Here is a 243793-nt window from a genome sequence, read left to right on the forward strand (position 1 = left end):
CAGAACTGTTGTGATGCCATATTTCCAAAAACAAAACAAAAGGAGGATCTGGAGCCAGATCGAATACAGCTTCTGGATCACTGTAAGAATTTCATTATTCCCCGAGATGAGAAGCTGTTGGAGAGCTTGGTCAGTGACAGGAGCTGACTTTGGTTTTTTTTGTTTTTGTTTTTTGTTTTTATTTTTGATATTGTTATGGAGAGCCCACCAGAGATGACCACTCAGACACAGTTTGTAGCCAATTGAAAGTCTTTATTACAGCTGAAACTATACCCATGTAGCCCCGTATGTCGAGGTTTTTTTGAAGGCAGAAACCATATTCTGGCATCTCACTTGGCAGCTTTGTGGGGTGGGTGTCCTAGTAAGAAAGCACTTTGGCAGAAGCCAAAATTGATGTGGTTAGCTGGGGGAAGAGGTTTGCGCAAGCAGGCAATTTAAGAGAAGCTAACATAAGCTAGCTACGACATCCTGGCCTCGGGTTCCTTGAATAGAGTTGTGTAATTTTCCATTGGATTCTCCATCAGAGAGATCAAACTCGAGTTAAACCTGAAGTGGCGTCAGCAAGAATACAAGATGGAGGAATCTCTGCAGTCTTACCCTGTCACAATATAGAAACTCATATAGTCCAACTTTCCAAGTAACTGGAGTTGGCTTTGAACACACGCTCCTTTTGAAACCTGTATGGTAGAAATGAAAATATTCTAAAGAACACGAGTCTCTCCACCAGACTGTTGAAACAATGAATCCCAAAGAGATGGGAATTTCCCTAGGAATCTCATGCTGAGAGAAGGAAAAGTTGCCAGAGTACTGGAAAGAGATGCCCTAGAGTTCTAACATGTATGTGGTCATTTCACCATACAAGACTGAAGCCAAGATAATGAGGGGTCAGTGGCGGGCAGGAGCACACAACAGGAGCTGCTTTATCTAAACTTTATCCCTAGCCCTTTATCTAAACTGTCACCTCTCTTCAGCACTGGAAGGTGGACTGGAGGGTGTCGCTGGATATTTTTCCCCTTCTCATTGCTGCTACATCGAATAAATCTTTTCCTGTGTTTTACTATTAATTTGGCTGTTTTAATTGGCTTAAGACCAGGTAGCAGAACTTGACTTCTTGGGGGTACAGACTGTGACTCCCACAAGTTTAGTGGCACTTTAGCCTGTATTTCTCAAGTGATAGGATAACAGGTATGTACCAGTATGGTGAGGTATCCAAAGACTGTTTAGACATGGGTTTAAGCCAGTAGAAAGTCTTTATTGGCCAGCCAGTGACTACACTGGATGTTTGAGATTCCAATGAAGCCTTTCTCAGCGTGAGCTTTTAAGCACAAAAATTGTATTGCAGTTGACATTATTTAACAGGAACAGTAAGCCAGAAACAGAACTACGGAAGCCAAAAGGCAAGGACAGTACGTTTAGAGACGTGCCTGGGACTAGGGAGCTGCACAATACGTTCCCGCAAGTCAAGGCTACAAGTCTTAAAAGACAAAAACAGACAGCTCCTCTATCACATCCCCTAAAAGAACTCTTGTTCCTGGGACCAGAGAGATGGCTCAGTGCATACAAGCACTTATTGCTCTTGAAGAAGACCCAGTTTCAGTTCTGAGTACTTAAGTGGTGCAGGCTTAGGTGGACTGAGCTGATGGAAAAGCTCAGCATACCCATTAAATCTGAACAGAGGTGGGGTCATTGGAAAAGGCTGAACAAGGAAACTGGATTATTACAGATAGACAGAGGTAAAATAACTGTGCACAGCTGAACGAGGAGGCAGATTTTGGTGATCTTGGTAGGACCAGGTTCTGTAGGGGGGCTGACTTCAGACTTTAAACATCTAGTGTGAGGTTGGGGTGAAGGGAGTCATGGTAGACATTTTCTGCACATACCATCAACATTCACACTTGAACCTGAGGAAGGCTTTGCGACTCCCATGAGTCTGAGGCATTGGGATCCTTGACATGGCCATGATCAAGTCAAACAATATACATGCACTGAGGCCTTTCTTCACTCCCTACAAATAAGACAATAGGTTCTCTTGGCCTTAACACCATGATCCTTTTCAAAACTCCTGTGCCTTGAGAGCACAGTGGAGAAAAAAGAGATTGTTCAGGCTGAAGCAAAAGAGAGGAGACAGCTGTTCATCCAGGGAAGTTAGAGGAGCAAAGATAAGGGATACTTGGTGCTGAGAGATAAAAAAAAAATTAAGGAATACTGGGAGGGTGGTATTGGCAGGAAGTGTCGGCTGAACGATGCCGTTGACAGTTTGTGTCAGTGGATCTGCAATGTCTGAGGACTGCTGCCACCTCTGGGATGCCTGCTGTGCCAACAACCCAAACAGTACTACTGCTTCCTGGTGTCGTTCTTGTCAGTGTTCCGAGTTACACAGTGGGATGGACAGGAAAAGGAGAATGTAATCAGGCTCAGACAGCAGGGAGCAGCTTCGAGGAACTGGAGTTGGCTTTGAACACACGCTCCTTTTGCTTCGAGGAAGCAAATTTATTATTGCAAAAATGGCTTGGGGGGTGGTAAGACAAGTTCCTCATACCAATGCCCCTAACCTATATGTTCCATGAAGGAAAAGATCACAGCCCTGAAACTTTAGTTCTTACTGTGTACTGTGTGCAGCACTCAATAATGCAAGACATTCCAGGTGCGCCAGGACAATCATGTGACCAAAGTCATGCAAAGGCTGGCAAGCTCTTTCAGAAAAGACAACTTTATAGAGAACAGAAAACACTCTTTACTACAGTGATTTGTTCAAGGTCAAAGTACTTCTAGAAAACAACTATTCACTCAGATGTCTACCCTAGACACTGAAAAACCACTATTCCATTCTAATGTTTACCCTAGGTATTCAACTAGAATTACAGTTGGATCTCATGGAGGCATTTCCTCAACTGAACTCCTTTCTCTGTGACAACTCCAGTTTGTGTCAAGTTGACACACAAAACCAGCCAGTACAACTGACCCCTTGTCAACTTGACAAACACATCACTACTAAGCCTCAACCCTTACTTTCTTATTCATCCCCAAGATCTAAATAATTTTAAAAGTCCCACAGTCTTTGCAAATTCTTACATATTAAAAATTCAATCCCTTTAAAATATCCAATCTCTTTTAAAATTTAAAGTCTTTACACTTTGGGAACAAGCAAAAGAAACTTATTCTAAATATTACCATTTCCTTTTTAAACTTCTTTTACTCATAGGACCTAATTCAAGGCCCCAGGCCTTTGTGGAGCTGGGGACTTCCCAATAGTTAAACAGCTTCTATTATAATGAAACAGTTGTCTGAGTCCAGAAATCTCAGGGATAACTTGTAAGGGGAAAGTTGTCTGAGTCCAGACAGCTCAAGGACAACTTCTCCATCTTGCTGGCAGGGTCAAACTAAGTTCATGTTCCCAGGCCCAGGCACCAACTACTATCCTGGTTGATGGAAACGCCCTTTCTCAACCCCTTTTGTCAAAATGATTGGGCAATGCTACAGCCCACACCACTCTGCACCCCTTTGTTTTTGGTTTTTTGGATTTGGTTTTTTGAGGACAGGGTTTCTCTGTGTAGCCCTGGCTGTCCTGGAACTCACTCTGTAGACCAGGCTAGCCTCAAACTCAGAAATACGCCTGCCTCTGCCTCTGCCTCCCAGAGTGCTGGTATTACAGGCATGTGCCACCACCGCCCGGCTCCCACTCCCCCTTTTAATAAGTGTGACGTCCCCTCAAGGTCACAGTTCGAATCCTGAACTTGTTCTAACAGGCCTGACCAATCAATAGCAGCTTGGTTACAATAAACTTTTGGCATCTGCATTGACCTGGTGTTTGTGTTATGTTTGATTTAAGAGGACCCCACATGACATCAATGCCATAATCACAGGACTTACAATCTACTTCATTCAATATTGTGAAAGTTCTATTTCAAGTATGTATGTTGACACTCTGAAGGGAAAGACATCCTGGCTACTGGGAACCAAAAGTCACACCGCACAACAAACCTCATACGAGAGACTTATTGGGAAGGAAAAATCCAGGAGGGTATTGGTTTCCGCTCAGGAAAGAAGAAAGCAGGGAACGGGGTAGTAGACAGGGTTTATATAGGATTTCTTACTCTCCCCACTCCCAGCTCTCTGGGGTGAGGATTGGTGAAATTTCAAGTCCTGAGCTTGAGGGAGCTCAGCAATTGGGTTTTGCTCAGGGGTTGGTGGGTTTCTAAACCAAGCTCGAGAACTGGTAGGGTTTCCTGTTCAGGACTGGTGGGAATTTTTTTGGGGGGGGGGGGGCGCTTGTAGCCACTCTTCCTCCTCGGGCCTGGGAATGACAGTTATAGCTGTTAGAAAACAACTGTTAGGGTTAAGGACCATTAAGGAAGTCTGGGAAAGGGTTGGGGGGACCTGGTGCTGCTAGAGGTCCTAGTGGTGGTGGTGTGGCCATTCTGCTTCCTTGAGGTCTTACAAAGTTCACAATGGGAGACCAGGGCAAGGAAGGCTTTGCCTGCCTCTTTCTTGAGTTGCAGTCAATAGCCAACAACGTAAGCATGTGTCCGATAAGTGATTACTGGTTTTCGTGACAAGCTCCTAGAATCTGCGGACTCCACGACCTGTCTGTGACAGCTCCAGTCTCAGGCCCCGGCAGTTCTCTCTTCAAAAAATAAGGAAGTCCGCCTTGGTGTTTCCTTTCCTCCTTCCTTCAGGATAGTCATAGCCGATAATTATGCTCTCGCAGTGCTAAGCCTTAGACCTGCACAGGTAGAATGGCGAAAGCAATTCATATACAAAGCGATCGGTCGACCGGCCGCCTAAAATTGGAGGACTAGAGACCACCACTCACAGGAAGGTAAACCCGAGCACAGGTGCGGTTTATTGTAGCTCCAACAATACGCTTAGATCTGCTCAATCCGCTGTGCAGGTACACTAACAAGGGCGCGCCATGGACTACATTTCCCAGCAGCCCTCACGAAGCTCGAGCCCTGGAAGCACAGTGCACTGGCCTATTTCCGGCTGTAGGTCTCCGGGTGTTGGGATCAGCCTTCGGAAAGGTTTTCTTTGTTAAGCTTCTGGGCCCCGTCATGACACTCTAACACCGCTGGATTCTGGTTCAAGTGTGGCTGAGGAACTTACCTTTCGGCAAACTTTCCTACGGAAATCTGACCCAGGTCGTACCCGGGCCACATCCGCCCAGGAATACCCACCCCTACCGCTTCCCACCTGGAGGCCCCGCCCACAGCTTAGCCCCGCCTTTTGGCACCGGCGGACACGTACCCCTCCCGCTCTTTTATGCAAATTTTCCTTGTCTCAGGTGGACCGTGAGTACGTGGCGAGGCCCGACCCAATGGGAGAGCGCGCAAGGCAAACGTGAGCCGGAAGTCCGTCCTGACGAGCAGCCGTTGGCTTGTGACGCCTAACTCGCGCGCTGAGACTTGCGCCACGGGCCCTGAGACCTAAGTTCTGTGTGGGCCTGAGAAGCGGTCAGGTGGCGACGCTGCAGGCCTATTATTGCCGGGATTTTGACGTGGGTTCGTCCAGCGGGATTTGTAGCCCGGCGTCTCCCAGCCACAGCAGCCGTGGCCTACTGCTGTATCGAGCCGAGAGCGTCTTTCAGGGCGGACGTAGCCGGGTTCGGGACCGCGGCCCTCTGGGGGCATGGCTATGGCTGCGGGTCCGAGCTCCCAGGAGGCAGAAGGGCTCCTGATAGTGAAACTGGAGGAGGACTGCGCCTGGAGCCACGAGGTGCCCCCGCCCGAGCCGGAGCCCAGCCCAGAGGCCGCCCATCTGCGTTTTCGACGGTTCCGCTTTCAGGACGCCGCGGGCCCCCGAGAAGCCCTTCGGCAGCTTCAGGAGCTTTGCCATGGGTGGCTGCGGCCGGAGCTGCGCACCAAGGAACAGATCCTGGAGCTGCTGGTGCTGGAGCAGTTCCTCACTATCCTTCCCCAAGAGATTCAGGGCAGGGTGCAGGAGCTGCGCCCAGAGAGCGGCGAAGAAGCAGTAACCCTTGTGGAGCGTATGCAGAAAGAACTTGGGAAACTGAGGCAACAGGTGACTGCTGTTTAACTCGTGATTTGGCCCGGACGGCTGGGTCATTGTGCAAGCCTTTTTTTTTTTTTTTCTTGTAGTCGAATATACTTGATTGTCCCGAGTAGACTTTACATGAGGAAGAGGAATTTTTTGGTAGATTAGCCTTTCCTTCCAGATTTTCCTCTTATGACGATAGTGAGGAGGACTTTGTTTCAACATGTAGGCGTTGCTCTGCCAGTATTTAGTTCTGCAGTTAGGAAGCTCTCTGGTTACTAGCCTTGTGACTTTGATCCTGTTTTTCTGTTGGCTAAAGTACTGTCTGGGGATAATTTCGAAGATTCGGAGAAAAGTGTCGTTTTGGATGACACCTACTGCCACTGCTTTGAGGGGTTTGTTTGTTTTGTGGCAGAGTCACATGTAGCCCAAGCTGACTGATTCACTGTGTAGTTCAGCTTGGCTGCAGACCAGTGGTGATCCTCCACCTTCAGTTTCCTCAGATTCTGAGTTCTAGGACTACAGGCAGAGTCTAGTTATGTAGCCCAGGCGTAAACTCGAGGCAATCCTCCTGCTTCAACCTCCCCACTACTGCGATTCCCACGGGCGTGTGCCACCACCCCAGGCCTCTGCTTAGTGGTTAACACTCAGCATATAGTTTCCAGTACAGAGCTGGATCTCTGCTAATTGAACTTTGAAAAACAGCTACGCACTGAGGGGCTATGGTCACTGCCTGAGAAGTTCAGCTTATCTAGTAGTGAGACGTGGAAGCATCCGGAAAAGGTGAGAGTGAGCGAGCAGAAGAGAGATGTATCCGTGGAGAATGTTGAGAAGGTGTGCACTGGCAGTGGACCATCAGTTTTTCTTGCTCCCATCCCTCCCCCATTTTCTGTTACAATCTAAAAAGCCCTTAGCATAAAACATCCTCTTAGCCAAGATCAAAGGAATAGTCCCTGGTTCTCTGTTGCAGGTGCGTCCTAAGAATCCTGTACTAATTTCCATTTCTCTCAGCCCCGTTGTGATGATGAGTGATGTGGGTTGGTTCCCAGGTCACAAACCAAGGGCGGGGAGCAGAAGTGCTTTTGGAGGAGCCTTTGCCACTGGAAACAGCAGGAGAGTCACCGAGCTTCAAGCTGGAGCCAATGGAGACTGAGCGAAGCCCTGGCCCCAGGCTGCAGGAGCTGCTAGACCCCAGCCCCAAAAGGGACTCCCAGGCTGTAAAGGAGAGGGGTGAGGGACAGTTATCTGGGCAGGTGGGAGGGAGGAGGGGCTTTGGGGTTGCCCCTCACCCTAGCAGAATGTAGTACAGGTGCCAAGGAGAAAGAATTTCTGAAGTCAAGGTTCTCAGTTGTGCTCTGAAAAACCTAAAAGTGGTGGTGTGAATTCCGTGAAGGGATGGGAGGAAGGGGGAAGTTCTTAGTAAAGCCCTTCTAGTTACAGAACAAGCAAATTATAGTTAGATGATTGATGTAGGGGGAGGGGGTAGATACTGTCTGCCAGGATGGAGGAGGATGGCTCACATGCCTTTACTATTACCCCATTACTTTTGATTACCTTAGTATACCTTTTGCTACTTTTTGTTTAATGTCAGTCCTAAAAGCAGAGACTTGCAGTTGGGGAGTGCATATCGTCTTGTAATGATCTGTGGGCTGCCAAGATTTGGTGTTACTGTTCTCATTATGATTTCTGTTATCTTTAGCATTATCTGCTCCCTGGCTCTCTCTCTTTCCTCCTGAGGGGAATGTGGAAGATAAGGATATGACTGGGACCCAGGTGATGTGGGAGTTCTCATTGCCTCTCCCCAGGATTCTCCTGTTCTCCTCTGCTTTGGGGGTGGAAGGTTCCCCTCTGCTACTAGGAGGATATTTTCTTTCTAATCAGATATCTCCCTTATTTTCTTTCTTTCAACCCATCACTTATAGGCTTCCCCCATGACATGAGTATTCTTGGCACTCCTGGGTTTTACCCCGTCAACTATGACTCTGAATTATTCTTAGTGTATTATTGCATGTAATGCTAAAGGAGATCCTGTGTTCTTTCAGTTGCCCGAGAGCCTCGAGGACATGGCAATGTATATCTCTCAGGAGTGGGACCATCAGGATCCCAGTAAGAGAGCTCCCTCAAGGGATATGGTGCAAGATAGCTATGAGGCCATGGGCACACTAGGTAAGAACTTCTCTCTCTGGGATGATGGCAGTTAGGACCAGACTGTCCTGCTCCTTGGACACACACACCTGGACATGAGCTCTGAGTTTTATCAATAACACCACCCCTTGCTCTAACATTTCTTTTTTTTTTTTTAAAGATTTATTTGTTTTATGTGAATACACTGTCGCTCTCTTCAGAGACACCAGAAGAGGGCATTACAGATGGTTGTGAGCCACTGTGGTTGCTGGGAATTGAACTCCGGACCTCTGGAGGAGCAGTCAGTGCTCTTACCCGCAGCCCTGCTCTAATATTTCTGATCCTAATACTCAGTTAAACATCTGCCAGATGGCACAGTTGATAGACTTAATGGCTTTCTTAGACTGTATTTCCATCGTTAGAGTTTAAGGCAGAGAGCCTGAACTGGAGAGAATTTCCAAAGGCAGCACAAATACTATCCAGTGACTACAAGCCGACATCACACAGGTTCAGCGCTCTCAGTTCTTACTTCCTTGCAATAGAAGTACTCCTGAGCTCACTTAGCATTTATGCCTTCTGTGCTTCTAGGAGTTTTGGGTTTGGTTTTTTTGTTTTTGTTTGTTTGTTTGTTTGTTTGTTTACCAGAGACAAAAATCCAGGGCTACTGGCATCAGAATACCAGTTTATTATCTCTCCTAGCTTGTAAAAATCCAGGAAGGGAAGGGGAACTTGTAAAACTTTGGAAAAATATATATACACAGAGTAGGCTAGACAATGCATTTATTAAAGTATATGTGTGTATTGGACAGTTATGCAAAGGTTTAAAATGCTAATAAAATAAGACAAACTGATAACTGAATGTAGGTGGAGTATATATTTAATTTGCATAGTTCCTCGACTTCTCTGTGTATGTGAAAATTCTCATAAGAAAATGGAGGTAATGTAAGGTGGTGTGGCCAGTGTGGTAGGTTATATTGAAGCATGCAGCATGAACGACTGCTGTCGTTTTCCTCCATGTTTGTATGGGGCTGTGCTTTCACTCGCACTGATTGTGCAGAGCTGCTGCTGTGTTGGGTTTCCTTCTTTGGGACCTCCTGGGTTTCATTGCTGGCACAGCGATGACAAGAGATTGGATTGCTGGAACTGAGCTTCTGTTTGAATCTGTTTTGTTAGAGGTAGAGTGAGGTGTTAGCTTCTCTATTTAGAACAGCACAGGAGGATTACAAAGTTTTAATCTCACTGTCTTCTAAGAGCCCAGGTTCTTTACCAATTGATTTCATGTTTTTTCTTCCAGTTTTACAGTTAAACTTAGTTCTATTAGTAGCCAACACTCTTATTATAAGTTGATTCTCAAAGAACTGATCATCCTATTTTATTTATCTTATACTTATTTGAATTACAAATTGTGTATCCAAAATTCAAGTTCTTTGAAAATATTTAAAAACAAATGGTCTTCTCTAGTTCCTGTTTCCTAGAGAGTAACTACTGGAAATGCTTTAGTGTGACTCCCAAGTGATGTTTATCAGACTTGGGGAGTTTGTTTCCCTCTGCTCCTGGCAGAAAATAAGGCTCTGTTTCTTTTCTCTACTTGGTTGAAGAGTGTGGTGATATGCTTTCTTTCATTGTAAACAGAGTCCTGCATTTCCAGTCAGGAGATCTCAAACACCCAGGTGGACCAAGGAGGGAAGCCCTGGGATCCACGTGTACAGACTTGCAAGGAAGGCATGAACCCTAGAAACCCAGTTCCAGGTAAGAAGTGAAGATAAACAATTGCTCAGGAAGGCTACCAAGGCTGTGCATGACTCTGTGGCTTTGAGTGCACGGCCAGTGTTGCACATGAGGAGATAACTGCGTCTTTGTCTCCTGCACCCTCTTCCACCAGTGAGGTCAGTGGGGAATGTGGGCTGTGAGTTTGAGGGAGTGCTTAGTATTGGGCTGACTTGCTATATTCTAGTCTCAGCCTTGATCCACACTAGGAGAGGAAGAGCTCATTGGAAAGTGAGGTAGGGGGTGGGGGAGATAAGAATGGAATTCTAAGACTAGTCTGAGCTCTGAGTCTTTGAATCTCTTCTCCATGTGCTTCTCTGGCATGCTTTACTTAACAAGGACAGGCTGGGAAACTGAGAGAGAACTCTATACTCTGGGCCTTTGCCTGAAAGGTATGTAGAGAGGGTTTTTTCCCACTATAAAATAATCTAGAGCTTTATATTTTCTCTCTTACTAGGAGTGGAAAAGTTTGAGAACCAAGAAGGAAATGTTGAGTCTGTTTCTCCTGAAAGTACCCATCCTCCAATACTGTTGCCTGGCCAGGCTAGAAGGGAGGTGCCCTGGAGCCCTGAACAGGGAAGACTTGATGACAGAGAAGGACATTGGGAATGTCCCCCAGAGGACAAAATAGAGGAGTCCTTAGTGGGAGCCCCAAGTTGTAGAGGACTGGTACAAGCAAAAGAACAACCTAAGAAACTCCATTTGTGTGCCTTGTGTGGCAAGAACTTTTCTAATAACTCAAATCTAATTAGGCATCAGAGAATACATGCAGCAGAAAAGCTTTGTATGGATGTAGAGTGTGGTGAAGTCTTTGGTGGGCACCCACATTTTCTGTCACTGCACAGAACACACGTAGGAGAGGAAGCTCATAAGTGCCTTGAATGTGGAAAATGCTTCAGTCAAAATACCCACCTCACCCGCCATCAGCGCACCCACACCGGGGAAAAGCCCTTCCAGTGCAATGTCTGTGGGAAAAGCTTCTCTTGCAACTCCAACCTCAACAGACACCAGAGGACACACACTGGAGAGAAGCCCTACAAGTGCCCAGAGTGTGGGGAGATCTTTGCTCACAGCTCCAACCTGCTTCGGCACCAGAGGATCCACACTGGAGAGAGGCCCTATCGCTGTAGTGAATGTGGCAAAAGTTTCTCTCGGAGTTCACATCTTGTTATTCATGAAAGAACCCATGAGAAAGAGAGACTCGATCCTTTCCCTGAGTGTGGGCAAAGCATGAATGACAGTGCCCCCTTTCTCACAAACCACAGAGTGGAGAAGAAACTCTTTGAATGTTCCACTTGTGGGAAAAGTTTTCGGCAGGGCATGCACCTTACCAGACATCAGAGAACGCACACAGGAGAAAAACCATATAAGTGTATCCTTTGTGGGGAGAACTTCTCTCATAGATCTAACTTAATCAGGCACCAGAGAATTCACACAGGAGAAAAACCCTATACCTGTCACGAGTGTGGAGACAGTTTCTCTCACAGTTCCAACCGGATTCGTCACCTGAGAACCCATACAGGAGAAAGACCATATAAATGTTCTGAATGTGGAGAAAGCTTCTCTCGGAGCTCACGCCTTACAAGTCATCAAAGAACTCACACTGGTTAGAAATGGTGGGATTTCTTTTTGCCACATTGTTGGCTGAAAACTGACTTATCCAGAGCTGGTATTCTTTGCTCATTTTGGTGTATTCTACTGATAATTAATATAAAGAGAAAATGGGACTTTTTTTAAGGGAGATGCAGAGGTGAAGAACTAGCTTAAAACTAAAAAGTTCAGTCTTTAGAAATAAGAATTTAAAGACTTTGAGGTAGCCTGCTCAAGGATGGTTTTCTGTGAAGTCCATCCGGTTTTCAGAAGCATTGACCTTTATTTTGACCCAGGTATGGTTTGGGTGCTATATTGAGTCTAATATTTATCCCATCAATTTTAGGGATAGCTATGGCTTCTACCCCCTCTTTGTGACATTAAGCAGGAGAATTTGGGCTCCTGAGGCCCTTGAGACCAAAAAAGGGCTAGGTCCTGGGAGACCAATTTAAAGTTAACAAGACTGAAAAGTTGGGATTTGTTTTTTTGTTTGTTTGGGTTTTTTTTTGTTTTGTTTTGTTTTTTTGTTTTAAGGCCCTGGCTGGGAAGTCCTGGGCAGTCCAGTTCTGCCACTGCAACACCCCTCTGAGTAGTTTTGTCAGGAGTGCTCATTGACATAAAAAGTGCCCTCAGAAAAAAAAGGGAAGTCATAATGTGGAATCCATACATGAACCCAGCATTTTAAGATTAAGGGTATGTGATTACAGTTTACCTTTCTAGATATTTGAGACTTTCTTCCACCTGTCAAAAGGTACCTAGAGCTCTGTAGACACGATTATGAGTGGAGGGTTCCATGATTTCATCAGATACAAAAAAAACAGGTCCTAGAGAAAATAGGAATTATGTCTTTCCCTATTGAGAATGTTTGGAGGATTTATAATAAATATCTCCAAGGAAACATGAATATGAATCTTTATTGAGGGACTTTGTGTTGATGTGATTCAAATTTCTCTTTTCTTGTGGGGGTTTCTCTATGTAGCTCTGGTTGTCCTGGAACTCACGTTTTAGACCAGGCTGGCTCTCGAACTCACAGAGATCCACCTGCCTCTGCCTCCTGTATGTAGGGATTACAGGCCTGTTAAAGGCAGGCTATTTTGTCTTGCAAAACTATTTTTTGTCTTGCAAAATCTAATAATGGTCTTCCCAAAGCCATTGATCATTAATGATGTGGGAATAAAGCAGGACAAAATTAGGAGGAGGAAAGTATTATGTCATAGAAGGTGGGCTTGGGCTAGGAGTGAATAAGAGGAGTGTTTCCCTTTTCTGTTTGCTTTGCTTTTTCTAATAAAATTGTGGAAGTGCATTGGCTGGGAATCAAACCCTGAGCCTCCTGCATGGCAGGCGAGAATTCTACCACTGAACCACCAATGCCACTTTGTTTTTTTAAGTCAGTTTCTCTGTGTAGCCGGGGCTGTCCAGAAACATATTTGTAGAGCAGGCTAGTCTCGAACTCAGATATACTTGCCTCTGCCTCCCAAGTGCAGAGATTAAAGGAGTACACCACCACCTCCCACAGAGTGTTTATAGCCTGAGAAAGTTAGAACCCAGCACTCTAGGAGTAGGAAATCAGATGCCAGGAAGCCATCTTACCATCTCCAGAGAAATCCAATGTAGCTATTCTGTGGGGAAGGAGGGTGGAGGACTGTTGAAGCAGTCCTTGTTCTTACCCTCGCTGTCTCAGGTTAGTGTGTTCAAAAGCTTGGTTTTCTGAGCCAACTTTTTAAGACATTATTTTCCATTTCTCTTTATCTTAAGGGAGTTTTTCACAGGTGAGCAGTGGTGGTCTGAGGACTGAGGGCAGGGAAAGAAGGTGAGGAGATTAATGTAGATTAACTAGAGATTAATATAGGATCTGCAGTGTAGGAACGGGGTCTTGCTCCCAGGGAGTAGGACAGGACTGCTAAGGCTCCTCGTGCCATGAGGTCGGGGGATGTCCACACTTGCTGTGCCACCAAACGGCTTATTACTTGGATTGTATACACACACAAGTATAAAATCACCCATGCAGATATTACATGGCCTCCCTGGTGTTGCTGTGTTGTGTACCTTTTCCTGGGCAGATGTAAATAAGTATCTGTCGCCCCAGATAAGGTATCAGTGGCAGACTAAAGAAAGGATTCCACCCATGTTAAGATTAGTAAGCTAGTGAGTATTGGTGCTACATACAGGAGGGCCAGATAGGAACAGGGTTCCCTAAGCCTGGAGTTTTCTTAACTGTGGATATGTGGAGAACAGAGGACCTATAGTTTCATTCCTCTTAGGATTTTATTGCCGTGAACAGACACCATGACCAAGGCAACTCTTACAAGGACAACATTTAATTGGGCTGACTTACAGGTTCAGAGGTTTAGTCTATTATCATCAGGGTGGGAGCATGGCAGCACCCAGGCAGACATGGAACAGGAGGTAGGAGCTCAGAGTTCTACAAATTCATCTGAAGGCTGCTAGGGTGAAGGTCTTAAAGCCCACACCCACACTAACACACCTACTCAGGGCCACACCTCCAAATTGTGCCACTCCCTGGACCAAACATACAAACCTCTCTACCCTAGCTTGTTCAAACACATGAGTCTTTGGGGGCCATAGCATAATAAAGTACATTTAATCCAACTTCCAAACTCCCCATAGTCTATAGTAGTCTCAACAATGTTAAAAGTCAAAAATTCAGCCAATCACTTAACTAATCCCCAAGGCAAGACAGAAAAACCAGCTGGGCACACTCCAAACTCTGCATCTCCATGCCTGACATCAAAGTAGCCTTCAGATCTCCACTCCTTTTACAGTTTTGTTGGTTGTGACAAACTTCTTTCTCCTGGGCTGTTTCTACTCCCTGTTAGCAGCTTTCCTCAGCAAGTATCCCCTTCTAGGGGCTTGGGAGGAGCCCCTTCCTCTATGTAGCATACATCGTTATATTTTAATTCTGGGGAATGAAACTAAGGTCTTGGTGCATACTTCATATATACCCCACTAGTCAATTACATGGTAGAATTTGAACCTATGTTTTTAGCATAGCCATTACAATTTATATAATTTGGGATGATAATTCATTATTCAGATCCTTGTTTTGTAAATAGAAAAAACAATATTCATACATTTAAAGAAGTGCACATTTATTTTCAAATTGTATTCTAGCCAATACATAAGTGGGCATTGATATGAAAATAATGTGTTTATTAAAGACAGTATCAACAGTACATTTGTATCATATATTCCAATTATCTTTACATAATCTGATTACTAGAACCAGAGTTGAAGGCATATTGGCAGTAACCTTAATATTAGGAAGTCTAGTTTTCAAAAATCTACCAATCCTTAAATGGATTTTACTCTCAAATTCTTTCTTGGCTATATTTTTGTTGCATTTCTTAGTGTGAAATGAAATATTTGAAACTCAAGTATGGCATCAGCAAAGAAGGTAGTCCAAACAGTAGGGAACTTAAATCCTGTCCAATTTCCAGCTCCATCCTTTGGGCAGCTTCCTTTACCGTCTCATTTTTGGGGTTTTTTTGTTTGGTTGTTTGGTTCGGGTTTTTTGGTAGGGGGCAGGAGGCAACCTTTCTCTTCATCACCTCCACATAACCATATCCTGCATGCCCAGCTTGGTTTTGGTATCTGCACCTTTCTCGAGAATGCTTTTGTAAGGCCCACGCTCTAGTCCTTGGAGGTCTTTGTAAAAATCCCATGTGTCTGCCTCTGTTACTTGTTTGCTTCATCCCAGTTAAAAATTACACTTTTCACATTCTACATCCTTTTTTTTATTGTGTGTGTGTGTGTGTTTGTTTGTTTGTTTGTTTGTTTGGTTTGGTTTTTTGGATTTGGTTTTTTCGAGACAGGGTTTCTCTCTATAGCCCTGGCTGTCCTGGAACTCCCTCTGTAGACCAGGCTAGCCTCGAATCAGAAATCCTCCTGCCTCTGCCTCCCAAGTGCTGGGATTACAGGCGTGTGCCACCACCGCCCGGCCACATTCTACATCTTAATCTTGGAAATTCCCTTCTCTCTCTTATCCTGTTCATACTCACTTTCTTCAAAGATTCCAAGACTCTCTTCAAGTTGTTTCCATCTATAAAGTCCTTTGCAGCTCAAGGTCACACCTTGATTCATTGATTGAATCAAAATAGAAGCATTAGGGGGAAAGAATGTGTATTTTATTCTACCATCTTCACTGGCTAATAGTTCCACAGAAGGGTGAACTGGAGAGTTGTCCAGAAGTACCAATGCCCTGATGTCTTCCTCATGAAATCCTAGTTCATTAAGTTGAAAATGCTGAACAAAATTTTGAAAAACCATTTTGAAAGCACTTCTCTTGTGAACCAAACGTCTATATCAGATTTATGTATCACAGATGATGTACTTGTGCCTTCTTTACCCTTTTGGGCACCTCTGCTTTTCCAGTGACTTCTTTTCAGAGCCCTCACGGTCCCCAAAGGAAGCTGTGAGGGGCTCCCTGACCACACCGGGAGCATGAGGAGGGCGGGGCCCAGCCAGTGAACACAGCTGGAGCGTGAAGGCGGGTCACAAATGTTGAAACCACCATACCAAGCAATGACCCCAGAGAGCAGCTGGCCATATGGATGGCGAGGAAGCAAAGCAGCGATGCCTTCACTACGCAGGGCCACCCTAAATTCCAGCAGATGGCGTTAACTTCCAGGGGGCTCTCACCTGCACAGACTGGTAAACGCTGGCTTCTCTGTAAGAGGTTAAGAGGAGGCAGTCTGAAGCCTGGGAAACATTTCTGCTTCCTGTAGAGCGCATGCTCAAACCCTCTTGAAGGAAAAGGTGATACTTGTCTCTGGAAGCCTAGCGCAGCAGGGCGGTGTGAGGCTGTGCATTGTCTCGGCTCTCCCTCACCCTCCGGCTGGTGTTCATGGTGCACTAACGCAGAGATAACCGAGACAGACGCGGTCGTTTTGGCGGCCTCTGCTAAGCTGTTAGCCGGTGCGAAGAGGCAGCCGCCCCTTTGCAGCTGAGCGGGACTTGGCAGAAGCGGGGCCCCATTGCCTGGAAGCCCAGCTCTGGCATCCTCATGCAGGGGCAACTTAGGGCTGTTGCTCTTGCACCTGCACCTCCACCTGCACCCCCACCTCCACCCGCACCTGCACAGTGCCCGCTGTGGGGACAGCAACACAGTATTCACCATGCACCCTAGAGAAACTTCTCAACCTACGCTGATTCTTTCATACCTTGCCATTGCCAGCATGAGAAGACTGGCCAGTGTCATCTCAGAAGTAGCTTATGCTGATACAACGGCAGGAAGAGCCCCAGTGGACACCACCAAACTGACCATTTGTTTGAATGCTCATAGCATGGTGGGGAAAATTTCGGTTTGCCTCAAGGAAAGGAAGCCCACAAAGCCTCATGTACAGGTCTAAGTAGCTCTCAAAGAAATGTAAAATGACACATTAATCGCCAGCTCTGCTTTCTGCTCCGTCTACTCTTGCTTTGTCTCCTGTCTCCCACTCTACTTCCCCATCTGACAAGATCTCATCACTGGGTAGTGCTGACTGGCCTGGGTTTGATTCCCGCCATCCACAAAGTGGCTCACAATCATTTATTGTGACTTTAATGTTTTCAAACCTTATTTTCAATGATGGTTCTGAAATGCTTTAACCTCCCTTGTAGCCCACCAGAGGTAGTGGGAAAGAAAGGATCCGGGGGAAGTGGACCAGTGTAGAAAGGTTCTTTGGAGCAACTCTGATCTGTGCTGTCTGGGAATAGGCAGATTGGGTCACTCGCAAACACTTCATGGATAAATCAGCCGTCCAGTTCTGTAGAGTCAGGATAACAGGAATCTGCAGCCGCAGCACGACCTAGCAGAGACAGCCAGGTTTCAGCCTCAGCTAGAGTCAGCAGGAGAGACCAAGAAGGTCAGAAGAAATTCTCGGCTGTGCCTCTCTCAGGGAAGCAAAGATCAGCGAAGATGCGAGACCCACAAGCATTGTATGGCTAGCTCTAAGCAAGCCTAGCTCAGCCTCCACACTGTCCACAGAGGCCTATTTAAACCCTTCAAACATCACGTGTCTTCCATGGGTCTTAGCATGCACATCTGTCTCAGCTGACACCACACTGCCAATCAGCCTGAGTCTGCAGAAGTGGCAAGAAACTGTGGCACACCACCACAAGTTGTTTGGTGCATTTCTCTCTGTGGAGACCTGACAAATGCAGCTCACCTGTGCAATGTAAAACAGACCACTATGTATGTGGTTAGTGAAGAGTCCTTCATCACGTGTCCTTTCACGTGTCTGCTTCAGCTACAGGCTCCTTCACGAGTCAGCCTGAGTCTTTCACACCTGTGTTCACTCTAACGAACTGTTCTTTCACATGTTCAGCTGGTCCTCTTTGTCCCAAGCTCCTTGGGATCCCAAGCGGTATAGAGACATACCAGCACGCAAAACGCCCATAGACAAAAAAGAGAAACCGAAACCTGGTAACTTTTTAATTTGCTTTTTAAGAGTTGTCTATACATATGTACGTAGGTCAGAAGGCGGCTTCAGATCCACTGGAACTGGGTTTACAGACAATTGTGAGCTGCCCTGTGGTTGGTAACTCCAGAAGCTGTCTGCAAGAGCAGCAGGAGCTCTTAACAGCTGAAGCAGTTTAAAGGGGTAGGCAAGTCCGGCCTCTTCCAGTCCCCTTTCTTATGTTAAGTAGCAAATCTTGAGATCAGTGTGACTTTTTATTGACCTGTGCTCCCCTTCTTCCCACCGGCCCATCTTCAGTGCCTTCTGAAAGATATTTTCATTGATCTGTAAATCAGAGCAGCCCATCCTTCAGCTGTCAAAGGCAGCACCTGTAACGCGCCGGACACAGGAGCAAATGTGGTAAAAGAGCGGGATGATGGGGAGTCTGGAAGTGGTTGAATATTTGACCCTCAGGTCAAGGCTTTCTGGGATCCCAAGGAGCCTGAGACAAAGAGGAGCAGCCAAAGTAAAAACAAAACAAAACAAAACAACAAAACCATTTCACAGAAAGGCAGTCATAAACCTAAGAACATTGCTGGCACTTCTGGAACTTCAATACTTCAATTATCGGGAAGCAGCTAGACCCTGTGAGGTTGGCCACGCAAAACAGCAAATGTTGGAACTGCTCGTGCCAGCACAGTTTCTGACCATTCTGCCAAGGGAGGTGCAATGTCAGATAGGCAGCATCCTCAGAGCACTGAGGTGGCCGTTGCCCTGACTGAGCACCTGCAGAGGGAATCTGTCCAAGTCAGGAATGGGGTGAGAAGACACATTGCTGTCAGTGAAATGTGGAGATGAGGAAAGTTAGTTTTAAATGATATAAGTTACTTTTATTGTTCCTTTAGGGCATGTAAGTAGCATTTGACAGGAAAACTCTGTTTCAGAGATCATGCCATCTTTGCTCACTTTAGGGAAAAAGTTGAATTTTGTTTTTTGGAGCTATGATGAAGAGTAAGGGCTTGGGTTAAGCAGACAGAGCTAGGGCCTTGGGTATATTGGACAAGAGTTCTGCCACTGAGCTATATTCCCAGCCTTAATTGTGTGTGCTCATGTGTGTATTTGTCTGTGCATGCCTGTGTCATGTGCATGTGTGTGCATGTGTGTTGTGCACATGTATGTTTATGTTCATGTGTGTGTCTTATGTGCATGTGTGTTGTGTGCATGTGTGTCATGTGTGCATGTGTTGTGTGTGTCTCTTGTGTGCATGTGTACATGTGTTGTATGCATATGTGTGTTATGTGTGTTGTATACATGGGTGTGGGTATTGTGTGCATGTGTACATGTGTGTGTTATATGCATGTGTGTGGGTATTGTGTGCATGTGTGTATTCATGTGCATGTATGTGTTATAATCATGTGTACATGCATGTGCATATGTGTGTCACAGTGTATAGAGTGCTCAAGCACTCAGCTGTTCATGTTGACCAGAGGCCACTTCAGGTATCTTCCTTTATTGCCCTCTAACTTCTGTTTCTGAGACAGGGTGCCATGCCTGGCTGTTATGTGTGTGCTGGGGAAGGAACTCAGGTTCCCATGCTTGCACAACATACACTTTATTGAATGAGCCACCTGCCCTGTTTTTAAGTTTGTATTTATTTTTATTAAATTTTTCTTTGACAGTTTCATATATGAAATAATACATTCTGATTACTCTCATACCCCAGACTCTCAATCAGTTCTCCCTCTCTCCCTAAAACTCCCTTTCCCTCATTCACGTCTTTTTGTTTTAAAACCTGCTGGGTTTACTCAGGCCTAGTGTGAACTTGGAGTTGGAACTATATATTGGAGCCTTCAGGGTTTGTTTTTTCTCCAAGACAAGGTTTCTTTGTGTAGCCCTGGCTGTCCAGGAACTCAACTCAGTAGACCAGGCTGGCCTCAAACTTAAGAGATCCACCTGCCTCTGCCTCTCAGTGTTGGGATTAAAGGTGTGTGCCACCACGTCCAGTTTGAAGCCTTCAGTTTTGATACAGAGTCTTACTGTATATCCCACACATTCCTTGAATGGATGATCCTCCTGCTAAGCCTCTCAAGTAGCTGGAATTACATGACTGTGCCACCAAACCCAGCAGAACCTAAATTCTTAGAAGTACAGGGCAGTGAAGGGAAGGAGGAATGTGCAAATTAGAAGACAGTCTTTGTTAGGGTTTCTATTGCTACGAAGAAACAGTGTCCATATGAAGATAGAGGAAAGGGTTTATTTTGCTAACACTCCCACATCATAGTCAGTCACTCAGGGAAGTGTGGGCAGGACCTGGAAGCCATGGAGGGGTGCTGCTCACTGGCTTGCTCCCCATGGTTTGTTTCTTATAGCATCCACGCCACAAGCCCAAGGACGATACCACCCACAAGATGGACCCTCCTACATCAGCTATCAGGAAAAGGCACGCCACTGGCTGGCCCACAGTCTGGTGAGGGCATTTTACCAACTGGGATTCTCTTGTCCAAACTGATGTTAGCGTGTGTCAACTTGACGTTAAAGAGACTTAAAGATGAAAGCAGAGCAAGAAGAAGAGCAGAAGCCATGCGCTAGGTGAGCACTGCATCGGGAACGTCAGAGGGAAGAGGCTGATGCGCGTACAAGAGACGTAGCCGTGAGGAGAAGTACCGACTGTGGGTTTTTGGTAGAACAAAAAAACCACCTCTCCTCTTCCTAGTATTTAGTCCGCTGCTTTGCTGAGTAGTACTGTACTGGCTGGTTTTGTGTGTCAACTTGACACAGGCTGGAGTTATCACAGAGAAAGGAGCTTCAGTTGGGGAAGTGCCTCCATGAGATCCAGCTGTCAGGCATTTTCTCAATTATTGATCAAGTGGGGATGGCCCCTTGTGGGTGGTGTCATCTCTGGGCTGGTGCTCTTGGGTTCTATAAGAGAGCAGGCTGAGCAAGCCAGGGGAAGCAAGCCAGTAAGGAACATCCCTCCACAGCTTCTGCATCAGTTCCTGCTTCCTGACCTGCTTGAGCTCCAGTCCTGACTTCCTTTGGTGATGACAGCAACACAGAACTGTGAGCTGAATAAACCCTTTCCTCCCCAACTTCCTTCTTGGTCATGATGATGTGTGTGCAGGAATAGGAACCCTGACTAAGACAAGTACTGAGCTAAGTATATTTATGGGCAGGCAACAGACACCTGCAGCCTCAAGACTATTGTAAAGAATGAAGGGCGAGTCAAAGTAATTGGCAAGTAGATTAGCAACACTTTTACTTTATTTTATCTGCATTCTCTGAATACCTTCCCCTCTACACTAGAGAAAAATGGCCAATAGAAATTTTATTCAGTTCCTTAGGTTTTGGAGAGAAGGGCCTCGTAGTAAGTAGCCTTCCCTTGGGATTTATCACAGTTATCTTTCTCTTTTGAGTTGCACTTTTGTTATTTATCCCCTGGCTGGCCTAGAAGTTGGTCTGTAATATGTAGACCAAGATGGCACCCGACTCAAAGGTCTGCCTGACTCTGTCTCCAGAGCACTGGGATTAAAGGTGTGTGTCACCACACTAGACATCTACAGTTAATGTTCAACGGGGGAGGGAGATGTTTTCTTCAGTAGTGTAGCCACTGTAAGGTGCCCATGCACCAGTAACCCCGAGGAAACTCATTGGCCATTTTAAAAGATAAGAAACTAGAAGAGGGACCAGAAAATGTAGTGGGAGGGAGGCATTGAGTGTGATCAGAGTGCATCATGTACATCTCCTAAAGTGTGGCAACTGACAAAGGAATGTAAGGAGTCTGGCAGACAAAGCAGAGTAGGAAGACTGACTGTCTGACCTTGCCAGTGGCCTGAAGTAGGTGGTGTACAGAGAGGCGAAGGTGTGCAGAGGAATAGATTTCTTCTTTAGGCATCTTACTTATTATCTTATGTGTACTAGATACACAACCTTCATGTGTATCTGTGCACCACATGCTGGTGCTTGAGGAGGTAGTGAGCCTCCTTGTAGGTGGTGGGAATCAAACGGGTATTTTGCAACCCGTTTTCTTTTTTTTTTGGTTTTTCAAGACAGGGTTTCTCTGTGTAGCCCTACGTGTCCTGGAACTCACTCTATAGACCAGGATAGCCTCGGAACTCAGAAATCTACCTGCCTCTGCCTCCCAAATGCTGGGATTAAAGGCAGGGACCACCAGTGCCTGGGGCAACAAGTGCTCTTAACCACTGAGCCAACTCTGCAGCCCGAGGAACAGACTGCTTAACAACTTTAACAACTTTCTTCATCTCCATCCCCCTCCCCAGTCTCTCTCTGAACTATTGATGGCCCAATATTCAGGTCTTTTTGTTACTTCCTTCAGTGTCTTATGCTCCCTATATTTGGGGTATATACTTGTTCCTCCTCCTACCTCTATTCCATCTACATGAAGTTCTGTGGTTTAAGGCTGGGGTGGTTTCTAGGTTGTAATCCATGTCCCAGGGAAGGATGCAATGCTCTTTCAAGAAACAAAAGGGCCTGAGTGGAAGCCAGTAGAGTCTAAACCACAAGACGGGTCTCAGGATGTTTACTTTGCGGTATTTCCCAGGATCTACCAGGACAGCTGAGCAGGAGTAAGCGCTAAGAGAGGGGTAAGAGACTTCATAAACATTCCTCCCGTTTACTGACAGCAATTTGTTGAACCAAAATATAGTGGGCATGTCATGATAGCCAGCTCTGTGGAGCTGTGAAAGCAGCTTTGATAACAGTTATGCTTTCTCAGATACTGTACCAGCTGTGGGTGATTTGGCCTAGGGTAGAGAGACATCTGCATCATAGAACCCTGGAAATAACATCGTGTGTTCTGTTTCTTAGAACAGTTGAGAGGAAGTGAAGAAATGAAGCAACATTTGTGGTCACTTCCTTCTCACAAAATACCCAAGGAGTTGGGCTCTGAATTGGCCACTGGAGGCATGAAATACTCTAGAGGTTTAATGCAGGAAACTGTGGGGGATTAGGGAAAATAATTATTTAGTGGGGGTAAGGGGGTGGGCAGAAGATTTCATTTCCTACCAGAAAAAAAAGAGAGAGTTCATTTTCTATTGTATACTAAAGTCCTCAAGTACTTGTTTTTGATATCTTTATTTTTGCATAAGTTAAAAAATAAATATATGAATAAAATCAAAAGTCACAGGCACACACACACCAACTATTAAAAAACTACACCGGGAACTGGTTCCAAGAGCTGGTGTGTACTTAGCTGTTAATTACAAGAAGACTATTACTGGCACAACCTGATACTTATAAGAGTATCAAATCTCTACTGAAAAAAAACAAGATCTACCTGTGTTTTACAAATGAGCTCAGGATGTTGAAAGAAATGAGAACTTTCCTGTGGTTCTTCTCTGCCCACAGCCATGCCTGACTAAGAGTCTAGCCTTTTCTGAGCAGACAAGCAGCAAAGCCTGCTGTCTGAGCCCAAGGTAAGCTGTGCTTTCTCCATGTGTTGATCGCCATCCTCTGCTGCCCATAGTTCGGTTGGCCTGGGATGGGCTCAGAACTATATTAGTCCCAATTATTGTAACCTGGGAACTGTGTGCCCAGTACTCCTGGGTCATGTCCTTACTCCTTTCTGCCTTGTTGCTTCTTAAGGCACTCTCATCCATCCGGGGATATTTTCTGAGAGAATTATAGTTGATTTTTTTCCTCATAATATGAGCATAGGTTGTGCTTATGGTGAAAAGTGGCTGTGAGCGATTTTCCGGAGCTAAGATTGTGCTCATATAAGCTCAGGTGGACTTAAAGTCGGGAGGACTTTAAGGTGATAAAATTAGTATATAGCAGAATGTAGCGTAGTAAATATGTAAACCAGTAACAATCATTTAAAGACAATATGTCATATGTAACTAGGCTGAGATTTTATAGCGCTGATGCCACAAGCCTGCTTACCCCAGAATGAAATATGAGAAATGCACCGTCCTGTAGCCTCTGAGCAGGAAGTTTTCTAACTCCTCTCTGATCTTATGGGACCTCTGCCTTGTGGACTGTTGTTGACTGCAACATTCTTATGCAGCATGTGACTGCAGCAGCAAGCTGTTAACCCTTCCATGCCTGTCTGACTGCACAGTTGGTAGCCAAGTGGTCGAGCTGCTACTGTAGACACAGGTTCTGAGTCGAAATCTGCTCAGAGATTGTTAAAATTTGAAGCTGTGGCTGCGTACTTTTCCCAGGAATTTTGGGAGTTATTCAGAAGGTTCTCCACAACAGTGTATTGGAGGAAAACTATGAGGCTGTCATCTGCCTAGGTAAAGATTTTTCTCTCCATTGTGTAGATATTTAATGATCTGTCCTCATGCAAGGTATGAACTCACTTATAAATGGATATTAGCCAGAAATTGGAGGATAGCAGTACCACATTCCACAGACCCTAAACAAGAAGGAAGGCCCAAGCAAGGACACTTGAATCTCACTTAAAGGGGGAATAAAATATGACTAAGGAAAGCAGATGGAGGGAAGGGACTGGGTGGGAGAAGGGATGGGGATGGGAATGGAGCGGGGTGTTCAGGATTGGGTGTGGGGAGAGGCAGGAGAGATGGCCAGAGGACCAGGAGAATGACTGGAAATCTACAACTGATGGAGGTGGTGCTAGAGACCCAGGAGGGGGGGAAGCTCCCAGAAATCAATGGGGGTGACCTTAGCCATGACTCACAACACTGGGAGTATGAAACCTTGTAGAGGCCACCTCCTGTAGCCAGGCAGGGACACCAGTGGAATGATAGAAGCACTAACCTATGCACAAAACTTTCAACCCAAAATTTATCCTGTCTACGAGAAATGTAGGGATGGTGATGGAGCAGAGACTAAGGGAATGGCCAAGCAATAGCTGGCCCAACTTGGGGCCCATCCCACGGGCAAGCACCAGTCCCTGACAATGTTAGTGATACTCTATTATGCTTGCAGACAGAAGCCAAGTGTAACTGTCCTCTGAAAGGCTCCACCCAGCAACTGACTGAAACAGATGCAGAGATTCACACCTAAACATTGGATGGAGCTTGGGGATCCTCATGGAAGGGTTGGGGGAAAAACTGAGGGCCCTGAAGGGGAAAGGAACTCTACAGGAAGACCAACAACAGAGTCAACCAACCTGGACCCTTGGGGGCTCTCAGGGACTGATCAGCAACTAAAGAACACACACGGTCTGCACCTGGGCCCCCTGCATATGTGTGGGAGATGTGCAGCTTGGTCTTCATGGGGGTCCCCCAACAACTGGAGCAGGGCTGTCCCTAGAGCTGTTCTCTGTCTGTGGAGTACATTCCCAGGCTGGGCTGCCTTGTCTAGCCTCAGTGGGAGAGGATGCACCTGGCCCTGTGGAGATTTCATGTGCCAGAATGGGGTGACACTCAAGGCGTGGTTTCTACCCTCTCAGAGGAGAAGGGGAGGGGAGCATGGGGCAGTGACTGAAGGGTGACCAGGATGGAGGGAAGCAATTGGTATATAAAGTGAATTTTTTAAAAAAACAAAAAGTATAATGATCTGCCCGCCTGGCTCACTGAGTGAAATCCCTGTGAATCTCGCTTTGGTAGCTGGTTGGTCAGTTTACAGGTCGATGGTGCCAGTGGTGGCGGATGAATACCCAGGCCCTGGGGAGATTTGTTCAAGTGTGCATGTTCATTTCTCATTCTAAAGCTGTTGTCCCTTCTCTAGTCCTTCACATTTGCTCTTCCTGTGTCTGCTCCATCTTTAAAATGGACACTACTTCCTCTTAGTGACTCGGACTGTCATCCATATATGTTATCCTTTGCTTTAATCCTGTCATCCTCCACCAATCACAGCCAATTAAATGACATGTTCTTGGATGCCTTCAAAATGCAGCGTCAGAGTCCCACCATGTCTTAGCCTCTTGCACTGTGGATATTTTGGCCACCATCAGCAGCAGTGCCTCAAACCAGGTATGTTTCTGGCTGCCACTCTGTTCTTGCCCTGTTGTAGCTTTTAATATTTAACTCTACCATATTCTCCACTGGTGTTTTTAAATCCCGTGACGACTTCTTATATTCAAGATAAAACGCCAGCCCTTTGCCCTCACCTCCTGCACAAGCCAAGTCCTTCTCTGCCTCTGTTCCTTGTGACCTTGCTGTTTCTTCAGTCTCCTGCCCTGTCACTGCATGTACTCCCTGTACTCATCACCACCCCCCCTGGGACCTCTACTCAGCTCCCTAGGGTCCCTGCTTTCAAACACCTTTAAATTCTGCCCAGTTCAGACCAACACTCATGGGGAGAATGTTTATCAACTGATGAATTCATAAAACCAGATGGTCCTAGGGAATGGTAGACACTTGATTCTTATTTACAATGAGGAAGCCACCTCTGGGTTGTCGCGCGCCTATCGTCTCGCCAGCAAGAACAACGCATGGCAACAGGATTCTGCGGACACTCTTTATTGTACAGCTTTTCGGTATCGCTCCTGACGCTGAGAGTTCTGAACCTTCCCCGGACAGGCCACCAACTGTCAGGGCCTAACCTCATCCCACAAGGAAAGTCGCAACACGACCAGGTTCTTCTCTGCAGCGCTTTATTCAGGACCTTCCTTTTCTTCTTCTACATGCCCACATGCCCCCATGCCCCCATGCCCCCACGCCCCCACGCCCCCACGCCCCCACGCCCCCACGCCCCCCCCCCAACCTGTCTTTTGCCGCCCTTATATAGCCCAGCAGCCCTCGCTTAGGGGCGTGTCGCATTGTGATAGGAGAACTAAGGTACACCTCATTAGCATGCCAATGTTGAGTCATAGCAAAGCCGTACTGCACGTGTGTTAAAGTTGTTTACTAACTGCACGTGTGTCAAAGTTGTTTGCACGTGTGTCAAAGTTGTTTACCAGGACTAAATATTTCCTGCCAGTGCCGTCTTGTAACGGCGCTAGATAAAGTGGCTTCCCACACTGGGTGTCCCCCTCTAATGAGAGAATCAGCATATTCAATATTTTAGAAATGTTCATAGACAAAACCGAGAAACTCCCCCTGGCTCTCTTTTACCCACAGTGCCTACTCAGCAAACGTGGCTGCTGCCGAGCCAACATGTGCCAAGGACCAGAGAATGGCACCGTAGCTCTTCCTGCCCGAGTCCCAGGTGAACTTCTCAGCTGTTTAGGGCTCCCTGAGTTTGACCTTATCTTTTCCCGGAGCCCAGGACCCACTCTGCTCAGCAGGAACCTTTAGACACCTGAGCAAGTCAGTTTGCTGGGGCACCATACATGATAGAAAGCAGGGAGAAAGGACCTGTTTGAGTTTACAGTTTCAAATGTCCATTCATGAAGGGGGGGGGGGGCTGATGGGGGAGGGGTGGCGTGGCACAGGGGAATGGTTCATGTCAGGATGACTAGGAAACAAAGAAAATACCTGTGGTTTGGATTGCTTGGGCCAGGTGGAGTGGTACTGTTAAGAGGTCTGGCCTTGTGGGAGGAAGTATGTGGGGTGAACTTTCTGGGAGGTCTCCTCCTATACTCAGGCTCCAACCATTGCGAAAGAGGGTTTCCTCCTAGCTGCCCAAGGGTGCCAGTCTCTCCAGCTTGCCTTCGAATCAAGACACAGAACTCTCAGCTCCTTCTCCAATACCATGTCTGCCTGCAGGCTGCCATGCTTCTCGCCTTAAAGATAATGGACTGAACCTCTGAAACTGTAAGCCAGCCCCAATTAAATGTTTGCCTTCACAAGAGTTGCCTTGGTCACGGTGTTTCTTCACAGCAATGGAACCCTAGGACAGATGGCATTCTCCTTACCATTTTATTCCATCCCAGCACTTGGCCTCTGGGATGACAGCACTCACATTCAGGACAAATCTCTCGAGATCCTCCCTAGAGATGTCTGGTCAGGCTCAGCCTTATGCTGTTTCTCCTAGCAATGTCACAATCTGACCAAATTATCAAGATTAATCATCCAATCCGGTGTGGTGGGTAATGCATGACGCGGTCTCGAGGGAGGTTAAGCCCAGCCTGGCAGGGCTTCTTAGTGAGTACAGGCCAGTCAGAGCTACATGACAACGGGAAGCGGTGGCTGTGATGTAATAAAGAGACAAGGAGTATGACTCAGTCAGGCAAGTACAAACAAGGGCCTGAGTTTGATCCCACACAGAAACCACTTAAGAACTCAAGCTGGACATCACATGTTTATGATTTCAGAGCTGGGGAAGCAGAGGAAGAGGAAGCCCGGGGCTTTCCGGCAGCCAGCTTGGCCTGCTTGGGGAGCGCCTGGCTAGTAAAAAACCCTGCCTCAAAAAACAAGTAAATACGTGGAGATTGTCCTACTTAGGGTTCCTGTTGGTGCAGTGAGATACCACGGCCAAAAGCAAGTTGGCGAGGAGGGTTTACTTGGCTTACTCTTCCACAGCACCATTTTCACTGAAGGAAGTCAGGACAGGAACTCAAGCCTGGCAGGAAGCTGGAGGCAGGAGCTGATGCAGAGGCCATGGAGGTGTGCTGCCTACTGGCTTGCTCAGACTGCCTGCTTACAGAACCCAGGACCATCAGCCCAGGGGTGGTACCACCCGCAGTGGGATAGGCCCTCCACCATCAATCACTAATTTTAAAAAGGTCCTATGGGCTTGCCTGTAGTCTGATTTTTTTCTTTTTTTTTTAAAGATTTATTTATTTATTATATGTAAGTACACTGTAGCTGTCTTCAGACACTCCAGAAGAGGGTGTCAGAACTCATTACGAATGGTTGTGAGCCACCATGTGGTTGCTGGGATTTGAACTCAGGACCTTCGGGAGAGCAGTCAGTGCTCTTAACAGCTGAGCCATCTCTCCAGCCCCCTGCAGTCTGATCTTAATGAAGCATTTTTGTCAGTTGAGGTTCCCTACTTGAGCTGACTCTAGCTTGTGTCAAGTTGACATAAAATGAACCAGCATGGCGGTGTCTCCTCAGAAACAACCCAGGTGGTTCTCTGATCGCCATATGCACTTGTACACACAGCAGGTTACTGCGTCTGTTCATCCCTGGACAACTAAACTTGGCTCAGGAAATCAGACACTCCTCAAGCTACAAACCAATTCCCTCCTCCTGCTTTTCTCACTTAAGAAAAAAATTGTTACCTGCTGTTAGTTCCTACAGAGCTTGGCCTACTACACAGTTCTTATGTCCGGTTAGTGATGGCAAGAACTGAGCTGAAGCCCATTCAGGTTAGAACTTGTGGATATTTGCAAACTATCCGAGGAAGACCGGAAGCTGCTGGGTCCCAAATATGTAAAGCAGAAAAACTGTGAGCCTGTCATCTTTATGGGAGAAAATCTTCGTTCTTCTGCAGAGTTCAGGGACCTGTCTGGGTTCTGGCTTACTGAGAATAACCCCTCTTGGAGTCCTATTCTGCCCCAACTGGCTGTTTTCCTCAATAGATGGTAAAGAGGAAGAAGTATCCAGACCACGTGGGAAGCTTTTTCCATATTGACATGTTTATTTCTTTCCCTGCGTAGGATCATTGATCTTTACCGTCACTCTCAACCCCAGGTTTGTTCTTTCATGTGTTTTCATGGTAAAAACATCACCAAGTTAAGAAAATGATCAGTCCTTCCTTAACCTCACCTTCATACCCACTAGCAACCCACTAGCAAGCGTTGCTAGCTCTACTTTTACATGACATGCCAAGTCCAACTATGTCTCAGCCTGAACTGGTATAACTCTCATGACAACTAGAGATGCCTAACTATTACCTCACCACCCTGCTCTTTTCCCACCGCTGTCTTTATCTAGAAACTAGAGTCATCTTCAAAGTGTCTTGTTATGATTGCTTGCTTCAAAATACTGTATTGACTTCTTTTTTAAAAGATCTATGTGCAAAAGGCAAGCACAAGAACCCTGCCAACAGAAACTAAGGCTACTTGGCAACATCAGAACCAAGTTCTCCCACCACAGTAAGTCCCAGATACCCCAACACACTGGAAAAGCAAGAGTTGGATTTAAAATCCTATCTCTGGTGTACCCGGAGGCCGGCTCCAGGGAGGCAGCTTGCACTGGTGAGTCTCTCTGACCCGGCAGAGCAGAGGATCCAGTCCAAAGGCCTCTGGCGGGAGCCTTCTGGTCGCCATCTCTGGATCAGGAGCAGCCTGGGCCATGAGCCCCATCTCCAGACAGTGCAGAGGGCCACCTGAGTACCCAGAGGCCGGCTGCAGGGAGGCAGCTTGCACGGATGAGTCCTGCATTGACAACAAGACCAACTAACACCAGTGAGATCTAGATGGCAAAAGGCAAACGTAGGAACGTTACTAACAGAAATCAAGGCAATATGGCACCATCTGAACCCAATTCTCCATTAATAGCAAGTCCTGGTTACCCCAACACACCAGAAAAATAAGATTTGGACTTAAAATCACTGGTCATGATGCTGTTACAAGAACACATGAAGGACATAAATAAATCCCTTGAAGAAATTCAGGAGAAAAATGATCAAAAGCTAGAAGCCCTTACAAGGGAAACACAAAAATCACTTAAAGAAATTCAGGAGAATATGCGTAAAAGATAGTACCCAACAAGAAGGAAATGCAAAAATCACTTAAAGAAATACAGGAGAACTTTGATCAACAGGCAGAAGTCATGAAAGAGGAAACACAAAAATCTCTTAAAGAATTACAGGAAAACACAAGCAAGTGAAGAAACTGAGCAAAAACATCCAGGATCTAAAAATAGAAGTAGAAACAACTAAGAAATCACAAAGGGAGACAACTTTGGAGATAGAAAACCTTGGGAAGAAACCAGGGGCCATGGATGCAAATATCAATGACAGATTACAAGAGATAGAAGAAAGAATCTCAGATGCCAAAGATACCATAGAAACCATGGACTCAATGGTCAAAGAAAATGCAAAATGCAAAAAGCTTGTAACCCAAAACATCAAGGAAATCCAGGACACAATGAGAAGGCCAAACCTAAGGATTATAGGCATAGATGAGAGCAAAGATTTACAACTTAAATGGACAGCAAATATCTTCAATAAAATTATGGAAGAAAACTTCCCTAATCTAAAGAGAGAGATGCCCATGAATATACAAGAAGCCTACAGAACTCCAAACAGACTGGACCAGAACAGAAATACATCCCGTCACATAATGATCAAAACCCCAAATGTACTAAACAAAGAATAATAAAGGCAGTAAGAGAAAGAGGCCAAGTAACATATAAAGGAAGACCTATCAGAATCACACCAGACTTCTCACCAGAGACTATGAAAGCTAGAAGATCCTGGGCAGATCTCATGCAGACTCTAAGAGAACACAAATGCCAGCCAAAACTACTATACCCAGCAAAACTTTCAATCACCATAGATGGAGAAACCAAGATATTCCATGACAAAACCAAGCTTACCCAATATCTTACCACAAACCCAGCCCTACAAAGGATAATAGGAAGAAAGCACCAATACAAGGAGGGAAACTTCACCCTGGAAAATGCAAGATAGTAACCTTCTCTCCTCAAACCCAAAAGAAGATAACCTATCAAATATAAAAAACATCAAAAATGACAGGAAGTAATAATCACTATTCCTTAATATCTCTTAACATCAATGGACTCAATTCCCCAATAAAAAGACATAGACTAAACGGACTGGATACGTAAACAGGATCCTACATTTTGCTGCATACAGGAAACACACCTCAGGGTCAAAGACAAAAACTACCTTAGAGTAAAAGGCTGGAAGACAATTTTACAAGCAAATGGTCTCAGGAAACAAGCCGGAGTAGCCATTCTAATATCAGATAAAGTTGACTTTCAACCTAAAGTCATCAAAAGAGACACTGAGGGACACTTCTTGCTGGTCAAAGGAAAAACACACCAAGAAGAACTCTCAATCCTGAACATCTATGATCAAAATGCAAAGGCACCCTCATTCATAAAAGAAATTTTACTGAAGCTCAAAGCACACATTGCACCTAATACAATAATTGTGGATTACTTCAACACTGCACTTTCCTCAATGGACTGATCAGGAAAACAGAAACTAAACAGGGACACAATGAAACTAATTGAAGCTTTGGACCAAATAGATTTAACAGATATATATAGAACATTTCACCCTAAAGCAAAAGAATATACCTTTTTCTCAGCACCTCATGATACCTTCTCCAAAATCAACCATATAATTAGTCACAAGACAGACCTCAACAAATATAAGAAGATAGAAATAATCCCATGCCTCCTATCGGATCACTATGGAGTAAAAGTGGTCTTCAATAGCAACAAAAACAACAGATAGCCCACATACACATGGAAACTGAACAATACTCTACTCAATGATACCTTGATCAAGGAAGAAATAAAGAAATCAAAGACTCTTTAGAATTTAATGAAAATGAAGACACAACATACCCAAATCTATGGGACACAATGAAAGCAGTGCTAAGAGGAAAACTCAGCCCTGAGTGCCTCCAAAAAGAAAATGGAGAGAGCATACACTAGCAGCTTAACGACACACCTGAAAGTCCTGGAGCAAAAAGAAGTGAATTCACCCAGGAAGAGTAGAAGGCAGGAAATCATCAAACTCAGGGCTGAAATCAATCAAGTAAAAACTATGAGAACCATGCAAAGAATCAACAAAACCAGGAGCTGGTTCTTTGAGAAAATCAGCAAGATAGATAAACCCTTAGCCAGACTAACCAAAGGGCACAGAGACAGTATCCAGATTAACAAAATTAGAAATGAAAAGAGACATAACAACAGAAACTGAGGAAATTCAAAAAATCATCAGATCTTACTACCAAAGCCTATACTCAACACAACTGGAGAATTGGAGGAAATGGACAATTTCCTAGACAGATACCAAATACCAAAATTAAATCAGGATCAAATAGATCATCTAAACAGGCCCATAACCCCTAAAGAAATAAAAGGGGTCATAGAAAGTCTCCCAACCAAAAAAAGCACTGGACCAGTGCAGAATTCTATCAGACCTTCAAAGAAGACCTAACACCAATACTCTTCAAACTATTCCACAAAATAGAAACAGAAAGAACACTACCCAACTCATTCTACGAAGCCACAATACCAAAACCACACAAAGATCCAACAAAGAAAGAGAACTTCAGGCCAATTTCCCTTATGATGATTGATGCAAAAATACTCAATAAAATTCTTGCCAACCGAATCCAAGAACACATCAAAACAATCATCCACCAGGATCAAGTGGGCTTCATCCCAGGGATGCAGGGATAGTTCAATATAAGGAAATCCATCAATGCAATCCACTACATAAACAAACTCAAAGAAAAAAACCATATGATCATTTCATTAGATGTTGAAAAAGCATTTGACAAAATTCAGCATCCTTTCATGCTAAAAGTCTTGGAAAGAACAAGAATTCAAGGTCCATGTCTAAACATAGTTAAAGCAATATACAGCAAACCGGTAGCCAATATCAAACTAAATGGAGAGAAACTTGAAGCAATCCCACTAAAATCAGGGACTAGACAAGGCTGCCCTCTCTCTCATATCTTTTCAATATAGTACTTGAAGTTCTAGCTCGAGTAATTAGACAACATAAGGAGGTCAAAGGGATACAAATTGGAAAGGAAGAAGTAAAATTATCACTATTTGCAGATGACATGATAGTATACCTAAGTGACCCAAAAAACTCCACCAGAGAACTCCTACAGCTGATAAACAACTTCAGCAAAGTGGCAGGTTATAAAATCAACTCAAAGGATAAGCAGACTGAGAAAGAAGTTAGGGAAATGACACCCTTCACAATAGCCACAAACAATATAAGGTGTCTTGGTGTGACTCTAACCAAACAAGTGAAAGATCTATATGACAAGAACTTCAGGTCTCTGAAGAAGGAAATCGAAGAAGACCTCAGAAATGGAAAAACCTACCATGCTCATGGATTGGCAGGATTAATATAGTTAAAATGGCCATCTTGCCAAAAGCAATCTACAGATTCAATGCAATCCCCATCAAAATCCCAACTCAGTTCTTCACAGAGTTAGAAAAAGCAATTCTCAAATTTATCTGGAATAACAAAAAACCCAGGATAGCTAAAACTATTATCAACAGTAAAAGAACTTCTGGGGGAATCAGTATCCCAGACCTCAAGCAATACTACAGATCAATAGTGTTAAAAACTGCATGGTATTGGCACAGGTACAGGCAAGTGGACCAGTGGAATAGAATTGAAGACCCAGAAATGAATCCACACACCTATGGTCACTTGATCTTTGACAAAGGAGCTGAAAACATCCAGTGGAAAAAAGATAGCCTTTTCAACAAATGTTGCTGGTTCAACTGGAGGTCAGCATGCAGGAGAATGCAAATTGATCCATTCTTATCTCCTTGTACTAAGCTCAACTCCTAGTGGATCAAGGACCTCCACATAAAACCAGACACACTGAAACTAATAGAAAAGAAACTGGGGAAAACCCTTGAGGCACAGGAGAAAAGTTCCTGAACAGAACACCAATAGCTTATGCTCTAAGATCAAGAATTGACAAATGGGATCTCATAAAATTACAAAGTTTCTGTAAGGCAAAGGACACTGTCAAAAGGACAAAACAGCAACCAACAAATTGGGAAAAGATCTTCACCAACCCTACAACCGATAGAGGGCTAATATCCAATATATACAAAGAACTCAAGAAGTTAGACCCCAGGGAACCAAATAACCCTATTAAAAAATGGAGTACAGACCTAAACAAAGAATTTTCACCTGAAGAAATTCGAATGGCAGAGAAACACCTTAAGAAATGCTCAACATCATTAGTCATTAGAGAAATGCAAATCAAAACAACCCTGAGATTTCACCTCACACCAGTCAGAATGGGTAAGGTTAAAAACTCAGGAGACAGCAGGTGTTGGCGAGGATGTGGAGAAAGAGGAACACTCCTTCACTGCTGGTGGGATTGTAAGATGGTACAACCACTATGGAAATCAGTCTGGCGGTTCCTAAAAAAACTGGACATGACACTTCCGGAGGACCCTGCTATACCTCTCCTGGGCATATACCCAGAGGATTCCCCAGCACATGCTCCACTATGTTCATAGCAGCCTTATTTATAATAGCCAGAAGCTGGAAAGAACCCAGATATCCCTCAATGGAGGAATGGATACAGAAAATGTGGTATATATGCACAATGGAGTACAATTCAGCAAATAAAAACAAAAAAATTCATGAATTTTTTAGGCAAATGGTTGGAACTGGAAAACATCATTCTAAGCGAGGTAACGCAATCACAAAAGGATACACATGAAATGCAATCATTGATAATTAGATATTAATTCGCCCTGAAGCTCTGAATACTGAAGATACAATTAGCATATCAAATGATTCCCATGAAGAAGGAAGAAGAGGGCCCTAATCCTGGAAAGGCTTGATCCAGCATTGTAGGGGAAGTACTAGGACAGAGAAAAGGGAGGGGGAAAGATAGAAGAATGGATGGAGAGAAAAGGACTTATGGGACATATTGGGGTGGGGGGACTGGGAAAAGGAAAAGCTTTTGGAATGTAAACAAAGAATATAGAAAATTTAAAAAAAAACTGGAAAAAAAAGATAAGGAACTCAGAAGAGTGGGGGACAAGGAGATGCCCAGTTATGGAAGTTTTCCAGCCCCCTCTTTTCCCCAGTGGAGATTGTGTGTTGAAATGGAGGCAATGAAGTCTCAAGATAGCCTAGAAGGCTCTCTACTGCTTGGAAGACACCCACTTCACTTCCAAGGGCTCCTGAATATACAAATGTCTTCACAGGAGCAAGAAATGATTTTTGTGAGATTTTTTTCTTGTCATTTGTCCTTGTCTTTTAAAATCAGCCCATTGAGCTGTTTGTAGCTTTTAGGGAAGTAATTGTGAAGATCTTGTTGCCGTGCAACCCAACAGTCCCGTCTGCAGCTCGATGTTGTGATGAAGTACATCTTTCTTACTTGTGCATTCGCTAGTAATGAGAGGCCACTTCTCACACCTCCCATATCCAGTGAATCTATTGTGTGTCTATTATGTCTCTTCCTTCCTTTTGGAATCTTTCAGTGTCTGGAGAGGTATGCACATGACATATATAATCAATAATTCAAATATTTTCGTGTATTGGTCGCTTCACTGTGCCATGCTTAGTTTGTCAGAGTTATTGATCACCCTTTTATCCACTTAACTCTGAGCTTCTTTGGAGACAGCCATCAGCATTTAATATCTTCCCTACTATAATGATGGCCACTTAGGGCCGATGTCCAACACTGACATCACATTCTGTAAGGGCAGCTTCCGTCTTGGTGATAAGAAGGCTGGACCACAGCTCGATGACGTGTGGGTGCTTTCAGCTGCCTCTTCCTTCGCAATGCTGTTCTAGCCCCAGTCACGTTTTGTATCTCATAGGTATGGTTTTTGATCTTGTGTGATACAAAAGTTTGCATGAAGAAAAAAAAAAACAAAACAACAATGTCCCAAGAAATGATTTAGATTTACTTCAGCTGTAGTATTTCCTCATGGTGGAAATGGGAAGAAGGGAGGGATGTGAAGACTCCCAGGTTAAACAGGCACACCTGCAAAACTGAGAGACTTGGCTATGGGAGAGAGGGAATTGCTGAAGAGTAGAAAGAAGGCTAAGAGTGCTTCCTGTGAACTGAAGGGGTTTGCAACCCTGTAGGAAGAACAACATCAACCAACCAGACCTCCCACCCCCCCAGAGCTCCCAAGGACTAAACCACCAACCAAAGAGTACACATGGAGGGACCCATGGCTCCAGCTGCAGATGTAGCAGAGGGTGGCCTTATCTGGCATCAGTAGGAGGGGAGGCCCTTGGTCCTGTGAAGACTGGATGCCCCGGTGTAAGGGAATGCTAGGGCAGGGAGGTGCGAGCACCCTCATGGAAAGCAGGAGGAAGGGGGATGGGATAGGGAGTTTGCAGAAGGGGGGATAACATTTGAAATGTAAATAAATAAAATAATCTATAAAAAATTTTAAAAAAATAAAATCGTATCTCATGATGTTAAATAAATTAAATAAATAAATAAATAAATAGGAAACACAAAATCCCTTAAAGAATTACAGGAAAATACAAACAAACAAGTGAAGGAACTGAACAAAAACTAGCCAGGATTCACAAATGGAAGTAGAAACAATGAAGAAATCACAAAGGGAGACAACTCTGGAGATAGAAAACCTTGGAAAGAATTCAGGAGTCATAGATGCAAGCATCAACAACAGAATACAAGAGATACAAGAAAGAATCTCAGGTGCTGAAGATACCATAGAAAACATTGACACAACAGTCAAAGAAAATGCAAAATGCAAAGTGTTCCTGATTCAAAACATCCATGAAATCCAGGACACAATGAGAAGACCAAACCTAAGGATTATAGGTATAGAAGAGAGGGAAGATTTACAACTTAAAGGGCCAGTAAATATCTTCAACAAAATTATAGAAGGAAACTTCCCTAACCTAAAGAAAGAGATGCCCATGAACATATAAGGAGCCTACAGAACTCCAAACAGACTGGACCAGAACAGAAAGTCGTCCCGACTCATAATAATCAAAACACCAAATGCACTAAACAAAGAAACAATATTAAAAGCAATAAGGGGAAAAGGGCAAGTAACTTATAAAGGCAGACCTATCAGAATTATACCAGACTTCTCACCAGAGACAAAAGCTAGAAGATCCGGGGCAGATGTCATACAGACCCTAAGAGAACACAAATGTCAACCCAGACTACTATACCCAGCAAAACTCTCAATCACCATAGATGGAGAAACCAAGATATTCCATGATAAAACCAAATTTACACAAGATCTTTCCACAAACCCAGCCCTACAAAAGATAATAATGGAAAATACCAGCACAAGGTGGGAAACTACGCCCTAGAAAAAACAAGAAAGTAATCTTCTTCCAACAAACCCAAAAGATACCCACACAAACATAAAAATAACACCAAAAATAACAGGAAGCAACAATCACTATTCCTTAATATCTCTTAACATCAATGGACTCAATTCCCTCAATAAAAAGGTGAGGACTAACAGAAGTATTTTTCATGTAAATCTTCAATTTTATCAAAAAATGTTTGTAACTCCTCTTCCAATTAATTTAGCAATGTTTTCATGTCTACCATTTTATTTGTATTATTTGCCATGATAATCTTCAATTTTAACATGTTTTTCTATATATTTCTTCAATTTTATCAGAAATGTTTTCCATGTAAATCTTCAATTTTATCAGAAAATATTTATAATTTTACTTTCAATCATAAATCTTCAATTTTATCAGAAAACATTTATAATTCCACTTTCAATCAACTTAAAAATATTTTATTCCTACCATTTTATCTGTATAAATTTCCATGAAATAGTCAATTTTAACATGTTTTTCTACGTATTTCTTCAATTTTATCACAGATATTTTCCATGTAAATCTTCAGCTTTATCAGAAAAAAGTTTATAATTCCACTTTCAATCAACTTAGAAATATTTTATGCTTACCATTTTATCTATATACTTTTCAATTTTAACATGTTTTTCTATATATTTCTTCTATTTTATCAGAAATATTTCCATGTAAATCAATTTTATCAGAAAAAGTTTATATCACTTTCAATCAACTTAGAAATGTTTTTATGCCTACCATTTTATCTGTGAATTTTTCCATGATAATCTTTAATTTTAACATTTATTTTATATTTTTCTACAATTTTATCAAAAATATTTTCCATGTAATTCTTCAATTCTTTTTTTTGTTTTGTTTGTTTGTTTTGCTTTTTTTGTTTTGGGGGGATGGGTTGTTTTGTTTTGTTTTGTTTTGTTTTTTGAGACAGGGTTTCTCTGTGTAGCCCTGGCTGCCCTGGAACTCACTCTGTAGACCAGGCTGGCCTTGAACTCAGAAATCCGCCTGCCTCTGCCTCCCAAGTGCTGGGATTAAACACGTGTGCCACCACCACTGGGCTAAATCTTCAATTCTATCATGAAGTGTTTCTACTTCCTTTTTCAATTAATTTAGCAATGTTCTTTATGTCTACTATTTTACTCTTTAATTTTCCATGAAAACTGTCAATTTTAACATGTTTTTCTTTATATTTTTTTCAATTTTGTCGGAAATATTTTCCATGTAAATCTTCAACTTTATCAGAAAATGTTTTTACTTCCTTTTTCAATAAAAATAAATAAATAATTTTTTAAAATAAAGAATGTAATTTATTTATGTGGGACAGTGGTGGTGCATGCTGGGATAGCCAGAGCTACACAGAGGAAACCCTGTCTCAAAAAAAAAAAACCCAAAAGACAAACAAACGTACACTCCCGGCTGGGGCACAAGGGCCCCTGTGGCACAGCCTCTCCCTCATTCATGTCTGTACCCAGTCTTCTTACTCACCTGCCCTTCCCATGGCTCCCTGAATCTGCCACACCCACTTTACTTTCATTTTTCATCTGCGTAGCAAGCTTTCCATTTATTTATTTATTTATTTATTTTTGCTATATGGCAAAGACCTCTTTGAACTTTATGTTCAAATACTATTTTTCATCTATAAAACCTAATCTGAAATAAACTTCGAAGAGCAAAATATTAGGACTGTTTCTCCATCACGTATAATATTTTACACATTAGTCTCTAACATTTTGGTTTTTTTTTTTAATGTATTGCCTCGTTACCCTACTAGAATGCAATACCCTTTAGAATGACGTCACAAACTTTGGCCTCACCACTACATCCTCAGAGGACTATCTATGACATCATACCCATGACATCATACCAACCCAGTGAGTCCCCATCTCTTCCGAGTGCTGAGTATTAAAGCTGAGGACCTGTGTATGTGTTTTACTTTCAGTTTAACAACTCCCAGCCATTAGAATATTTATTGAAATAATTAATAACCTAGGTATGCTGCTTGAGTCCTGTAATTCTACCACCCAAGAACCTGAAGTAGTTGGATGTTCCAAGTTTGAAGCCAGCCTGAGCTCTAGTGCAGTATATTGCCCTGTCTCAAAAATATACTGAATGATAAAATCATATTGTGCCGGATAAACTGACAAATTCCATCCAGGGCTTTGGGTGATTCTTCTAGTGGGATATGAAGGAGCGAGTGGTGGAGGGCAGTTAGCAGGTAAAGGCACTGACCGCGTGAGCCTCAGAACCTGAGTTCAGTCCCCCAGAGCTCACACAAAGATGGATGGAGACAAGTGACTCACAGCATTGTCCCCTGACCTTCCCAGGGACGCTGTGGTGTTCACTGCCTCCCCACCCAGGCACACAATAATTTCGTAACACGAAGACAGAGTGCTTTAGAGGGGATAGAACTCTGGCCTTGTCTTGGGCATAGTGCTAAAGAAATACAAGCAAAATAAGGAACTATGGCCATGACAGCAATCACTTATTCATGCGCTACCAAGCCTACTCTTCTTCAAAGGAAGACTCCTTTTAAGAACAATTATTATGGGGCTCAAGGGATGGCTCGTTGTGTAAGAGCATGCTGCTCTTCCAAAGGCTTCAAGTGCAATTTCCAGCACCCGTGCCAGGTAGCTTACAGCTTGTCTGAAGCTTGTCTCCAAGGGGTCTGACAGTATATACACACACGCACATATGTATGCATATATATAGGCACACACACACACACACACACACCTCTGAAACTTGGTTAAACATCTGGTTTTTTGGTGGTGGAAGGGAGCAAATGCGCTAAATTCTCATTCCCCACGTTCTCTTCATCGATAGACACTGGGATTTAGTTTGTAGTCTCTGATTCACAGTAGAAGACAGACATGGTACTGGATAGAGAAATCTGTCATTTGAAATAACACACTATAAAAGGGTCTTTCTTCTTGAGCGGCCTAGAATTAATCAGCGTATTCACAATTAATTCATAGCCCTTGAATTCATTTTTTCGTTTACATTATTATCTGTACTTCCCAATCCTAAGGTGATTTCCTAACTGGAAGAAGAAGGGCCATGGATTCGGGTTCCTCAGACTTCAAAGACAGCCCCAGAGACTCCCCTGCAGGCGATCATACGAGGGGGAAAAAGAGGCATGCCTTAATGTGAACCTTTACAAGGACTTAACCTTTTAATATTTTGCTCCTCTTTTATTTTATTTTAGTGTGTGTGTCTTGGTTTCATGATTTTTAATAATCCAAAATTATTGAATTTTTATTTCTACTCCTGTATGTCTGTTTCTTTTCTCAGGCTGAGTCCTCTGTTTATTCCAACAGGGCTAAAGCAAGGGGGAAAAGAAGACCTGAAAGCCATCAGCCTGTCCCTTTTCCTGGCTTGGACATACAAGCGCCTAGTGCAGTGTCCAAAAGGCCCAAGTGGAAGTTTCCCAGACAGCAACAGTCAAAGTCATAGTGAGCGCCCAGGGTGGGGAAACAGCGATGAGTCTGTCCACTGAAGAAAAGAAAAAATTATCAACATAGAAAAATTATCAACATAGAAAAAAAGAGCTGCTGAGACTTCTGGATCTTCACAAGAAAGATCGCAGGAGAGAACCCATTTGAATGCCAGGAATGTGGGGGACGCTCTAGAGTCAGCTCAGACCTTATTAACCACCAAAGAACTCACAGCGAAGAGGAACCTTTTAAGTGTCAGCAGTGTGGTGAGAGATTCCAACAGAGTTCAGATCTTAATAAACACAAACACTTAGCCACACACCAAGGAATAAAAACAGGTAAGTGTTCATGGTATGGAAAAACTCAGTCAAAATGCAAATCCTCACATACACCAAAGGACTCATGGAGGAGAGAGGTCTTTTCCATGACATGAATTCCGGAAAACAGGCAGAATTCCCACCTTGTTAAACATCAGAGAGCACACACAGGAGAGCAGCCTTAGACATGTAATATGTGCAAGAGAAGCTTTAGCAGACAGTCATGCCTTCTCAGACACTAGAAACGCCACCAAGGAAAAGAAATTTGTTGGTGTCCTCAGTCTGAATAAATTCATCCCATAGAGCTTGGCTCTGAAGTTGAGAAATTCTAAATTATGAGGCACAAAGAACATTTCATCAGATATTTTGGAGATGAAAACATGCTCCACAGAGAGAAATCAGGGTTTGCTCTGTAGAGAAACTCTGTTCGTTACTTGTGCTATCTGCCATTTTTAGACATCTTAGAAATGTCTTAACAAGAGTTTTAAGAGCATTCTAAATAAAGGAAAGGACTATTTGGAGATCGTATTTGGGAAATACTTACTTTGTATATCAAATGCACACAATCTGTAGTGTTTGGTCACAGTAATAAATATTAGTTTTGGAACAGACAGTAGAAGTATTTGGAGTATAAACTTCTAAGAAAAAATGCATTAACATGTATTTATGTTTATGTGGAAACCATGATAACAAATCAGCAATGAATTTAATATCAATGTTTCACTGTGGAAGAACTCAGATCAATTATTAATTTGTAGGACAAAATCTCACTTTGTAGCCCAGTCTGGCCTTGAACTCACGAGCCTCCTGCTTCAGCCACCCAGGTACTGAAATAGGTGTGCACCATAATAACTAACTCAGGATATTTATATTTAAATGTATGTGACCCTAATGGGTGGGGTCAAAGGAGGAATTTAACTGTGTTGTGTTTGCTGGCCCTGTTTATCCATGGTAATGCTGATGACAGTAGTGTTGGGGGTGGCGGGGGAGGGGTTGGCACGTGAGTTCTCTCCTTCTACCATGTTGGTCCAGAGGTTGAGCTGGACTACAGATGTGTGTGAGAGAGACACTGCTCTCAGTCTCTATGGTGCTGGGGATGAACCCAGGCCCCTGTGCAGGCTCAGCAGAGACTCGGCCAGCTGAACCACATGCTGAGACGTCTCCCTGTCTCTTTCAATTTCTTAATAGCTTAAGTGTGGAATAATTTTTTGTCTGAATGTAGCAGTAGGTCTATTCACTTCTTTGAGAATACATTGGTTGTTTCTAAGTTTTAGCAATTATGAATACAACTGTTATAAATACTCTTTTGCAGATTTTGTGCATTTGTAGGTTTTCAACTAATTTGGGTAAATGTGATGAAATACTATATACATGTTGTGTAAGTATATTTAATTCCTTCAGACACTGCCAACCTTTTAAGAATTGCTAATTATTTTGCATTCCCCCAGCAAAAAATAAAAATTACTGTTGTTTCCCATCCTTGCTAAGTTTTGCTGCCAGAGTTTGTGTACCTCTGATTTTCTAACAGGTGTGTGTGTGTGTGTGTGTGTGTGTGTGTGTGTGTGTGTGTGTGTGAGAGAGAGAGAGAGAGAGAGAGAGAGAGAGAGAAAGACCTCACTTCATTTCCTAGTGACATAAGATGTTAACATCTTTTGTACACTTGTCATCTATTTGTCTTTGGTGAATTGTCCAGACCTTTTGACAGTTTTTTAAAATTTTTTATTGTGCCTTTGTAAGTTCCACATCATGTATCTCAGTCCCACTCATCTTCCTATCCCTTTGTATCTGCCCTCTGACCTCTGCCCTGTAACCTCTCTCCCCCCCCCAAAAAAAATAAAAAAATAAGTAAACCAACAAAACAAAGCATAATCAGCTCATCAAGGAAACTGCAGTGTATCCCAGAGTGTCCCATAGTTCATCCCTCTGTCTGTCCACACATCTTTACTTGAAAATGTTCGCTGCAATGAGTCATTGCTCTGGTTGGAGGCCTCAGGCTTCTGTGACACCATCAACACTGGATCCTCACAGGGACCCCTCTCGGATATCCTGTTGTTGCCCTGTGTCATGGAGATCCTGCAGTTTTAGATCTGAAGAACCAGCCCCTTCACACACTCCAGCAACTCATGGATCGGGTGGATACTAGGGTGGGCCAAGTTAAAGACCTGGATCTGGGTCTACGTGGTAGCTAAACTCGTCAGCCTGCCAGCTCTCCTGCACCCACACCACTAGGGTGAGCTCTCCAGCACTGCCCTGGCCAGCTTACCCAATGCTGCAGCCACAGAGGGCAGAGCCAGCTCTCCTGCTGCCATGCCCTCTGGCAGGCTCACCTGAGCCTTCATCACCAGGGCCAGCTCTACTGTGCTGCCCCAGCAAGGCGCAAGGCCTGCTTTCATCCGCGCTGTAGCCATCAAGAGATGGGGCCAGTGCTACAGTGTCGCAGTCAGAAAGGGGCTCGGCCAGCTGTGCACAGCCCTTGGATATCAACATGGTCTCAGGCAGCAGCCCAGACCAGACAGACGCTGACCCCTGCTGCTGCATGGCGGCATACCCGACATGGCCCTCAGCAGCAGCGGCATGGGCAGGACCCCACCACGGCCTCAGGGGGCGGGGCTGGCTACTCCTCTCCAACCTCGAGTCTCCAGTCCCATCTCTCTTAATGCTTGAATTGATCCTCTTTGTCTCCCATCTGTACACCACATACTTGCACACTGTAGTGTGCTCCTACTGCGGGTGGACCACTTCGTCAGGCCACGGGAGTCTTCCCTGCCCAAGCCAGGTAGCGCTGCAGGGGTGGTGGGCAGACCTCTAGGTCTTTTGACAGTTTTAAATGGAGCATTTTGTTATATTATTAATTTTTAATTGACTCTTGAGACTTATTTCTGTATTTCCGGATGACATGTTCTTTCTTTTTCTTTCTTTTTTTTTTTTTTTTAATTCATTTTTTGAGACAAGGTTTCCCTGTGTAGTCCTGGCTGGACCGGAGTTCACTCTGTAGACCAGGTTCCAGAGTGTGGGATTAAAGGTGTGTAACACCATGCCCACTGACAGTCTTTACTAGTGTACTCTTTTTTTTTTTTTAATATTTATTTATTTATCAGAAGAGGGCGTCAGATCACATTACAGATGGTTGTGAGCCACCATGTGGTTGCTGGGATTTGAACTCAGGACCTTTGGAAGAGCAGTCAGTACTCTTAACCACTGAGCCATCTCACCAGCCCACTAGTGTACTCTTGATGAGCATGTTTTCTGTTTTATGTCTGAGTGCTCTAGCTGCATGTACCACTGCATTCCAGAAGAGGGCGTCAGATCCCATTACAGATAGTCGTGAGCCACCATGTGGTTGATGGAACTTGAATTCAGGACCTTTGCAAGAACCGCGGGTGCTCTTAACCACTGAGCCATCTCTCCAGCCCCAGCATGTTTTGTTTTCTTTCTTTTCTTTTCTTTTCTTTTTTTTTTTTTTATGCAAAAGCAAGAGGAATTTATTGTTCCATCATGCTGAGGTCATCATCCTGAGACCCTGGGTGGCCTGGTCCGCAAGTTTTTATACAGTTTCCAGGGGGCGGAATAGAGCGTCAGCAACTAGGCACAATATGATTGGCGGAACAATGCGCCCTTTAAACTGATTGGTCTTTAGGGAATGAGGTAGCAGGGGTTGGGCCTAAGTGCTCTCTGACCTGTCTCTTCCTGGAGGGGAGGGGTGTGATGGAATTTTCCGACGGCTCTGAGCTGACCGCTTCTTTCACTCCTTTTTCTTGTGCATGCTTCAATCTGACCTTTGGCCCTTACATTCTAAACCGCTTGTCGCTGTTATTAAAGATCGCATAGGCACAGTACAGTTGATGGTCCGGAGACAAAGACAAGGAGAGCTAAGTACCGAGGACTATGCAGCAAGCTTTCTTAATCTGTGCCTTGAATTTTTTCCAGAGCATTTTTTTAAAGATGCAAAACTTTTTTGAGCATGAGCACTGTTTCTATCATGGCTTCTGGCGTTTTTATTGTTACACATACATGCAACCCTCTCAGTTGATTCTGTGCTGCTCCTGGCTGCATTTCTTCCCTGGCAGCTTGTATAGCACCTTCAGGTACTATGACAACCTGGTCCCTGGGTAGGAAGCTTCCAGTCAGGTCCGACTCAATTCCTCCAAGTCCTGAATCTAACGTCTCTCTGTCTTCAGCAAGACTTTACCTTTAGATTCTTGGAGGCAGCCAAGGGCATTCATTCATTGGCAGTAACCTGTGTTGTTCCAGGGAGTCTCTTGGACCCTGACTAACAACTCAAAAGGAGGTTGTGGGAGCCTGTGGGAGAAAGCTGTGAGCTTCCTGTGAACTAGGATGGGGAAGGATACAGGATGCTGTCCCACAAGGTGGCCTTCCACACAGAATGGCATCAGCTATGATAAGTGAATGCAGCTGAAAGCAGGGACATGACAGGTCTGCCACGGAGCACTGAGGAGCCCAGGCAAGTGCACACTGTCTCTGTGGGAAGGGCGAAGGTCTGAGGAAGAGCGTTCTTGGCTCTTTTCACATGAGCAAAGATGGCGGCACATAACACCAGGTGTATTCGCTCGCTGTCCTTGTGTTTGCTTACGCGATCTGTAAATGTCACTCATGGTTTACTTGCTTTAATGACACAAATGAGAAGTAATTTGGTTTGAACCAACCTCAGACACCCGGAACGCCCTGGTAACCCGACTCACTTCCTTTGATTCAAGGAGACTTATTCTCTCTGGCTGGGGCAGGTTAACAGAGGTCTGTTGTTGTTGTTTGTTTTGTTTTCATTTTATTTTGTGTGCTTCGTATAGGTTAGAGGTCAATTTCAAGTGTCTACTTTAGTCACTCCTCTACCTTGTTTTTTGGGACAGGGTCTCTTACTGAATCTGAATCAACTGGGCTAGGATAAGTGACCAGAGAGCCCCAGAGATTCTATCTCAGCCTCCCCGGTGCTGGGGTTAGAAACAAGTGCTGCTGTAGAGATGGTGCATGCCTCTAATCCCTGCCAGGAGGGCAGGGGTGGGCAGAGACAGGCAGATCTCTGTGAGTTCAAGGCTGCATAGGAAGTAGCCTGGTCTACATAGGAAGTTACAGGACATCCAGGGCTACATAGAGAAACCCTGTGGGAAAACAAAATAAAACTAAAACCCAAGAACAGCAACAGAATGTGTGCTGTCATTCCTGAGTTTTTGCTTTGGTCCCAGGAATCGAACTCACGCTTGTGCAGCAAGCTCTGTACCAACTGAGTCATTTCATCCGCCCGAAGAGAACAACTTTTAATCTAATCTAGATTTTCTCATATCTTCTAGGCATCTTGTCATTTATATTTAGGCCTGTGACTCATTCTGAGTTAACTTCTTCAAAGGGTGTGAGGTCAGACAGGGCCGGCTCTCCAACTTCCTTCAGTAGAGTCTTCGGCATTCTGTCTTTTGCCTTTGTGTGTAACCATTAGAACCAGTGATATTCGGGCGGTGGTGGCACATGCCTTTAATCCCTGTACTTGGGAGGCAGAGGCAGGAGGATTTCTGAGTTCGAGGCCAGCCTGGTCTACAGAGTGAGTTCCAGGACAGCCAGGGCTACACAGAGAAACCCTGTCTCAAAAAACAAAAAAACAAAACAAAACAGAACCAGTGATATTGATTAACGCCAGGTGGGGTTGTGAGCCACAGTTTAAAAGACAATGTTTCTGGTTTAGGCGCATGGCTTTAGCTGTTGCCTTCCAGACTTTCATTACAAAGGCTAACACAAATCCAGCCCATGCCAAATAATATATACACCTAGCCTAGCAACCAGTGACATTGTTCTCGAAGCTGGGGGTAGAAGCTTTACTGTGAAACTGCTGGTGTACAAGGAAGAGCCAATGACAGAACTTAACCCTTAGCTACACCACTGAACTGTAAGACCGAGCATCACTTGAGGCTTGTGCCTGCCCTGGATTTTCTAACTCCACGGATTCTTTGCACTCTGTTTATTGTTAAAGCTAATGTGAATTGGAAAGATCTGTTAATTATAACCAAAAGAACCCATAAATATACAGAGTAATAACTAACTTAATAAAAGGCTTTTAAAATAGGAGTTACCAAGCATACACATAGGTAGTTTAGTGAGTGTTCTGTGTGCCTCAGATGTTCCGTTGCCATGGCAACTGGACTTAGAACTATCAACATTTCATAATCTTATTCATTTTACCCCCTTTGGTGTTATGGTTTTAATTTGTTGTGAGGGTATTGTTTGCTTTGTAGTATTAAGAGCAAACCCCAGGCATTACATACTGACTTGTCAATAGTTTCATTTAGAGGTGAGAAAGTAGTATTGACAACCCAAGCCTTAAACAGTCATTGAGAGGGAGTTCCCACCAGACAGAGCCCTCTTTCCCACAGGGACAAGGCAATCTTTCTCTACACTAGAATGCAACAAAACTTGACCTGTAAGTTCTCAAGATGGCTTTGTAGGATGATCCTCTCAGTCTCCTGACTGGGATATTCATTTATGAGAACACCAGATATCCCAAATGTCTCGTAATGAAGGATTTCCAGAAGGGATACGAGCTACCTGTAATGATCACCAAAGCGACTTATTAGTAACTTGAAACTGCATGATCTGCTGTTGCACTTTTAATGAGCCCCACAGTGATTCCTTCATTACGAGTTCAGTAGTGTCGGTTAATTGCTGGTTTCCCGGAAGCCCAAAGAACAGAATAATGACCTTCACTCTCCAGTGTACATAGAAAAAGTCCCCAGGAGCTCAGTAGATACTTAGAATAATTTCTCATTATCCACTTATATTGACTTTAAGTATCTTTTTAAAAATAATGTGTAAATGATTAAACATTAAACTTTCACTGTAATTTACGTCTCTCTGTACTCATACATCTTTATACCTCAGAGTTTACATTTGTCTGTCATGTTTGTGTGACTTCTAAGAAAAAAGATGACCTGGAAATTTAATATCTTCATTCTTTTTTAATATAGAATAGAGTTTACTCAGGGTATGAGGAGGGGAGTTAAGAGGGTAGTAGAGGCAGAGGAAGGCAGAGAGGAGAATAGAGGAGCAGAGAGGACGCTAAAGTAGTCACTCTGTGCATCCAACACCCAGTGCTCTGCTAGCCAAATAGCGTCATACAAACTTCTCTCAAAGGTTCTTCACACCCAACTAATACTTACCATAGTTTATGATTTATCATTTAGAGAAACATACTTATCTAACTAAGAGTTTGCAACCTGAATCTCTGGTGCTATAAACTAGTATTTATTACCTTCCGTAATTCCCAAATTAATATACACTAACTTTTGCCTAAGACTATTTTTGGGGGGGAAAGGGGTGTTTGTTTTGTTTTATTTTTCGTTGTTTTTGCTTCCCTCTGCCAGAGAATATCTACTTTCTAAACTTCCTGAAAGCATTGGCATTTTATATTTGCAGACATTATGAGTCTTCAGCGTTTGCTGTTTAGTTAGTTGTTGGTTTTAGTGGGTTTTATTTTTTATTTATTTTTTGTTTGTTTTGGTTTCTAATGGAATATATTTTGATTTAAGAAAAAAAGAGCTTGTCCAAGCTTCTTGTGTTGCTTAAATAAATAATATGTATGGTGCTTGTAAGTATTTCATTTGGCCAGTTGATCGCTTTTCCTAGTCAGCCTCAAATGGTACCTTATCTTTATCTCCAGTTTCCCCAAAATGGAATAAGGAAAACATCTCTCTCCAATTTTATATATATATACATATATGTGTATTATTCAGATTTTTTAAAAGAATATTGATTGAATTGGTTTAGATTCTACCTTTTTGAAAGTAGACTTTAAGTATTCTTATTTGAAAGACATACCAAAGTATTTAAAGATTTTTCAAAAACTCTTGCAGATACAAACACACAGTTAGATTATTAAGTTCTCAGTAAGACACTGAGACACAAAGCAAACTCTTTTTTTTTAAAGATTTGTTTATTTATTATATGTAAATACACTGTAGCTGTCTTCAGACACCAGAAGAGGGTGTCAGATAACATTACAGATGGTTGTGAGCCACCATGTGGATGCTTGTGTTTGAACTCAGGACCTTTGGAAGAACAGTCAGTGCTCTTACCCACTGAGCCATCTCTCCAGCTCCTTTTTTTTTTTTTTTTTTTTTTTTAGGTTTTTCAAGACAGGGTTTCTCTGTGTAGCCCTGGCTGTCCTGGAATTCACTCTGTAGACTCACTCTGTAGACTCAGAAATCTGCCTGTCTCTGCCTCCCGAGTGCTGGGATTACAGGCGTGTGCCACCACCGCCCGGCTCAAAGCAAACTCTTAACAAAACTGTGGGCACTTCAGCCCATATGTAGTTAGCCCATCCTCTAATAATGAAGATGGATCCAGGGGAAAATGTGTTGTTAGGCAACTTTGTCCTGGTGAGAGCATCAGAATGCAGGTAAGCAAAGCTGGCAAAGTGTGCCGAGATTATACAATCTCACCGGGACACAGTCCTGCATGTGTGCTGTGATCGCCGGTTTCACGTGCTGCGTGGCTGTGCTCTCCGCACTATGATCAGTCCCCAAAGGGCAGGAAGGTTGTCACAGGCAGCAATATTTAAACCTGTATGATGGGAAGAGGCTGTGGGTCGTTGGTGCAATGGCTGTTTTAGAACAAAGTGCGAGGTCTGAGTTCAGCTGCTTCCATCTTAAACAAGCAAACACGCAGACAATGAGCTAGTCCTGGCAGTGCACGCCGAGGTTCTCAACTGCTTGCAAAGCTGGGAGAATCACAAGCTCAAGTCCTCCCTGGGCTACTAAATTCAGGTCCACCTTGGATAACCTGAAAATACCTTTCCTCTAAGTGGGGCTGGAAATGGGAGGAACACAGAAACCTGCCTAGTGTGCTGAAGGCCCTAGTACCACGAAATAAACAAGAACCATATGAAAGATACCCAATAATAATAGGCAAGCCAATTTTCAACAGAACCATATATTAAAATGATTCAAAAATAACATATAAAACAGTCAATCACTATACAGAAAGACTCAAACTCAGTAGCCATCAGGAAAGTTCAAATCAGTCATTGAAACTTCACACAAATTAGTGTGGTTATAATAATAATAATTTTAAAAAGATAACAATGTGTTGGAGAAATCAGAACACTGATACACTACTAATGGGGATTAAAAAATGGTAGTAAACAGTCCAGGGGCTTAAAAGGCTAAATATAGGGGTTGAGGGATGTGTGGCTTCAATGTGGAATCATTGTCTACTGTGTGTGAGGCCCTAGGCTCCATCCCTATCACTAGGGAGAAAGACATGTAAGCAGAGAACTTCCTTGTTTGCTACTCTGGCTATCCCACTCCTGAAGACAGGTCTACATAAAAATGGACCTCCACGGGTGGTTATGATGGCTCACACTTATAACCCCAGAGCTCAGGAGACAGAGGCAGAGACCTGTGGTGACTTCAAGGCCAGCTTGGGTGACAGTGTATCTGAAAGAAGAAACAAACACATCTTGCCCCAACGTATAAGCAGCATTATTCACGGGAAGCCAAAACCAGGTACAGCTCAGATGTTCCCTGTTTGCTGAGTGAGTAAATAACATGTGGAAATCACAGACAATGGGCTATTAGTCAGCAGCTTCTGCCGTGAGCTTGATGTGCATACAGTGCTTTCTATGTCACAAACGCTATTACTTTCCGCATCACATATACGTTTCCCATAAATGATGCACTGTACGTCACATTCTGAAACCGTTTTTGCTGTTACTTTTTCAGTCATACTGATACCTACAAATGTTATCATGACAGAATATTTATTGCTACAACTTGCTCATTTCCCATTACGTTGACTGTTCCTCCTTTTGTGTTTTATTTTTTGAGACTGTGTAGCTCAGATGTGCCTTTTTTCCCTCCACGATCCTCCTGCCTCAGTCTCCCAGCTGTTGTAATGTTTTTTCTTTATGACAATGCAGTGATGTTTGCCCAGACCCTCCCATGCAATTCTGAAGGCGCTTCTTTGACAAGAGTGAGCAGAGAGAGTTTAGGTGATGCGTAAACTCTTGATGCCAGTTTCCTCGATGCATGATGAGGAGTACACCATAGACTTCATTCCATTTTTAATGTTAAATGAGAGAACATATATGAAGCACTTCATATATTCCTTATAAACCTTAAGTTAGATTTATGACAGTTAAGCATCTACTTTAGCTCATACTTCAAGGACCCTAATATATCTCCTGAGCTCCACGTGCAAACTTGTAACAGAGACACTAGCTACTCTTGCCTTCCTGTGTATCTGCTATTGAACTCACATCCTTCCTCTCCCTCCAGCCCATTACTGTCCTCCCTTCTGCATTTGCTGTCTCACTGATGTAATACTCCAGTTCCTCCAATAGTAGCTTCCAGAACTGGTGAGACACTTACAACTCACTGCCCGGAGTTACAGCCGTGTGAGTCTCCTGTTGCCTTCGAGACTCAATTCCACAGGAAAGCATGTGGAGTCTGCTGCGGCGGCGGCGGGGACACCTGTCGTGTTGCATCGAGCAGGGCTCCTAATGCTAGGGTGCCTTGCGGTTTGACTATGACTATGCTGTGACTTGCATCCCCTGTTCCTCTCTTCTGCTTCTTTTCCAGTTCAGATTTCCATTAAGGAGCAACGATCTGTTCTTCCAAAAACATTTATTTTCTATTTGTTTCAAACAAAGTTGGTTTCTCTAGAACCTAAATCTGTTTGAGTCAAGACTCTGATGGCCTTTGACACCATAGGCGAAAGCTCTTTCCTGGCTTGGTCAGCCTGCTTTCTTATACACCTAAGGACCCCCTTTTCAGGGGCCGATCGCTCACAGGGCTGATCCTACATCAACTGTCAATGAAGAAAATGCCCTGCAAGCATGCTTACAGGTCAATCAGACAGGAGCTTTACAGGAAATTATGGAGATCTAGTCTGGAATCCTTGAGAGGCACATGTCTTCAAATTAGAGTCCATGGCTCCTGGGGCATGGTGTGCCTTTCAGTTCCTGAGAAACTGAGGCACTCCCTCAGGCAGTGGAGCATTCAGGCCACCTGTGTATCTCTGTGTTCCCTAGAAGTCAGCAAAGCGTATAGGAGCTTGGTTGGGCAATTAGTCTTAGACATTAATCCTGTGTACACTGTAGATCTTGCAAATGTAATTGTATCCTGACAACTATAATTGTATTCTTCCTAGCAACCACTATTGCATTCTGTTTCTGATAAGGGTATAAAATTTCTGATTGTTTTCAATAAACTTGTCCCAACCTGTGTCAGTGAAGCCCGTAGTGACATTAAGCTCATGTGTGACCTTTCTCTGCTGTATAAATACTATTTTTCAGGGAAAACTTAGATAAGGTTTCTATTGCTGTGAAAAGACACAATGACTATGGCAACTCTCATAAAGACAAACAGGTAATTGGGGTTGGCTCACAGTTCAGGGGTTCAGTCCATTATTGTCATGGTGGGAGCATGGCAACACACAGGCAGACATGGTGCTGGAGAGAGTCTGAGAATTCTACACCTAGATCTAAAGGCTGTAGGCAGAGAGAATGAGTCTCTAAGCCTAGCTTGAGCTTCTAAAACCTCAAATCCCACCCCCAGAGCCACACTTCCTCCAACTTCCTCTACACTTGCTAATAGTGCCTCTCCCTGTGGGACTATTTTCATTTGACCACAACACTAACCATTTTTTTAAAATACAGTGAATAAGACGTCATGCCTTTAAAGTCTTATTATGACATTAAATCTATGGCTGTATTGAATGGTCACCATCATTCATAGTATACATTACTTCACTACTTATCCAATATCTACTTTTTTCCTTGCCTGCTTCTTACTCCCTAAGTTCCTTAGAAAGAACTAACTATATAATTATTAGTTACGCAGGAGTCCATCTTTTCTGCCAGCTAGACCAATATCACTCAATTAAGAGTGCACAGAAACATTAAGAGAAAACTCTCCCTCAAGGGCAAGCCTACGGAACGCTTACTCCCTCTCCATTCACTCATGAGCACGCACCTGTGTGGGCCTGGGATGGCTGCAGCCCCAGTACTACTGTGAGAGGATGGAGATGAACCATTGAGTCAGAAAACAATGGCACCCAACAGAGATCCTGAGCCTCTCAAGGTCTTCCTTCTCCAGGTCTCCAATCACATAAGCTATTGTCTTTCTCTTTCTTTCTTTCTTTCTTTCTTTCTTTCTTTCTTTCTTTCTTTCTTTTGTTGTTGCTGTTTTGTTTTTCAAGACAGGGTTTCTCTGTGTCATTCTGGCTGTCTCAGAACTCTCTTTGTAGACCAGGCTGACCTTGAACTCACAAAGATTCTCCTGCCTCTGCCTCCCCAGTGCTGGGATTAAAGGTATAAATCACCAAGCCTGGCACAAATGTTTTTCTTTGTGGTTTAAGCTAATCTAAGTTGGGTATCAGGCTATTTGCTATAAAACTCTTAATGAATCCATGTTCCAAGCCCATTATGTCAGCCCTGACCTCAGAGATGAACAGTAAACAGTGACTGAGGTCACAAAACAGACGTCAGTCACTAAATTAAAACAAGAGCAAGTGGGCCAGGAGCCAGCATTCACACATTCGCCTTTCTGCTCTGCAATTCGTTCTCTTTCCCCACCTAGTTCAACACTATCCAGCAGAATTAAATGTGCTTCCTGTTTCCAAACCATTTACAAGTCTGTGTGTGTGTGCTGTGTGTGTGTGTGCAGATATGCTCAGGTGAAGACCAGAGGACAACTGGCAGGAGTCAATTCTTCCCTTACAATATGTGCACCCCAGGCTTTGTCCTCAGGTGTTTTTATCAAGACAGCTCACTGACCCTCCATGGCATTTAGTACTACACATCTTTGTGGGAACAGTGGGCCCAGAAGACTCCAATCCTCTCATAAGCCCTGTAATAACACAAGTCTTAGAAATCTCAATCCCACCTGTCACCTGGTAAAGAGTCTACGTCCAAAAGACTCCAGCTCCTCCTGTCACCCATGAAGGAGCTGGAGACATGTGTTATCAGTGTATACACTGAGGGTCTAGCCACCCCCTTCCTGCTAGGTGAGAAGAAATAGGAAATTAGTAAGTTCACCAAGTGGTGGTAGTGCACACCTTTAATGCCAGCACTGGGGGAGGGGGGGGGCAGAGGCAGGAGGATCTCTATGTGTTTGAGGCCAGCTTTGATCTACAGAGAGAGTTCCAGGACAGCCAAAGATACACAGGGAAACCTTGTCTCAAAATAAATAAATAGAAAGAAAGAAAGAAAGGAAGGAAGGAAGAAAGAAAGAAAGAAAGAAAGAAAGAAAGAAAGAAAGAAAGAAAGAAAGAAAGAAAGAAAGAAAGATGTTATAGTCTGACTCCCTGCCAAGAATAGCTATAGCCATTTGTTCCACGCCTGCCAGAGATTTCATATTGTTGCTGTAGCATTGCCTGACAGACACTGACACAGAGAAGGGACTTGGCTCAAGAATGCACCCTGTTTTGTTCTGTCTGTTCCGAATGTGCTGTAAATTCCACAAAGCCTTATGTAGGGCCCATCAAATCAAAGGTCAATATGAACTGTTATGTCTAAAAGCTCTTTAGTCAGAGCTTAAAGGTTAGCTGATAACACTTGGCCTAGTGAGCCAACTGCTTCCCTCCTTGCACTTTAAACCTTTGAACCTAGTTTTTCCTATAAAAAGCCTTGAGATCGGGCTGGTACTGCAGTCCTTTTTGTGGTCCTGGATGTCTAGTATTGTGGTGTACATTCAATATCTTTGCTTTGTTGGGGATTTGATTTAATGGATTCCCAAATTACATGGGAATTCACGTCTGCAGGTCCCTGCCCCCAATAGGTTTTGATTGGGAAATAAAGTTGCCAGCGGCCAATGATCAGCCAGAGATACAGAGGCAAGACTTTTAGGATTCCTGGGCAAGAAACACAGGAGAGGGAAGAGGAGAGTCCACCATGGGAAAGGCATAAGACAGATCACACCATAAAGGAGCAAGAAGGAGAGACAGCCGAAATGTCGGTGCAAAGGGAAAGCAGCCCCATGGAAGTGCTACCCAGAAGGAACCAGGGCAGCAAAGATAAAATATAGATTTAGAAAGAATGAACTCAGAAATGTTGGAGGGGAGTGTGTTAGCTACGGGGAGGTTTGGAAGTGTTCAGCCATTGAGCTAGTTACAACATATTAAAATATAAAGGTTGCATGTGTGTGTCTTTCATTCATGAATCCAGAGCTCATGGGTGGGTGCAGAGCCACGGGCACACCTGCCAGGACATAGAGCAGACTTTTAATTATTTACCATTACATTGCTTAACAGATGAGTGTTTGGTTGGTTTGAATGGTGATTCCTGAGCCCCAACAAAAGAAATATAACTAATGACCTAACTTTGGATGTTCATTGCTCCAGTGTAAAAACACAAATAATATGAAACACCAAGTCAACCTAACTCCCCAAAAGTACTAACCCAACAGTAATTTATTTAATTCTAGTGAGAGTGGATTAGGTGAAACTTCAGAAAACAAACCAAAATTAATCATTATAAACATGTTCAAATAAGAACTGACTCTCAAGAGATAACTGAATGAAGTGAAGATATTGGTATAAGATATGAAATAAGAATCCAATAAGGAGATAGTAATATCAAAGAAAAACCTTGTGTTAACTACTGGAAATGAAAACATAAGTCAGATTAAAAGAAATCCATGGAGAGCCTCACCGATAGAATGGATGACAGGGAAGACAAAATATCTGATCTTCAAAATGATTTAGAGGTCATACGACAAAGGCAAAGATGAATTAATAAAGCCTGAGCACACTTCCACACAACAAAATCTCTGTGCAACAACCTAGAGTCACTATTATACTAAGTGAAAAAAATGCAAAAATTAATTAATTAATTAATTAAAATAGCCCTGAAATCAGGAGCAAAACAAGGTTATAAAATTTCTCCATTCTTGTTCAATGTAATTCTGGGAGTCTGGCCAGAGAAGCAAATGAAATAGGTACAAATAAAAAAGGAAATAGTTAGTCATCCTATGTTATAGATTATATGATTCTGTACATAAAAGAAAAACACACATGAAGAATCAGATGGGTACACACCTTTGAAACCAGCACTTGGGAGGCAGAGGCAGGTGGATCTCTATGAATTTGAGACCAGCCTGGTCTACAGAGTGAGTTCCAGGATAGCCAGGACTATCTACGTAGAGAGACCCTGCATCAAAAAATAACAAAAATAAAATCTTGGGCTGGAGAGAAGACTTAGTGATTAAGAGCACTGGCTGCTCTTCCAGAGGACCTGAGTTCAATTCCAAGCATCCACATGGTAGCTCACCACTGTAACTCCAGTTCCAGGAGATCTGATACCCTCACATAGACATGCAAGCAGGCAAAATCACAGTGCACATAAAATAAAAATAAATAAATTATATAAAGAAAGAAATCTAAAGATCCCATGAGAAAACTCTTAGACCTGACAAGTACTTTAAGCAAAACAGCAATATATAAAATCAATGTGCAAGAAACTATAGCCTTCATTCCTATATACCAATAATAAACGTCCTGAGTTAGAAATTGGGAAAACACATTCAATATTGACTTAAGAAAAAAAAATAACTTTGAAATAATCCTTATCAACGAAGTAAACAGCTTCTATAATGAAAACTTCAAAAGAACTCAAAGAGACCTTGGAAGAATCAATAATGTAAAAATGGTTGTCTTATCAAAAGTAAAATTTACAGGTTAAGTGCAACAGCCATCAAAATCCTAACATCATTATCATATACATCCAAGAAAACAACCTTCAAATTCATTTGGAAGGGAATACTGAGCAAAAAGACTAATTCTGGAGATATCACTATACCCTATTTCAAGCTATATACAAGACCATAGTAATAAAAAAAAAAATAGCCTTATACCCACATAAAAAGAAGCGCATTGATCAATGGGACAGAATAGAAAACCCAGATAAAAACCTACACAGCTGTAGCTACGTGATTTAACAATTATACAAAAAAAATACTCACTGGAGGGAAAAAAACTGATTCTTTAATAAATGATGCTGGGGGAACTGGATATTCATGTGTAGAAGAACGAAACTAGGCTCTTTTCTTCTTACATAAAAATCAGCTCTACATGGACCAAAGACCTTAATGTAAGCTAGATGCTTGCTGAACTTATTGATTTTACATCAAAAAAAAACTTCTCTGAGGTAAGGGGAGGAGGGATGGGGTGAAGAACTCCAGAAGGGGGACCAGGCAAGGGGCAACATTTGAAATGTAAATAAATAAAATAATTTAATGAATAAAAAACCTAAATTAAAAAGCTGTAAGAAAAAAAAAAAGTTGAGGACCTCTTTCATTCTAGATGTTGAAAAATTAAGGCTAAAATAGGTGAACAAGAATCCGTGGAGAAATTATACATCTCTTGAAATCATTAAGTCTTACTCCAATGTTATCTGCAGCCAAGCTCTTATGCAAATACAGAGTATAAAAGGTGTAGCCCTATTTCACTAAACCAGCTATCTTGATTCGCAGATCAATTCAGACTTCTCTCATGGACTCCACACATCCTCTTTAGGACCTGCATCCTGCTGGAGCTGGACTCCAGTAAGGCCCTGTCTCAAAAAAAAAAAAAAAAAGCTCAACCACCATTGGAAAATTGAAATTAAAGCTGCTCTGAGAGTCTCTCACTCTTCCTAGAATGACTATTATCAGGAAAACCAATGCCAGCCTGGAGCATTTGCTGCTCTTCCAGAGGACCTAAGTGTGATTCTCAGAGCCCACAGCAGGTGGTACATTACTGCCTGTAACATTCTGGCTTCCAGAGAATACCCTCTCCTGGGCTTCATGGCCACTTGAACTCACATGTTCATATACCTACACAGTCAAACACATATACACAATATTTTTTAAAATATCTTAAATGACTACCTAGGTGTAGGTAGGGTTACCCTTCGTCAGGGTTTCTATTCCTGCACAAACATCATGACCAAGAAACAAGTTGGGGAGGAAAAGGTTTATTGAGCTTACACTTCCACATTGCTGTTCATCACTAAAGGAAGTCAGGACTGGAACTCAAGCAGGTTAGGAAGCAGAAGCTGATGCAGAGGCCATGGAGGGATGTTTCTTACTGGCTTGCTTCCCCTGGCTTGCTCAGCCTGCTCTCTTACAGAACCCAAGACTACCAGCCCAGGGATGGCACCACCCACAAGGGGCCCTCCCCACTTGATCACTAATTGAGAAAATGCCCCACAGCTGGATCTCATGGAGGCACTTCCCCAACTGAAGCTCCTTTCTCTGTGATAACTCCAGCCTGTGTTAAGTTGACACACAAAAGCAGCCAGTACAGCATAGCTTTAATTCCCAACACTGGGGAAGGAAAGGCAGGTAGATCTCTGTGAGTTCAAGGCTAGTCTGGTCTACAGAGTGAGTTCCAATGAAGTCAGAGCTATGCAATGAGACCCTGTCTCAAAACAAAACACAACCCCAAAATGGAAACAGATTCTGGTGAGAATGTGGAGTAAGAACAACCCTATTCACTGTTGGTGGGAATATAAATTGGTGTGGTCATTATAAAAATCACTGTGGCAAGTTCCCTAAAAACTAACACTATAGCTACTGAATGACTCAGTATGTCATCCCTGGACACACACCCAAAGGACTTCATAAGCTATGACAGAGATACTTCACATCCATGCCCACTGCTGCGCAATAGTTAGGAAACAGAATCTGCCTCGATGCCTGCCAACCGAGGACGGATAAACAGAGTACATATTCACAAGGCAATTTTATTCAACATGGAAAAATTGAAATTCAATTTGCAGGAAAATTCATGGAACTGAGAAATATTGCACCCAGTAAAGTAACTGAGGTTCGGAAAGATAAACAGCACACATTGTCTCTCCTGTGAGTCTTAGTTTCTCCTTTTTATAGATATGTACTTACATGAAGGTGAGGGAGTGCAGATGCCAAGAAACTAGAGCGGGCCCAGACGTGAGGGGGAGAAGGAGGCTCCCCATCCTCGGGGAGAACATTAGGGACAGTTACAGAATGTATTTAACAGTGAAACAGGCAAAGCTAAAGGTAGAAGGGCTTAGGTGGGGGGGGGGGGGGCAAGAAGATTAGAGAGAGGAGGGGCAGAAGGGGTGCCAACTCAAACACACAAAGTAGCACACACACACACACACACACACACAGGCTTAAGAGCCAAACAAGAGATGCTGCCAAGGTGAGGCCTAAGGGAGCTGGAGAGATACTCCCGAGTTCAGATCACTAACTGCTCTTGGAGAGGACCTGAATTTGGAACCCAGGGTCCACTTGATGTGGCTCACTGCCAGAGTCCGATTCCAGCAGGGTTCAGGCCCTGAAGAGGAGGCGTGGCATCCCAGACTGAAACAGGCTGCTGATACAATCTGAAGGTGAATCAGGTTAGCTCATGTGTTCACGGAAAAAAAGGCTACAACTATTGTTCTCTAAGAATCAGTAACCTCGCCAGGTACCTTTTTACGCTCCTCCTGCATGTCCCCAGCCTCTGTGGTCAGGAGGTGCCAGACCTTGACTTCTAAGAAACAAACTCATTAGAGCAATTTCCATCCCTCAAGGGGCACGATGCAGGTTTGCACTACGGAGCACAGTAAGCATTCAGCTGCTTCCTAACTGTGCTCCCATGTGACTCAGTCTTACAATGTGGCCTGCTCTCCTCATACACTCCCCAGGGGAGGTCCTGACATCTCACTCTTTCCCAGTGTGCCCTACCATCCTAATTCCTTCAGTGTATGCTCCTGCGCATGGCAGAGGGGGATCAAGCCAGTCTAACTTAACAGAATCTGCTCCTTGTGGGGCGTACCAGATCTTGCCATTCATCCTGTAAGTCTCGTACCCACGGAATCAATTGCGGGCACTGTTCTATAATTAATTGAACTCTTGCTATCAACTGCCAAGTCCTCAGACTCTGGGCCTGGATGGGTCCATCGTTTCTCTCAATGGTGTGCTTGGTCCTTGGGACCAAGTATAAATGCCCAAAAGTTTCTGGCACCATCTTTCAGCTGATAAATCTTTAACTTCTCTGTTCTTGGTACACACAGAGGGGCACAAAGGGACTTCTTGTCTGGGAGTAGGCAGAATTAGCATGGTTTATGTCGCCAGGATGGCGGAGCCTGTTTTCTGAAGAATTATTTTGTTTAGAGAGAACGCCATGTATGCATTCACAACCTCTACTGAAGTCCATTCAAAATTTCCCAAAGAAGAAAGCATAAGGAGACTCCCGTCACACACGGTGAGGACCAGCGAAGGGGAAACCAAACAGATTCTGGAGAACTGTGGTCTGCGGCACAAATCTGCTGGAACCTTGTCAAGCAGCAGTGGCCTAAGGGGTCTACGACAGCGTACACCGGTCTCTAACTCCAGCTCCCAGAGAATATGCAGCCTCTGGCCCTCAGGTGCACACATTGTCCACTCTCCATATTCATATAGCTTAAAAGAAAACAAAATAATTTATAAATATACTTAGACCCGGGTGGCTCCCAGCTGCCTGTAACTCTAGATCTAGGGGGTCTGGTGTCTGCAGGCACAGACACACACTGTAAGGATTTTTCCAGTGCAAAGGATGTAGAGTATAAGGTCCACACCCACTTCAGGGTTTGAAAACTGACCAAAACCCACCAATCCCTGAGCATGAAATTGCACTGTCTTAGTTAGGGTCTCTATTTCTGCGAAGAGACAACATGACCAGGGCAACTCTTATAAAGGAAAACATTTAATTGGCTGGCTTACAGTGAAGAGGTTTGGCTCATTATCATCAAGGTGGCATGCAGGCAGGCATGGTACTGAAAGGTGGCTGAGACTTCTGGATCCAAAGGCCGCAAGAAAAGAGTCGCACTAGGTCTGGCTTGAGCTTCTAAAACCTCAAAGCCTACTCCCACAGTGACACACTTCCTCCAACAAGGCCACACCTCCATAACATCACTTCCTGGGAGTGTGTGGTGGCCATTTTCACTCAGACCACTCCACCCACCGATCCCTTGGAGCAAGCTGGGGGAACTGAAATATCACCAATCCCTACCCTAGAAATCATCCCGGAACACTCCTCCCCTGAAAACCCCCATACACACCTATCTCCTCCGCAGTTCTCTGCTGCTTGTTGACCAAGCAGGAGCAGTTACCTTCTTGTGTCTTTCCCAAAAAAATCTCTTGTTTGAGGGTTGTGGCATGGTGTGACTTTGTGGCTTTCCTTGGCTCCCAAGGACCAGGATACATTTCCCTTCAGAGCTCTAACACTTCCGCTAGGGAATCCTTCCGTCTCAGAGCTGCTCTATTAGGAAACCCTTCCCTCAACAGCTACAGCACCTCCGTTGGGGAAGCGTTTCCCCTCAGAGCTGCAAAAGCCTCATTGGGGAAGTCGTTCCCCAATAGAGCCATAAGATTTACAAAGGAACCAAGAAATACCACAAAGTCACACCACACAACAAACCTCACACTAGAGAATGGTTAGGGAGAATCACAAGGTGGCAGCTGCCTCTGAATGGGAAGAGAGAGAGCAGAGGGTTGTGGGAGGGGCTAGCTTTGGTACGGTTTTTGGAACATTCACCGGAAGTGCAGCCCAACCGAAGCATTGTTTAGCCGAGGAAAGCTGAGTCACTGGGGCAGGGATTTCCAAATCTCAGGAGCTGTGTCTGGGACAAACCAGGGGCAGGTCCCTAGGCCACGGTCTCAGGCTCAGGGTCAAGTCAGGGCCGGGGTCTTCTCTCCCTGGCTCCTGTTCCCTGCATTTCTCCCTTTTGTGTTTATTATTGATAACTAATCAGGTTTTGTAGAGGGTAAGAGCAGCATGCTCTCTTCCACAACTTCCTTCTGAAATGAGGGTGTGGCTGTCAGGGCCCAGGAAGGCTGGAAAGCTAGACAAAGGCTGGGAGAGGGATCAAGCAGTGGGGATTCAGCAGCAGCATCTGTTTGCTAACCCAGCCTGGAGACAGGGTGCAGTCTCTTTGGATGGACTGGTTTACATCAACTTTCTTTATGTCCACGGCTCACAGCCATTTGGAAGAGTTTGTAGTCTGTAGCTGGTTCCTGGATGGTGTCTGACAGTCTGTAGACTAGGAGCAGAAGGTAAAGTTTAGGAACTTAAAGGAAAATCATACATTGGGACTTTTCAGACCCATAGTCCTGGTAATTACTGTTTTCTTATTTTGTATTATTTCTTATACCATTTTTATTTCTGGCTTCCAGGCTTATTTCCCCATTTCTTATGATGCTAAGCATCTTTCCAGAACTTGTTAGCTGTTTCTCTGATTTTGAAGAAATTTCTATCTAAATCATTTGCCCATGTTTTAACTTTTTATGTTTATTAGTGTTTTTCCTACGTGTATGTCTGTGAGCCATTTACAGGTCTAGTGTCCTTGGAGGCCAGAAATGAGCATTAGATCCCCTAGTATTGGAGCTACAGATGGTTATGAGCTACTATGTGGGTGATGAAAACCAAACCTGGACCCTCTGCAAGCACAGCAAGCACATATAACCATTGTCTTTCCCACTCACACTTTGATTGCAAACAAAACAAAGCCTCTTGTTCTCCAGGCTAGCCTTGAAATCACTACATAGCTGTCTTAGTTAAGGTTTTACTGCTGTGAACAGACACCATGACCAAGGCATGTCTTATAAAGGACAACATTTAATAGGGACGGGCTTACAGGTTCAGGGGTTCAGCCCAGTATCATCAAGGCAGGAACACTGCAACATATAGGTAGACATGGTACAGGAAGAGCTAAGAAGTCTAAATCTTCATCTGAAGGCTGCTAGCAGAATATTCAGGATAAGGGTCTTAAAGTCCACACCCACAGTGACACACCCACTTCAGCAAGGTCACAACTTCTAATAATGCTACTCCCTGGGACAAGCATATGCAAACCATCACAATAGCTGAAGATGGCCTTGAACTTTAGATCCTCTTGTTCTACCTCCCAAGTAAAGGGATAAAACTGGCTACATCCCAGCCCCTTTGCTAATTTTTAAGTTGAGTTGTCATTTTACATTTTAAGGGAGTTGTTTTCTGGATATTAAATTGTTGTGGATAGTCCTGGGATTGCTCACATTTTGATGCTAATTTCACTCTCTTGGGAGGGGCTGCAAACTGGGAATGAGTCACATAATCAGGTGACTTCTTGTGAACCATCCCCTAATGAATAAAGGAGCCAATCACTGGGCAAGTAGGTTGGACTTCTGGGTTGGACAGAGGAAGAGCAGGAAGCAGGAGAGACTTAGGCCTTTTTGGATAGGAGTACTGTGAGGACAAGATGTAGCTACGAGTGTCTCCCGGTTTCAATGGCAGATCCATTAAGATTTGCCACCAGAGGATTTAGATTTAATAAGGCTTACAAGATTCGGATTTTAGTTGCTGCAGCCAGTAATTGAGTTATCATCATTTCTGAACTAAGTTTGTGTTGAACCTAGCAAGCAGGGAGGAGAGACTGGAGTTCTGAGTCAGAGTCTCCAAGAAATAAAACCATGGTGGCCATTGCTCAGGGCAGAGAGTTACTGGTGCCCGGCAACAGTGCAAGAAGCTTGCCAGTCATTATTTTAAAATTTCCAGCAACATTAAACCCTAACTTGTACATGAATATGTAAGCAGCTATTTTCATAGTCATGATATCTTTTTTGTTGTTGTTGTTGAATTTATTATTTATGTATCTGTGTACTATGAAGCGCATGTGGACGTCATGGGACAGCTTGCAGGAGCTGGTTTCTCCTCCCACCATGAAGATGCAGGGTATAAAACTCACGATGTGAAGCTTTTACCCCCAAACCATCTCTATGCGGGGTGTGTGTGTGTGTGTGTGTGTGTGTGTGTGTGTTACAGTTATTCATGTGTAAGCCTCTTGATGGGAACACTGAGAACAGAAATCCTGTTTTCTGAGCTCTTCACTGATTAGCCATCCTTCGGCCTTTTCCCCTAATTACTTGATAGAGCTTGCAGCATAATGCCGAATGCCAGTTGGGAAGTGGACTTCCACAGTAGTTTCCTGAATTTAGGCAGAGGTTGCTTAGGCTTCTGGCCAGCCACCTGCAACCATCTTGGATATAGAAATATGCTAGGATATCTCACAGAACTCAATAAAGTTCTAGCTTACATTGATTGGCTTATAAGGATCTTAAGCTTCGTGTGAACAGCCAGGTGAAGACGTTCACATGGGGAACCTGGGAAGTTCCTGAGCATCACAGATGTTTTGCCACAGAGCTGGGGATGCCCATCATCCCAAATTAGAGATGTGCTCATTGACCCCACCCTACAGTACTGTCACCTAGGTTCCTCAGGTAGACATGATCGATTGGTAATTCAATCTTCAGCTCCTCTTTCCCAAGAGTTTGGGGTCAAGTATTGCTGTCACTCCTCCACACCTTTTCTTATTCTTTCTCTACTTTAAATATATTTTATAGTTCAGGAACCCAGGGCTTCACATATGTTAGACAAGCACCCTACCACAGAGATAAATCCTTAGGTATGTTTTTTGAGATAGAAAGAGTCTCACTAAGTTATTCAGGCTGATTTTGAACTGTCTCTAAGGTCCCAGCTGGCCTTGAGCTTGGGTTCTTCCTGACTTATTCTCCAAGTAATTATAATGAAAAGTGTGTGCCAACAGAACTACATTTTACATTTCTAATCAAAGTCTCAGCCTTTATATTTGTCTTAATTTCTGTTCTATTGACATGAAGAGACATCATGGCCAAGGCAACTTATAAAAGGATTTCACTGGAAGCTTGCTTACAGTTTCAAAGGGAACTATGGTTGTAGGCAGTCATGCACAGTCCTGGAGCTGAGAATCCACATCTGATCCAAAATTTATAGGCAGAGAGAATGAGTCTAGGCCCAGAGTGGGATTTTGTCACCTCAACCCCATGTTCAGTGACACACACACCTCCTCCAAAAAGGCCACACCTCCCAATCCTTCCTAAACAGTCCACCTACTGGGGACCAAAGATTCAAATACATGAGTCTCTGGGAGTCATTTTCACTCAAACCACTACACTGTTCATGCAGACTATCCATTGTAAATTGAGCCTTTATTCCAGAGAATTAAAAGCATATTCACGCAAAAACTAGAATGTAAATGTCCACACTAATTGTATTAATAATCAAAGGTGGATCATGTCCTAGGTGTCATCTGATAGATGAATATTTAAGCACACTGGTACATCTATGGGATAATGCTTAGCAATAAAAAGAACAAATAATTAATACATGAAACAGGTTGGTTAGATTACCACACAGTAGACTGTACTGATATAATTAATGAGATGAAAACACTTAGAAGTAACTATTAACTTACTAGAAGTAGAATGTCTAGGAGTTCAAGGCCAGCTTCAGCTTCATGGTGAGTAAGATACCTAAGACCTAGTCAAAAATAAAACAAGATGAAAGTTATGACAGGCAATTCACAAAAACAGGTGTGGTGATAGCCAACAGGCACGCGTAGATGGTACCATATCATTAGTTTACTGGGCAAACGTAAACTTAAAACAGGGTGAACTATTTTGTATAATGATCTAAGATGAGCAACTGCAACACCTGAAGTGGAAACTTCTGGTTTCTTTGGAAAGTCAGTTATATCAAAGGATGCTCTGCTGGGGCGCATGAGTGAGAGGATGTTGCGCTATAGCAGACACATGAAAGAATGCATGATGGAGATATGACCCCACGGACAGTGGGAGACTAGCACTGAGCACTGGTTTGGTTTGCTCACCATGCTATTCCTCACTATCACAAGTGTCACGTATTGGTTCACCTTACATAGCACTGTTGGGCTCCACTTTGTGGTAATGCCATCATGGAGAGACCCTCCCAGGAACTACTCGTGAGTTTCCTACAGCTTCTTGCCACGTCCATGGCCTCATCTTGGGCCTGTTGGTGAGCCTTGCAGTTCCTTCAGGATTGAAATATAGCTACCAATTCATATATGGTGTCTTCCTGCCGAGAGGACTGAACTGTAGCTGCTGATTCAGATTTGGTGTTTGCTACAGGACTGACAGAGAAGATTGAGCTCGCCCCCAAAAGAACTCCTGCTGAACAGGTCCACTTCCCCTATATCCTAATAGCTTTTCTCTTCCACTGCCCCTGGTGGGTAGTGGACTAGAGGAGAGGTTGAAACCTTATTAAAATAGGTTTGAGAAAGATTTATGCCTACAAACACCAGACAGTAGGGAAGATGCAGAATGGCTGGAACCGCTGCTCACCTCTGGCAGGATGTAGAATGATGCCGCCCTCGTGGAAAACAGGTTAACGAGTCTCCTGTACAGTGAAGCATCCACTGCAGTGGTCACAACTGTTCGCCATGGTAGGAACCTGAAAGGCCTTATGTTAAAGGATTGTTGCAAGCTAATGGATTTTGAGGGAATGATTGGAACTTGAGGATGCTAAACTCATCAGCGGGTTGACACATCAATTTCTTCATAGCTGAATGGACTGTTAGGATGTAAGGCCTGGTTGGAGGAAGCAGGTTAGGAGAGGAGTGCCAATAAATATGGCCTAGGCTGGAGAGATGGCTCAGAGATTAAGAGCACGTGCTGTTCTTTCAGAGGACCTGAGTTCAGTGCCCAGCACCCAGGCAGGTGGTTCACAGCTACTTGTAACTTGAACCTCAGGGGAGTCAGTGAGTGTTCTCTTCTTGGATCCATGGATACTCATGTGTACACACACACACACACACACACACTAAAAACAAGGACTAAGTATACCCAGCTCTCTCCCACTTCCTGGATACCATTAAGAAGTCAGTCTTTCTCTGCACTGCCCTTCTGACTTGATGTTCTGTTTCCTTAAGGGACCAGAAGAAAGAGAGACATGTGGCCAAGTGCTGAAATGTCTGACCCTTGAGCCAATAAATACACACATACATACATACATACACACACACACATACATACACACATACATACATACATAATACACACATACACACACACACATACATACATGCATGCATGCATAATCTTTTCCCCTTTACAATGATTTTCTCAGATATTTCTCATACAACAAAAAATTCATAATGTTCTTTTCTTACATTAATAGTCCACTAAAAATAGAAGAAAGTAAGATACCATTCATAGTTATAAATGAGCCAGACTGTCAGAGTTACAACAATGTCTAGGAATTAACCCAAGAAAGAAGACACCAGGAGACATCATCATCACTTCTAGGTGCTGGAGACTGAACTCATCATTTCTACCACTGAGAAGCATCTTCTACCTTAAAAGAGAATTTTTAAAACTCTGCTGACACTGTTGGGAACAAGCGAAAGAAACTTATTCGAAGTACTACCATTTTGTTTTCAGACTCCATTTAATCATAGGGAGAAATTAATTCAAGGTCCCAGGATTTAGGGATGCTGGGAACGAGCCCAATAGCTGAACAGATTCTGTTGCAGACAGTTGTCTGGGTCCAGCCATCTCAGGGACAACTTATAAGGAGACAGTTGTCTGAGTCTGGACATCTCAAGGACAGCTTCTCCATCTGCTGGCAGAGCCAAACAAGTTCATGATCCCAGGCCTAGGAATAGATTGTTATCCCACTTCTCCAAATGTTTTCTTAATTGACTGTTAACCAGTAAAGAATATAGAAATTGCTATTATCTAAGCCAAGGTGCATAAGTTATAATAATATATAACAGTGGCCTGCTATGCCCTAATTAACTACGTGCAGCTGACCCACTCCTTTGTCCCCTTATCATTCTGAGCTCTGGACCTAATGTCTGGGAGAATGAATTAAGGACCTTGAAGCCAGGTGCCCTGGATACAGCCCGGTCTCCAACAGGTTCTCCCTTGCTTAGCCCGTAATGTCAAAATACAGTTGGATACCACTGCAGTTCACCTCAGCTCCTGCCTCCCTTTGTGTTCTCATCCTTTAAAAGTGTACAACCTCACACCAGGAACATGGTTCAGACCCAGAACTGGCCACTTCCCTGAGCACACAAAAATAAAGCTTTCATTTTTGAACTTCTGTACCTGAAGTGAGTTTCTTAGCTTCTACCCCGAACCCAACAATATGAAAGAAGATTAATGTGTTGAGGGAGCAGAGAACTGACGGTTTATCACTACATTTATTAAGGTTTAAGGAAGAAGGGACCTGTTTTGGTTCACAGCTTGAGGGTACAATGCATCATGGGTAGGGAGCACACCAGCAGGAGCACGGGGCAGCTGGCCACGTTGGTGTTCAGATCTCATTATTTTTACTTTCCTAGAACTCTACCCCACCGGATGCTCCACCCATATTCAGGACAAATCTTCCTTGTTCACTTAAACCTTTCTGGAAACACAGTCACAGATGATTCACTCAGGAAGGGTAAGTGCCCAGGGTCATTGTGAATCTTATCAAATTGACAGTTAACATTGACCACCACAGTCTTCTGAGGTGACTCTGGGTAACGGCACCTGCTGCCGAGCCTGGATGAACTGAGTTCAGTCCCTGGAACCCACGAGGTGAGAACTGACTTCTCTGAGTTGTCTTTTGGCTTGCAATATCATACACAGACAGCCCCCTCCCACCCTGGTAAATAAATAATAAAATGTACAAGAAAAGATTAGGGGCTGGAGAGATGGCTTAGCAGTTAAGAGCATCTGCTGTTCTTCCAAAGGATCGGAGTTGGTTCCCAGCATTTACATCAGGTGTTTCACAAGCACCTAACTCCAGCTCTGGGGATCTGATATCCTCTCCTGGACTCCATGGGAACCTGCACTCACATGTGCACACAGTATACACAAAATCTTATATACACACAAAATCTTTTTTGTTTTTTAAACACACATTTTCTTTTTTCTTTTTTTTTTATAATTTTATTTCTTTATTATATATAAGTACACTGTAGCTGTCTTCAGACACCCCAGAAGAGGGCCTCAGATCTTGTTAGAAATGGCTGTGAGCCACCATATGGTTGCTGGGATTTGAACTCATGACCTTTGGAAGAGCAGTAGGTGCCCTTAACCACTGAGCCATCTCTCCAGCCCCACGCAAAATCTTTTAAGAAGAAAACCATTAACCATTACAACAGCATAAATGTCTTTCTTTTAAAACTGAAACGGTCTTGTGAAAGGCATTCAAGAGAAGAAGACACAATGGCCTTATGATAAATAACAACATGTACAAACACAAAACATTACATTTTACATGGGCACATATGTGTTTGAGTGCTGAGATACCAAACACAGTCCATGGAGACATTACCTGAGAAGAAATGCAGAAGAATGAGAGTAGGAATTGAGAATAAGGTTGAAAAAGCAAATGACAGACTGAGTAACTGATTAAGTCCCTTCTTGAGGAGAACATTGGCAGTGTGAACAGAATTCTGTACAAATGTCCTATTTTTTAATTTCCTGAAGATGGATATAGACATTTGCCAATTTCTTCTCAGACGGACTGTGTTTGTTTCCATCAGGGTCTCGGTACGAAGCCCAGAGTGCCCTTTATCTCACACTCTTCTACCTCAGCCTCCTGAGTGCTGGGATTACAATGTGAACCACCAATGTATGCATTGTGTATGTAGAGTCTGTATGTGTGTTCATATGTACAAGCAGGCCCATGCATATGCAAGTGCGGTGGGGGTGAGGTATCTTCCAGTATCTTCCTTGATTGACCTTTGCCTTGACTTTTGAGACAGGGTCTCTCACTAAATCTAGCGCTCACTGAATGGCCAGACTGGCTGCATTGTGCTCTAGGGATCTACCTGTCTCTGCAACGCTTTTCCCCAGGTTATAGCTGAATGTGACCACACTTGGATTTTTTTTTAACCTTAAAACTTAATTATTATTTTGGTTTTGAGACAAGCACTCTCTCTGTAGCCCAGGCTGTCCAGGAATTTGACACCAGGCTGGCCTCAAATAAATAAAGATCCACTTGCCTCTGTCTCCTGAGTGCTGGGTTTAAAGGTGCCACCATTCCCAGCTTGAATGTTTTAAATGAATTTTTAGATGTATTTATTTTATTTTTTTATCTGTGTGAGCATTTTGTCCACATGTATATACATGTATCAGATGTGTGCCTGGCACCTATAAAGTCTCGAAGAAGGCATCAGATCTCTTGGAACTGGAGTTACAGATAGTACTGAGCCACAGTGTGGGTGCGTGCTGGGATCTGAACGTGGGTTTTCTGCAAGAACAAGTGCTCTTAACTGCTGAGCTATGTCTCCAGCCTCTGCACTTGGCTTTTAATACAGTGCTGGGAACGTGAACTCAGGCCCTCGTGCTTACGTGACTGTCACTTTCCAAATGAACCAAACCCGCAGCCCTACAGACCTTCATTTAGTAACTCACTAGCCATGTGCCACTAGGTAGGTTACACAAAACCTCCCAGACTTAGTTCCTCTTTTTGTACAAAAGTCAGAATGGTGCTTACCTGGTGATGTGTGGTTGTGCTCACGCTTGTCAGCTGCTGAGCACATGTTTGACACTGGCTGCTAGCAGATGCTGCTTAGGATTCTGAGGTGATAGAGTCTGCCCACAGGACAGGGATCCCACTGGGCAGGGCCAGGCTAACCCTGCCTAGGCTATAAGCCCTCCAGGGCACACTTTTAACATTTTTCTCTCTAGTGTTGAGAAGTGCACCCAAGACCTTCCTGGAAGTCTGTCACCGAGTTGCATCCTCAGTCCCGTGTCCCTTTATTGAATGAATGTGGTTTCTCAACTCTTTCTGAAGTAATTCAATTTTTAAGACATCTAATGACCTAACCATATTCCCAGTTACATCCCAGATGTTTCTGTGGTGGTGGTTGTAATTTGATGCTTTTCCATAGCACAATATAAGTGGGCAAAAAAGCCCCAGACAAAAATCTCAGAAGCACACTTTACAGATAGGAAAGCTGGGTGGTACCGACTTAAAAAAGCCTTTGTTGGGCAGCAGCTACCTAACAACAGCCAAGACACGTAACAATTTTATTCCTTATTTGTTTCTCTGCCAGTAGGGTTGGGCATGTGCCTCCCCAAGAAATAGCATGAAGAAAAAAGAAAGGAAGGAAGGAAGGAAGGAAGGAAGGAAGGAAGGAAGGAAGGAAGGCAGGCAGGCAGAAAGGAAGGAAGGAACAAACAAAGAAAAAATAAAACCGTATGTGATCACTAATGGAGGACACAATTACTCTTCTTTCAAGTTCAATTAGTTCTCTGTGTTTGTGGAGAGAGGTCAGATGAGAGAGATTGGTTCTTCAGGGACAGCTCTTTCCTGTGTTCTGGCCACACAGGCCCTATGTGCTAATTGCCTGGGCTGGGGGTTGGAATGGATAAGAGGGGACTTCGGTACCCTGCCTCTTGGGTCTTTCAGTATCAGCCCCATGAGTCAGGCCTCTGGGTGGCAGATGCAGGCTGCTCAAAGGTCAAAAGTGTCAGTTTAAAAGCTAATGGCTCAGTCAGCGTAGGAGCACAGTGGACAACCACACAGTGCTCTGGACTCACACTCTGGTCCTCTCCATCCACTGAGCATCAGGCAGAAGAATGGGGGAATCCTGAAATCACAGGTATAGTTCTGCATAAAATCCCTCGGTGTTTATTACTAAAGAAGCCAGAGTGAAAGAAAGAAAGAAAGAAAGAAAGAAAGAAAGAAAGAAAGAAAGAAAGAAAGAAAGAAAGAAAGAAAGAAAGAAAGAAAGAAAGAAGGGAGGGAGGGAGGGAGGGAGGGAGGGAGGGAGGGAGGGGAGGGAGGGAGGGAGGGAAAGAAAAGAAAAGAAAAGAAAAGAAAAGAAAAGAAAAGAAAAGAAAAGAAAAGATAAATGGGGTGGAGTCTGGAAGAAGAGAGAAAGCAAAAGGGTTAAAGGCTTTCAGGATTTTTAATAGGCTGTTTTGCACTCCTTTAGGAGGAAGGCCAGAGTTGTAGAGGTCTCTATTCATCAACAAAAAGGAGGAGAGACAAGAAAGAAAAAATATTTAAACTAACAAGGGAAATTTTAACATGGTACTGTTCAGAACCCTTTAGCAAAATTCATCTGTAGACAACTAGGAAACTCTAAACCTAGGAAAGAAATTGAAAAACAATAGCTATTCAAAAACAAGAAAACAAAACCCAGAAGTCATCAAAGCCCGCTTTGACTGAAAAGCCTGCCCCAGTTAGGGTGCAAGGACTCAAAGGCTGAATGCAGCACCTCCTGACAGGCCTGTGTCATCAATTGACACCTCAGAATGTCCAGTCACAGCCTCTCCTAATTTTCAGTCTATTGTTTTGTTTTTATAAAGCAGGAAAACACTGCTAGCAAGCTTGGATCTTTAAAATCCCATCATAATAGTGAAGACATCCATGGGAAAAATCGAAAAAACGAACTCCCACCTTAACCTCCTAACAGAACTGGGCTGTCTGGCCTTCCTCCCAGGGCTGTTCATCCCACTCTCTCTTCTCTAAGGGTGGACTCTCCCTGTCCCTTTCCCAGTGGCAGATCAGACACGACCCTCTGAGGGAGGAAGTGTCAAAGCAACACACAGCAGGCTCGCTCACTCGCAAAACAATCCTCATGGTTGTTTCTCTTTGGGGACGCCCTTTGCAAATTGCTTATACTTTAACCTGGAGACCCGTTGCTGAGAAAGCAGGACTTATCCTGCTGTCTGCATCCTTAGTTGGATGAATGTTCCTCCTTATCTGATCCATGACTGCTTTTATTTTTAAAAACTCAGTGTTCCTTAGAAACACATAGGCTAGCTCGTGGGCCCTTCGATTATGATTTTTAAAACGTTATTTTATGTATACAGGTGTTTTGCTTGCATGTAAGAATGTATACCACAAGGATGCCTGGTGCCTGCAGAGACCAGAAAAGGGTGTTAGATCCTCTGGAACAAGAATTTCAGATGGTTGTGAGCCACTATGTAGGTGCAGGGAATTGAACCCAGTTCCTTTGGAATATCAGTCTCCTTCTTTCTTCCTTGCTTCCTTCCTTGCTTCCTTGCTTCCTTGCTTCCTTCCTTCTTTCCTTCCTTCCTTCCTTTGGAGGAGTACATTCTACGGTGTCCACACATAAGTCAGAGCACAACTTGTGGGCATAGGTTCTCTTTCTATCCAATGTGTCTTAGGGATCATACTCAGGTCATCAGGGTCAGCAGCAAACATTGCTATCCCCACTGAACCAAGGATTTATCATCAACAGTAGAATAAAACAACACATTTTAATGAAGCCTCACTAATCTTCCCCTCCAAACAGGCTGCCTCCCTTAACTACTCATTGTAATTGTTGCCTACAGTAAAATAATTGTGTTGTTTGGGAAGGTCCTTTCTATAAGCTTACTATTAATAATGAACGCTTTTTTTTTTTTCTCTTATTGGTCTTAGGACCCAAACTTTCCCTACTCTGAGATTTAAGGAAGAAAATTCATGTTTACTCTGCTTAATGCCTTAAGTCTTTTTATTTATAGAGTGACTGGTATAAAATGTGAGGCCATGATAATTCCATGTATGGCTGAGGTTTTTATTTTAGACACGAGGGATCGAACAGCCAGAGGCATCCTGAAGGGTCTAGACAGGGAAAAGGAGTAGCAGACTAAACATGGCCAGCAGAATGGACCAGGCCATGAGAGAAGGAAGGGAGAGAGGAAGAGAGGAAGAGAAGAGAGAGCGAAGAGGAGAGAGGGCCAAGATCGAGGGGCAAGCGAGCAAAGAGAGAGCATGTGGCCAAAATGGCAGGATTATATAGGAATGAGAAGCTGGACGGAGGGAAGGAAGCCCAGGAGCTGGAGAACTTAAGAGGAGGGGACTGGTGACAGGAGCTGAGGGAGCCACAGGAGCTGAGGGAGCCTGGAGACCAGCCAGCACGTTGTGGGCTAAGCCAAGACACCATCAGCCATCTCTCCAGGTGTCCTTTGGACCTGCGATCCAGTCGGCTGCTAGAAGGCAGCCCTTGTCTCTCCTAGAAAAAGATTTGATTTGGTTTGGTGAATCTTGCCTGCCTGACTCTAATAGTAGTAATATATTTTTGAAAGACATATATTCGTTCTGATCAATTAGAAATAATATTAATTCAGATTATTTTATTCAAAATAGTCAGGCACAAATGAACTCTTTGGAAATATCGCCATCATCCATTTCTTTTTTTTTTAATTAATTTTTTTCCCTTTCTTGACTAAATAAAAATAAGACATACTTTAACATGCTGGCGATCCTGGGTTAGGCTGTTAGTCAGCTGCCCTTGGTTTTTTTCCTTTCTGACAGTGTCTCTGTCACCTAGTCTGGTCGTGAGCTTGAACTCTTGACCCTCCTACCTCCCCCTCCCAAGTACTAGAACGATAGGCATTTGCCACCAGGCCTGCCTAGGGGTGTGATTGCTGTTGTTTGTTTGTTGTTTTTAATTATTTCTAAGGATTCCATTATCTTTTTGCTCAGGATAATGTCAGTGCAATATTTGGACTCGAATGCCAGACTCAGGAAGTGGCAACAGACCAGGAATTATCTCTGCGTATGAGAAAGCAAAGTCCAAACGTCAGACTTGAGGCAGAGAATCCACAAGTGGGCAAAAGAAAGTTGTGATGTTTAGGGAAACAGGCGTACAAGACCTCACGCTGTCCCTCCTTGCTCCTTGTCATGCTGGGGACTGCAGTCCTTTGAGCAGGTTAGGCGAGCACTCTACCACTGGGCTACACTCCTAGCCCAGGAGTCTCCTGAAGAAGCACCTCTTGATTGCTTCTCTCAGCATGTGGCACATTGTTTTTAGATTTTTTATTATGTTAATGTGGGGGGGGTATGTGCATATCTGCACAGATGCCCTCAGAGGCCAGATGAAGATGTTGGACCCCCTGGAGCTGGAGTTGGAAACAGTTGTGAACTACCCCCAGTATGTGGCAATTCCAAATTAAGTTTACAGACAGGCAAAGTCAGGGACCATCTGTGTTTTATGTAAGCAATTCCTAAAAACTATATCTATCCTCCAGAGTCCTATATCATGATGCTTCTGTGTCGCAAGTATACCATAAATGGCATATCCAGGCCTAAGGTATAGGTCTGTTGGTAGAATGTTCGTTTAGCATACTTAAAGGTCTGGGTTCAAAGCCGGGCGGTGGGGTCACACGCCTTTAATCCCAGCACTTGGGAGACAGAGGCAAGTGGATTTCTGAGTTCGAGGCCAGCCTGGTTAACAGAGTGAATTCCAGGATAGCCAGGGCTACACAGAGAAACCCTGTCTGGGGGGTTAGGGGGTGGTACAGGCATGTGATCCCAGTACTCAGGAGGCAGAGGCCTGAGTTCAAGGCTATCCTTGACTATAGAGTTTTAGGCCAAACTGGGCTTTGTAAGACTGTGTCTCAAAACAAACAAACAAACAAACAAAAAACAAAACAAGCAAAAAATACCCACAATGCATCATTTTCGGAATGGAAAGTTCAATATTGTCCCTTTTATGCTCTTCTTAACATGTAAATAAGTCTGAATTAATTAAACACTTCCAGATTTGAGCCAGGCACGCAAGGCCATGCCTTTAATCCCAGTCCTGGAAGATAGAAACAGAAGGATCTTTAGAACTCAAGGCCAGCCCTAGCTACATGATAGGGTGTGGACAGCTTGTGCTACATAAAACCATCTCACAGATAAACAAAATAATTCGCTCCCAAATGGTAAGGAAACTAGGAACTAAAAGAAAAGACCCTGTAAGGGAGAGGAAAGGGCCTGAGGAAAGGGCCTGAGGACGGCCGAGCTACAGGATGGATGCAGCTGTGGGGTTTACTGAACCAAGCTTGAGGCGGTCTCCTGCTCTGGCCAGGAATGGGGTCTGTCTGGTGTTTCCTCTTGAACTGGAGTAACTTCTCCGCTCCAGCACCAGCCTTTCATTTTCTGTTCTGCTCGTTTGGGAGCAGAGGAGAGCCTGGAAGGAGAGCACTCCTGAGCAGCCACAGTCCTCTGACCTTCCTCAGACTGAGCAGCTGAGCAAAGCCAGAGAAATGGGCCTGTCTGCTCATCTCCTGTGGACAGCTGAACGCTTCAGTCCAGGAGGAGAGGAAGGGATGCACCAAAGAGGACTTCCAAACAGTCAGGGTAACTGAGCCCCTCAGCTCCCTTAGAAGCAAAGGAGACACAATTCTTTCCCCAATGTTGCATGAACATGCGAAGATGACGGGAGTTCTTCCGACAGCCTGTCATCTCTGACTCGGTAGGACTCCTCTGCTCACTGCAAAAGCAGGTTTTAAAAATGTCCTTCCCTGAGGCTGCAGAAATAGCTCAGTTAGTAAAGTGCTTACCACAGGAGGACCAGGACCTTAGTTCAAGCCCCAGTGAACAGAGCCACCTGTGCTGATATACCAGGAGTCAAGATAGATGGATCCCTGGTGCCAGAGTTCAGCTCCAATGGGGTGCAGGTCCCAAAGAGGAGGTGTGGAATCGGGGAGGAAAGGAGACTGACAGAATCTGAGGTGAATCAATTGCTCATGTGTTTACTGAAGGAAAGGCTACACCTTTTATACTCTGTGATTGCATAGTAGCTTAATCATAGGTAATGCTGAAATCAGGCTTAATGATTTCAAGAGATGTATAATTTCTTCATAGATTGCTAACCCATTTTAGCCCTATTTTTCAGCATCCTGAATGAAAGAGCTAATCAACTTTATTACACTATTTTTCTCTAAAGCAAAAGCAATACATTCAATAGGCATCTAACTCATTATTTTCTAAGGCTCAGTAACCCCACCAGGTATCCATTTACACGTCCTCCTGCATGTTCTTAGCCTTTGTGGTCAGCAGCTGCCAAACACTGAGTTCTAAGAAACAAACTCATTAGAGCAATTTCCATCCCTCAAGGGGCACGATGCAGGTTTGTAACACAGTAAGCACTGAGCTGCTTCCTAACTGTGCTCCCATGTGCCTCAGTCTTACAATGTGGCCTGGTCTCCTCATACACTCCCCAGGGGAGGTCCTGACATCTCACTCTTTCCCAGTGTGCCCTACCATCCTAATTCCTTCAGTGTATGCTCCTGTGCATGGCAGAGGGGGATCAAGCCAGTCTAACTTAACAGAATCTGTGCCTTGTGGGCATACCAGATCTTGCCATTCATCCTGTAAGTCTTGTACCTAGGGAATCAATTGTAGACACTGTTCTATTAACTGATCTCTTGTCCTCAACTGCCAAGTCCTCAGACTCTGGGTCTGGGCCCATTGTGTGCTTTCATCCTGGGGCTAGGTGGACCCAAGAGTAAGCCACAGGTCTCAGAAAATATGGTAGCATGACTGAGAAGAAATGACACCCAAGGTTGTCCTTTGGCCTCCAGATACAGGCACACTCGAGCACACACACACACACCACACACACACACACACACACATGCACCTGCACATATATACTCATATACATAAAATCCTCTTGGACTCCTCTATGGATTCTAGCATCAAGATTGCCAATATTTTGCTATATGTGGATTAAAAAGGACAGTTTCAATCTTTAGTCAAGCGGCCCCCGACAGTTGCAATAAACGCCTCTAAGCTCATCTTCACACTGCCCTTAAATAACGTCTCTTCTGGTTGGGCCAGTAGCTGAAGTTCCTAGGGAACAGACAGGCCACCGTTCAGAGAAATGACAGAATTCTCTCCCACCTGTTGGTTTCCAGATGACCCATGGATTATTTACTGTTTAGATCCATTTACGTAGTAGGCAAAAGAAGAAGAAGAAAAAAGACCTTGGTTTTCTTATTTTTAAAAACAGCAGCCTTGTGGGTCTGGAGAGATAGCTCATCTGGTAAAGTGCTTGTCACACCAGTCTAAGGACCTGAGTTCAATCCCTAGCACCTAAATAAAAAGCAGATGTTAGATGTGGCAACACACCTTGTCATCCCAGGACTGGGCGAAGGGAGACGGGTGGCTCCTTGAGGCTGACAGCCAGCCAGCCCAACCTAACCAACAAACCCCAGGTCACCATAAGAGACCTGATTACAAAAGCAAAGAGCACCACTTAATTCTGAGGAATACCACTCAAGGTTGACTTCTGTACACACACACACACACACACACACACACACCACCCAAGGAGATGTTAGTTGGCCTATTATTGACAATTGTTTGTTTGTTTGCTGCTTTGAGATGTTAAGAACGATTCCATGGTTTAGCAGTAAACACAGTAGACTTCAAAATACCAGGTATTTTAATTTCCCTTACTATGGACACATGTAAACTGATGTAACTTCCTTACAGAAAAACCCACTTGTATATCTCACACATTTTGCTTAAGCTTTTTTTGGCATGTGTGTTTTATTTGTTCTATATTCACCCACTTCTTCACTGACAATTTATGCTTTTTGTGTATGGTGAATATTCAGTCTTCTCATTAGTTTTTTGTTTTTTGTTTTTTTTTCTGTCCTCATAAGACACTCCCTTCGTCTCTGTGCTAGGTCCCTTTTGGCATCCCAGCTCAGACGACTACGAGGGATTGCGTGAAAATCTTTGTGGCCAGGAAAGGGTGGATTGGTCTTTAACGGCGGAGCCTGAAGACGATCCTGGATGCAGGTTTAGTAATAGCCACCTCTTCCCTTGCCAGCCCGGAAGTTTTCCAGAGCAGACTTCAGTGACACGCAGGGTGATGGGGGTGGACAGCAACGGCTCCTCTGGGAGCTTTACTCTGATGGGTGTCTCTGACCATCCCCAGCTGGAGATGATCTTTTTTGCAGTCATTCTGGCCTCTTACTTGTTGACACTGGTTGGGAACTCGACCATCATCCTGCTTTCCCGCCTTGATGCTCGGCTCCACACACCCATGTACTTCTTCCTGAGCAACCTCTCTTCCCTGGACCTCGCCTTTACTACCAGTTCAGTCCCTCAAATGCTGAAAAACTTATGGGGGCCAGACAAGACAATCAGCTATGGAGGCTGTGTCACTCAACTGTATGTTTTCCTGTGGCTGGGGGCTACTGAGTGCATACTGCTCGTGGTGATGGCATTTGACCGGTATGTGGCAGTCTGTCGGCCCCTGCACTACACGACCATCATGAATCCTCGGCTCTGCTGGGTGCTGGCTGCTATTAGCTGGTTGGGTGGCTTAGGCAACTCGGTGATTCAGTCAACATTCACTCTGCAGCTCCCGTTTTGCGGACACCGGAAGGTGGACAACTTCCTGTGTGAGGTGCCCGCCATGATTAAATTGGCCTGTGGAGACACAAGTCTCAATGAGGCCGTGCTCAATGGCGTTTGTACCTTCTTCACTGCGGTCCCACTAACCATCATCCTGGTCTCTTACTGCTTCATTGCTCAGGCAGTGATGAAGATCCGCTCTGTGGAGGGACGGCGGAAGGCCTTCAATACATGCGTCTCCCACTTGGTGGTAGTATTTCTCTTCTATGGTTCTGCTATCTATGGGTATCTGCTTCCATCTAAGAGCAGTAATCAGAACCAAGGAAAATTCATTTCTCTCTTCTACTCTGTGGTCACACCCATGGTGAATCCGCTCATCTATACGCTAAGGAACAAAGAAGTGAAGGGGGCTCTGGGAAGATTGCTGGGGAAAGGAAGGGGAGCCAGCTGAGGAAAGTGCACTCGTCTTCCCTCCTGCCTGCCTCTCTGACTTGCATTCTGTTTTCTTATGAGAAGTTCTGTCCTCAGTAAAGCCAAGGCATGTCCCTGACAATTCTACACATTTGGAAGATGGTTAATGTTACTTGAAACATTATTTGTTTAGTTTCCAGAAATACTACTGTGAGCCACAGATAACAGGACAGACATGCATCATTGTAGGTCCAGAGACTGTTGACCCAGCACGGATCCATCTCACTGTCCCTAACTCTGATGATGCCCGTGCTATGTATTATAACATAATTCTGCTGAAATGTTTTTGCTTTCAAAAGAAAGAAATGTGAAGTTTCTTGTATAATTTTGCTATAATTCCATGAATTCACACCATGTGTTATCAACTTCAGGTGAAAATAGAATTCGTCTTGGCATCTTAGCCATCCATCGTTGTGGTCCAGATCTCTGTATCTTCTCAATACTACAGGCTATTCGTGATCCCCATCTCCCTCTCACCTGATCACTCTTTTCTGTATGTCTGCATTCAAATGTACCTTCTACCCGGTGTGATAATTAATTAATAAGAAAAGCTAGGCAAGGCCATTTGCCTTTCAATGCTAGCCCAAAATGTCTCCATCTGGCTTTATTTAAATCATTGCAGCTAACAGCCAGAGCCATCAGGTTTGCTATCAGTCAGTAGGTTGTGGAATGGTTCCTTCAGCAAGTTTAGGAGGTTAGTCTGTTCGTTACACATGTTCTCTGGCTCAAGTTTTAATCTTCCAGCACCACTATCCCAGAAACCCAGCAATTGGTTTAGGACAAAACTTATCTCAAGAAACTTGTGCATTGGAACCTTAACACCTATATTGTAGTACAAGCAATTTAAGCTTATCCATGACTAGCTTACAAATAAATGAGACTCGGACTATGGTTTTTTTTTAAATCTATTCTCCTAACTGCTGGCTTGGCTACTCTCCAGGAGTGTACCCCAAATACTTGCTGTTTCTCCTGGCCATGTATATGCTCATGATCCATCTCCCCTCATGGTGGCTTCCTCCTCTGTCCCTGTCTTAGTATATACTTCAATTCTACTTATAATCTCTTGTAAATTTTCTTCTAAGACTTCTCTCCAATTTTAATTATTTTCCCTTTCTTGTATCTTCTTGTATTTTACTACATTAGCTTAAATGACTCTGCTCATTGCTAGAATGGTGAAAAAAGAAAGAAAGAACCACACACACACACACACACACACACACACTCCTCTGTCACCACAATTCATATACCCAGACAGAAGCCACATTAATATGAGACAAATAGCAGCTACATTATTAGAAAAAAAGAAAATCAACGGGTTTTAGAAGTAGTTTCAAAGGATATTTAGCTTTGTTTCCATATCTGTTATTTTATTTGCATGCCTGTTACAAAGTATATGCTCAGTAAGTGCTAGTGAATGAAACATTATTAAGTGTCACCTTATGGTAAGAACTAAACGTTCCATGCAAACCATTTTCACATTTGCTGGTTTGGGTTATCTTGTCCCTTGGATAGAATGGAGCAAACACTGATACATTTTCCCTTCCAATTTTTCATAATTCTCCTTTAAAAGCTAACAATATTATTCCTAGCCTGAATTTGTTTCTCCAGTTCAGATCAAAGTCACAGCTTAGTTTTCCAATCGTGTCCACAGCAACAGTCTCCAGGATGAGCCAACTGATATTATCTCGGCGATCTCATCAAAGTATATCATCTTGGAGGCACAAGATACCAGTCAGCACACTCAGCTCAGCTCAGGTTCTCAGAGCAAAGCTTGGGGACCAAAGCTCCTACAGCTAATCTGGAAGCTCCGTGGCCACTCCGTGGGAGTCATAATTACAAGGAGACATGGCACTCATGACCTCCGCTCAATTCATTTGAGTTTTGAAATAACTACAAGAAATGCGGGGAGAAATAGAATCATTCTTTACACATTTTAGAGTTCTGCAGAACTTCCTTCTGGAAAGTAAGGGACACTTTAAAATGGACTAGGAATTAGGGGAATGGAAAGTCACGGGGGATGGGAGAAAAACTTCACTGGTTATAAGGAAAAGTAAGGGCATCACGGGCCTCTGCTGCAGAGTCCCTAATAATCTTGTACTTTTTGCCGTTTTGAGACGGGGTTCTCACGCTGTAGGTCAGGCTGGCTTTCAATCAGCTCATGGCAATCCTCCTGCCTGAGACTTCAAAGTACAGGGATTAGAAGTTTTCCCTTTAAAAACTGAGGGATGAATATGATCACGTTTTGATGTCCACAGTATGAAATTATCAACAGTGGCGGCTGGAGAGCTAGGAAGGGCTCTTCCAGAGGTCCCAGGTTTGATTCCCAGCACCCACATGGTAGATCACAACTGCCTTTAACTCCAGTCCTAGGGGATACAATGCCTTCTTCTGGCCTCCAAAGGCACCAGGCACGAATGTGGCACACAGACATACATGCAGACAAAACACCCAAATACATAAAAAGGTAATTAATTCAATTTAAAAATTCTCAAGAAAAATTATAAAAAAATAAAATGACTGGAGCTGGGAGGTACAAGTCAGTGAGTGAAATATCAGCTGCTTGGTTGGAGTGATGAGGCTCTCCATTCAGTCTCTACTATTGCAATAAATGAGAAAATAAATAGATAGATAAATCTGTAGGTGTCTTCAGGGCTAGAGTGTTTGATTGACAACCATCAGAGAGCTCCAACACAGCCTCAGTGGATTCCTGTCTGGAAAAGACCCCAGCGACTGCCAGGTAGGGGTGAGTTGGGAGGGGGCTGCAAACATTAATCCAGCAGACCCTGAAGGTCTTGCAGCAGCTGCAACCCTGGCACCCTTCTCTTCACAGAAAGTGAGGCACCCTACATTAGCATCTCAGGAACAGCCCTGACTGAAGCGGAGGACTCAGGGCAAAGCGGCAGTTGTCTGTGGTGGTAACAGCTGGGTGCTCTCTGGGCTGGAATGAAAGTCTTCTCTGGGCATCTGAACCTCAACTGACGTTTCCATGGACTAGCCAAGAGGATCTGGAGGTTTCCAGGCACCTGTGAGCTGCTGTCAGGACAGTCGTGGCTATTGTGTTGACAATTGGAAGGGGTAGCTGTTTGATTGGCAGCTGCCTGGCCATTTAATTTCATGAGGTTCGATTTGTCAACAATGTATTTCCTGAGCAACTGGAGCATTCCCAGAAAGCACCTTACCTGGGCTCACAGTTCGGGCTGTTTCCTTTCCTGTTCCTCTAGCATTTTCAATTTCCATTCTTATGATAGGGGCTTTGGTCCATTTGGAGTTGATGTTTTTCTGCAAGGTGGGAAGGATCCACTCTTCTGCTACACCTGAATGTAGGATTTACTTAGCAAGCGGCAGAGACCATTTTTAAGTAAGTGGATAAGTCAGAAGTAGACTTTAAGGTTGTCTAGAAATACACCCAGTCACGTTGCTCCTTGGAAAAAGATCATAAAGTATAGGAACATGGAACTTAGTACTAGTCGTACAATGGGGTATTTTGTGAGGACAGGTAAGTTCAGACTGAATAGGACCCAGCTACAGATATAAGGCTTTCTCCTAGGGTAATTAGACATTTAATAACTAGATAGAGTGGTCATACAACATTGTAAAAACACTATAATTAAAAAACAAAAAAAGAAGAAGAGTGTCTCACTAGCTCACTTTGAAAATCCAAAACAACAACAACAACAACAACAACAACAACAACAAACCAAAAAACACCATAATTATCCAGGCAGTGGTGGTGCACATCTCTAATCCCAGCATTTGGGAGGCAGAGGCAGGTGAATTTCTGAGTTTGAGGCCAGACTGGTCTACAGAGTGAGTTCCAGGACAGTCAGGACTATACAGAGAAACCCTGTCTTGAAAAAAAAAACACCATAATTGCTCACTCTCTATCGGTTAACTTTATGTTATGTTAATTTTACCTACTATGTGTTTCTATTTATTTATACTTTTATAGCCCAAAGATCACCTGTTCGGGTCATTTCTCAGATGTTCCCTTTGTGTCACCCCCCTCCCCCCCAACACCCCTTGTGATCTTGCGTTGCTCCCTCCCCCGACCCCACCCCCTCTCTCACTCCTGGTGCTGGAGGAAAAGCCAAGGATTGTTTGTAAACACTCTCTTAGCAGACATATTGAGTTTTCGTTTGTTACCAGAACCGCATGGAGAGGGGTTCTGAGAGACAGTGTCTGGGAGTGGGGAAAAGAACAACTCAAAGTCAAATCGTGGATCCAAGCTAACGACCTGTGTTCTACTTGCTATTCTAAGAGATCTCTCTGTCCATGTCCTGCTTGTGCTCCTGTCTGCCTGTCTGTCCATCTGTCCGTCTGTCTGTCTGTCTGTCTGTCTGACTGTCAGTTCTTCAAATAGTTTGTGGGGCAGTGGACCATGCCAGAAACCCCAGTACCCTCATACCTGAGGACGGTGGGTGTTTCACCTACTCCCGACCAGATTCCCGACCTGGAACAAGGGAGCACAACTCCCCACATAAACAACGTGAATGCTAGTCACCTAGCACACAGCATGGAGTTCTCCATGCTAACGAGATATCTAGGTCCCTGAGGGTCTAGCCAATAAGCTTCTGTTTCCAGACATTCCTTCCTGCAAAAAGGTATTTAATCTCTGGTCCACCCTGAGGAAGGGGTATGCACCTATTCTCCACGACGAACAATCAATAAACAATTTGGAATCAGGCACTGTCTCTCTCATCAAGAACTGCTGTGGGGAAAGCCTTCCTCGGATAGAGCTGTGCCTCCCTCCCTGGACGGACATTCTCCCTGGACAGACATTCGCCCTGGACGGACATTCTCCCTGGACGGACATTCTCCCTGGTCGCTCACTGCTAAGCAAAGCCAGAATGCCCCACCTCTTCTCCCAGGGCGCATCCTAGTGGCCCCATGTGACCCACTTTGTTCTGACACCAGTGACTGGACACCAGGGAGTTCTGGAACCCCTGCCTCCTCGGTCTCAGCCTGCCTCATTTCTCACCCAAGCTGGGGTCCCCCATCTTAGGCTGCATTCTTTTAGCCCTGAATGGTGTATCAGTGCTTCCAGCAAGCCCAACCCTGATGGGGCATAGGGTGAAGTGCAGCCTGGCGCCCCATGTTTTGTCTGCCCTAGCGGGGTTCACACACCTGGGGGGGGGTTCACACACCCCGGCGGGGAGACTGAATGCAGAACCTTAGCAGTTCTCTCTTTTTATCCTAAAAAAGTTGGGGTTTTTGTTGTTGTTGTTGTTTTGGTTTTTTGTTTGTTTTTTTTTCGAGACAGGGTTTCTCTGTACAGCCTTGGGTGTTCTGGAACTCACTCTGTAGACCAGGCTGGCCTCGAACTCAGAAGTCTGCCTGCCTCTGCCTTCCAAGTGCTGGGATTAAAGGCGTGTGCCACCACCGCCCAGCTGCCTTGTGATTCGTAAGAGACAGCAAGTATACATTTTTTTTTTACAGTGCAAAAGAATTCAGAGATCTGTCTGCTTTTGGTAAGCACTAACCATAAACTAGGGGCAGGTGCCATGCCACTCTGTACCCACCAGGGCCACGCCAGGCTCCGCAGTTTGTTACTTGCCTTTAAAACTTTTGTTTTTCTCAAGACAGTGTCTTACTATGTAGCCTTGGCTGTTCTAGGACTCACTATGTAGACTAGGCTGGCCTTGAACTCACAGAGATCAGCCTGCCTCTGTCTCCTGAGTGTGCTGGGATTAAAGACATACACAACTATGCCTGGCTGCTTTTTAAACTTTTTAAAGATCTATTTATTATTTTTAATTATATGGGCAGTGGAGGCCAGAGGTGTTGGAGGCCCTGAATTTGGAGTTATATATGGTTGTGAGCTGTCAGACACAGTGCTTGGAATACAACTCAAATCCTCTAGAAGAGCAGCAAGTGGCCACCTCCAGGCCCCTTGGGGTTTTGTTTGTTTTTTCTTTTTTCCACCTTGCTATTTTGAGGCAGAATCTCTCATTGGCCTAGAACTTAGCACCGAGGCTAGGGTAGGTGGGCAGGGAGTTCCAGTGACCCACCCACTCTCCCTCCACTGGGATTGCGAGAGCTCATCGCCACATCGGGGTTCTTGGCACGGGTCTCCAGGCTTGTGTGGCAAGCACTCAGTTGATAAATGGAGCTATCTCTCAGCCTCAAGAAAAAAAATTAAAAGTTTTCTAGAGCATACTTGCACATGCCTGTCATCCAGCACCGGGAAGCAGAGACTGAAGGATTATACACCGGGCTACACTGTGAGAAATCTCAGAACAACAAAAAGAGTATATGTAACGAGTGAAAGTAAAAGAAGCTGGAGAGATGGTTCACTGTAGAGAGCTGCTCTTCCAGAGGGTCTGGGTTTGATTCCAGCACCCACGTGACAGCTCACAGCTCTCCAGTTTCAGGGCATCCCAGCATTGTCTTCTGACTTCCATGGACACCAGGCATGCGTGTGGCAGACATAAAGGCAAAACACCATACACCTAAAAATAAATTTAAAACAAATGAGAGCTGTGAGGGAAAGGCAAAAAACATAGAAGAAATGATTTTTGGACATGTTAAGCTGTTAGTATGTGGGGAGACGGTCTAAGGTCTTCAAGCATACCAAGAAGTGTACAAAAAAGTTAAGGTTGATCTTCAATAATAGAAGTTGTAGTCGCCCTACACTTTCTCTCATATCCTGTACCTTGTGAGACTCAAGAAAATCTAATAGATGTGCTCCTGGTTTAATAACTCCCACACTGACCTCGTATGTTCCATTCATCACTGAATTATTGCTTCATTGATTGTGAAGACAGGGACTGATCTCTCGCCATTGCACATCGTAGATGGTACCAGGTTGTCAGTCTTTACCTCAGACTCTGAAGATAGTCCTTGCAGTGGACAGACTACCTTGTTTCCTACTTATTAGCATTCGTTGAGTCATTTGCGAAGGTTAGACCATGCAGAATAAGAAAAACCCTAGAGGCGAGGTCAGAGAAAGTTAAAATCCTGCTGTGGAGAATGGGTTTCAGCGGGTTCGTCCAACCCCTGGGTCCTGCTTCAAATACACCACAGACTTGTCCTAAGAGGGAGGGCCTGCCGGCCAATGTGAGACCTGACCTGAAGCTCTCCATGTGGAGGACTCTCGAGCCTCGCACTTTCTGCTCCGACAAATTCCTTCAACCAACCAAGTGATGGCTTAGGCAGTACATTGCGAACGCTCCCGGACTAGCCACCGGACTACGACTCCCAAGAGGCACTGCGACTGATTGATAGATCAAACAGCCAATAAAAGATTACCGATATCCCGGAGACCCAGTCCTGTCGAGGGGAGGCGGGCCTTCCGTGGATAGCTCTGGAGCCAGTGGGCGTCTCCGCGGCCCGACTCCGGCCCCGCCCCTAGACTGTGCGCTAGGGTTCCCGGTGTCCAGTCTCTGGAAAGGTGGGTCACCTGCAAGCAGGCGGGCGCTGGCTTCTGAGCTGCCTCAGAACGTGGTGTCGCAGGTGGCTACTGGAGCTGACATCCAACACTGCGGTGGAGCTGCGTGTCCCCTTGCCGCAGCCTCACGAGGCCGAGCTGTCTGGGCCGTGGAGCCGCACTCCCTGTCCTTAACCACGCTGTGGCCTTGGCTCTGCTTCGCTCAGAGGTACTGGATCAGGTCCGTGTCTGCCAGATGCCAGGGATGCCAGGGAGTCGGTGCGAGCTACCCGCAAGATAGCGTAAACTTTCCCTGGGGATTCCTCTACCAGCCCGTTAGATCGCGTTGTGAATTTCGCCAGACACCAAAATAAAATACTCCCTCCAGTGCCCTTCTGAGATATTATGACTTTTCTCCTTAAAAACTGACGAAAAGACCAGGAACTATTTTGTTTTTAGAGTCTGGGATAAAGACTAGCAAACGAGAAAGCTATGTCTTTGCCGTTTTCTCTAACACTTCTAGAGGAGCTTCGTTCCTAACATTTTTCTAGCCATCAGATTTCTCCAGAGCAATGACCCAGAAGACGTAATCAGTTTTCGATTTGAGTGACATTGTTCCCAGAGCCCCCAAAATGGCAGCTAAAATGGAGATAACTTTGAGTGCCCACTCTGAGGATTCTGACAAGCAAGAGAGACACATAATAATGAAGCTGGAAGAAAAACGTGGCCCCCCTCAGCAAAAAACCAACCCGGATCCGGAGCTGTGCCGCCAGAGCTTCAGACACTTTTGTTATCAAGAAGTGTCTGGGCCCCAGGAAGCGCTCTCCTGCCTTCAGCAGCTCTGCAGACAGTGGCTGCAGCCTGAACTACACACTAAAGAGCAGATTTTGGAGCTCCTAGTGATGGAGCAGTTTTTGGTCATCCTACCTCCAGAGATCCAGGCACAGGTCTGGCATCGGTATCCAAAGAGCAGCAGGGAGATTGTGACTCTGGTGGAAGATTTACACAGAGCATCCAAAAAACCAAAGCAGTGGGTAAGGAGAGCCCCTTTTCTGTGGGACCTATGTCTTTGTTGTCTTTCGAGGTAGAGAGTCCAAAGGAATGGATGGTTTCAAAAGTTGCTTGCAGGCTGGAGGAACTCCCTTTATCCCCACCCCCAAAGTCATAACAGGGTTTCAGAAAACTGAGCCACTGGCACTCAGCAAGGAGGCAGAGGACTATGCTGTTCCCTCATAGACCCCAGAAACCTTAAAAGTGTACTTTTAAGGAATCTCTACTGTCAGGTCTTCCCTGACCCCCCACATCTTGAAGCTTTGCTACAATCAGAATTCTTAGCTAACAGGTCTAGCCTGTTCCATAGGAAACTAATTTTGTGAAGCCCTGTGGACTTTGTTCCAGTGAAGTGTCTTGGGTATTGCCTTTGAATGGGGAAGTCTCAGCTCAGTTCTGTGTCGCTGTCTGTCCAGTCGTCTTGCCCCACTCCTTCCCTCTCCCCCAGTGAAAGCCCAGCTGGAGCCGCTAAGGGAAGCTAGTGACAGGAAACCTCACCAAGTTGAAATGGTTTTCAGTGGCCCCTTACCATACTGGTTCCATTTCGGGGAACATTGTTCATGATGATGCTGGTATTTTGGCCAGCTCTCTTTTGATGATCTTGCTCCAAGCTGTGGGCACTCCCTAGAAGGTTGGCTGATTGTGAGGCAACCTCATTGTTTTTGCTCCGCACATCTTCCCTTCACCTCCTTTTGGTGGTCTCTATGGAATTTGGACTCTAGTCATTACCAGGTCTTCCCAGGGCAAAGGGGTCACTCTATGGTGGCATGCTGCTCTCTGTCCGTCGAGGAATGGAGAATTAATGGGTAGCCCTTTTCCTAGGTGACTGTCTGCATGCAAGGGCAAAAGGTGCTTCTGGAGACAACAGGAGCTCAGCTTGTAGAACAAGAACTTCTAGACGCTCAACCCCAAACTCCTAGCAGAGATGTTCAGGAGAACTCTCTGGAAGAGCCCTCCTGGCAAGAATCTCATGAGCAGCTGAGTCCCCACCATTGGGAGAAGTCTCTCCTCCAGAAGCCAGTCCTCAGATTGACTGAGACAGGTAACCACTCTGACCCTTGCCTCTCCCACCAGCCCTTTCCCATCACAGCCTCTTACAGTTCTGCAAATGCAGTTGTGTTGCGTATACCCCTTTAAAATCTATTATTTGTGTGTTTGTGTGTGTGTGTGTGGGGGGGGGGGGGAGTGCCACAGTGCACGTATGGAGGTCAAAGGACAACTTTATGGAATCCTTTCTTTCCTTTATTTGATTGTAGAGATCAGAGTCTGGTCTCTGGCTGGGAGTAGCCACAGCCTTTACTTTATATTAACCCATTTTCCTGGCCTTGTAAAATTACATATGATAATTGATTTTTTTTTTTTTGAGACTGTATCTCACTATGCAGCTCAGGCTGGTCTGGAATTCATTATGTAGACCAGGCTGGCCTTGAATTCACAGAGATCCACTTGCCTCTGCTTCCCAAGTGCGGGATTAAAGGCTTGCGTTACCATAGCCAGCCTGTTTGTTTTCTGCTTGCTTGCTTGCTTGTTTGTTGAAGAATTACTGGATTCTTTCGTCTGTAAGTGGCTGCACTGTCTGAGGGTCCTGTCCACAAAGCAGAGGGTGCTGGCTTGTCCATATCCTCGACAGCACTTCCTCCTGGCTGTTTTATTATGATGTAATATCCCTTGAGGTGTGATTTTCATTTCCCTAATGAGTTATGTTTGGCATTATTTCATATGTTTATTAAATTATATATCCTGGCCAGTGAGGTGGCTCTGTGGGTAAAGGCACATGCCACCAAGCTTGAAACCCGACTCCAATCCCTAGGACCCACACGACGGAAGGAGAGAATCACTCCTGTAAGGTGTGTCCTCTGACCTTCACACACGCTTTGTCATACAGTCATCTCCTAACACACACACACACAAAATCATACAATCATCCATAACACACATACACAGTCTTAAAAACAACTATCCTTAACACGAGTGCATGCGTGTGTGCACGTGTACACACACACACACACACACACACACACACACACACACACACACACACGTTACCAACCGCGTGGGTCTGCTGCGGGAGTAACCAGGTTCTTTGGTCCAGGAAGACACAGGTCTGGTGGAAACATGGCAAACTGACATGACCACAGAGGTGGTTGGAAATCTGAGTGTATTTCTCAGGTATCTCTCAAAGTCCAGTCAAGTTAACATCTCAAATTAAGCATCATATACATCTGTAAAAGGCTAGCTAGGCTTTCTTGGGTAATGTAGGGTGTTTACCCAAAGTCCAGGGCCCATGTGGCTAAACTGCTTCTTCATCTTGGTCTCGATGTCATGCCGGCCCGGGAGCTGAAGAAGGATGGTTCCCGTGCCTAGCCTCCTGGCGAAAATGGCGGCATTGTAGAACGTGAGAAGCTGTTTTGCTCGTGCTCTCTTTTAAGAGTCCTTTTGCCTAGTCTGCCTGTTGCATTCTTCTCTGTGCCATGCTTGGGGCCATCGTGGGCCCTGGGCAATCAGCTCTAATGATTAGCTCTGGTAGTAGTCTCTAGCCTCTAGCCTGGTAAAGCTAACTGGCTGCAGCTTGATGAATTAACTAACTTATTCCTCCTCCGAGTGTCTCTCTCTCAGGTAGAGAGAATCTACTGCCTCTCCGTAAATCAAAAGTATCTACTGTCTCTCTGTCTGCTTCTCTCTGCCTCTAAGTCTAAAAAATGAGTCTTCCTGAGTATTGAGTATAAACTGTATCCTGAATCACACCTGGATAAGCCTAGGAAGGCTGCTTTTGTCAAGATCTCCCTGCATGAGGCCTGTAATAAAAGGCAGGTCCTCACAAACATTCCTTGCTATTCAAGTGGGCCTGAGATAGCCAGTCTGCAAGCAAAATCAAGAGTCAACAGGCAGAACTAGATTAAATTGTGGGGGAAGGTGGCTAGGGAGCCGACTCAAATGTAAATTCTTTCTTCCTTGCCCAATACTCATCTGTATGGCAGGGACCTCCTAAGATTTTTCAGATGTAAATATCCTTAGTCTGGGCTATAGTTTGGAATGTCACCTGCCCTGAAAGGCAGTGACTTAGGACTAGTGACTGGAATTTCTGGAATGCCTTTTCTACCATAATAACATAAATGGTTGAAGCAAAGCAGAATTTTTTGCTATAAGATGGATTCTTATATATCTATATTTGCTTGGTTAATACCATGTCTCCGCCATCAGAATTGCCAATTGAGATTCTTAGCTTCTAAATGTATGGGGAGGTCCGTCATTCCCAGGAGACATTTTTTTCGCCTCTGTCTGTAAAATATCATGTCTACAGATTTCACCGCGGGGGGGGGGGGGGGGCGCACACACACACACACACACACACACACACACAGTAAATATAGTAAGACACTGTGAAAAGGAAATGTATCTTGTCTTTGTTTATTGGGTCTCATGTAGCCTAGGCTGGCTTCAAAGCCACTACAGAGCTAAGGGAGAACTTGAGCACTGGCTCCTGCAGCCTTCCTTCTAGATCCTGTGACGAGAGGCTTTTGCCGTCACTCCAGTTTATAGACAATTTCTAGTCATATACTTTGGCTGTTTTTAACTTGGGAGATTTGTATTTGTATTGTTCAGATTTAAGAGTTAAAAAGGTGTTCTGGATCCTAGACCTCAGAGATGATAATTCCTGGATTTTTTTTCTCTCATTCTGTGAATCATCTTTAGTTTTTTGATGGTATTCCATGAAGCACATTTTTTTTTTATATTTTTAAAATATTTTGTACTAAATTTTATTTTCTGTGTACCTGTATGTGTGGCCATACAAATTACATGTGCATATGTGGAAGTCAGATACAGTTCTCTTTTTCCACTACATGGGTCCCGGGGGGTCAAATCATGTCATCAGGCTTGGCCAGGGGGTGTCTTTGCCCTCCAAACCACCTCACCAGCCCAGGGTTTTCACATTGATAGTCTCTGAGTTTTTTCTTTGCTTTGGCTTTTGGAGTCCTAGCTAAAATTTCAGGGTCACAGCCATGTTCTTGAAAGAGATGTTTAGTTCTTCCATTCATATGGAGTTAGTCTTTTTGGTATGTGATAATTTTGTGTGTGTTACTAAGGTTACAATAACAAAAGCCCCTTAGACTGCGCAACAAGTTTATTGTTCACAGTTTCAAAAATTAAGCCCAAGGTCTGCTGGGGAGTTGGCTTAGTGGGTAAAAGTGTTTGCTGAGTTCAAATCCCTAGAAGCCACACACACACACACACACACACACACAGACACATTGTGTGCTTCCACAATACCAGTGCTGGGGGTGGAGATGGGGGTAAGAGACAGAAGGATTTAGCTCAGGGTCAATGAGAGAGAGAGAATAAAGCAGAGTGACAGGACATTTGACATCTATTTCTGGCCTCTTGTACTTTAAAGTGGCACACTCAAGCAAATATACTGTACTTCCACACTGTAACACACACACACACACACACACACACACACACACACACATGCACCATACTTCCACACTGCAGCATACACACAGACAGAAATCCAAAGCTGGTGCCACCAGGTGCAGTGTCTGAGAGCCATACCCACCAGGTGCAGTGTCTGAGAGCCACACCCACCAGGTGCAGTGTCTGAGAGCCACACCCACCAGGTGCAGCGTCTGAGAGCCACACCTTAGCACCGGCCATGTGGCCCATGTGGCTGAAAAGAAACCCAGCAAACAATGAAAAGAGGCTTTTCGTCTTTTTGGCAGGACACTAATTCTACTCATGAGGCCTCCATCTTTATGAGCCGGTCACCTCCAGATATTTCTGCACTGGGATTGGCAACACATAAATTTAGGTAGATGTTCGGTCAGAATGGGATTCTTTGAAGGCTGTGGACAACCCAGTGGTTCTGGAACCACGTGCCAGAAAATGATTCCTTTTCTATTTGAATGGTTCTTGAGATCCTTGATGAGGGCAGGCGTGGTGATGGATGCCTGGGATCTCAGCACTGGGTGGTGGAGGCAGTAGGTCAGGCGCTTACCATCATCTTCACTTATATAGTGAATTTGAGACCATCCTGGGTCATGTGAGACCGTGTCTCAGAAAGTGAACGGAGCAAAATCTTGATGAAATCACTTGCCAATAACTGTCTGAGCTCCTCATTACACGTAAAGTGAATTAAAATCCAACATTCAGTTCCTCAGCTGCACTAGGCGTGTCGAATGCTCAGCAGTCACTCTGTCTCTGGATGCCACGATGAGTGTGTATTCAGCACATGAGAATAAACTTTTCCTGATTCTCCGTTTCCCTGGCCTAGTCTAGCTTAGACCCATCTTGACCCTCAGTCCTGTCAGAAGGTGGACAGTTTCTTTAACTAGGATACACATCTAATCTGTTTTCCATTTTCTAAATTCTTAGGCTGTCTACAGTGTAATGTCCTTGGATTTATCATCCTTTGAAGTGAAGGAGGCTATCTGCCTTTGTCCGTGTAAGGAAGGGACATTTACTCAAGGTGTAGTCATATGTGTTGTGGTCCCAGCTACTTGGAGCATCACTTAGGCCCTAGAGTTTGAAGTCAACCTGGGTGATATGATTGACCCTGTCAATAAATAATAACCCTTCAATTGTTATCCTTCTTCGTTGGTTGTTGGTACTTAGTTCTGATTTTTTTCTATTCTGTTTTCCCATACCTTTTTTTAAAAAAAGATTTATTTTTATTTATATGAGTACACTGTGGCTAGCTGTTTTCAGACACACCAGAAAAGGGCATCAGAGCTGGGCAGTGGTGGTATACGCCTGTAATCCCAGCACTCAGGAGGCAGAGGCAGGCGCATTTCTGAGTTCGAGGCCAGCCTGGTCTACAGAGTGAGTTCCAGGACAGCTAAGGGCTATACAGAGAAACCCTGTCTCAAAAAACCAAAAGAAAAAAAAAAGAAAGAAAGAAAGAAAGAAAGAAAGAAAGAAAGAAAGAAAGAAAGAAAGAAAGAAAGAAAGAAAGAAAGAAAGAAAGGGCACCAGATCCCATTATAGATGGTTGTGAGCCACCATGTGGTTGCTGGGAATTGAACTCAGGACCTCTGGAAGAGCAGTCAGTGCTCTAAACCACTGAGCCATCTCTCCAGCCCCTTTATACCCTTTCTTAAAGACTGGAAGGACAGAAGGAGAATTTGGTTCCTAGCGTTACTATAAATTAGGAACACTCCAGGAACTAGTAACTGTGCAGATTCTCAGGCCTAAGCCTTAAAGATTCTGGCTCATCCACGGCAAGGGTGAGGAACCCCTGTTGATGGGTCCAGAGGAGGCTAATGCACGCGTGGCACCAGCAGAAGCTGCCTACCCTCTGACAAACCTAACAGCACATTTAAATTTCTTTTCCTGGAGTTCTTTCTCCTAGGTGCAGAAAACAAAACATATTATTTCTAATTATAGAGTCCTCCAGAATGCGTGCCCACAAGGAAACTCCGCAGCAGGAGGGGACAAGAGGAGCAAAAGCATGCACGGTCTTACGTGGAAGACCTAAAGGGGGTACCCTGCACAGAGGGGTGCACCCTGACCCACGAGGGGTGACCGCAAGTGACGCCAGATTGCTGCAGTGGCCGGTCACACCCACACAGTCTCCGAAGTCTCTTGCCCACTACCAGAGACATTGCAGAGAGCTGGAATACATCAGCAACCCCCTCAGAGGCCACCCGCTGAGAGAGCTAAAGAGAAGCAGAGGGGGCCGAAGCAGCCTGAGCAGCCTTCTGCAGCGGCTCGGCCACCAGGCGGCCCACGCAGCCCAGAAACCCTACAGCTGTGATGACTGCGGGAAAAGCTTCACGTGGAATTCCGAGCTGAAGCGACACAGGAGAGTGCACACCGGGGAGAGGCCCTACATCTGTGGGGAGTGCGGAAACTGCTTTGGGAGGCAGTCAACCCTGAAACTGCACCAGAGAATCCACACTGGGGAGAAACCATACCAGTGCAGCCACTGTGGCAAATGCTTTCGCCAAAGCTCAAACCTCCACCAGCACCACAGGCTCCACCACGGGAACTGAGGCGATGCTGTGTGCTGTAGAGTCCTAGGGAGAGGCTTCTGGTCTCTCCCTTCTCTTACTTGCTTGTAAATCACAGAGTATCTTTGTGACTTACAAACAGAGCAAGTGGGCTTTAGGGGAGTGAGGGGTGAATAATCAACTGGAATTCAGAGCTGGGGGAGGGGGGCTGAGTGTGAGGATGGCCCTCCAGGTGTTGGGGCGCAGAGGGCTCCGCAGAGGGGGAACTAGTGACTGAGCAATGGTCACAATGAGCTGCAAGTGACTTTAATTAATTAATCCTTAATTAAATCTCCTTGTTGCTTTTATCTTCTAAAATACAGTTGTTTTCATGTGTGCACTTGAGCAGTTCCCGAGAATGCCAAGAAAGTGTTCACCAGAGAGTCTTTCTGCAACTAACTTTTTTGGTGGTAGTGGTTTTTAATTATTTATTTTTGAGACCCATCTCTCTACATAGCCCTGGCAGTGCACACACTGCTGGAACTCACTATGTACACCAGGCTGGCCTGGAATTCAGAGACCCCCCCTGCCTCTGCCTCCCAAGTGCTGCTAAAAAGGTGTGTGACCCCACACCCTGCTATAACTTAACAAAGACACATTGAGAATATATATGTATTTATGTGATTAGCACTTTCTAAGTGAGTAGATGGTACTTCTATTTAAATTATATTTGAGGTAACTTTTTATGTCAAAGCACTTTTGGTTTACAAAAGGTGTTCCAATCCTAGCCCGTGATATAAGGGAAATCTACCGGAGAAGTGAGCACTGCCCTGGTGGACAGGGGAGTTCTACCTTTCTTAAGCCATTAGCTTTAAAACTGTGACTAGCGTGTTCACAATGTTTACAACTAGATTATGGGGATGGTTACACAATTAAGTGACTCCAGGAAAATTATTAAAATAGATTAATTTGTGATGGGTAAATTGTACCTCCATAGCCTTTTTTAAATGACAGAATAATATTATTTATATAAAACATTAGAGTTCCAGAACTGGGTCTAGGACACCTTCCCATGCCAAACTCTTGTTTTCTGAAAGCAGAAAGTAGAGCTCACTCAGCAGTCACCCTGGAGTAAGTGTCATCCTCTTCCTCCATTCAGCAGATATGTTAACAGGATGTGGTGACCATTCTTCTGAAGGCATCGATATTAAGTCACTGCCTTGATCTTCCATATTCAGTCTGCCTTACCTCTTCCCCAGCCCACATACCATTACTGGCCATAGCCTTTATAGTTTGTGTACACACACACACACACACACACACACATTTTAGGCCACTTCCACTGCTGTAGTAACTTCTTCATCATGTCTGAATTTGTTTTCTACTGGTGCTATGACAATTGAGTGCAAACTTGGTGGCTTAACAGAAAACTTCTCTTATACTGCTGGAAGTTAAAGGTCTGAAATCAGCTTCAGCCAAAAACTCCTTGAGCAGGGTTTTCCCTTTGGAGACTCTGAGAAGTAAATTGGTTTCCTTGACTTTTTCAGCTTCTAGCAGCCCCCCTGCATTCTTGGATTCTTATATCGGGTATAGCAGGATAATCTCCACATCTCAAGATCGTCGGTAATACTCACAAAAGTTCCTTTTGCCATTTATAAGGGAACATCTGCTGGTTCCGAGGATGAGGATTTGAAGGTACGTGGAGGTCCATCATTTGCTCTTGGGTCAACTTGGTCACTAAAAGGGGATCTCCAAAAAGAGACGGAACATAGGATTGTTTGTAAGGGTTGGCATAGGGGCACATGCTGAGTTTGCTACCTGGAATCTTTCACAGTGTGCTTCCTTTCTTCAGATGACACATCAGTAATCATTTAGCATCTTTGGGCACCTGTTCAAACCTTTATGTGACAAACTCCCAATTAACATTTTTCTTTTCCAAGGTGTCAAGGCCATGCTGTTGCCTTGCCCACCTGTCCCCAGCCTAGTTTTCCTTTGCATGAAGCTCACCTCCTGACAACAGATTGCATGAGGGGCCCACTGGCAGTGAGGGTCCGATGGCACAGAAGGCTCTTGGATATTGCATTCAGATGTAGGGGTTCCCTTCACCCATCTCCTTCGCCCATTCCTGCTTCACCAGAGCCTACGCACAGACTCTTGACCTACCTACTTTCCCTGAGGCCAACTTCCCTTTGCTGGACCCCAACATAAGAAAATGGCCTGTCTCCTTTCCCATGCAGTTCTGGCTCCCACCCGTCCCATTGGTTCTGCTCTATTTCCAGGTCCTGCCTAACAAGTACTGGTGTCAACTTTAGGGTGACTCCTACTTTTAATGTCTAATCCCTAAGTTAGCCCCAGGGAGACCCAAGGAGAAGGGAAACATTAATAGGCAGTAGAGGTCTAGACACCAAATTAACATTTTTTCATATCCAGCAGGTAAGTGTAAACCAATCCCACAATACATCTGCCACTCCCAGTAAAATTGGCAGTGACTCCTCACAGTGCAAGAGACTGTTAAGTTTCCCCTCAAACTATTCCCCAAACTAAAATTTCCTTTATTGATTCATTGAAGTATTACACGTACCAGAAAACTTGTGCATTTATATACTGTACGGTTTAGTGGTTACAATACAGCATTTAGAGCTGTGCCTCTGTCACCACAGTATTGTTTTGGGATATTGTCAACGTCACAGAGAAGTGAAGCTTAAGCATTAGAAGTCATTGCCTGCTCCTGTCACAGCTTATGCCTCTGGAGTATACTATCTTCTGTGCACACCGTGTCACTGTCAGTGCTTGTATGAAGGGGCCCTCAGTCCATATACTGGTTGATGGAATTGTGTAATTGCACCATGATTATTGTGAATAGAGTAATGCTGCTATAAATATTATATTCAAGTTTTTATGTTTCGTTCCTCATGGGTGCATGCCTAAAGGTGGAGCAAAGGTCACTGCTAGCTAGGTCATACGATAATTTTGTTTAACTTTTCTAAGAAACATCAAACTGTTTTCCAAAGTGGCTACACTACACTTTACATTTTGGCCAGCAGTGTAGGAGGGTTCCAGTTTCTCCACACCTTCCACATAGTTTATTACTGTCTTGTTACAGATGTTGGCTTTTTGAGGCAGGCTCTCGTGGCTGACATAGAACTCACAATCCTAGCTGATCTAGCTCCTCCTGCCTCCACCTCTCAAGTATCAAGATTACAGGCATGGGTCACCATGTCCAGGTTTCGTGGAATCTGTCTTTGTAATTATTGCTATCCCACTCAGAGTAAAGTGGTCTCTCATGATCTTGATTTTCTTTTCCCTGATGACTAATGGTGTATTTGGTTTTTGTCTTTATATTTGCTTTGAAGAAATGGCTATTTCAAACTCCCCTCCCCTTTGGTATTTTGAGGCAGGATCTTGCTGTATAGCCTAGAACTCACTACATAGATCAGGCTAGCCATGAATTTGTAATACTGTTCCTGCCTCTGCTTGCCAAATTCTTTGATCTTTGTTGTTTTCGAGCAAGAGTCTTGTTCTGTAGCTTAGGCTGGCCAGGCCTGCAGCAATCTTCCTGCCTCAGCTTTGAGACCTGGGCTTACAGACGTGAGCTACCATAACTATCTTTAAGGCCCTTTTAAACGAACTATCGCAGAGCGGTGGTGGCGCACGCCTGTAATCCCAGCACTCTGGGAGGCAGAGGCAGGCAGATTTTGAGTTCGAGGCCAGCCTGGTCTACAGAGTGAGTTCCAGGACAGCCAGGGCTATACAGAGAAACCCTGTCTCAAAAAATACAAATCCAAAAAATCAAAACAAACAAACAAGCAAACCGGACTATCATTTTTATTGCTATGTTGTAAGGATTCTTTAAATATTCTGGGATGGAGTCCTTGAAAACAGTTTCTCCCATTCTTTGAAATACATTCTTGTGTAATTGTTTTTGTTCTTGCAGTGGGGGTTGATACAATCTCCTAACTCAGGCTAGCCTCAAACTTGCAACCCTCCTGTCCTAACTAGAGGAATGCTGGGATAACTGAGTACACCCATGTCCAGTAGTACACCCCTGCAATGGAAACAGATGTCTCTCGTCAAAATACAAGGGACCAAATTCTGTTTCCAAATTGACAGTATAAAGCAGCCTGACATCCCTGTGAATTGATGAAATTAAGGATCCTTGGAGCACAGTTTCTATCAGCTCCTGCAAGCCTGTTGGGTCACATCACCCACAGATTTCCCTATGTCAGTCTTTCCTGGCTCGTGGTTCCTAAGAGAAATTTAAATATCTATTAAAATCGTTCTCTGTTTCGTCTTTGGAATAAACATTCTCCCAGTGAAATAAAGATGGTGTTGATTACTTCATAAGCAACAGATGTTGGTGCTTGACATACAAGACTCTTCTAAGTTGTGGGGACTGAACTCATCTAATGCTCAAGAGACTATTTTTCTATTGTTGTTACTATTTTGGGAAGAAAAACCCCCACAAATGTTCAGAATTCACATACTCTAGGCCACATCACATAGCCAGCCAGACAATTAAGAGTAGATCTGAGTTCAGGTCGTTGTTTCTTAGTTTACTAATTGGATCTTTGGTTGGTATGGGTTGATGGGGTCTCACTGTGTTGCCTAGGCTGGCCCCAAATTTTTGGACTCAAGCAATCCTCCTGAGTTTCTGGGACAACAAAATACTTGACATGGTTAGTTTTATTTTCTTCTTAGATTTATGTCTTACTGTTCTAATGCTATGAGCAGATACCATGACCAAGGCAATTTCAAAAAGAAAGTGCTTAGTTGGGGGTTTGCTTAGAGTTTCCAAGGGTTAGGCCATTTCCATTGTGGTAGGAAGCATGGTGACAGATAGGCAAACATGGTCTGGAGCAGGAGCTGAGAGTTTGCATCTAATCCAAAGGCAGTGGGGGTGGGGGTGGCATTGAGGGGCTGGTGTGGGCTTTTGAAACCTCAAAGCCCACAGGCACCTTCTCCACAAGGCCACATTTCTTAATCCTTCCTAAACAATCTACCAACTGGACACCAAACATTCAAATATATGAGTCTCTGGGGCCAGTCTCATTCAAACCATCACAGCTTTTTAGACAGTCTTACCTTCCCTTTAGTGACATGTGGTTTCTACAAAATATAGTGCTTGAACTGAGTACCTAGCCTAGCAATGTATGAAGCCTAAGGTCAATCCCTAGCACTGTACATCCTCTGTCCCCTGGACAGATGACAGTTCTCAAAGAAGAAATTGGTATATTCAACTGGAAACCCACAGGTAGTTAGATAGCATGGCTGGAGAAGATGTAACAGAAATGGTCAAATTGACAGTTTCAACTATTATCCTAAGGACAACAAAATGTCAGTAGAAATATCTTTGAATGACTAATCTTAGCTGGATGGATAAAGTTTAGTTACTCCTAGATGAGGACAATTAAGAAGAGAAGCAGGTTTGGGAAATATTTGGGGTTTTCCTTGGTTTGGTTTTTGCCTTGTAATGCTAGGATCCGTACAGGGCCTCCCAGATGCTAAATAAGCACCCTTTCACTGAAATATATCCCCAGCATGTTTGAGAAATATTAAGATATCATTCACAGAAATTCACAGAAGAATGGATGAGGAGTTGGGGCAGTTTATAGATAAGAGACTGGTTTCTCATATTCCTAGAGGTGCAGAAGCCCAAGACTGGTGTGCTGGCAGACCCTGTATCTGGAAAGGGCCCTTTTATTGATAGTGCCATCTTGATGGATTCTCACATGGTGGAAAGTGCTGGCTAGTTCTCTGAAGTTTCTTTTATACGGTAACTAAATAAGGGGTTCACATTCACGACCTAATCACCTTCCAAAGTCCCCTGCCTTTTAATACTATCCCCTGGAAGCTAGGATTTAGCATGAAATTGGGGAAACAAACATTGAAAGCACTGTGTGAGGGAAGGAAAGGAGATACAACCGTGTGGATAGAGTACCATGCCCTGGAGGCAAACACGCTAAACGCATGCAGTGTCGGATAGGTATTTGGATTTCTCAAAAATATTCAAAGGAGAATGTTTTAGGTACTTGAATACAGGAATTTCGCTTAAGTGCAACAGAGGAGAAACCTGGACTGACATCAGATAAATCTGTGCAGTCATAAACGTGGCTAAAATCATTCAGGTGAAACTATTTACCCAAAGTGAAGTCAAGAATACACTCTAATCTGAAGCACATTAGATAGGAAATGCTCCAAGGACCCAGCTGTGCTTCCGGACTCAGCTACTCTGGATGGGGTTCGCGGGAGGAGCAAGACTGCTTGAGGACGTAAGGTGATAGTTAGTCTGGGCCACATAGACAATCTCAAAGCCAACCTGGCATAAGAGCACACCAGCGCAGCTTCCTCTGTCCAGCAATGTTCAGTGCTTCCCATCATGCTCTAGAAATAACGGTCTCTGTAGCCTCAACATGTTACTCTCGCACAGACACGCTCAGACTCAGTCCTGAGTAAACTCGGGGTAGGTGTCTTCTGTCCATAGCCCAGTTTTCTGCTGAGACCTTGGAGGTATGGGTTGGCCATGAGACAGACCACACCTACCTCACCAAACTGTACCGCTACACATCCAGCCTCAACAGCCAGAGCAGTTTATATGCGCGGATAGAAGGAAACACCGGAAGTGGCCTCGACTTCCGGCTTCCCGACCGGCTAACGAGGCAAATGGCATCTGGTAGGCATTGGCGCCAACCGGCTGCTTGGCCAGTCCACGGTTGCGTTGAAGCCATGGGAAGCCGCAAGAGATAACTATTTACCATACTTCTTCCCAGCTGAACTTGTCTGACAACAGTTGCCCAGAGGAGCCAGCGGTACCTTTCTTGTACCCCTACTGTGCAGCTAAGGCTGTGGAAGGTGGGTAGACATCTAGCGCAGTCTTGGAATAATGCTGGGATGTGATACTGAATTCCGGGAAACAGGGTATGGTATTTCCTTTATCATATGAAGTATATTCATTAACTCTTTCATATTCTCTAAAGTATTACCCAACCAGCTGTTTCAAATTTACCTTACCGCAACAGAAAATCCTTGAAGTAGATATTTTAAAAGTTCACCACTTGTTGTCATCACAACAAATATTTATTGGATGATAAATTGCACATCAGATGCATACATTCACAGTTGAACTAAGACCGATGAGAGTGCATCAAAAAAACAGTAAAGCTGAAACATTAAACAGAAGCGCATACAGAAAACTAATTAGCTTCAAAACAACTAGACATGGGAGAATATTCTTAGGTGTTTATATAAATGGATATGTTATGTTCTCTTTCTCTCTAAACTGGTCTTGGAAAGATAGGTAATAGCCTGTTTTTTATATCACATAGTTATACAAGACTAAACCAATTAAATATACTTAATAAACATCTTTACCTTTTTAACAAATAGTCAAAGCAAAAGCAGTTTCTTACTGAGATCCCCTGATCTCAAGAAACATTTAAAATAGGTTCTTTTCTTTATAAAAGCTGTAACCTACACCTCCCTTTGTATACAGTAAATTACAGATTATTTAAAGCAAAATCTATATTTTTAATTTTTTGACATCTTGTATTACAGTCACCAGAACAGTGCTACTTAATTTAATGGAACTTTAGTAGTCAAAGACAAAAATGTCCTTTAACTGCCTGAGCTACTGTGCTGGCTGTTTTCACTGTTATAGAGAAATACAGACAAATTATTTGTAGCAGCAGAAAACTAGTTTGTATTCTACTCTGTCAACAACAAAATCTAACATCTCTTAAATACAAAGTGCAAATACTAGCTAGCATCTAAATCCCACTGGGAAATAAATGCTGCTGGCATCAGTAATGAATGACAGTTTAACAGGAACTGGTACCCTACAGTCATGGTAAGGAACAGTTTTATTCACATTTTTATCATGGCATCAAAAAATCCACAAAGTTTTGAGTTCACATCTTCAATACCAACTTACCACACTTTATAACATCAACATTCCTTGTACAGCATGTAGTTAGCTAACCATTCATAGCTACAGGCTCTTACATTCTATTTTATATCCCTGTATTGACTGTATCCAGTATTTGTTATTAGCACCTACATGATTTACTAATACCATGGATTATGGTGTGGAGTTTACTCTACTTGGCAATATTATGAGGATGAAAAGGCCATTATCATAAAGGTAGCCCAAATACCACAGTTTTTTCTTCAACTCCTTAGAGGCAGAACAGCTTGAAAATAACATACAACCAATGTTTTTAGGGACAAGCACACGATAAGGAAATAACTAAAAATATTTCACAGTAACTGACATAGTTTTTCGTTTTTTCTGCATACCAATCACCAATACTATTATACAAAAGACTATTTAATTACTCTCACATATATTAATGGTTTTTGTAAAAGTCCTGTTTTTTTTTTTTTCTTCCTAATCTTCTGTGAGTAGTCTTTCAAAATCTGGAGAATGCAGAAAACCACAAACACTGAGAGGTAAATTATGAATTCCATGTTAAGAAGTACAGCAAGGTTGGGCAGTAGTGGTGCATTCCTTTAATCCCAGCAACTCAAGACAGAGGCAGGCAGGAGTTGAAGCTAGCCTGTTCTACAGAGCCAGGCCCAGGACAGCCAGAGCTCCACAGAAAATATGTACAGCAGGACCTGCAGCATAAACTCACCTTCTTTGGTATTTCCTTAGAAGCAAAAAAAAAAAAAAAAAAAAAAAAAAAAAAGGTGACAACTTCCAACCTATCAGCCATTTTGTCCAAGTCCCTCCTGACATAATTCTCATTTCTTTCGGTACCAACTCTCATGAATAAGGGCCTCTTTTCCAGTTTTATTCCCTGTCCATGACTCTTCAGTCTTCAAACCTTAGAACCTGTGAAGCACCATAGCAGTTCCTCCCTGAGAAGAACAGAGTAGGAAGCTAATGGTCTCATTTCTAACAACCATTATTTCCCAGGGTTAGGAGAAATGGGAGACTACCTTTCTATACAATTCAAAGCAACTCTGACAAAGTGCTGAAGAGACCTGAAGGCCATTAAGACCCCCAACTCCCTGACTGAATGATGCTTTACATCCTAAATGTGGAGAAAGCAGCCAAGTCTGACCCTGACATACAGGGCATATGTCTATCACATACTGTGGATCAGCTCAAACAGTGACCTCTAGGAGAGGGGTGACAGCCAGGAGAGGAACAACAGATGAAACAAGGCTGTTGACTTCAGTTTATCTCACTCAGCAACAGTGATCTTCCTGTTTCTAGTTAAGTATTAAGAACTCAGATGCATAGCTGGTGTCTTTTTGTATATGAGGGTCTCCATCTGCACTTCTATAGAAGAGACACTGCCCAGTTACTATGTTGCAGCCACTGACCTTCAAGAGGGCTTTATTTTTGTTCATGAAATTTCCCAGAAGTCATTCTATTTCAGTAAAAACTGTGTTTTTATAGTCCATTTAAACAGAATGAAATCATCTTTGTACACTAACCAAAAGATCATATAGACAGTTTTACTAAGAGGTATATAATCCATTTTGCTGTAAAGTGTAGTTCTGTAAGAATGTATACTTACAACATTCTTGGTTCTTTTAAATAACCATACTGTATGACATTATTTTGTTGTAATATTTATCTGTAATACCAGTACCTAAAGGTATATATCTTATCAATTGTTTTGGTTAAAAACTCAACAATGCTATATGTATTTTTCTTTGGAGATGGAAAAGTTATAATGAAAAAAATCTGATTTAACATACTGACAAGGAATTCAAACATGAAGCCACAGAGTCTTCTCTTGCTTTTTAAGAGCAATGAAATAAAGCTCTGGATAAAACAAAGGACACAGTGGCCCGGCCGGAAGTCCCAGGGGGCCTCCATAAGGACCGTCCGTCTCTCCCTCCTCTCCCTGCTTCCTTGTCTCTGAGTAGGATTAATATGAGGCACACACGTAGTAGAGCAGTGTCACTGAATTTAGATGTCAGCCTCATAACAATGTAATACTTTATGTGCTTAGCAAAGGACTGACTTTACCCTCTGAAAGCTTCAGTTCATCTATAAAACGTGGACAGTCCCTGCTCTCAGATTTTTTTTTTTTTTTGAAGATTAAACAAAAAAATATAACCACAGTATTTAGGACATTCTCTAAAAAAGAAGTTTAACTATTCATAACCAGCCTGGAGTGTGGTTCAGTGGGGGTCTGGAGGCGACTCCCCTTAGAAAGGAACAAGTCCTCCTCCAGAGTGTCAGGACCTGTCCCTGCCATCAAGTCTCAAGGTGGGAAATCAAGCTGTTAACTAGCTGGACACGGTGGTATATACCAATAATCCTAGCATTGGGAGATGAATACAGGAAAATGATGATTTTGAGGCCAGCCTAGGCTACACGAGCTCTCTCCCCACCTCTGCCTCCCAGCTCCCCCCCCCACACACACACGTTAAAAAAGTTGGCAAATTTGGTAACTTTATATGGAGTTCCAAACTAGAAATTCACATTTTAAAAAAACCCCAAACATTAGACTGAAATAGTCCTAACAAGAAAAGCATAAAAACATATAAAAAACATGAAGTTTCCTAGATACATCACGTAATAAAACTTGCAAAAAATAAATTTCCTCTTCCTAAAATATTCTTAGAAATCACATTTTTAAAGAAAGAATTGTAAAACCACCTTCATTTAAAAAAAAAAAAAAACAAAACTGAATTATTTTGTTTTTGAAAGAGTCCCTATATTGTAGCCTTGGTTTGACTGGAACTTACTCTGTAGTCCAGGCTGTCCTTTATATCCCAGAAATCCTCCTGCCTCTGCTGCCTGAGTGCTGGGATTAGTGTAAGCCACCATCCCCAGCAGTCAAAAATTGAATTTTAAAGTTTTATGTTTCCCTGGCTCATATAAATGGAATTTGGTCAGTAACTGAGTTTAGATCCTGGCTTCACATACTATCTATGTAACACTGATTTATCTCCTCAGATCTAATCAGATGTAATAAATAATACTGCGACATTCCATGGAATGTGTGTAAAGTGCTTGCTTAGCACAGTGCCCTGTACATAGTAGTGCTGACCAGTCTAACGGGAGCAAAAACGTGTATTTACTTGCTGTTTCTCCTATGGGTTCGTTTATGAGCGAGAAGCTGTGCATTCACTCTGAAGCTCTTCCCACACACCGTGCATTTAAAAGGCTCTTCTCTTCTGTGGCTCTTCTCGTGGGATGCAAGTTCTGACTCTACAGCAAAAGTTTTTGAACATGTTTTGCACTTATGAGGTTTTTCCAGGTCATGAATGGTTTGGTGAGAGACAAGCTCCGAGAAACAAGGAAAAGTCATGTCACAGTCAAGACACTGTAAGGGTTTGAATCTGGAGAATGAAAAAAAGTCGTCATCATCAATACTGCAGCGTTTAGAGTCCTCCTTATGGTCTTTCTCAGGGAGAGTAGGGTCTGAGGGCTGCTCCGAGGTCTTCACACACAGTGTGTGCTGGGATGGTGTGTCTGATGGGCCTCTTTCTTCAGGCAAAGCCAGATTGGTTTCCTGATCATGGTCAGCACATTTATAAGGTTCCGTATCAGTATGACTCTTCTGATGTTCTGCCAGTCCTGGGAGCCACATAAAACTTTCCCCACATACACTACATGTATGTGGTTTCTCCTTTACATGACTACTCATGTGCCGGGACAGGTGTGACTGCTGTCGGAAGCTGGAAGCACACTTGGTACATTTGTAAGGCTTCTCACCAGTGTGGATTCGCTTATGTGTCCTCAGGTTAGTTCTGTGACTGAAGGTTTTCTCACAGGTACTACATTTATACTTTTTCTCTCTTGAATGAATTTTCTGATGCAAAACAAGGTATGTGTTGTCACTGAAACTTTGGTCACAGTCAGGACACTTGTACGCAGTGGCTTCTTCCCAAGGAACTTCAATAATATCTGAAAGTGTTTTGACTCCCAAACATTGAGATAACTCTACTAATGGGGTTTGGTTGTCAATGGTAACCAAGAGGCTGATAAGCTTGGTCTTGCAAGTCAAAGATCCACCTGACATTTTGCTTTCCTGTATTTCAACATCCTCCTCAGATGGTTCAGAGTCGTGGACAAGGGGTGCAGCAATGGAGTGTGTTTCTAAGGACAGCTCTTCAAGTTCCACAGGCTCTAGGCCTAACTTCTGACTGGCCACAGTCTGGTCTTCCCGGCCTGCTCATAAAAACAAAACAGACACCACCTTTAAGTGACACTAGAGAAAGAGCATGTAAAAGTAGTTACAGGAAACTGAAAGCTATTGCATAAACAAAATTAGGAGCCAAAAGCTCTTTAGACTTCCCCAAATCAAAGTCTATCCATGTGGGTGCACTACAAGGTTCCAGGTCAATCTGCAAGAAAGAATGGAGACTGTCTCCAAAACAGGCTTCAGTGGGATAGGTACTAAGGACCTTGGTAGGCAGAACCCACAAATGTAATTTTCTGCTTAGCTATTTAGATCCAGGCATATGAAGAATACTAATCACAACTCATAACAAGAAGAAAAGCCAATCAATACAAATAGAGCCAGAAATGACACAAATATTTAAAATTAATGTGTCCATATGCCTATAATCCTAGCACTTGGTAGGCAAAGATGATAGATCTGTGTGGTTTCAAAGACAGCCTGGTATACATAGGGAGTTCCAGGGCAGTCAAGACTACACAGACTCTGTCTTATAAAACCAAATAAAACCAGCAAAGTAGCAAAAGAGCTATTATAAATATCCTATATATCTATACATTTGTCATTATTTATATTGTGTTTATAAACATGTGTTTAGTTACTATTGTCTACCCTGGGTCCTATGCAGGTGTTGTGGCTGTGGGTTCCCTGGTAGATTGTTCTTCCGAAGGTCAGTGGTAACACTTAGTCTGAAAGGACAGCAGGAAAAGCCAAGAGGACAAGGGTCATCATCAGGAAGGAGTGTGCTGAGATGGGGGAGGGGCTCCTGTAGGCAGGCTACTGGAAGATAAGAGTAATTCTGGAGAGACTTGAATGAAGGATAGGAAGGATAGTTAAAATCATCTGCCAGCAGCTCAGCCAAGTGTGGCCACTTGGGGGCCCTGACATAAAGTGTTTCTGTGACTTTGTGTATGACACAAAGAAATGGAGCTGGGCTAGGACACTCTGAGAAAGTTGGCAAGAGAGAACCAAGGGAACCCTGGGCTGGTAAGTATAATTTATATATATATATGTGTGTGTGTGTGTGTGTGTGTGTATACACACACATATGTATATATACATACACACACATACGTGTATTCAAGAACATAGAGGAGAACATGAACATGGCAGAAGTGGAAAATATAAGCCATGAATTATGAAAAATAGTTTAGATGCCCAAACCTAGACAAGACATAATGTCTATGCAGGCACAGGGAGACTGCATACAGTTAGCCTTAAGTTAGAAAGACAGAATACTCACACACATATGTATATATACATACACACACATACACATACGTGTATTCAAGAACATAGAGGAGAACATGAACATGGCAGAAGTGGAAAATATAAGCCATGAATTATGAAAAATAGTTTAGATGCCCAAACCTAGACAAGACATAATGTCTATGCAGGCACAGGGAGACTGCATACAGTTAGCCTTAAGTTAGAAAGACAGAATACTCCCTTAAAAGAAAGTCAGTTTCCAATCTTTAGTAAATGACAGGATCTATGTTAATGAAGTTTCCCAAGAAAAATTAACTTGACTCCAACAATTATTTAAGGACATTACAAGGTACGGACACATATGTGAAACCATGGTCACTGTTAACTGGGTTTCTTTTAAGAAATCATTTCAGGGCTGGGAAGATAGCTCGGCATATAAAATGTTTACAGTGTAAGCTAAGGTCAGGAATTTGGATCCCCAGCACCCAATAAAAGCCAGGTAGATGTAGTGGCCCACCTGTTATCCCAGCACTCAGGGTGTGGAGATGGTATCTCAAGGCAAGCTGGCTAACTAGACTTCAATAAATAGAGTGGAGAATGAATGGGAAAGTCACCTGACATCACCGCTGGCCTGCACACACCCGTGCATGTGCATAGTACTCACGCTCACACAAGGAAAAACATCATCTGACTCCGAATCTTGCTCTCTCATCCAAGTTCTTGCTATATCCATAGAAGTCTCTCTATATACGATGTATATACATACATATATCATATATACATGATACACACACACACAAACGTGTGTGTGTGTGTGTGTGTGTGTGTGTGTGTGACAGATAGGTCTCAATCCACCACAGTGTGAACAAGGCATACGATTTTCAGCCTAGAACTGATGAACGTTCCATACATAATGCAAGGAAAACAACTGTCTTACCTATCAAGTCCAAATCCTCAAAACTCTCCAGTGAGTCTTCTCTGCTGAGAGTCTTCTGGGCAGGGTGCAGACTCACACATTCCTCTTGAGAAAAATAGACATCCAGATCTTCAAATAGCAGTGGTTCCTGAAGCAAGAGAGCACGGTTAGCATAAAAAGCTAGCAGGTCAGTGGAGTATCTTGGAAGGCTGAAAAGAGCTAAACCCCTTCACATACTAAGGAGAAAAGGCTTGGTGTAAAATATTCCTCCCTGAGGGGACACTACGGCTTGAACAGGGTCAGGAGAGAAAGCATAATCAGTTTTCAAACAGTGGATTGCGAATCAAAGCAGTACACCGGGAGAATGTAGTCTTTCCTGAAAAGATAAGTGAACAATTCTTGGGGAGAGAAATTATTAAGGACTCTCTAAGAAGGGAGGGGGTAAGGGGGTGAGTGGGTAAGGCTGGCCATCCCAGTAAGAATTCTGAGAAATGGTTTTCAGGAGTTTCCTAACATTCTTTGCTAGTCTGTGTTTCTTCATCACAGTGATTGCTCAGGTCCCCCCACCGCTTCAAGCTCTAGCTCTCCAAGTTTACCGTTCCTATAAACCCGAAGAGCTTTTGGAGTGATTAACAATCACCTGGGCTTTAATTATCATTATTCAACAGGTGTGAAGTCTTTGGAGACGCCTTCCAGCAAAACGCTTTGAGAAAGTGTTATCGACCCCCCGCAGGGGCTCTCCTCCACCTGAGGATTCTGGAATGAGGAAGTTGGTAAGCCAAGGAACGAGGACAGCTCCGTCAAAGGGCTATCTGAGGAGGCGCCTCAGGACCTGCCCGGCTAACCCTGCTGCCGGTCAGGCACCTGTAGGGAAACAGCGGCGGAATTCACCTGCTCATCGGATGTAGGGAGCGTGGACGCCATCTGGGGAGGCGAAGGGCTCCTTCAAGTCCCCACGCTGGGACCACACTTCGGGTGGAGAGTCTCCGACTCCGCTGCCCGGCCTTTCCACTCCGTCCTCGGGCTCCTCGAAACCCTCACTCTCCTTTGAGGATCTGAGGTGACCGCCTCTCTCCAAAACAGCTTTGAAACAGCCACAGTCACCAGCCCCGGAGCACCGACAGCCTCGCCCAACCCGGCAGAAGCAGCACGAAGCCACGCCCAGCCGAGACGCGACAAAGGAGGCGGAGGCCACCACAAAACTCCCACGCTCCCATGCTCCCCACGCAGTAGCTGTAGGGAAACCGCCGGAAGCGACGCGCCCCCCGGCTCAGCCATCCTGCATCCTGATTGGCTAGCGTACTCCCGAGGCGGCGGTCCCTCCTTAATGGACCAATTGAGCAGCTTCCCGAGGACCTGAAACGCACCTGGCAACCGAGAGACGTAGTTATCCCTGAGCTTCTACTGGCAGCCGTTTCCGGTTCCTCAGGCTGGGTCTCGGTGGTGAGTGCCCCGCCTGGTGATGGGTTCAGTCGGAGCAGTAGAATGGTCCCTGAGGGACACGGTGATTCCGAAAACAGAGGCCGAACCACCCTGGAGTCGGTCACGGAATGCGGGAACACACAGACACGGGGGCGCCTGAGCTTTCGGTCGGCTGGGGCGAGGCGAATGAGAGGCCCCCAGACCCAGGCTCAGCCAGGCCCAAGCCCCGTGTCTCAGATGGATTGTGGGGCCACGGTATGTAAGAGGTTATCTTGTACAATCACAAGTTCAGGCCAGGTTAGCCTGGTTACTGGCGTCCGACCCCAGAGTATTCTACGGCCATGAAGCATTGTACCCGACAGGTGTAATCCAACCGAATGCTAGACCGACCCATAGCGGACATCACTGATTTCCTTCGCAGGATGTCTGGACCGGCCCCAGTAGCAAATGTCTCTTGTAATCAACACTGAGCAGCGAACTGAAGATTCAAACCATAAAGTTCGTTCTAGAACTGTCACAAATTAGATGATCGTGCCAACTGGTTTTCCTTTTTGGTACTAAGGGTGAACCTACGGCTTCACACATAGTAGACTTTCTACCACACTGAGCTGTACTCAGACCCCTATCCTTGTTTTGAACTTTATTTTGAAACAAGGTTGACCCAAGCTAACCCTGAACTCATTGTGTAGCTCCAGCAGACCCTGCACTTAAGGGTGCCTCAGTCAGTATCCGTTAGTAGCTAGACACAGACCCACATTTGGACACCTTTTAACTTTGCTTTCCTCAGCAGCAAAGAGCCTCTCTTTGATAATACAGAGGGTAATTTAAAATATAAGATGTTAAGTGAAAAGATTTGCCAGATTATGAAAGAGTTTGGGGGGGAGGGGGACAACAAACAGAATCAGTACCTTGAAAATTCCAAATAAACCCTAGGTCTCTTCTCTCTTTCATTTGAGATAAGGTCTTACTCAGTTGCTCCAGGACTTGCTATGTAGACCAGTCTGCCCTCTAACACAGAAGACATCCATTTGCTTCTGCCACCCAAGTGCTGGGATCAAAGATGAGGCCATCCCACCCAGTGCCAACATAATTTGTTATGCTAATGTCAGGTTACTCAGGGATTGGCTGCATGGTTATTAAAACATTTGAATTGAATAGTAGTGGGATTTGACAGGATGTCAGAACAGTTTCAACTGCCAATAACAGAATCTAACCAAACAATTAAAAAGTAGAGCAGTTGTGTTCATTTTGTGGCTTAGTGACAGCACACAGGCCCCAATGTTTCCTATTAAACATGTTGATAATGCTAATGGAATACAGCTACTGCATGCTAATTTTTTTTGTGAAATGGACCCATCCCAAGAATAAAGAATTCATTAGGGTTTGGCCTACCATGCATCAATGCAGTGAGTGCTCTGTCACTGGGAGAAGGATCTGACACGCTCTAACCATCTAACTGTACAAAATAAAAACTCTGGGAAAAGGGTCAAAATGCAAGTAGAAAGTAACATTTTCACAAGGACAAGCTATCCATTGTTATCTAAGTTGTCTGGAAATGATCACTAAAGAGGCTTCCTACAGACCCTGGGGTAAAAAAACAAATGCTTCAGCGACAGATGAATGAGAACAAACTTCCCTGCAGACCTAGACCACTTCAAAACACTGAAGACAGCCAGGTGTAGTGGCGCACACCTGTAATCCCAGCACTTGGGAAGCAGAGGCAGGCGGATTTCTGAGTTTGAGGCCAGCCTGGTCTACAGAGTGAGTTCCAGGACAGCCAGGGCTACACAGAGAAACCCTGTCTCGAAAAACCAAAAAAACAAACAAAAACAAAACAAAAAACCACTGAAGACGAGCAGCATATAATCCTAAAGCAAAGGCATGTTCATCACGTCCTGATGCAACTCCTGCCATCATCTTTCTGCCCTTGTTTTGTGCTTGCCATTTTATGTCTCCTTTGAACTAAGAATCTTCTGATAGAGATGTATGGTTCTGTACTTTGAACCCTGTTCTGATTATTACAAAGAGACGAGCAAATTCCAATGTCCAGAAACTAAGCCTAGAGTAATACCTTAGTATCTAACCAGAGAAAAGGTTAGCCCTGAGATGGGTGGAGTCAACATTTTCCTCAGCTCTTGCAGGCATTAACCTACCAAGCCAAACACTTGGACCAAGAGATCCAAACAGGAGAGCTTGAGCTTTCGAGGTTCCTAGCACCACATAGCATGTCCTCTACTGACCGAAGCATTCCAAACCGAGGGAGAGATAGAAAAGTCAGGAGTTCAATGAGAAGGTCCCCCTCAATTCCATAGTTTGAGGACAGCCTGAGCTACCATGAGATGTGTCTGAAAACAAAACAAACACTACTGTTGACACTTTTCAGACCATGTGCTGACATGTGTACACTGTTTATTACTATCTTGCTATTTCCTACCGCCATCTTTGTCTCATTTGTATTAACTGAATATATCTATCATTTTCTCCTTTCCCCATTATCAATTATGTTTCCTTTTTGAACCTTTTCCTGTCTACCTAATATATGCAGTTTAAATTTATCCAAATCTACTTCCTATGACACTGTATTTTCCTTGAGATGCCCAATACATGGTAATAGCAAAACACTCTCATTCTGCTGAGTTTCATTATAAAAGGATGAATTTTCTCTACTAATATATGATTATAATATTTATTAATGTATTAAGTAACTCTGACATAAATATTAACCCAAGCCTATAATTTCTGAAACAAAAACACTTAAAAATCCTTCCATGTACATATATGTACACATACACTTACACAGACATAGACACAAAATCTAAAAAAGTCCATGATTGGGGGCTGGAGAAATGGCTCAAGCGGTTAAGAGCACTGACTGCTTTTCTGAAGATCCTGAGTTCAAATCCCAGCAACCACATAGTGGCTCACAACCATCTGTAATGAGATCTGACACCCTCTTCTGGTGTGTCTGAAGACAGCTACAGTGTCCTCACATATAATAAATAAGTCTTTTAAAAAAAAAGTCTATGATTTGCAAGACTTTCCATTTTCACCTTTAACCTATCAATGGTAGTAGTAAAATCTATATGAATGGAAGTTTTCTCTCAAGTGTCTTTCTGAAGATCTGAAGATATTAATCAAGATTATATTTTTATTATAAATATGATACATAATATAGACTTAATATATATGTTTATATATTAATAAGATATATATTATATAATTAAAAGACTGATGTAGTGTGGTGGTTCAGGCCTTTAATCCCAGCACTCAGGAGGTAGAGACAGGCAGATATGAGTTCCAGGCCAGCCAGTGCTGCATAGTGAAATACATCAAAAAGAGCTAGAGACGAGTGTCGTGGTATATACCTATAATCCCTGCATTCAGAAGTCTGAAGCAGCAGGATGAGTTTGAGGCAAACCATACATAGCAAGATAACAAGAACAAATCTCTCCCTGTCCTTCAACACACACATACATACATTTTTTTCAATTATAAAAGTAGTCCAGGTGAGCCAGGCAGTGGTGGCACACACCTTTAATCCCAGCACTCTGGGAAGCAGAAGCAGGCGGATTTCTGAGTTCAAGGCCAGCCTGGTCTACAGAGTGAGTTCCAGGACAGCCAGGGCTACACAGAGAAACCCTGTCTTGAACTCCTCCCCCCCCCCCCCAAAAAAAAGAGAGAGGCAGAGGCAGGCGGATCGCTGACTGTGAGGTTAGCCTGGTCTACAAAGGACCAGGACAGCCAAGGCTATTACCCAGAAAAATCCTGTCTCAAAAAGCCAATCAAAGAAATAGTCCATGTGTTAATTTTTAAATTGTCATTACTGAGAAGATAGAGGGTGTTTTAAAGGCTCAGCGGTTAGTAGGTATATATTCCTTGTAAATAAGTGTCTGACTATTGCAGTTGCTCTGACCATAAAGAAATAAGCAAGTATTTAGTATGTGCATCAGCTCCTGTCCCGTTGCCAGGCCCAGTCTCACTGCTGACAGAGAAGCAGGCCCTCCATGCTCTGCCCTGCATTCTGACAGTAGACACTCTGCTCACATGCTCAGCTCAGTCTGCCTGTTCTGGTCCTGACTCTAAGACGTGGTCTCATCCATGGTGATCCATCTCATATGTATGTATGTCTGTATACCACATGCATGCCTGGTGTTCAAGGCGGTCAGAAGGAGGTGTCAGATCCCCCAGATGTTTTGTTTTGTTTTTTGTTTGTTTGTTTGTTTGTTTTTTGTCTTTTTACAAGATCCTGTTCGGATGTCTTTGTGGAAAGGCTAGTTTTGGAAACTGAGTTTGTATCCAGGTATGTCAGGAAAATTGTGATTCAAGTAAAGGATTTGTTTCTAATGATGAGCCATATGCTGTCACACTTTTGTCCTTGACAGTGGGCATACTATAAAGGTCTTAGATAAGTGTTTCATTGCAAAGTTAAGGACACCTTTTAGGGTTGTTGAAAAAAAATAAAAATATATTTGAAGGATTCCCACAGTATTTAACATGACAAATATATATTCTCCCATACTCAGTTCTATAAATTCTGTTTCCACAATAAATGCTTGTTGAAATCCTTATCACACAATGCATATAAACACACACACACACACACACACAGTGTAATATCATATATCTCCAAAGCAGAGTGTGTTCTGAATCCACAGTACCTTGTTCCTCTGTAAATGAAGAAAAGAACTGAACTTCAAAGCTTGACCCTTGTACTGTGTACGCGCGCACGCACATGCATGTATATGTGTGCACATATGTATATTGTGCAAGTGCACATATTATTATGTACATGCTTGTGGAGGCCAGAACTACATGCCAGTGACTTTTTTGGTTTTGGTTTGAGACAGGGGCTCTCTCTCAAAGCTTATCACTTTGGCTAAGCTGGCCAGCTAATAAGATCCCGGAATCTGCCTGTCTTGGAACCCCACACACTACACAAGGTTATGTGCGCATAGGTTATGCATGCGCGCATGTGTAGACTTGCATGTTCGACTACCTGTGCATTTGGTCTTGTTTTTTAAGACAGGATCTGTCACTGGCCTAGAACTTGTCAAGTTAGCTCTGCTGAGTTAACTCTGTCGAGTTCCAGAGATCCCCATCCCACCTCTAGCAACTCCAGTGCTGGTATTACAGGCTCGCCACACCTTTGCACAGTAGGTATGTTATGACTGTTTCCCCTTTTTGTTTTAGAAACAGGGTCTCAGGGCCCTCCAGGATAGGCTAGGACTTATTAAGCTGGAGCCCAGCCTCAAATTCCTGATTTCTCTGCCTCAGAAGTACTGGTTTACAGGTGTGTGTCATCCAGCCAGGTAGACACTTGGATCTTATTTCTGAAGAGAGTGTTTCACCATGAGAATAAAAAAACCTAAAGAGATACTAGGAAACTGGTAACTAGTTTCCTGAGACTTCTAGGACTAGAATCAGCCAGGAAAGTTTTTCCCTGGGCATCCTTTTATTCTGTCTAAAATGTTTGCCACAGATATGCAATCCTTTTTAAAAAATGGTTTAATGTCAGAAAATCATTTTTTGTGAAGTCAGACTCAAAACATCTTGGACACATTTGTAAAAAGCATGTAAAGTTTAAGTGTAGATGGTTCTTTAAATTAAAACAAAAAACAAAAATGGAACAGGGCCTGTTAGCAACTATCTATATAATACAAGTACTTGAGAGGTAGAAGCAAGAAGATCAGGAATTCAGAGCCAGCCGTGGCTAGTTGGCATGTTCAGGGATAGTCTGGGTTGCATGAGATCCTGTCTTAAGAAACTGAGGAAAAACAAAAGCAGAAAGCAATCCAGTGCTTTGCACAGTAGTGCTTTGCTCAGGTGCTCAGGCAGGGGCGTGACCACATGTGCGCTGGAGCAGGTGCTCTTCTTACCCTTGGAATGGGAGAGCGGAGGTAAAACCTTCTGGCAGGCAAGGGTTGGTTTCCAAAGTTCAAACATGCTAATTAAAACCAATTTTAACCAACATTCTAGGAACTAGAATGCCTCCACATAACATCCTTTCAATGAAAGATCATTACCCATTTAGTAGAAACCATATCTCAACTTTTGATCATTTTCTAAGCTGGCAATAAGTGGTACAGTACTTTCCTGAGGCATGGGTACCGGTGCTACAGCCCAGTCAACCATTTGAGCAGAGAAATCATCCAGCGCTCTCCAGTGCACTGTGTTGCCTGGATTGTTTAGATATAGGCAGTCAACAAATCACATGAGATGTCGGTATTCTCTTCTAACAGTGGCTTTGTGTTCCATGTTTTCTTGCCAAATTAGAGATGTGTTGTAAGCATATTTAAATTAGGCAAAGCAATGATGTTTGGTAGGATAAATTGTAATAAATTCAATGTTTTATTATTTTGGTTTTTTGAGAGGAGCTTTCATGTAACACAAGCTAGCCTCAAATTCATCATGTAGCTGATCCTTTTGCTTCCAATTCCCAAAATGTTGGGAGTATGGACATGCACCACCATGTCCAACATTTAATATATCATGTATGTGCACACATGCACATGTATATGTGTGCACATGCACATATTGTGCACATATGTATATTGTGCAAGTGCACATAATATTATGTACATGCTTGTGGAGGCTAGAACTACATGCCAGTGACTTTTTTGGCTTTGGTTTGAGACAGGGGCTCTCTCTGAAAGCTTGTCACTTTGGCTAAGCTGGCTAATAAGACCCTGGAATCTGCCTGTCTTGGAACCCCAACACACTACACAAGGTTATGTGGGTGCTGGGAGTCTGCCAGGTCTTCGTTCTTACACAGCAAACATTTTACTCACTGAGCCTTCTCTCTAGTCCTGTGATATTTTTAATCTTATGGCAGCTTTATCAGGACATAAGCCTCGTTGTGAATGGAACAACCTCTGTGAACAAAGTGTCTCTGACTTCCAGTATTGTTCATCGATGCCTAAACATTGTTAGAAGAACATGATAGCAGTCTCTGTTCTACGTTTCCCCCAAACCATCTACTGACTGCCTTCCTCAAACAGATCAGAGGTAAGGCCATGGGCTGGTGCCTGTTTAGTACTACTTAGGGTTGGACTTAGGGAGCAGTGCTATCCTTTGTTCTCCTACTGGCCAGAGAGAGCATGAAGGCCATGAAGAAGAGTCCAGGGGGATACTAACAGCCTCAATTCCTAGAGAGACCCTGACTTTGACGATTCTTAGGACTTGGGAGAGGAGCCTGTCGTTGACAGCTTGCTGCTGGCCCTGGGCCAGGGAAGCGATTACAGCCTTTTCTCCAAGGCTAGAAAATGCTGGGGAGCTGAGGCCGAAGGAAAGGTTTGTCTTTGAGGGCTGTGCCTGGCAGCTTGGTTTCTCCAGCTTGCCCCCACTTCAGAGGCTTTAGCAGTCTGTTTGACCAAAAGCCAAAAGGTGACAGGGGCCATGAGTAGCAGAGGAAGGCAATTCATGTGCCTGAGAAAGCACTTAGGAGCCAAAGGACAAGGAAGCAGGACCAGCGCAGGGCCTCTGAATGAAACACACCGAGGGAGAGGGCAGCTTTGCTCAAGATGCAGCAAACTTTATTCCGTAGACTGAGGGAGGAGGCGGGTGGTCATCACAAAGCTGGATAGCCTTTTAAGTAAGGTGGAGGAAATACTATAAAACACATCAAAAGACAGTGAAACTAGAAGGCAGAAAAGAGTCTTGGATGCTTACTACTGCACCGTGCTGATTCAGATCGGTCTCAGTGACCAGAAAATGCCTGTCCCCCAACCCTGTCCTGTTTAGACTAGGGTTAGCTGAACTACTCAGTGTGTGAGGACAGAGCAGAGCAGAGCAGAGCAGGATGACGCTAATGGACTAACTCTTGTAGGACTGACTTTGGAACCAAGGCTCTTTGTTTTGTCTTTTAGGGGTCAGTTACCTTTACTGTCATTGTCATCCCACAGTGCTGATCTTGTCCTGAGGACAAGTGAGATTTGCTTAACACAATATCTGACACATACGAGGCTCCAGGAAAATAGCAACCGTTTCCTCATTTGTGCTTAAAATGGTGGTCTCAGGGCCAAGAGATGGCCTAGTTAATCAAGCTGCACTTGCTGCACTAGTGTGAGAAGTGGAGCTGGGGTCTCTGGAGCTCACATAAAAGCTGGGCAGACATGGTGGCCTCCTGTAATCCCAGCACATGGGAAGCAGAGGGAATCGCTGTGGCAAGCTGGCTGTGTAGTTTGGCTGGGATTGGGGAACTCTGGCTTCATCAAGAGGCCCTGCCTTAGTATAGAACGTGGTGAGCCATCTAGGAAGACACATGAATCAACTCTGAGCCTACACACGTGCACATGCACGGGCACCCACACACCACGTGTGCCCATACAAAACTGGGCCCGCATGCACACGAGACAGGATCTCATCAGACAGTTTTGAATTCTTCAAATCTGTAGCCAAGGCTTTGCCAGTTTCCTTTAGAGCCCAGGAAATGCCTTTCCTTTGCCATGGCCCAGGGTGTGCTTCTCAGTCTTTACCGTCCTTTCCATTGACTGGGGAATCCTGTCTGATGCCACTTCTGAGAGTCTGAGAAGCCCCAAGGTGATGGTGATGCTGAGCCCAGCCCACATGTTACAGTGAGCATGCGTGGAGGGTGGGGCCTCTCCCCTGTCACTGAGTAGGTTTATGGCTGTGCTGTCGTGTGGAAATGCAGGGAGTGGAGAGCAAGCTAGTTCCCTCTCATAGCCTCACCTTTTTTACTTAGAAATTTCAAATCTGAACATTTGAATAATGGCGTATACACTTAACATAGTTTTCTCGTTGATATTTCAGCAATGTTATTTCAAGAACATGACACAGGTTGCATTTATCACATTGCCTCTGGCTTCACTCAGCCTCTCCTGTGCTAGGATTACAGGTGTGTGCCAACGCACCAGGATCAATCTGCAGAAAGCTTAATTAGAAATAATTTCAGTAATGACACACAAATTATAATTGTATTGAATGCTCAAAATGCCTGAATGGATCTAAACATGCTTGCATACAGTAGCATGAAGTAAATACATGAGTCTAGAGTTGTAAATTATATAACAGTCTTCATTTTGTCAGAGTGAATTCCCATTCCTCCTTAAAAATTAACAACTAGGGCTGGAAAGATGGCTCAGTGGTTAAGAGCACCGACTGCTCGTCCAGAGGTCCTAAGTTCAATTCCCAGCAACCACATGGTGGCTCACAACCATCTGTAATGGGATCCGATGCCCTCTTCCGGGTTGTCTGAAGACAGCTACAGAGTACTCTAATAAATAAAAATATTAAAAAAGTAACAACTAATACTGACAAAAAAAGAAAATATAAATAAAGGTTGCTTTACATAGATTCTGCCACCCATATATTTCGTACTTAACAGGCAAGGTGGTTAACTATTGATAGTTGGTTTGTATCATGCCGAGGAGGAACCCAGCCAGCCTAATGTACAAGGGTGACAGCCCACTATCATTTAGCTGCATATGAAACCACAAAATTCTAAAATTGAGGTACACCTTACTTTTCAAAATGTTCAAAGAATATGGCTTTGATGTTTCTAAGATTGTGATGTTTTACACAGTTTGAGACACAAAAATGTATCTTGGATATTATTCTTTTTTATGGTTGTTTGAGCCCTTGACTATATATTCTGGTTGTTTTGTTTTGTTTTGTTTTTGTTATGTGAACCATTTTAGTCATCTGAAAGCAAAGAATAAACTGTTGGTCAACAAGCTTTCTCTGGTAACAAGAACTGAATTGTCTCTGAGTTACATCTTGATATAGAACTCCCACCCCCACCCCACCCTGAAGGCCACTGTCACTTGTCCACTGCAGTGATAGCGCAGGACCACCCTTCTGAGGCTGTCAGCGCGAGCGCGGGGCGGTGCCCTTGAGTCAGGGCTTCTAGCAACCACCAGCACCCGCATCTACTAACCTCCAGCGGGGGAAGAGCAGGTCAACGGCGGAGCCGTGCGTCTCAGGACCTGGGAGGCCTCAGGGCTCCTCTAACGGGCTTGATCGCGGAAAGGCGCAGAAACCCCGGCTCGCCGGCGGCGGCTGGGCGGCTCGCAGCAGTCTTGAGCTTCCGCCGCCAGTGCGGGAAGCTCGGGTGCGGGCCCCACCAGCGGCCGGAGGCTTGCCCGCTCCCAAGATGGTGGCGTCGTCGTCAGGGAGGGCGGTGCCACATGGCGCAGCAGCCAATGATCTTCCGGGCTGCGCCGCCGGCAGAGCACGAGAGGCGGAAGTGCCGCGGGGCCGCCTTCCCTGTCCCGGCTGCGGCCCCTGCCGGTTACATAATCTGTCGCGGGGGACCCCGCAGTCCCACGTCCGGCTTCCCGGCTCCCCCAGGATGCGCTGAGCCTTGCGACACCGTCCGCTGCCGCCGGCTCCCGTCCGAGGTGAGGCAGCCGGGACCTCGGCGGGTGCAAGTCGGGGCGGTGGGGAGGTCGCAATCGCGACCCGGAGGGCACTGGCCGGCCGTGGGAGGCCGGGTTTTCCGGAGAGCGCGCCCCTTACCCACCCCTGCGCGGGGCACCTCTTGGCGCCCAGTTTGTTTCCGTGGCTGCGGCGGCGAGGGGCGCGGTGAGACGTCGGAAATTGGCCTTTCTGGGGACCCTCAGCCAGTAATCGCAGGAATTGGGAGATGGAAAGGCGGCATCCTCTGGTTTTGCTGGAGGTGAGGGACTTGTTGCGCGGGGCGCGCGCGGGGGGTGGGGGGTAGTTGACTTTTTTGCATTCTTGAAAGCCGAGGACCCTGCCTCGTCTGTCCCGTCTTCATTCCAGCAGTAAGTACTTTCGGTGTTCCGGCACATGGAAGCTAAGCTGACCCTCCATAATCGCCTCTCTTATTTCGTCTGAATTGGAAAAAAACACTTGCCAAGGAGATAAAGGGGATCTATGGCCAGTGCTGTTGTCTTGTCCTGAGAAAATTGGGCTGGGGCTTTGGAGAGGGTACTCTGGGCCTTTCCTGAATCTCCTGCAAATGCCAGCCTGCCTCACTGATGTCAAAACCCAAGGCTTGGGGAGCCAGGCTGCAATAAACATAAACTTTGGCTCCTTTATTGATCTCTTAACTCAGCCAAGTCCCAGAGCCTGTGCTTTTGGGTCATTCTTGTCACCCTTTGGTCTTGAGACAAGAGAATAACAGTGTGGCTCCTGTGGGGTCTGGAGTGCTAATTAAGAAAGTTGCCAAAGAACTTTTCCTTTTTCCAAAGTAGGAAACATAAAACCCCAGAATTAGTCTTGGCTTGTCTGCTGGCTTACATGACCCAGCGGGCAAAGTCATGTCACTCCAGAAATCATCTATGCAAAGACTGGAGTCCACAGAACCATGTGACACGGAGGAGAGATTTAAAAGGCCCGTGACCTTGTTAACAGCCGAAGTCTCAGGAAGAGGGAGGTCTCGGACAAGAACAGCATTTAAGTACACACTCACACACACACACAGAGAGAGAGAGAGAGAGAGAAGTACACACAACAGGGCGAAGTACACACACACACAGAAGTACACACACACACAGAGAAGTACACACACACACAGAGAAGTACACATACACACAGAAGTACACAGACACACACACACACACACACACACACACACACAGACGTGCACCCGAAAGTGAGCCACTTGTTAGTACAGATGGGATTAAAGATTAGAGGATTCTGAAGGGCCATCATGTCAAAGTAGTGCACTGGTCATGGCAGAAAGCACAAGTCCGCACACCTCCTTTTAGGGTTTATATACAACAAGAATAATACGCAGGACAAAGCCCCTTGAGAGCGGGGGTGGGGGGGGTGGGGGGGGGTGGGGGGGTGGGGGGGTGGGGGGGGTGGGGGGGAGTTTGCAGGCTTTCTAGGCTGGGTTTCCATGAAAATTGTTACAACTTATCACAAAATTAAGTTTGATCTGGTGTTTAGCACATACAATTTTGGGTTGTTTTTTTTTTAAGTCTGTATGCGTCCTGTCCTTACTATCTTTAGCCTCTTTCAATTGTAACTTGAAGAGATTTTGTCACTGTTTGTTTAACCACACTCACACACTGGGTGGAGAATATCTTTAGATTTGACTTGTCCAAGTTGCATAGCAACAGCATGTTTCTGACCAGAATGGAAGATTTCTGGGTGTCAGATCTGAGGGATTAAAGATAGTCCTGAACCAAGACCTGGAAGCAGAGGTTGTCTGTGACCAAGGAGTGCACGGGAGAGTAGAGGTCGTGGTGCCTCAGTGTACCTTAGTGCAGTATGGAAAAGCTCAGGAGCATAGAGTCCTACATCGAAGTCACAGGGGACGGAGAGATGGAGACAGGCGTTGCCAGAGCCCGAGTTCTGGGCGAGGAATGTCTCTTTGCTGTCCTCAAATAAGATGGTGGTCCCATGTACCTGCGTGGCTTAACAGGCATGTCTTCTCAGAAGTGACGGCTCCTCCATATCCACGGCTCCTTTCCACCGCCTCCACCTCAGTTCATCCTCTGCAGCAGGCAAGGCCAGGGCGTGGACTGTATTGGAGCAGGCTCTGCGTTTGTGGTGTAAAGTGCTTTCAGGTAAAGTGCTAGTCTGCCAAGGGGTGCTGGGGGAGGGATGGGCCTGGCACACGCCAGTTCAGATGCTGAGCTTGATTCGGCAAACAGTTGTAACTTCCGTAACTTCAGGGCAGACTGCCTCTCCTGTGCATCATCCTGGTCTCTGGAGGCTGACTAGCCGGATGGTTGAGGGTCTGTCTGAAGCCCTGATAACTCAGGCTGTGAATTGGTCCATGTGTTTAAATGGCAAAGACAAATGCATGAGTTTATTCTCTTATCTGAGCACCAGGGCATTGTCCGGTGTTGACGGGGTAACCAGCAAGGTCTCTCACCTGGGAGCTAGTACCTTTTTCAGGAAGTGGTTTGGGGTCTCCAGCAGTGTGAGCAGGTAGGTGGCTAGAGTACCAGTCCAGAGGTTGGCAGGGTCATGACAGTTCCCTCTGATGTAGCCACAGCTCCAGGTTCCGATGGCATGTGATGGTTAACTGACCAACTCATGTCTTCACCTCAGTCAGTCAGTGTCCACCTAGCCACACCCTCAAAACAATAGTGAGATTCAGCCAGGTGTGCTAGTGCATACCTTGGCCCTAGGATTTGAGGAGCAGAGGCTAGTGGAGCTCTGTGAGTTCGAAACCAACCTAGTCTGTGTAGTGAGTCCGAGGAAGCTGAAGGCTACATAGAGAGACCTCGACTTAGGGGCTGAAGATGAGAACCAGTTGTGGGACAGCATCAAGATTTTCAAATGTTTCTTCCAATTGTAAGTAGATGACTACCTATTTTATCCTAAAATAGACTTGTAACACTGCCTTTTAAATCCAGCACCCTAGGAATAGCATGGCATTTCGGGCACTGATGCTAGAAATAAATGTCAAACACAAATTCAGGGTTCCAGTGAGGAGGAGGTGGTTGTGAATAGAGACAAATAGCAAACAGTGGAGAGAGTCCTTGTTCCCTTAGTTTCCATAAGAAGATGAAAGGTATTTTGTTACTTTAAGACTTACTTCTAGAGCATAATCACACACATACTTCTAATCCCAGCACTCAGGAGGCAGAAGCAGGAGGATTGTCACAAGTCTGAAACCAGCCTGAGATATATAATGAATTTTCAAGTAAGCAAGGGCAAGACCTTGTCCCAAGCAAATAAACTTGGTCTTCAAAGCTCTCAGCTTGCTTGCTTGGCTTGACTCATTGATTGATTGTTGTGGAATAGTTATTGTTACTAAAAAGAATGAAATGAAAGGACTGGGGAGGTGCTTGCAGTTAACCCTTTCAGAGGGTTTGGGTTTGGTTCCTAATCTACATGGGCCCCGCCCAGCCACCTAAACCCCAGCTCCAGGGGGTCTGACACCCTCTTCTGGCCATGGGCACCAGGCACCCTGACAGAGAGCACAAACATGCAGGCATTCACACAGTACTCAATAAATCTTTACAATAAATCCAATGAAGCTGGTGATACTTGAGCCTAAAATCCCAGCCCTGTTCAGGCTCAGGCTGGAGGACTGGGGGGAGGGGCGTGGGGGGAGATGTGGTTCATAGTGAAGAGTGCTTGCTGTTCTCTCAGAGGGCCCCACTGGACGGGGCCCCCACACGCCAGCTCACACATCCATCCGTAACTCCAGTTGCAGGGGATCCAGTGCCCTTCTCTAGCACTGACACAGTGCAGAGACATGCATGTTGGCAAACTGCCCACATACATAAAATAAGATGAGTCCTTTTCTTTCCTTCTTCCTTTTCAAGAGTTTGATGCTGACCTGTGCTGACTAGCATGGAGTGTGCTAGCGAGGCTGCCTCAGAAAGATATTTTTCCCGTTTGTTCCAAAAGTGGGGTTGATTTGGGTACAAAGGCTGGGAAATAGGTGGGTGATTTAAAGTACCGGAAGGGGTTCTTTTCTGGAAAATGTTAATGCCATAGGGTTTCTGCCGTTCCCTTGGTGTTCCCAGAGTGCTGTGGCGTGCTGTTCACACTCAGGTGTCTTAGGACTTGGCTTGTTCCTTGGCCTCCCCTGCAGTGTGTGCAAAAACTGTTCTGCCTAGTCAGTGAGCGCGGTCTGGACACCGTGCCACCCGCCCATCAGCTGCTTACCAGGCAAGCCTTGTGTAAAGTCATTTCCCTTGTAGTACCCAAAAGAAACGAGCAAAAGTTGTGTGGAGGTGGGATGAGTATAGGATTTTAAATTTCTGCCTTCTGTTCTATTTTTTTCCTTTTAAAAGAGTATTTTATCAACTGGGCGTGGTGGTGCACGCCTGTAATCCCAGCACTTGGGAGGCAGAGGCAGGCGGATTTCTAAGTTCAAGGCCAGCCTGGTCTACAAAGTGAGTTCCAGGACAGCCAGGACTACACAGAGAAACCCTGTCTCAAACAACAACAACAACAACAACAACAAAAAAAAGAGTATTTTATTTTATGTGTATGTGCCTGAGTGTGTCTGTGTATCACATGTGCAGTACCAGCACAGGTCAGAAGAGGGCATCAGATTCCCCTAGAACTGGACTTAAGTAAGGGTGGTTGTGAGCCAAGGTGTGGATGCAGGGAACTGAACCTGGGTCCTCTGGAAGATCAGTCAGTGCTCCTAACCACTGAGCCAGCTCTCCAGCATCTGCCCTCGCTTTCTTTCTGTCTTTTGCGGTGGTGGGGATGGAACCTAGGGCCTTGTGCGCACCAGGCGAGTGCTTCAGCCGTGAGCAGCATCTGCATCTCCACATGCAGTCTAAGGACATTTCTCTCTCTCTCTCCTAAATAGAGAGGGTTTGGTTTGCTTTTATGAAATGGTTACCTGAAAACTTGCAAAGTTTTTAATTTTGGATTTTGAATAAGCACCAGTGTTTGTACTCTGCTGCTTACACAAGAGCCCTTTAAGATGTTTCTGCAAGGCGGTTCAGGAGCCCGCCTCCAAGGGCCTCCTTGCTGCCTCTTTACAACTTCAATCTGTTATCAACAGCTTCAACAGTCATCTCCAGGTCGGTGCACAGATGCCATGCAGAGGTTTACAGGCTTTAAAAGGCAGCTCTCTGTTTTAGCACTTGGTGGGAATTAATTCTCATAATTTGAAGGCACTGTAAAGTTTCCCTGTCGTCATTAGTTAAAACAACCCATGAGATTATTGTAAAACAAAATGTGTTAGGAATTTTTATACTTAGTCTTTACTTTTTAATAGTAAAATGAGCCAAGCTCATTGCAGAAGGTTCAAACAATATGAAAGCTGGTTGTGGAGAGCATGAACACCTGCTGTAATTATTGAGGAAAATTCTGATGGGTGATGATGCTCAGTGAAGGTCCCTGATTCTGTGCAGTGTGGCAGGGTGGCCACCGGGGGCCTGAGGCCTGGCTTTGATCCTAAGTGCCAAAAAGTTGACTTCATGATCAGGTGGATAGTTATACAAAATTTAACACTTCCATAGTTTAGTTTTGTTTGTTTGTAATTCTGGAGCAATGTAAATGGAAGCTTTTAAAGGTAACCCCCATTAAGGATGGGAAGATTGGCGAGGCAGGAGTGCGGGAGTGCTGCAGGGAAGGTGCCGGTGAGAGAGGCTGAAACCAAATCCCTCTGTCCCGGTGCTTTCTCCCTTGAACTGGGTAGCCTGGTTTCCTTTCCTCTTGGGTCCTCTACCAACAGGAGGGGATCTTGTAGCTGTTCTCTGTACAGTAGCAGAAGCGTTGTTGAACTGCATGAGTGCTTCAGGAAGCCTAGCGTTGAGGTTAGTGAAGTATGCCAAGTAGACATCTGCCTGTCGTTTTGTTTGTTTCAGACGGTGTCTTGGTAGTGCCTGCTAGTGTCAGACTTTCTCTGCAGCCAAGGATGATCTTGACCATTCACACCTCTGTCTCTAACCAAGTGCTCGATTCTTTTGTTTGAAACAGAGTGTCAGCCAAATAAGCCTTTTCTTTTCCAGATTACTTTTGGTCATAAAGTCAGATCATAGCAATAGAAAACAAACTAAGACAGGAGACCCGTCCAAAGAGCTTCAGCAACAGGACTGTAAGGTTCCATCTCTGTACTACATCTGGCCTCAGCCAGATGCTGGCCCCAGCAGAAGCTGGGACGCTGTGCTGTCTGTTCTTGTTAGTCCAGCCTGACAGTGGATATGAAAAGATCATAGCTAAAGCAGATAGACGCCACTTAGACCGCATCTGCTACAACGCAGAGCGTTTCGGTGCACTTCTAGGAGTGAGCAGGGGTACTCAGAGAAGGTGGTGGACGGATGCTCAGAGAAGGGTCCTTCCTGCTGTCCTTGTCCTTTAGTCCCTGTGATTGAGCAGTGCCCTCCCCAGGCCAGTAGGGAGCACTTCTCACATTGCCCAGTGCGCTTTTGTGGTGGATTTCTCTAGCAAGCTAGTTTAGTGTATAGAAATGATACCACAATTTGCCCCTCCTCTGTGGCCAGTGGTTTCTGGCCTCTGCTCTAGTTTCCTGAGCAAAATCTGACTTTGTCACACAAATTTAAGAAATTAATGATTAAATTAGGTGTTTAGTATGAAATGGAGAGAATTTTTGACTTAGAGATAAGACATTAGGTCTGGCCTTGGGATTTGTGAGTTGGTGTCAGGGAAGGCTGGTTATACTATTTGATGTGTTGAGGTAGGTCTGGCTCTGTATCACTTCTGGTTTCAAACTCGTTATCCTGCCTGAGCCTCTCAAGTCCCAGGCTCATGCTGTTCATGATCCTGTCTGGCTTCCAAATTTGTGTATGTTGTTTTTGAAACATTCTCATGCTGGTCTCAAACTTACCCTGTAGCCAAGAATGCTTTTGAATACCTGATTCTCCTGTCTTTGCCTCCAGGATGCTGTGGTTATAGATAGTGTACACCACTCAAGATTCAACCCAGGCTTTGTACTTGATAGGCAAGCATTCTGCTGACTCAGACATTCTCAGCCTCCATCCGGTATGGATTTGAAAACCCCAAGCCCTTCTTCAGTCCTACTTTGCGTGTGTGTGTGTGTGTGTGTGTGTGTGTGTGTGTGTCAGTTCTAGAATCTCCTACTGGTAGAATCCTATATCATTTTGGATTTGAAGGAATGTGTCTAAAATCTTATGTTCTCACTATATCTGTTATGAGCTCCCTTCAGAGCACAGAGACTTGGTTTTTAAGAGGGATGCTGTTTGGAAATAGAGAGGTGGGTGTTTGTTTCTTGTCACTCTGCAAATTATTCATTTTCCTACTCTGAAGTTTTGGAAGCAGACAGGCAGCTATGGAGATGGCTTCTCACCCACAGGCAGCTGCTCATTTGAACAAACAAGCTGTGAATAGTGTTTGCGGCTGCCTTCGCCCCCGCACACGTCAGGCCCTGAGCCCAGACAGCGTCCTGGATCAGTCACTACTGTGTTTCCTCCTTTCCATCTTTCCTAAAGGAAAGAGCTTAGAATTCATCTTTGTTGGCTTTTCAAAACAATAAACTTTGTGTCTGTGAAGTCTCACATTCTCAAGAGCCTCTGGACCTGTGATTCCTGCCTTCCGCATAGGGACACTTTTGATAATTTTGCTCATGCTTTGCTTGAGGGAAGGTTTACGATAATGCCTGCCTCTGCTATAGACAGAAGACGACAAGAAAGTGTTGCGCAGAGCAGCCTGGAGTCTGAGGACGAAGCAGGCAGCAGATAGTACTCTTACAAGCAAGGTAGAAATTAGGCAGAGTAAGAAAGCAGGAGGAATGTGGAGGCAGATGCATGAGCTGCACTGCACAGGTGTTGGTATAGTGAGGTACTGTGATGTGAAGGGAGTGCCACACATTGTGTCTACAGCCTGTCTGAGAGGAGCTTGTGTGATGCTGTTGACAGGTGTGAAAGAAGCTTGCCTAGGCCAAGAGAAAGATGTGGAGCTGACCTCGTAGATGCTTCCCATGACTCTCAGAGGTTTTAGAATCTTCCTGAAGTCATGGCTGAGAAGCTAGGCAAACAGCTGCCCTGAGGCCCGGGGCGCCAGGAGTGCTGTGACTCCACTACTTCAAAACAAATCAGACTTTCCCTCATTTAAAGTACAAACCAGTATACCAAAATGTTTGAGCATGTATCTCCTGAGGAAGACCTTGACCTGTGGGGCCTCCCCTCCTCTAAGGAAATCAACAACTGTTGCATAATAACTTCCATATACTAGTCTGCCTGTGGTTTAGTTTCACGAAAATGTTTTGATATTATTTTTCATGACAAAGGTTTAGGCATTGCATTTAGTTCTAGATCTAGATCGTCTTGTCTCTTTATTTTGTTTGTCTTTTTTCTTTTGTTTGGAGCACCCAGATGTAAAAGGTTACATGTCTGTCTGTCAGAGGTCACTTCCCTTATTGCTGTATGTCCAGGGCCCTCTGCAACCAGAAAGCTGGGTTGGAAAGCTGTGCTTAGGTCTAGGCTTAGCGGTTTTGGGGCCATGTTCCACTGGCCATGTTGGAGGCACGGAGTCCCGGGCACTAAGTACTTTGTGTTTGTTGCTGTCACCTGCCCCGCAGCAGCCGGCTCCTGCTGGTTTCTTACTCTTTGAGGAATCTTTCTGGACTTGGAGAGTTCCTCTTGAGATTCTACAGTGATGACAGTGTGTCGACATTTTTACTTTTACCTGGTGATAGCTCTGTTAAAAAAAATCCCTCACCTCAGCCATGGAAGATTGACAGTAAAGTTCCTCCTGGAAAGCTAGGATAAAATGTAAAGTTCTTTTCCTTTGAATTACCTGCTTCCAACGTAGAGAAAAAGAATGGTGGTTTGAAGCTCAGCACTGACTTCCCCAGACCTCACCTACCGAGTGAGCTCCAGACCAACCTGAACAACTTAGGGAGACCTTGTCTCAAACTAAAGTGGCTGGGAGCGTAGCTTGGCAGTAGTGTGATGCCTAAGCATGCGTGAGGTCAAGGGATGTGAGCCTCAGCCCTCCCATCCCCCCATAGTCATTAGCATCTGGTTATTTTTCAGTGTCACAAAGTTTTCTCTTGCTAGACAGGGAGGAGAAGCAGAATGGGACCTGCCCTCTGCCAGCCCCATTGCTCTGAATATCTGATCGTTTACTGGCGTCCACCCAGTGGGCTGCTGAAGGGGGATGCTGAGTCTTTGAATCAGTTTGCCTCCTGCAAGTGAAGGAACAGCGGTTAAGAGATAAGAGACCAGGCAGGCAGGAGCTGTGGTCGCTCCTGGGGGAGCTAGAGTGGGGTGCCGCTCCAGTAGAGAGGACACAGACATGGGCCAGAGGCAGTCAGCTGCTCTCCATCTGCAGACTGAAGGCAGCCAAGATCTCGGTCATGGGAAGCCACTCACCGTCTCCCCTCACTCACTTCCTGGGTTGGTGTAGAGGAACAGGTAAGCAGGCCTTTGGATGATGCTGTCTCCTCTCCCCACAGGTGTGAATGACAGAGGTGGTGCCTTCCAGCGCCCTCAGCGAGGTCAGCCTGCGCCTCCTCTGCCACGATGACATAGACACTGTGAAGCACCTGTGTGGCGACTGGTTCCCCATTGAGTGAGTGTTGGGCTCTGTGTTCCCAGTGGCTGCATGCGCTGCATGCATGTGTAATTCCTAAGACTGGAAGAGGCAAGACTGGGCCTGGCAGGACCATATGGCCCAAAGTTGCTATCTAAAGTTGGCCAACTAGGCAGTGAACCTCAGGCCTCTGTGTCTGCTGCTCACCTTCCTTAAGAGGTTCTATGAGAAATTTTACTTAAAAAAGATGTCCACGCCAGGTGGTGGTGGCACACACCTTTAATCCCAGTACTTGGGAGGCAGAGGCAGGTGTATTTCTGAGTTTGAGGTCAGCCTGATCTACAGAATGAGTTCCAGGACAGCCAGAGCTATACAGAGAAACCCTGTCTCAAAAACAAACAAACAAACAAAAAACAAAATAAAACGATGTCCACTGCTACTTGTAATCAGGAAATTAGGAGCAACGTCGGTGTATGAAATTGGTTAGCTATATTAGGATATGTACATATAAAACTGCAGTGCTGCTGCTATGGTGGCATGTGCTTGGAGTACAGCAGGAAGTAGAAGAAGAAAAGGGTCACGAGTTCAAGGCCAGCCTGAGCTTTGAAGCCATTACAAGAGAAACCCTGCCTTTAAAAAGGGTTGTTAGTTATACAGGAACAAAAATCTGTTGAAGAAGTGTATTTACTGACAGAAAGTTCCTCCCTTTCCCTCCTCTTTCTTTTACTCGATATGAAGTGAAAGCTGACCAGAGAGCAGTGTATACCATATTCTGATTCCATTTAAAAATATAAAAGGGGCTAAAATATCATCTAGAGGATAAAAACCTCTATATACTGTACAAGAAGGGGAAGGATCCTGCCCTCCATGAGAGTTGTGGCTGATACAGCTTTAATAAAAGACAGAGTTAGCAGGAGAAGAGAATAACAAGTTTATTTGACCTGGGTCTGTTACGGAAGCCTTCGGATTCAGGATGGAAACCCCCATGGTGAAATAGGTTCACTGAAGCATGGACTGTGGTGTAGAGATTGTTAGACAAAGAATATTATCTTCTCCTACTGGATCGAAGGTGGAAGACACAGTGAGGCCTGTCTGCTTAGATCCTCGTGGACTCTGCAGCAGTCCCTCTTCCTGGCACTGGGTAGGACCCTTCTGGAAGGAGGATTGTGTTAGTTTTCATTGCTGTGACCAAAATACCTGACGGAAACAACTTAAGGATGACAAGGGTTATTTTCCACATTCTTTCTGAGGTCTCAGGACATTGTTGCAGACAGAGTTTGAGAGGGCAGCTCACATTGCGGGGGGAATAGGGAGTAGAAGGAACAGAGAAGGCCCTCAGTGACCCACTTCCTCCAGCCAATCTCCACCTTCCGTGGTTCAGAGAGCTGCAGTTCCCAATGCAGACTATGAGACTGTCGGCACCTTCACAGACGCCCAGAAATGTGCTGTACTTCTCAGTCTGATCAAGCTGACCCTCAGGATGGACAGTGGTATTAGCTCTGTTGTCAGACAAGACAGGACAGAGAGGTTTGTCATGGCTACCTCCTATGCAGAAAATCAAGTTGGCTTTAGAGGAAAGGGATTCTTCTGGTTTCTGTGATCCATATTGGAGTAGAAAAGTTCCAGGTTACATGTCTTACCTCAGGGGAGAGAATGAGAACCAAAGCGAGATGGTCTGAGAGATTCACCCCTGACCTTCACTTAGGGTGGGGATCATTTACTAGCCCCCAATACTACCAAGTTAATTACTGACAGCAGTTTAAGTGGACTGGATTATTAATACCTGTGGGTTCCTTCATTTTTACTTGCCTTATTTCTAGATTATTTTATGATAATGAAAAGACAGGTTTGGGTTTTGTTTTGTTTGTGAGGAAAAATAGGCACAAACTTCAAAAAACATCAAGGCTAAGTAAGGTCCTGTCTTTAAGTCATCGGTATGTCATGAGGCCTAACCTCACACTTATTACTCCATGCCAGCAGAAACATCGGGCACCTCCCACTCTGCCAGCTTCTTAGGAATGTGGGCTAACTGTGCTTATGTTTCATAACATAAAACATAAAGTATCCTTCAACTTAGCAATCCTGGGCTGGAGAGATTGGCTTAGTAGTTAAGAGCACTGACTGTTCATCCAGAGGTCCTGAGTTCAATTCCCATCAACCGCATGGTGGCTCACAACCATCTGTAATGATATTTGATGCCTTCTTCTGGTGTGTCTGAAGACAGCTACTGTGTGTGTGTGTGTGTGTGTGTGTGTGTGTGTGTGTGTGTGTGTGTGTGTTTCTTTAAAAACTAAATAAGTAAAGGTTACCAAACCCACTACTAAAAAGTAATCCCAGGAAATGAGTGCAGTAAGCACAGAAATGAGGCCCTACTGAGGGATGGCGTAAGGTTGTGTAGATCTACATTGAATCATAAGCCTGTACACCTCTCAAGTGCCTGGCTGTCAGCCTCTCTATCACTTAGTCATGTGTCACGTCTCCGCCCATGTCTAGTAAGGTGTAGTAGTCTACACACCATGAACTTTGTTCTTCCTTGAATCACCTTGCCTAGACTTCAGGGCCAGAAAGACTCACAGAGGACCATCTGCAGGAGTATTTCTCTCCTTCCACCATATGGGTCCTGGGTATTGAACTCAAGTTTTGAGGCTTGGCTGCTAGCACTTGTACCTGCTGAACTATCTTACTAGCCCTCATAGAATTCCTCACAGACCACCCAAGTGTTCACAGGTCACTGAGGACCCTAAGGTCTCAGCTCACACTGAGTGGCAGGCTGCCGTGTCCTGTCCCTCCAGGAACTATTCTGTGGAGACAATTTCATTGGCGGGTTCCACCCTTTAATGCATCTTTTACGTAAAAAATTCCCAGGTAGCTTCTAGAGACTCTTAGTGATAGGCCGGGTAGCCTGGGTTCCTATGACTCACCTGAGTGTGCTCTCTCCCTCAGGTACCCAGACTCATGGTATCGTGATATCACATCCAACAAGAAGTTCTTCTCCCTTGCTGCAACCTACAGAGGTGCCATTGTGGGAATGATAGTAGCTGAAATAAAGAATAGGACCAAAATACATAAAGAGGTATGTCTGTGTTCCAAAGGCGTGGCCTTGTGATGGCTGAAAGGGATGTTGCAGTGGGGTCACATTGCCAGCTCTGGCCTCTGTTCTCAGCGCTTGTGGCTGAGGAGTCGCACCCTGCCTGTGGGGTATATACTCACAAACCAGGCAGGATCCCCTGGAGCTAGAGTCATGAGTGGTTATGAGACGCCACTATTAAACTCATGTCCTCGGCAGGAGAGTTCTCCTCACTGCTGAGCCGCTTCCCCAGCTCCAGTGGCGTGTACTTTGTTCATGGGATAATGTAGTGAACAGACCACGAGTGGACTTAATAAAGATGGGCGTTTTGAAGTAAGAACGAGCAGAAGTGACACGTTGGGAATCTGCCCCGTTGCTGCGTGACACCACCCAGACGCCTGTGACTTGTGCTTTTGGCCCTGTCACAGAAGCTCCAATAATGTTGCAGTCTGTTGAGGAATATGCTAGGTCTCAGTTAGGGATTAGTGAAAATGTATTTCTTTTTACTCAGTTTTGTAGACTACTCAAAGACTTACCTTCCTCAGAACCCTCAAGGATTTGGGCAGCTACTTTAAGTGCAGACTGGAAGACTTTAAGTGTAGCTAAAAAGCTATGTTCTTTGTGGTTGATTACAGTGGGGAGTCTCCTGTTAATTTTGGTCATAGCAATGGAACAGTATTTAGTTTACCACATTCAGGAAAGGAACTCCTACCAACCAGCAGATGGTTTTGTTTAGCTTAAGGTTGATTTTGTTTCTTTTCCTTTTCTCTCCCTCCCTCCATCCCCCCTCCCTTCCTCCTTCCCTTCTTCCCTCTCTCCCTCCCTCCCTCTCCCTTCCTCCCTCCCTCCTTCCTTCTCTTCCCTCCTTCCTTCCTAGATAGTCTTAATTAGCCTGAAACTCAGATCCACCTGCCTCTCTCTCTCAAGTGCTAGAATCCAAGATGTGTACCCCGCACCCAGCCTGCTTGAGGTTGTTTCTTTAGGAGTGAGGAAAGTGAGTTTGTAGCAGCACATTGGTGGCAGAGTGCTTGTCTAATGTTCAGGAGTCCCTGAGTCCTGTTGGTAGGAAGAGGAAGCAGCACATCTTCCTAAGAACCCAGGCCACAGAAGGTCCCCAGTGGCACGTGCTTTATATCTTGGCACACTGGTGTGTGTGTGTGTGTGGGGGGGGGGGGCGGTGTTAGTTCTTGGTTTTGGAGCGTGTTTTGTTTTTTGCCTAGCTCAGTCTCTTCTGAGCCACTGCCTCAGTGTTTACTGCTAAGACAGAGTACACGGGCCAGCATCCCTTGGATCGCCCTTGTGCTGATGCTGCTTCCTTCACCTGCCCACACCTTGTTTCCTCATGATGCCCCCTGGGCTTTTCCTAGTGGTTTTCCATGCACACTGCCCTAGGGCCTCGTGTCTATGCTTGCCCTTTCCGTAGGCTTGGAGGCCCTTCCCTGTCTATCTTTTTGGTTGCCATCATTAGCCAGGGCTTCTGTTAACTAGAGCAGTACATTCATCCCCTCACACATTTGCTTTGCCCCGGGTCACTGTAGCATAGAGTTGTAGGTGGGGAGCAGGCAGCAGACAGCAAGTCCTGGACCAGCCCATGCCTAACATATGGAGCTACCTGATAAATGGGAAGCAGAAAGGCCGAGTTGCCCGGTGTCCTTTCTTGGAAGGAAAACCTTGCACATGCTAGATCTTTCTTATTCTTAAGAGGTGGGATAACACGAAAAACTCGTGGTCAGAGTCATGACTTCCTCATGAGGCATTTTTTTCTAGAACGAGAGATTCATGGAGCGCCATGCTGTAGTGTATCTCAGTGTGTGCTCTACCAGCATGGGCCGCAGAGCAGGGTGGATAGCTCTCTCAACTGCTCTTCGTGGTCACTGGGGACAGCATGGTTTTTTTTAATAAACCTTTAAAGTTTTGCACCTGGTCTGGCAAGATGGTTCAGCAGTAAAATCCAGACAGGCTGAGTTCAATTCCCAGCACCCACATGGAGGAGGAAGAGAAGCGACTTCCATGGTTGTTTTCTGAGCAATGCTGTACATGTGCCCTCTCCCAGCTCACAAGCATCTCACATGTGACCACTCTGGACAGTCATATTTTTTGTTTCTCTCTTAGGGTATTAAGCCTATGTATGCCAGAGATGTGCTCTACTGGTCAGCTGCTTCCCCGCTCCTAGCCATTTTCTTTCAGCTGTTGTAATGACATTCTGTCATACAGTCCCAGTCCACCATCTCTGATGCTCCTCATAGGTGTCTGCACCATAGCAGCCTTCTGCTAGCAGGGCCTGAGCTCAGTTGTTCCTGTGGGCCAGTGGGACTGTCCTCGCCTCTGTCCTCCCCCTGCCCGCCTTGTGGCTTCATATCTCTGGATATGCAGAGTGGACTCAGATATGCAGATGGGGTCTGCCTTGAACCTGTGCATCCTCATTGCCCTGATTTTCTCTTTCTCTTTAGGATGGGGATATTCTAGCCTCCAGCTTCTCTGTGGATACCCAAGTTGCATATATCCTCAGTCTGGGAGTGGTGAAAGAGTTCAGGAAACACGGCATAGGTAAGAAGCAGAGAGTCTAGTTTAAACCTCCCCTCCCCTAGCCAGTTAACACCCTGGACCCCAAGCCAGTCACCACTTCTGAGGTCTTCAGCTTAGAGGACCCTCAGTCTCTTCTTCCTTATCCCTGTCTGGGGACAGATCCTGTCCTCCCAGTGAGTCTCTTTAGGACAGCCTCAGGAAGGAGGAACCTCCCTTACCTCTCCTGCTGCCAGACATAGTCGTGTTTATTGGCAAGATGTTCTCAGTCCAGAGTAAGAAGCGTAATGAAGTCCTGGCACTCTGCAGCCCTCATCAGACAGTTATCAGTCCTGTCTGTTCTGTAGAGCGCACAGCAGAGAGCGGCAGTCCTCTTTGTTACCCAGGCCTGCCTTTCCTTCCCACTCCCTGGTTCTGGGTTACATTTTTTGCTGTTTGAAAGGTTGGCAAATGACCACTGTGGTCCAGAGCACCTCCAGGGTGCATTGGTGACCCACAGTAGCATGTCCTTTATGGGCTCTGTCTGCCTAGGATCTTTTAGGGCCGTTAACAATGGGAGGTAACCAGAGGCTAGTTACAGATCTGAGAGTGTAGCCCCCAGATTCCTGCAGAAGCTGCTTCTATGTCCTCTTAACTGCCCTGCTGTGGGAACCCTTCATCCCCTTTCTCCAGGTTCCCTTTTACTGGAAAGTTTAAAGGATCATATTTCAACCACTGCCCAGGACCACTGCAAAGCCATCTACCTGCATGTTCTCACCACCAACAACACAGCAATAAACTTCTATGAAAACAGAGACTTTAGGCAGCATCACTATCTGCCCTATTACTACTCCATCCGAGGGGTCCTCAAAGATGGCTTCACCTATGTCCTCTACATCAATGGCGGCCACCCTCCCTGGACCATCTTATATCCTTTACTGCTGAAAAGGAGCAGGAGAAGGCTTTATGATTGCCTGGCTAGAGGGCTAGCGAGTCAGCGGAAACTGGCTTGGCTTGCAGCATTGTTCCTTGACTAGCTCGTGGCATGGGCAGGTTGGCTGTGCCTAATGGTTGCATACATTAGGAGAGCTGGCTCTCCCTGGCAGCTACAGCTCAGTAGGCAGGTTTGAATGCTCTGGGCCCAGGATTAATTCATGTACTCTATGGAAATTACCCTATTCTAGAGGTTAGCAGTAAACATAGCAGATACAAGCATCCCCCTGTGCAACCTGTGATGCAAAGAAAGGAAACAATGGAAGAACAACATTTCGAGTTCAGGCTTTGGAGTTGCATGATCCAAGGTTTATCCACTCACCCCCAAATTCTCCCCACTAATGATATCCTTGTTAGGTGGGAAGGAAATCAGATGTCCCAACAGTCATAGGGTAATAGCTCAAAATATACCACATGTGCCTGTGTATGTGTGTTGTAGAAATGATTCATTTTAGAGGAAAGTAAAACAGGAGATGATCCAAAACTCCATGGGCCTAGTTCACATGAAGTCAGGCACAAACGGGCATCCAGACTAGTTCTGCAGAGGGGCAGAGCCCAACCCAACAAGACTGTTGGGCTCTGCCCCTCTGCAGAACTAGGGACAATTGTCTTGTAGATCGTATCCCTAGTCTTTGTTAATTTCCTTATAATGATTGTCCTATATGGCACCACTGCACTATTTCCCAAATTAATGGTCTATTTAAAGAGCCTTTCTAGTATTCTCTAGGGTTTAATAGGCCCTTGGCTTCCAGTTGAGTGCATTGTGCCGTACGGGTACAGTACTGCAGGTCATTTATCAGACCCAAGGACACTGCATACAGGCAAGGCAGATGGGGACACATGGGATATCTTCCTTGACAGAGCCCACAGACTACATCCAGCACCTGGGCTCAGCACTAGCCAACCTGAGCCCCTGCTCCATCCCACACAGGATCTACCGCCAGGCCCACAGCCTGCTCTGCAGCTTTCTGCCATGGTCCAGCATTTCCACCAAAGGTGGCCTAGAGTACAGCCGCACCATGTAAAGCCATTGGGGCAGCCTCCACCAGGCCTCTGTCCTCAGCACTTCGTGGGGCCTGTTTTCCTGTCTGTCTGACTTTTGCTGTCCTTTTTGAGGAGCTGGCGGCCACCTGCCGGCCCATCAGCCTGCCCAGCTGCAGGCCCGGTGCTATGCTGGCTCAGGAGCAGAATGTGTACTGGTCGTCAACAGGTAGGAACAGGTAGGACCTGGGGAGTCTGATGCTTGCAGCAACAAGAAGTCCCTAGGCAGGGTACCTGTGAGCGTTCACAGCTCTAGAAGCTTTTAGAAGAGCAAGGAACCAAAGACCTCAAACCACTTGCCAGAATTCTTTCACTCCCTGGACTGTGTTCATGTACACGAGTACATGTGTGCACGTTGTGGAGCACAGAGCTCACATGGTGTGCCGTCCTCAGTCCTCAACCTTAATTTTGAGACAGGGTTTCTCATGGGACTTGTGGCTCATTGATCTGACTGGACCAGCTAATGAGCCTCAAAGATCCTCTTGTCTCAGTCGCCCCCCGCTGCCAGCCGGGTGTTTTGTATGGGTGCGTGTTTATATAGCAATCACTGTTCCAACCGAGCAACCTCTCCAGCCCGAGTGGATTTAAAAAAAAATGTTTTTAAATGTCTTGAGAATTTGAGGGCACTGGATCCTCTAGTACTACAGGAACAGGCAGTTGTGCCATGCAGAGAATTCCCGTGCCCTCTAGAAAGAACAACAAATGGTCATAACCATTGAGCCATCTCCCAAGGCCCCGAGCATCATTTTTTCTTTTTCCTTTCATGTTTTTTGTTAAAATGATGGATTTACATGATTCAAATATTAGAAAGGTACAGAAAGACCAAGTAACTCCTAGTGGAGGCCCCAGTTACTCAGTTACCTTACAAGAGGCACCCAGTGATCTGTGATCCATGCCTGCTGCTTCTCAAAATTCTGCCTAGACTTCCACTCTGACACCAGTACTGTCACCAGAGCACTGTCCATGTGGCATTCTCCAAAGTCCTGCACAGGCTTCCCATGCTGACAACTTTTACAGGAAGATAAGATTCTGCTTTGATGCAACCATTTTGGTTGCTGAGAGCTGGAATCCCAGGCCAAGAGATCAGAGAATTGCAGATCTGGAAGAGATTTGGGTGCTGCAGCATCCACACCATGGCCATCCACAGAGAGGCTTGATACACATCCAGAGGTGACTCTTGACAGTGCTTGTATTTGTATAAAGTCCCAGGAGAGCCTGGTGGCCACTGATAAGACTGTGGGCTGGAGAAGACCTCCTGTTTTGGTATCCCCTGGCTCAGGTAATCCCACAGGCCAGGACGTGAGGCCGGCCGCATCCTGCAGCTTCACATGCCATGCTCTTTCTCCTCAGGCTCTCCTTCCACCTGGAGTCCTTGTCCTGCCCCCATGCCCCGGCACCACCCAGTGGCCTGGCAGGTGGTCTACATCCACGGGGAAAGAGCTCTCCGGGCTCCTCTGCCTCCTGCTCCTTCAGCTCCTTCCCACAAGATGGACTGAACTTTGCTGAAAACGTGGACATTTCTGACCCTGAAGACACAGGAACCTTAGAATAAAGAGGCACGGCAAGGAGAATGTCAGCTTTTGTTTAGGGATGCCCTAAAGAAGCGTAGGTGGCGGCTGTCCTTACTCTCCGTGAAAGGCTGGCAACTGCAGAGAGAAAGAGGGGCTGGCCCTTCACAAGATCAGTCCTCCGCAGAGACAGTTAGATGGACGGGTCCCTGTTCCCAGTGTTCTACTGCCCACTTCTTCCTGTCCAGAAAGATCATCCTGCCTGTTGAATCCTGGCATGCTCCACATAGCTGACCTACCCTGGGAGCTGGGCCGAGGACAGGTAGCTGTTGGCTTCTGGGTACCTTCCCTGCTTATCCTTCTAGACGCTGAACTTTCGAGGCCTGGACCAGTGCAGACAGGAAGCTGAGCTCTATGTTGGCGTCTCCGAGGCAGAGGCTCTGTCAGTCCCATGGATTGCGCCTGCAGCAGACATCTCAAGTTTCCAGCATCCCTTTCCTTGTGCCCCCGGGTGTTTCGCAGTCACAGTCCTGCCCAGAGTTGCTGCAGTGTTACAGGAGCCCTTCGGGCTGTCCTCACAGCCCCTCGTTGTGCCAGACTGATGAAGAGCAGCTTTATTGACAGCCTCATAACTGAGGGCTTCCCTCCCTCAGCACCTCCTGGCTCAAGGCTCTCAGGCCTCAGAGAGGGAAGGGTCCCCACTAAGGAAGGCCAAGGCAGTAAAGTATCCCCCTTCCTCAACAGAACTAGTCAGCAGGTGGCCAGTCCTGACTGGTTTTGGTTGTGTGCTGAGGCCCCAGCCCTGCATCCTCTCCCTTTTCAGTCAGTGGTGATCATGTGATTTTCATTTCTGCCCTGTATAGTTAAGGAAGAGTCTTCCAGAAGGTTCTGACTTGGACATTCATAAATCCATCTCAAAGGCCTCGACCTGTCTCCCTTCAGTCACATAATTATTGCAGTGTCCAGCCTAGTGTTGAACAAATCGTAGTGTGTAGTCTCATTACAAATAAATACTTTGACTAGTCTCATCCTGTCTCTAGGTGTTGGCTTTCCACTGTGCTTTGCCCTTGGGCTAGGCTGAGGGTGGGAGCTTACTGCTGTCTTCTTGATGGCTCGGCATGCAGGCAGCTGTCCTGCAGAGGGCTGTGAACCTGGAGGTATCCACTGCTGAAAGCATCAACTGGCCTGTTTCTTAGCAGAGCTACCTGCCAGTTCATACCAGCACTGTCCGCTCTCAGCTTGCAGTGAGGACCTGGTCCAATGGGCAACTTTATAGTTCTCTTCTCCAACCCTCCTGTCCTCTGCCTGCATCATAGCTTAGAGAAGGCTCCAAGGGTAATTAAGTCACATGGTCAGCAGAGGCCTTGGTCATGATCACAACCAGAATGGGAATGTCCCTGGTGGATGTTGATGTTGTCTGGGGGAAGACATTATTGGGAGGCTACAGAACATCACAACTAAGACTTGGTCCAAGGACCTGAAATCTAGTCCAGCTGGAAGGCTGATGTGCCAGTCCAGATGGGCTCCTATGGGGCCATACACTCAGCTAAACCCTTGTTGGGGGCAGTGTGGGCTCCAGGCCAACATGTCTGCATTGGTTGGTGTCCTGGTTTCTTTAGACTAACCCACATTTCACCCCTTGCCCCAGAATGCCATGTCCTATGTTTAGGCCTACTTGCCTTCCAGAGCTATCACTCTCAGCAGCTTCTCATCCACAAAGCCTCCCCGGACCTGGCTCCTGACTCTCCCTCCGTGTGCCCCCTGGAATGGATTCAGGACTATGTTGACTGGATTGGCTTAATGACAAACAGACAAGAAGGTGCAGGCCTTGGCTTTTACTGAGATTAGACCTGAGGACTCCCTGGCCTCTCAGGAACCCGATTCTCTGCTCGGCCTGACCTCCCAGGTACACGTGGCTGACCCTCCGGAGTTTGGGCAGGCTGCAAGGGCATGGGCATGCTTCCGTTTCTTCTGTCCCTCTCATGGGTCTTCTTCCTCCCTCCCTCCTCACGCTTTCCCCAGACTAACCCAGTCTGCTGCTGGGCAACTCTGGGAGCCATCTCGGTGGGGAGGACTGCCGCTGGGACTGAACCCTTCCTCAGTAACCCTGGCCTCCTCCTCCTCGGCCATCCTTCCCCTACTGTTCCCCAGCCCTGGCACTTTGCTCCTATGTCCTCTCCAAGGCCCCAGAGCGGGTTCTCTTGCACAAGGGACACATGGTCTCCTCCAAGGCTCTCCAGGACCTCTTGGGCCTGAGTCCCAAGCCCTCGGGGGGACCAGACTGGGAGGGGACACCCTTGGCTGGGTCCATGCTGGAACTGGAAGCTGAGGAAAAAGGAAAGAGAAGTCACTCAGAGGGGCCCGATCTAAAGCACTACCTTGGGGACCTCGGCCCTTATAACCTTCAAGACAATTGAAGGGCTTGGCGCTACTTCCTTGAAAGAACTAGTGAGGGTGAGGAAGGGATGTCAGTGGCTCGAGCTGAAATGTCATGAATCCTTCATTTGAAAAATGAAGGGAAATGAGGCAGAGTTGTCCAAGGTCCATCAAAATACAGAGTGAGGCTAGGAACCCAGAACTAGTCCAGCCTGTCTCCTCTGCCTTACACATCCCAACAAGCTTTTGCTGTGGTCCAGCTTTTGCTGTGGTCCAGTTGTATATCACTATCCCTGAGGTTGGGACTTACTGTGTACATCAATCTTCTGAATCAATAGTGGGGCACACGGATAAAAAAAAAAAAAATTAAACAAGATCTTGGCCCCTGGAGCGTGACATTATTTTAGTGTCTCCTGGCCACTGCATCCTTTCCTAGTTCTTGGCAGAAGGCTAGGAAATGAAAGAAGCCCATTTGAGTTCCCTTCAGTCTTTCATGTCTCCAGTCCTGCTTTAACAGAGCTCACCTGTATTTCCCAGGCTGTCCCTGGGCAGGTGGGCTTCCAGAAGGGCCGAGCAACGACTGTTACCTGGACCCAGGGTCCCCTGTGGCAGGTCCAAGGGCCAGGGCGAGCCTTCAGGCCGTGTCAGGCTGCCCCCAGCCATGAGCCGGCCTAGCCAGTGGCTTCCACATTGACCAGCAGGCTGCATGTGGCCTGGCAGGTAGAGAGCCAGGCTCCGGAGGTGTCGCAATCGGAAGTTCTTGGGCTTGCTTCCCTGGGCACTGGGGCCCTGCTGCTGCTGGGCCCCCAACCCTCCCTCATAGATGTTGGGTGGTGTGTCAGGGTGGCTGGGGCGTCCTGGGGCCCAGCTCACTGCATCTGCAAGAGAGAGAGAGAGAGAGAGCAGGAGGGTGATGGCCAGTGGGCCCAGCATCTTGGGGAAATGCAAACACCAGCTCATATGATAGCTTCTACCCCTGGGCTATCCAGCCTCGGTTCCTGTCTATTCCCATAGCTCCTCTTTGCTCCCCTAACAGAGGGACCCAAGCAGCCCAGGACTGGCACTGAGATCCCGTAGAGAAAGAGAATGCCGGCGTCAGCACAGCACAGCGGCGGGTACAAGAGGACACGACTGGCCAGGTCACCTAGCCTAGATCAGGAGTCACTCCCTTCCCAAGCATGCCTGGGCTCTCCCCAGTAGCTTTGGGCCCAGGTTGGGACAGTGTGGCATCTCTGCTGCTGCTCCTCCCTGCAGCCAGGCACCTTCTCTTATTCGAAGCTCAGAGAATGCACAGACCAAGGCTTCCATGGAGGGCCAGTATGGTGGGGGAGGAGTGGCCAGGCCTTCTGTGCAGTAGGGCCTGCTCTCCCCTGCCTAGGGGGTGGGTCTGCAGGTCTCCCATGGCAACTGGTCCTTATGATGTCACAGTAAAGACTCTAGTCTTCCTGGACCCCCTAGTTTGGGAGAGGATGGTATGTCAGGAGCAAGGAGGGAGGAGGGCAAGGGAAGGGTAAATTCACTGATGCTTAGATTCACAGCAAGCCAAATTAGACAAATTTGGCTTTGGTATGCTAGAAAGCTAAAAGGATGACCTTTTAGGGGCTTTGGCTTCCTCATTTGTGGTTGGGAGAATGAGGATTTGGAGAACAAACCTGGAGAGATCTGGATCATGCTGAGAAGACGGTTCTGGGTGACGCTTGTCTAATTACCCATTTTCTCATAGATTGTTAAGCAATATGTAGATAATGCCGATTTTTTTTTCCTGTGCATGCAAACTGGAACAATTGTTCTGCTGGTAGAAATATAAACTACTTTAGAATCTTAATTCTGTCACAAATTTTTTATGTTTCATTATATAAAATTTAGTTCTAGGTTTTACATGCAGGTTTAGGGACCATTGTTTTTGTACATAGATAACTAATGGAGTTTCACTTGTTTTGCTACGGATTGCTCATTGTTTCAAAAACCATTTGTTGCCAAGACTGTTCAAATGCATCGTTCCCCGTGTTAGACTAGCTACAAATGTGTGGCCCTACTCCACATACTTTAAGTCCTCTTGGTCAGTATCACAATGCCCTAGCCAAGGCCGCCTACCCATTTTCCTTTCCTCTTCGCCCACCCTTCTTAGCTCAGCTCGGTTCTCCTCCGCCCAGCCCTTCTTTGTCCCGGTTGTCCTCGACTCGTAGCAGTCACCAAGGAGGGTTCTCTGCTGAGCCTGGGCTGACCCTGGCACCTGGTACACCAACACCTCCTCTCCCGGCTCAGAATTAACCACAGTTTCCAGGGCAACCCCCATGCGCGCGGGTCCGGGCGCCAATTTCCGGCTTGTTGTGACTACTGACTAGCTGTGCGTGCTCAAAATCCTTCCGGGTACAGTTCTCGAATTCTGCCCAGGGTAGGGTATCTTCGTTCCTGTCATTCTGAGGATACTTTATGCGGCTTCGACTGCGGGGTTTAGCTATGCTTTTACGAATACAAAGGAGACTCAGTCACAAAAGGTTATAGCGCTTTCTATATATTAGTGAGGCAATGAGAATTACAACGGGACCGGAGCCAAAAGCGCTTAGTGAAAGGCTCTGACGCTGCGCAGCTCGCAAGGTGCGAAGCGCCGCCTGCTGGTCTGTGTCGTGCGCCTGCGCGCACTGCACCGCTTCGCTTCCTGTCTTGTTTGGCCCGGACCGCACGCTGTCCGAGTCCTCTGACTGTTGCTATAGAGACCGGAGAGCACCGGGCCTGCGAACTCTAAAGAGACGAGCAGCGGCGCATCTGTGGACTCTTGGGCACCAGGGCGCCATGTCTTTCCGCGACCTCCGCAGTAAGGCTGCACCCGGCTTTCCCGTGGGCTTCCCGGGGACTCCCCTGCCCGACCCCTGCTAGAGCCGCAGGCCCAGGCAGGCCGGTGGTCCCCAGGCAGCCAGGGGCTGACCGAACTCTACAGCACCTTTGGAAAGTTCTGTCCGTCACTGCCACGTGTAGCTAGAACACTGCGAATGTATCTCGAGCGGCTGAAGAACTGAATGTTTAATTTTACCTCATTTTATCTCTGCTTGTCACAGCCACATTAGAAAGGTCATGGGGAAATGGAGACTTTTTCTGCCTTAGAGTTTGTAGAAAGAACCAGTAAAACCGAGGAAGTGACAGGATGAATGGCTGTTGCTAATAGGGTTTTGTTGTTGTTGTTCATTTTTGAGGTTTGGTTGTTTTGCTTGTTTGTATGTTACAATCTGTCACATGCAGTTCTCTATGTGGGCAATATTTCGTTTACTCCTAGACAGTTTGTGTGCCCTGGTTTAGAGATGAAACGGGCAGCAAGAGGTCAAAGTAATTGAACGCGTGGCTTTAGAGTTTGAATCCAGATTGCCTGAACGCCAAATACTGAGCAGGGAACTTTGCCGGAGAGTGGGGAAGCGGAATACTCTTCCTCGTGCTGTTCTTTGGGGGAAGCATCCTTTTTGTGGCACGCGGTTATATTTCACTCTTACTGTTCCTAGTTTTAACTACAAGTTAAGTAGTATAGCTGCCCCTGGCTCACACTGCTAGAAAGAGTGATGGGACTGTAACCCAAAAATCTTGTTTCACTTACAGAATAGTAGCAGGTTATGTCATCTGGGATTTGAGGTTATGTCTGTCCCACATAGTTTTTGATGAGGCCAGCACTTTGCTGGGATCATTGGAGAGTGATCTGTATACTGGAAAGAGTATCTAAAAAGAGTATTTCAGAATGTTGACCTTACATAAATGCTGTGTAGTTGTGTAGCCTTTGAGACTATACCCATTTAACAGAGGAGAACTTGACAGCTATTACTTAGCTAAACTTACTGTTTAGGCAAAGCTTGTCTCCTTTCATAGGGGGTATAAAGGAAAGCTGCTATATAAGGGAGATATATATATAATATATATATATTATATATATCATCAGAAATGTTGGTTGTTTTCTTCTTTCTTTTTATTTGTTTTTCAAGACAAGGTTTTTTTTGTTTTGTTTAGTTTTGTTTTTCCTGTTTTGAACAACAGCCCTAGATGACCTGGAACTTGTTTTGTAGACGAGGTTAGCATCAAGCTCACAGAGAGCTGCCTGCCTCTGCTGGGATTAAAGGTGTGCACCACAATGCCGGGCCTGGTTGTGTTAATTTCTAAGTCTCTATTTTTGTTTTCTCCTTTCTTTCAAGCAGTGGGGCTTTTTTCAGGCACTCCCAACTTATAATATAATTGTTTACTAATTTTTTTACAGTAAATCTCTTTTTACAGTAAATACTGCATATAGTTCAACCATTCTTTTAATTTTTTTCTGAATATGAAGTAACTGATCTTTAAAATTTATGTCACAAAAACCCAGGACAGCCTGGGCAATACAGAGAAACCCTGTCTTGAAAAAAAGAAAGAAAGAAAGAAAGAAAGAAAGAAAGAAAGAAAGAAAGAAAGAAAGAGAAAACAAAAAGATGAACTATTTAGGCGGTGCTGCTGTTTGCTAAGGACTGACTGAACTGTGTTTTCTATCGAACAGATTTCACAGAGATGATGAGAGCCCTGGGGTACCCACGCCATATTTCCATGGAGAACTTCCGCACACCCAACTTTGGGCTTGTCTCTGAAGTGCTTCTGTGGCTTGTGAAAAGGTTAGGATGCACTTTGTTCACACCTCAGTGTGGCTAGTTGGTTTCAGTCAGAGGCTAACTGGAAATTGTCGTGATGCGAAAGAAGGCTACAGTGCAACCTGCATAGGGTGGGCTTAGCCGTCACTTGTACAGAGCTGCCAGGCACGATGGTGCAACTAGATGTCTGTTAGTTTAGGCTCAGCCTGGCCTCCATAGCACATTCCAGGCCAGCCAGAGCTACATAGTAAGAGACCCTGTCTCAAATTTTTAAGAAATGAAAGAAATCACGAGAGTTTAAAGAACATGGAGGAGGTGACCGTCCTCATTAGAGTGCCCGTACAGCCTTCTCTTCAGCCCCCCACAAAATATCAGGGACCTGCTTGCACACTCAGGATATACTGTATCAGGTATATTATAAATATGTCTGGAGAGCTGGCTCAAAGGTTAAGAGCATGTTCTGCTCTGGCAGAGGACCTGAGTTTGATTCCAAGCACTCACATTGGATGAGTCAAAACTGCATAACTCCAGCTCCAGAAGGACCTTAGACCTCTGCCTTCACTGGGCACTGGTAGTCACATGCACACCCTTACACAGACCCACACACATACACATAATTAAAAATGAACTAAAAATCTAAAACAAGACATATATAGATTTTTCATTGTGTTAAAAACTTTGTATTAGGATTGACAACCTTTTGTGTTAAGAGCCAGATAGTAAATATTGTATGAGTTGTTACACTTAAACTTCAGTCTTCATGAGATGTCAGTTGAATATTCTGCAGTTACAGGCAGCTGGGAGCCATCTGACATCGATGCTAGGAACTGAATACAGGTCCTCTGGGAGAACAGTGTATACTCGTAAGCCAGTGAGCTGCCTCTCCAGCCCATTTTCTTTGCTTTTAAAATGTAAAAACTATTCTTGCCTTTCAGACTGTACAAATACAAGGGTAAGAATCTTAGTCTTCTGAGCCTTGGCAAATTGTTAGTAAATAAAAGCAATTTCAACAACTCTGCCTCTTCTTAAAGGGAACTACTTAGCGTTCGTGTCTGCCTTGGGCCAAGGACTATCAGCTTGAGTCACAGTCTTGATTATTTTCACAAAAGCTCGACCTCTGAGCTAGATTTAGATTGTGACCTGGGCCCCGTACTTGGTTTGCTTACCCTTGAGTAGTATGTGTGTGCATGTGCACACGTGTGGAGATGAGAGCACAGTATTAGTTGATTCTCTCCTTCTACCTTTATACAGGTTCTGGGGATTGAGCTCAGGTTTCCAGACTTACCGAGCAAGCCCCTCTACCCGCTAAGCATGTGTGTATACACATACATGTATGGATTCATGCTAGCCAAAGCATACATGTAGAGGATCAAAAACACAGCTTGTAATTGGTTCTCCTCTTGCACTCTGTAAGTCGTGGAGGTTAAATCCTGAGTGCCAGGCCTGGTAGAGACCTGCTCACCCACTGAGCCACCCTGTGCTCTGAGTCACAGCCTCAGGCGTGGGTTGGAATTTGCTCCCTGGGTATTTTGTTTGCTTTTGAAGTTTTTGCTTAATTACATTGCCTTGGATAGAGCCTGGAGAACTTAACCTTAGCAATCATCTACTTTCTCTTTAATGGACCTTTTTTATTTTTGCTTTTGTTTTGTTTATTTGGTGGTTTTGTTTTGCTTTGTTATATTTTAGGTGGGGTTTCACTCTGTAGACCTGGCTGCCCTGGAACTCACGGAGATCTGCCTGCCTCTGCTTCCCAAGTGCTGAGGTCTTAGATAAGCACCACCACACCTGACCTCAAGGGACTTTCTGTTGGGCGGGCTCATGCGTGTTCTCTTGTTCACAGGTATGAGCCGCAGACTGATATTCCTTCTGACGTCGAGACTGAACAAGACCGAGTTTTCTTCATCAAGGCCATTGCCCAGTTCATGGTTAGTTCACAGGAAACAGGTGACTCCTGGTTGAGAGTTGCTGTTTTCTAAAACCATACCACTGTCAGGCTTCTCTGGAATTGAGTTACCAAAGTGTTTTGACTCATTACTTGTATGGTTTTATTTGTTTATTTTTGGATAAGTAATATGTTTTATGTTCAAAAGTTTAAGATCAGGAACTTATACAGAATAAAAATGACTTTCTGCCACGTCTGCCCTGGGCTGAGTAACAATCATAATATCCACTATTTTGGATTGATCCCAGAGTTTGCTTATGCATATTTAATCAAATTATATATATATAATTATATATATTCCCTTTCACACATGCTGTGTAGCATCTTACTATCTTCAGTTAATGCTATATTTTGGAGAACTTCCCAAATGCATATAAAATTTCCTCTTACACTTGAGTTAATATTGCTTACATAAATATCTCACAATTATGTTACTTACATATGTATTTAGGTAGTTTACAACCTTTTTTTATTTGAAATAATGCTGAAATGAATAGCCTGTAGTTTTCATTTTGTATGTGAGTCTATGCTTAGAGTGTTCTGAGAGCTGGAATTATTGGGTCAAAGATCCATGCATCTGTAGTTTTGGGGTTGCTCTTTATCACAATATGAGACACGTATAATGTGTTTTATTCCGTCTTGAAGAAACCAAAACAAAAAACAACTCAGTAAGAGTTATGTCACAGTTACTGGCAGAAACATTCTCAAATTCCCTGCATGGAATTTGTACTGTACCTGCTTCAGGGTGTGCTTCAAAGAGCCCAGTGCTTGGAAGGATAGGACAGGAGAACTGAGAACTGAGAGTGTGAATCTAGCCTGAACAGCTGCATAGTGAGTTCCAGGCCAGCCTGGGTTACATAGTAAGACCCCGTCTGAAGAAAGAAGCAAAGCAAAACTTTGTCTGTCTCCAAACAGGCCACAAAGGCACATATAAAACTCAATACCAAGAAGCTCTACCAGGCGGACGGGTACGCAGTGAAAGAACTGCTGAAGATCACATCCGTGCTTTATACTGCAATGAAGACCAAGGGGATGGAGGGCTCCAGCGTAGGAGAGGAAGACATCAGCAAATTCAAGTTTGATCTTGGCTCCAAGGTAAGGATGATGAAGTCTGTGGCTAGCAGGTGTCTGTCTCAGACATGGCGGGAGAGAATGTCTAACCTGCAGCTCCATCTTTCCTTGCTGGTTACTGAGGACGGTTCTTCAGTCTGTGGTAACAGTTTTGTTCTCATTAGTGTTGGGATGAAAGCAAGTCACAAGAAATCCAATTGGTTTACAGCCTAATTTTATCAGATTGTGTTCAGGCACTGAGGTATAAGCACAGGACAGAAAGCCTGGGTTCCTGCTGCTTAGTTGGAGGAATCAGAATGTGAACAACAGTGACAGAAGTGTGGAAGATCTGATGCAGTTCGTGTCCTGGAGACCAGCAGAGCAGTGTGGGAAAGGAGTGCACTGAGGGTCAGGGCTGTCATCATAAACAGGGCTGTCAGGGGCTTCAGGTATACACGACTTCTTAGCAGAAGTGAGAGGGAAGAGACAGGCCATCAGGCCATGAGGTGAGAATGGGGACTAGTCCCATGATAGTGTTTTGTGCATTTGAGAAAAGCAGAGGAAGCCCTCTGGTGGAAGCTACAGGGTAAGTACAGTAAACCCTCTGGCCTCAGAAAAGCCTTACTCTGGGGTAGAAAATCAAGTTTTCAGCAGAGTGTGTTCCAGGACAGCCAGTGCCACACAGAGAAAACCTGTATTGAAAAACAAACAAACAAAAGAATGGAGAATTACCGGGTTACAGTGTTAGGGTAGGAAAGGTATCGTCAGGGCCTTCTCATATATTGCCATAAAAAGGTCTCTGCAGAAGCAGCTGAAGAGGTTCTCAGTCCAAGGCTCAGATGCAGAGCTGAGGAACGAAAAGATTCCAGATAAGAACACACACTAATCTGGTGCCAGGCCAGCTCTTTTCTCTCAGGACCTGGAGAAAGCATTGTGATTACCGTGCTGGCCTGAGAGACACATACCAGGAGTCAGAGGTCACAGCTGAGACTCAGACATAGTTAAAAGTTAATTTATGTGTGTAGGCACACAGTGTTATGGTGGGCAAGAAGGTCAGAGGCCACCACGGGAATTGGTTCTCTCCTTCTGCTGTGTAGGTCCTCATCCAGATGCAGGTGTATTTTGATGGCAGGTTTTATAGATTTGGGTATGATTGAGGAAGGTGAGACGACACGAGATCCTCAAGTCGTGTTGCCAGACTTGATTAGCGGTGTGCAAGGGCTACTTCTGGGCATATTCCTCAGAAGCCACTGGCTAAGGTGGCTAGCATAATCAAGGAAGTGGGCTCTAATATTATTTAATTTTTAAGTAATCTAAAGATAAAAATAGCCACTGTGGCTAGTGAGTTTCACCAGAGATATTGTTAAGTTTTTGGATGTCCTAGCAGAGATGCCTAGGAAGGGTTTGTACATGGTACTAAAGCTTAAAGTTAAAAGCATCAACATGCAGGGGCATTAAAGCCATGGGTGAAGTAAGAATCTGTCAAAAAGGAAATGCCAGAGACTGAACTGTGGCCCATACCACTGTGGAGAAGTGGGAACAGTGAGATGAATCTTAGAGAGAAATGGGGGGACTTGCTGCCAGGCAGGCAGGAAAAGATATAGGAATGGAGAGTGGTACCCTGGACCTTAAAAGGAGAAGCTGGAACTGTAATGGTAGCACAGAATGGGCAGAGAGAGGGGAGGGAGGGAGGGAGGGAGGGAGGGAGGGATAATTGCTGAGAATTAAGAAGATGAGTTGTTGCTGATAGATTGAAAGTGAAGAGAGAAGGTCAGCGTTACTCCAAGAGGAGAGGGAGCACGGACGCCTGTGTGTATGGGCTCCTTGGGGATTTAGAGGGAGCACGGACGCCTGTCTGTGTGGGCTCCTTGGGGATTTAGAGGGAGCACGGACACCTGTCTGCGTGGGCTCCTTGGGGATTTAGCATACTGAAGGAAGAAGGGGACAGGCACGGCCTAAGGAAGCACAAGTCATCGTCAGAGCTGCTGGCATCAGCCCAGGAGAGTCTAGTGCTTAGTGGGGTTGGTTTCTGTGAGCTTCATAGAAGCTCTTGGAAGAAAAGTCTAAGGTACTGGCCATGGGATGTGTGTCCCTCAGGTTGCCCCTGTGGTCATTCTACCAGTAGAGACCTAGTCTGAATAGGAAGAATGTCACCTTTTTTTTTCAAGACAGGGTTTCTCTGTAGCCTTGGCTGTCCTGGAACTCACTCTGTAGACCAGGCTGGCCTCAAACTCAGAAATCCGCCTGCTCTGCCTCCCAAGTGCTGGGATCACAGGCGTGCGCCACCGCTGTGTGCTGCATGTCACCTTTCTGTTGTTCACACCTCTAGTTGTGAATTCAGTTTGACATTACAGTTGGGTTTCTGAGAAAGCAGGTGTCCTGGACTTGGTCCATTTGAATGTTGTCACTGTTTCCTACGTTGGTGTCCAGGAGCTCTGTCCTCCAGCAGTAAGAAGGGCTACTGAGACACGTGCTCCGTAGTCACACGCCTGCCTGGGGGCTAGCAGGGTGGCAGCTGAGTGCCTGTTGAAAAACGCTGATTCCGCATGTGCAATTCTCTGTCCAGATTGCAGATTTGAAAGCAGCCAGACAACTTGCTTCTGAAATCACTGCCAAAGGAGCTTCTCTGTATGACTTGTTGGGCAAAGAGGTTGAGCTGAGGGTGAGTAGTGTTGAGTTTGGGATTGAAAGTCTCTCTCCCTGCCCTGCGCTTCTTCCAGCTTCTACTCGGCTGTTCCTGGTTGAGTGGGCGAATGTGTGGGAAATTGGCAGAGGGCATGGAACCTTTTCTGATCCTGGTAGACACTGCCCACTGGTGTTAGTTGTTTTTAATTAAAAATACTTTTCATACAATATATCTTAAGCATCTTCTTTCCCCTCCTCCAACTTGTCCCTTACATACCCAACTCCATGGTTTTTTCTCTCTAAAACACAAAAGACAAAAGAAAAAAGCATGGGGTCCTTTTGGTGCTGGCCAGCTACTCCTGAGCATGAGCCTGCCTGGAGTGTGGTTAATGCGTCGGTGTCGGCCGTGAAGAGAGCGGAGCTCCTTCTGTAGCAGCCGTCACCTGCAGATGGCTCCTAGGTCAGGAGTGGGGCTTTGCATCAGTGGTGGTTACTATCATTAACTTCTAGCTCAGGATTGGCAAATACATGGCCTGAGGCTGTGGCCTGCTTCCTGGCCTCTTCTCTGCATTGCTCTCAATAGCATACCTCAGCTCATGGCTCCCAGAACCCACTGCCCCCCAGACTTACCCAGAGATCATTATGAAGCCAGGTGTCATGTTAATGTCCCTAATATGGAATTGATCTAGTCATTAGGAGTTTCAAAGTTTTCCCAGGTGATTATAACATGAATGTTTGTGACCAGTGATCTAGGTAGCACTTCCAGGTAGCTGGAAGATGTTATGAAACTTGGTGCGTGCACTATCCATTCTATGCTGTTCGGTACAGTCATACTGTGTGCACTGTCCATTCTATTTAAGTGGTTCCCTCCATACCCAGGCTGCTTTAACACCACAAGTTAACACCAGGATTTTGACAGAACAGCAGTTTGGAAAGCACTGGGTTAAGAAGAAAAGAATTATTGAATCCTGATGTGTACACAGGGAAGGAAGGGGTTTAAAGCATGCACTCTCGGTCTAACAGTTTTTACTGTGAGCAGATTGTATTTCCTTGCTGTCTTTCAAGTGTGTCACCTTCCAGTGCTCTCCCAGTTGCCCAGTTTCATAGTAATACATAACTTCCATTCTCTAGGCTCAAGCAGAAATGCAAGGCTTGGTTATAGGGGCTGTGGACACACAGACAGCAGACTGTCCTGTGCTGAGTGGTCATGTGGGTCACCCATGGAATTTAAGAGTAAAAGTAATGGATATTAATTTAAGGTTTGCCAGGGGCACATGGGGCCCTAAGCTGAAAAATGAAGATTTAAAGTCTCAGGAGAGCCCAGGTAGGCATTGACAAACATTTATAGAAGATGTTTTGCACAGAAAAATGCTCTGTTGTAAATACTGCTTTGTAATTTCTTATGGTGTCAGTGATGGAATTCTAGCATGGCACATGCTGAGCCATAGTCTCTGCCACTGAGTTAACCTTTGGAGAATTAGTGTGACATATATAGCACACACTTTGAGGGGGCATCACTGGGCATGAAGGTGAACATCTATAATCCCAGCAGTTTGAGAGTCTAAGGATGGGGGAGGGCTAAAATTTCAAGCACAAATTAGTAAACAACCAGGCTCTTAAGGAGAAAAATTGGCAACTAATAGAAATTAAAAACTAAACTCAAAATGTATAAGTGATTTTATTTCTTCTAGGAACTGAGGACAGAAGCCATTGCTAGACCTCTAGAGATCAATGAGACTGAGAAGGTGATGAGGATTGCAATCAAAGACCTTTTGGTAAGATCGCATTGCTTCCATTCATTGTTTTTAACACCCAGGACTCAAATATGTGGTTTTCTGCATGCACCAGACAGAATAAGAGGGGTCAGAAACAAGAGGTACTTCAGGAAACTTAAGAGGATAATTTAGGATCCCTGCATTTTGACTACTACTTTTCCCCTCACAGGTAAAAGCAGTTTCTCAAGTTATTAAACATTCACCAGTTTTTGCAGGCAGTGGTAGTATATCTCTTTGATCCCAGGACTCAGGAGGCAGAGACAGGTGGGTCTCTAAGTTTGAGGCCAGGCTGGTCTACAAAGCCAGTTCAAGGACAGCCGGGGCTACACAAAGATACTCTCTTAAAACAAGCCCCCCCTCCACGCACACAAATTCACCGGTTTTGAAGTAATGTAGCCATTCTTATGTTGATATTTTGGTGAGTTTTATCCAATTTTGCTTAGCCAATTCCTCACTACTGGGCATTTAAATAATTCCAGGCTTTCTTTTTGTCTCTATAGAGAAGGGCTTAGAACTCAGGACCTTTTATATGCTAGACAAGTACTTTGCCACTGAGCTACACCCAACCCTTAATTCTAAGCTGCCCTGTAGCAGCTAGCACAGTCACCACGTCTCCCACTCCTCCCCACTGTGGGCTAGATTGTGTTAGAGATGCACACATGCGTAGATGCATCGTTTATTCATGTATGTCCACATGTACAACAAGCACCTGGATCTTGCTTTTAAATGCCATTCTCTGCTAATGGGAGCCATGGTCCCAGGAAAAGTGGCTCATTCCAGAGCTGTTAGGAGAGATACAGCCTCTTAGTGTACTAGGAGGAACAAAGGTGTTCGAAGGTTACCAGAGGTCTCTAGGAGAGACATGGTGCCAACTTGATGAGCTTCCCCTGACCAAACCAGGGACTGTTTACACACCAAAATAAATGATTTTCAATAGTTGGTTTTATAGTATAGATCAATGAAATAGGAAACAATCACTTTTCAAATGAAAAAACTATGTCAAGGACACTACCAATACAATACTTATTACAAAGAGCAAGAGAGCAAGTGGAGTTCTAACATCACCCTCAATCAAGGGAGGAAATAAGGTGTCATCATTAAATAATTTAAATTATGACAGCTTAAAGGATGAAGTCTTTCTGTGGTATTCCTGCCAGAGATGCATGATCTAAATAAGTCAGACAAACTAGAAGCATTCTATCAATTAGCTGGATGACACCTACAAAATGTGAGGTCACGCAATGCAGGCCCAGCTGGCGAGCATGCCACACTGAAGAACACCCAGAACCACGCCAGCACTGCCTGACCTCCTGCCAGCTACAGAAAAGTCCCTAGGCCCACAGGGAGACAGCAGTGACCCTGGGAATACTGGACAGTGGCCATGTACTATGCTCTTGCCCAGTTGTGGGTTTCCTGTTTCCTGTTTAACAGGAAACACAAAAGGAGGACCTCGCTGTAGTCTACTCACCTAGTTCAGGGCAAGTGCTTTGTATTATATTCTGTCTGTTCTGTAATTGTAGGATGGCTACATTTAAAAATGTATAAATAGCCATATTTTATGCATACCAATATTCTAACTGAATCAAGAGAGCATGGCCAAATACAGTCTAAGCACTGAGTGTTAAAAGCTGGTCCTCCTGAAGGGGCGCAGTTAGTCCTTGACGGACGGCTCCTGTGAGCTCTTCATTGTCAAAAAATAATTCACATCCAATGTTTCATAATTCTGAAAATGATAGCATGGGTTCTTAGATAGATTGCAGAGTACAGGCCAGTTATTCCAGAAGCTGGAAATTCTTGTCTATGCATTGATCGTTCTTACTTGAGTAATACAGAAAAGACTGATAAAAGACAGATAAATTCCCTAAACTACAGTGTGACTTAATCAGAAAATATTCATTATCAGCAGGGTTATTGATTAGGGTACTGGAGAGATGGCTTCATAGTTAGGAGCACATCCTGCTCTTCCAGAGACCTAAATTTGGTTCCCAACACCCATTACCCAGGTCACGACCTTCTGAAACTCCAGTTCCAGGGGATCTGATGCTCTAATCTGGCATAGACTATACATATACAATGTACATCTTTTTTTTTTTTAATTAAAAAAAAAAAAGAGTTGTTGAGTAAAGACCCACCACCTTCCTGTTGGAATGAATTTATACTTGTAATAGAATTTTTAATGCATTTGCAATAAATGAATATATATATATATATATATATATATGTGTAGTTTTATAATGTGTGTTTCCTCTTACCACTTGGGGTTTTTTGTGTTTATTTGTTGTTGTTGATTTCTTTTATGATAGAGCTGACTCTGTAGTTCTAGCTGGTCTGGAACTCACATAGAACAATTTAGTCTCAAACTCGAGATCTGCCTACCCTTGCCTTCTGTGTGCTAAGATTAAATGCAAGTACCACCATGCCTGGCTCTTTAGTGATTTTTAAAGGAAGAATAAGAGAAATAGTGTGCTGAGCTGGAGCTACAGATCAGTGATGGTTACTTGTCTGGCACGTTATAGAGCTTTGAGATTGATCCCTCAGCGCGCATACACACATATACACAAACACACACACACACACAAATTCCACAGAAATGATTGGTTTTACTTAAACAAAAACAACGAGGAGGCCATAAATTCACTGACAATAATTATACTTTCAAAAGATGTCCTATCTCTGAGAATCTTGGCAAGTGTCTGCTCTTCTTTCTTTGTGGATCCTGTGACTTTTCAAAGACCTGCAGATAAACATCCAGAAAAGCCTTTATTAGTATATTAACATACATGCAGATTACCAGAGGGGAATCTTACCTTGCCATCAGGAGCTTCTTGCAGGGTTAGACAGTCACAACATGGGGAGAAGGTTCATACACACCCAAGTTGTGCTCCTGATTCTGGTGTAGCTCATTTGGTGATCTGAACCACAAGGCTCCCAACAGCCAGCTTCTCATAACCTGAATATGAAGCCAGCACATTTGCTCTTCCCATGCCCACTTCAAGCAAGTGTACCCTTAGAAAGCTAGGAATGTCTGCAGATGTAGCCAGTGGTCGTTGACCCCCTGTAGTGCCAACAGCCCAGAGCTTCTGTCCCAGTGGGCCTAGACCTTGTTATAAAGCTGCATCTCACCAGAATGGCTAGTTGATGCTGTGGGATCCATTTTTGCCTTGACTTTGCCAATAAAGTAGATTCTTCATTTATTTTAGTTCTTAGTTGAGCTTTTACCATAGAGAAAAAGGGAATCGTTTTTGTCCATCACAGCAGACAGAGGGTCAGAGCTGAGGCTAGTTCATGACGGTTTTGGTTTTGGTCCCCTCCTGAGCCAACTGTGTGTGTCTGTGACTATCTTGTGTCTGTGTATATGTGTCTATCTTGTGTGTGTATATCTGTATCTGTGTATCTGTGTATATCTATATATGTGTATGTATGTATCTGTATCTGTCTGTGTATGTTTCTTATATCTGTATCTATGTGTATCTATGTGTGTATGCATATCTCTCTGTGTATGTGTGTCTATGCATATGTGTGTGTCTATATCTTTGTGTATATATATGTCACATATGTATATCTTTGTGTCTGTCTGTCTTGTGTCTGTGTATATGTCTGTCTTGTGTGTGTATCTGTATCTACATGTATCTATCTGTCTGTATGTGTCTGTGTCTGTATCTGTGACTGTGTGTCTGTGTATGTAACTGTATGTATCTGTGTGTGTATGTGTATGTATATCTCTATGTGTATGTGTGTGTGTGTGTGTGTATATGTCTGTGTGTGTGTGTATGTATGTCTATGTGTGTGTTTCTCTGTATGTGTGTGTCCACTCCCTAGACTGGTATTTTGTAGCTAGGGAGCAGCCTAGGTGAAAGCTGATAGTGCAAGATGATGGACCAGTGCCCAGGCCTAACCAGGCAGGCTGGCCACAGATCCTATGACCTCTCTGTCTTGCTTCCATGGACAGAAACATGCACTTTTCATAACAGGAATGGTACTCTCTCCTGTCCACGTGTCCTCCTTTCATTCCTGTCACTGGAAATAGTTTGTTAATAAGTTACAGTGGAGGAGCGGGTGGGGTTTTGTTGGTTTGCTTTCGTGAGGGGTTTGTGTGATGTTGCTATTCACAAAGTGTTAAGGAGCTCCATGCCCAGAGTCATGTGACAGCCCTTCTTGCTACCTTCTCTCACTATTTCCTACTCAATACAGGCACAGGTTCAGAAGACTAAAGACCTGCTCAATAATGTGGCCTCTGATGAAGCGAATTTAGAAGCCAAAATTGAAAAGAGAAAATTAGAACTGGAAAGAAATCGGAAGCGACTGCAGACCCTGCAGAGCGTCAGGTAGAGTGACTGGAGCGTCTGTGGGCGTGTGTAGACATGAGGTTGGAGGAAGGTACATGGCATACGCTGTTTAGCCATCAAAAAGCAGCCTCACACACAGACCCCATGCCACGGTTTCCTCACACACAGGCCCCGTGTCACAGTTTCCTCTCACACAGGCCCCATGCCACAGTTTCCTTGCTGCCTGTCCTAAAATCAGACTGCTGCGCTCTCTCACTCTCTGTCCTGCTTTCAATATGTCTGCAACATGGCTGAACCCTACCTGTTTTAAGTTTCATGGTTTCTTGTAACATGAGACAAAGTAAATCCAGATGGAGAGAATTATACCAAGTGTGGCCTTCTAAAATCTTACCATACATTAGATTGTAACACACATATTCCCCATCTTCTGGGTTGAACAGACTTTAGACTTTTCATTTTCATAATTCCTCATCTGTCAGCAATTCATTTTCCTCATGACTTTGACTCAGTGAAGAAACAGTTGCACTGAGCAGTACGTCGGTGGTCAGAGCATTGCCTGAGTCAAAAGAACCTTTTGTGTATTCCTCAGATTTTCTTTGTGCTCTTCTCTTTACTTGGTTTAGGCTTTCCCTCCTTGGTCTCAATATTTTTTGGTTTTTCTTTTTATACTGTTGGGAGTGAGCACTGGCAAACCACAGGCATCAAGAGCAAGGCACCAAGGGTCTGACGTTCCACCCCACGGCCTCGCTCATCCCTCTGCTGAAATCACTGCCATGAGAGTCCTCCAACCTGGGCTGGAGAGATGGCTCAGTGGTTAAGAGCACTGGCTATTCTTCTAGAGGTGCTGAGTTCAATTCCCAGCAACCATCTGTAACAGGATCTGATGGCCTCCTCTGGTATGTCTGAGTAGAATGACACTGAACTCACATACATAAAATACATAAATCTTAAAGAGAGTCCTCACTCACTAACAAAGTCAGCCTTAAAGCAAAGCTCATTCTAGTTCAGCCCCAAATCACCATCTTTGTTTGTCTGAAAAAAGGATCTCACTATTTAGCTCTAGCTGTCTTGGAACTCACTATGTAGACTAGGCTGGCCTCGAACTCACAGAGATCTATCTGTCTGCCTCTGCCTCTGCCTCCTAAATGCTGGGACTCAAGGCATGTGCCACTACCCCCAGCAAGCCCCAAATCTTTTAAATAGAAAAGTTATTCTGTTCTAGTTTTAAAAGATTAATGTTCTCCTTCCATCTTTTTCATCCTGTCTTACTTTTCTATTGCTATGACAAAAGTTACCATGACTAAGGTAATTTGTGAAAGAAAGCATTTAGCTGGGATTGCCATTTCAGAGACTAGAGTCCATGCTGGAACAAAGACAGCAGAAACAGCTGTGAATTCATGTCCTGATCTACACACTGGAGAAAGAACAAAGGGCACACTGGAGATAGAACAAGTCTTGTGAAACCTCAGAGCTTGCCCCTAGTGACACACCTTCTTTAGCCACACCTCCTAATCTTTCCCAAACACTCTACCAACTGAGAACAAGCATTCAAATCTCTAACCCTAACCCTAACCCTAACCTATGGTGGCTGTTCTCATTCAAATAACACATTCCTGACTCCTGTCTCGGGCATTTGCTTCCAGCACTGAAACTGGAGTGACAGTGTGTCATAGCCCTGTGAGGGTAACATGCAGATCTGTAAAGCAAGATCATTACCAACAAAAACCAACCATCAGAACCCAGTTCTCCCACAACAGCAAATCCTGGATACCCCATCACATTGGCAAAGCAAGAGCTAAATTTAAAATCACATCTCATATGCTGATAGAGGAATTCAAGAAGGATATAAATAACTCCCTTAAAGAAATACAGGAGAATATGGGTCAAAAGGTAAAAACCCTTAAAGAAGAAACACAAAAATCCCTTAAAGAATTTCAGGAAAATACAAACAATCAAGTGAAGGAACTGAACAAAACTATTCAGGACCTAAAAATGGAAATAGAGACAATAAAGAAATCGCAAAGTGAGACATCTCTGGACAAAGAAAACCTTGGAAAGAATTCAGGAGTCATAGATGCAAGCATCAACAACAGAATACAAGAGCTAGAAGAATCTCAGATGCAAAATGCAAAAAGTTTGTAACTCAAAACATCCAGGAAATCTAGGACACAATGAGAAGACTAAACCTAAGGATTATAGGTATAGAAGAGAACAAGGATTTACATTTTAAAAGGCCAGTAAATATCTTCAGCAAAATTATAGAAGAAAACTTCCCTAACCTAAAGAAAGGCATGCCCATGAACATACAAGAAACCTACAGAACTCCAAACAGACTGGACCAGAACAGAAATTCCTCCTGTCACATAATCATCAAAACACAAAATGCACTAAACAAAGAATATTAAAAGCAGTAAGAGAAAAAGGTCAACTAACATATAAAGGCAGACCTATCAGAATTACACCAGACTTCTCACCAGAAACTATGAAAGCTAGAAGATCCTAGGCAAATGTCATACAGACCCTAAGAGAATATAAATGTCAGCCCAGACTACTATACCCAGCAAAACTTGCAATTACCATAGACAGAGAAAACAAAACATTCCATGACAAAAGCAAATTTACATGATATCTTTCCACAAATCCAGCTCTACAAAGTAATAGGTGGAAATACCAACATAAGGTGGGAAAACACACCCTAGAAAAAACAATAAAGTAATCTTTCAACAAACCCAAAAGAAGATAGCCACACAAACAGAATTCCACCTTTAACTAAGAAGATAACAGTAAGCAACAGTTTCCTGATAACAGTCACTTTCCTTAATATCTTTTAACATCAATGGACTCAATTCCCCAGTAAAAAGACATGGACTAACAGACTGGATACGTAAACAGGACCCAACATTTTGCTGCATACAAGAAACCCACCTCAGTGACAAAGGCAGTCACTACTTCAGAGTCAAAGTTTGGGAAACAATTTTCCAAGTGAATGGTCCAAAAAAAACAAGCTGGAGTGGCCATTCTTATATGGAATAAAAATGACTTTCAACCAAAAGTTGTCTAAAAATAAGGAGGGACACTTCATACTGGGCAAAGGAAAAGTCTACCAAGATGAACTCTCAATTCTGAACATCTATGCTCCAAATGCAAGGACACCCACATTCATAAAAGAAACTTTACTCAAGCTCAAAGCACGCATTGCACCCCACACAATAATAATGGGAGATTTCAACACCCCACTCTCAACAATGGACAAATCATGGAAACAGAAACTAAACAGAGACACAGTGAAATTAGCTAAAGTTATGGACCAAATGGACCTAACATATTTATAGAACATTTTATCCTAAAGCAAAAGAATATACTTTCTTCTTAGCACTTCATGGTACCTTCTCCAAAATTAACCAAATAATTGGTCACAAAACTGGCCTCAACAGATATAGAAATATTGAAATTATTCCTTGTGCCTTATCAGATCACCACTGCCTAAGACTGGTCTTAAGTTCAAACAAAAACAATGGAAAACACACATACACGTGGACTTTGAACAGTGTTCTTCTCAATGATAGATTGGTCAAGGAAGAAATAAAGAAATTAAAGACTTTTTAGAATTTAATGAAAAAGAAGACACATCATACCAAAACTTAGAGGACACACTGAAAGCAGTGCTAAGAGGAAAACTGATAGCTCTAAGTACTCCAAAAAGAAACTGGAGAGAGCTTACACTAGCAGCTTGACAACACACCTGAAAGCTCTAGAACAAAAAGAAGCAAATATATCCAAGAGGAGTAGACGGCAGGAAATAATCAAACTTGGGACCAAAACCAACCAAAAAGAAACAAAAAGAACTATACAAAGAATCAAGAAAAACCAGGAGCTGGTTCTTTGAGAAAAATCAACAAGATAGATAAACTCTTAGCCAGACTAACCAGAGGGCACAGAGGCACTCCCAAAATTAATAAAATCAGAAATGAAAAGGGAGACATAACAGTAGAAACTGGAAATTCAAAAAATCATCAGATCCTACTACAAGAGCTTATGTGCAACAAAATTTGAAAATCTGGACAAAATGGACAATTTTCTAGATATATACCAGGTGCCAACATTAAAACAGGATCAGATAAACCATATACATAGTCCCATAAGTCCTGAGGAAATAGAAGCAATTGTTAATAGTCTCCCATCAAAAAAAGAAAGCCCAGGACCAGATGGGTTTAGTGGGGAATTCTATCAGATCTTCAAAGAAGAGTTATACCAATACTCTTCAAACTATTCCACAAAATAAATACTCAAGGAATACTACCCAACTCATTCTATGAAGCTACAGCAAGGCTTATACCTAAACCAAACAAAGACCAAACAAGGAAAGAGAGCTTCAGACCAATCTCCCTTATGAACATCGTCGATGCAAAACTACTCAACAAAATTCTGGCCAAGAATCCAAGAATGCATCAAAACAATTCACCATGATCAAGTAGGCTTCATCCCAGGAATGCAAGGATGGTTCAATATACAGAAATCCATCAATGTAATCCACTACCTAAACAAACTCAAAGAAAAAAACTGCATGGTCATTTCTTTAGATGCTAAAAAGGCTTTTGACAAAATCCAGCATCCCTTCATGATAAAAGACTTGGAGAGATCAGGAATTGAAGGCCCATGCCTAAACACACTGAAAGCAATATACTGCAAACTGGTAGCCAATATCAAACTAAATGGAGAGAAACTTGAAGCAATCTCACTAAAATCCGGGACCAGACAAGGCTGCTCACTCTCTCCCTACCTATTCAATATAGTACTTGAAGTCCTAGTCAGAGCAATCAGACAACAAAAGGTCAAAGGTATACAAATTGTCACTATTTGCAGATATGATTGTATACTTAAACGACCCCAAAACTTCAACCAGAGAACTCCTTAAGCTGATAAACAACTTCAGCAAAGTGGCTGGATATAAAATTAACTCAAACAAATTAGTAATCTTCCTCTACTCAAAGGATAAACAAGCTGAGAAAGAAATTAGGGAAATGACACCCTTCATAAGTCACAAATAATATTACATACCTTGGTGTGACTCTAACCAAGCAAGTGAAAGATCTGTATGACAAGCACTTCAAGCCTCTGAAGAAAGAAATTGAAGAAGATGGAAAGATCTCCCATGCTCATGGATTGGCAAGATTAGTATAGTAAAAATGGCCATCTTGCCAAAAGCAATCTACAGAATCAGTGCAATCTCCATCAAAATTCCAAATCATTTCTTCATAGAGCTAGAAAGAGCAATTCTCAAATTCATCTAGAATAATAAAAAACCCAGGATAGCAAAAACTATTCTCCACAACAAAAGATCTCCTGGGGGAATCGTCCCTGACCTCAGCTCTACTACAGAGCAATAGTGATAAAAACTGTTTGGTATTGGTACAGAGACAGGCAGGAAGATCAATGGAATAGAATTGACCCAGAAAAGAACCCACACACCTATGGTCTCTTGATATTTCACAAACAAACTAAAATATCCAGCAGAAAAAAAGACAGCATTTTTAACAAATAGTTCTGAATCAATTGGAGGTCAGCATGCAGAAAAATGTAAATCGACCCATTCTTATCTACTTGTACAAAGCTCAAGTCCAAGTGGATCAAGGACCTACACATAAAACCAAGACACACTGAAGCTTATAGAGAAGAAAGTGGGGAAGAACCTTGAATACATGGACACAAGGAAAAATTTCCTAAATAGAACACCAATGGCTAGCTGGGCGGTGGTGGTGCACGCCTGTAATCCCAAGCACTCTGGGAGGCAGAGGCAGGTGGATTTCTGAGTTCGAGGTCAGCCTGGTCTACAGGGTGAGTTCCAGGACAGCCAGGGCTATACAGAGAAACCCTGTCTCAAAAAAACCAAATCCAAAAAAACAAAACAAAACAAACAAACAAAAAAGAACACCAATGGCTTATGCTCTAAGAATAAGAATTGACAAATGGGACCTCATAAAACTGCAAAGCTTCTGTAAGGCAAAGGACACTGTCAATAGGACAAAAAGGCAACCAATAGATTGGGGAAAGATCTTTACCAACCCTACATCCGATAGAGGGCTATTATCCAACATATACAAAGAACTCAAGAAGTTAGACTCCAGAGAGTCAAATACTCCTATTAAAAAATGGGGTACAGAGCTAAACAAGGAATTCTCCACTGAGGAAACTCCTGAATGTCTCCGAAGCACCTAAAGAAATGTTCAGCATCCTTAGTTATCAGGGAAATGCAAATCAAAACAATACCTCACACCAGTCAGAATGGCTAAGATGAAAAACTCAGGGGACAGTAGATACTGGAGAGGATGAGGGGGAAAAGGAAGACTTCTCCATTGTTGGTGGGATTGCAAGCTGGCAAAAGTACTCTGGAAAGGTGATTCCTCAGAAAGTTAGACTTAGTACTACCTGAGGATATAGCTATACCACTCCTGGGCATATACCCAGAAGGTGCTCCTACATGTAATAAGGACACATGCTCCATTATGTTCATAGCAGCCTTACTTATAATAGCCAGAAGCTGGAAAGAACCCATATATCCTTCAACAGAGGAATGGATACAGAAATTGTGGTATATATACACAATGGAGTACTATTCAGCTATTAAAAACAATGAATTCATGAAATTCTTAGGCAAATGGATGGAACTAGAGAGTGTCATCCTGAGTGAGGTAACCCAATCACAAAAGAACATACATGGTATGCATTCACTAATAAATGGATGTTAGCCCAAAAGCTCAAAATAAGTTAAGCTCAAGAAGGAGGACTGAAGTGGGGGTGCTTTGGTTCCTCTGGCAAAGGGAACAAAATACAGGAGCAATAATGGAAACAAAGTATGGAACAGAGACTGAAGTAAAGGCCACCCAGAGACTGCACTACCTGGGGATTCATCCTATAAAGTCACCAAACCCCAACACTATTATGGAGGACAAGAAGTGCATACCGAAAGGAGCCTGCTATGGTTGCCTCCGGAGGGGCCCTGCCAGAGCCTTAAACATACAGAGGCAGATACTAGCAGCCAACCACTGGACTGAACGCGGGGTCCCCAATGGAGGAGTTGGAGGGTGGACTGGAGGAGCTGAAGGGGTTTACAGCCACATGAGAAGAACAACAATGTCAGACACCCCAGGGCTCCCCGGGACTAAACCATCAACCAAGGGGTGCACATGGTTCCAGCCAAAAGTGTGGCAGAGGAAGGCCTTGTCAGGCATCAGTGGGAGGAAAGGTCCTTGGTCCTGTGAAGGCTCAATAGATGCCCCAACAAAGGGAAATCGAGGGGGGAGTGGGTCGGGTGGAGGAGGGGTATATACTTGGAGAAAGGGGGTGGAAGGAGGGGCTGGTGGTTTTCGGGTAGGGGGTAAACCAGGAAAGGTTTTAGCATATGAAATGTAAATGAAGAATATATTCAATAAAAATAAATAAACTAATTTAAAAAATTATATGTATGAACGTTTTCCCTGTGTGTATACCTGTGTACCCTGTATCAGATCCATTGAACTAGATTTACAGAATATGAGCAGCCAGGTGAGTGATGGGAATTGAACTCTTATCCTCTGGAAGAGCAGCCAGTGCTCTTAATTGCTAAGACATCTCTCCACCACCTCATTATATTTCTTAAGATCAGAATTTTCCTATTAAGATTAATAACAAAGCTAGGCATGACAAAGCGAGCCTGTAATCCCAGCACTCAGGAACAGGGAGGGGAAGGAAGAGGAATACCAAGAGGGAAAGGAAAGCTTGCCAACCAGGCCAGACTTCCGCGCTGCAGGCTTTCAGTTCATTTGTTTTAAGACAGCGCTCATTAGCAGCAGCCTGTTCACCTCTGTGGAAGACTAAGTTTCGTCCTGTCCACAGTAGACTCTTGTACCAACTAAGATAAATTGTAAATTGTAGAGAGTAAATTGTTATGTTAAGAGGCCTCTGGCTTCTGCTACATAATTAATACTAGATCCTCACTAGGTGTCTTCTCAGAGCCTGTTGCTGTTTTGTGTCATGGAGATCCAGCAGCATGTGGCTCTAGCAGTTCATAGTTGCGATAGATGTTGGGTGGGTCAACTCAAAGCCCTGGATCTGGGTTTGGGTGGTAGCTGAGTCGGTCAGCCCACCAGCTCTCCTATTCACACACCATCAGGGCAAGTTCTCCAGCACTGCCCTGGCTAGTTTACCCAGTGCCACTCCTGGCAAGGGGCAGTGCCAGCTCTCATGCCCTCAAGGAGGCTCACCTGAAACCACACCACCAGGGCCAGCTCTGCTGTGCTGCCCAGGTGAGGTATAGGACCCACTCTCCCAAGTATTTAATTTTTATTAAAAATATACATTCTTACTTGGATGTAATGATATATACCTTTAATACCATTATTTGGAAGACAGAGGTACACAGATCTTTATGAGTTCAAGGCCAGCTTAGCATACATAGTTCCAGACCAGTCTGGGCTACATAATAAAACTGTGTCTCAAAAAAATACACATTCAGGCTGGAGAGATGGCTCAGCCATTAAGAGCACTGCCTACTCTTCCTTAGATGCTTAGTTAAGTTCCCAGCAACCACATGGTGGCTCACAACCATCTGTCATGGGATCCGATGCCCTCTTCTAGTGTGTCTGAAGACAGCAATAGTGTACTCATATAAATAAAATAAATAAGTATTTTTAAAAAATACCATACACACTCATTCCTATCTGTACCTGTATTTAGGGGCTTAGCAGGATGGCACACACATGCAACCCAGCACTCAGGATGCTGATCAGGAACTCACCAAGGACCGTCCAGGCCACACGAGACCCTACTAAAAAAACCTGGGAGGATGTAGGTTACGCCCAATGAATGTTGTTGGTGATTTATATGTAATTTTTTACTTAATTCTCCTACTTCCAGGGGCTTTCTTTTTTAGCATTTTATGAAGAATACATGGTTAAAGATAACTATGTTCACTTTTTGCCCCATCTACTGCAAGAATGAAGACCATTCTTAGCAGTCAGACTGTTGGCAAAAATATCAACCTCACTCTGAAGGGGTTCAGTCATTGAGAAGGGCCCCAGAGGGAACTCTGCAGAGGGACTTCAGTCACATCAATGTAGAGCTGAGTCTCCTTGGAAAGAAGAGGCTCCGGGTTGACAAATGGTGGGGGATCAGCCCAGTCATGTTCAGAACACATTCAAGGGTGTTACACTGGGCTTTTGTCACAAGATGAGGTCTGTATATGATCACTTCCTCATCAATGTCATTGTTCAGGAGAATGGGTCTTTGGTGGAAATCTGAACTTTCTTGGGTGAAAAATACATCTGCGGGGTTCAGATGAGGACAAGTGTTGCTTGTTCTATCTCTCAAGCCCAGGATGAATTAATCCTTAAAGGAAATTATATTGAACTTGTTTCAAATTCACTGGCTCTGATTTGTCAAGCCATAACACTTAAAAACAAGGATATCAGAAAGTTTTAGGATGACATCTGTGTCTGAAAAAGGAGCCATGGAACAGGCTGACTAGTGAGACACAAGGTACCTAGCTCCAGAAACAAGATCCTGATGACAAGTATGATTTGGGCTCTTTGGGCACAATAAAAGACTTATATTCTTTTATTATATTCTTATATTATGTTCTTTTGGTGGGTAGAAAGGGATAAAGGCAAATTATTTTTAATTCAGAGTGAGGACCTTGTGTAATTAGAGATTTCATGATGTAGTTGAGAGAAATTCATGATGATGGAAGTTGGAAGTCTTAAATACAAATTTCAAACTATTGCAGATTGACTGGCTTCCCCCTTTTTTTTTTTCATTTGCTCATTGTAGGCCGGCCTTTATGGATGAGTATGAGAAGGTTGAGGAAGAGTTGCAAAAGCAATATGACATCTATCTAGAGAAGTTTCGGAACCTGGCTTACCTGGAGCAGCAACTTGAGGATCATCACAGGATGGAGCAGGAGAGGTTTGAAGTAAGCCCTCGGCCTACACACATCCTCCGAGCAGAGGAGATGGAGAGCTGCACATGAACTTGGTGTTTGCATGGGCTGCAGGGACCCGACTGCTGTTCACATTCAGCAGCAGACACCTGATGCCTGAGCCACCCCCCAGACCCTCACTGTGGTCTTTGACAATAACCAGGGCTGTTTCCTGTTTATTTTAGGGGTGAGAGGGCCAGTGCCTCACAGTGTTATCCAGACCAGCCTCTAGCTTCAGCCTCCTAGGTGCAGGCACTATAAGATACATGCCACCATGCCCAGCTTAACCAGGGCTCCATTTGCCCACACACCTGACATGGTCCTACCCCCTTCTGGTCCTGCACCAGGATCTGTGACCAGGATCTCCTGGCTTGTCTTACCATCTTGACCTGTCTGTAAGCGTCTTTAGCACTGGAGTGGTGAAAAGTATGGCAGGAGCATGGGACATTTGTTGTGAGCCCGAGAGCTGTGGCTGTCTGCACTAGACACATTTCCTGTGTCCACTGCGCTTGCTGCACACCGCTGGGCTTCAGAGTGGTTTGTGGGGGAGGAGGGTGTGGAGCCAGAGCATCATATGTCTAGGCCACTCCCATGGGTTGCTGGATAGACAACAGAGAAAGAGCACAGGTCTAGGGACCTCATAGGTTGCTCAAGCAAATTCTCTTTAACATTTTTTAGAAAGACTTGTGCATGTCTATTTTGTATACTTGTGCGTCTGTGTGCCATGTGCATGCAGTGCCCTCAGAGGCCAAACTGGGCATCAGATCTCCTGAATTGGTGTTTAGATGGTTGTGAGCCACCATGTGGGTACAAGGAATTGAACAGGGTCCTCTGGGAGAGCAGCCAGTGACCCAAACCACTGCGCCATTTTGCCAGTCCCCTTAAACAACTTCCTCAGGTTTTTTGTTTTCTTTTGTTTTGTCATGGGTTTTTGCTCTATATGACAAATACTTCAATATTCACACAGTGGTGAAGAATCAGATCATCTACCACAGTTCATTGTTCTGAATCTGTCTTTTTCGTCCTCCACAGGAAGCTGAAAATACTCTCCGTCTGATGCAGAATAAACTAAAGGAAGAAGAGAAGCGACTGCTCAAGAGTGGAAGTAAGGCCCTGTCCTGACTAGTGTTTTCAGCTGTGAGAGTTACCTCTGTGTTTAAGGTTTTCATTTAGTGTGTGTGTGTGTGTGTGTGTGTGTGTGTGTGTGGTGTGTGCGGTGGGACATGCACATGCACGCATGCCAAGTGTGCAGGTGCTGGTGTGAGTGTTGTTGTGTGCAAGTGTGCAAGTCAAGGTCAGGACACAATTTTTGGGTCAGTCCTCTCGCCTTCCACGTTTACATGAGTTCCTGAGACCAAACTTAGGTCAACAGCTTTGTATGACAGGTACGCAATGAGTTATTTACATTTCTCTAGCAGAGTTACTTACAGTTTTAAAATATTTATTTTTATTAAAACTTTCATTTTTAATTGTGGTAAGAACAATAGATATCTGCCCTCTTATTAACAAATCTGTCATTGTTGACTAGAAGTACTAGAATATTTTCAGATAGCAGTTTTCTCACAGCTTTTATATTAAGTGCCATTTGAATTTACTCAAGCCGCATGCTTCTCATAGAGACTGAAATGGTAAGCATAGGACCTACATGGGTCTGCACCAGGTCTTCTGTGTATACGTCACGGCAGTTAGCTTGGTGTGGACCCCTAATCATGGGTTAAGTCCATCTAAGATGCCTTGCCTGCTCTTAAGACTCTTTTCCTCCTATTGAGTTGCCCTGTCCAGCCTCAGTCTGAGGGCTTTTGCTTTGTTTTTACTGTATCTTGTTTTGTTCTGTTTGGCTGACCTCTCGTGGAGGCCTGCTCCTTTCTGAAAAGGAAACGGTGGAAATGGATCTGGGGGTGAGAGGAGGTGGTGGTAGCTAATAGAAGTAGAGGGAGGTTGAAATATAGTATCTGAGAGAAGAATCTGTTTTCAATAATAAAGTTTTCTTCCAATTCTCAGCATCTAGCTAACATTCATTTCTTATGATACTTATGACATTTGTATTTGTTTAAATGCTACAGTTAGCTTAGACTCTATGTAATAGTTAGAATGAAAATTATCCCTACTAGTATGAATGGTCCCATATTTTAGGTCAGCTGGAAAAGGTGCTGCTACATGAAGTGTCAGTGAAAGACACTTGCTTAATTGCGAATCCCATACACGGTCATCCAGGAGTGCTCACCAAGGCACTCACCTGTAGGAAAATGTACTAATAAACATGAGGCCTGGACTCTGGAAAGAGTCCTCTCCATAGTGAGCCCACATTGCACACCAGGATGGCACCATGGCAACAGTTCCACAAAAGGAACCATTGCAGAGTGTGGTCTTCCTGCTGCATTACAGTTCTGGGCACTGACTTGCTTCTCTTGCTTAGTTGTGTTCTCATGATAAAATGCCTTTATTCTTGTGATCAAAAGAGTACACCTGGGCATCCAGCTTTTCTCCAACCTGCCCATTCCTTTTGTGACTGACTTATGTTGTGCTTGTTCTCAGAGAGCTCTAGAAAGAGAACAGGGACTGCTGGGAATCCTTTAGAAAACCTGAACAGTGTCTGTAGCAAAGCAGGTTCCTGCTGATTTAGTGCTAGGTCAGTCATGACAGAGACCAAGTGGTGCAGAACCTCTATATTGCATGGAGTAAGCATTTAATATTGTAATTTTCATGGATGAAGTAGGAAGGAAACTAAACTGAGTGGTGATTTTGTGTTATAGTGTTAAATTATGTTAATATGGATTCATTTTCTGTATAAAGACTTTTAGACGATATAGTTTTCAAACAGCATTGGTAGTCTTGAAGGGTGTTCTTAGTGACACTGTTGCAGTGCTGACACTTTCCTACTGAACTGAAGAACACAGCTCTTCTTTTGGATTAAAAAAAAGCAAGTTATAGCCCCGCAATGGTGGCGCATGCCTTTGATCCCAGCACTTGGGAGGCAGAGGCAGGTGGATTTCTGAGTTTGAGGCCAGTCTGGTCTGGTCTACAGAGTGAGTTCCAGGACAGCCAGGGCTATACAGAGAAACCCTGTTTCGAAAAAAAGAAAGGAAGGAAGGAAGGAAGGAAGGAAGGAAGGAAGGAAGGAAGGAAGGAAGGAAGGAAGGAAGGAAGGAAGGAAGGAAGGAAGAAAGAAAGAAGAAAGAAAAAAGAAAGAAAGAAAAAAGAAAGAAAGAAAAAGAAAGAAAAAAGGAAGAAAGAAAGAAAATTACCTTCCCTTAATCCCCAGCTGGATCCAGTTACCTTGACATTACCTTCACATGCAGTCACCAGGCAAAGCCTTTTGGAAGACCAACAACTGCTGGATTTCTAGGCTGACTTCTAAGTCAGTGTCAGACCAGCAACTACAAACCCCTCCAAGACCCTCCTTCCCAAACTGTTCCCTGGGTACAGTAAGGCAATAGGCAGACAGCTTTATCTTCCCATTATAGTCTCTGTTGGTTCTGTCTAGGAAATGTTCAGCTTACAGGCACAAAGACAATGAACAAGTATTTAAGAAATGTATATAATACAAGAAGCCTACTGAACTCCAAATTCATTGGACCAGAAAAGAAATTCCTCCCATCGCATAATAGTCAAAACACCAAATGCACAAAACAAAGAAAGAATATTAAAAGCAGTAAGGGGAAAAGGTCAGGTAACAGATAAAAGCAGACCTATCAGAATTACACCAGACTTCTCACCAGAGATTGTGAAAGTTAGAAGATCCTGGGCAGATGTCATACTAAGAGAACATAAATGTCAGCCCAGGCTACTATACCCAGCAAAACTTTCAATCACCATAGATGGAGAAACTAAGATATTCATTCCATGATGAAATCAAATTTACATGTTATCTTTCCACAAATCCAGCATAATAGATGGAAAACTCCAACACAATGAGTTGAAACTACACCCTAGAAAAAGCAAGAAAGTAATCTTCTTTCAACAATCCCAAAAGAAGATAGCTACACAGATATGAAAATAATATAAAAAAAATAACAGGAAGCAACAATCACTATTTAATATCTCTTAACATCAATGGACTCAATTCCCCAATAAAAAGACATAGACTAACAGACTAGATATGTAAACAGGACCCCCATTTTGCTGAATACAGGAAAAAGACAAAGTGTCAAAGACAAACACTATCAGAGTAAAGAACTGGAAAATTGTTTCCAAACAAATGGTCCCAAGAAACAATCTGGAGTAGCCATTCTAATATCAGATAAAATTGACTTTCAACCAAAAGTTATCAAAAAAGATAAAGAAGGACACTTCATACTCATCAAAGGAAAAATCTACCAAGAAGAACTTTCGATTCCAAATATCTATGCTCCAAATACAAGGGCACCCACATTCATAAAAGAAACTTTACTAAAGCTTAAAGCATACATTGTACCTCACACAATAATAGTGGGAGACTTCAACAACCCACTCTCATCAATGGACAGATCATGGAAACAGAAACTAAACAGAGTCACAGTGAAACTAACAGAAGTTATGGATCAAATGGATTTAACAGATATCTTATACAACATTTCATCCTAAATCAAAAGAATATACCTTATTCTCAACACTTCATAGTACCTTTTCCAAAACTGACCATATAATCAGTCAAAAATTGGCCCTCAACAGATATAAGAAAATTGAAATAATCTCATGCTTCCTAACAGATTACTCCGGATTAAGACTGGTCTTCAGTAGCAACAAAAACAACAGCTTACATACACATGGAAGCTGAACAATGCTCTACTCAATGATAACTTGGTCAAAGAAGAAATAAAGAAAGAAATTAAAGACTTTTTAGAATTTAATGAAAATGAAGGTACAACATACCCATACTTATGAGACTAAATGAAAGCAGTGCTAATAGGAAAACTCATAGCTCTGAGTACATCCAGCTGGAGAGAACATACACTAGCAGCTTAACAGCACACCTGAAACCTCTAGAACAAAAAGAAGCAAATACAACCAAGAAGAGTAGATGGCAGGAAATAATCAAACTCAGGGCTGAAATCAACCAAGTAGAAACAAAACGAGCTACACAAAGAATCAACAAATCTAGGAACTGGTTCTTTGAGAAAATCAACAAGATAGATACCCCTAGCCAGACTAACCAGAGGGCCCAGAGACAGTATCCAAATTAACGAAATCAGAAATGAAATGGGAGTTATAACAACGGAAACTGAGGAAATTAAAAAAATCATCAGATCCTACTATAAAAGCCTATATTCAACACAGCTGGAAAATCTGGATGAAATGGGCAATTTTCTAGACAGATACCACACACCAAAGTTAAATTAGGATCAGATAAACCATCTAAACAGCCCTATAATCCCTAAAAAATAGAAGCAGTCATTAAAAATCTCCCCCCACCCCCCCCAAAAAAAGCCCAGGACCAGATGAGTTTAGTGCAGAATTCTATCAGACCTTCAAAGAAGACCTAATACCAATACTCCAAACTATTCCACAAAATAGAAACAAAAGGAACACTACCCAATTCATTCTATAAAGCCATAGTTACAATAATACCAAAACCTCACAAAGATCTAACAAATAAAGAGAACTTCAGACCATTTTCTTTATGAATATCAGTGCAGAAATATTCAATGAAATGCTTGCAAACCAAATCCAAGAACTCATCAAAACATTTTCCACGATTAAGTAGGCTTCATCCCAGGGATGCAGAGATGGTTCAATATATGGAAAGCCATCAATGTAATCCACTACATAAACAAGCTCAAGAAAAAAAAACATCATTTCATTAGATGCTGAAAAGACTTGACAAAATTCCACATCCCTTCATGCAAAAAGTCTTGGAAAGATCAGGAATTCAAAGCCCATACCTAAACATAGTAAAAGTAATATACAGCAAACCAGTAGCCAACATCAAACTTGAAGAAACCCCCTAAAATCAGGGACTAGACAAGGCTGCCTTCTCTCTCCCTATCTATTCAGTATAGTACTTGAAGTTCTAGATAGAGGAATTAGACAACCAAAGGACATCAACGGGATACAAATTGAAAAGGAAGAAGTCAAAATATCACTATTTGCAGATGATATGATAGTATACTTAAGTGACCCCAAAAACTCCACCAGAGAACTCTTACAGCTGATAAACAACTTCAGCAAAGTGTCTGGATATGAAATTAACTCTTAACAAATCAGTAGCCCTCCTAAGGCTGAGAAAGAAATTAGGGAAATGAGCTGGGTGGTGGTGGTGCACGCCTGTAATCCCAGCACTCTGGGAGGCAGAGGCAGGCAGATTTCTGAGTTTGAGGCCAGCCTGGACTACAGAGTAAGTTCCAGGACAGCCAGGGCTATACAGAGAAACACTGTCTCGAAATAACCAAATCCAAAAAACAAAAAAAAAAGAAGAAGAAAAAGAAGAAGGAGGAGGTGGAGGAGGAGGAGGAGGAGGAGGAAGAGGAGGAGGAGGAGGAGGAGGAGGAGGAGGAGGAGGAGGAGGAGGAGGAGGAGGAGGAGGAGGAGAAGGAGAAGAAGAAGAAGAAGAAGAAGAAGAAGAAGAAGAAGAAGAAGAAGAAGAAGAAGAAGAAGAAGAAGAAGAAGAAGAAGAAGAAGAAGAAGAAAAAGAAGAAATAATAATTAGGGAAATGACATCCTTCACAATAGTCACAATATAAAGTATCTTGGTGGTGTGACTCTAACCAAACAAGCGAAAGATCTGTATAACAAGAACTTCCAGTCTCTGAAGAAAGAAATCAAAGAAGTTCTCAGAAGATAGAAAGATCTCCCATGCTCATGGATTGGCAGGGTTAATATAGTAAAAAGGGCTATCTTGCTGTAATCAATCTACAGATCTAATGCAGTCCCCATCAAAATTCCAACCCAATTCTTCATAGAGTTAGAAAAAACAGTTCTCAAATTCACTTGGAATAACAAAAAAACAAAAAAAAAAAAAAAAAAAAACAAAAAAAAAAAACTTCTTGGGGAATCACCATCCCTAACCTCAAGCTGTACTACAGAGCAATTGTGTTAAAAACTGCATAGTATTGACAAACAGGTTGATCAATGGAATAGAATTGTAGACCCAGAAATGAACCCACACACCTACAGTCACTTGATCTTTGACAAAGGAGCTAAAACCATCCAATGGAAAAAGAGAGCATTTTCAACATGCGCTGGTTCAACTTGTAGAAGAATGCAAATTGATCCATTCTTATCTCCCGTACAAAGCTCAAGTCCAAGTTGATCAAGGACCTCCACATAAAACCAAATACACTGAATCTAATAGAAGAGAAAGTGGAGGAAAGTCTCGAATACATGGGCACGGGAAAATTTCCTGAATAAGACACCAATGGTGTTTATGCTCTAAGATCTAGAATCAACAAATGAGACCTCATAAAATTGCAAAGCTTCTGTAAGGCAAAGGACACTGTCAACAGGACAAAACAGCAACCAACAGACTGGGAAAAGATCTTTACCAACCCTACACCCAATAGAGGGCTAACATCCAATATATACAAAGAACTCAAGAAGTTAGACTCCAAAGAATCAAATAGTCCTATTAAAAATTGGGGTGCAAAACTAAACAAAGAATTCTCAACTGAGAAAAATGAATGGCTGAGAAGCACCTAAAGAAATGTTCAACATCCTTAGTCATCAGGGAAATGGAAATCAAAACAATCCTGCGATTCCACCTCACACCAGTCAGAATGGCTAAGATCAAAAACTCAGGTGACACAGATGCTGGCGAGGATGTGGAGAAAGAGGAACACTCTTCCATTGTTGGTGGGATTGCAAGCTGGTACAACCACTCTGGAAATCAGTCTGGCAGTTCCTCAGAAAAGTGGACATGGTATTACTTGAGAACCCAGCTATACCACTCCTGGGCATATACCCAGAAGATGCTCCAACACAGAACAAGGACACTTGATGTGGTACATTTACGCAGTCGAGTACTGCTCAGCTATTAAAAACGATGAATTCATGAAATTCTTAGGAAAATGATGGACCTAGAAAATATCATCCTGAGTGAGGTAACCCAGTCACAAAAGAACACGCATGTATGCATTCACTGGTAAGTGGATATTAGCCTAAAAGTTCAGAATACCCAAGATACAATTCACAGACCACATGAAGCTGAAGAAGGAGGAAGACCAAAGTGGGTGCTTCGGTCCTTCTTAGAAAGGGGAACAAAATACTCACAGGAGCAAATACAGAGAAAAAGTGTTGAGCAGAGACTAAAGGAAAGGCCATCCAGAGACTGTCCCACCTGGGGATTCATCCCAGATACAATCACCAAACCCAGACACTGTTGTAGATGCCAACAAGTGCTTGCTAACAAGAGCCTGATATAGCTGTCTCCTGAGAGGCCATGCCAGAGTCTGACAAATACAGAGGCAGATCCTTGCAGCCACCATTGCACTGAGTGCAGAGTCCCCAGTGGAGAAAGTACTGAAGGAACTGAAGTGATTTGCAACCCCATAGGAAAAACAACAATATCAACCAACCAGAACCCCCCCCCCCAAGCTCCCTGGGACTAAGACCAACCAAGGAGTACCCATGGTTCCAGCTGCATATGTGGCAGGCACCAATGGGAGGAGAGGTCCTTGGTCCTAAGAAGGTTCAATAGATGCCCCAGTGTAGGAGAATCGAGGGTGAGAAGGCAGGGGTGAGTGGAGGAACCCCCTCATAGAAGCAGGGAGAGGGGGGATAGGAGAGGGGATAGGGTTTCTGGGAGGGGGGAAATGGGTCAGGGGATAACACTTGAAATGTAAATAAATTAAAAGATAGATAAATAAATAAATAAAAATTAAAAAGGAAACAAAAAAGGAAAAAGAAATGTATATAGATTGCCATAAGGGTCTGGAGATGATGACTCTGTGACTAAGAACACTGCTGCTCTTCTAGAACATCCTAGCTCAGTTTCCAGCACCCACATCAGGTAGCCCACAACTGCCTTCAATTCCAGCTCTGGGAGACTGAGTGCGTGTGTGTGTGTGTGTGTGTGTGTGTGTGTGTGTGTGTGTGTGTGTGCGCGCGCGTGTGTACAGAGGGGAGTGAAAAGCAGAGAAGGAAAGACATGACTTTTTTTTAATTAAAAAATGATTAGGGGCTGGATGGAGAGATGGCTCAGTGGTTAAGTGCACTGACTGCTCTCTTCCAGAGGTCCTGAGTTTAAATCCTAGCAACCACATGGTGGCTCACAACCATCTGTAATGGGATCTGATGCCCTCTTCTGGAGTGTCAGAAGATGTTGACAGTGTGTCATATATTTAAAATAAATAAATATATTTAAAACGATTGCACTGAAAATAGCCTTTTATAGAGTACATGCCTGGATGCCTCCCCAATAAATAAATTTATTAAATAATTTATTTAAAAAAATTAACTTTTCTAAAAGAAAAGTATTGTTTGTGTATGTGGTGTTAGGGTTTGAACTCAGACCTTTGCAAAGTAATGATGATGATGATGATGATGATGATGATGATGATAAATAAGCACATGCCTCATCACTGAGCCATAGCCCCACCAATGTATACCTTTATTCTAGAATTTTCCTCAGGAAAAGTGTCATGTCAACACTTTGTTAGAACAGCTTACTCTGCAGCCCAGGCCTGGCTCCGCCCCCTCCATTCCCCTGTTGTTGTTCTTTCACATCCACTTCTATCTTTGTTAGGATCCAGGCTCTTGGGTTAGAAACATGGCCTGACAAAGAACAGTGGATTTATCCCGTTAACCAACAGCTTCCACTTTGACAGCCAGCTCAATGTCATAAAAATTTCAGGTTTTCATATTGTTTTTAACATACCTGGTCCATATTCTTTTTGCTTTGAAAAATTGCTCAAAGCAAATACAGCATATTATGGTCTGCAGTAACACTTCACTAAGTATCTATGAACAAATCCAGGCGGTCTCAAAATCTAAAAGAAAAAAGGACAACTAAAGGTAGGTCTTTTGCCCTGAAGCCATAGTAGGCAGGAGATGTTACACTGTAAGGGAAGGCCTGCTCACTGGTTTATTCTGCCTTGTGTGTTCTGCCAGGCAATGATGACTCGGACATAGACATTCAAGAGGACGATGAATCGGACAGCGAGCTGGAGGACAGACGGATGTCTAAGCCTCGGACAGCCATGGAAGTGCTCATGCAAGGTAGATAACTCCTTCTGTCACCCACCTTGTGCCTGTTTAGAATTGAGAGCCATAGGATACTGAGAAGGGTCCCTGGAGCACTTCCTGTCTCCATCTGTTCTTCAGGATCTGTCTCTCAAACTGCTCATGGGTGATCGTTGCCTCTAATAGTCCTTTTGTTTGCTTCATGTAGCTAAGCTGGTCTTGAATTCACAGTGTACCTCAAGATGACCTTGAACCTGATCCTCCTGCTTCTGCCTCCGGCCATTGAGATGGCAGGGTATGGCACTATGCCCTGCACATGTAATATTCTTCTCTGTGTCTTTGGAAATAGCTGGTTCACATTTGTGGGTTCAGATTTCCAACAGATAGATACCTTAGAAATAGCCTCTGTAGCTGCGCTCTCTGCGCTGTTTGTTTTGGTCAATGCAGTTACATCCCTCTCAGCCAAGGAATTAACACAGAAAAGGGGTTACATAAGTGCCTCTTACAAAACTCACTTAATGGATGGGAGCCAACACTAGAAAAAGCTGTGTAACTTATTCAATGTTAGTCTGAGAACAGCAGTGTTTGTTTCAAATCCTGATTAAGTACTTACAGAGTAAAATCATGTAGTCCAGTTCCAAAACCTGTGGCTAGGACCTTCAAATGCCATAAGACTTGCACTTGTCTAACCAAGGGAAGGGCTTCTGCAAACACTTCTGGGCCTACCCTGAGCAGTGCCCCTCTCCTCCACACTGCCTGGACCTAGCCAGCAGGAGCCTGGTCACATTTTTATCTGAAACTTCAACCTAGATCTAAGTACAGGTGACACTGGTTCGTGAAAGAAGAATATTTTCTTTTTCCACAGATAGCAACAAAGTTCTACTGCATGTGACCTAACAATGGAGTTCAGTGACATTTCCTCCCCAAATACTGAGGGGATGATTTTCTTTTTTAACTTTATTGATTCTTTGTGAGTTTCCCGTCATGCACCCCAGTCCCACTCATCTCTCCATCCCCTCATATCCACCCTTCATCCTTGCAACCCCCCCCCCATAAAACACATACACAAACAAAACAAAGCATAGGAAACATCTCATCATGGAAGCTGCAGTGTGTTACAGTGTGTCCCACAGTATGTCCCTCTGTGCACACACCTTCTCTTGCAAATGGTCATTGCAATGAGTCACTTGTCTGGTTCAAGATCTCCTACTTCTGTGGCACTGTCAACATTGGATCCTCATCAGAACTCCGCCCAGTTATCCTGTTGTTGTCCTGTGTTGTGGAGATCTGTTGTCATGGAGATCCTGCAGCTTTGGATCAGCAGCACTGACCCTTTCTCGAATCCCAGCCATTCACTAATATTAGAGATTTTGGGATGGACCAATTCAGAGGCCTAAATGCCCAGATGCCTGGGTGGAAACTGAGCTGATCGGCCCACTGGCTCTCCCTTATCCCTACCACCAGGGCTAGCTGCCATCAACAGGAGACAGAGTCAGCACCCCTGCTCTCATGTCCTGGGGGCTAACTCACCTGCACCCGCGCCTCCAGAGCCAGCTCCACTGTGCTGTGCAGTGGAGGCTTGGGGCCACTCTCCCAAGTGCTGCAGCCTTTGAGGAGCTGGGCCAGCTCTCACACCCTCAGGGCGGGCTCACCTGTGCCTTCTCCGAAAGTCCCAGCTCTACTATATTGCCCAGGCAAGATTCAGGACCCATTCCAGAGAACGCTGCGGCCAGCAAGGGGCAGGCCCAGCTCACCCTCTCTCATGACCCCAGGGTAGGCACTCCTGACTGCCTTAAGTGACACAAGGGAAGGAGCAGAGGGCTAGCGGCAGGGACAACTCTTCCTCACTCTGTCCTTGGGGCTTGCTCACCCACTGCCCCTCAACCAGGGCCAGCACTACTGTGCTGATTAGGTGAGGTGCCGGGCCCACTTTCCCCAGTGCTTTACCTGGCTAGAGGCAGGGCCAGCTCTCCTGACTGCCACAGCTGGTGAGTTACAAAGGGGGCAAGGCTTCACCCCTGCACCTATGCCGCATCATGGTAGACAAATGGCAAGGTGCTCTCCCGAGTTCTCGACCTCTGGACTGATCATGTACACTGCCCCCGATACCCCACACCCACTGCTGCCACCAGGGTCAGCTCTGCTATGCTATCCAGGCAAAGTGCAGGGCCGATTCTCCTCAGTGCTATAGTTGGTAGGGTCAGGGCTAGGTCTCCCAAGAGTATGACCCTGAAAGCAGCTTTTGTAGGGTGGGGTGTATCACTCTGTGCCTGTGCACCCCATGGCAGATGGGTGACAGGACCAGCTCTTCCACACTCATGCCCTCAGGGCTGGCTCACTCATGCCTGCTACCAGGTCCAGCTCCACTGTGCTGCCTGGGCAAGGTACAGCCCACCCCTCCCAAGTGCTGCCTCTGCTGAGAGGCAGGCCAGTTGTCCAGAGCACCACATCCAGTGAGAGGCAGGCTAGTTATGCTCAGGCCCTGGACATCTGCATGGCCTTTAGCAGCTGCCCTGACCAAGGTCATCCCCATGTTCTCTAGTGGTCATATGAGCCACGGACACCGACCCCTGCCACTGTGTAGCCATGGACTCAAACATGGCCCTCAGTGGCAACTCAGGTTAGGACCTCATCGTGGCCTCAGGTGTTGAGTCTGGCCACTCACAACAAGCTACCCTCTCCACCCTCGAATCTCCAGTTCCATCTCTTCATAATGCTCAAGCTGCTTTCTCTCCCATCTGACTAGCACAGACTTGTTCATTGTGGGGGCTGCCACCCACATGGCTGGTGGACCCCTGGGCAGCATCCTGCTTCCGTGCTGTGTGGCATGGTGGCAAGCAGCTGTCTATGGCCCACCAGTGTTATACACTGGAGGGCAGGTCTGTGGGAGGCCTTTCAGTCCACAGGTTTGCCTTCCTCCTTCCATGCCATACTATCTGGATTTGATTTGATTTTTATGAGTCCTAGACACACAAAAGCTTTGGCCATCAAGTTAGGATGCACAAAGGACTGACATCTGCTCTGCCCCTGACTGGTATAAGGATACCAACAACAACAGGGTGTCTCTTTGCCCATTGCCAGGATAACAGAGGATATGTTTTTCAAATACTCATGATTCTTTTCGTGGTTTTGTGGTGCTGGAAATTAAATCCATGACTTTAAGCATATAGATAAATGCTCCACCACTAATCTATACCCCTACCATTCATGTAAAATGTTTTATATATAATATTCAATTATGTGTGTACACACATGTACACACTTGGGCACATATCCAAAGGTAACTTTGGAGACTCAGTTTTCCCTTATATCATGTAAATTCTGGAGATTGAGCTCAAATAACTAGGCTGGTGGACAGCACCCTTACCTACTGAGCCATTTTGCCAGCCCGTGTTAATTGTATTGTTTTGTTTGTTGTGGTGGTGGTCGTGGTGCTGGCGGCATTCTCACTATGGAGCCCAAGCTAGCTTTGAGCTCCCAAGGACTCTCCTACTTCAGTCTCATGAGTGCTGAGATTGCAGGTGTGTGTTATCACACCCTGATTCATTAATTTTTACTGCCTTGGTCTCATCTTTCAATGTAGAAGTGCAAAGTCCAGCATGGTGGCTCACACCTATAGTCCTAGCACTCTAAAGGATGAGGCACAATCAAGAATTCAAGGCCAAGACACAAGAGTTCAAGGCCAGCCTCAACTCTATAGGGAATTTCTCTCTCAGAATAGAGGGAGGAGAGACACAGGGATGTGACTGCTATTTGTTGGCAGTTCTAATCAGCTGGGGCTCACCTGAGTTCATCTGTTAGTGTGTGTGTTGGTATTTCCCCAGGTTTCCAAGGACAGGAAGTCTTAAATGCCATTTCCTGCCATATTTCCCAAGGATCTCATCATTTTGTGGTTTGTTTTCTTAGGAAGGCCCAGCAAACGCATCGTGGGCACAATGCAAGGTGGAGACTCGGACGAAGATGTGAGTCCATCGCCTTCCCGACACTCCTGTGCCTCCTGGTCTGGGGCTGTGCTCATAGCTTAGCTCAGGTGCTGCCCGCAGTCAGGGAGCTGCCCATTCCAGCACACGTCTTGACTGCTGGAGTTTGGCCTGTGAAGGGCTGGCTCTCCCTTGCTTGTTAGGAGCTCGTTTCTTGCTTCACACAAATGTGCGCACCCTTTGCCCTTCTTTGCTTTGTCACCTTCTCACGGTTCTTTCCATTCTCACTTTCCAAAGATGCAAGCAGCACCAGCCCTCTTAGGTAAATGCAGGACTCCCAGCTCCAGGAAGCAGGTTGGTTTTCTTTGCTTGCCTCATGTGTTTGTTGCTGTGTGTTGGCCTGCTCAGGGCTGGCAGATCCTTTCCTCCAGGGTGACGCCTCCTCTCTTGGGCAGGAAGCCCTCAGTAGATCCCATCCACTCTTGCACAGTGATCTCTTATGTCACTCTACTAAGCAGGGCAAACACCAAGACCAAAGATGAGAAAGGTGTGTGTGGCCATCAGGCCCTGAATCCTAACCTAGAAATGAAGTGGTGATGCCAAAGGCCCTGCTCTAACACCAGCCCGTCTTCAGCGCCCTTCTGCAGTTTTGGAGCAGGAACACAGAAAAGATATTTTCCTAGACCAGGGCCTTGGAGACTCCTGGCAGGAGGCTGAGATCAGGATGCTGGTGCCTTGAACTTCACCAGATAGATAAAGAACTTAACCAAAAAAGGGAAATCTGGGTTCTCAAAATAGCAGGCTGGGTATGCATGGTCAGGCTCTTTGAGTCATTTCTGTTACAGTCCCTGGCCATGCTATTTGTCCCATGTAGCAAAGATACTGGAAAGACACCAATCCAAGGTCAGTTTGTAAGACACAGGCTTATGTCTGGGGTCTGGCACTAGTACCTTCACAAGAACCTTATGCTCTTGTATGACACTTGGCGTACTAAGTACCACAGTGTGGTACTTAGACTCACAGGAGCAGGCTAGTTCCTAGTCTTGCCTAGCAGGACACAGAAACACTTGTACCTTGAATTCTTAGGACAGTCTCTAGAGAGGTTAGGAAATCACTCAGCTATAGCTTTCATTTTAACAGCAAGGATGCACATGATAAGGTAGCTACATCCATTCCTGTCGACCCGTGGCTGAGATGGAGGATTTGGCCTAAAGAGCCGGTGCTTCCTGGAAATTGTGTCTGGCTTCTGTTTGATTTGCATGCATGCTTTTCAGAATTAGTGCGTCCTCAATGGCTCAGGTCTTCACGTTTGTTTATTCCATGGAGGCTGTGTTCACACAGCCCGTCACAGGGCTCCTATGTGTTTGTTCAGTATGAATCTATTGAGTCCTATCAGTGTCAGGTCTGAGTACAGCAGGGAACAAAAACAGTCCTTGCCTTTAGGACACATATGTTCTAGGAACAATCTAGCAGACATACTACAGTCATGGTTGTTAGGGAAGAAATAAAGTCAGTTCAGGAGGTAAGAAATGACAGAGACAAGGGATTTTCCCATGGTCAGGCAAGGCCTCTCTAATGAGAAATTGGAGCAAAGACCCAAGCAGGGGACAGGGTGAGCTATGCTGGGGTGGACAGAGCCCAGGCCCAGAGCTGGGCCAAGAGACAGGCAACAAGTGTAGCTGTGTAGACTGCAGGTGAGGGCGCTACAGCCTGAGGGCGTGAGGACGTGGCTGGTGAGACGGGGTGAGGCTCTGGGTGTTCCCAGTCAGACCATCTTGTTTTCTTGGGTGGTTGCACCAGTGTGATGAAGAGGACATGCAGACTGCTTCAGTTGTGGGGTAACAAGAGCCCGGGGCTTTAACTTCCTGAGACAGAGATGAGTTAAGGAGAGGGCTGAGAAGGTGGGTCAGGAATTTGGTTTTAGACATTCTCAGACGTGTGGCCTATTAGATATCCACAAGCGGTGTGGAGCAGCCAGTTGAAATTAAGGTTTGAATTTAAGAAACAGGACTGTGTCCCGATGGATTGGAGTCTGTTCGGTCTTCAGAACAGCGGATCAGGCTATGGGGTAGATTGCTGTGCTTAGGCAATGGAGGGGTAACACATGCGGACACTTGAGTACAGTAATTTATCCTTTTTATATGTAACTCAGTCTGACCTCAAATTTATAGTCATCCTCCTGCCTTAGCCTCTGGAATGCTGAAATTGTAGGCCTATATCACACTAGGTCTGGCCTTTCCAAGAATTTCTGCTTGAAAGGAAGCAGACAGAGCAGAGTAGGTGGAGGAGGTGGCTGTTCTCTAAAGAAGAGAATTCTAACAGTGTGACGACTCTGGACTGCAGGAACCATGCAGCATCTAGGTTCCTCAGCACACGCTAAGGGCATTCCCAAGACATCCATGGAAAGCCAAGCCCTGTTCAACAACCCTGGTAAAGAGTTAACTAGTTTTAGCCTCAGTCTAGTGGACTCATTCAGCTAGCAGCGTGCTGTGTTCCCACAACCTTCCACCATATGGGTACTGCTTGTCATTGCCTTTGCGAGGGTAAAGTGGGGTCTCTAAGGACAAGATATCAATGTGAGCTAGCACCTCAGTTATATTTGCCATCTTTTTGCTTCAGGAAGACTCAGAGGACAGTGAAATTGACATGGAAGATGATGAAGAAGATGATGACGATTTGGAAGATGAAAGCATTGCTCTCTCACCAGCTAAGCCCAGTCGAAGGGTCCGGAAACCGGAGCCCTTGGACGAGAGTGACAATGACTTCTGACCTTCCTGCCAAGGGACCCAGGCAGATTAAGAGCCTCAGATGTGTAGGTGAACAGGGCTCGGCAGGCTGGAAAGGTAACGTGTGTTTTGTTCCCTACACCATCTGGGCTTAACCATTATGAAACCCCAACAAAGATTTTCTTCTGTCTATCTCCTGACACTTGGGATCCCCAGACCTGTGTTCTAAGTAATTCAAATCTACAGGAAAATCCCTTGAGAAATACAGACTGATAGCATAGAAGTCCTGGCTGCTGTCATTATTCATCAGGACACAGAGAGGCTGCAGATTATGAATGTTTTGTTTTCTCTCAGAGGACCAGTGTTCTTCTGGGAGGCAGATTAACTTCAAATTACATGCCGCCATCACAGTTCCCCAGCCTGGCTCCTTCTACTGCTACCTACTCCTGCTAGCAAGCATCCGTGTGTGTGTGTGTCTGTGTGTGTGTGTGTGTGTGTGTATGAGTGTGTGTGTGTGTGTGTCTGTGTGTGTCTGTGTCTGTGTCTGTGTGATGTATGCACATGTTCTAATGTGAGCAGGTACACACGTTAGTGCTGTTAGGCATGTATGTATGAAGGCCAGAGGACAATCTCTGCTTGTTCCTCAGGAACTGTTCACCTTTTGGAGGGTGTAGGGATGCATCTTTTACTGAGGCCTGGGAGCTCATCAATTATCCTAGACTGACTAGACAATCAGCTCCACTCTTACCTCTGGCTTCCCAGGGATTACAAGTGCACACTAAAGGTTTGGGCACTGCACTCAGCCCCTCATGCTTGCTCGAGACTGTCAGCTGAATTGTATCCTCAGCCCAACTGGCAATTCTTATATTGTTTCGTTTTTGAGACAGGGCCTCCCTATGTAACAATGGCTAGTCTAGAACTCCTATGAGGCCAGGCTGGCCTTGAACTCACAGAGGCTCATCTGCCTCGACCTTGTTGGTACATGTCCGTGCCCATGCATGTAGAAGCCGGAGGAGGACGTCGGGTGTCTTCCCGATTGCTGTCTACCGTGGTCCTTGAAAGGCACTCCCTGAACTGCAGCGTGCCGTTTCCCACTGCGGCTGGCTGGCCAATAAGCTGCTGGTGCACAGTGCTGGGGTTACGGGTATGTGGAGCCATACCCTTATTTTTGCTGTTTGTTATTAGTTTGTTTTTGAGTCAGGGTCTCACTGTGTACCCCTGGTTGCTCTGCAGATCCGGCTGGCTTTGACCGCAGAGATGTGCGTCCCTCTGCCTGTAGACAGCTGCAGTGAAAGGCATGCAGGTTCCCACCTTTGTATGTAGGTTCTGGGACCCAAACTTAGGGTCTCACGCTTATGTAGAAAGTGGCCATATGCACTGAGTCATCTCCCTAGGCCCGTGCATACACCACACACAGAAGAAAAGGGTGGGGTTATTGTCATTTAGGTTATAACGTCAGATTTCAAAAGCTACTTACCTCTCCATAACATGTACAAAATGTAAACTGTTAGACGGCTTAGTGGGCAGGCGTTCAGCACAAGCAGAGTTGAGTCCACAGAGCTCACATGGTTCACAGAGGGAACTCGCTGACCAGCACAGGCACGCGGGCGCCCACACACCACTCCACAGGCACTCGGGCACCCACACACCACTCCACAGGCACGCGGGCACCCACACACCACTCCACAGGCACGCGGGCGCCCACACACCAGCACAGGCACACGGGCGCTCACACCACTCCACACAGAGACAGCAGGACTTAAAATGCACTCAGCACTGTATTCGTAGATAATGAGACTTTACTCAAAAGCATTGTTCTCAACTTGTACCTCTACATCTGAGCTAGCATTTGTCACTGTTGAACATGTTTGTTTGCTTTCTGAGGCAGCGTCTCACTGTGTAGCCCTGGCCGTCCTGGAACTCCCTATATAGACCAAGAGATCCTCCTGCCTCTGCATAAACTTTCCTGAAGAGCAGGTTGACTTAAACTTCCTGTCTCTGCCCTTCTCTGCCTGGGCACGCGGCCGCCACTGCCCAGGCACTCCTTTTGTTTATTTTGTTTGTTGTTGTTGTGTCTTTGTTGCTGTTGTTGTTGCCATCACAGAAAAAGTCACAGGGCTAGAGAGGTGGCCCAGTTAAAGGTGCTTGCTGCTTTTGCAGAAAACTGGAGTTCATAATTCAAGTTCCAGGGCGTATGATGCCCTTTTCTGATGCCTGCGGGCACATGTGAAACATGTGACATACATAAATGTAAAACAAACCCAGAAGGCTAACCGTGGAAATCATGAAGACTGTCCTCTTTACTTGAGACAAGAAGAAAACAAAATTTTCTCTTTTCCAATCTGTTTGGGGGAGGGGTGCAGCTGCCCATTACAGGCTTGATAGTTGGGAAGGCCTCAGAGGTCCACGCTGTGGTGTGAGCAGCAGGGCGGGGCTTTCCTCAGTTGCTGCCTCCTGAGACCGAGTCTCTGTTTTGTTTTTTGTTTTTTTGTTGTTGTTGTTGTTTTCAAGACAGGGTTTCTCTGTGTAGACCTGGCTGTCCTGGAACAGGACTGGCCTCGAACTTAGAAATCCGCCTGCCTCTGCCTCCCAAGTGCTGGGGTTAAAGGCGTGTGCCACCACGACCAGCGAGACCAAGTCTCCGGCTGGTTTGGAGCTCACTGTTCAGCAGGGACCCTGACCGTGTGTCAGCTGGGCCACCTTTCTGTGCTGTCAATGTGTGGGAGTGACAGAGGGACTGTAACATAGACAGTACAGTGCTGCTGTGTGACACAGTTGTGGCCACTCAGGAGGCCAGGAGGGTAAAGACCCAGGCTCACTAATTAATAAAAGGCGGTTTTGGAACCCAGGACATTGGTACATGGCGTCTGTGTGGCGGTGACCATGGAATCATTTTGCCATAGGTACATTTCCTGTGCAGATTTCTTTTCACTAAGTATTTGTTGAGCAGTTACAGTTTTCAGCTGTCATGCTAACAATAGTTCTGAGATGAATGAGTCTTAGCATCTACATGGAAGGTACATACAGAGTCAGGAGTACTAGAACCTTGGGAACCCAGAGTAAGAAGCAGCAAGCCTTCTCTGGAGGAGTCAGGAAGAGTGTGTGTGAAAGTCAGATTGGACTGGGTCTTCTGGGGGATTTTTATTGTCTCTCTGTCTCTGTTTTGTAGTACTGGGGATGGAACTTAGAGCCTTATGCTCTACCATGATCTGTGATCCAGCCCTAAACTGGCTAAGTAAGACTCCATCACATATGATCTGTATAAGATCGAGACAGCCAAAATCCCCACATAGACAGAGGAAATGATCTCTAGGCCCCTCTGTACTGAGGAGCTATTGGCAGTTAATAGCTACTTCAAGACAGAAAATCTTTTTTCCTTTTTCTTCTTTTTTAGGGTCTTCCCACAGGTATGTTTCCCATGCTCCAGTGGGTGACCCCTTCTGCATGTACATATGGACTTAGTGGATTATCAAACAAAAAAGACATGAAATTAGGACAGGAGTATGTTTGGGGGAGAGCAGAAAGGGGAGGCAGTGTATGTGATCATAGCTCATTGTAAACATGTATGAAAGGCTCAGAGAGCCCTTTAAGCCTGAAAAGGCAAAACATTGGAGCAGGAGAGATGTCTCGGAGGCTCAGAAAGCGTGCTGCTCTTCCAGAAGCTCAGCGCCCACCACATGTGACCCATGGCCACCTGTTAGCACCAGTTCAAGGCATCGGATACATTGGGTTTTTTTTTTTCTTTTTTTCTTTCAAGACAGGGTCTCTCTGTATAGCCCTGGCTGTCCTGGAACTCACTCTGTAGACTAGGCTGGCCTCGAACTCAGAAATCCTCCTGCCTCTGCCTTCCAGAGTGCTGGGATTACAGGCGTGCGCCACCACCTCCCGGCTATCTGATACATTCTCGTAGCTTCTTTGGGCAGCTGTACTCACAAGCACGTACCCTCACACAGACACACACATAGTAAAAAATACTTTTGTTTTTTAAGACCAGGTAGGACAGAACTACAGGAGCATAAAGGTGTCCAAAGACTGAAATGACAGGCACGTAGGCTGAGATGCTTGGTGTGCAATAGGGGAACAGCAAAATGAACTTCCTATATTTTGCTATGGAATTACTGATTTTGCTCAGTAATGGAAACCTCTAGAGATAAGTTAAAAAAGAACATCAGTCAGCCTGGCAGCAGCGGCTCAGGCCGTTAGTCCCAGTGCTAGGAAGCAGAGGCCACTCTGAGTTCAAGGCCAGCCTGGTCTACAGATGGCCTTCTAGGACAGGGCCTACACAGAAAACCTGCCTTGAGAAAGAAAAGAGAAAAGAAGGTCTTCGGGTTTTATTGCTGTGTAGAGACACCAAGGCAACTCTTATAAAGGCAAACTTTTTCCTGGGGCAGGCTTACCATTTCAGAGGTTCAGTCCCAGCAGGAAGCACAGCACTGTGCAGACCAGCATGGTGCTAGAGAAGGAGCTGAGAGCTCTACATCTTCATCTAAATACAGCCGAAGGAGACTGTTTTCAGGTAGCTAGGAGGAGGGTCTGACAGCCCACCCCCACGGTGACACACTTCCTCCAATAAGGCCACACCTACTCTAACAAGGCCACACCTCCTAATAGTGCCACTCCCTGGGTCAAGCATATTCAAACCCCCAAAATAAGAAAGCATGATAATGCATGCCTTTAACCCCAGCACTCTGAAAACATCTCTGTGAGCTCAAGGCTAGTTTGGTCTATACAGAAGCTCTGGGCCAGCCAAGGCTTAGTGTTATAGGAAGAGCTCAGATGATGGCCTTAAACTAGGTACACTCGTGGAAAGGGGTGCTGGGAGGATAAAAAGGCTTCGGGGAAGTCGTACTGAAAAGTGTTAAGAGACAGGCATCCAAGATGTGTAGTTGTAACTGAGACAGCCAGTCAGGAGGTACAAATAGCAAGTATCGGGGATACTTTGGACATATCCTAACACATGTATAGTGTGTATGTCTAGTAATGGCTGACAGATGTGCAGTCATGGGAGGCTCCAGATAAACCTATGAACAGAACACACTTATCTCTGAACTCTCCCAGAATTCTAGTAAAATCAGAAGGAGGGAGGGAGACAGGGAAGAATAAAGCAAAGGAGAGGTGGGGAGACAAAGGAGAGGGAAATTTTCATATGGCTAAACACACAAGGCTATCAGGAACCACAGCAGAGAGCAGAGTGAACGGTGGCTGCTGTTCAGTGCCGTGGAAAACAGGCAGAAGCGGGAAGGCTGGAGGAGCAAGGCAAGGCGAAGCACCCTCCTAACAGATTTTAACCGCCTGAGGGGGAAAGCAGCGGGACACACCTAATAGCAGAGGACAGCAACAGAAACTGCTCAAAATTAAATCAAAAAACGAAAAGGAAGAAAGCCAAACCACTGTTCCAGTTAGTAGTTTATCTCAGCTCCAGACCCACATCTTGGCTTCCTTGTGGTGAAGCAGCTAAACCTTGCTAGCCAGACACTGGGAAGCCTTGATCGTGGGCTCTGGACAGACATTCTGGAAAGGGGGTCTTCTAGGCCTGGTGAGGCTTGCTCTCGGCACCCTCTCCTTACTGTGTCTGGCCCTCACACCCACATACAAGCTTTCCCAGCAGGTGCTCGCTGACTGACTGCTGTCCTGACAGCTTCAGCAGAAACAAGGTAAGAAGGATGGAGCGGCTGCTGCTGGCGCAGCCAGGAGGGGCCCAGGACCACCTCCACTGACAACATCATAAAAGTGCCTAAAGAAAGAGCGTCCTCTACCCAGGAACAATACCCTTCAAAGCCAAGAGGAATACGCTTTCTGTTTCCAAGAAATGTTCTCTGAAGGTTGTATTTTTGCTGCAGCCTGGGAGACAATTAAGGATCTTGTATTTCATTGTTAGGTCTTTTTTCGCTGATTTAAAACAATCTCCAGGCTGCTGTACCATCTTTCTGCAGGCAGGCCCGCTTTGTAGACAGCCCTTGCATGTGGGCTTTGTGTAACCATACAGCTACAGTTAGGCTCAGGCAAACACTTTTGGCAAAACTACTCCATCAGTGATGTCCCTTGGTCACACATGTTCACTTGTCCCAACTTAGTCACTTGTTTTCCTTTGTTTTCTTGAGATGGGATTTCATGTAGCACAAACTGGTCTTGAATTCACTATGTATCCAAAGACAACCTTGAACTACTGATCCTCGTGTCTCCACCAAGTTCTGGGATTACAGGCTATTCTTGACGTTAATCTTTGTTGAGACTACATTTGTCGAGTTCCTTGATGTGTTGCCTCTTTGCCTACATACAGAACATCACCTCGCCTCTCGCTATCAACTGTCAACTGACATAACTTCTGAATACTTACATGTATTTTTGTTTTGAAACTCACTGTGTTGTTTAAACTGCCCTCAAATGAGTCTCCTTTCTTGTCCCGCAAGCACTAGAATTACAGTGTGTGCTACATGCTCAGCTCCTGAATACTCATTTTTTAAGACAGGGTCTCACTGTGTAGTTTTGGCTGTCCTGGAATTTACTACGTTGACCAGGCTGGCCTCAAACTCACAGATTCCTCAGCCTCTGCCTCCCAAGTGCTGGGAGTAAAGGTCTGCACCACCATACCTGTCCTTACCCTGTGGTCTTCATAAGCATTTATCTCAGAGCCTTAGTTGAGAGCTGTGAAGTTTATGTGGGTTTTCCTGTTTCAGTCACACAATGGAAGGAAGCCCCCAGGAAGCACAGCATATTTGTCTCCATGGGGAAACCATAGCCACTGTAGAGTTCTTGAAAGCTTAAATTCAGGATAATGGCATCACGGTACCAACACTTAATTCACAATGGATAACCAGTGTGCTGGACTGCAACTATGGCAAGGCATGGTAGATGTCTGAGAGGTCTTAAAGAGAGTGTGGGGCCTTGGAGACTGAACTCTCACTCCAGAGTCTTAGCGTTAACCGTTCATTTATCTTCCCAGATTTCTCATATCTTCTCCATATGTATCTAACGGTCACATCCCGAAACTTTCTAATTCTCTTGAGAAAAGAAAAAATGGACCCATTGTCACCTTTGGCAAGCGAATGTGCTTAGTGGGCTTGAAGACTGCAGAGACTGGCATGCGAGCTGTGTGCAGAGCAGGAACACTGTTGTTACTTTGTTTTCTTTTGTTCTTTTAAGTTGGGTCATGTGAAGACCCTGGGGATGTGTAAGCCAGGACCAGCTCCGACTTTGAGGAGCTTTGGGACTTTACTCCGAGTGCCCCTTGGTAGCAGACACTTCCCTTCTCCATCCCATAACAGCGGCCATCTTTCCTCTGACTGACCCTAGGCAGGAAAGGTGCCTGTGAGCTCTGTTGGAGTGCCCTCCCTTCCTCTGTTGAGGAGACCAGCTTGAGAGCTGGCCCAGCAGCATTTCCGGTTCCACGAAGGTTTGCAGAGACCAGAGGTCCTCTGGTGAGAAGTTTCTAGTTGAATCTCTGCATGGTCCTCCAGGAACTCGCTTACATGTCCACCGTGCATGCGGGAGCATTTGTCTTGACAGTCTCTGAGATCATCCTGGCAGCAGATTCCCCAATGGGATTTCCCTGGAGACTAGGACAGAAGAGTTAGGGCAGACCTCAGCATCCACAGCGTCTGTAGTAGAGTGGTTGTCACTATAATGAATTCAGGACCCTACTGAATTTGCCCTTCTGGGATCCCTCCTGCACACCACTCTGGCATGTTCCTAGTCTCCCCACGGAGTTGTCAGAATGTCTTCAGATCACCTCACTCCCAGAACTGGATTAAAGGCAGAACCTGGTCTGGGGGCAGTTTTGAGTCACTGGAAAAGATGGCTACCACTGAGTACTCACTTAATATGATGCAGACCACGGTTCTCAGACAGTGCGGTGGCGACATATATGACCCCATCCATCCCCAGTGAGTTCTCCTGGAGACTAGACAGAGAGGAAATGGAGAACCATGGTAAGTCTCCAGGACAGAAGAGACGTAAGGAGGCAACACTGCCTTTTTGAGACAAGAATGGCAGAGCGGTTCTGAGCTTGCTGGTCCACAGGCACCATAGCAACTGCTAGATTGACATTTGACCTCTAAACTGTAGCCAGGTACTCTACCCAAGACTGTAACTTTGTATTTTAAGTAAATTATTTAAGGAAAATGAACACAGCTACCTTTGGTGGACGTGGTCAGTAATGGTCAGAGCACCGCAGTCAGTTAGCATGTAGAAGGAAGCAACTACAGGAAATTGTGTGCTTCCCTGGAAAGCACTGGCAGAAGCGGCTGCTTTGGCTTGCATGTGGGTCACACAAGATCACTTACTTGAGTCTTCGGAGGCTGGAGTTTAGCTTCAGAGCATTTGCCAAGGCCTTGGCTCCAACTACCCCAATGTCGTTTCCTCGTAAGCTGTCAGGGCAAGTGAGAAGCCTGAGCTGCAGAGACAGGCTGTGGGGTGACACTGATGTCCCTCCAGATGGGAATGCGCTTATCTGGACATTACCAATCTCGGGAATTGGGAGTGGCTTCTTCCTAAGCACTTAATGGAAACCTGTCCTTTTTTCTACTCCAGAGAAGGAGAACGTAGGCTGAGATAGGAGCAGTAACTCTCCATGCAGAGGTGCACAGTGCACTGTGGTTACAGGACCCTGGAGAGCAGAAGTGACGTGGGCATACGGGGAGCCCCACCCACACCAGGAGTTGACTGCTGATTCCTGGGTGTGAGGTTGTGGGGATACCACTAAATAGATAATATTTATTCCTTTTGAATCTGTAGCTTCAGGTTTTGGTTTTTTGGTTTGTTTGGGGGTTTTTTTTGTTTTTTTTTTTTTTTGTTTGTTTGTTTGTTTTTTCAGCAAATATCTGTCAACATCGCCAGGAATACTCACTCAAGAATCTCCAATTTTCTGTTCACAGCCAAGGCCTCCCCAAGTGCCTGGGCCCCTTGGCTACCAATAGAGGCCACCTGTAGGCTATATAAGATAATGCAAATCAGTGTGGGTAATCGTGCCTCTCTCCCTGCCCTGCACCAGGCCTCCCTCCATACTCTGTTGAGAAATTGCACTAAGGATTGTTTTCCTGTGATTCTTCCAAGAACACTGCATCTCCCACATCCGAGAACAAGGCCTAGATGTGGATAGGAGGTGAAGTAGTCTTCTGGAAGGGCTTGGGGCGAATGCTGTCTGTACCTGCAATCCTTCCTACATGTTTGATTACCCAATCACTAGTATTAGAAAAGCCAAACAGCTTTCCCAGACTAATAAAGACGGCTGTGGCATGAGAGGGTGACGTACTTGGTGAAGGGGTGATGGACTTGGTGAAGGGGTGATGGACTTGGTGAAGGGGTGATGGACTTGGTGAAGGGGTGATGGACTTGGTGAAGGGGTGATGGACTTGGTGAAGGGGTGATGGACTTGGTGAAGGGGTGATGGACTTGGTGAAGGAGTGATGGACTTGGTGAAGGGGTGACGTACTTGGTGAAGGGGTGATGGACTTGGTGAAGGGGTGACGGACTTGGTGAAGGGGTGACGGACTTGGTGAAGGGGTGACGGACTTGGCTCCCACACCCACAGAACTTACTAGAGAGCAATGAGGGTTGTGTTCACTTTCAGTGCGCCAGCCACTGAGGAAGCTCCTTCATCTCCTATGGCATTCTCCTGTAAGCTGAACACAGTGTAACCCATTGGGACAAACAGCACAAGCCAACTCTCTGGGCAAGACCAATGGGGTAGGGTCCTTTTACACACACCAGACCTACATCAAGTCACCTTAGATAATTGTCCCTGTTGAGCAACCATTGTGCCTGTGGCCTCATAATTAATACACAGAGAAACCTAGGAAGTCTCTGTGTATCTGAACAAACTGTCCAAGGCAGACAAGAAAAGAGACATAGAAATTGCTATCAACAAGGTTTGAGACTAAAAGTATGCTTTTCAAAACATTAACCTATAGTCCTCTCTGTACCACTCTTCTGCAGGGTGCAGGTGATAGAGTTTTTCTGTGTAGCCCTGGCTGTTCTCAAAAGCAGAGATCTTCCTCTGCGCCCCCCTAATGCTGGGATTAAAGGTGTGCACCAGCACCACCTGCTCTGTGCCATTCTTGCTGGCTGGGCTCTATGCATCTTTTCTTCTACTTCCAGTTGGAAGAAAAAAGCAAATTCTGGGACAGTCAATGGGTTCGGGACAAACGGGCATTGTGATGTGTCAGGAAGCAGTTTGTGTTCATCAGCAAGCCTCTGGGCATGTCCCAGGCACTGGGGGTCCGAAGCAGCAAGCACCTTCTGCCCTGCACCAGCTAGTTTTCGTCAAGATAGAATCCTCTGAGACAAGTGAACAGGAATTGAGAAAATGCCTCCTCAGGAATAGCCTGTGGGCCGACTTATGTGCTACTTATGGAAGTGGGATGGCCCATCGAATTGTGGGTGGTGCTAGGTACCTAGGTAGGTAGCCCTGGGTAGGCACATAAGAAAAGAAACTGAGCAAGCCAGTGAGCAGCGCTCCTCAGTGGCCTCCACACCCTTCCTATCCCTAAGTTCCTATCCTAGTTTCCCTCAGAGATGGGCTGACTTACAAGCGGTAAGGTGAGATTAAATCCTTTCCTTTCTAAGTTGGTGATGGTCATACATGTTATTACAGCAATAGACAACTTATTAATGCTCTCTCAGAACTCAGCTAGGAAGGCACTATTAAATAAGCAAACTGATAGGCCAGGTCTAAACTACAGGGAAGACCAGCAAAGTCCCTACCCCAGTATGGTACCCAGAAGAAATAAACTAAGCCAAACCAGGGACTGAGAGACAAAGAAAGCTGGAACATCTAAAGAAACCTGGGAGACAGCTGAGTTCATGGAGTGAGGAAGACAGAGGCTTGGAAGTACGAGGAGGCCTTTGGGAACCTTGGAGTCCAGGCTGCAGGGTTACACTTCACTCTACAGGTACAGTCACTTTATAAGATGGATGGATGTTTTGGAAAGATCTCTGGCCAGCAGCTTGAGGGGGATGGCCTAGCTGTGGATGGATGCCACGCAGTGTGGCCAGTGAGTGCTAGTGTGGCCTGGATGGTGGCAGTGGACAGAAGCAGCAGGAGAGGTGGTAGAGAGGTCAGCAGGACTCACAGATGTGCTGGGAATGGTGGGAGGCCAGCTGGGGCCCCAAGCTTGCACAATGATTGGTGCCAGGGGTCAGAGGGAGAACTAAGAAGCAGGCCTGTGTGCAAGTGGATGCAGCAACTTGCAACACCTGAGACACTGAGGGTTCGAGGCAACATGGGTGTGGATTGCTGTGCTGGAGTTCAGGAGACACAGCTGTGTTAGTTTCGGAGTTGCTTTTCTATTGCTTTGATAACACACCATGAACAAGGCAACTTAGAGAAGAGTTTGTTGGAGGATGAGAATCTAGGACCATCATCATCATAGTGGAGAACGTGGCAGCAGGCAGCTGACAGACATGGTGCTGGAACCGTAGCTAATAAGGCAGGGAGAGCTAACTGGGAATTACTTGTGTTTTTGAAACCTGACAGTCTATGCCCAGTGTCTCACTTCCTCCAACATGGCCACACCTCATCGTAACCACACAGTTCCACCACCTGGCCACCAACTCCAAACATATGAGCCCATGGGGCGCTGCTCTCATTCAAACCACCCAGGTAGTGATGTGGGAGGTCGTCAGGAGTTGAGCAGTTGGAACCCTAAGGAGCCCCAGGGTCTAGCAGTAAAACAGTAGGAAAGAGTGAGAAGTACCAGCTAGAGAAGATGTGTGAAAGATGGAGAGAAACCACAAGGTGATGCAAAAGCCGTGGGCTCAGTGAGTTAGGCTTGCCTGTAGGCAGAAGGCCCTGAGTTACGATGCCCACAGCCCACAGAGAGCTGGATGCAGTAGCACATGTCTGTAACCCCAGCTCTCCTACAGGGGGATTAGAAGCAAAATGAGAAACCCCAGAAGTTTACAGCCAGATTGCCTGGCATATACAGCATGGGGAAAAAAGCCTGTCTCAAACAGGTGTGGTCAGGGCCAACACCTGAGGCTGTCACTAACCTCCACACGCACACTCTGACACTCTGGTATGTGTGGTATGCCCACACACACACACAATACACACACAGATATATACATATACATACATACATATATACACACACTGTGAGGACTAGGGAGATGGCTCAGCAAGTAGAGGCGCTTGCCGTCAACTCTGATGACCTGAGTTTCAGTCTTGGAACTTGGAACTAACTCATAGAGTAGGAGAGAACTAGCTCCTGAAAGTTGTCCTCTGACCTCCACACATATGTCAGGGCAAGTGAATATAAGTGCATGCACACACACGCGTGACAGACACACATACACACACACACACACACACACTTTTCACTTATTTTGTGAAGCAGAGTTTCTCTTGTAGCCCCTGATGTCCTGGTCACTCTGTAGACCAGGCTGGCCTCAAATTCACAGATCCATTTGCCTCTGCCTCCCAAGTGCTGGAATTAAAGGTGAGTTACCACATTCATTCATTCATTCATTCTCTCTCTCTCTCTCTCTCTCTCTCTCTCTCTCTCTCTCTCTCTCTCTCCCCTCCTCTCTCTCTCTCTCTCTCTCTCTCTCTCTCTCTCTTTCTCTCTCTCTCTCTCTCTCTCCCTTTCCTCTCCTCTCTCTCATCAGACCAGCGCTGTGCCTGGACACTGCCCCTTGTCCCCACGGCCACACTTACTCTAAGGTTGTCAGGGTCCTGTTCAGCTGGAGTGCTTGTCCCAGAGCCCTGGCTGCTCCAGCCTGGATGAAGTTCCACTGCAGGCTGGAGAGAAACAGGCCCATGACCACGTGGCCCACGAATAGACACTGTGGGCTCTGAGGGAGCCGGGAGGGTCTGGTCGGTGGGCGAGTCTATGCAGGGTACGGCAGGGGGATGCCTGAAGTTCCCTTCAGGCCAGAGAGTCAGTGTTTTACCAAGTGTAGCCATGGGGACAAGCTCGGATATTCTCCATGAAACATATCACCATGAGTCACACACTTGCCTCATAATCTAGGTCTGTGTGAGGATAACCTAGGATGGGGATACCTGTCCCAAATCCAAGTTCCACCTCCCACACTTGGCTTGTGAGCCCTGCAACTGAGAATGGGGACTGGGGAGGGTAGACTTACTGAAGGTGTGTGAGGGAGTGGTTTTCTCCCACGGCTACTGCAATGGCCTGGGCACCTTGGTCATGGAGGAGATTGGCTGTCAGGCTGGCAAAAGGGAACAGCAGCTAGTGAGGCGCTACCATGAACCACCCCATCCTGGACACTAGGGGATCCTGTTCCCCATCTTCCCCAAAAAACACATTGTCAGCACTGATACTGAGTCTGTGTGGCTCATGCTTATGGGGACCTCTTGTGTGCCAAGAATACTCAATGTGGTTACAGGTTATGCCACCAGGACACAGAACCAAGAACAGGACTTACTGCCTATGGGCATGGTCCTGTGCCAACTCTTTAGGGTTCTCTCCCATGTACTTATCCATCTCCAGGGATAAGGCTGGAGAGTTCTTATATCAGGGCTGCCAGTAGATACCAGGTCTCCTTGCTGACCCTTCCCAAATCAAGCCCTTGTCCAACCTTGTGAGCTGTGGCAATGCCAAGGCTCTAACCCACCATAATGGTGAGCTGAGCAGGGGAAGAAGCACATCTCCCTCTGACCTCCATCCCTCCAGACTCTCTCTACCACGTACTCCAAGTGCTTCAGAGTGTTGTTGGTGCCGAGAGCTTGTGCTAGGGCCTGGGCTCCCTCTGGGCTGATGGAATTTTCTCGTAGGCTGAGGAGACAGAAGACTGAGCACTCAGTCGTGTAAGTGAGGCTTCTGACAGAGCAAGTCCAAGTGGTTAGGCTTTTCAAACCCCAGGACACCACAGGCAGGCCCTTGGTCTCCTGGGACGAAATGTGAAGGAACCTGTTCCGCCAGCCAGGGTTCTAATCTGGACTAACAACAGTGTAGAGCACACGGGGAGAAAAGGACAGGATCTGAGTTAGGAAGAACAAATGGCACCTGAAGGATTACGGGAGCGGCCCACTGGTGCCACAGCTGACAACGTAGGAAAAGGGATGGTGCCACGTTCTAGAACCAGCTACAGATTTTTCCAAGCCCCAGAGGCCTTATATTCGCACCGGTCAAAGGGAAAGCATCCTGGCTGCGGGGGTTGGGGCTCAGCGCTTACTTGAGACTGGAGAGAGTCCGGTTACCGCAGAGGGCTTGCATCAGCACCGCCACTCCCGTGTTACTGATGGAACTGCTCTGTAGGCTGCAGACACAGGACAAGGTGCTGTTGATGCGGCAGTCCTGGGACCTGGAGGGAGCTGTCTGACCCAGCCTGGAGCCATGCCCACGGGGGGGGGGGGGGGGCATCGTCCAGCAGGGAGCTGGGGACCTAAGACCACCTCCCCTCATCCCCCTTTCCTCTCCCATCACACTTTCTTGCTCCTCCTCAGGGAGGTAAGCCCTGAGGTTTAATGTGCCTTGACATGGGGCTGCAAATATGGTAGCTCCACTCCAGAGCAAACGAAGGAGCAAAACCATCCTACCGTGGCAGCAGAACACAGCCAGCCCCGCCCCACCTTCTAAAGCTCTTCCTCTGCCACTGGTGCTCACTTAGGACAAGGCATATAGACCTTGTCATTCTAAAGACTGCAGAGAAATGGAGCTGTAGGCAGAATAGAAAGAACAGCAGGTGGACGGAGGGGCAGGAACAGCAGTCATAGGGCCAGGGTTGGTAGGGCTCTCTCATGGAAATGGGCTCAGGCAAGGGTGATTATCAACCCCCCACGTAGACTCACTCCAAGTTCTCCAGGCACTGGTTCACCTTCAGGGCCTCAGCCAGGGCCATGGCACCTCTGTTACCAATGGTATTACTGGAAAACCTGCAAGAGACATACGATGGCAGACTGTGCCTAGGTGTCAGAGCTCAGGAGACATCACTTCTGTCTCAAGGGTGTCCAGTGCAGTTGGCCCTCAGTTGTCCTCATCTGTAGTCACTGCAGATGATCAGGTGACCCCTATCATAACTCTTTGGAAAGAACCAAGGGCTAGCCTTTAGTTATATCTGGGACTTTATGTGAAGATGGCCAAGAGATGTTTCCTTCTGAGGGCAGGGAAGCAGTAATGAAAGCATGCCTGTGAGGTCTGAGGCACCCAGTGCCCCGAGCCTGGGCTTTAGTCCTCCTCGTCCAGTGCTCTGTGCCGCTACCTGCCTTCCCCAGTCGCCAGTTTCTCTAAACCCTTCATATATCCCTCTTTCTACACATTTAGTCATCAGTCTATCCGTTCATACATCCACCTCCCTACCCATCCATCTATTCCATCACTCATCTTCCATCCATCCATCCATCCACCACCTCCACCACCCCCGCCCACAAGTATGTAGGGAGGGCTGGCCTTCTGCTTGACACCAAGAATATCGATTTGGCCTTTCTCACATGAGTTCTTTCAGGCTCCTGTTCTGCTTCAGGGCATCTGCCATCTGCTGGGCTCCTCTGGGCCCTATTAGGTTCTTCTGTAGCCTGTGAGAGATGAGACGGGTCTGTCAGCAAAGCCAGCCTAGTCACACCTATTCTCTGCAAAAGCAAGTAACATCATGCTTTTTGGGGACTGTACAAATAGGTCAGAAAGCCTCCGGATTGTCTCCTGTTCTCTCTGTCAGGAGCAAGGCAGAGGCCAGCGGAAGCGAGAGGGCAGTGGGAGTTATGTCCACTCACTGTAGCATGGAGATGGTCTGGTTGGAGACCAGGGCCTCAGCCACGCACATGACACCATCATCCTTGATCACGTTGCTTTGGAGGCTACAGAGGCAAGGAGGAGTGTGTTACCAGTAGAACAAGAGATGCCCAGCAGTGGCCTGGCCTCATACTGCAGTGGGGATACCCGCCTTAGAGGCCGTACCCAAGACAGGAAGCAACTGGCTTCTGTGGAAAGATTTATGACGTGACCTTCTCAAGGTCCATTACCCAGGAAAGACCATTAGCCTTCCTGTATGGAGTCTCTAAGCAGCTGCCTGCCAACTAGAAACAAAATGTGCATGCTATCTACTGGTATAATAAAATGAGGTCAGGGTAGTCCCCATTAAAATCGAGAGTCACAGTACTCAAATAACAGTGAAGACGTGGGAAAACTGGAAGCCTCGCACTACTGATGAGAATGTCAAAGGGCCCAGCCTCTGTGGAATAGTCTGGAAGTTCTTAACTTAGTCTCACATGTGCTCTAGCAATTCCATTTCTAGGTATATTCCCCAAAGGATTAAAGACAAGCACTTGAATACTCCTACACAAATCTCGCGGGCAGCATTATTCACCATAGCCAAAAGATAGACGCTGAATAGAAGTGTGAAAAAGATACACTGAATATTTGTCTGTGCATGACTGGATGAGCGGACAGTGGCCTGCCCATACAGTGGAATACTATTCAGCTATAAAGTGCAAGAAAATATCAATATGCTACAATGTTGATGAAATTGAAAACATTATGCTAGTTGAGGAAGACAGACACAAAACTTGTATAATTCCATTTATATGAAATGTCCAGAATCAATACATCAGTAGAAAACTTGCTAAGGGCTGGGAGAAAAGGAGAAAGAAAGCAAATATTAACAGTCAAAAACATTTTGAAAAAAAGAAAAAGAAAAAACATTTTGAAACTAGATAGAGGTAGTGCTTGCAAAACAGTTTGAATGTACAACATGCCAATGAATGATATACTTCAAAATGATAAAATTGCATAGAATTAAATTTCAATAAAACATTAAAACAACTTTGCCAGGCAGTGGTGGCACACACCTTTAATCCCAGCACTTGAGAGGCAGAGACAAGTGGTTCTCTAAGTTTGAGGCCAGCCTGGTCTACAGAGTGAGTTCCAGGACAGCCAGGGCTACACAGAGAAACCCTGTCTTAAAAAACCAAACCAAACAAAAACCTCTCCTGGTTTTTGTGGTGGTGCACACCTTTAAGTCCATTACTTAGGAGGCAGAGGCAGGAGGAACTGTTGCCTGGGCTATATAGCAAGCTCCCGGCTGGCCAAGACTACCCAGCCAGACTCCATTTTAGAACAATAACAACAAAAATTTCCTTTGAATAAGTAGAAAAAAACATAACACTAATATACCCTCAACTAGGCAGACACTTCCACAGGCTCCTAAAGAGACATAGCAACCTATACCCAGTGTCATCTTCTGAAGGCAGGCTTTTCATTGTCCTGAGAAACCTTAGGGACTTGCAGCAGCACACAGATTGGGAGAGTCTGGAACCTGAAGCCGATATCCCAAAGCCTCCATTTTTAATCCTCCCCACTTTACAGTCTCTCCTGTAGCCAGGGTTTTGGTTTCTGGGCCCTTTCCTGCCGCCAGGAGCGGAGCCACATACCTTAGAGAAGTTAGAGTTCGGTTTATCTTCAGAGCATCTGCCAGAGCCTTAGCCCCCTGCGGTCCAATGCTGTTACTCCGAAGGCTAGCAGAAAAGAGTGGGGGAAGACTACTAAGGTGGGAAGAGGGTAAAGTGGCACCAACATCTACAATCATAAAAGGAATGAATTGGGATTAAGGATTTCACATTTGATGAAACCATGGCAGAGATGATGTATATGGTGTGCGTGTGTAAATGTGTGTGTGTGTGTGTGTGTGTGCTGTGTACTGTGTGAAAACATCGCCTATCAATAAAATGCCATTGGCCTATTAACTAGGCAGAAGTAGGAGGTGGGGAGGTTCTGGCAGAGAGAGAGAGGAATTCTGGGATAGAGTCACCCAGAATGCTGATGGAGACCGTTGTAAGCACCTGAGGAGAGGCAACTAGCTATGTGACAGGAGTTAGAATAGAATAAACAGGTTAATTAAGTTGTGAGCTAGTCAGACAATGAGCCCAAGCTTTTGACCTAGGTAATTATTCCTAAGTAGTAAGTCTCAGAGTTGTTATTTCAGGAACTTGGGCATGGGAATAAAGGCCCATGGCTAATATATATACACATATATATGTGTGTGTGATCATATATATAGGTCAATGGCTTTTTTATTGACAAGTGATGCTTCCATAGAGTACACAGACATTCTCTCTATAATATATATCATATACATATATACATACATACACACACACCACACACACATATATGATCTCTGCCATGATTCCATCAAGTGTGTGTGTGTGTGTATGTGTGTGTGTGTGTGTGTGTGTGTGTGTGTGTGTGTGTGTGTGTGTGTGATGCAAAGGAGTTCCCCAGAGTGGCCCCGCATGATGAGGGAAGGGAACAGGATGTGATGGTCTAGTAAAGTAGGTGTGGGGATGACAAAGACCAAGTGTTTTGTGAAATGAACTTCAAGGACAATCAGTGACGTTGCTTTCTCAGCTGTCCAGGAAGGACATGTGGTCTGCAAGAGCTCAGCCACTGGCTGCTCTAAATGGGCTGAGTCTGGAAGTGGGAGACAGGATGGAGAAAATCAAGATATGTCAAAGACGGGAGACAGCTTAAACTTCTCTTCTTCCAGGGGCCCGAAGTGTCCTACTTACTCCAGTGTGGTGAGGCTTCTGTTAACCAGGAGGGATCTTGCCAAAGTTTTGGCTCCTTTGTTACCAATCTGATTCTCAGCCAGGCTGCCAGAGAAAAGGGAGAATGCTTATTTCAAGTTTGCGACTCATTGCCTTCTCTTTGATATTAGGCTCATGATTAACCCTTGCTTCCCCAACATCATGCACATGGATATGAGCAGAGACAAGGTGACTGCGGAGCAGAAAGTCAGAAATAGGAAGACCCCTGAGCCTGAGAAGATGGAGTCACAGTGGGCCAGATGGCCTTCACCCTGACAAGGGGTCCAAGGAAACTCATCTAGCACCTTTGACAACATCTACTTTACAAATGTGCAGCCAAGAGTTTGGAGGATAGAAGTCTTGCATTTGGGGCCAGGGCTATACAGGTTCAAGAGAAACCCTGTCTCTTGAAAAAACAATAAATAAATAAATAAATAAATAAATAAATAAATAAAATAAACCTGAGCAAGGTGTAGTGGTGCATAACTTTAATCCCAACACATGGGAAGGAGAGGCAGGCCTGTCTCTGTGGGTCAGAGACTAGCCTGATTTGCATGTGAGTTCAAGGCCAGCGAGTACTGCATAGTGATACCAAAAATAAACAAACAAATAAACAAATTTGAATACTAGCCAGGTATAGTGGTACACCTGTTGTTCTAGAACTTGGAAGATTGGGGATCCTGAGTGCAAGGCCAGCCTGGACTACAGAAGACCTTGTTTCCCTGCCCTCTAGCGTCAAAATGTTTAACGCCCTGCCCACTTTTGTTGGCCAGGACTTATATCATGTATAAATAATATCTCATAAGCAGCCTTTTGTGTTTTTCTGCAGTGGCGTGGACATTGTAAACTAGTGTCACTGAGGACCAGAGGGAAAGCATGCGCATAGGAAAGATGGCTGTCTTCAGAATCATTTTGGAACCTCGTTTTAAGCAGCACTGATGTTGGATATCTTGTTGTGTGCTGAGGCATCTCTCTCCCAGAGCACCTACCTTCTCATCCTTCACTAGCACGGCACAGCCTGCCCCACCTCACTCCCTAAGCCTCCTCGCTAAAATTACTCCACAGTTCTCCAGAGCCTTCCTACCATCTCCACACTGATCTGTCCATGAGCCCAAGCGTTTTTATGTCTGAAAGTGTAGATATTTCGTAAGCATTTAAGTCAGCATATAGACTTTTCTCTACTTACAACATAAGCAACGTGGTTTTATTTTATTTGATATAGGACCTCATTGTGTATAGTCCAGTCAATCCTCCTGTCTCAGCCTCAAGAGTACTGGGATCATAGGCATGTACATTGCACCTAGCTAAAGACTTTAAATTTAAATTTTTGAAAACAGACTGAGGATTAAGTAAGTGAAGTGCTTGCCTAGCATGCGTGACACCTGGGCTCCACCCACAACGTGACAGACACTGGGTCTGTTGGCACACTGCTGTAACCCCAGCACTCGGGAGGAACTGGACTGCATGAGAGCCAGTGTCAAAAAAGAAAAAAGATTTTGAGGCTAGAGAGAAGGTTCGGCTAGTAAGAGCATTTATTCTTGCAGAGGATCTGGGTTCAATTCCCAGCATCCACATGGTGGCTCACCACCACCCTTAACTCCCATCCGGGAGGTCTGACGCTGTCTTCTGACATCTGTAGACACAAAGCAAGCGGGCAAAGCATCCAGACACACATGCCTAAAAACAGTTTTAAAATGTCACCTTAAAATTTATTTAAGTTAAAAGTTAAACTTTAAGCTTTTAAGGTTTTACTAAGATGTAGTCCTGTGCTCAGAATATTATCAGAGAGCAAATATTGAGAGGAGTACCCAGAAGGTAACGCCTGAGCCAGGGCAGCGCCATGAGGACTTGAGAGCCCAAGCCGTCCCTGGTCATTCCGTCATCCTGCAGACCAGACACCGATCCACTGGCACTTCCGAACGGGGAGGGGACAGCAGAGTCGTTCTAAGCCGCACATTTAAAAGGTGCCTGCTGCTGGTCGAGCAGCAGGGGCTGTGTTACCTGATCCTCTGAATGCGACAGTCCTTCCCACTCAGCACGCTGCCCAGCAGCTCCGTCACAGGGTCCTGGAACTGGTTGTTGTCCAGCCTGGGCAGGGGAGCCATGACATTAGTGGTCCTGCAGCCCACGAGCAGGGCGGGGCCTCCGCGGCCTCTCAAGCCCACGGTGGTCCTACTGCTTCTGCTCGGAACTACAGTCGCACGTACTCATGGTGCTCAGACTTCCCTGTGGTCTAACCCAGGCTAACCCGAGATAACCTGAGGTGGTTCCTGGGAGCTGTGCTGTCCTCTTAGGTGGCATCTTACAGTATGTGGTCACCACAGCTCTGTATACCAGGTGCCTGAGTAGAGTACTGTTGGCTGGCTTTACTTCTGAGGATGCCAAAACCACTCTCAGGTCCTGACCTCTTCATCTGTTCCTCTCTGCTTGCTTGGTTCAGAGTATGACTGAGGATGAAGCGTCTGCCATCACTGACTGGCTTACACTGTCTTTATTTTACACACACACACACACACACACACACACACACCATCTCACTATGTAGCCCAGGTTGTCTTTCTACCTCAGCCTCTTGACTGCTGGGACTGCATGTATGAGTCACAGTGCCTGGTCTCAGAGGGTCTGAGTTGGGTTGTATTTCCATGTTGAAATTCTAACCTCATTGTCTCAAGAATGTAGCTTTATATGTATGTGAGCTCATTGCAGATGTAAGAGCTGAGAGGCTACCACACTGACATAGGGCAGACCTATAATTCAGTATAATAACGGCCTTTTAGGAAAAGTGAGTGTTGTGTGAAGACAGAGACAGGGACAGATGGTCACATGACAGAGGAGGATGTGTCTGGCCCGCAGGAGCTCCAGAGGCAGGAAGGACGGGCCCTCTGACACGGTTTTATGGGAGCACTGCATGCCTTGACCTCAGACTTGTGGCTTCAAGAAGTAAATCAGCTGCTATAATGGTTGAGCCCAGCTGTGAAACTCTAGCAGTCTCAGCAGGGAAAGCGCCTGATGCTGATGCAGCAAGGGACAACTCCGAGTCTTTCCCCTTTGCCCTTTTCCTGCATGGACCCCACACCCACCTGAGGCTCCGACAGTAGAGCAGCTGGGGCAGCAGGCTCTGGAGGACACGCTGGCTGAGGCACAGGGAGAAGTCGGCCTCCTGGGAGCAGATATCAGACATCTGCAGGAGGTAGGCCAGAGCAGTGCGGTGTGGGGGGCTGGTCATTCCAGCCAAGGTCCCACTCCGCATGGCCTCCTCCACGCTGCAGGCCAGGTCTGTGCGCCGCAGCTCACTCAGGCAGTACAAGACATTGATGTCACGTGCACAGACTGCAGTGTCAGGATGCAGGAAGCCTTGCAGGACCTCAGCCACCTGGTCCCGGTAGCTCCGGTGCTCACCTTGGGCCAACAGGGAGCCAGCCAGCAGAGTATTGACCCTTGGGGACAGAAGGCCAGAGAGGAAGCGCAGGAACACATCCAGCCTCCCATCCTTAGCTTGTGTGGCCCGCTGGGCTGCACATCTGAAATGGGTGAGGAAACCCAGCCTCGGCCAGGACATGCCACTCTCAGTGAAGAGGTCAAAGATGGCCCTCTTGGATGCACTGTAGTAATATGTAGCCGCCACAAATTCTTGCAGAGACAGGTGAGTGAAGCAGTAAGCTACGGAGGAGGCCAGGGTCTCTTCCCGCTGCAAGAGACAGCTGCACAGAGGGCTCTGCAGCAGGGCGAGGTCCACTCCATATGCCTTCATGTCTTGCTCATAAAACACATATTTCTTCTTGACCAGCCCATGGAAGGCCAGACGGCCCAATGTCCCCACCATTTTGCGAGCCCCCTGGGTTGCCTGCTCCATCCTAGGACTTACCTTTCCCTTATCCTGCCCCTCCCCACCAAGAGCCATCCGAAAGTACCAAGAGTAGAGCTCACACAGGGTCTGAGGCAACGGCGGCTCTCCGTCTTGGACAGTCAGCCTGGTGCGGTACAAGTGACCCAGGGCTAGCCCCGTGAGCCTACAAAAGGCTGGTATAGTGCACATCAGATACAGGGCCCTGTTGGCCTGCACTTGACTCAGGACCTGACCTAAGAGGTTCTGGTCCTCAGGAAATATCTGCTCCAGACACACCTTAATCTCTTCCTCAGTAAGGCCCCGAATCTCAGTCATCCGGTCCACTAGGCCCCCGGGGATCTGACCAGCAGCACTGGGCCGGGAGGTGATCCAGATAGAAATTTCTGGAAAGAGGTTGCCTCGGATGATGTTAGTGATCAGGTGGTCTACCTGGATTTCCTTCTTTGGGTCTGTGCAGGCTGTGGTATTGGAGAATTCCAGGGGTGCCTTACACTCATCCAAGCCATCCAGGACGAGGAGGACCCTGTCTGGGGCCATGGCCGCCAGGTTAGCTTCCCCGGTGTTTGGGAAGATAGAGCGGATGAGTCTGTCTGCAGACAGTTTCTCATAGGTGTTGAGATCCCGGAAGGTCAAGGGCAGAACCCATGAGAAGCCCTGGCCCGCTTGCCCTCTGGCCCAGCAACGAACAAAGTGCCTCACCAGCGTGGTCTTGCCCATGCCAGCCACTCCAATGGTGACAGAGACTCGAGGTGGGATGGACACCCTGGACAGAGGCAGGAAGAGTCTGTCCAGGGTGATGGCTCTGGCAGGGAGCCAGACCCCACGCGTGGCCTCCACCTGAGTGAAGTCATGTTCCCTTAGCTGCAGGTCTGTCAGGCCCTCGACTAGCATGAGGCTGGCCAGCCGGTGTGAGGGGCTGCCCAGTTCTGGGTCGTTTCCCACTCTGCTCAGCAGGGCCTCACAGTGCTTCCGTATCCTTGACTCTGCAGAACAGAGGACGAGAGAGAGAAGGTGGCAGGGCGAGGTGAGAGGGTTCAGGACCTCCCGGATTGCCCATCCCGCTCCATGGAAGACTTACCATTGCTTTGGGATCCTAGTGGGGAATCTGGCATTTTGTTACGGGCCTGTAGCAGCTGACTGCCCTTCCCAGCCAACAGAAGCACAAGGGTTTTCACCTGCTCAGCTGGGTGCCCAGCACTGTAGGCCAGGCATGCCTCTCTCTGTGTGCACACCAGGCATGCCTCTCTCTCTGTGCACACCTCTCGCTTCCTCATGGAGTCTGTGTTTGCGGCCAGAAGTAGTGAACACAGAGCCAAGACTGACCCTGGGGAACCTCCGTTGTTTCCTGGCCAGGGAAAATAATCATAAAGATACAGGGGCCAAGTAAGCAGGACTTGGAGTTCTGGACGTGGACTCTGGCTCTGACACCTGCTAGTTGGGTGACCCCAGATAGGCTGTGTCAGCTCACTACACCTAGGTTTCCTCATTCGTGACCTGGCAATGTCTGGGAAGGGGGCAGTGCAGAGTCGATCTAACAAGCATCCCAGGAAAGACAGAGAACAGTGATGGGGGGGGGGGGGTAAGCACAGGCTTTCGTGACACTGTAATGGTGGGTAGGTGGGTGGGTGTCACTGCATTATGCGAGTGGGGACTTGTGTGATATGTTATGTCAGCTAAGCTAATAACTGTAACAAATGCAGCCCATATGGGGAGTACTGGTCAGGCGGCAGTGTATGGACTCTGTACCCAATGCCCTTTCTTCTGTAAGCCTAAAACTGCTCTGAAAAGCAGTATTTTAATTTTTTTTTTAAAAAGGAACCGAAAGCAGGCAGGGTAGAAATCTCTCAGAGCAGCAGTGTAGCTACTTCTCTCGGCCTCCCTGGCTTCCTGAAGCCGGGCAGGGCCTGCAGGAAGCACCGTTCACTGCTGAGGACAGCGATACGGAGCTGGCATGAGGTACAGCCACGGGAGTCCTACCCGCTCACACTCGCCCACCACGGCCAGTGGCTTGTGTGAAGCTCTCCTACAGCCTGCCCCACTTATGTTCCTCGTCACCAGGTACAGGGGCCACAGCAGTCCCTTAGGGACTGGCAGGCAGAGACCAGTCCTCCATAGTTATAGTTCTAGAAAAGGAAACACACGGGAGAGGGGTGAGCAGGAGACCTGGGAATGGTTGTCTTAACTGCCAACCATCTGGCCAGTGCTGGCTGCCCTGGGTTCTCAGGGATAGCTGAAGAGGCAGTTGTTGTCACAGACTCCTGGTTTTTAACTTGCACTGGAGATTGGTGTCAGTTTAACTCGGCATGAACATTTTCATAAAGAAGATGCTAAAAGCTCATCAGTAAGAAGGATGGTCATTTGGTACACAGCCGTGTCGGAGGTCAATAGATGCACCGTGTTTGCGTTTAAGGTTTAAGTCCAATGAGCTGGACTAACCTGGGAATGTAAGGCTGGAAGAGGATGGGCTAACCTGGGAATGTAAGGCTGGCAGAGGATGGGCTAACCTGGGAATGTAAGGCTGGAAGAGGATGGCACCACTCTCTCTACACTCCTGCAAAATCCTCTGGCTTTTGCTTTTGCAGTTTTCTAACTGTTCAACCAAGTGGGAGAGCCAGAGGCGGGGAAGGCGGATGAAGTCGATGCCATGTCCGTGTTTGGATTTGTGCTAATACATAGATCTTTTTATAGCATCACTAGTAAAACCCTATTTTTTTTTCTCATCTAGAGCTTGGAAAGTAGAAGTTTCTTATTTGCATCTAAGCACTTACTAAATAGTTCTGAAAATTGTTGGTGAAAAGAATTAACTTTTGTATTTGACCATATTTCAGCGAACTAAGCATTTTGTTGGTGCATCACTCCTCTGTTTCCGTCAAGCTTTCAGATTTTCAGTAGGGATAAATCCATCTTTTAAAATAAAAGTCATGCCGGGCAGTGGTGGCACACGCCTGTAATCCCAGCACTTGGGAGGCAGAGGCAGGTGGATTTCTGAGTTTGAGGTCAGCTCTGGTCTACAGAGTAAGTTTCAGGACAACCAGGGCTACAGAGAGAAACACTGTCTCAAAACAAAACAAAACAAAACAAAAAACAAAAAACCCAAAAAAAAACAAAAAAAAAATACTAAAATAAGAGCCATATTGTGTGTGTGTGTGTGTGTGTGTGTGTGTGTGTGTGTGTGCATGCGTGCACCCATGTGTATTCGTGTCTATGTGGGTTGTGCACAAGCATGTGTGTGCCCACAAAGGCCAGCAGAAAGTGTCAGATCTGCTACGTAGCTAATGGCAGGTGCTTGGGACCAAATGTTGGTCCTCTGCTATTCTCTTTGAGAACAGCATGGACTCCTGTATGCACCCTTGACTGCTGAGCCATCTCTCCAGCCCCACATTATATCTTCTTATTTCTGAACTGTCGCTTGCTTTGAACAAAGTCCCTGCATTGGTAACCGATCTTCCTTTCCCTTTAACAGTGCCAGTCAGCAGCCTTTGCTGTGTGTATGCTGAGAGTCGCTCTGTATAGAACGGTTGGGTATAACGGTTGGGTGGATTTCCAGTTAGTTTTCTTTTCCTCTTGGGAACAACGCCCCTTTCCTATCACCATTCAGCTAATGTGTGATACTTCCCAAAAGCATACCACATCCAACCCACTTGGCCAAACTCCATATCTGCATCATTCAATTTACTTACAATGAAGACCCTCTCTCCCTTTACCTCTGCTGTTTCATAGACAGAACACCAAGGTTAGGTGGCTTTCCTAAGGTCACGTGGCTGGGAAGCATGGATGCTGATCTAAGATGGAGATCATGGTTTGGAAATTGGGTCACTGGGTGTGGTGGTGGATGGCTTTAATCCTGGCACTTTGGAGGCAGGAGCAGGAGGAATATAAACGTGAGAAGAACCTGGGCTACATGCAAGACCTTGCCTTAAAAAAAATGGAGAAATCTCTGTTCAGGAGAATATATGTTTTTTATTCATTCATTCATTCAACTAGTAAAATTTGAAAGCATGTGAGTGTTTGAGGATGGAGATATGGCGTATGCTCACAGGCCTGTGTGATATACACGCTCCTGGACAGGCCGGACAAGGACGCCGGGTGCCTTGCTACCTCACGTGCTGCATTACTCCACCAGCACAAGCTGTCTCACTGAACGTCGATATAAACCAGCAGCCAGAAAGCCCCAGAGACTCTTCTATCTTGGTGCCCCACAGTGCTGGAATTATAGATGTCCACGCAGCCACGTGTAGCTGGTTATGTCTGTGCTAAGGACTTGAACTCAGGCCCTCATGGTTGTTCAGCAAGCATTTCTGCCCACTGAGCCGTCTCCCTAGCCTCTAATCTATAAATATGTTTGTTTACTTATGAGCCAGCCTTACATTGTGGCTCTGGCTGGCCTGGTGCTTGCTTTATAGAGTCTTCCTGCCTCATCCTACCACGTGTTAAATTACAGAGAGGATTTATCAGGAAATGTTTATTGAGGATCTCTTATGTCCTATAGACACAAGGAATATGGAAGTGAGCAAACTGGACAAAGTCCCTATCTTGTGAGCAGGGAAAGGTAGGGGACAATGTCAGTAAAGGGGAAGGAAGAAAAAGAGTTTCTGAGGCGACTGGTGACATGCACGTGATCGGCAGCACGGGGACAAGGGCTGCATATCTGTGTGGTGGGACGGAGGGATGCGTTAGGCACAGAGCCCTCTCTGAACACTGAAACAGCTGCACAGATGTGAAGGCTGATGGGTCTGAGCTGCCCATGGATGAGAACCTCAACTCGGATTCCCAGTACCCATGGGAAAGCCAGGAATAGTGACGTACGCCTGTAAGCCCAGGGATGGAGCAGACATGGGCAGGGCCCTCAGCTTGCTGGACAGCCAGACAGCCAGACAGGTTCAGTGTCTCAAAACAACGTGGAAATGTCCACCCGTGTCCTCCATACCTACAACACAGGCATGTGCACGCATGCGTGTCACACAGACAGATATACAGGGAGACACAAATTAGGATGAGATAGTGATGAGAAGAGCATGATAGACAGAGGAAAGAACCAGACAGACAAGGACAAAAGGAGCTGGAGGGCTGCTCACTGGTTAAGAATGGGTGCTGCCCTTCTGGAGGCCTGAGCTCAGTCCTCAGTATCCACATGCGGCAGTTCACAACTGCCTGTGACTCCAGCTGACTTCTGACTCACACAAGCCTATACACATGAATTAAAAAAAAATTTTTTTTTGGTTTTTTTGGATTTGGTTTTTTTGAGACAGGGTTTCTCTGTGTAGCCCTGGCTGTCCTGGAACTCGCTCTGTAGACCAGGTTGGCCTCGAACTCAGAAATCCACCTGCCTCTGCCTCCCAGAGTGCTGGGACTACAGGCGTGCGCCACTACAATATTTTTAAAACTGTGTTTACCTTTATGTATGTGGGAGTTTGCCTGTATACACGTCTGTCCGCCATGTGTACCTGGTGTACACAGACACGAAGAGAGCTGCTGGTCCCGGAGCTAGAGTTACAGACGGCACTGAGCGCCATCTCCGCGCTCGATCCTCTGGAAGAGCAGCTCGTACTGCCAGCTACTGAGCCATTTCTCCGGCCCCCAAATCAATCTCTTTTAAAAATACAAGCAGCCAGCAGTGGTGGCGCACGCCTTTAATCCCAGCACTCAGCACTCGGGAGGGAAAAGCAGTCAGATCTCTCATTTCAAGGCCAGCCTGGTCTACAGTGTGGGTTCCAGGACAGCCAGGGCCACACGGAGAAACCCTGTCTCATAAAAACCAAAACAAAGAAAAATGAAAGAAAGAGAGTATAATTGATAGAAATAAGATGTTGAGAAGAAACAGTCTATGAGTCAAGAAGGAGCAACGCTGAGCTCTGAGTCACCTCCAATCGACAAATATGAAAACACAGCAGGGCCCTGATGGGATGTGGCAGTATTAGGAATCTGTTTCTTAAGATGTATTTATTTTTACGTTATGTGTTATGAGTACTTTTCCTGCTATGCTCACCATTTGTGTGCAGTACCTGTGGGGGCCAGAAGAAGGTGTGGGGTGCCCTGCAACTGAATTATAAGTGAGCTGAGACCATGTGGCAGCTGGGGACAAATCTTGGGTCCTCAGCGTGAACAGCAAGTGCTCTTAACATCTGAGCCATCTCTCCAGAACAAGCAATCTTAGCACACAGGTAGTTGAAATGCAAGTTAGTATAAAAATAATGGGATATTATTTGTAGGTCTCTTGTCTTTGCCAGGAATACTGGAGGGAAGCTTATGCTAGCTGCAGGGAGGTCTGGAAATGCTGAGCCACTGGGGTCGTCAAGGATATCAAAACTAGCTGGTGTGTGTGTGTGTGTGTGTGTGTGTGTGTGTGTGTGTGTGTATGTGTGTGTGTGTGTGTGTATGTGTGTGTATGTGTGTGTGTATGTGTGTGTATGTGTGTGTATGTGTGTGTATGTGTGTGTGCGTGCGTGTGTGTGTGTGTGTGTGTGTGTGTATGTGTGCGTGTGCGCGCATGCGTGTGTGTGTGTGTGTGTGTGTGTGTGTGTATGTGTGCGTGTGCGCGCATGCGTGTGTGTGTGTGTGTGTGTGTGTGTGTGTGTGTGCCACAACCAGAGAGCTCTTGGTGGGTGCAGTATGCATGACCCACTGGGAGCCACAGAGGTTTAACTAATTCTCCTCTACACATGATGCACAGACACATGAGTACAAATGCCTGTGCACATGCCGAGACTGAGAGAGGACATCAGATGTCCTGCTCCGTCTCTCTCCCTCCGACTTTGAGACAGGGTCTCTCACTGAATCTAGAACGAGGCTAGTGGCCAGTCAGCCCCAGACCTCATCCTCTCTCCACCCACCACAGTACAGCCACGCCTAGCTTTTTACATGGGTGTTAGGAGTCTGAATTCATGTTCTCATCAAGTGTTTTCCTGGGCCTTCTCCCTAGCCCCCACTTGTGTGAATTTATCTTAAATACTTAGACAAGCACTCAAGGATACAGCTACAAGAATTTCCATAAAACATTCTCAACAGGAACAAGTTGAGGGAGTAAAAATGTAAATTTCTTTTCAACAAGAGACTGATAGCCGGGCAGTGGTGGCGCATGCCTTTAATCCCAGAACTTGGGAGGCAGAGGAAGGTGAATTTCTGAGTTTGAGGCCAGCCTGATCTACAGAGTAAGTTCCAGGACAGCCAGAACTATACAGAGAAACCCTGCCTTGAAAAACAAACAAACAAACAAAAAACAAAAACAAAAAAAAGAGAGATTGATAAAAAATAAATTTGGTCCAATTCTATGTTGCAATACTATGAAGTCATAAAGTAAAGTAAGTCCTTCAGTGTGTCTAACTGGAATAATACATGTAGTATACTCTTTATTTTGAAATAGGGCCTCATTATATAACCCTGGTGTTTTAGAACTCACTATTTAAGACAAGCTAACCCCCAGCTCACAGTAATCTACCTGCCATGATCACACCAGGCTTCATGGTATAGTTTTTGTCTTTTAAAGTCATAAAGGAGCCGGGTGGTGGTGGCGGCGCACGTCTTTAATCCCAGCACATTGGAGGCAGAGGAAGGTGGATTTCTGAGTTTGAGGCCAGCCTGGTCTACAGAGTGAGTTCTAGGACAGCCAGGGCTACACAGAGAAACTCTGTCTCAAAAAAACCAAAATAAAAAAATAAAATAAAAAATAAAAATAAATAAAAAATAAACTCATAAAGGTTCAAAACACCTTACTGAAGGTGTAATTTACACAAAAATGTATGACTGTGAGTGTAATTAAATTAAATGATGATCCCTTTTGTGTGGTGCTGGGAGTTAAACCAGTCTCAGTTGTGGGAGGCAAGTGATCTACCAGTAGATCTGGATCTACCAAAGAGCTACAGCCCCAAATGTACAACACATTTATATTTTATACTGAAAAAGTTAAAGTATAGAATACAGTGGCTGGAGGGATGGCTCAATGGTTAAGAGTGCTTGCTGCTCTTCCAGAAGACCCGAGTTCAGTTCCCAGCACCCACATTAAGTCTATAGACAAATGATTAGAATTGATGTCTGAGTTTAGCAGGGTTCTGGACCCAGGGTCAGTTCTTGCAAACAGTCTACCTATTTCCACGTACTAGCAACAATCAACTCAAAACTGATATCATAAAAAAATCAAATACTGGGAATGAACTTAGCAAAAAGTTTGCAACCCCTGCACTAAAAACTATAGACCATCACTGAAGGAGATGAAAAAGATAGATCTAGGATCATAAGCATGTATTTCCACCAAGGCCCAGGTTCTAGAATGTTCCTAATAGCTTTACTCAGAATTAGCCAAAGCAGTAAAATCAACTCAACAGTACCATGGGAAACATGAGAAGGGCACAAACCACTGACCCAGCCTATCGTACAGACGTCCATGCCTAACCCAGCGTATCATTCAGATATTTGCACCTGACCCCGCCTATTGTACAGATGTCCACACCTGGCCCAGTCTATCATACAGATGTCCGCACTTGACCCAGCCTATCATACAGGTGTCCGCGCCTGACCCAGCCTATAGTACAGGTGTCCGCGCCTGACCCAGCCTATCGTACAGGTGTCTGCGCCTGACCCAGCCTATCGTACAGATGTCCGCACCTGACCCAGCCTATCATACAGATGTCTGCACAGTTGGCCACAAAAGACTATACTCTGGGATTCCATTTCCAGGGAACTTAAAATCTAGACAAACTAATCTGAAATGATAGATGTTAAATAGTCACTCTTGGGGTTGCTTCTGCCTGAGAGGCAGCACAGGAGACCCCTGGGTGCCAGTTTCTACACATTGACCTATGGGGTGGTTAAACACACACAAACACAGACAAAGGGCTATTAGCTCACCTTACTACGTGTAAGGAACATCTTGACTTTTGAACTTGGCAACTATGCAAAAATACAAATGTAGTTGGACCAAGTGAAGTAGTTCACGGTCAGCTGTCCGTGGCCAAGGCCAGGATGCTCGGGCCTGTTGTGCTTTCTGGTGTGGTATTTATTGTCAGGGCAAGGACCAGGGCCAACCACTGCCTTCTGCAATTGGATGCCTGCAAGATAATCTCATTGCTGCCAGTTAACAAGAGGATGAGGCCACCATGGTTTGGAAGGGCCAGGATCAGGGTGGCTTCCTGGCTCTGGCACAGCATTATGTCTGGTGCAGCCTATTCTGTCCTGTGCTTCCCTGCCGGGCCACAGCCCTGGCCTGAGCCTGCTGACTCCTTCCGGATGCCTGCCTTGCCCCACCTAGTTTGGCTTAGAAACTGAACAGGGACACTGCTCATGTCTCTGGCCACACACACAGTCCCTGGGTTCTTTGTGTAGCCTACTCCCTGCCCTCAGCTCCCTTCTGAGGCCTGACCTAGCACCATAGCAGCTATCTGGCTTCCGAGACCAGCATCCTGGAAGAAGAAGTAACTTCTGCCTTAAGGATAAACCATGGCACTGACCTGGAGTCCCAGCAAGCAGGTAGATCCCAGCAGCACAGTAGATACAGCCTTTGCAGGGTGGCCACAGTGAGCCTGGGATAAGGAAATCAGAGCCTCTGGGGGCTGGGGGAGGGGAGGGGAGGCTGAGAGGAGCCCCAGGGCACCACAGCTAGCTCTCCCACAGCTAGCTCTCCCACAGCTAGCTCTCCCACAGCTTGCACTCCCCGGCTTTCCACTCCCTGGGCTTTGCAGCAGCAACTCTCACAGAAGGCAGCAGTCTCAGAATGACAAGTGTTAACTAACCCCAGGGTATGGCTAGGAGTGGCCCTGGGAGAAGGGGGTACTTAGGGGACAGTTGGGAGCTGGACCTGGGAGCGGTATGTAGCACTTCCCTTGACCTTTGGGACAGGTGCTAGAGCTGTGACCCCACTTACAGTGGGAACTGAACACAAGAAGAGGGTCACCTGCTTGGAATCGCAGCCTGGGAGGGACAGGGAGGGTTCCAATCGTGGTGCTGCTTACTGGTGACAACCTGCAATGCATCCTGCTCCTCCCATGCCATCGCCAAGGAGAGGGAGCTGGGTCTTCTCCCCTAGAACTTGTCCTGGCTCACCATCCTGGGCCAGTGTGAGTTTACCAGACACTGAGGCACCCAGCCCCAGCAGCTCCGGCACCCAGGACTCAGCACTCTGTAGTTTCCTCAGGCCCTGCACAGCTCAGGCCTTAAGAGCCTCTGCCCTCCCTACCAGTGTTCCTGAGTCCTCCCTCCCTCCCGCACTGATGCTACTTACCTTCCTGCCATTGTGGCTGCTGTGGGGTGCTAAAGGGCTCCGCCTGCATGCTCCTGGGCACAGCTCTGCTCCAGTGAGCAGGAGGCCATGGTTATGGTTGAATGCCTTGGGTAGTCAGCGGCAGGCCAGCTGAGGCTGAGGCCTTGGTCTGTCCAGAGATGAGGAAACCTTCTCTGAAGAGATCAGGGGAGTTTACCACACTGATCACGCCAGGGCAAGCAGTGACAGACCCGCCACATCCTGCAGTCCCCAGGAGCCTACCCACTGTCACTGCAGCTCCTCAGCTCTTCCTGTCCTCTACCTCAACCTTCCTTCCTGTCTAGTTTTAAAAGCTAACAGCCTCGCTGACAAATCAGTGAGCTGGCTGGCCCCAGGCTCACCTCTTTGGTTCTGTCATATCCCCCAGAGTAGGGAAATGATGTTGGGTCTCCATTCTGGGCCTGAGCGTCTCCACAGCATGTGCTCAGGATGGGTGTAATGTCATAATTGCTGACATGTCACCCTTCATCCTCCAACAACAGACTCTGTCAGTAGGTGGGGGGTGGGGAAGCAAGGGGGCGGGAGGAAGCCAGCACCTGGGTTTAGGTCACGCTGCTGAGAGACAGCCAGTGGGCCGGAATGCCAGTACACTCACAGGCTTCGGTACCGCGTGACCTTCCTCTCATTAGACCACGTCCTGTTCACCCCAGAGGTGCTTCTGACCTAGGCCTATCCTATGTCTCCCTGTGAGTCGGTGGATCCTGAAATGCAGCACACAGCTGCTCACAGCAAGAAGGTCACACTCTGTCCTTGAAGGTGGCCTCAGTAGGCATCCTGCTCTGACGGGGAAGGAAGGGTAAGGACACAGCTGAGGGCCATGAAAAGAGAAAAAAAGCTTGTGATAAATGGACTATTTAGAACGTCTTCGAGTGACGGGGAAAGCCATTTACTGTGACGGTGCTAAGTGACTTAGGTAATGAAGTGGTAGTCAAGGACAGAGGCCCTGGGCTCTTCAACAAGCACATGAAGTTCTCGACCATCTGCTGAGTCCCAGTGTTGCCCGCAGCCTGTGTGCAGGGGTGCGGGAGGCATCTATGAGCAACCTTTATTTCTTGCCTCCCATTAAAAGGGCGGGGCTTTGGCGGGGGCTTAGAAATGCTGTTTCAGGACACCTTCTGCCCACCTCCTTCCCTACTGAGCGCAGAGGAGCAGGCCAGGAGCTGGAGGACAGGGGCAGACCATGAGAAGTCTGGGGAGGCTCTGGCAGAGTCAGTAGCTGTAGTCCTGGCTCAGGGGCGCATCAAAGGTGTCTGAACTAGGTGCCTACCAGATGCTGGAAGCCACGGGGGCCTTGTGGGCCTGTCACACTGAAGAGGCCCAGCATGCCTCCTCCAGGGATCTGGCAGGAGAGGCAATAGCCTCCTTCCTGAGGACCATGGGGAACATCCCAGTGCTGCATCCTTCCTCTCCTCCCAGTAATGGCCACCAGCCCCATATGTTTGCTATTTACACACAAACACAAATAAACATACACACATGCCCGAGTACACCCATGTCTCCAGGGTCATCTTCACTCTGAGACTTTCTGTTCCCTGAGAGCGAACAGCAGGGCAGTTAAGCTCACTTCTTCCTAACTTGGGGAGTGCAAGGCTTCCAGCCTGCAGTCAGGGGCCTTGCCCTGTGGTTTCCCTTACCTGGGCTATCCAGGTGGCCGTCTATCCAGGCTAGACTGTGGTTCAACATAGACTGCTTTACGTAGCCCAGCCTAGGCCCTGGCAAGGGCTGGACCACAGCGGTGAACAGGCTGGAGGGCCGGTCACGTTACCCAGACCTCCATGTCCACCCAGACCACGTTGAGTGATGTGTATAACTGACTTGTGCCCAGCGTGCATTCTGCACTGGGGCTAAGCACTTCTTGTGCTAGCCATAAGAAGGCAGTATGGTGTCTGGAAGGACTCCTCACTATTCAATGTGTGCTCCCAGTGCCCAATTAGCTTCAGCGTCACGTAATGGTGAGGCAGCCAAGCATCTTGATCTCAAGCGGCTGGCCCAGGGTCAGTGTGTTTGATGGGAAGGTCCCTGCTCACCCGCCACTACTCTGGATGGTGGTCAGGACTTCACTACAGAGGTTCATTTTAACCTCCTCCTTCAGCGGCAGCAATTGGCTGAAGACAGGTGAATGACACTGGATACATAGGTTTAGGGGGTCAGGAATCTGTCACTGGGCTACCCACGGCATTTGGCTTCCAAACGCCTGCCTGGTCAATATACACAGGGCTGGTTTCTCTGGCTGACCATGTCCAGGACACATTCCACAAATACCAAGCTTCGTTCTCACCTCCCTAACCACTGCTGGCCTCTAAGGTAAATCTTCCTCAGGATCTGTCCTTGATGCCATGGCTTTCTTTCTTTTTTTCTTTTTTTTAAAGACTTATTATTATATGTAAGTACACTGTAGCTATCTTCAGACACTCCAGAAGAGGGCGTCAGATCTTGTTACAGATGGTTGTGAGCCACCATGTGGTTGCTGGGATTTGAACTCAGGACTTTCAGAAGAGCAGTCAGTGCTCTTAACCACTGAGCCATCTCTCCAGCCCGATGCCATGGCTTTCTTTCTGTAGTGCTGGGAACTTAACCAGAGCCTTAGGTACACACTAGGCAGGTGCCCCGTCAGCCAGCCACACGCCAGCTCCTAAGAGGGCCTGGCACAGCTCTAGGTAAGTGTTAACAAGACAAGTGGACTCAGTAGGTCCAGCAGGCCCAGCCTGGCACTCACTTGTGACACTCCAGTTGACACTGAGACTGTCCCTGGCCTGCTCTCCTGAGCAGCAGCAGCAGCAGGAGTTAGTGCCTGTGAGGGCCCCGTTAGTGTGATGAGTAAAGACAGTGTTCTCGAGGAACTGGAGGTCAGCAGAGAGTAAGCCGTCCTGGCACCCCAAGATAAGAACACGTGCAGAAGTGTTGGTGGGCAGCAGAGCAGAGGGGCCCAAGCTCACTGTGTGCTCCCCATGGCTTTCCCAGAGAGGAGTGTCTAGGTTTATTTTTAAATAAAGCCTTCTTTGTCTTTATTGCACATTATATAAAACAACTTCACTGTATTCAAAACACACAAAGACATTCACAAGCTGTGGAAACCCAAACTTCTGGTTTTTTCTGGTCCCAGAGTCCACACTGGTCAAGAAGGCTTAACACAAATGGGTGGAGCCCACACACAGCTCACTCTGGGGTCCTCACGGCTGTGCTCAGCCCTACTTGAAGAATGCTGGTGACGGTGACAAGGATCTGGGCAGGCACAGGACGGAGAAGCACCTATGACAATGGTGCAGGCCACCCGTTGGCGTCTGGTCTGCCATGGCAGTTGGGCTGGTTTCAATACGGAGAAGGCAGGCTGGACCCAATGTCCATCCCAGAATATACAATAGGGCAGCTGTGCTTGGGTGTGCTGGACACAGAAAGGCAAGTGAAGAAGTCTTGCTCTGGCCGCTGGTGTGGCCCACTGCTTTTCAGGAACACACAGGATGGGGACCTCGGTTGGGCCAAAGGGGGGAAACTGGCACTGATTGGGGGGAGGGGGACACAGAGCTGGGTGCAGGAGAGTACGCTGGGCTCTAGTCCTTCTCAGGCTCAGACCCATGTCCTGCGACACACTGTGGGTGTCTGGCTTGCACTAGCTGCTCAGGCAGACCAAGGGGTGGGGGAGGGGAGGCCATCATTTCTGATCCCTTTTCTTTCGGCCTGAGGTCTGCCGTCTCTTCTGTTTGAGCTTCTCCTTCCGGGCCGCGGCAGTCGTGAAGGTGACACACTGAGCGTCCAGGATGTCCAGCAGCTTGCCCATGGCCACAGGGATGCCATTCTGCTTCAGCTCCGCCTGCAACTCAGCCAGTTCCAGAGGCTGGTACATCAGGACCTTCCTGTGCAAGGCGGGCTTGGAGCAGATGTAGCGCCTCACGGCCGCCTCTATGTCTGCAGCCTGCATTGCCACCTGTGATGCCGTGAGCCCATCGTCCTCAGTCTCGTCTTCACCTGCAGACTCAAAGGCAGCTCCAAACTCACCAGAGGAGCTGAAAGAACACCATGTTATGTGACACCCTTTTTCTATAGCACCCAAGACCAGGAACCCCTCTGAGGGAATGCCTATTTTCACGGTCCTGTTGGACCTGGCATGTGACAGGACTCCTTGCTGTGTCCTCAGATCTCCCTGGCCAGCCAGTCTAGGTGGGATCGGCCTCCCCCAGCCCCACCCAGAAAGCTCAGGCAGATAAGGAAAGCACAGTGCTGCTCAGGCCTGTGGCAGCTCAGGGAATGAACGTGTGAGCCCTGTGGGCTTCCTAGAGACGCCCAGAAATCAATGTGCTTTTGGTCACTGGCCATTAGGTTTCCCTGATGCCCTTTTAGACCCACCACTCGAGGGACACAGGATGACTGACCCTGCTGCCTCCATTACCTCTGAGAGCTAAAGGAGTTGTCAGTGCCATCCACAGAGGCAGCCATGGGTCCCTGGGAGGCTGGGAGCTGGATGTCGCCAGCAGGGCATGCTGGGCCCCCAGCTGGCGCGGTGCTTGGGTGGGAGATACTTTCCCTGGGCTGCTTCTCCCGGTGTTGAAGGCTCTTGCCTTTATTAGGGCCCTTGGATCTTTGAGTCCCACGACCCGCAGGGGCCTTGAGCTGGGTGTAACTTCCTGACCTTGCAGGACTGCAGGTCTCAGCCTGGCTGCAAGGAACCTCTGGGGGTATCTGGGAGGACTGGACCTCATCCTCAGAGTCTGACTGCAGAGTCTGGTGAGTGTACTGGAAAATCTCCTTCAGTTTTAGAACCATCTGGCGTTTGGGCAGAGCACGGACTCCAAACCTGCATGTGGAAACAGACGCACTTCAGCAACCAACAGCGCGGCCCGTCACCACTCTGCACCCGAGTAATGTGGGGCTTGAGGGGACTGCAGTCTAACAGCCCGCTCTCTCAGACACGCAGAGCCGACCTGGGGCCACTAAGCCTCCTCTCAGGGCATCCATGTTCCCGCAGTGCCCTGGGGACAGTGAGAACACTGACTTCACCAAGTACCAGAGACTGAGGAGGAGCATTGCTTGGAATGTGACAGTTTTCACATTGTTTTACAAAATGACGTCTCCTTACTTGGCAGGCAAGACTAGGGTTCCATTTCTACCAGCATGGAGCAGAAAGACCTTCTTCCTAGAAGTAACCCATGCGAGTCTCATTTGTTAGCTTTCTGAAGCCCACATCTGGTAAGAGTTAAGAAAAGCCCAGCCACTCACCCGACTCAAGGCTGTGCAGATCAAACTGCACAACTTCCGTCCTCAGCTAAGGGCCAGCTGCATCTCCCAGACCGAAAGGACCAGGCGCTGGGTCATCCTACTTGCTGGGCCTGGTTATTCACAGGGGACACCTGAGAAAAGTCTGGGGAGACACTACCAACCTGTCCAGTTCTTTCTTCAGCACCGGGGTCTCCATGATCGAGTACCTTGGCATTGGAGTTATAGGCACTTTGGGGGGCAAGTTCCTTTTCTGGTCAGCACCTTCTGGATAAGACATGAGAAGCACATGACGTAGTGTGAGAGGCACAGATCTGCCACCACCTTGTGCCCTGGAAGTGTCACCATGGAAAAGGATAGGCCTCAATCAACACTGTGCCCAAGGAGACCACCCTCACTGTTTGAGCTGTTCCTTCCCATTGGAAGGCAGTATACAGCAATTATCAAGAACCACACCATGTACACAACAGTAATGCCCATGAATAGGCTCCTGGGGGCCTCCACAGGCGCACAGCCCCGCACGTGATCTGCGTAAGAATGTCCTGATGTGTAGTGACAGCAGAGACAGCTGGCAGCTCGTTTATGTCTCAGCTTCCTATCTCAGCAGTAAAGACAACACAGGCTGGGGCGATGCAGGTGAGTGGGTAAGGGTGCCAACCCCCAAGGCTGAACGGCAGGTTCAGTGCCCGGGAACCACACAGGGAAAGGAAAGGACCAGCATCCACCGCTGTCTCCGGACCTCGGCATGCACACTGTGCCGTATTCACATGCACACACACCATAAATAAATGAAAGAAAAAACCAATATAACTATAAATGACAAGGGACAAGGCAAGCATTTCTCCAAAGATGCACAGATGGCCTCTAAGATACATAAAGATCCATAAAAAGACATCGTGAGCCATCAGATACCAAGACACAGTGCAGTGACACTTCATAGCCACTACACCACAAACATGAACTGTGCTGGCAGGAATGGTGGAACTGGAACCGTCACCTCACACACGTCTTGATGGGGACCTAATAAGAAGCAGTATCTTACTGGAAAAGTGTGGCAGTTTCTCAAAATGCTACAGTATGACCTGCAATCCTGGACCTAATTAGACCAGAAGTGAAATTTATGTCCACACAAAGCAGGACTGTAGTCACAACAACCAAATGTCTGCTAATGGATGAATGGATACAGTATTTACATATATTAAAGAAGGAAACAAGTGAACCTTGAAAAACTAAGAAGCCAGTTACAAAAATCATAGACTGTATGTATATCCTCTTAAAAATGTTGGGGGGGGGGAGTGGTGGCGCATGTCTTTAATCCCAGCATTTAGGAGGCAGAGGCAGAGAATATCTAAGTTCAAGGCCAGCCTGGTCTACAGAAAGAGCTCTAAGATAGCTAGGGCTATACAGAGAAGCCCTGTCTTGAAAAATGAAAGATTAATGGAGATGCCAGTGTAGTAATTCAAAAGTGAGTTTAGGCAAAAGAATTTCCTCAAGGTCTAGGAAAGCCTGAACCAAACAAACAACAAAACTCCACCTTCCACAAGCTGGGGACTTTGTCATTTGTAATCCCAGGACTTTAGAAGCTGAGACATGGGGATTACCATAAATTCATACCAGCCTGGAAACCAGAGGGAGACCCTGCCTCACCGAAACACCGCCGACACCCCAGAGACAAAGATCGGCGGGAAGAACTGCTCGCCAGCCTCTTCTGTCTGCAGAGGCGGGACACCACCTCCTGTCATTTTTCAGAGTTTGCGTGGCAGGCCCGGATGCCTGCCTCGGACTCAGAGCAAGTCCCCGTGAATCTCATCTCCTGCAGTGGCGCTGAGTGTTGCCCGGGAACTGGTGAGAAACCAGTTCTGCACCACAGGCACCCCTGTAAGGAGCAGTGCAGTGCTGGGGCCCTCAAACCAGAGGGCGTCAGAGCCCATGCCCTTGGGGATCTAGGAAGGAAGCAGCAAGTAGCTGCTTGCACTCCCTGTCAGCATGGCTGTTACAGCGTGGTGGCCCAGCAGAGCTCGTATCCTCTTCCCTGACAGGAGGCAGTGGCTTTTAAGCTTTTCTGAAAGATGGGAATGCATGGGAAGTAGAATCCTTCCTGTCTGGGGTGGGGCCAGGGGTGACGCTCCTCCACACCTTCCTCTTTGGAGCTTTGTCTGGGTGCTGGGCGGAGTCCACCATGCTTGCTAAGTACTCACTGTGCTGTACACGGTACACTGTCCCATTTCTTTAAAAAACATGAGATTGATATAAAATGTTTAAAGGGAACTAACTACCACTTAGTGTTTACATTAAGGGCAACCGGGTTCTGAATCCAAAGAGAACCTTGCCTGTGGTGAGCAGTCTGCCTCGCCTCCACCCTGGGAAAGCTCCAGTCTGTGTTGCAGTCCTCTTTATTCTATGTATTTTGTGGAAAGAAATGAGTGACCAATGTGACTAGCTCCTGTGACCTTCCCATCACATCTTAAGTCTTACATAGACAGCACGTGTCGATCACAACACTCCACTGTGGTGGATTTTCTCACCTTCCGGCTGCTGTGACTAGCGTTACTGGGAATGAATGATTAGCTATTTGAGTCCCAGTTTTCAACTCTTCTGGCTAAGTGAGAATAGAATTTCTGGGTTCTATGAACTCACAACTGTGTGTATGAGTGTGTGTGCGACTGTGGCAAGTTCCTACGCTGGCTGGCCAGAGAGCCCAGGGATGGTCCAGTCTTTATCTCCCCATCCTGGGATCACAACCCCGTGTGACCAGGCCAGCTTCTACCGTGGGGGCTGGGGGCTGGCCCAGCCCTCGTGCTCGCACGTTATGGAGTTATGGACTGGACTCCTCCTACCCATGCGCTGCTGTCTCCCTTCCTTTCTTTTTCCTTAAAGTTTTGTTGTGCTGTGTACTTTAGGTTGACCTAAACTCTTGATATTCCTGCTTCTGTGTCCTGTTCTGGGATTACAGGTGTGCATCACCCTACGGAGGGTGGGGGTGGGTGGAGGGGTGGGAGGGGGTGTTGGAGGTGGGGGGTGTGGGGTGCGGGGTGGGGTTGGGGGTGGGGAGAGGGTTTCTCCATAGGTGTCCTAAAACTCACTCTGTAGACCAGACTGGCCTTGAATTTACAGAAATATGTCTGCCTCTGCCTCCAGAGTGTTGGGATTAAAGGCGTGAGCCAGCACAGTGAAACTCACTGCCACAGGCACTGCTGCTGGTGACCTTGGACTTCTGATCCCCCTGCCTCCACCTCCTGAGTGCTAGAGTTACAGGCATGTGTCATCACACCCAGGTTTGTGCATTTAACGTCTGTGTTCGTGCAGTGCCGGGACAGTATTTAAGGGTCTCATGTATGCCAGGGAAGTACTACCACGGAGCTACAGTTAAAGAACACATGTTATGGTGACGTGTGCTGACAGCTCCAACCTCTGGGTGCTGAGTCAATGTTCTGGAGGAGGGCTCACTGAAAGGGACTTTGAATAGATACACTCTTGAGATCCAGGCAGGCTTAGGAAAGGCTGACTCGCCGCTTCTATACTTACTAGTATATCCTAGGGAGACAGTCACGTCTTCTATACTTACTAGTATATCCTAGGGAGACAGTCATGTCTCCTACCTTATAGGCGAGCGGGGACAGGGAGAACAATGAGCAAGTCCTTCAGCTTCCCCCCACCGCACCCCGACCTCCACATCCTGTCTGTCTGTGTAAGCTGTACAGGTCAAGGCTCCTCTCAGGCCTCACAGCCACTCACTTGGTGTCTCTGGCCTGTCTGGCTTCCGAGTCCTGCCACTCAGCATTTGGGCCACAGGTGGAGACTCTGGAGAGTGTCCTTCCTCCTCGTCCCAGTCGTCCCAGAGAGCTTGGCTAAGGACACTCAGTTTGCTTCTCTCTGGAGAGCCAGCCTGTGAGGACTGCTCTTGAGACTCTCTCAGAGCACCATAGCTTCCTCGGATGGGGGTGGTGCCAAGTCCTGGGGAGTGGCAGTCATCACTGTGCGGAGCCTCCTGGACCTGACTGCTGGGACTGCTTGTTGTCAGGGGGCCAGTCCGCTCCAGATTCAAGTGGTCAATTGGAATTGGTGAGAGAGGCTCATGCCAACAGTAGTCACCCATGGGACCTGGGGGGTCACCATCTAGCACAGGGCTGCTGTTTCCTTGATGGGAAGCCACCTCCTGCTCATCATCACTGTCCCCAACTTCTACCACTTCATCGGCTGCAGGTGGATTTGGCAGGCATGGTCTAGGTGAGGAGGATATCTGGGACCACCTGGTAAAATCAGGGCCAGGACATAATGGCTGTGAAGAAGAGAGTCTGTGGGGCCTGGCGTAGGGAAGGGAAGGGCTTCTGTAGGCCTGTCTTCCACTGTCAGAGGCTCCTAGAGTAATAGGCTGTGTGTGTGGCATGATCACGGAGAACTGCTGGGCTGGTTCCAGCACAGACCTGCGTTCTAAGTCAGGCCTGGCTGTCTGCTGAGCAGTCTCGTCGGACGGAGTCCTGGTCTTAAGGCTTTTGATCTGGGTCTGTGATGAACAATCGCGACTCTTGCTAACCCCTGGAGTGGCAGGCACCAGCCAAGAAGTATCTGTTGTGCTGTCCTCATCCAGGCTGTTTTTCTGGCTGCAGAACAGCCAGGGAATGTCTCTGCGGCCCAGCACAGACTGGTTTCCCAGCTGTCCCTCCTCTCCCCGCTGTAGCCCAGTCTCTCTCTTCAGTGGGCTTTGGAAATGTTCGTGATCTTCTTCAACATCAATAACTGAAAACAGTTCAGCGGACCTGGGGCTAACTTCTGGAAGGTTCCTTCCTTCTGGGGAATCTTTAGAAACTGACTCTGTCTTGGTGTGCGCCAGCTCCTGCTCCTCATCTGAATCCAGTAACAGGATGACTTCACCCTCTGTCTTCAGGGGATGCAGAGGATCCTGGGCCCTGGGGCTCAGCGGCTCAGGAACCGACTGTGTCAGGTCAATGGGTGGAGACTTTGCTGGGGAGATCAGGACACCCCTATGTCTGCGCCCCACTACAGGGCTACTCTGTGTGTCTCTGTGGTGGCCGGCTTCTTTCCGTAAGGCGAGACGGTTACTGTCCCTCTGCTTAGCTGGTGTAACTGGAGACAGTGAGCTTGGGGGCGCCACCTTGGAAATGCCATCGTGTGACTGGGACACTGAGGGAGACAATCTGCTTGTGTGGTATAGGTGAAGCCATGACTGGCTGGGACTTCCACCCTCAGAAGACTGTGACAGAAGGCCGCAGGGGTGTGGAGAAGGTGCCTGGGCCATGTCTGCCTGCCTCTCTCCGACACAGTCATTCTGCTCTTCATGATCAACTGTTATTTGTGACAGTTCAGATGACGCTCTTGGATTTGATGGGAGGAGCTGTTTGTAGTCAGGGGCCTTGTTTGAGCGCAAAGGCAAGCATTCTTTCCCCCTCCCTTGGCAGCTGTCAGAAGGGCTGCGAAAGCTGGGGTGGTCAAGTGCCTCCCCCAGTGCATCCTGGGCCTCTGCTTCCCCTGCCCAGTCTGGGCACTGGTCCTGTAGACGAGCGGACTTTCCTTCCTGTTCCCAGCTAGCTAGTGCCTCTTCTTTTTCTAACTCAGACCACTCCATTTGCTCTGTAGTTTCTAGCTGTCTGCTCCTGTGGAGCCCTGCCAGGGAAGGCTCAGAACCTGGACTGTCCTCCCCACGCTGGTTAGTGCTCCCAACTGTGTGTGCTGCTCTTTCTGCCTGGAGGAGCTTCCTCTGTGTAGCTGCAAAGTCATAGATCTCTTCCATTTCTGCTTCATTCATCTTTTCTCTGTCTTCTTCACAGACCTCGGGTTTCAGCAGAGTCTCCGCTTCCTCCTCTTCATCTTCCCACACTGTCCTCAGGAGTTCCTGGAAAGTCTCAGCTCTGCTTTTGCAATCCTCACTGTCCTCTGGCTGCTCTCCCTCTAAGTCCACCACAGCAGGCACCTGTTCGCACAGCCGAACAAGGTCGCTCACAGCAAACCTGCGAGGGGAGACATGGCATTGTCATTTCTTACACAGAGGACAGGTGGCCAGAGCAGAGCTCAGGAAGAAGAACAAGGATGTTTCCCTTGTGGCTTTTCCTCTTGTCCCAGAATGCACTTGGTCAGCACTCTGGTCAGCACCCACAGTGCTTTAACTTTGGTGCTGACAGAGTGACAGTGTGTCAGGCTCAGCTGGCAATCACAAGAGCTGGTAGAGCTACAAAACCAGGCAGCACATGCTGTCCTGAGAGCCACTCAAGACGCTGTGCCTGAGAAAGCAGACACAACTGTTGGCAGGCCCGGCTGACCACCTATCAGAAGGCTCTGAAACCCCGCTGGTGTATCACAAACCATCACTGAGCTTTTCAAAAAAGGCTCAAGGATGCATATAGCCTGGGAAAGTGAGGAGAGAGGACGCCTAGCTGATGCTGGGTAACTCTTACAGGGACAATCGAGGGGCCGCATGTGGTGTCTGTGTCTCAGGTGCTGAGACCATGGCTACCATCCCACAATGCTGCAAGCACCCATCCAAGCCCACTACCATGCACTGCTCAGGCCTGCTGGTGTAAATCTGCGATGAAAAGATAGGAACAAGTTTTGGGAGGCTTAGCCCTGACCTTTAAGCAGCACAACCTGCCTTGAGATCCCAATCTCCCAACCCATGTCACCAATTCTAACGGCTGTGGAGCGTGTGGGAGGCACAATCCCACCTCAGGGCCAGGGAACGCAGAGCAGGAACCAGGCTGGGAGGCATGTCAGCGTTCGCCATGTAGAGGTAGTTCAGAAATGCGAGGGCAGCCTCAGAGCTCACGTCACTCAGCAGGACGCGTTGGGTCAGATCCCCATCCTCAACAGCACAGAAGCCTTCAGTATTTACCTGAAGGTGGAGGAACAGAGACTTCTTTAGTCTCTCAGGGAGCCTGACATCCTGAGGGGTAGGGAGCAGTCTTGGCCAGATTCTGTAGTCTGGACCTTTGTTTACAAAATCATATTGGGATGAATATTTAAGGTCACTTTCCCTTTGACAGATGTACCGTGAACTCTAAGCATATCCGACTTGGATCTATGGGTTGCATGAGAATAGTGAGAATTTTGGTTTCTTTAAAAACACAGAAACATGTTTTTGTTTTGATCCCAGGAGTGGGATTTGGGCTGTTTCAGACTGTCCACAGCACCTGACAGTCATTTGCCTCATGCTCTGGCAGGGGGGTGGTTTTGCCAGCTGCAGCTGTGTGGCATTTGGAATTCTGAGGACTTTTTAGAGGATATATAAATGCTAGAGCCACACTAGAGGGGCCTGGTTGGCTGTCTAATGGTTGTGATTTGTCAAATAGTTGTGTGGGAAGAGATGGAAAGAAGAAATGAGACATGCTGACAGTGAAGCTCAAACTTGCCCCAAGAACTTCGATCAGCAGGAAGCAGTCTAACGACGCTGTTAACCCCTTTCCCCTCTACCCATTTTTTCTCTCCTACCCAGTGTTAGGTGGGTGGAAGGGTGAAAGAAAGAAGAACCCACAAAGTAGATAAAGGCCCAGTTTACACACGAGTCCCAGGACAGAGATGAGTGTGGCCCAAGACATCTGCAGAAGATAATATCTACTGCATACTAAAGGATCACACAGGACTTCCTGACGAGGACTGGGCAGTTTGCTGGATTCCTATGTGGTGGCTCAAGCCTGTACTATGAGACTGAAGGAGAACATGATGTTCCAACAGAGAGAGACAGTGACGAGGAGACGCACCGTGCTGCAGATACAAATAGAGGAAGGAGTAAAGGCTTCTTTCTGGAAAAACAGAAAGGGAGCGGGAGGGGGTGTGGGGACCCCAGCCCGTGTACTTACACACTGAATAAGAAGGGGGCAGCGAGCATAAAGAACAAACTTGTGGGCATAGAGCACCTCTCCGCTGTCAAGCTGCAACTGGACATCACTCAGGTGTGGATTATTGACCATGGCCCCAAAGTCTGTCACCAATAACCCAAGAGAGAGCTGTAAGAAGGAAGAGAGATTAGTGAGCTCCCTCCATCACTCTGCTAACCCCCTTGAGAAGGCACACCTAGAGGCAGGCTGAGCTTTCCTCTTCAGAATGTGCACGGATGAGGCTTGAGGCTGCACCTCTGGGTTACAGTGAAGCCATCATCAAGCCAGAATGGCAAATGCTATTTCCTCTCCCGGGTTCTCTCCATGGAGAAGGCCAGTGGTGGATAAAGACACCTCACAGCTCCTGAGGTTTGCATGCACAGGACTCGAAGCCTGAGTTGTTCGGGAACCCATACTTCCAAGCCTCATGTAAGAACATCACCAAATGGCCCTTTGCATAAGAGGGTCCTTAGGGAATGATACCAACTTCATCAAATACCCATCTTCCAAGATCACACCGTACACTGGATTGGTAGCTAGAGCTCACCCCATATTCCATGCACAGAAGGGGCACAGCGAGTCCTTAGTGAGTGAAGAAAATCACAAAGAAACAAGTACGCAAACCAGAAGCCTGAAGGAGGCAGTCCCTTGGAGGAGCTCTGGGGACTGGCTGCTTAGGAACCCTCAAGTATCCAGGCACAGCAATGGCAGAAGATGCTACAGCAATGACCCAAGAAAGGAGACAGGGGTCTTGGGGCTCTCGGCTCTACCATGTGTGTCAAGGTATACATTTGGCAAACACCAGGGCCAGGGCAGAGTCACCAGGTCACCTGTGGGTGGCCCAGAAGCCTTTGTACTCACTGAGGCACCGTCATCCTCCTTAAGGGTCTTCTCACATGGCGGAACAAACCCTGTCAGCGGAAGGCTGCTAGGTACCAAGTCCAAGCCTAAGAGAAGGATTTGTAGATCAAAAGGATGTTGTCTCCTAAGCAGGCAGTATCAACTCTAGGTTTGGCTGGACACGTTATTTGAGGACATCTTTACTTAAAGCAACCCTCCCCCAACTGTTTTTACCCACCTCCCTAACAGGGAAGTAGGAGGATTATAAGACAGACAAAATTAGCCTAGGAGGCTCTGTCCTGGGCTAATGTTTAGGGATGATTGTGAAAGACATAAATGTTCTGCTTCATATTCACCTCTGAGGCAAAGTTCAAAAGTGCCTTAAACCATTCTCCACTGAACTGAGAAAGGCAGAGCCTCTCAGCAGTCCATACCCTAGTGCCACCCGACCCCAGATTCCACAGGGCAAGCCCAACAACCTGCCCAGTGTCTCACCTGTGGGTACGCCCAGACTGCTGAGCCGTGGGCTAGAGCTCAGCCCCTCGGCTGCCAAGTCCACAAGGTCCTGAAGGGCTTGACGCTCCCTCTGGCTGGACGACAGCAGCTGGTTCTTGGGGCTGTGGCTCACAGGAAGGCTGCTCTGGGAAGCAGGTGGCTCTCGCTGCCTGGGCAGCTCCAGTGGTGGCTCGGGTTCCTTAAAGAAGTTGAATAGCTAGTGACTATGTGGTGGTGTCCCCGACACACACTCTGTCAAGCCACCCCACACATGGACAACTAGGGCAGGACTACCCTCAAGGAGGGCCAGTCCCAACTAGGAGCAGCCTGGGAACCTTACTGTGTCAGCAGTTTCTGTTAGAGCTCAGGTCTACCTAAGGCCTCCAAGTGTACAGAAGGGCCAGTCTGTACACTATCCCTAGGAACCAGTCACCCACTTTGGTGTCATCAAACTTAGGACCACATCTAGCAGAGCTGTATGTAGTATGTATGCAGAATGGAGGCTCCAAGGCTCTACCTCAGACAGATTTTAGGATCTATGCAAGGCTGGCTGGGCCTGGACTTGGCATTTTAAATAAGGACTGTGTTGGATGGATTTGAGGACCAAATTTTCCTAGAAGTGCTACTGAGTTGCCACAGAGAGGATGAGGCACATCGCGTGCCTCCTGCTCCCTTCATCTCCCACTGACTGGGCCCCTCCTTATTCAGCCCTGGAATCTGGCTGCATTTCTAGAGCACGCAAAGCCTATCGGCTTATGTGACTGGAGGGGCAGGGTTCACCTTGGTAGGGCCCTGGGACACAACTGGAGGAAACAGGCCCTCTGCGTAGAAGGACTCCTTAGCCCAGGCTCCTGTGAGGGCGCTGAGCTCCCACAGAAAATTCCGCTTCCCTTCAGGCAGCTGCGCGCGCCAGCCTGCATGTTCCAATTCCTCCTTAAAAATCCTGCTGGCAAGAAGTGGCGGGGTGCAAGACAGTTCTATTTCCTCTGACAGGAGCTGGGCAACACGATCCTCGATCTGTCTACTTGTGGTCTCAGAGTCTTGGGTTACCAACTGTGGGGGACACACCGGGGGTCTCTTCTTGCGACTTTTCTTCTCTAGAGATAAATAGAAGTGACTCAGTCAGAAATGGCTTTGATTGCTTATCCCAGGAGTGGCCATGATAACCCTCAGACAGCAACTGGTCACCAAGCCCTCCCCAGGCCCTGCTTCAGCCACACGTACCTGCTCCTAGCCTTATCTTCTCGGAAAAAGCATTTTCCAGTCTGAGTGGGGGTACAACTGGACAGTGCTCCATCTCAGAGCGAGACAGAGCCATGGCCACCAGCAGATCCTCAGACGGAGCCTCAGGCTCACTGGCTTTCCGTCTCCTCTGTGGCTCCCTCTTGGCGGCTCCTTTCCGTTTCAAACCTCCAACACGGTTGCTGAAACTAAAGGGCGGCCATAGAGGAAGGTCAGTAAGCGCCTCTGAATTTGGACTCTTCTATCAAAACAAGAGAGACAGAACCACTGTAACGAGCCGACACTGTCTGGGCTTTCCCTGTGCTGATCCGATTCCTTGTGAGCTCATTCCATTCCAACCTAGAAATTTAGCAACAGACACTGGAAGGCCTAGGCGCTTTCTTGGCCATTGGTGGAACCTGCATACCTAGATGTGGCCTACAGCTCCTAGTGGGCTCTCCGTAGCCGACAAGTTCTGCCCACTGACTCTTCAGAACCACCCCGACCCCTACAAGGCAGTCCTGCCACAAAGGATTCTCTCCTTCCTCCAGGACTACAGCAGCACCTCTATACAAGGCCAAGAGACAAGGACTCCCAGACTCTGTTGCCACCAACTTCCTCCCTAAGCTGGCCTGCCTCTGCCTTACAGAGGTGTGCGTGAAGGGTTCTCTGGCTGGAAAGACAGATCTACTTTCTGAGTTAGTCCCAGCAGCTGGACAAACAGGATGCGTGGTAGGAAGGACTCTGAGAGCCTGCCCTACAGCTGTTGTCCTAAGTCAGGCTTCCACAAAAGCTCACAATACAGGGAAAGTTGGAGATGTTACATCTTTGGAAGATGTAAACAATCCCTAACGCAGCTAATCGAATGGGGAGGGGGACGGAAGGACTGGGGCTGTAAGAAAGCAAGTAAGGCGCAGGGCGGGCTGGGAGGCACTCAAGTCCGTCAGCCTGTGTGCTCTGTCCAGGGGATCCTCAATACTCCTAAGCCCAAATGCCAAGGTATGGTCTTAGTAGAGGAGTGTTTAAAGCCCGCTTAGAGAAAATTCAAAACACCTTCCTTAAGGAACTCTCCACCCACCAGCCTTCTAGAAGAACCCAGGACAGGCTTCACTTTTTGGAGGTATTTTAAGGTATACATGTTTAACCTGTGAGACCAGCACTAGACTGTCTATTCAAAGGCCTCAAGGCTTTCTGCTCTACAATGTTAGAATGGATGTCCTAAATACAGACTCCCTGGCCTGAAGAACCTCCTGTTCCTCCACCCCCAACCCCCCCCCATGCCCTCAGCTGTGGCTCAGCCCAACGGCTGATAACCCACATGTAGAGAGTGATTAGCATAATAGCTTCCCACATAGGCTGCTGCCCATGCTCTTAGTTCCCTGGAAAGCTGGACTCAACTTAGTTGTTGTCAGACCAGGGACAGTGAACAGAGCTAACCAGCTCCTCTGCTTGCCTGCTGGTGGCCGCATACTAAACCACTCCCAGCTGTTAGGGGAACCTCCTATTTTAATCCACAGGTATTAACTTGTACAGTTAAAAAATACATTCTTGGGGGGATAAAGGGAGGCGAATATGAAGAAAAAAAATTGAATTAGATTCTCAAAGAGTGCTGGGCAGTGGTGGTGCACGCCTGTAATCCCAGCACTAGGGAGGCAGGGGCAGATGGATTTCTGAGTTTGAGGCCAGCCTGGCCTACAGAGTGAGTTCTAGGACAGCCTGGGCTACAGGGAAACCCTGTCTCGAAAAACAAAACAAAACAAAACAAAGCCAGGCGGTGGTAGCACACGCCTGTAATCCCAGCACTCTGGGAGGCAGAGGCAGGCGGATTTCTGAGTTCAAGGCCAGCCTGGTCTACAGAGTGAGTTCCAGGACAGCCAGGGCTATGTAGAGAAACCCTGTCTGGGGAGGGGGGGGGATCCAAACAAACAAACAAACAAAAAACCAAAAAAAAAACAAAACAAAACCAAAACAAACAAACAAACAAAAAAAAAACAAAGCTTCTCACAGAGTAATATGCAGTCCTACAGCTCTGCCAAGTCAGTTCTTTCAACTGTGCTCAACAATCTGACATTAATAGCAAGAAAATGGAGCTAAAGTGGAAACACATTGCACAACTAAGACATGAAGTAAAGCAAATACCAAATTCTTGGATGCGCTAGAGTGGCCACTGGCCCAGCAATTCTCTGCATGGATGGCCCAGTCTGCATGCAAAATCCTCATGCTCTGAAATCCTTTCTCGACTGCCTCCAATGTCCTCCGATGCCTCATGCCAGAATCCCAGAGAGCTCCTTCTTACCAACACCATGAGAACTGTCCAAGGAACGTCTAACTGGAGTGGAACACCATCATGCAGTCCCCGCCGTTGTCTTACCTGGGTACCTGAGGGCTGCCGCCAGCCTCTGGCTGAGCTGTCTGCAGCCTCACAGCCTGAAGCAGGGACTGTGGCCCGACTTCCATCCTCACTGCACACTGCTTCAAGTGACTGATGCGGCTCTTGCTGCTGAGGAACGGTTTACCACATATCGGGCAGTCAGGGACCTGAGGAGGAGCAGGTTTCTGTGCCTTCTCTGCCTCATCTAGACATCTGCAGAAAGTCAGTAAACACAGAAGCAGCCTCTCAGGAACCAAGGACTATAGCAAATACCTGATCCATATCAACATGTAAACATGCTCCCTAAAAGCTGACCCCCTCATACTACCTGCATGTCTCCTGGCAGTCTCCCTCGGACACTAAATTTAGGTTTGTGTTGGCAAAGGTAGCTAAAGAAATCGAGGAGCCGTTACCTTATAATCCAGCAGTCCCACTAAGTACAAGCCCCAGAGCAATGAGAGTTCAGACATGAAATGCATGATCACAGCAGCTGCACTGCAAACCCCACACAGCAGACACCCAAGCGTCTGGCTATGCAGGGAAGAGTAAGGATGTGTCCTATCCACTCACGGGCTCCTATTTTAGTCACTAAAGAGAGGGGTGGAGGATGACACACTGACACACATATAGATGAGCTCTGGAAACATGGATGACAGATACAAAAGGGCAGACAGTGTGTGATTGCACACGTGAGTGCACACCCAAGACAGACAGTTGGGAAATCATGGTCTCCAGTGAGGAGGGCAACAGTGACTTCCAAGGGGTACTTCCATGTTCCCTTTGGAGGCGTAAAAATAACCAAAACCTGATGTGGTGACAGGGCCACAAAGATCTGGCGCCCTGTAAGTGGATGGGCTCCACTTCAGTGGGCTGCTAGGAAAAGCGGCTACTTCGATGACTGAGGTGATACCACCACCGTGCCAAACAGCAAGATGCCCATGGTGCTGGCAGTGTCCTGATCACTGACAGACAAGGGGACAAGCCGTGCTGCCCCTACCTGTTCACATGTTGCTCCCTCCGGGTCACGTTCATTGCTGAGAGGTTTTTCTGGCACATCTGACAGAAGAATAACCCCTTCTCTTCCAGGCTGTCATGGTGTGAGGATGCTTCCTCCCTTCTAAACTCCTGCTGTAAGGCCAGGGCCACTGCAGCATCGCTGTCTGCGGCATGAAGCTTATACTCTGTAGAGTAGAGAAACATCCAAGACCCATGAGAACAGACAGTATCACACCTCCATCCCACACCTCTCTGTCATGGCTATGGCTTTTGTATCATGGACACTAGGAAGAGCACAGACCAGCTAAGAAAGACCCAGCACCACTCAGCAAGCCCGTTTACAGGCACTGTCCAGGCCGAGTGAGCACGGGGCGGGGTGGGGGGGACCTCTGCGTACAGCTCTTTCCACACAGCAGTGTGCACACACAGCCCTGGAAAGTTTCAGAAAATGTAGGCCTTGATTTGTGGAGCCCAGCCTGGGGCTCTGCATATCCAGGAGGAGTTTAGCCTCTTCCAATGCTGTCCTCCTACTGAGTCATGAGAGTGTGAAATATCTTTACCAATCAAGAGTCTATTTAGATCAGCCCCAAGGATAGAGCAATTTTGGCTCTCTGAACAGATAGATCCTGGACACACACAGAATGTGCCATAGGGACTTTATGACTCTCCAAGTTCTCAAATATTACTTCAGTCTATAACTCTTGTCATGAGCTCAAAAAAAACAGCACAACTTCATTTTGGTGCCTTACTTCTTTTGGAGCTCAAACCCAGGATATGTGTATGTGTGTGTGTGTGTGTGTGTGTGTGTGTGTGTGTGTGTGTGTGTGTATAGGCCACAGGTTGATATTGAGTGTTGTAATGATTTGTATATGCTTGGCCCAGGGAGTGGCACTATTAGGAGGTGTAACCTTGTTGGAATAGGTATGGGCTTTAAGACCCTCATCCTAGCTGCCTGGAAGCCAGTCTTCTGCTAGCAGCCTTCAGATGAAGATGTAGAACTCTCAGCTCCTCCTGTACCATGCCTGCCTGGATGCTGCCATGTTCCCTCCTTGATGATAATGGACTGAACCTCTGAACCTGTAAGCCAGCCCCAATGAAATGTTGTCCTTATAAGACTTGCCTTGGTCATGGTGTCTGTTCACAGCAGTAATACCCTGACTAACACATGTGTCTTCGTTGGTCACGCTCCACTTAACTTACAGGGCAAGGCTTCTCTTGAATCTGGGGCCCATCAATCCAGCTAAGTGTCGCCAGCCACTCTGCCCCTGAATCTGTCTCCCAAGCCCTGGGCTCACAGGGGCTCTTCATCCCTGCTCAGCTTTTATGTGGCACTGAGGGTCCAACTCTGGTCCTCATGCTTGTGTGGCAAGCCCTACATGCAGAGCCTTTCCCCAAGCCCTTTCTTTTCCCTTTGTACATACTCATAAGGATGAAGACCCACGTTGCTTACAGGGTCACCTGACACTGTACCCTTTACGTGTGCACAGCTCACAGACCCTCTTACAAATGGCTGCCAGGGCGTTCAGGCCAGAGCTGGTCAGCTTTGAACTTCCCGAATGCTGAGACTCTTTAATACAGTCCCTCACACTGTGGTAAACCCCAACCATAAAATAATTTTGTTATTTCATAACTATAATTTTGCTACTGTTATGTATCACAATGTAAATACCTGATCACAGGATATCTGTTCTGTCTGTCTATCCAGGGTTAGAGTAAGTGTGTACCACCATGCCCAGCTGTAGATGCTGGGATTTGAACTCAAGTCCTCATGCTTGCACAGAAAACACTGTGCTCACTAACCAATGTCCTCAATCCTTACTGTGGTTTAAAAAACAAACACACAAACAAACAAAAACTCCCTATAAAAGCTTAACTTCATAACAAGCAGTGTGGAGGGAAAGGAGAAGGGAGAAAGGAAGATCACGACTGTGTGAGGAAGTTCAGTAAGAAACAGGAGTAAAGGGACAGCTCGGCAGCCACGAGTGCACGGTGCTCTTGCCGAGGACCAGAGTTTGGTTCCCAGGACCCATGTCAGACAGCTCACAACTGCCTGCAACTCTAGCTCAAGGGGGTCTAGCACTGCCCCAGCCTCCACAGGCACCCACATTCCCACGTACATATCCCACACAGATACATGATGTACACATAATTAAAAACAACAAATACTTTTTATAGAGACACTGCATTCTTTGGCTAGCTCTGATGTGGCGGTGAGGTAGAGATCAGACAGAAAGCTGTATACAGAAATGAAGCAAGCAGTTCCTTCCACTGCCTTTCCTACACAATGCAACTTCTCTTACAAGGTAGAGCATGCTCACCATACCGTTTTCTACCACTATCTCCTCCTGAGGGCTCCTTGGGACATTTTCTCCCAGTGCGGTCTTCAGGGATGATTCTTCTGAGGCATGTCTCAAGCGCTCAGGGTCTGCCCTCTTGAACTGCTTCATCCGTTGCAGAACAAGCTCTGAGGCTCTGGGCTTGAAGGGACTTGGCACACCAGTCGTCGTGAAACAGGACGGAAGGGGCTGGGAGTCGCCATTGGGAGCACTCTCTGGCAAGGAAAAAAATATTCACAGCTTTTGTCCTACAGGTTAGACCCAAATTTCCAAAAGGTCTTTACCAGTCAGCTCAGGTTGGACCTGACTTGTATTGTATATTCACTCACTGTGGCAATGCAAACATACACTAATGGCAGGACACTAGATGCAGTGCTGCTTGTGGGCTTGGTCCTGCTGGGCTCAGTGGAGATCCAGGAACCCAGAAGCTCCCACGCCAGTTCTGCAGGTGTGTGTGCAAATCACTCAGAGCTTCTGCCAGCTGTAATAAGGAAGCTGAAGGCCCAGCGAGCCCGGCAGTACTGTGGTCCTTCAGCTGTCTCCAGGAGCTCACACCTGAAGACCACTGACAAAGACTCTGCACCCACACCAGAAATGTTCTTTACACTAAGGAAGAGAAGGTGAGGAAACCAGAAACCAGGAGCTTGCAGAGCTCCTCTTGCATGCAAGTCTGATTTTCAATTCTGTGTCAAGGGCTATGTCAAGCTCATGGTTGAGGATGCAGAGGGTGTTAGGACCATGCATCGCATCCTCTGGAAGCCGCCTCAGCCTAGTCCACTCCAACGTACTGACCTTAAATAATTCACACATATACTAAAGGAACCATTATTTTTATGCTGACATGACTACTGTCAACTACATAAACAGTCATAGAAAGCTCTCAGAGCACAAAGCTCTAAACACGCTCACTGAAAACACATACAAAGGACTGGGCAAACTACGGTTCATCAGCACAAGGCTGCCCCCATCGCCTTCCATATCAATCACGGCTACTTCCTCACTACAGCTGCCATCAGCTGGCCCTTTGTATCTAGGGGACACCAGTTCTCAGAGTCTCTGAAATTTCAACGCTTGCAGAACATTTTTTCTAGTCCCTTCTACACAGCATGCTGCCTATGTACATTTAACCTGTGCACATCCAGTGCACTTAACCCAGCTGTACATTCCTGTGATGTCCAACATAAAGTAAAAGCTATATAAACAGTGGCTACTGTGTTGTTAGGGAATGAAAATGAGAAAAGGGCCTGGACATATTATAGATTATTATTTATTTTCTCAAATGTTTACCTTCTGACAGAGTTGAAATCCCACAGATAAGTCAATTGTTGTTGCAACATGAATATGTGAACTGTAGCAACAATGAGATATTTGCTAGAGCCTTTGTATTTTTTTGAGATAGGCTTTCTCTCTACATAGGCATGGCTATCCCAAACTCAGTATGTAGTCACTGGGCTGGCCTCAAACTCCCAGATTCGTCTTCGTCTGACTCCCAAGTGCTAGGATTAGATGTGTGCACCACCACACCCAGCTATCTGGCTTTTTACAGTAGATTTTCTGAGCCCTGGTGTGTTGTACAGCATAGATCAGTTTGGTTCCTCTCTGGAACCAAACCTGGCGGTGGGTGCTGCCTGGTTACCTGTGTGAATGCTCTGTGCTCTTTCACACAACACAGGCTGATCTGGGATAGGAGCGAGAACATCTCCCTTTCCATTCACAGGGAGAGCTGGGTCCCCTTCTTGAGATCTGGGTGCCCCTTGCTTTTTAGTCCTGCCTAATCGAGGCTTCTTCTCTGACGGGCCTTGAAGGGCTTTGCTCCTGGCGACTTGGCTGGCTTCTTTCCGTTTGCCTCTGTTCTGAGCGTGCCCGGAGGCCTTCCGCCTCATCCTCTCTCCTGATGCTTCTTTGGTAGCATTTTTTTTCACCCTTTGGAAAAAGCTGGCACAGAGTTCTTTGAAATCATCATCTGACTCCTCCATCACTTGGCCTGTTTTAAGGTGTCAGGTTTGTCTTTAGGGGAGTGAGGACTGGTCTGGAAGCATGTCCACAGATGAGGAACTCGTGTGTGGACCCACTCAGGCCTTCCCACACCTCTGGACTCACTACAGCTCCTCTTCTCTCTGATTTACTTGGAGACTTTGCACAACTGTAAACAAAGTACTGTTCTCCTCTCCATAATGATTTTTATATCTTTCTTCAATATGGACCCGTAGTTAAACAACTTGTTTAAAAACTTCCCTCTGTTAATGTTCTCAAGTGAGAGAACATTTTGTTGTCCAACAGCTGCCTCTGAGACAGAACACATGTGAACTCTGTGATCAGGTGATTCTCCAAGATCTCCACAGTGATAAAAGGCATAGGTTCATCTAATTTTGTATCTGTGGAAAACCAAAAGCATCTAAGTATAATCACACAGCTACTGCTACTTTATGTCATTTCTTCCAGAATGTACAAGAGGATGCAGGGTTTGAGGAAAGTCTCCAAATACAGCCTGTTACAAGGATACTTGTTCCATAGTATGTCCCAGTGCAGAGCACATCCATGCAAGACACATCACCCAGCACACAAGCACGCGCGTGCGCGCGCACACACACACACAGGCACATGTTTTTTACTGAAATAGAGACTATGAAGACCAGTTTCTACACGAATACAGGGAGCTCATCTCCCTCGAGTGGCCTCTGGATCCCAGTTCTCACTTGATCAGCTTATGGGACTGTCAGCAAATGCTGCAAAATGACTGAAATAAAGAGATAAAGGGTATATATATCCTTGTACGTCAGGAGAGAGAAAGGCCACCTTTTTTCTATTCTGGGCCCATAAGAGCTCTCTAAACTGCCTGCAGAAAAAAGGCTGGGACTTATAGGCATGAATGTTTACTAGGGCAAACATTATATTCTGGTTCAAAATCAAAACTGAATAATCTGGGTCTGGGGAAATAGTTTGGTGGGTAAGTGTGCTTACTGAAAAAGATAAGGACCTGAGGTTAGATATCCAGCCCCCATGTTAAAAAATAATAATAATAAAAGGCCAGGTGTGGAGGCACTCTATTGTAACCCTAGTGCTAAGGAGTAGGGAGGGGGATTGCTTAAACTTGGTTAGCCGGCCTACCTGAAAATTTGCAAGCTCCAGGTTTCAGTGAGAGTCCCTGTCTCAAGAAGGCCAACAGTGATAGAACACTGTACCCAACATTCTCATCTGGCCTTGTATACACACACATACACACACACACACAACCTCCTTATATAACCCAATGGCAGAAATCTATTCATTCCAAATACAGTGATGCAGTAATTGTATAGAAGTTCCCCCTACTCCTTCACATGGGCTCTGGCCCCCTCCTCACTCCATGTTGTCACACATGGCTGTCACAGTGACACCTGTCACAGCTTATAATCACTTGCAGTGGATAACATTTATGGAATGCTTATGTGCCCAACACTATGCTAATTGCTTTTCAAATCTTTAGCCCATTTAATCCTTACAGCAATACTATATAATACAATCTACTGTCATCTGTTCCATAGTGAGGAATCAGACTCAAGCAGTGTCAGGAACCGTTCTGAAGTAGCAGGACAAAGATTCCAGGCAGTGTGGTTCCAGGGTATCAGATCCTATGTTTCTATTCACTGAATTATCTGGTAGTGAAGTTCACCATTGCAGTTAGATATACATTTATTTACCTTGTATTTTCTTTGGGCTATCTGGTATCCAACTTAAAATAAATGCTAGGCAACTATCTGTTGAATTCACGAACTGCAAGGAATTTGATACAGGGGGAGGAGAGTCAAGAGAAATGGTTGCAAGCAGAGGCCTGCAGTGAGAGGTCAATTCAGTTCCCAGGGGCCTGGAACATTAGTCAAAAGCAAACTGAATTTTATTGAGCTAGATGTGTAAATTTCTACGATACATTAGCGCTGAGTCCCCACGTCACTGACAATCAAGTCATGAGACTGTCCTCTCTGCTAGGTGCTCCATCAATATCTGCTAAACGACATAACTGATCCCACCAGGCTGCCAGCTTCCAGAGGGTAGGGGACTCCTGCCTCCTCCGCCGTCCTACCTTGCAGGCGTCCTAGCAGGCGTCAAGGGAATGAATGGATTCGGGCGGGGTGGACCCTCCCGCCTACCCTTATGGGTGACCCACGGAAGAGAATCACTTTATGGGTGATTCCATGGGGTGGACCCTCCCGCCTGCCTGGGGAAACGTCCTAACGGCACTAAAGCCAGACATAAGGTTCTGAACGCTGGGTTGTCCCTACCTCCCTCCGGGCAGGCGCTGCCCCAGTCTACGCAGCGCAGCTCCCGCCAGTCCACCGCGGGCCGGGCGAGATCGGGGAGCGTCTGGCGAAGGCTGACAAGACAGACGCCTTCTGGTCTCTCAGAAGAGGGGACACCGCGGGAAGTGACAACCCCCACCACTACTACCCCACCGGGCTACTCTAGGCCGATGCCGAGCTCCTCCTACCTCCCGCGCTGCGGCCGCGCCTTCTTAACGGAGAGCCGCGGGGCTGCGCTTGCGCCCTGAGGCTTGCGAGCGGAGAATGACGAGTGCGCAGGCGCAGGGTCTGAGCGTGCGCAAGACTATGTACGTGGTCCGGGCGTGGGAAGCGGGATGGGAGTCGGCTTCCGGTCTTCCACAGTGGCTGCGTCGTTTCCGGGCCGTAGGAGGCCGCAGGAGCTAGGAGTGTGCTGCTGCTGGCTGCGCAGTGACAGCGCTCGCTGCATGAGTTCTGTTAGGTGTGAGGAGCGTCGGGATGAGGGTAGTGATG

General features: G+C 45.9%; 9 protein-coding genes, 1 non-coding gene and 1 pseudogene across 34 annotated transcripts; 5 read left to right on the top strand and 6 right to left on the bottom strand.

Annotated features, from left to right (window-relative positions):
* The first annotated feature begins 5319 nt into the window (after positions 1 to 5319).
* On the top strand, positions 5320 to 12376 carry Znf263 (zinc finger protein 263). 2 transcript variants are annotated; one of them, XM_052194918.1, is made up of 6 exons: positions 5322 to 6018; positions 7041 to 7221; positions 7691 to 7764; positions 8034 to 8157; positions 9748 to 9864; positions 10340 to 12376. In XM_052194918.1, the coding sequence occupies exons 1-6, from the start codon at positions 5626 to 5628 to the stop codon at positions 11491 to 11493; spliced, it is 2043 nt and encodes a 680-aa protein (XP_052050878.1). In that variant the 5' UTR covers positions 5322 to 5625; the 3' UTR covers positions 11494 to 12376. The 2 variants fall into 2 exon arrangements, with proteins under 2 accessions (XP_052050879.1, XP_052050878.1); XM_052194919.1 differs by lacking the exons at positions 7041 to 7221; positions 7691 to 7764 and having other exon boundaries at positions 5320 to 6018.
* A 395-nt stretch (positions 12377 to 12771) lies between these two features.
* On the bottom strand, positions 12772 to 12843 carry Trnag-gcc (transfer RNA glycine (anticodon GCC)). Its single transcript has one exon. It is a non-coding gene; the product is annotated as a tRNA-Gly (tRNA).
* A 65992-nt stretch (positions 12844 to 78835) lies between these two features.
* On the top strand, positions 78836 to 79774 carry LOC127693786 (olfactory receptor 15). Its single transcript, XM_052194921.1, has one exon. It carries the CDS (start codon positions 78836 to 78838, stop codon positions 79772 to 79774), a length of 939 nt encoding a protein of 312 aa, XP_052050881.1.
* A 7368-nt stretch (positions 79775 to 87142) lies between these two features.
* On the top strand, positions 87143 to 99443 carry Znf174 (zinc finger protein 174). The gene is made up of 3 exons (XM_052194920.1): positions 87143 to 88194; positions 89033 to 89252; positions 94595 to 99443. The coding sequence occupies exons 1-3, from the start codon at positions 87793 to 87795 to the stop codon at positions 95200 to 95202; spliced, it is 1230 nt and encodes a 409-aa protein (XP_052050880.1). The 5' UTR covers positions 87143 to 87792; the 3' UTR covers positions 95203 to 99443.
* A 3533-nt stretch (positions 99444 to 102976) lies between these two features.
* On the bottom strand, positions 102977 to 113936 carry Znf597 (zinc finger protein 597). The gene is made up of 3 exons (XM_052197940.1): positions 110302 to 113936; positions 109432 to 109558; positions 102977 to 107275 (listed from the first exon to the last, which is right to left on the bottom strand). Exons 1-3 carry the CDS (start codon positions 110332 to 110334, stop codon positions 106179 to 106181), a joined length of 1257 nt encoding a protein of 418 aa, XP_052053900.1. The 5' UTR covers positions 110335 to 113936; the 3' UTR covers positions 102977 to 106178.
* Positions 113937 to 121026: 7090 nt separating this feature from the next.
* Naa60 (N-alpha-acetyltransferase 60, NatF catalytic subunit) lies at positions 121027 to 140843 on the top strand. Of its 6 annotated transcripts, XM_052197950.1 has the most exons (10): positions 121027 to 121190; positions 121342 to 121468; positions 123202 to 123332; positions 128091 to 128193; positions 130628 to 130743; positions 133648 to 133777; positions 136222 to 136318; positions 136967 to 137201; positions 138135 to 138476; positions 139658 to 140843. In XM_052197950.1, the coding sequence occupies exons 5-9, from the start codon at positions 130634 to 130636 to the stop codon at positions 138289 to 138291; spliced, it is 729 nt and encodes a 242-aa protein (XP_052053910.1). In that variant the 5' UTR covers positions 121027 to 121190; positions 121342 to 121468; positions 123202 to 123332; positions 128091 to 128193; positions 130628 to 130633; the 3' UTR covers positions 138292 to 138476; positions 139658 to 140843. The 6 variants fall into 6 exon arrangements, with proteins under 6 accessions (XP_052053910.1, XP_052053907.1, XP_052053909.1 ...); XM_052197947.1 differs by lacking the exon at positions 128091 to 128193; XM_052197949.1 differs by lacking the exons at positions 123202 to 123332; positions 128091 to 128193.
* A 90-nt stretch (positions 140844 to 140933) lies between these two features.
* Positions 140934 to 185437, top strand: Cluap1 (clusterin associated protein 1). 3 transcript variants are annotated; one of them, XM_052197942.1, is made up of 12 exons: positions 140934 to 141721; positions 146696 to 146807; positions 148624 to 148708; positions 149641 to 149820; positions 152342 to 152437; positions 154092 to 154175; positions 158367 to 158500; positions 168266 to 168407; positions 169446 to 169518; positions 178437 to 178544; positions 182415 to 182470; positions 185048 to 185437. In XM_052197942.1, the coding sequence occupies exons 2-12, from the start codon at positions 146707 to 146709 to the stop codon at positions 185195 to 185197; spliced, it is 1209 nt and encodes a 402-aa protein (XP_052053902.1). In that variant the 5' UTR covers positions 140934 to 141721; positions 146696 to 146706; the 3' UTR covers positions 185198 to 185437. The 3 variants fall into 3 exon arrangements, with proteins under 3 accessions (XP_052053902.1, XP_052053901.1, XP_052053903.1); XM_052197941.1 differs by lacking the exon at positions 140934 to 141721 and adding an exon at positions 144852 to 145006; XM_052197943.1 differs by lacking the exon at positions 140934 to 141721 and adding an exon at positions 145048 to 145260.
* C10H16orf90 (chromosome 10 C16orf90 homolog) lies at positions 141636 to 144508 on the bottom strand. Of its 3 annotated transcripts, none has more exons than XM_052197953.1 (4): positions 144311 to 144508; positions 143844 to 143980; positions 142716 to 143069; positions 141636 to 142140 (listed from the first exon to the last, which is right to left on the bottom strand). In XM_052197953.1, exons 2-4 carry the CDS (start codon positions 143860 to 143862, stop codon positions 141983 to 141985), a joined length of 531 nt encoding a protein of 176 aa, XP_052053913.1. In that variant the 5' UTR covers positions 143863 to 143980; positions 144311 to 144508; the 3' UTR covers positions 141636 to 141982. The 3 variants fall into 3 exon arrangements, with proteins under 3 accessions (XP_052053913.1, XP_052053911.1, XP_052053912.1); XM_052197951.1 differs by having other exon boundaries at positions 144286 to 144508; XM_052197952.1 differs by having other exon boundaries at positions 143844 to 143983; positions 144286 to 144508.
* Positions 181463 to 181593, bottom strand: LOC127695706 (uncharacterized; annotated as a pseudogene).
* A 1498-nt stretch (positions 185438 to 186935) lies between the features above and the next one.
* Nlrc3 (NLR family CARD domain containing 3) lies at positions 186936 to 218227 on the bottom strand. 8 transcript variants are annotated; one of them, XM_052197933.1, is made up of 20 exons: positions 218073 to 218227; positions 217693 to 217840; positions 216923 to 217024; positions 208561 to 208827; positions 206716 to 208465; positions 205637 to 205723; positions 203618 to 203701; positions 202481 to 202564; positions 200825 to 200908; positions 200546 to 200629; positions 199907 to 199990; positions 199291 to 199374; positions 198807 to 198890; positions 198241 to 198324; positions 197810 to 197893; positions 194691 to 194774; positions 194000 to 194083; positions 193437 to 193520; positions 192971 to 193054; positions 186936 to 192710 (listed from the first exon to the last, which is right to left on the bottom strand). In XM_052197933.1, the coding sequence occupies exons 2-20, from the start codon at positions 217739 to 217741 to the stop codon at positions 192620 to 192622; spliced, it is 3438 nt and encodes a 1145-aa protein (XP_052053893.1). In that variant the 5' UTR covers positions 217742 to 217840; positions 218073 to 218227; the 3' UTR covers positions 186936 to 192619. The 8 variants fall into 8 exon arrangements, with proteins under 8 accessions (XP_052053893.1, XP_052053892.1, XP_052053894.1 ...); XM_052197932.1 differs by having other exon boundaries at positions 217693 to 217865; XM_052197934.1 differs by lacking the exon at positions 218073 to 218227 and adding an exon at positions 217954 to 218048 and having other exon boundaries at positions 217693 to 217865.
* Positions 218228 to 220707: 2480 nt separating this feature from the next.
* On the bottom strand, positions 220708 to 243565 carry Slx4 (SLX4 structure-specific endonuclease subunit). 8 transcript variants are annotated; one of them, XM_052197925.1, is made up of 15 exons: positions 243490 to 243557; positions 240661 to 241399; positions 239012 to 239239; positions 236690 to 236873; positions 235693 to 235905; positions 233325 to 233530; positions 232881 to 233197; positions 232101 to 232299; positions 231627 to 231712; positions 230748 to 230894; positions 229617 to 229783; positions 226675 to 228905; positions 223104 to 223206; positions 222116 to 222520; positions 220708 to 221732 (listed from the first exon to the last, which is right to left on the bottom strand). In XM_052197925.1, the coding sequence occupies exons 2-15, from the start codon at positions 240998 to 241000 to the stop codon at positions 221381 to 221383; spliced, it is 5178 nt and encodes a 1725-aa protein (XP_052053885.1). In that variant the 5' UTR covers positions 241001 to 241399; positions 243490 to 243557; the 3' UTR covers positions 220708 to 221380. The 8 variants fall into 8 exon arrangements, with proteins under 8 accessions (XP_052053885.1, XP_052053884.1, XP_052053886.1 ...); XM_052197924.1 differs by lacking the exon at positions 243490 to 243557 and adding an exon at positions 243284 to 243365; XM_052197926.1 differs by lacking the exon at positions 243490 to 243557 and adding an exon at positions 243085 to 243203 and having other exon boundaries at positions 222356 to 222520.
* Between the last annotated feature and the right edge of the window lie 228 nt (positions 243566 to 243793).

The sequence above is a fragment of the Apodemus sylvaticus genome, chromosome 10 (genome assembly GCF_947179515.1).
Source record: "Apodemus sylvaticus chromosome 10, mApoSyl1.1, whole genome shotgun sequence".
NCBI lineage: Eukaryota > Metazoa > Chordata > Mammalia > Rodentia > Muridae > Apodemus > Apodemus sylvaticus.

Excerpts from the sequence above, each read along its gene's own strand:
- Znf263 (XM_052194918.1), top strand. The coding sequence starts at position 5,626 with ATGGCTATGGCTGCGGGTCCGAGCTCCCAGGAGGCAGAAGGGCTCCTG. Across the intron at positions 6,019-7,040 it reads TTGGGAAACTGAGGCAACAG|GTCACAAACCAAGGGCGGGG; the intron begins GTGACTGCTGTT and ends GTTGGTTCCCAG. Across the intron at positions 9,865-10,339 it reads CCCTAGAAACCCAGTTCCAG|GAGTGGAAAAGTTTGAGAAC; the intron begins GTAAGAAGTGAA and ends CTCTCTTACTAG.
- LOC127693786 (XM_052194921.1), top strand. The coding sequence starts at position 78,836 with ATGGGGGTGGACAGCAACGGCTCCTCTGGGAGCTTTACTCTGATGGGT.
- Znf174 (XM_052194920.1), top strand. The coding sequence starts at position 87,793 with ATGGCAGCTAAAATGGAGATAACTTTGAGTGCCCACTCTGAGGATTCT. Across the intron at positions 88,195-89,032 it reads CCAAAAAACCAAAGCAGTGG|GTGACTGTCTGCATGCAAGG; the intron begins GTAAGGAGAGCC and ends CCCTTTTCCTAG. Across the intron at positions 89,253-94,594 it reads CCTCAGATTGACTGAGACAG|AGTCCTCCAGAATGCGTGCC; the intron begins GTAACCACTCTG and ends TTCTAATTATAG.
- Znf597 (XM_052197940.1), bottom strand. The coding sequence starts at position 110,334 with ATGGCGTCCACGCTCCCTACATCCGATGAGCAG. Across the intron at positions 109,559-110,301 it reads TCCCTACATCCGATGAGCAG|GAACCACTGCTATTTGAAGA; the intron begins GTGAATTCCGCC and ends CTCTTGCTTCAG. Across the intron at positions 107,276-109,431 it reads TGAGGATTTGGACTTGATAG|GCCGGGAAGACCAGACTGTG; the intron begins GTAAGACAGTTG and ends TTTTATGAGCAG.
- Naa60 (XM_052197950.1), top strand. The coding sequence starts at position 130,634 with ATGACAGAGGTGGTGCCTTCCAGCGCCCTCAGCGAGGTCAGCCTGCGC. Across the intron at positions 130,744-133,647 it reads GGCGACTGGTTCCCCATTGA|GTACCCAGACTCATGGTATC; the intron begins GTGAGTGTTGGG and ends TCTCTCCCTCAG. Across the intron at positions 133,778-136,221 it reads GGACCAAAATACATAAAGAG|GATGGGGATATTCTAGCCTC; the intron begins GTATGTCTGTGT and ends CTTTCTCTTTAG.
- C10H16orf90 (XM_052197953.1), bottom strand. Across the intron at positions 142,141-142,715 it reads GGACAGCCTGGGAAATACAG|CTTCCAGTTCCAGCATGGAC; the intron begins GTGAGCTCTGTT and ends CTTTTTCCTCAG.
- Cluap1 (XM_052197941.1), top strand. The coding sequence starts at position 144,985 with ATGTCTTTCCGCGACCTCCGCA. Across the intron at positions 154,176-158,366 it reads TTGCAATCAAAGACCTTTTG|GCACAGGTTCAGAAGACTAA; the intron begins GTAAGATCGCAT and ends TACTCAATACAG. Across the intron at positions 182,471-185,047 it reads GTGGAGACTCGGACGAAGAT|GAAGACTCAGAGGACAGTGA; the intron begins GTGAGTCCATCG and ends TTTTTGCTTCAG.
- Nlrc3 (XM_052197933.1), bottom strand. The coding sequence starts at position 217,741 with ATGCAGGCGGAGCCCTTTAGCACCCCACAGCAGCCACAATGGCAGGAA. Across the intron at positions 193,521-193,999 it reads AGAAAATTGGAGATTCTTGA|CTTACGAGGAAACGACATTG; the intron begins GTGAGTATTCCT and ends TTGCCCTGACAG. Across the intron at positions 192,711-192,970 it reads CGTGGTCTGCATCATATTAA|TCTCCAGGGAAATCCCATTG; the intron begins GTGAGTACTCAG and ends CTTCTGTCCTAG.
- Slx4 (XM_052197925.1), bottom strand. The coding sequence starts at position 241,000 with ATGGAGGAGTCAGATGATGATTTCAAAGAACTCTGTGCCAGCTTTTTC. Across the intron at positions 228,906-229,616 it reads CTGCGTTCCCTGGCCCTGAG|GTTTGCTGTGAGCGACCTTG; the intron begins GTGGGATTGTGC and ends CTCCCCTCGCAG. Across the intron at positions 221,733-222,115 it reads AACTCCTTTAGCTCTCAGAG|CTCCTCTGGTGAGTTTGGAG; the intron begins GTAATGGAGGCA and ends GTGTTCTTTCAG.